We start from the raw sequence: 288,358 nt of genomic DNA, 5'->3' as shown, positions 1-288,358 counted from the left end.
GTGTCAGTTTAGTGATGATCAGAATAAGTAAAGAGAGAAATGTCTGAGTACCTTCAGTTCTGCTCAGCTGTTTGAATATTAAATAACATAGAAGTTTACCAGCACTGTTATTCTTAATTTTTCAAAGGGGACGTTTCAGTTTTGATCTACAAGAATTATGTTTGAAAAATTAGTTGAAGGTATGAGCGTTCTGCGGTTAGGAATTAAACTAATTTGTAAGGCGTATCTTAGCTAGGTTCACTACTGATGTTTAAAATGTCTTCTAAAATTTAGAGCTCGATCAAATTCTTTATACGTTGAAAATTAAGAAAAAGAGGAGAAAGCTTCGTACTGGCTTAACGTCGTAGAAATGTCAAGGAGTTTAGAAAGAACAGAATCATTAGAGAAGGGCAGGACAATGAAAGGAAATAGGTCTATTCAAACGGACCGTCCACATCGATTTATGGAAATGGCGTGAAAGTTAAATTTGGATGTAGATTTCAAACAAATCCTCTCCTCCCGACGGCGAATGGATGGCCTTAACCACTGTGACTGTATTAGAGACCGAACTGTTTTAATCTACTTGTACGTAGGAACAGCCATCTAGTTCTCCAGCGATTAGGAGGGGAAATCGTGCTTAAAGTAAATCTTGGGAACCACATCTAGATCAGAAACTGGATTCTCCCAATTATGCTGCCAGTCAGTCATCGTTATGCTAATTCAGTCAGAGAAGGGAAACAGGCCACAATCCGCACCGTATGACACACTTTCGTATTTGACTGTTGTACTTACAGCACTATTTATTTCGAAGAGTTAACTCTTATGCAGCCCCAAGTTAGCGGTATGTGACGTTCCCGTTACTCTACCACTTCCCTTGTATCGTGATGTCAAGTGAGCCGCACGCCCACATCTATAAAAAAAAAAGTTAACTGAACTTCTTCATTAAACTGTCCGAAATACACCAAGCTCGCGACCTCTTGTGGCTACTCAACGGAATCAAGCCCCCAAATCCTTAAAGTGTCGTGTGACGTACACACGGCTGTACTTACGAAATTCTACCTTGATATTCGAGGTCTCTCTAGACAGTGACTCTGCATTGTGGCTTGTGGCAGCACCGTTGCTGTATCTTGATCAATACGAGGAGAAATACGTCTGGTAGGTGCGACGTCTCACGGACATCTCTGGGTTCGGCAATGAGTCTTACGATGGTTGTTTTTGATGGAGCGCGTCTGCGCAGGAGTCATTAATGTGGAGTCTGCGGAAAGTGGTCGGTCGCAAACTTCCGCTCGGAGAATCTACTATATTTTACAGTTACATGACTGAAGATTATTGAACAGTAATTCCCAAGAAGGGAATGTCGTCCAAGGTTGAAGCATCAATGAAAGATGGAGTTTTATTCGAATCTCGTGGTTTGATTTTATTACTATGATTCAATAATACCACTACACGAAGCATAAAATAATATCATAGTTGTATCTCAATTCATTGTGCTTAATGAACTTAATCTCACCGATCACTAAATAATACTGCTGATGAAATAATCTATTATCGACAAGAGGAAGGGTAATTATTATCAGCGAAGTGGTGCAATGCAGAAGGAGCCTTACAGGCAGCTAACTGTTTACTATTGGGCTATAACATAACCTATAGCTACAGCAGCTCATGATTACAACTCCAATATTACAAAAAATGATAAAAATAACATTAGTCTTTTACCATCTATGATAGTAACTTCAGCACCGAGTAAATACAGTCAATTGGGAATGCTCTGTTATTCTTTATATGCCTTATCACGTATGTTCAGTGTGATGTAAAAAATTGGTAATCCTTCCACACTGCCAAATATGCACTCCGTCGAAGTAATACGTTCGAAAAGACTTCTAAAACATTTGCTACTTTTTTGCATCTGCTTGATTACTTCTGTCATCGGACTTCAGTTTTGATTGTGTTTGAAAACATACAAGTATTTACTCCTATCTCGCGTAATAGATATAACTGCATATGGTTTTGAGTCTGGTTTCTCTTTTCTTTAAAACAACATAATTAAATTGATTTTTCTCCTGTTGTGCAACAAACACACATGTATGACTCCATATTTATTGCTGTTCGTAGGATAAAGTCAGTCTATTATTCTTCTTCAGACAAAGCGTTCTAGTTCCAGGTACGATAATCATTACATTGTCTTGCGAATAATGATTTTGACTTGCACAACATTTTACTTTATCAATTATATGTTAGCAGTATGCCTCCTTTTCGGCAAATAACACGACTCATTATTATAAAGAATCGTTGCATAATTTACAGTTATGCTATTATTTATACTTATGACCTACAACAAATATTGTGCTTACATTCCAAACGAAAAGTTCTTTCTGTGTACAAAATTTTTCCTCAGAATCTCAGCACATCGCTGACTCAGAAATGCTGTTTCCTGTAGACGTGCCGTTAATTACGTTTGTCTCGCTGGCTCCCTTACAACGACAGCAGATCGAGTTTCCATCGACCGGTAAGATACTTTAGCGGCTCTCGATCACAATTACATTGTCATAAGAACAAAACATGATACTTCAGTTCGTTTCTTAGACATTGTCGTATTCCCATTTTAAACAAATCCATTCTGTAGTAATGTTCCAGTACATTTACCTGTAGCTTATTCCAAAATGCGCTCGAAATTACCATTGTTCTTATTTGTATAATAAATCTCATTAGAGAGAGAGCAACAGAAGAGTTGGTAAATGTTATTTTCCAAAGAATTATTAAGTGGTTCTCTGAAAATGGACTCTCCCTAAATTTTTAAAAAACCATACTACATTCAGTTTTGTACAACAAAGTCACACCAACAACTGGTACGACATATTAATGAAAACTTGAACCATAAGTAGCATATTACTGAGCTTCTCGAATTAAGTTAAGCTTCTTTAGTGCTTAGTATAATTCCTAATCTTGGAACAAACGTATCAACCTCCTGACATATTTTGCTAATTTCCACTCAATAATGTCGTACGGAATAATTTTCTAGGGTAACTCATCACATAGAAAGAAAGTATTGATTGCACAGAAGCGAGAAGTATGTAATGTTCACCCACGTACGTCGTTTAGGCACCTCTTCAAGGAGCTAGGCATTTCAACTGCTAATGAAATTTGTCATTAATAATCCATCACAATTTGAGAAAAGGAGTGATACATATACCCACAAGAGTAGAGAGATAAATTACTCATATTAGCCATTGTTAAAGCTGTCAGTGGCTCAGAGAGGAGTTCAATATGCATCAACAAAAATTTTTGACCAATTGCTCAATAACATAAAATGTCTGACAGATAGCGAAGCAAGTTTTACTCTAATTTAAAATCATTTCTGCTGGGCAACTTCTTCTATTGCATTGACGAATTTCTGTTTAAAAGCTGGTAGCTAGTAAAATAATAATAATAATAATAAAGTGTAGTTGCATTACTGGAACTAAAAATAATGTTTCATTAACGTTAATACTAATCATGTATACATATTCTGCAAACTGACTCGCTCCACGTCATTTTGATAAATGAGCTACGGAACATGTAACTAACTAACTAACTTTAAGAAAACATGTCAGATATGGAATGTTCCCAGACAATATGAAAGGTCATTCGATTGCTAAAGTTATCTCTTATTGGAGGTAATATGTCTTTGTCTATCTTTATTTTTTGACCTGCTAAACAATAAGGGGACCTGTGGTGAATCTTGGTGTTCTTCACATACACAAGTCAATACGATGTTGTTGTTGTTGCTGTGGTCTTCAGTCGTGAGACTGGTTTGATGCAGATCTCCATGCTACTCTATCCTGTGCAAGCTTCTTCATCTCCCAGAACCTACTGCAGCCTACATCCTTCTGAATCTGCTTAGTGTAGTCATCTCTTGGTCTCCCTCTACGATTTTTACCCTCCACGCTGCCCTCCAGTACTAAATTGGCGATCCCTTGATACCTCAGAACATGTCCTACCAACCGATCCCTTCTACTTGTCAAGTTGTTCCACAAACTCCTCTTCTCCCCAACTCTATTCAATACCTCCTCATTAGTTATGTGATCTACCCACATAATCTTCAGCATTCTTCTGTAGCACCACATTTCGAAAGCTTCTATTCTCTTCTTGTCCAAACTATTTAACGTCCATGTTTCACTTCTATACATGGCTACACTCCATACAAATACTTTCAGATACTACTTCCTGACACTTAAATCTACAGGGTGATTCAGAAATGCATGTAAATATTTTAAGGGTGTATTTGTGAGGTAAATATAAGACAAAAATGTTCTATAAATGTTTTTCCATAAACGTTTAATTCCAGAGTTATCGTTAAAATACGAAAGTCATGTCCGCATCAAAACGACGTCAGTGCAAGCAGCAGGATGCCATATTTTGGTACGTAATGCACATACGTATCTCCCAACAGTTGATTCGAAACTGCATGAATAGTGTTTGTTTGTGTTTGCAATTGCTGTTTACTCCTACTGTACAGAAGATGGCGCTGATGTTGTTGGTAACGGAAACGTACTTCCTGTCGTTCATTCATCGTCGGAAGGCTACAGGTTTCGTGCACATGATGTACTCAAACAGTGAGTATGCTGATATGCACCTTGTGTATGGTGCAGCAGATGGAAACGCACTTGCAGCAAGACGAAGGTACAGTGAGCTGTTTCCAAGACGACGGTTACCAAGTCATCAGACTTTTGTATCTGTGGACAGACGTATGCGGGAGTATGGCATTCGTCCTGGGCCACATTCAGTTCGACCACTTGAGCATGCAGTGAACGTCGAGGAACATGTTTTGGACCTGGTAGACCAAGATCCAGCCATCAGTACGAGACAAATTAGTGCAGCTGTACGACTTCCACAATCTAGTGTATGGCGGCTGCTTCGAAGACAACAGTTGCATCCATTTCACCTGCACAAAGAGCACGAATTGACACCTGCAGACTATCCTTGCCGTCAGCAATTCTGCCAGTGGTTACAAGAGCGTCATTTGAATGATCCAATGTTCATTCGGCGGATATTATTCACAGATGAGGCCATGTTTACTCGTGCGGGTGCAATCAATTCGCATAATATGCACCAGTGGGCTGTCGAGAATCCTGGCGCGAGAATTGTGCGTGGATATCAACATCAATTCTCCATAAACATTTGGTGTGGTATTGTGGGGAATGACTTACTCGGACCTCATGTTCTACCTCCAAGGCTGACTGGGCACGCTTACCGCGAATTTTTGGAGGAGGAATTGCCTGGATTGTTACAGGATGTCCCTCTTGCAACACGAGCCACCTTGTGGTTTATGCACGATGGTGCTCCTGCCCATTACAGCCGCAACGTAAGGGCGTACCTCAATGATGCGTATCCACATCGATGGATAGGTCGCGGAGGACCAATTGCTTGGCCAGCCAGATCACCTGACCTGTACCCTTTGGATTTTTATTTATGGGGCCTACTAAAGACATTGGTGTATTCTTCTGCAGTACCGAACAGAGAAGTGCTACAACAAAGAATTGAAGATGGTTGTGAAATTATTCGTGGAGAGTTGAACGGACTGTGTAATGTGCAGAGATCATTGCGGCGACGAGCACGGGTCTGTCTGCAAGTTCAGGGACAGCATTTTGAACATGCATTGCATTAAGATTTGTGCAAATACAGTACAGTACAGTCTGTAAATTCTTCACGTATTTTCCTTAGTTATTTTGCATTGATTTAGTTCAATCAACAGGAACTAAAGTAATACAGTATTCGCGAGGAATTGTTTCAGTTTGTTACGTCACGTTTATTTACCAGTTTCCGTTTTTAGTCCAAATGCACTGTAATTAAACTGTGAACTCTGGGAAGTAAATACTTTACGTTGTATTGAATGTATTATCATGTTTTGTTCATAACTCTGTAATAAGCCAAGTATAGCAAAAATTGTATAGAACATTTTTGTCTTATATTTACCTCACAAATACACCCTTAAAATATTTACATGCATTTTTGAATCACCCTGTATATTCGATGTTAACATATTCTCTTCTTCAGAAAGGCTTTCATTGCCAGTCTACAATTTATATCCTATCTACTTCGGCCATCATCAGTTATTTTGCTCCCCAAATAGCAAAATCCATCTACTACTTTAAGTGTTTCATTTCCTAATCTAATTTCCTCAGCATCACCCGACTTAATTCGACTACATTCCCTTATCCTCGTTTTGCTTTTGTTGATGTTCATCTTATATTCTCCTTTCAAGACACTATCCATTCCGTTCAACTGCTCTTCCAAGTTCTTTGCTGTCTCTGACAGAATTACAATGTCATCGGCGAACCTCAAAGTTTTTATTTCTTCCCCACGGATTTTAATACGTACTCCGAATTTTTCTTTTGTTTCCTTTACTGCTTACTCAATATACAGACTGAATAACATCGGGGAGAGGCTACGACGCTGTCTCACTCCCTTCACAACCACTGCTTCCCTTTCATGCCCCTCGACTCGTTCAACTGCAATCTGGTTTCTGTACAAATTGTAAATAGCCTTTCGCTCCCTACATTTTACCCCTGCCACCTTCAGAATTTGAAAGAGAGTATTCCAGTCAACATTGTCGAAAGCTTTCTCTAAGTCTACAAATGCTAGAAACGTAGGTTTGCCTTCCCTTGATCTATTTTCCAAGATAAGTCGTAAGGTCAGTATTGCCTCACGTGTTCCAACATTTCTACGGAATCCAAACTGATCTTCCCCGAGGTCGGCTTCTACCAGTTTTTCCATTCCTCTGTAAATAATTTGTGTTAGGATTTTGCACTCGTTGCTTATTAAACTGATAGTTCGGTAATTTTCACATCTGTCAACACCTGCTTTCTTTGGGATTGGAATTATTATATTCTTCTTGAAGTCTGAGGATATTTCACCAGTTTCATGAGACATCAATACGATAACTGACCGAAAAATGTAGGACCTATAGTGAATTTGAAGCTTAGCGTTTGTAGCCTGACCCTTTACTCCGTCACCGAGCAGCTACAAAACACCACAACGCGCCAGCAGCAGTTAGCCGCACCAGCCGGAAGTGACGATGTTCCGCTGTCTGGGCAGCGCCACCACGCGGCTACATCGCTCGACATCCCGGGACACGGGAGTGGCTCCGCCCCGAGGCACGTAGCATCAGATAAGGCGAGGAAAGCCTCACCGCCGCCTTCATGCGCGGCCGGCGTGGCGGCATCTCGTACGGCGCGTCTCGTAGCCCTCGTTAACCCACATTCCGGAAAAAGAGAGACGGGGCCGCTTCTGGAGCATCGGGCGGAGGGCTGCGCTGCCGGGCGGCCGCGCGGCTCAGCTCGTGCGCCGGCAGCCGGGGACAAAAAGAGACCGAGGAAAGCCGGCGTGTCCAGCTCCAGCCTTTCACTGGACGTACAGTCCACTCAGCACTCGGCGTTCCCGGTGACCCACTTCCAGCGTCTGTCGTGCTACTGGAGCGTGCGGAGGAACTATATGAGGACGCCTGCCGATCCGACCGTGCCTCCACTCGATTACCACTTTTTGTGGAGCAGCTTTTTCTCGAAATAAAACACGTGCCATGATATAAAACATTCTCCCACAGTTTCTATTTCTATTTCATTTTTGCAATTGGAAATGAAGTGTAATCGAATCAAGTCAGACCGTGCCGAAAAAAATTAGATTACACTGGTGTCCAAAATTAAAACAACAAAAAGATATTTTGCAAGGTTGCGTTTATTTTTGACAAAAACAGTATCGACTGGTGATAGACAGTAGAAACAATGTAAAGAACATACAACGTATACAACTGCAACGTGGATAATGGTAGACAAAAATAGTCTTCATTTTTTCCGATCACTGGTTAATGTTATCAGTATGGGGTGTGACCGCCTCTGGCATCAATACAGGCCTGATAACGACGGAGCTTGCTGTGAAAGACGCCATCTATCTCATGTTGAGTCAGTATCGCCCATTCTCCCTGCAGAGCTGCTCGCAGTTTTGGAAAATGTTTGGTAGATGCTGATGTGATGCTATCGGCCTCCCTAGACTCCACGGGATTGAAATCGGGAGACCGAGGTGGTCACTCCTTGCGTGCAATACTTTCCGTTTCCAAGAAAACATCAACCACTCGTGTTATATGAGGTCGAGCATTATCGTTCATCAGTACGAAGTCTGGGCCCACGGCACCTCGCAACAACGGCGTATCAGGTCCCAAGATCTCGTCATGATACCTGACAGCAGTTAAACCTTGCCGATTCACTCGTTCAGTTTCGAGCTGTCAACATAATCCCTGTCCACACCATTAGGGGTCCTCCTCAATATCTACATCTACATCTACATCCATACTCCGCAAGCCACCTGACGGTGTGTGGCGGAGGGTACTTTGAGTACTTCTATCGGTTCTCCCTTCTATTCCAGTTTCGTATTGTTCTTGGAAAGAAAGACTGTCGGTATGCCTCTGAGTGGGCTCTAATCACGCGATATATACGTAGGAGGGAGCAATATACTGCTTGACTCCTCAGTGAAAGTATGTTCTCGAAACTGAGACGAAAGCCCATACCGAGCTACTGAGCGTCTCTCTTGCAGAGTCTTCCACTGGAATTTATCTATCATCTCCGTAACACTTTCGCTATTACTAAATGAAGCTGTAACGAAGCGACCTGCTCTCCGTTGGATCTTCTCTATCTCTTCTATTACCTCTATCTTGCACGGATCCCACACTGGTGAGCAGTGTTCAAGCAGTGAGCGAATAAGTGTACTGTAACCTACTTCCTTTGTTTTCGGACTGCATATCCTTAGGACTCTTCCAATGAATCTCAGTCTGGCATCTGCTTTACCGACGATTAATTTTATGTGGTCATTCCATTTTAAATCACTCCTAATGCATACTCCCAGATAATTTATGGAATTAACTGCTTCCAATTGCTGACCTGCTTTATTGTAGCTAAATTGTAAAGGATCTTTCTTTCTGTGTATTCACAGCACATTACATTTGTCTACATTGAGATTCAATTGCCATTTCCTGTACCATGCGTCAATTCGTTGCAGATCCTCCTTCATTTCAGTACAATTTACCATTGTTACAACCTCTCGATATATTACAGCATCATCATCAAAAAGCCTCAGTGAACTTCCGATGTTATTCACAAGATCATTTATGTATATTGTGAATGGCAACGGTCCTACGACACTCCCCTGCGGCACACCTGAAATCACTCTTATTTCGGAAGACTTCTCTCCATTGAGAATGAAATGCTGCATTCTGTTATCTAGGAACTCTTCAATCCAATCACACAAATCGTCTGATAGTCCATATGCTCTTACTTTGTTCATTAAACGACTGTGGGGAACTGCATCGAACTCCTTGCAGAAGTCAGGAAACGGTCCCTTCCACAATTTTTGGGTCTAGAAATCGTGTTCCACATTCCCTCCAGATGCCAAACCGTCGAGAATCACTCTCCAGATCAAATCGGGACTCATATGTGAAAAGAACATTAGCGCACTGTTCGACTGTCCAGGTGGCATATTGATGACTCCACTCTAGGCGCTCCCTTCTCTGAAGACACATCAGAAGTACACCTACAGCGTGTCTCCGAGAATGAAGGTCACTCTGCCCAAGCCTTCTGTACTCCGCTTGCCTTGATGCAACACGTCCAGTGTATGCTGCAACGTCAGACGCCAGTTGCCGTGCAGTACTAAGGCGGTACTGTCGTGCCATTACAGCCAAACAACGGTCCTCTCCTTCTGATGTCACTGTAGTCGACCCTGCCCTGGTCTTCAGGATACAGTTTCGGTTGCCACATCCGAGAAACAACAGAACGATTCACATTAACCCATAAGATCCCATCAGTTTGTGACTGCCTCCTTCCATTCTTCCTATGGTCCTCCATCGCAGAGACTCTGGTAGGCATCTTCGTGCCATACTGCACCGTCTGTGACTTTGTACACAGCGATTGTGAATGCAGGACAACCCAGAAAACACTACCCGTTTGATGGTTCCCCTGATGTCGTCGTTGGTGTGGCTGTCTGTTGACCAGAATGCCGGACATTGATTGATAGTTTCTATGATTACATCATGAATGAAACGCAGCACTGGGAAATAGCGGTTTGTTGCTTTAATTTTGGACACTAGCGTAGAAAACCGGTAACGTCCCCACCCTCAGTTCTTTAAAGAATCAGACTTTTAGAAAGCGCTAACCTGTTTTCTTTGTATACAGAGTGGAATGGTTATAAGTGCAGATGTTTCTACTGGTTACTGAGGCCGATGTACTGAACAACGTTACATTAATATTTACTTCAGTTGCAAACTAATAATTATAGCTGTTAGGAGTAGTATGTTTTTAGGTTGGTTAGTGCCATCAAGTACATGCAGCAAGAGCAAGCCATTAAATGCTTATTTCCCACTGGGCAACAGGTCAGGTGTTAAAGTGCAGACACATGGACGCCAAACGAATTGTCTATACCGGCAAGTGTAGTACGCTTAGTGCTGCGCCTATAGTCATGCTGAAAACATTAGGTCGTAAAGTCTGTAATGTGTTTGTGGGGAGACTGACACTGAGGAAAAACAACCAATGCGTTGATGTGTGTACGTATTAAGGTACCACATTTAAAAATATGAGCACTCCAATTACACCCCGTGTAGGTTGTACATCTTAAGCGAGAAAAAGTTTAGAAAAGGTTTGAAGTTAAGTTTAAAGTTTGATGGAAGTCGCTGCAGTTGGGGTAAATTGCATTCCGTTTAGGTGAATTTAGTTTTTCACGCATCTCAATGTTTGGCTCTAAGCACTATGGAACATCTGAGGTCATCAGTCTCCTAGACTTAGAACAACTTAAACCTAACTAACCTAAGGACATCATCACACACATCCATGCCCGAGGCAGGATTCGAACCTGCGACCGTAGCAGCAGCGCGGCTCCGGACTGAAGCGCATAGAAGCGCTCGGTCACAACGGCCGGCTCTCAATTTTTATGAAGTCACACATTCTGAACTATGTATCGTACAGTGATATAATTTTGTAGGTAGATTTAGTGGTATGTGTGGATACTTTCTACATATCGTGTTGCGAATAGAGTTAGTAGTAAAGAAGTAGTAAGTAAAGTCGTCATACAACAGGCTGAAGTATTTTTGCATTGACTCCGAAAAAGTAGTAAGTGGTAAATTTTTATTCGGTTCGTTAGTTTGTGGCCGGTGGGGAGTGAACGAGAAAAAGTTTCGAAAACGTTTGAAATTATGTGTTAAGTCTGTCGGGGGAGTCCAATGATAATAGAACGCTATCCACAACGCGAATATGAAATGGAGGAGGTTGCAGTGTTTCTCAAACAAATTGCTGAAGCGTAGCCTTCATCTGATGGACAGTACATCGGAAGACGTTATCATGTTACAGAATGATTCCGTCCGACAGCATTCCTGGCATCGACTTTGTGGCGCGTCGCAGTTTCTGCAAAGTTTTTATAAACTAGTCAGTGTGTTTTTATAAACGTGTTATGAACAGGAGGAACTTTTATTTCAACTTGTCACGAGTCATTTTCAAATATTTAAAATATTTTCCCGTTATTCATTATTAAAACTGCGATAGATACAATGTCCCTCTAAATATGCAGAGATTTGATAAGTAAGAACAAAATATTCTTTGGAGAATATATGACCTCCTACAAAAAAAAAAAAAATGGAATTTAGCTGAAGAAGAGACCTCCGACACTTTAACTCCAATAGGCAAGTTCACTGACCTGGTTGAAGAGAGAAGCTTAAAATCTTGTGGATTCATTTGTAGAATTGTCAACAATAAACTCACCACAATAAGTTTTCTGTGGTGCTGAGCCACAAAAATGGTTCAAATGACTCTAAGCACTATGGAACTTAGCTACTGAGGTCATCAGTCCCCTAGAACTTAGAACTACTTAAACCTAACTAACCTAAGGACATCACACACATCCATGCCCGAGGTAGGATTCGAACCTACGACCGTAGCAGTCGCGCGGTTCCAAACTGTAGCGCCTAGAACCGCTCGGCCACCCTTGCCGGCGCTGAGCCACAGTCGTACAGTATTTTTTGTTGGATTACACTTCCATTTGACTGTGTATTACTGTAGTTTTCTTCATAGCGCTGTGCGTTGATTGTGGTTTCACGCTCGAATAACTCGACGAGCAGGGGAGTCACCCTGTTGCACGTTAACACCCTCTCCACATTGCCAATAGGACGAAGACTACGTTTCAGCGAATTGGTTTGGAAACACTGCAGCATCCTGGGTACAGCCCGGATCTTTTACCATCTACAGAAACCCGAGGAAATACATGGGTGGACATCGGTTTCAGTCGGACGAAAAAGTGCGAGGCTGCTTGCGGGCTGGATCTGTCAGCGGCCGACCGCGTTCTACGGAACAGAAATTGATCGTCTTGTCCCCCAGAGGGATAAATGTCTTAAGGCGTATAGTAATTACTTTTGAATGGAAGGCTTCCATGGTCCCGCTGTGGAGGATATACGGTTTTTATTCGACTGTCCCTCATAATGTGTGTATTATGGGCACCATGGGGTACTCTGCCTCAAGTCATATACACAGTTTCTGGCTTTAATAGTTAACTTATTGAGTTAAACATTTAACGTAGGATTGCCGGTATACCTCTTAAGTACGTTACGACAGCATTTTAGGTCGGTGAATAATTATGTGAAATACTGCTTCTTCTTTTTCTAGTTCCTTTTTTCGACATCTGGGCACGGTCGGCATGGTTAATTACGGGTTTGGCGTGGTTCATTTAACGGTGGCTTGATGCTCTTCTTTTCCGCCACCTCTCGGGATAGAATGTGCGTATCCCAACAGTCCGCCTGTAGTGTTGTTTGTGTGAGTGCGCGCGAAAGCTGTTTAAATGTCTGCGCTTTGTGTGATGGGGGCGGGACTTGGGTACCAGCCCGCTATTCACCAGTGGGATGTGGGAATCCGCCAGTGGAGCACATCCAGGCTGGCCGGCACTCCTGTAATCCGCAGGCCGGATTCGATATGGGGCTGACGGACCTACCCGTCCCGGAGGCGGCGCTGTAGCACGCACCCCTACCAGGGCGGGTCAATGATTATATGAAATACTGAAAATTACATTTTTGTTGCCCTTGTAAGGCATTAGATAGGCAACCTGCAACTGGGACTGGGCGACTTTTGGCTAACTTGTAATAAAGATTAGAAGTTGGAACTGGTAGACGAATTTTGCTACAAAATAACTGACAATAAGAGAAGTTATGAAGGATACAAAATATAGACTGAAAAAGACAAATACAGGGTTTTCAAAAGGATCCGTCAAGTGTACGCGGGAAGGTGAATAAGTAATGCAACACATTTTTTACCATCCAGTTTCGGTTGAAAAAATCCGGGATGCGTTGTGGGACATAGCTGAATATTCCCGCTTCAACGCCTATGGTTTCATTAAGTTACGGTAGGTCGAAACGCTATAACCAGCCTTCAAAATGGCGTCTGTAACGGAGGTGTGTACAAAGCAGAGAGCTGTTATGTGGGGGACCTGGGTTTGATTCCCAATGCCCCAGGCATTTTTCATTTGTGGAAGAACTGGAACGAGGTGCACTCATCCCTTGAGGCCAACTGAGGAGCTACTTGACCGAATAGTAGCAGCTCCCGTTCTATGGTCTTCTTATCTGTACTATTTAACCTCTACGTTTCACTGCCTCATAGGCTACACTCCTCATAGGCTACAGAAAAGCTTCATAACAAATTTCTTTTCGACATTAACATAGAATGTGAAGACTCACCAGTTTTCGGTAGACTGTATCTTCCTGATATACTCTAGTACAGGGAGAAACTTGCGATAAACTATCACTGACTTTCTTTTGGCGGGAAATCAGACCATGGCAGGTATTCGCAGGCGCTTGCAGAATGTATACGAAGACCTGGATGTGGACGAATGGCGAGGCGCATGTCACCACTGCAGTAATGCCGCACAAACTTCTTCGATCTGCCGCGTGCCGGCCGGCCGCACACAGCTGTGACACCTGCAACGGAGGAACGTGCGGACACTCTCATTCTAGGTGATCAACGTATCACAAACACCCCGCTTCGCAGCAAGGATGTCTCTGTTAGCAGTGCTGACATACTCGTCCACCGATTGGGATACTGAAAGATGTGTGCCGATTGGATTCCTCGTCACCTAACAGAAGACCATAAAGAGCAACGACCTTCTCTGAGAAGTTGCTTGTTCGTTACGAGGCCCATAGTGAGAATGTTTTGTCGAACATGGTCACAGTTGATAAAACACTCCGTACAGGAAACAAAACCACAGTCCATGGAGTGGCTCCACACCAACTCTGGTCCAAAGAAAATGTTCGAAGTCACAACTGAGTCTGTTGAGTCATGGCGATGGTCTTCTGGAACTCTGAAGGGTCTTTTCTGTTTGACGTCCTCCCTCATGGTGCAACGATCAACACTGAAGTCTACTGTGCTACCCTCAGGAAATTGCAGAAACGACTTCAGCACATTCGTTACTACAAAAATGCAAACGAACTTTTCCATCTCCATGACAACGTAAGGCGTCACACAAGTCTGCGCACCCGAGAGGAGCTCACAAAACTTCACTGGACTGTTCTCCCGCGTCCACCCTGTAGCCCGGATCTAGCACCTTCTGATTTCCATCTGTCCGACCCAATAAACAATGCACTCCTCGAGAAGAAGTACGTGGATGATGGGGAGGTTATTGAGGCAGCAAGTCGTTGGGTCTGGGGTCAACCAGTAGAGTGGTACCATATTGTCATGCAGGTCGTGCCAGGAAGGTGGCGTAAGGCAACTGCACTGAAGAGAGATTATGTTGAAAAATAGGGTTTTCTAGATCAAAGAGTGGAGAATACGTGGTGTTTTGGAATTCCGAATAAACCAACCTGTTTTCTGAGAAAAATGTGTTACATTACTTATTGAACAACCCTCATACAAGACACGAATCAAGGTAGAAACGTGGAATAAATTTTAGATCGGGCTTCTACACTAAACGTCTTCCTTGGCTACGGTTGTAAGATGGCGGTACACGAGGCTGCCGATAGAGGCCTTCCTGGTGCATCTCTCTTGTTCGTTACCCAATGTGCCTCAAGCCTCAAGCTGATTGGCGATAACACAGCAACAAAAGGTGATTCGCTTTAGCCGTTCCAACGTGTGCAGCTCAGCAACAACCGCGGTGCGATTCTTGAGTCGCGAATACGGTATCAGAGATGGCCGTAAGGGTCGACTGATATCGCAGTATGTTTTTGTGGTTGTGACTTGTGACAGCAACTTTCGGAGAGCTACGACGCCGAGTAGGATCAGTAGTGATGTATTACATCCATACACGCTCGCACACGTATGGGACGAGTTTGACCAACGTCTGGATGTTTGTCGTGCTTCCGCAGGCGGCGTGTTGAACATTTATGGAAGGTAAGTAAACACTTTGATCTTGAACGTAATCGAAACAAGTACCTCAAGCTTGCATGTGTGCTCATGTAAAAGAAAATAGAACCTTTGTAGTGCTATGCGTAAGTGATAGTTCATCCCAAGTTTCTCCCTGTACTAGAGTATATCAGGAAGATACAGTTTAGCGAAAACTGATGAGTCTTGACATCCGATGTTAATGTCGAAAAGAAATTTGTTATGAAGCTTTTCTGTAGCCTATGAGGAGTGTACCCAATGAGGCAGTGAGACGTAGAGGTTAAATAGTACAGATAAGAAGATCGTAGAACGGGAGCTGCTACTATTCGGTCAAGTAGCTCCTCAGTTGGCCTCAAGGGATGAGTGCACCTCGTTCCAGTTCTTCCACAAATGAAAAATGCCTGGGTCCATTGGGAATCGAACCCAGGTCCTCCACGTGACAGCTACACCTCTCAGCTACAGTGGCGGAAAATCAATAAGTACTCAATCGAACTGAATACTAAAGGAAGGGACAGGGTGATATGACGTATCTTGAACCGTGAAGGAATCGTCAGTTTGGTAATAGAAGCAAGGTTTGAATTAGTAAGAACATTGAAACAGATATACGGTGCATTAGTTCTGCTGAGATGAAAAGAGTCCAACAGAGGAGACTAGCAGGAGAGCTAGATCACGTCAGTCTGGGACTGATGAGGAACTCATACAACTCAACGTGAAATACGAAATTCCAACATCACAAGGCAGTTGCTGAAGATTGTGACAATACGAGGTATGTCTTCACTTAAATGTAACAAGTGGCTACATACCTGATCGTGATGTGTTTTACGTTACATTCGTGTAGTAAACGCATTCTTTGTATCTGACGAATGTAACGTTAAGCAGTGGATGCGGGAAGGGAATGTGAGAACAAGCAGCAAACAATCTGTTGTCGGTGAGGGCAACATGTGTGTGTAATGGCAGTTCAAAATGGCTCTGAGCACTATGGGACTTAACTTCTAAGGTCATCAGTCCCCTAGAACTTAGAACTACTTAAACCTAACTAACCTAAGCACATCACACAGATCCATGCCCGAGGCAGGATTCGAACCTGCGACCGTAGCGGTCACGCGGTTCCAGACTGTAGCGCCTAGAACCGCTAGGCCACCCCTGCCGGCGTTGAGCCACAGTCGTACAGTATTTTTTGTTGGAATACACCTCCAATTGACTGTGTATTACTGTAGTTTTCTTCTTTATAATGTAGAATTCTGTTTTTACGCTATTGTAGAGTCACTGTAATAGTTAAATCCTCAAAATTTTAAAGGCATGTACTAGTGTTGTTCACGCGCTATGGGCTGACTTTACCGGATATGACGTGTTAATGGCTAAAAACTTTTAGCATTGTACTCCGTAATGACGTAAAAGACAAAATCTAGACTGCACAGAAGGAAAATACAGCAATATACTGTCAAATCGCGGTGCATTCTCTCTCTCTCTCTCTCTCTTTCTTTCTTTTTTTTCTTTTTTAAGTAGGCTTGCCAAGACAGAATAAATAACAATAAATGTTCTAGACCTTGAAGCACTTAGTAAAGAATCACAGATTAATAGATAAACTTAAAAAGGAAACTGGAAAGAAATGAGGAACGGAAGAAAAAATATGGCTATTGATGAAGACATTTTGCGAGAATAAGGAGGCAAAAACCAGTAAACCAGCTATTAAATTTAAACGCATTCTTTCAATGGCAAAAAAAGACAAGGAGACTGTTGATATCATTGTAGTCATCGTCGGTCCAAAGACTAGAGTTATCCATCTCTCCACAGTAATGTAACCTGACTCTCTTCATCTCTGCATAGCTATTGCAACCTTACACAATAACCGTCTGCCAGATGTTGTTTAACTTGAGACATGAAGTGCACGAGAGGCATCATGTCTTAATAAGTGATACAATATTCATCACTTGATACCATATCTGCATGAAGTCCTTTTCTTTGATATTCCGATGATTGGCTATGCCCGAAACGCGTAAATAAAACAGGGTTAACAAGTATACTGTTGTTATTAGTTGACAAAAAGCGATGATGAGGACTCCCTAAGTACATTTGTTGCGCCAGTATGCAGTGGATTCATAATTATTTTCGGTCTTTCAGTAGTGATTGATCTACAGTGGAAAACCCTTGTAGAAGACTGAACGCTAAACGAAACTGAATCATGGTATTACCAGGAGCTTTGTTCCCTTTCCGTCTGCAGTATTAATAGGCAAAGGGCCGGCCGCGGTGGTCTCGCGGTTCTAGGCGCTCAGTCCGGAACCGTGCGACTGCTACGGTCGCAGGTTCGAATCCTGCCTCGGGCATGGATGTGTGTGATGTCCTTAGGTTAGTTAGGTTTAAGTAGTTCTAAGTTCTAGGGGACTAATGACCACAGCAGTTGAGTCCCATAGTGCTCAGAGCCAATAGGCAAAGGAGGACAGAGCAGCAAAAGCCTTGCATGTGAAAGAAAGTGTGTCGGAGCTTCCACTTCACGCATTAGCTCGCGAGTGGTAATGTCTCCCGCGTCCTTTGAAAACTTCAACTGTTGTGAAGCTACAAGAGGGGCAGAACATACTGAAAATAGCGGTCGACTCGTACTTGCTAGTGTGGCAGTGTTCATGAAATGAACAATAGCTGGTGTATGGATATGCATGTGTGTCTGGAGATATGTGTGTGTGGGCGTGTGTGTGTGTGTGGTGTGTGTGTGTGTGTGTGTGTGTGTGTGTTTTATTAACTCTAACTGAAGCAGAATATAGTAATGTATTGATTGCCCTCAAATGCTTAAGAAAACTTACGAAAAATCTCAGTGCTTGTAAAAGCGCCAAGCGCAAGTGCAACAATATAACGCTGGTAGGGTGGTTAAGAAACATTTAATCCAGCTGCCCCACTCTAGGTCTTCCTTTATTTTCCTGGGCTATAAGAGGCCAATGCTGACAGCCAATGCAGATTCTTCAAATGAGAAGGAAATATACTACAGTTTTCAATACATTAGGCAACGGCCTAGCCGCAGTGGATACACCGGTTGCCGTGAGACCACCTAAGTGGCCGGCAGCTGGATTGGTGACCATCCAGGCCGCCATGCGCTGTTGCCATTTTTCGGGGTGCACTCTCCCTCGTGATGCCAAGTGAGGAGCTATTCGACCGAATAGTAGCGACTCCGTCCAAAGAAAACCATCATAACGACCGGGAGAATGTTGCGCTGACCACACGCCCCTCCTATCAGCATCCTCAACTGAGGATGACACGGCGGTCGGATGGTCGCGATGGGCCACTTGTGGCCTGAAGATGGAGTGCTTTTTTTTCAATGCAGTACCACAGTCAGAATGTTCGAAAGCTTTTCAATCGATTCTATACAACGATTCAGAGGGAGAAAAATATTATTAACACAACACCCCCCCTAGTTAAACCTGAACCCATAGTAGCAAACTTAGTCCACTCACCACACTGTATGAGCTCTGTCGGGTGAAAGAGGGGTGGGGTGGGGTGGTGCGGGGGAGGGGGGGGGGGGACAGTTCCTTGCCAGTTACCAGTCGCAGTCAGATCCTTTGCTTTCATGAGCCAAGGATGAAAATAAACAAAAAAACCAAATTTGCTGTGGATGTGAGTAAAACGACCTAAATGGCCTAGATGGATTACAGAAAATGGTAATTATTCAGTACCTGTGAGAGTGTCCGCTGATGATGAAACACCGTCGGAAACATTCTGCAGATCATACATACTTCTGGAAGCCACAGTTACTGAAAAGTATATACTGAGATGTGACACTGCTTTAAGGTTTTCTTTTCTGGGAACAGAATAAAGCCATATGGAGCCAAGTATTGTCATTGGTCCAAAATTCACAAACAAGCAACGAATTTCAAGCAGCTGCATTATCGTGGTGCAAACCCTTGAATTGATGATTTGTTTTTCCACAAATCGAAGTGATCTTTTCTCGGACTACTTTACGCGAACAGCATTGTAGCTGTACCTGGGAACATATGACGTTTTTTTAGCTGGTACTTTAGTTTAGGGACTGATTTTAGGGTCAAATGAAGGAATGCGCACTAGAGACCGTTATAAGTAGTTTCTGCCCTTTTGTACAGTTCTTGTTGTTGCTAGAAATGAGGTTGTGTTTTGTACAGTATTTGTAAATAAGCTCAAATACAAGAAAACGACGCACCATCAGCGTATTATGCAAATTGGAAACAAGGTGATAATCATACAGGTATCGACGGAAATTGCAAAATTTTAAACTCTGGCTGCGCAATTTCACCACGCAGCTGTCAAGGATAATAAAAGGGGAACATGTCGATACCAGAGTATTGCGAACTTCGTTCCGTGTACTCAGCCGGATAGTAACTATGCACCACAGACAGGTGCGTGAACGGTATAAGCAGATGTCAACATTTAAGAGAGAACCTGCAGTTGATCACAAAGAAGCCAAAGTAATCGGCGAATCGCTCGACGTTTGAACAGGAGCGATGCCACTGTTCGATAATGTTGGCAGCAACATGTTCAAGAGGGGAAAGGTCGATCTAGAAATACGACAGAACGTGAGGACCGAGCAATCGTCAGAGAGGCACTCAGAACCCATGCCGCGTTGCGGCACTTCTGCGCATTTGCGTTGGCCCTACACGATTTTAGGCAGGTATACCTGTTTCTTTGGCTCTTTAGTGTAATTGCCTATACTACCAAGAGACATATAAACTTCGACAACTGATAACAGACTAAATGTCCAAAATGGCTAATACTGTGCACATGCTTTTTACATGTTTACCTAACCTAACCTAACCTGACCAATACAACACGCAAAAGCTCTAAATTCCTATTACTTTTTCAACACGTTTCATAATTCAGTCTTTGGATGACAGTTCATACATCTCTTTTTTTATACTTGGGAATTCTTATCAACATCAGTCGTTTTCGTTAATAGTGATATGTATATTACGGTAACATGGCAAATTTTCTTGAGATCTGCATCTTTAGTAGTTACTAGTTTTTGTTCTCCGCCCCCTCAGCTGAGTGTTCAGCGCATCTGACTGCCACGCAGCGAGCTAGGGTCCCAAACTATTAAGTACAGTCCTCGAAAGATCAAAATTTACAAAATTCCACTGAAAATTACAAGCAACAGTGTGGGCGGTCAGCCTCCTGTCATACATTTGTATCCTGTAAAAAGTTGTACACTAGTAACACAAAATTATAAATAAGTTGACTTTAGTCGTAAAATAAAAACTCATACGCAATAACTCGAAAACTTCACAGAAGAGTGAAAGGATTAGGAAAATAGACACAAGAAAAAATGTCCTAAGCCTGAAAACGAAACGGCCTCTCAACACCGAAAATATAATGAAAGAGAAAAAATTTAAAAGAAAATGCTGTAAACACATATAATGTAACATTTGTTAATACACTCCTGGAAATGGAAAAAAGAACACATTGACACCGGTGTGTCAGACCCACCATACTTGCTCCGGACACTGCGAGAGGGCTGTACAAACAATGATCACACGCACGGCACAGCGGACACACCAGGAACCGCGGTGTTGGCCGTCGGATGGCGCTAGCTGCGCAGCATTTGTGCACCGCCCCCGTCAGTGTCAGCCAGTTTGCCGTGGCATACGGAGCTCCATCGCACTCTTTAACACTGGTAGCATGCCGCGACAGCGTGGACGTGAACCGTATGTGCAGTTGACGGACTTTGAGCGAGGGCGTATAGTGGGCATGCGGGAGGCCGGGTGGACGTACCGCCGAATTGCTCAACACGTGGGGCGTGAGGTCTCCACAGTACATCGATGTTGTCGCCAGTGGTCGGCGGAAGGTGCACGTGCCCGTCGACCTGGGACCGGACCGCAGCGACGCACGGATGCACGCCAAGACCGCAGGATCCTACGCAGTGCCGTAGGGGACCGCACCGCCACTTCCCAGCAAATTAGGGACACTGTTGCTCCTGGGATATCGGAGAGGACCATTCGCAACCGTCTCCATGAAGCTGGGCTACGGTCCCGCACACCGTTAGGCCGTCTTCCGCTCACGCCCCAACATCGTGCAGCCCGCCTCCAGTGGTGTCGCGACAGGCGTGAATGGAGGGACGAATGGAGACGTGTCGTCTTCAGCGATGAGAGTCGCTTCTGCCTTGGTGCCAATGATGGTCGTATGCGTGTTTGGCGCCGTGCATGTGAGCGCCACAATCAGGACTGCATACGACCGAGGCACACAGGGCCAACACACGGCATCATGGTGTGGGGAGCGATCTCCTACACTGGCCGTACACCTCTGGTGATCGTCGAGGGGACACTGAATAGTGCGCGGTACATCCAAACCGTCATCGAACCCATCGTTCTACCATTCCTAGACCGGCAAGGGAACTTGCTGTTCCCACAGGACAATGCACGTCCGCATGTATCCCGTGCCACCCAACGTGCTCTAGAAGGTGTAACTCAACTACCCTGGCCAGCAAGATCTCCGTATCTGTCCCCCATTGAGCATGTTTGGGACTGGATGAAGCGTCGTCTCACGCGGTCTGCACGTCCAGCACGAACGCTGGTCCAACTGAGGCGCCAGGTGGAAATGGCATGGCAAGCCGTTCCACAGGACTACATCCAGCATCTCTACGATCGTCTCCATGGGAGAATAGCAGCCTGCATTGCTGCGAAAGGTGGATATACACTGTACTAGTGCCGACATTGTGCATGCTCTGTTGCCTGTGTCTATGTGACTGTGGTTCTGTCAGTGTGATCATGTGATGTATCTGACCCGAGGAATGTGTCAATAAAGTTTCCCCTTCCTGTGACAATGAATTCACGGTGTTCTTATTTCAATTTCCAGGAGTGTAATATGTACTGTTTGTACGTATATACAAAATTGAATAAAGTTTTATCACTGTTAAAAAAATTCGATTCCCGATCGGGTCGGAGCTTCTTCCTCTCGGGGACTGGGAGTTGTGTTGTCCTCATCATCATTTTATCATCATCGACACACAAGTCGACCAGTGTGGCGCCAGTTGAAAAGAATTGCAAGTCGGCGGCCGAACTTCCCCAGGTGGGGACTCGCGGCACTCAATGCTATTCGATCATTTCATTTTTTTCACTGGCTTTTGTTGGTTATTAACAATGGGTGCTTGCGGTTTTGGAGTCTACGTAGTAAGCCCTTTCCCGCTGCAGCGTGGTAAAACTTCTTTCTCATACCCTCGTCCCTTAGATATGCTCCACTTCACCTTAAACTTCGGGTAGCCATTGATGACTGAAATGAACAGCATGCGCTCCTCTTGGAGTGAACGAACGGTGTAAGTAACATAGCTGCTAAAAATCTGTCCTATTGACGTCCTGTAATAACGTCGTATCTCTAAGCTTAAGGCGTCTCTGAAATTTGATAAAATGAAACATAACATTTGTAACGAAAATACGTTAGTTTAATCACGAAGATGTGACTATAAGATAAAAATTATAAATGTACATCACAGTTTTTTGGACTCAGTCTTAAGGTTTGTGTAGATGTGGGTGGGGAGTCAAGTACGTCGTACGACTGTTCCTTTCCTGTTACGTCCAAGAATGGAGAAAGTGGGGATCTGAATCTTTCTTCATTACTGTTGTTACGTAATATATTTGATGGAACCACTAGAAATTTTCCACAGTGTATGTGAAATACTAGTCTTCTAAATTTGTATGACATTATTTCGCGTTTGTTCCGAAAGTCATCCTAATGCGTGCGTACTATCTCATCTGTATCAACCCAGGCTGCAAATTTTTCAGTCACGTCGTGTCTCTATGTTGGGATCAATGGGATGATCACAAGTAATACATGAGAATGGGGTGGTTTGGATGATTAGATTTCAGTGTATGTGGCAGATGGTTATTTGGAGTCGTGGTGACAGCACAGATGAACAGTACAAAAGCAAGATTTCGAATAGGTACGCAATTACTGGAAACTACAGTGTGTTAAAGGAGACCGCATATAAGACTTCTCTCGAATGACGCGTGAAATCTGCACAGTGTTTCTAAGGTAATCAGAAAGAAGATTTGACTCTTCGTCAATGTGGCTCATTGGCATGTGGAGGGGGCAGATGGTCTCACTCAAGAAGTCTGTGCCGTTGATGCTTAAAACAGCACGAAAAACTGAACACTTAACATTAGAATTGAGAACGACACTGTAGTGGAAAAAGTAAAATTTAATAAGGTTCTCAGTGCAAGAAAGCTTTATTGAATAAAAGTTCTAATCTTACCAGATTTTGATAAGGCAGTTAGCAACAGTACTTGAAAGTAGAGCAAATAAAAGGTAAACCACTCTGGAAACCAAGAAAAGAGTGAAGTGGAAACATTGGAAGCTTAGTGTTATTGAAGAATGTTAAAAATGACATCAACAAATGAAATCAAAAGAACCGAGGAAAGAATGTGAAAGAAAGGTCAGATACATGGAACATCTGCTACGGTATCCAGGAAGAGTTAACCTGACACTGGGAGCAGCAGTAGAAGGAATAAACAGTAGGGATGTCCCAAGCCTAGAATATGCTAAACACAGTGTTCAGGGTATAATGGTTATACAGGGCGTTCCAGAAATGCTACGACAAACTTCGAAGTGTTGTAGAGGATCTCTTGTGGGACAATCAAGGATAGGAACCCGTGTCTGGATATGTCATCCAACGACGCTACGGAGCGTCGAAGCTACAGCCGCCGGCGCCTTTGACTAGGCCACCCTTCGGCTGCCAACGTGACTTTGTACGCTGACCGACTGTAAGAGGAAAGTCTTGTAGTGTTGTTTGTTATTCAGTGATCGCGACTCAAAATGTTGATATGTGTGTGAAATCTAATGGGACTTAACTGCTAAGGTCTTCAGTCCCTAAGCTTACACACTACTTAACCTAAATTATCCTAAGGACAACACACACACACACACACACACACACACACACACACACACACACACACACACACACACACACACACACACACCCATGCCCGAAGGAAGACTCGAATCTCCGCCGGGACCAGCCGCACAGTCCATGACTGCGGCGCCTTAGACTCGTCGCGACTAACTGTCACGGTTGCCAGGGGAGACGATGGAGCTACTTGCTGCGTAGAGAGGCCTTGTCTCCGATGAAAGCGATGCTCTGTTGCCTCGGCGGATGACGGTTTTCGGACATGGGTATCCAGCCGTAGTATTTCTGACGGAACCCTCTAAAATCACCAATGCTTTTCGTCATGCAGGAGGAAAATGAACTGCAGATGGAAACGCGTGTCCAAAACAATCATCCTCGAAGGCAGCACAGCATCAAAGTTAGAGAAGAGAGAGCCTGTCTACACAGCAGCTAGCTCAATCTTCTCCCCTGGCGGCCGTGTCACTCAGTCAGTCAGTGTAAAAAGTCACGTTTGCTAGCGAAGGGGTAGCCAGGTAGCAAGCACGAGCGCCTGTAACTTCGATGTCTTGTCGTTGAACGACATTTCCGGGGACGGGTTCCTGTCTACCATCTGTTCCTCAAGATACCTTTTACAGTCCCTCGAAGTCGGTTGCAAAATTTCTGGGAAACCCTGGAGGGAGATGGAAATATTAACAAAAGTATGGTCTTGCGCAGTTGAGCATACATGTCTGTCTTCTCGGGCACTAGTCGCGCGACACCGTTGAGATCCTGACTTCCAAATTTCTATGACAGTCGTAAGATTCTAAAAATAACTGCAGAGCCGATAGACCACGAGCGGAATTCCGACACTTCATATAAACATTTCTCCTTACGAGGCATAACACGATGTCCTCATACACAACCAACATTTAAAGGTGATTTCTAAATGAGAAACTCACCTAATTATCTTTTCTTATACAGGCTGATGCAGCTAATCCTACCGCTGTTGATTTATGTAACCCGCGATGTCATTGCTGGCCTTCATAAACCACGCGCGACTATTTCATATTCTGTCGCTACATCTACATCTGCATCTACATGGATACTCTGCAATTCACATTTAAGTGCCTGCAGAGGGTTCATCGAACCACGTTGACAATTCTCTTATTCCAATCTCGTATAGCGCGAAGAAAGAATGTACACCTATATCGTTCCGTACGAGTTCTGATTTTCCCTTATTTTATCGTGGTGATCGTTCCTCCCTATGTAGGTCGGTGTCAACAAAATATTTTCGCATTCGGAGGAGAAGGTTGGTGATTGGAATTTCGGGAGAAGATTCCGTGCCGACCGCGGTGGTCTCGCGGTTCTAGGCGCGCAGTCCGGAAACGTGCGATTGCTACGGTCGCAGGTTCGAATCCTGCCTCGGGCATGGATGTGTGTGATGTCCTTAGGTTAGTTAGGTTTAAGTAGTTCTAACTTCTAGGGGACTGATGACCAAAGCAGTTGAGTCCCATAGTGCTCAGAGCCATTTGAACCATTTTTTGAAGATTCCGTTGCAACGAAAAACGCCTTTCTTTTAATGATGTCCAGCCCAAATCCTGTATCATTTCTGTGACCCTCTCTTCCATATTTCGCGGTTATACAAAACGTGCTGCCTTTCTCTGAACTTTTCGATGTACTCCGTCAGTGCTATCCGGTAAGGATCGCACATCGCTCAGCAGTATTCTAAAAGAGGACGGACAAGCGTAGTGTAGGCAGTCTCCTTAGTAGATCTGTTACATTTTCCAATTGTCCTGCCAATAAAACGCAGTCTTTGGTTAGCCTTCCCCACAACATTTTCTATGTGTTCCTTCCCATTTAAGTTGTTCGTAATTTTAATACCTAGGTATTTAGCTAAATTTACGGCTAATAGACTAGACTGATTTATCGTGTAACCGTAGTTTAACGAATTCCTTTCAACACTCATGTAGATGACCTCACACTTTTCGTTATTTAGGGTCAACTGCCACTTTTCGCACCATTCAGCTATCTATTCTAAATCGTTTTACAGTTTGTTTTGATCTTCTGATGACTTTTATTAGTCGATAAACGACAGCGTCATCTGCAAATAACCGAACACGGCTACTCAGATTGTCTCCCAAATCGTTTATACAGATAAGGAACAGCACAGGGCTATAACACTACTTTGGGGAACGCCAGAAATCACTTTTACTCGACAACTTTCCGTCAATTACTACGAACTGTGACCTCTGTGAAAGGATATCACAAATCCAGTCAGTGAGATAATATTCCATAATCACGCAATTTCACTACGAGCCGTTTATGTGGTACAGTGTCAAAAGCCTTTCGGAAATACAGAAATACGGAATCGATTTGAAATCCCTTGTCAATACGCGCAAACTATTAGGCCTACAGAAAAAAGGAACAGGGCCTATTTGTAGAAATTAATTGTAATTAAATTTTGTACCATGATTCGTTTTCGGTAGAGGCCGTAGTTTTCACGTTATTAAAGAAAAACATACAAAAGTGAGCTTCAAGTTCAGTCAGCACCCAACGGCCGGGTTTTCTAATGTGTTGATATCATGGCACTCCCTCCTACCACGTACAAATATTTGCGACAGTACAAATTATTTCCCACAATCTGCCTTCCCTGGTCTTCATTGGTTGGTCTTATTACGCCACTGGCTTAGTAGGGTACTTACAAATTGTAAAATAGACGTTAGTGTAACTTTTACCTAACAATTTTGTGAATTTTAACAGCAGAGAATAAAAAGTTACATCGTTGAATTCGTCACACCTTCTGACTACGAAACTACTGTGTTTGTAAGAGTTAAGTTGGATCGAATTGTCAGCGTAATTAGTTTTGGCGTAAAGTTTACCAAAGTCGTTTTCGCTGAATGCCCTTACGGGTACGTTTAAATTATTAATGTTAAGGAAGTAGCCAGACAAAAAAAATGGCTCTGAGCACTATAGGACTTAACTGCTATGGTCATCAGTCCCCAAGAACTTAGAACTACCTAAACCTAACTAACCTAAGGACATCACACACATCCATGCCCGCAGCAGGATTCGAACCTGCGACCGTAGCGGTCGCACGGTTCCAAACTGTAGCGCCTAGACCCACTCGGCCACTCCGGCGGGCGCGAGACAAAACTCATCATTTAGCAGCCCAATCAATACAGACTCAAAAAAGTAACAGTAGTTCCTGTAGTAGTAAATTTTATACAGTGGTAGGAGGAAGTCTCATAAAAAACATACTAGAAATCCTGTAAGGTATGAGTGTGGGGCGGAGATAGTTTTGAAGGTCAGTTTTGTACGTCTTTCTTAAATAACTCTGAGAGCGTGGCCTCCAGCGAAAACATATCCCTGTGTAAAATTTAATTACATTACATTTCCTACATAAAGGTCCTCTTCACTTTTCCTGTAGGACTAACAGCTCGCACGTAGCGAGAGAAAGAATATGAAAATATAGCACATGATTTATGGAAGCCAACTATAACATTGCGGGTTGCATAAAACGACGGCGTTAGGAGCAGCTAAATCGCCCTGTAAACAGAATGTGGATGACGTTGGTACTACCCGCTTTTTGCATATCGAATAATGTAGTACACTTCATGAAAATTTGACGTGTGTTGTACGTCGTCTTCATGGTGGCTCTTTGGTGCATGGGCTGCGGTCGCTGACACTGACGCAGAGATCCCTGATTAGGTTCGCAGTAATTACCTCAAATTTTTCTTTCGTTTGAAGATCTGGGAAGAGTTCCTTCCCGCTTTGTGGCGCCAAACGGTAAACTGCTTGTGTAACTAAACAGCGACCAAACCTTAACGTACTTCAAGCAGCCACTTTCATAATGGAAGCCACTGAAGTGGCGTCACACCTAAATGCTTGCGTTAGGCTGCCACCTACACGAAATTTTCTTCCTCTTACTTTCATTTTGGCCTTCTGTAAAGCGCGTTAATTTGAATCAGCTTCGCTTCTTCTGGTCCGTATCTTTGTCCAATATTCTATCATTCTCATATTTGCAACCTTCTTCGTTCACCTACCCATGATTGTTATGCCCTGGGTCTAAATCTGTTCTGTGAGTCTATGACAGCGTGAATTTTTAATTTGAAACTCACCCTGACGCAGGCATCTGTTTCCTGCATCATCATTTCTTCCAAATCCCTCTGTACCTCTTGGATACATTGTAGTTTAGTTCTCTTGTTCACAAAAGCTACGTTTTCGATGTGTCAGCCTACCGTAGCTCATTTTAAGGACGTGCCCGTAGAACATAGTCCTTCTTTTCCTGACGACATTTATTATATTACTGGAATCATTTCGTTGCAGTACTTCATTCGAGCAACTCCTTTAATATAGTTGAAACTTCACAAGGTACCAATTTACTGACACGTATCAACCACTTCATTATTCATTTGCTATCGACGACGAAATAATCAGAGACAGATGACAACCTCGGCTTGTGGAAGGGTAAGGAAGGAAATCCGCCATGTCCAGTTCAAAGGAACCATCACGGTATTAGACTTAAGCGATTCAGGAAAATCATGCAGCTTCTAAATTGAATGGCTAAAGAGGGATTTGATCTGCTCTGGTCTCGAATTCGTGTCTTGACCACTGAATGACGTCGGTCGCGCCAGAGTAAATATATGTGCCTAGATACGAACTATCTCTTTTGGAAGGCCTGTACAATCATGTAAAACTGTACCACTTAATCATTATTCGCGTCCAATATCATCACCGAGCGAGGTGGCGCAGTGGTTAGACACTGGACTCGCATTCGGGAGGACGACAGTTCAATCCCGCCTCCGGCCATCCTGATTTAGGTTTTCCGTGATTTCCCTAAATCGCTCCAGGCAAATGCCGGGATGGTTCCTTTGAAAGGGCACGGCCGACTTTCTTCCCCATCCTTCTCTAATACGATGAGACCGATGACCACACTGCCTGGTCTCCTTCCCCGAACAACCAACCAATTTCATCATTATCAAGAGCATTATACCGTTTTCCGTGTAGGGTAGATACAAATAAGATGATCATAAATCTCTAAGCTTTATTTACCTTTTGGACGTTTCCGAAGTACAGCTTTCGTAGTACAGAAACGTGGAGCTGGTTTCTTGTGGACACGAGTGCCTAGTCGGCAACCCAGCGTCCCACTTGCGGCAGATTCGTGTTTCTGAGTCACGCGGCAACATTATTACAACTCGGGAGCGCTGCTGGGAAACGGGCATTGCATTGTCGCGTCCTTGTTCTAGAAATATTTTCAAGCACCGCTGCTCAGACTTATTCATTTGTTAATTCTCTGTCGTTATGTGGAATTCCGCACTAGAAAGAAAATGCTCGATTATTATTATATTGTCACTAATATCTTTTGCTTTTTCTTACTAATATTGACTTTCTGTATTAGGCCTTTTATTAACTGTTAATGTCCCCTTGCTTTAACATCTCTTTCTCCTTTTAGCTTGAAATTTTTTATCTTTTTGGCGATCTTTCTGGTTCAATTCTCTGCAGATCTTCATTCCATCTTATTCTGTTTTCTTCGAATTTTGAATGTAAATTGTCACGACAAGTTCGTTCCTAATAGCCTCATTTCTGTTTCTACATGCAGTTTTATATCCTCCAGCTGCTCTGAGAAATTTTGTTACTGCACTGTAAATATACCTTCCTTCTTTAGTATTAAAACTGTTATTCTCTTCTGCTTGTATGTAAAAGTGTGGGAAGAGCAGGTAGCAAAATTAATTTTTATAATTTTAATGCTAGGCACCAAAAAAATCATCTGATTTATTGCCTTGTAGCAACACGTAAACAAATTTAGTTTCTCACTATAAGAGATCAGAAATATTTGTATTCAGTTTTAAATATCCTCCTGATTTCTGATCTCCATTATAATGGACGTGGTTTTTTCTGTCCTGCTGTCAAAGATTCTGCGTGTCCCTCGCAAAAACTGTGGTCCATTTGAATGGCCAGTATGGTGCAGCCATCTGGCGAGAGAAACGGTCACTATGAACACTTGGCGCTAACTAACAGCTTTGTTTACGACATATTACCTTGGCAGGTGAGCTCTTTTCGCCATTGTTTTTCGAAACTTATTTCATGGCAATGCGAACCTGTTGTAGCCAGTATCTATGAGCTTTGTTTATACAGCTTTCCTGTGCCATAAATATCGATAGTACTGCATGTTTCTTTAATTATGCTTTAAAACAGTAATGTCCTCTGTAATGGACACTGCGACATTGTGCCACATTTTCTAGCACTGGTGCCTCGACATCAGTGGTGATTATCTTCGCTAACTTATGGTACATTTCTTGTTGTGGATGTTGCTAACTGGTGTGATCTGAAACACCTTTATTACTTTTATGAACGAAGTTGGTACTATGTTAATATAGTTGATTAATGGAACAATAATCACGAATATCCAGACAGACCGTCTAACAGCAGAGAAGATTCTTGCATATCAATGACATGGGTCTTTTGACCAGAAAATAAGAAAAGACTAGTAGCTATTATAAAGTAGTATGACCAAATGTCAACCATAACAGCCGGCCGCGGTGGTCTAGCGGTTCTACGCTCTCAGTCCGGAGCCGCGCGACTGCTACGGTCGCAGGTTAGAATCCTGTCTCGGGCATGGATGTGTGTGATGTCCTTAGGTTAGTTAGGTTTAAGTAGTTCTAAGTTCTAGGGGACTTATGACCTCAGCAGTTGAGTCCCATAGTGCTCAGAGCCATTTTGTCAACCATAACTGCAGTGACCAAGACTGGGAAGCAGCCTATTGAGCAATGTAAAAGATGGTTGTAGGAAGATGAGAAATACATTCATGTTCCTTGTCCTGCAGTAGTCGGCGGCTACAATAAAAATGTGGATGGCTAACAGGATCATGAATTTTTCCAGGATGTACAACCGAACCAGAAAGTGGATCGCAAAAGCCATTTTCACTTCATGGATATGGAACCGACGAGCCAAAGAAGAGTGCCCTTCAGTATCTTGGTTTAAAACTAAGGACTGCAAACCATCTGATAAGTGGCCAAGAGGAACAGCATTCTGAAGAAGGTTGAGGCTAAAAGGCGAAGGCTATTGCTCTCACAATCACGCTCACCTACACTAGCCCATTTGCCAGAAATGACTGAGCTGAAAAATAGCATTGAGGTGGAAGAACATTGGCTACAACAAGAAAACCAAATTAATGCGCCAAGGCTATTCAGCTTCCCTCTGACTAACGTAACAGAACAACTGTTTCACTGATTATCGTCAGAAGCGAAATTTTCACAATTTATGTCTTTTTTTTGTTAATATCCGGCTAATAAGACTGCGTTTTCTTAAGTAAACTACCAACATACTACTTTTTAAAAAAAAAAATCACTTTCTGTCCAGTGCTTACTTTTGTCACCAAGATCCAGGGTCCATTGTAATGGATACTCCTGAAAATCATGATTTTTTTTAAAAATCTAAATTTTACGTGAATTCTATTTTTTTGTCTTCTGTTTAACAGGTATATAAAACTTGTTTCAAATAAATGCATAACACCAGAGGTTTAAAATACCGCTTCAGTTGTAAATTTCTTTTAGTATCACGACCCGTTTCGGGCTCTCATAAGCCCATCCTCAGGTGCCGTAACTGCAGTTCATAACAATTGCTGTCAAGTCTGAGGACGATATTACAAGTATCTCCAGGGTGCTTTAAGATGCCCGTATTTGCAATATAATAATTATCTTTTCTGTAAACTGCTTATTGTCACATTGTAGTATTCCGATTGCAAAGGCTCTACAAATACTCTGCTAAGACTCAAAGCTGTACTATGGCTTTTCACAGTAAAATACTGAGCATCAAAAGAAGCAGTCTTTTTTAAAGGTGGATGAATAATTAAATATCGGACGGTTCTCTTGATCAGCGATGCCGTAATGTTCTTAGGATAAACAGTACAGTGTGCAGAATGATATTTTCACTCTGCAGCGAAGTGTGTGCTGGCAGAATTGAAGTTGTGGAGAGGGGTCGTGAGTCGTGCTTGGGTAGCACAGTTGGTAGAGCACTTGCCCGCGAAAGGCAAAGGTCTCGAGTTCGATTCGGTAAAAGTTTTAATGTATTACTTGTAATTAATAGTTTAGCCCATCAATAGTAATCCTCTTTTCCCATTGTCTGCATAATTTGAACCCTACGGGTTTGTGATACCTTGAACACTGCTTAACATATAATGAGGCACAGTGGTGTAATTCGGGATTGATTTTCTCAGTATGACTGATTCATGACGTGTTTCCAGGTGTTAGCCGAGTTGTAGATTCAATTTTTATGCACAGAGATTATAGAAAATTCACGCATACTTTAAGTTCCGTGCTACACTGTCCGGTCCGTAGATCTCGAATGATGTCAGACAATGATCGTCTCACTGAAGAATTACGTCATTTACGATTAGTGTTCCGGGGGAATGGACACGCAGGTCGTAAAATCGAGCAGGCGTTGTAGCGAAAATCAACAAGGCCTGAGAAAGAACTTCGACTAAGAAGAAAAAAAAAGAATCGCTTATTTGCATTGTGTTGGCTAAATCTCCAGAAATACACGGATATTCCTAAGGAAACATGACATCCTGTGTATTTCATTCCCGTCAACAAGGTCCAAATATCTTCTTTGCAGTGTTAAATCCGATCTAGGTCTCTGAAAGTTGGATGCGTTCCTTATCCCGTGCGAGCGTAACATGTCTTATACGGGACAGGCTATTAGATCAGTCGAGTACATATGCAAGGAACACCAGCTCACAGCCGAATAAAACCACCAAGCAAATCAGCTTTCGCACTGCAGCGAATATAATAATGAAGTGAAATACGATAAGACGTACTATATTTATTTATCGGCATTTACCTATTTGTACATGTATCTTCCTTCCGTTACTTTCAGGCTGCAACATTTCTTTTTTACTTTGAAACGAAGTTATCAGATTATGTTTGCAATGCTTCAGTATAATGCTGACATCGTCAAAAGATTTTCGCGATTGGTTGTCATAGTTTCTGGCGTATCTTCAGGGTTGACAGGCGTCAATCGATAGTTAAGTTTTACCTCAGTTCAAGGATTATCTCTGCTGGTCACGTGTAAACTAGGCCACGACCATTTTATCCAGTATGTAAGTCTCTCTCCAACGTCCGACCTGTAGTCGGCAAGAATCAGAGTCACCAGGAGAAGCTCCGCAAACGTGCAGAGTAGCTCAAGACGAAATGTCAGGAACCGAAAAGTTTCTTGGATCACAACCATACAACACGGAAGACTCACCAGTGACTATAAGGGTAAATTACACAACGAGTACATGTCCAGATTTACACAGCCAAACGAAGAGAGGGTAATGGACAAATGGGTTATCAAATGGAACAGCGCGATATCTAGTTTTGAAAAAAATTAAAAAAAAACGTGTTTAATTGCTTTGAAGTATTAACGGCAATTAAAAGAAATACAGTGATTTGAGTGAAAATTGCACAAGGGAATTTGTATGAAATTTCATAGCCCAAGCGAAGAGTAATAAACGGACAAATAGGATATCAAATTCGCCGACACGAGTTCTACTTTCGAAAAAAATTAATAAAATAAAAATTAAAAAAAGTGAATACCTTAAAAGTAGTCAGAGTAATCAAGAAAAGACGTAGTTTGTGTTTTGAAATTTCACGAACAGCTGCTGCTATGCAGATGAAGTGTCAAAAAGTTCATCTCTTCATGATGTTGCAGTTTGAGTGAAAAAAAGTAGCAGTGATGTGATAATTTGATTTTTAAAATAGTTTACTTCGAATCGTAAAATTAGATCGTTTCGAGAATAGCAGACACTAGGAAGACAAATGAAGAGTCAAGGAAAAGTATCTTTTCAAAGCGTAACTATTTTGTGGATAAAAAGTAACATTGGTATCATATTTAACCGTCAAAATATTTCCTTCGAATGAAGTGCTAAATTCAGGATTTTCGAGAACAGATCATCTAGGAAAACAAATGAGTTATCAATAAGGTATGAACAAACCTTGAAAGCTGCGCGGGGTAGTCGTGCGGTCTAATCGCTTTGCCACGCTTCGCGCGAATCCCCCCCCCCCCCCCCCCCCTCCTCAGAGGTCCGAGTCCTCCCTTGGGCATGGATGTGTGTGTTGTCCTTACCGTGAGTTAGATCAAATTACGTTAAGTAGTGTGTAAGCCTAGGGACCAATGACCTCAGCAGTTTAGTCCCAGAGAATTTACCACAAATTTTCAAAAAACCTTGAAAATAAAAAAAAAATTGCCCATGTGTTTTGTTAAGCAATTTGTATAAAGGCAGGAAATGGAACAGAGCAGAAATACATTTTTTACGGGCATTTGAATGGTGCTCCAAATAATTAAAGAAAATGACTTGCGTCAAATGTTAGTCTAATCTGTTCATGTTGTTGTTGTCTTCAGTCCTGAGACTGGTTTGATGCAGCTCTCCATGCTACTCTATCCTGTGCAAGCTGCTTCATCTCCCAGTACCTACTGCAACCTACATCCTTTTGAATCTGCTTAGTGTACTCATCTCTCGGTCTCCCTCTACGATTTTTACCCTCCACGCTGCCCTCCAACGCTAAATTTGTGATCCCTTGATGCCTCAAAACATATCCTACCAACCGATCCCTTCTTCTAGTCAAGTTGTGCCACAAACTTCTCTTCTCCCCAATCCTATTCAATACCTCCTCATTAGTTACGTGATCTATCCACCTTATCTTCAGTATTCTTCTGTAGCACCACATTTCGAAAGCTTCTATTCTCTTCTTGTCCAAACTAGTAATCGTCCATGTTTCACTTCCATACATGGCTACACTCCAAACAAATACTTTCAGAAACGACTTCCTGATACATAAATCTATATTCGATGTTAACAAATTTCTCTTCTTCAGAAACGCTTTCCTTGCCATTGCCAGTCTACATTTTATATCCTCTCTACTTCGACCATCATCAGTTATTTTGCTCCCCAAATAGCAAAACTCCTTTACTACTAAGTGTCTCATTTCCTAATCTAATTCCCTCAGCATCACCCGATTTAATTTGACTACATTCCATTATCCTCGTTTTGCTTTTGTTGATGTTCATCTTATATCCTCCTTTCAAGACACTCTCCATTCCGTTCAACTGCTCTTCCAAGTCCTTTGCCGTCTCTGACAGAATTACAATGTCATCGGCGAACCTCAAAGTTTTTACTTCGTCTCCATGAATTTTAATACCTACTCCAAATTTTTCTTTTGGTTCCTTTACTGCTTGCTCAATATACAGATTGAATAACATCGGGGAGAGGCTACAACCCTGTCTCACTCCTTTCCCAACCACTGCTTCCCTTTCATGCCCCTCGACTTTTATGACTGCCATCTGGTTTCTGTACAAATTGTAAATAGCCTTTCGCTCCCTGTATTTTACCCCTGCCACATTTAGAATTTGAAAAAGAGTATTCCAGTCAACATTGTCAAAAGCTTTCTCTAAGTCTACAAATGCTAGAAACGTAGGTTTGCCTTTTCTTAATCTTTCTTCTAAGATAAGTCGTAAGGTCAGTATTGCCTCACGTGTTCCAACATTTCGACGGAATCCAAACTGATCCTCCCCGAGGTCCGCATCTACCAGTTTTTCCATCGTCTGTAAAGAATTCGCGTTAGTATTTTGCAGCTGTGACTTATTAAACTGATTGTTCGGTAATTTTCACATCTGTCAGCACCTGCTTTCTTCGGGATTGGAATTATTATATTCTTCTTGAAGTCTGAGGGTATTTCGCCTGTCTCATACATCTTGCTCACCAGCTGGTAGAGTTTTGTCATGACTGGCTCTCCCAAGGCCGTCAGTAGTTCTAATGGAATGTTGTCTACTCCGGGGGCCTTGTTTCGATTCAGGTCTTTCAGTGCTCTGTCAAACTCTTCACGCAGTATCGTATCTCCCATTTCGTCTTCATCTACATCCTCTTCCATTTCCATAATATTGTCCTCAAGTACATCACCCTTGTATAAACCTTCTATATACTCCTTCCACCTTTCTGCCTTCCCTTCTTTGCTTAGAACTGGGTTGCCATCTGAGCTCTTGATATTCATACACGTGGTTCTCTTCTCTCCAAAGGTCTCTTTAATTTTCCTGTAGGCAGTATCTATCTTACCCCTAGTGAGATAAGCTTCTACATCCTTACATTTGTCCTCTAGCCATCCCTGTTTAGCCATTTTGCACTTCCTGTCGATCTCATTTTTGAGACGTCTGTATTCCTTTTTGCCTGCTTCATTTACTGCATTTTTATATTTTCTCGTTTCATCAATTAAATTCAATATTTCTTCTGGTACCCAAGGATTTCTAGCAGCCCTCGTCTTTTTACCTACTTTATCCTCTGCTGCCTTCACTACTTCATCCCTCAGAGCTACCCATTCTTCTTCTACTGTATTTCTTTCCCCTATTCCTGTCAATTGTCCCCTTATGCTCTCCCTGAAACTCTGTACAATCTCTGGTTCTTTCAGTTTATCCAGGTCCCATCTCCTTAATTTCCCACATTTTTGCAGTTTCTTCAGTTTTAATCTACAGGTCATAACCAATAGATTGTGGTCAGAGTCCACATCTGCCCCTGGAAATGTCTTACAACTTAAAACCTGGTTCCTAAATCTCTGCCTTACCATTATATAATCTATTTGATACCTTTTAGTATCTCCATGGTTCTTCCACGTATACAACCTTCTTTCATGATTCTTAAACCAAGTGTTAGCTATGATTAATTTGTGCTCCGTGCAAAATTCTACTAGGCGGCTTCCTCTTTCATTTCTTAGCCCCAATCCATATTCACCTACTACGTTTCCTTCTCTCCCTTTTCCTACACTCGAATTCCAGTCACCCATGACTATTAAATTTTCGTCTCCCTTCACTATCTGAACAATTTCTTTTATTTCATCGTACTTTTCTTCAATTTCTTCATCATCTGCAGAGCTAGTTGGCATATAAACTTGTACTACTGTAGTAGGTGTGGGCTTCGTATCTATCTTGGCCACAATAATGCGTTCACTATGCTGTTTGTAGTAGCTTACCCGCATTCCTATTTTCCTATTCATTATTAAACCTACTCCTGCATTACCCCTATTTGATTTTGTGTTTATAACCCTGTAGTCACCTGACCAGAAGTCTTGTTCCTCCTGCCACCGAACTTCACTAATTCCCACTATATCTTACTTTAATCTATCCATTTCCGTTTTTAAATTTTCTAGCCTACCTGCCCGATTAAGGGATCTGACATTCCACGCTCCGATCCGTAGAACGCCAGTTTTCTTTCTCCTGATAACGACATCCTCCTGAGTAGTCCCAGCCCGGAGATCCGAATGGGGGACTATTTTACCTCCGGAATATTTTACCCAAGAGGATGCCATCATCATTTAATCATACAGTAAAGCTGCATATCCTCGGGAAAAATTACGGCTGTAGTTTCCCCTTGCTTTCAGCCGTTCGCACTACCAGCACAGCAAGGCCGTTTTGGTTAATGTTGCAAGGCCAGATCAGTCAATCATCCAGACTGTTGCCCCTGCAACTACTGAAAAGGCTGCTGCCCCTCTTCAGGAACCACACGTTTGTCTGGCCTCTCAACAGATACCCCTCCGTTGTGGTTGCACCTACGGTACGGCCATCTGTATCGCTGAGGCACGCAAGCCTCCCCACCAACGGCAAGGTCCATGGCTCATGGGGGGGGGGGGGGGGGGGGGAGATCTGTTCATATCTTACTTTTAAACAAATTATTTCACAAAACATTTGACCAATTGTGTTTAATTTTTTTTTACTTTTAATTACAAACTTTACATTTTATTTAGCGGTTCAAATGTCATCACTGATACAGCTTCATTGACATAATCTACTCGAAAAATATCATCATTAAACAAACTAATATCCCGCAACAAACGCGATCTGGTGACGCCGCTTCAAAGTGAAAGGAAATGCCACAACCTAAAAGGCAGGGAGAACGGCGCAAGTAGAGTTAGGTAAAGGAAGATAAAGAAATAGATATATAAAGAACAGAATCTTCGTGCAGACGCCAAGCTTTTGGAACGGCGCCATAAAGGAGTATCTCGAAATAATGATCGAAAATGTAACTAACCGAAACAGAAGATTCAATTTAAACAAGTCTTTGGATAGGGTATTCATTTTATTAACACTGATCTTCTCAAACCATTAGAGCTGAAAAAAGCTGAGAGAGAGCTAGAGAGAGAGAGAGAGAGAGAGAGAGAGAGAGAGAGAGAGAGAGAGAGAGAGAGTAATACTTTGTATACAGGTTGTGAGAAACAAATGAGCATCAAATGACGCAGAGGACACCGGGAGTCTAATCATTATGTTATCAAAACGATCCGGACACCCCCAAAAACATACTTTTTCATATTAGGTGCATTGTGCCGTCACCTACTGACAGGTACTCCATATCACCGACCTCAGTAGTCATTAGACATCGTGAGAGAACAGAATGAATCTCTCCGCGGAACTCACGGACTTAGAACGTGGTCAGGTGATTAGGTGTCACCTGTGTCATACGTCTGTACGTGAGATTTCCACACTCCTAAACGTCCCTAGGTCCAATGTTTCCTATGTGGTAGTGAAGAGGAAACGTGGAGGGACACGTACAGGACAAAAGCGTACAGGCAGACCTCGTCTGTTGACTGACAGACACCACCGACAGTTGAAAAGGGTCGTAATATGTAATAGGCAGAAATGTATCCTGACCATCACACAGGAATTCCAAACTGCATCAGGACCCACCGCAAGTACTATGACAGTTAGGCGGAAGGTGAAAAAACTTTGATTTCATGGTCGAGCGGCTGCTCATAAGCCACAAACTGGTAAACGCCAAACGACGCGTCACTTGGTGTAAGGAGCGTAAACACTGGACGATTGAACAGTGGAAAAACGTTGTGTGGAGTGACGAATCACGGTACACAGTGTGGCGATCCGATGTCCGGGTGTGGGTGTGGCCAATGGCCGGTGAACGTCATCCGCCAGCATGCGTAGTGCCACCAGTAGAATTCAGAGGCGGTGGTGTTTAGGTGTGGTCGTATTTCTCATGGAGGAGGTTTGCACCTCTTGTTGTCTTTCGTGATACTATCACAGCACAGGCCTACACTGATGTTTGAAACACTTTCTTGCTTCCCACTGTTGAAGAGCGATTCGGGGATGGCGATTGCATCTTTCAACACGATAGAGCACCTGTTCATAATGCAAGGCCTCTGGCGGAGTGGTTACACAACAATAACATCCCTGTAATGGAGTGACCTGCAGAGAGTCCTGACGTGAATCCTACAGAACACCTTTTGACTGTTTTGGAACGCCGACTTCGTGCCAGGCCTCACCGACCGACATCAGTACCTCTCCTCAGAGCAGCACTCGGTGAAGAATGGGCTGCCATTCCCCAAGAAACATTCCAGCACCTGACTGAACGTGCGCGTGCGAGAGTGGAAGCTGTCATCAAGGCTAAGGGTGGGCCAACACCATACTGAATTTCAGCATTACCGATGGAGGGTGCCACGAACTTCAGCCAGGTGTCCGGATACTTTTGATCACATAGTGTATATCAAAGGTTGAAAATACCGCTACAGTTGTAAGATTCTTTTATTTAGAACACGACCGGTTTCGGGCTGTTATACGCCCATCTTCAGGTGTCGTACTGAGTCAATGCCAAAGTTCAAAAATGGTTCAAATGGCACTGAGCACTATGGGACTTAACATCTATGGGCATCAGTCCCCTAGAACTTAGAACTACTTAAACCCTAGGACATCACACAACACCCAGCCATCACGAGGCAGAGAAAATCCCTGACCCCGCCGGGAATCGAACCCGGGAACCTGGGCGTGGGAAGCGAGAACGCTACCGCACGACCACGAGATGCGGGCAATGCCAAAGTGACACCAGACAGTACTGCGTTTTAAATAAGTGAGCATTACAACTGCAGCGGTATTTTCAACATCTGGTGTAATGCTCAGTTGCGGATGTTCTTCCGACAAGATCGTCTGTCGTCTATAAGTAGTAGCTAGACACCTTATCGTAAATATTTCATACTTTTCTATTTTCTTACATCCGTAGTCTGCAATATTTTAGGAACGACAACGTTTTCCGCTTGTAGTGTTATTTAATGAATTTAAACATTTTTGTAAGGTGACCATCAACAGCCGTCAATCAATGTATAAAATATATGTTTGACCATCGGCCGCTTTTATTTTAAACCCAGATATCGACTGGTTTCAGTCATGGATCATCTGCACGGATAAGGGTTAAAATGGTTTAAGTCACAACTTTACATTTGCCATTAAGTAACGACAAATGTAACGTTGCGATTTAAACCATTTTAGCCCTTATACGTGAAGATAGGCTGTGACAGAAACCGGTCGATATTTGGGTTTAAAATAAAACCGGCCGATGGTCAAACCTGCATTTTATACGTTACTTAATGTATTTATTTACCGCTTTCGCCATTTCGGCTTGTGACGCTATTCTCAAGTGACAGATCATTAAGAAACGCGTCAACCAATCCACCGTTCCTGTCAAGAGGACACTGTTTTCGTGTCACCATGTTTACATTTCCATGTGTTTAACACGACAGGAGTCTTCATCATTTATCTGACAAAAAACGTGAAGCACCCATAAAGGGAGGAGGTAGACAATGAAACTTCGCGGGGTGAAAAGGTGTATGATATTATTTCAGTGATTGCAATATGGATTCAAATTTACAAAGAACTTGGCAGTGTGAGTGCACTTGCCAGTACGACGTTGCACCCCTTCTGACATGAATGCACGTACTGGTTCGGTTGGGAAGAGTGCCATAAAGCCGTTTTATACCTTTCTGAGACTAGCTGACCCACAGCTGTTCTAACTGGCTCTTGACATTCTGGATTCTGCTAGTGTACTGACGTCCGAGCTGGTCTCACACGTGTTCTGTTGGGGACAAATCTGGAGATTTTGCTACTATGAGGGTACTTCACCGACGCGCAGACACATCATAGAAACGTGTACCATGTCTGCACGAGCATTGGCCTGTTGAAAAATGCCAACTCATTACTGTCATTTGAGAGGTAACACAACATAACGCCAGGACTAACATCGCTATGCCTCTCCAAACCATGGAAAAATGAGACCTCCCCCCGTACTTAACGACGACGGTCACTTGGGGTAGCGCAGAGCCGCAATTCACTGCTGAACACAATACAAGGCATTTCATCAGTGGGACGCGATTCCCGGACACGGGACCACACCAAATGCTGCGGTTTTTTACCAGATATTACTGGTTTTCCGTCTTGAGCTTGAAACGTCCCTTTAGAAAAATTATACATGACTGTGCTTAAACTGACACACAATATTTTTTTTAACGCAACGCAATATGACTTCCAATAATCCCTACATAAGAATGGCCCTGACTAACATTAACCTATACGTTTCACAAATCACTTACCTCACAAAAATCTTCGTTGCTCGAACTACTGCAGTACAGCGATCGCCACTACTGCCAGTTAAATAAAAGATTCAAACTAAGGAAGGCACGAACTACTGATAGGCATACTTAGCAAATGAAAGATTTTGATAGAGAACAAACAATGTATTTACATTAATAGTCATTTCAAAACTCCGCCATTTCTCTCCCCACATTCACCACTGCTGGCGACTCACCTCCAACTGCGCAACGCTACGCGCTGTTAACATCCAGCTGTCCAACACTACAATGGCGAGTATTACAACAATTCCAACCAGCCACTGACTGCACACAGCACAGCCAGTGATTTTCATACAGAGTGCTACGTGGCGTTACCAATATAAAAAAACCTAAACAGCCTACTTACAAGCTTACTGCGATTTGATTAAAGAGAATTAAAACACGTGTTTTGCTCTTATTTTTAAAATATCTTCCGTGGTTATTCAGCAAACTGGATACATACGTTTGTACATTTTTTTGCTGTTTTAGGTTAAAAAGAGTGAATAGTTTATAAAGTTGGTGTGCATGTTACTTACGGTGTATCTTTACACATTCTCCAAACCATGCTTATTCCCTCCTTGCCAGCAGCGACTGACGTCGAAAGACTGCGATTCACATATGCACCTGGCAGTTTTTGCCATTTTGCACTATTTCTTGCACTGCATTATTTACACTTGACTTTTGTAAATTGACTGAAGTTTATCTCTGTTAGTTTGTTTTCGTTCACGTTGTGAATGTTGCTAGTCTATTAAAGTACGTTTTTTAATTCGTGTGTATGCATGTGAGTTAGTGCAAATCAGTGAAAATGTATGTTAGGCAGAGACGTGAGAGGAGATGGCGGGGGGTTGAATTAAGTCTTTTTGTTTGGGGGGGGGGGGGGGGGGTGCGGGGATGAACCTGAGTGGTGATTATAGGACAAAATCTGGGAGAATGTGCTAGTGGTAAATGGAGCTTGTGGTTATATGTGTATATTCAACGTTATATTAAGTGATCAGTCAGTTGAAAGACTGTGTGTTTTTCCAAGTTGGTCTGGTCATTTTAGTTGTTTTTATTTTTTTCAATGTGCTAGCTTTCTTGTAAGGTGAGGAGTTGTTTTCTGTTGTTGTTTATCTTTATGATTTCTATGTCTGTGGCTCTGGAGGTAATTTTACGATGGTGCAAGTAATAATAATTTCTCCTATATTTCCATGCTCTTACATGTTCGTTGAGTTGCCGCCTTTGTTGTGGTGTTAACGGCAGCCTACACATACGACGGTAGTTCCGTAGTCCGGCTGCTCCTAGCCTCCGACGAGTGTTGCAGGGAGTCCGTTACTTGTTCCCGAATGGGCACACATGTGAAGGGCTCAAGATGGCCAATACGGCGATTCTCCCTTGCGGTGGACCGATGTAGTAGAAGGGCCCTGGCGACTAGTACGCCTGCCCGCACATGCCCGTGGAGCCCAACGTCAGCCACTGTCACCCCGCTTCCACCAGCCGCTTAGGAGACCAGCAATGACTTACCCTTCCAGTGCTGATAGCACTGTCTAACACGATTAGGCCACACCTCCGTGTTCTTCACGGTGATCATTTAACATCTGTCGCTGTTCACGCCCGATATATATCCTACCTTGTCTGCTAACGACACTAAGCACGAATAACATTTATGCGCTCTTATGGACTTTCTACGTATCACAAAGAATTGCAACTGTAATGATTTACATACCGAACGACGGTGTGTACGTTACACTGACATCCGAACATGTTTTCCTTGTGCTTCGCTCTTTTGGAGGCAGTGTATAAAAGATCGTAGCACTTTATGTAATTATTATTCCATAATCGATGTAACTACACTGACAAAAAATAAAATCGTAACACAAAAAGTAATTAATGTAGAGGAATAATATTTCTGGAATAGATTTGTCAAGGTAACATTTTCAAGTAATTAACATAGGAAAATCACAGGTTAACGTAAGCGCGAGATAAGCCATTGCAAATGTGAAATGCTAGTACATTAGCAACCGGTGTAACCGCCAGAATATTAACTGTAAGCATCTATGCGTGCATTGTGTTTTACAGGTGCCGAGTGTCAGTTTGTAGTGGACCGCACGGGGTAGCCGTGCGGTCTCAGGCGTCTTGTCACAGTTCGTGCGGCTCATCCCGTCGGAGGTTCGAGTCCTCCCTCGGGCATGAGTGTGTGTGGTGTCCTTAGCGTAAGTTAGTTTAAGTTAATTAATTAGTGTGTAAGCCTAGGGACCGATAACCTTAGCAGTTGGGACCCATAGTCCTTACCACAAATTTCCAATATCAGTTTGTAGTTTGATGTTGCATGCCTGTTGATTTGGTCGGTCGATACAGGGACTGTTAATGCCGTTTGTGGATGAGGCTGAAGTTGTCGTCCTATGATGTCTCGTATGTACTCCATTGGAGACAGATCTGGTGGTCGAACACGCCAAGGCAACATTCGACACTCTGTAGAGCACGTTAGGTTAAAACATCAGTATGTGGCAGAGTGTTATTCTGCTGGAAAATACCCCATGGAATCCAGTTCGTGAATTGAAGCATAACATATCGAATCACTAGACTTGAAACGTCCCCTTAGAAAAATTTATGAATGACTATGCTGGTAAACCTCTTATGTTGGCTCAAATGGCTCTGAGCACTATGGGACTTAACTTCTGAGGTCATCAGTCCCCTAGAACTTAGAACTACTTAAACCTAACTAACCTAAGGACATCACACACATCTATGCCCGGGGCAGGATTCGAACCTGCGACCGCAGCGGTCGCGCGGTTCCAGACTGTAGCGCCTAGAACTGCTCGGCCACCCCGGCCGACCCTCTTACGTTATTTGATTTTCAAACAGCTGAGCAAAACTGTACGTGCTCAGACATTTCTCTCTTTACTTATTCTGATCATCAATAAACTGACACACAATATTTTTAGCGCAACGCAGTCTGACTTTCAATAATCCCTACAAAAGAATGGACCTGACTAACAATAACCTATACCTTTGATGAATCACTTACCTCACAAAAATCTTCGTTACTCGAACTACTACAATACAGCGAGCGTCAATATTGCCAGCTAAATAAAATATTATAACTACGGAAGGCACTACTTACTGATAGGCATAGTCAGTAAATGAAAGATTTTGATAGAGAACAGACAATCTATTTACATTAATAATATTCAAAAGTCATTATATATATATATATATATATATATATATATATATATATATATATATATATATATATCGGTTCATGACATCCAGTCTTACAAATTTCCTTCATCTGGCGGACACACGTGCAGATCGTCCGCTCTCAAATTTCTGTCATCTCTCTCCCCACATCCACCACTGCTGGCGGCTCACCTCCAACTGCACAACGCTTCGCGCTATTCACACCCAACTGCCCAACACTACAATAGTGAATATTCCAAGAATGCCAACAAGCCACAGACTTCACACAGCACAGTCAGTGATTTTCATACAGAGCGCTACGTGACGTTAACAAAATAAAAACCTAAACAGCCTACTTACAGACTGCCGCACAAATTTGTAGTCAGGACGCTTGAGGTAACCACGACAGTGCTCCTGCTGTCATACAAAATCGCACCCCAGACCATAACTCCAGAAGTAGATCCACTGTGCCTAGCACGCAAGAAGATTGGTTGTAGGCCCTCAACTTGTCTCCTTCTAACCAACGTACGGTCACCAATGGCACCGAGGCGGAACCAGCTTTCATCAGAAAACACAACAGACCTCCACCCTGACCTTCAATGAGCTCTCGCTTGACACCACCGAATTCGCAAAAGGCGGTGGTTTGGGGTCGGTGGAATGCACGCAACAGGACGTCTGCCTCGGAGCAGTCCTTGAAGTAACAGTTCGTTGGATCACTGTGGTGCCACAGTTGCTCAAATTATTGCTGCAGATGCAGGACGATGCGCCAGATCCATGCGCCGAAGACGATGGTCTCCCCTCTCGGTAATGTCACGTGGCCGTCCGGATCCCGGTATTCTTCCGGCTGTACATTCTCGTAACTGACGGTGCCAGCTATCATGTACAGTGGCTAACTTCCTGCCAAGTCTCTCTGCAACATGGCAGAAAGAACACGCAGCTTCTCGTAGCACTATTACACAATCCAGTTCAAACTCAGAGAGATGTCCATAACGGCGGCTTTATCACCTTAAAGGCATTCTTGACAAACACCAACTGACCACGTCCAGTCTCATAGACAGCTAAAGCTCACGACCGTTACAGCGTGTATTTAAAGAAAACCTGATTTGCATCCTCAGAGTGATGGTATTAGCGCTGCTCTCATGCGACTGGCGCGAAATTTGAATGGATATCATTTTCAGATGTAGAAACACGCCTACCAACTTTCATTCATGTCGCACAGCTCTTTCCTGGTGCTGGATGTGTTTCTGTCAATATTTCAGTAGTACATTAAGCAATGATTTTATATTGGAACTCTTCCATTTGGTCCGAGTTTGCATAGAAAAACAGTAATACCAGAAATTGAGTCCGCCTTGATGCAAAACACCTTGTTATTCGTTTATTTCTTTTTTTTTCCCAAGCTAGTTTCCACCATTTCCACCATCATCAGTGTTTTTTTTATCTAATTTATTGTATGTTACAGCAAGTGTTAAACAATTATTGGCACTGTTTGCGACATATTTTCTGTGTTCTTTTTTTCTGTTGCCTTTTCTACTTACCGAACATCATGTCATGTTCGTTGGATGGCATGTGGCTGATTTTATACACAGTAAAACAAAACTTTCACACTTCGTTTCTGATCCAGAGTATTACGCCATCTTGCTGTCACAGCAAGTGCGAAAGGTTTTTTTCTGTGATAAAAGCAGTCACATACCATCCAACGAACATGACATGATGTTCAGTATGTAAAAAACGACAACAGAAAAAAGAACACAGAAAATATGTCGCAAACAGCGCCAATAATTGCTTAAAACATGCTGTAACATACAATAAATAAGATTTTAAAAAACCACTGATGATGGTGACATTTGTCGCCGAAACTAGTTTGGGATAATAACGAAATAAACGAATAACAAGGTGTTTTGCATCAAGGCGGACTCAGTTTCTGGTATTACTGTTTTAGCATATTAAGATTTACGTTCTTTTATATAAATGATAAAGACGTCTTACTATATACTTGGAATATGTAAAGGTGGTTGACAAGAGGACAGTGTCATCTTAAAAGGAACGATATGGCTTGATGCACTTCATAGTGAGCTGTCACTATAGAATGTCATCATAGGCTGAAATTGCGATTGTGGTGAATAGATAAATTTAAAAATAGCCCAGTTGGAAGATTTTCTCCCCGCAATCTGGTTGGAGTACGGCGATCATATTTTCTTCGGACAAAAGTGGGACTTTCATACATTTTATTCGCCAAAAAGTGGGACAATTTTTATTTCTCGTTAAATATTACTTTTAATGCTAATATTTCTTCTTCCTCTGCAAATATAGCCTTCAGTGATATTTGTGTGTGTGTGTGTGTGTGTGTGTGTGTATGTGTGTGTACAAAACCGAACAAAGAATGGAAAGACTGGAAAGAAGTACATTTCAAGTTTTCAGAAATTTACTTATTAAGAAATGTAACATTTATAACACAGAATGTAGAGAGACATACAGTAACAATCACTACAAAAAAGTTCTTAGTGAACACAAGGAATTTATGGTTTGTGGATTCCACACTGCAATAATATTTCTTCGAAGATGAAATTTCTTTCAGCAATTGAGGTTTGCCTAATAGGTATAAATAGAAGTCAGTGTAACTGTATTTACTGAAGTTCAAACAGATCAGTAAAAGACACTTAACGCTCCTCACAGTAAATCTATTCCTCTCATCTGTCCACTGTGACGATAGTAAGCTGAAAACTCTTCCAGCATTTGCTTTGTGGGCAAGGAGTGAAAAGAAGTACTGCGCTATATTAAGCGATTCTCTGAACAGTTCATTACACTGGCAAGATCTGAAAAACATACGTCATTTTTCATGTGCCATCAACTGATTCCATTGTTCACTGTCTATTTCCACTTGTTGTTTTACGAATGACTGTATATGAACTATTTCATCAAATAAGAAAGATGCTGTCATTTACTAGAATGCCCTTTTCATTTAGCAACATTAAAGTATTTTTAACAACTGACCATTCTGGTGGTTCTGTGAGCATCATCCATGAGAGTACAGAAAACTCAGCCATTCCCTGTAACCATGAGGATAAATAGTCTACTGAAACATCATAAAATGATACTGCTATGTCAAATTTCTTAACAGACTGGTCATCACATTCATTCATCAGTTTTTTTTTACACTTAGTGGTACAAAATGTTCATGTTTCCTTGAATTTAGACTTGTCAAAGCTTTATTTAAGACTGCTGTTACTTCACATATGGAATTATTCTGTTTCTCAATGCTCAGAATGGATTGTTGGAAAACACTCATTTGTGAATGTACAAAAAGTAAATAACATTAATTTATAGGATCACTGAAAAAACTCTTAAAGATTGCAGGGCACTTTGAGTTAGAGTGTGACAAAAAGTAAGATTTCAAAGGTTCATACATTTTTAAGATCCTTTCTATAGCTGGCAACAATGAAAGCCACCTTGTTTTGGTAAAGGAAAGTAAATTTTTGTAAGTGACACCAACAAATTCGCAGGATTCAGTGAGTTCTGCAAGACGAATAGAAAAAATATGAAAACGGTTGTACAACTTCATGACAATGCAGTCAATGTCAGCAGGTAAAACATCACAAGCACTTTGAAGTGTGTTATGAACAGTGTGTGCTGGACAATCTATGCCAACAATGTTAGAGTTTTTTAATTTTTCTTTCAGATGTGTGAAAACATTGTTACCCTCTTTCTTCATTAACCCCCCAAAATTACAGTTAGTATTGTCTGCACCAAATGCAACACACTTTGAGATGATACTGAATGACTGTATAACATGAGAAACGTAATAGGAAATTTTTTCGGACTTTTCGTTCTGCAATTCATCAAGATCAGGCAATTTCGTCTGCATTCCACCCTCACGTACAGAAAAATACTGAACTATCACAGGAAAAATTTTCTGATCCCCGTGGTTGCTAGCATCAGCAGATACTGAAAAGTATTTTGCACTGTTTACAGCAGCTATTACCTGTTTCTGGGATTGCGGAGCTATACCATTGTTGATAATTGCTTCGCACTTTGTTCCTCCACACGAAACATTTTCTGCATTCATAGAATCAGGAATTTTTTTTGTGTATTTGAACAAAGCAGTCATTAGAACGACAGCTTTGGTGGTGTTTAACAACATGGAATGACAGGGTTCCTTCTGCTGCAGCTACGTATTTCTGTTCCTGTGTATTTGAAGTTACAAAATACCTCGTCATTTTTTGCGAGGAACCTACCGATCGAAGATTCTTCCTGTGTTTCTCTGATTCCATATGATCCTTGAGATCTGCAGCACCACCACGAGACACGGATACAGTACCGTTACATACGTTAGATTTTGCTAAACAGTCATTGCCTGTAGCAGTGAAGCAAGGAAATTTCCTCTGAAGCTCTTCCGAAAACTTTGATTTTCGTTTCGGCGTCGCCACGACGTGCTAGCACTTCACGAAAATGATACTGATGTGCTGACAACAATGGCAAGGAAAAGCAAAAAAAAAAAAAAAAATAAGAGTACGCAACAATTGTAGTGCTGTACATTATCAGGGGGAACCAACGTACGGAATGTCAGTTTCAATTGATAGTTTATGAAATCGACACTCAGAAAATATTTTAACCACTTTGTAAATGTCTGAAAATAATCCTTGAAAATCGGGACAAATTGCTTGTTTTTTAAAAAAAAAGTCGGGACAAATTTTTGAGCCTCAAAAAACGGGACATTCCAGATTAATCGGGACGTATGGTCACACTAGGTTGGAGGCCAGCCAGAGAGTACGCGTAACAACACTGCTCGCAGCGCCTGAGGAAGACAACTGGATCCGCCGCCGAAATATTGCGCATAAAAATGAGATAGACAACTCCGCTAAACACCCAAAAGCACGCCATTAAGGCGTAATTGGTGTCTGCTAAGCGCTCCTCGGCGCATTCCTGTGTTGCAGGGAGCGGAGAAAGTGCGCCCGCAGCAGCCGCCGCCGCCGTGGTGGGGCCGCCGCCGCCGCCGCCGCGGACACGCCAGTTGCCGGCAGCAGCAGTCCTCCACAGCCCCTGGACGCGTTCGCCGAGCTGCGAGCTCCGACAGCGCCGACGCAGCTCCGCCGTCCACCGCCTGACCCGCTGTGCTGTGCCGTGCGTGTACGTGCGTGATAGTGCGGGATCCCTGTCGGCGCGCTGCGCAGCTGGCCTAGCGTGTCATGACGCCGCCCCTGTGAAGTGAACATTTGTGGTGACCCTACTCTCTTCCCCGCGGACTAGCAGTGTCGCAGCCAAAGAACAGTGGGCGCACTCAGAGTGCCGCCACCGCCGCCGAAGCCATGACGGTCACCATAGAGCACAAGGGGAAGCGCAAGGGGTCGTGGGACTCCAAGGTAAGCATCTGCAAATAATGTACCATTGGCCGACAACGACGGTGTGTCTACTGCATGTGTGAACACGAGGGTTCTCTCTTAGTAAGTGCGACGCGAGGAGGCGAAGAACTGTTTTGATACTATGAAGCAGATTTCAGATGAATCGAACGTTCTCCATTTTATACCTACACTCAATTTTTTTCAGATCTTACATACCGGTACTAGGTTTCGAGTGTCTCGGGGGAACAAATGTCCTCACCTTTTCCTAGACTACCTTAGACGAGCCAATTAAAACGATCAGGATGTTAAGGCAGAATTGAAAGTTATTCCCGAATGAGATTTTCACTCTGCAGCGGAGTGTGCGCTGATATGAAACTTCCTGGCAGATTCAAACTGTGTGCGGGACCATGTCTCCGCATTATCCTTTCTTTCAGGAGTGCTAGTTCTGCAAGGTTCGCAGGAGAGCTTCTGTAAAGTTTGGAAGGTAGGAGACGACGTACTGGCAGAAATAAAGCTGTGAGGACGGGGCGTGAGTCGTGCTTGGGTAGCTCAGTTGGTAGAGCACTTGCCCACGAAAGGCAAAGGTCCCGAGTTCGAGTCTCGGTCCGGCACACACTTTTAATCTGCCAGGAAGTTTGAAAGTTATTACTTGCGGAGCATACCGCTGCGTTGATTATTCGTATCAACTGTGCGTCAGTCGATACTTGAATCCAGATGCCTTTCTTTCGCAAAAAATGGAAGGTTAGGGTAAATGTCCTGTCGACGACGATGTCGTTAGAGCCGCTCTGTCTTTTTCGGGCACGCTGTAAAAATTGAGACCCCGTGACTGACTCACGTTCGGACTCAACCCTCTAACCTGCTACCCCTTTTTCGCCATTTCTTCCATACTCAGCGTCCTGTAAGAAGACTAAACGAAATCATCTCATCTATTGGGTTGGTCACAAGTTCGAAGCGTTGTTCCATAAGTTTAAAAAAAAGAACAGGTAGACATAACAGAGACTTTAGTCGTCAGAAACATATTCTCCCTCACAACTTAGAGCACTATTCCAACGCTCGGGTAGCTTTTCGATTCCGCGACTGTAGAAATCACGTGGTTTTCTGGCGAAGAACTCGCCGAGCCACGTCCGGAGCGCATTTTCATCCGGAAACGGAGTTCTTTGAAGGTTGTTCGACACAGAGTGGGAAAGATGAAAATCTGAGGGCACAAGATCAGGCGAATAAGGTGGGTGGTGAAATGACTTCTCATCTCCACTCCAGTATAGCGTTTTTTGTCTGTCTAGAAGAATGCAGGCGGCGTTATCGTGGAGTATCTTCACTTCACGCAGTGTTTCTGGTCGTTATTCTTGGGCTGTGCTCACAAAACGTCTCAGTTGTTGATAATAAAAGTTAGAAGTGATGGTTACACCTCGGGGAAGCGATCTGTTGTACACACACCGTCACTGTTCCACCACTTCCACAACATTACCCATTGTGGATGTGCGCAACTCTTTATACGTGGAGTTGCTGCTTTGTTTGGGCTCGACCATTTCTTTCTTTTCCTTATGTCAGCATAAAGACAAAATTTCTCCTCATCAGTAACGATACTGAAAAAGAATGTTGGATGTTGTTCACGAACCAATTGATGACGAACAAGCAGAGACCACCCGCGTTTTCTTTTTTTGCGATTTTTGGCTTACATCGTGAGGTACCCATACACCCGATTTTTGAATCTTCCCCATTGCGTGCAAATGTCGCACGATGACAGTTCATCATATTTGCCAGTTCTCGAGTATACTGGCGTGGATCACTGGGGATTAATGGGTCCAAACGATCTCCATCAAACCCCTAAGGTCTTCCTGAATGTGGAGAGTCACTAACACCTAAACGATCCTCCTTCAAAAGAGAAAACCATTTCCTTGCCGTGCTATGTCCAACACCGTTGGCCCCATACATGTCGCAAATGTTTCTGGCTGCTGTCGCCCCTCTATTGAACACAAACAGAAGAATACGTCGGAAATGTTCCAATTGCTCCACTTGGCACTACATCTTGTAGCGTCCACAGCTCCACTCATTATCTCCAGAAGACAAAGTGAAATTACGTAAACTCAAATAGCAACAGTGAACCACAAATAAAAAATGGAAATCGATAAATAAATCCATAGCAACCGGAATACCAGCACGATAAACAACAACGCTATAACTTATACGCCAACCTAATACATTCTCTCTTAGTTAAGGGCAGCACGAGAAGACGAAAAACTATTTTGACACAATGAAGCAATTTCTGTTTAACCAGTTTTTCTCTATTTTATACCCACATTCAGTTTTTCAAATCTGGTCTATCTGTACTTGCCTTATCGTATTTCGAGTGTCTTAGAGGGGCACACGGATTTTACAGACGACGCTGGATGAGGTAGTTAAAAAAAATAATAAAATAAAGAAAGAAGAAAAGAAAAGAAAAACAGATTGTTAAGGCAGGTTTGAAAGCTATTCTCTGCGAAACACGCGCTAAATTATTTGTACCAAAGTAAAACTTATATTTTTGTTTGGGGATCATCCATAACCGTTCTGCAACATATTCCTGGTAAACAAATCGGCCGCAGTTGTAAAATACTTTCGTTGACTGAAGTCTTACACGACAGAAGTCGCTATATTCTACCACGGTCTCGGAGTCTTAGCCACGTCATCAGGTGTATCTCAAATCTAATGGTAGTAAGGCGTCAGGTTCACTCCAAAGCAACCAGTAGGCAAACATTTACAGTTTGTTGACCGTCAAATAACATCCCAGAATGTGTCAAATTGAAGCCACAATTTGGGATGTTCTTTGACGGTCAACATAATAAACACGTTTGCCTACTAGTGTTTCGGCGTGAACCTGATGCCCTACTGCCGCTAAATTTCAAATACACTTGATAATGTGGCTAAGACTCTGAGACCGTGGTAGTGTATAGCGACTTCTGTCGTGTAAGACTTCGGTCAACAAAAGCATTTTACAGATGTGCCCGATTTGGTTACCATGAACTTAAAACTGTGTCTCAGAAGGACTTCGAATCCAGACACCGTTCTTTCGCAAAAAGAGAAGAAACTTTGGGTTTGGCATCCGTTAGGTTTTAGCATCCTGTCGACGGCCATGTCGATAGAGACGCACTGTCTCTTAACGACAGGTTGTAGAAATAGACATCCTGGTTGACTCGCGAACTGACTCAAACCTTTAACCTTCTCCTGGCTTCACAGCATTTCTTCCACATTCTGCGTGTTCTGCAACAATACTAAATGAAATCATCTATTTTGCAGTCAAGAGATTGTCAAATAGTCATATTTCTCTCTATACTCTTACCTTCGACTGGAATTTAAAAGGTGTACAGAGAAGTCGCAGACAAGTTGTGGCTTTGAACCGGTCTTTTCGGTGCACTTACGTGGCCTAGTTAAACGACCACTTGCATCGTAGGATTTGTGTCCATATTTGAATTCTTGTCTGGCACAAATGATCAACGACCTTCTGGCGCTCCGATCAGCAAAGGATTCACACGACCGACAAATAACACATGTTAAGTTGTTACCATAGAGCGCTATTGAATTATGATAAAATTTATAATTTTTGATCATGTTCCAATTAGGAGTTTATTCCTGTAGCGCGTAGATTTGGCGTACGAATGACTTTCATTGTCTCCTGAACTGCAGTGAACGACTCAGAGAAAATCTAGAAAAGAAATCCGTATCTCTTTTCACTCGGCAGCCTAGAGAGAACATCCAAGCAGAGAAAGTAAAGATACAAACTGCCACCGGGATACGAATAAGACTTCCGTTGCGCAGCTGCTCATTGTCTTAGTGCAGCGCCAATTTTCCTCTCACCGTGTTGTGCATGACAAGTCTGATTTCAGGTCAAATTAAAAATCTTGGTCGATGCTTACAACAGATTGTTGTACTGAAAGTTTCATGACAGGCTGAACTAGGATTTCATCGCCGTTACAAACGTCTGTATTCGCTCCATAGTACCTACCGTACGGTCACAAATACATCAAAGACGTTTTCACTCCAAGACTTTTCCTCCACACTTCCATCAAAACTTTTACTGTTGCAAGATCTGAAAATTGTGTTTTTCCGTAGCAGACAGACATACTATAAAATTAGTCACGTTGACTGAAGGGGTGGGATCATGTAATTGGGATACTCTTGAAGATCACATTAATATTTTCGTGCAAATCGGGAAGCATCTATTACCTGAAAGGTAACAACAAGACCTACCTTCCATACATTTATGAAGTGAGCGTTTGATGGATCTGATTTTGCCTGACCTTTTATGAGGTACGCCACCAGCATCGCTCTTTCTGCCACGTTGTCAAGCCGTTAGTTTCTTCTTTCTACTTTTAACCTCGGTATTGCGATCCATTTTCATCAGTCTTCGTATCACATAATGAATCACTGAAGTTACGGTTCATTCTTTTCCTCATAGCAGTGAGCCAAGTTTGTGTCTCTTTCTACATGGAGTGTTGTTCAGTGTACGAGCAAGGTTGCGTTTGGTGGTGACACATAGTGTTGCCCTTCGGAATAGTATCAAAGAAACAACGGAGAACAAACGGCCTAATGTGACGGACGTATAGTCAGCAACATTAAACGTGACCCTTCTCAGTGAGACACTGCAGAGACGTTTGAAAATGAATACAGGTCATCGACTTCACCTCTTCTGTTCGTGGACAACGTCTGCTAATGCAACTGCCACTAGATATCTCCAGGTCGACTGCGCGTTAGCGACATTGGATAACACATTGGTAGCCGAAAGATCATTGAGAAGAGATTGCGTATTTGTTATACCTCATTGTCAGATAAGACAATATACTTTTCTATGGCGTAAATGATTCTTATGTACTCTTAAATAATTTTCCGGGTATATGACCGCGTCGTCATTTTGTTGTATTGACTATAGATCCGGCACCGGTGGCAAAGGGCTTCCACCAGGGAGCAGTAACTACTCCACTCATGGTGGTTAAATTTAACCAAGGCCGAAACGTTGACTAATATAAGCAAAATGCGATGAGATCACACAATGTGACGAAGTTGTACCGAATCGGCAGCAGCCACGTAGGCCGAACCTCGTATGGATCCGAATCTAATGTAATATTCGCGAATTGATTAATATATCTGCATCTACACCTACACCTACACCTACACCTGACAAATGTAATGGGCTTCGAATATATAGAAAGATAGATCCCTTATCATTTAGCTACAGAATAGCTGGTCAGCAACTGGAAGCAGTTAATTCCATGAATTATCTGGGAGTACGCATTAGGAGTGGTTTAAAATGGAATGATAATATAAAGTTGATCGTCGGTAAAGCAGATGCCAGACTGAGATTCATTGGAAGAATCCTAAGGAAATGCAATCCGAAAACAAAGGAAGTACATTACAGTACGCTTGTTCGCCCACTGCTTGAATACTGCTCAGCAGTGTGGGATCCGTACCAGGTAGGGTTGATAGAAGAGATAGAGAAGATCCAACGGAGAGCAGCGCGCTTCGTTACAGGTTCATTGAGTAATCGCGAAAGCGTTACAGATATGATAGATAAACTCCAGTGGAAGACTCTGCAGGAGAGACGCTCAGTAGCTTGGTACGGGCTTTTGTTAAAGTTCCAAGAACATACCGTCACCGAAGAGTCAAGCAGTATATTGCTCCGTCCTACGTATATCTCGCGAAGGGACCATGAGGATAAAATCAGAGAGATTAGAGCCCACACAGAGGCACACCGACAATCCTTCCTTTCACGAACAATACGAGACTGGAATAGAAGGGAGAACCGATAGAGGTACTCAAGGTACCCTCCGCCACACACCAGCAGGTGGCTTGCGGAGTATGGATGTAGATGTAGATGTAGATACATCTGTACTCCGTAAGCCACATTTCGATATGTGGCGGAGGGTACTTCCTGTTCCGCTATCACTTCCTCACTATTCCTATTCCAATAGCGGATTGTTTGCAACAAGAGAGATCGCTGATAAGCCTCCACGTGAGCTCGAAGCTCTCTAATTTTACCTTCTTGGTCTTTTCTCGAGACATGCGTAGACGGGAGGAATCTGTCGGTTGACCCTTCCAGGAACGTATGCTTTCGGAACGGTAACGGTAAACCATACCGCGAGGCATAACACCTGTCTTTCTGTGTCTGCCACTGTAGTTGGTTGAGCGTGCCCGTGACGCTTTCGCTTTTATTAAATGAACTTGTAACGAATGTCGCTGCTCTTCTCTGGTTCTCCTCTGTTTTCTCTATCAGTCTTACCTGCTGTGGGTCACAGACCGACGAGTAACGTTCAATGATTGGTCGAACGAGGGTTTTGTGGGCAATGTCCTTTGTGGATGAAATACACTTCTTAAGGCTTCATCCAATGAACCTCTGTCTGGCGACTGGCTTATCAACGCTTTGTTTTATGTGGTCGTTCCATTGTAAATCGCTCAGTATGGATACTCCTTGATATTGCAGATGGATCTGAGGTAGCCTCTCTTAAGCCGTTGCTGTTACACATATACAGCACTTTTTAAGTATAATGCAACGAGGATCAAACTTGAGTAACTGTTTAAAATTCATCTACAAAGTGGAAACAAACGATCTGCAAATCGTACGTCTGGCTGCTACCATGTGGGTAACATCTGGTTCATTTATTTTAATGAAACCACGTGTTCCTTTCCTATTTAAAGGAACAGTTGAAACAACTAATGCAATATTGTAACCCTTCTGGTCAGTTTACGTAAAGATTGAATGAGAATCTAAAATTAATGTCCTCTTTAAACTCCGTAGTTGATTATACATAAATAATGCGTTCTTCAAACAATGAATCTAAGCTGACGGAAGTCATAACTGCTACAAACCTTTAGATACACTGCTGATGTGATCCTCAATAGCAGATATGTTCCAATCATTGCGCTTGATCTTTTCTTATAAGGCGTGAAAGCAACAACAGCTTAGGAATCTCTTACCACTTTTCCTTATACAACCCAGTAATTGAGTTTGATCACGTGTTTATTGAAGAAAGTCATTTTTCAATCAGGATGTATTTTAAAATTGTACTTCAGGCTCTACTAGATTGCCACATGGTCCATTTTCAAGTGCGTCCATTGCAGATATGAATACGTCATCTCGTTTCGAGGTGTTTTGTGGCTATATACCATGAGATCATGCACTTTCACGACCATGCTATTCACAGTTACGCATAGCACACATATTTTGTATGAGACACAAGACTGTATCCACATGTGATATATGATTGCATACTTGTAAATAGGCCATACCTGAAATTAGTACTGCTTAATAAAGCATAATTTTAAAACACGACCCAGTGGCATGAAGTCATTCTTCAAATTTATCGAGGCTGTGGCGCCCACCCAGAAGAAAATGAGTTTACTGATGAAAAGAAAGGAAACTTAGAAAGCACTGGGCAGGTGGGAAACACCGATGGAGTCCAGCAGCTAATCAAAACGTTTCTCGTGCCTAAACCGTTTCGACAAGGGAAAGGAGACTCAACATAAATAAGGCGTCACAGTACACAAATTTGACCGTAAGGGAAACGGACGCGTTTTTCGTGGCTGGGCGCGCCTTAAAAGCAAATAGGGCCGGCAGCGGAGGCGGTGTTGACCATTCCCTGACCCAGATACGGCTGACTCACCGGCTGTCTACAGGTGGCGGAAACTGCATCCGCTCCTGTCGGAAGGCCTGCGCTGGATTCCTTTGTTAATACTCTTTATTGGTATGTAGGACATCCGAAACTGAGAGGCATGGTTAATTAAAGTAAAGAGATCCGCTTCAGTTATACTAATTATTTATTAATTCCAAACACGACCGATTTCGGGATGCTAAAATCCCATCTTCAGATGTATAAATTTATTATATTAGGTAACGCATGCGGTGGGGCCAATCAGTGCAAATGCTCCAAATCAACGCATCTTGGTGGAAATTGTCCGCCGCCGGGTAACCTCACGTCTTGGGTTACCGTATACAATAATTTTATACAACTGAAGGTGGAATTTTAACATCTCGAAACCGTTCGTGGTTCGAATAAATAAAGCTGATCTCTTTAAATTAATTAACACATACTCGATGAACTGATGATTCCCGTTCCGATTAAGCAAAAGATATGCGCGCAGATTTACAGGAAACAAAGGCAACGATGTAGGGTCACTGGAAATAACTTCTTTTCCTGGACCTCTACTCCGTTGCTAATACATTATCAATCTCATAAAGCAAATATAATTTGAACAGAATTAATTAACATATAAGTAAGAAAAAATGGCTCTGAGCATTATGGGACTTGATTTCTAGGGTCATCAGTCCCCTAGAACTTAGAATTACTTAAACCTAACTAACGTAAGGACATCACAAACATCCATGCCCGAGGCAGGATTTGAACCTGCGACCATAGCGGTCACGCTGTTCCAGACTGTAGCGCCTAGAACCGCTCGGAAACCCCGGCCACCTGTAAGTAAGACAATAATAATTTGATAATTATCTTCCCTTAATCATCTGGTTTGAGAACTCTACATTTGGTCTTGTTGCCGAGCCAGTAACCAATACCTTCATGTTATTTATTAAATCATTACCGTACTGTTACCCAGGATGTGAGGTGTGGAAGCTAAAGCAAAACGTCCCTTTTCTTTTAATTTAGATTTGAATGCCTAAGTTATCAAGAGCAGAGTCGTAATGTAGTCATCTTTGAGTAAACTCATCCATACATTAGTTCCTTGGTTTTCATTTTATATTCTGTATCTGTGGTGAACTCAGAGTGACGAGAGGTTTAAAACGCACACCTATACACAAGTAGTGACTCGAGAGTGCTACTTGGAATATCGCACCTCTCCAGGTTACTTACGACACTATCTGTTTATTTTCGTGCTTTCAGTGTAGCGTTATTCTCCTTTTTCCTCTCTTTTTACTGGCGGTTAGAAAGAAATGTCTGAGAATATACGTATGGAGCACAGTGGTAGTGAAACATGAACTGTGGGAACCCCGGAAGAGAGGAGAATAGAAGCATGTGACATATGGTGCTATAGAAAGACGTTGAAGATTAGATGGACTGACAAGAAATGAGGAGGTTCTCCGCAGAATCGGAGGGAAGAGGAACATATGTAAAATATTGACATGAAGAAGGAATAGGGTGATAGGGCATATGTTAAGATATCAGAGAACAACTTCCATGGCACTAGAGGGTAAAAAGTATAAGGGAAGACAAATATTTGAGCACATTGAACAGATAATTGAGGGCTTTGGGTGTAAGTGCTGCTCCCTAGACATTTTAAAAGTTAATAAATAAAAAATAGGCGCTCAATTCATCATAATAGTTTTCTGATGACGAATCATTTTCAGCGGTCACAAACGAAAAAAATATCTGGTAACTGTCTAATCGAGCAGAAGCAAACTGAGAAGCATGCTCGAATTTTTAATAGTGTGCATTGTCTATATTATTCCTACAACATGCACCACATACTATTATTTTTCAAGAATTTCAGCAACAGTCAACCCACCTGACTATAAATTATGAAAGAGTACAAATGCAGATATTTTAAATTGCATGCTTCTACTTTAAAACAAGTGACGCTGTCCAAAGACGAACCATACATTTTCATATTTAGCCTGTCAGCCACTTGTTCATTTAGAAAATGTTCGTAGTTGAAACTGCAAAGTCTACAGACAGTGAAGTTTACAAACGTAACTGTAGGTTCGAGACGATTGTGTTGGAAACAGTTAGCTTGAAAGCCGAAGAAACGTTACATAAAATTTAGGTTTGTGGTTCACGCAGTTAAGCGCAGAATTATTTTTGCTAACCTAGAAGTACAGTACTCTGCTTCGGCAGTGGCCATGGTTTGAGATCTGTGAGAGACGTGCCTTGTGAGCTTGAAAAAAAAAATACTTCGAAAATAATAGAAGGTGATGAAATGAATTAAAATTTGTGCCGGTACTTGAACTTGGGTCCTCTGCAATTCTATCAGATTAAAAGAGTTACTGTTCCTACCATACATTTAAGTCTCCGCACCAGGTAGGGTTGATAGAAGAGATAGAGAAGATCCAACGGAGAGCAGCGCGCTTCGTTACAGGATCATTTAGTAATTGCGAAAGCGTTACGGAGATGATAGATAAACTCCAGTGGAAGACTCTGCAGGAGAGACGCTCAGTAGCTCGGTACGGGCTTTTGTTAAAGTTTCGAGAACATACCTTCACCGAAGAGTCAAGCAGTATATTGCTCCCTCCTACGTATATCTCGCGAAGAGACCATGAGGATAAAATCAGAGAGATTAGAGCCCACACAGAAGCATACCGACAATCCTTCTTTCCACGTACAATACGAGACTGGAATAGAAGGGAGAACCGATAGAGGTACTCAGGGTACCCTCCGCCACACACCGTCAGGTGGCTTGCGGAGTACGGATGTAGATGTAGATGTAGAATAAATCATTAGAACTGCATTCTCCGAAAACACCTTGGAGAAAGTCTTATAAACGAAAACAGAGAGGACGAATGAGGAAACATGAAACAAACAGGGGTGCCTAATTAACATATTCATTTCACACGCACGTCTGCTTGAATGAACTGAAAATTGAAGATGGGAGACACAGATTTTATCGTTTAATCGTTTATCGAACAACAATCGAGTGAGTAATAACGATTTCAACACAATAGGATATAAAAATTAAAACGGCTTGGCCCTGCTAATTTCGTACTAGTTGCGTCGTTTTATTTCCTCAGACTTACGAAAAGTTATCAGAGCTAATGGAAGATTTGCCTTTTCTTTCTAGGTTAGTGTACAAATCATACTTTAAGAAGTCTGCTTTTAAATATTTTACTGCCTTATTACAGCGAGAAACAATTTTTTTATGTTTTATGCTTGTTTCAATAGTTAATCAATTAATTTTTTGTCTATGTATTGATGTTAAAAAGTCCTTTGTCGGTAGCTGACATTTGCTCTGATATTATCTGCCGCCCGCACCGCTATACGAACTGTGCCGTTATGAAATGTCAACCTGTGGTTTCCCGCACAATGCCGCATAGGTCAGTAACGGTATCAACTGAAGCACAGTAAAAACGAATGTGTCTACCTTGCAGAAACTTCAGCTATGGAACTGGCCAGTGTGTTTCTGTGGATGAACTGTATTTACTTAATCGTTGAAGGAGCATTGTCGTAGCCACATCGGGTAATGAACCACATCTTCACTAAGCGTAATCAGTAAATGTTACAGTTTTAGTTATGAACATTATTCTACTAGTGTCAAAAGACAATAAATAAACAAAAAAAGAGTCGAAAATCTAAAAAAGACCGTATGCTTAGATAATGGTTATGACCATCAGCGAATTAACAGTTATCAGCTGAAGATGCAAGAAACTATCTGTCCACCGATAGAACGAACAAAAAACGAAATTTTCAGTATATTATGTATCGATTGGTTTTGTGTAAATTTAGCAGAAATCAGTATAGTCGTGGTAAGTACAACAAATGAAAGCATAGCGGGAGAAAGGCGTAGATAAAATAAAATGTTCCAAGTTATCATGAAAATCGTCAGGATTCATTCCCTGTAGTGTATTTATAAACCAGTTGCACGTTTCAGATCATAGCGAGATCATATGTACACGATGCATAGATCGTGGAAATCACTAAATAATAGATTGCATAACAACTACGACTCACGAAATCTCACCGGGAGAGTTGTATTTATGACAAAAGTCCGAGCCGGGATTTTTCTTCGAGTCTTCGTTCAGTACAGGAAACTTTGTGCCTTTCGTTTGAGTTGCTGAACTTTGATTTCTGACAAAAAGATGCACCTAGTAGTACTGGTCCTCTAGTTCAAACAAAGGGCCGTTGCATATAGATCAGTAACTTACATTGCAAGTGCCGTATTTACACAGGTTTCTGCGTTCGTCTAAGGAATAATAAGCTGACTGTCTCTTTTCGAAATGACGATGCTGTCCGCCACTGGCGAGATTAAACTGCGGGATGTACGAGCTAGGACAAAAGACAGGCGTAATTGTTAGACGTGATCAGACTGACAGTCTCCCGCATCCCTTCCGACGGTCGAACAAAAAGGAGTTCCGAGGAGAAGCGCCTGTGTCAGTGAATCTGTCGCTCCGTGGAGAGGCGTCAGACGCCGCTGGCGTCGTGTTTCCCCAGAGGCGCGGCGTTGCATACAGAGCGGTGTCCGGTTTCGGGATGCGGTTTCCGTTTACGAGCTCGCTCTGACCGCCCACCTGTGGTAAACACGGCACAAGCCAAAGCCACGAACTGTATAACGGTAAGGACATACCGGTAACACTCGGCTAGAGACTTGTCCCCCCCCCCCCCCCTTCTAATGGCAACAGTCTAACATGCAATTTAAAAAGTCGGACCTCCTACCCAAACAGTTGGAGAAAGGATATTAATGAGCTCCGAGCGAATGGAACGGATCCAGCTTTTTATTAAGTGGCCAGTCAATCTTTAAAGCAGCCTAAGAAAACTACCTACACAATTTTTTGGACTTTTTAGAGGAGAACAAAGAAAAGCTTTTCAGCTATGTCACAAAAATGTCGCAGTTGCACCGTTTCCCCGCTAAGGATTTGACGCCGCACTTTCCTTACAGGCTCAGAACAACCAGCTGTTACACGAGTAATGGACGCTCTTCTGTACAGCCCATCGGTGTCTCGTGCACCATACGCGTCATCACCACCCACGTAAAGTGAGTCAGATCAAACCAAAAATTGCGGAAACAGTGTTTTGACATCAAATCCCAAAATGTGGTGGTGCCCGTCGTACTGAAACCTTAATCGTTGCCTTGATTACAAGCAGGACATTGTCGAACATTTCTGGAGAAAGAGACGATAATTTCCTCCGCCGTGCGAAGTAGGCCGAAGACGTGGCTCAGTCAGACGGTCGTGTACAATACCAGCCCAGACGTTTGAGGTAAATCTATTATGGTGAAACACACAAGTTACTTTCGATTCCCAGACGTGCCTATTGTGGTTGTTGAGAGCACGCAGACGTCAGTTGTGTATCAAAGTAAACGGACGTCGTTTTCAGCAGTACCCTAAAACAATATTCATCACACGGTAGTTTGAACACGGTCGCGGAACACACTCAGTGTCCAAACCTTCATGGACCCCTCAGCGCCGTACATTTTTGTCACAAAAAAAGTGATTCTTAAATTTTGTATGCGCAGTTTTTTAAAAGCCTATATAACAAACATTAAGGACATTTTTCCAAGCGAATAACAGATTTTTATATTAACAGAATAAATGATACATTGATTTTATTTGTGACAAGCCACATATTTGTGTCGTTTAGCCAGACATTCTGAAGAAAAGTGTTTATACGCAAAATACTTATAATTAAAGTTCCGCTACTTGAGCCAGTGTAGATGGGAAACCATTATCCGGGTGGGTACCCAACTTTATAGGGATGTTTTCCAGACTACGCGCTGCAGTATTCGCATTGTTAGTAGTGTCATGAGTTGGCTTTAAGCGCCTTAGGATTGAGATATAAGCATCAATGCTCCTTGCAGTTGCAGATAGTCAACATGGGTCTGAGCAACGTGCGCCATTTACCATTGTTTTGATAAATGCTAATGCTGGTGGCAACGCATTAATGGAATACGGAGAAATCCTCTTTCCACGCCGAGGGATTGAAAAACTTCATTGGGATTTAGAACTAACTGGCTGTTTGGGAAATGCTGCTGGGAGATGCCGACGGGCAATTGCGCCACAAATCGTTGAAGTTAGTGTTGCTATCTCTGAAGATGCTGGATGCGATCTTCAAGCAGCTGAATATTCCATGTTCCACAGTTCGAAAAGGGCTGCAAAGAGTTGTGAAATGGTATTTCTACTGCGGCTCCCGACCTTCGTGGTTGCAGATGGTCGTCGCGTTGAGCAACGTTTGTGACCTTTACGTAAGCATGGTACGCATGTATCACATGTCACCCTCTCATGCAGAACTTAAAAAATGTGTCTGTTTCTGTGGCTTATTCGTTATTTCTCTTCCGCACACCCTTACAAATGTTTCCGCAAAGTTTCACTGTCCTTAGATCATTCGTTTCTCATGGCGGCCCTCTCAATTAGCTAAAATTTAATTATAGTCAACCCTGATGCTCCTGGTCAGGAAGTCTTTTATTAAATATTTGTAAGGATTGTAGCCATGTATAGAAGTGAAACATGGATGATAAACAGTTTGATCAACAATGGAACAGAAGCTTTTGAAATGTGGTGTTACAGAAGAAAGCTGAAGATTAGACCGGTAGATCACGTAACTAATGAGGAGGTAGTGAGTAGAATGGAGCAGAAAAGAATTTTGTGACACAACCTGACTAGAAGAAGGGATAGGTTGGTAGGACACATTCTGAGGCATCAATAGAGCACCAACTTAGAACTGGAGGGAAGCGTATAGTGTAAATACCGTGAAGGGAGACCAAGTATGCAGATTCAAAAGAATGTAAGTTGCACTAGTTACTCGGAGATGAAGAGGCTTGCACAGGATAGAGTAATATGGAGATCTGCATCAAATCAATCTTCGGACTGAAGTCCACAGCACCAACAACATTTTCCTGGGGAATCAGCGGAGAAATTTCGCTTAAGAGAAAAGCATCTTTGAATCCTTGAGATGTATGTGTTGATATCTAGTAAGGACGCTGATGACATTCTGTTGAGTTTCCTAAATCCAAAATCATCCCTCAAAACATTTGTAATAGCTCACAAAGCAAAGAATAAACATACTTATCCCTTCTGAGGCTATTACACCGTAAATAAGTAAAGCTGTCCTCAACAAGCCAGAGGGTGGTTTGAACACCGTAGTTATCGTTACCATCCTCCGACCTTTGAACTGACTTACCCAGCTAGTTATATAGTAACCTACAGTTCAACGTGGGCCTCGAATCGCCGAGAAACTTGATATTATTCAAATATAAAAATTTATTGCAACAGGTGAAAAATCTGAAAATACTCTTTTTTTATCAATTCCTGTACTTGTATTATTCCTTCATTCAGTGTGGATGATCATTTCAAGAAAACACTTTATTATTCCTTCATTCAATATGAATGATCATTTCAAGTCCACACTTTTCATTGTGGTTGTCTATTGAGCATTTCTTTTGAACAATGATGTTTTATGATTAGGTACAAATAACTGCTGCGCACTGACCGCACTTTTCTCCAATTAACATGTTATTTTTAACTCATATCTTTCTCTGTCAATAATACCGACAGTATAAAACATGAACCAGAGAAAGGTCGGCAACAGCGAATAGCCTTATAACTTTCTACAACTGCGTTACCCATATACGTCTGCCATTATCATGTGGGTCAGTGCTATGTCGTAAAAAAAATGGTTCAAATGGCTCTGAGCACTATGGGACTTAACATCTATGGTCATCAGTTCCCTAGAACTTAGAACTACGTAAACCTAATTAACCTAAGGATCAAGACTGTTTTTAATAGTAAATTTTTGCTAAATGAGTAGTTTCGCAGAATCAAACGTTATTAAAGGTCCGTTTCTTACACTTCGCTGTTGCAAACGGACGTTACACCACGGCACAAACACAAATTTGAATACAGCGAACAGTGAAAAATAATAATAATAATAACAATAACTTGGCACGAGGGAAGCTTTGCACATTTATGGCCTGTTCAGCAGTCCAATACCGTGACTGCTCTATATTGCACTTCTTGTCCTTGGACTGCTTACTGTTTCTATTTTGCTTCTTTTTTAATCATGCCTGATCTATGTTCAGTTGTTGAAGGGCTATCCATTGGGCCCTCTTACCACTAAATCTAATGGGGAGTTTTCCTTCTTAGAAAGAAAATATTGATTGCACAAAAGCGAGCAGTAAAAATAATATGTGGCGCTCACCCTCAAGGACCTAGGAGCTCAGTGTTACTGGTGTGGCAGTAAACTTGTATTTACGTCACTGTCAGCAATAGGTGCTACATCACGCTGCTCCGTAGTTCCGTCGCGGCGTGACATTTTCTTTTTCGCCTGCTGTAACAGCACAGCGAGCCTGTGGCGGCAGCGAGTCGCCAGCTGAAGAGGACGCCACGCCGGCGGGCCGAGTACTCTGCCTGCTTTCGTACTTGTGAAGGCCGCCCGTTCTCGCGGTACAGTTAGCCGCTCGCGGCGCACCCCGCTCCATCCCGCTGACCCACATGCAGGCCGCGATGCGTTCGCCTATCGGTACTTCTTTCCGCAGAGGCGTACACAAGTTTTGGAAGAAAAAACTAGAGAAGAAATGGGGAATCAAGACAAAAGCTGAACGTGTTGGCACTGGTTATCTACAGGGTGGGCAAAATGAAACGTCTGAAAAATATTTTAATCCATCTTGAGGTAGGCAGCCCAACGTACATTATGTAAGTTGGGTTGCCTATCTCAAGATGGACTGAAATGTTTTCTGCGCGTTTTATTTTGTCCACCCTGTAGATTGGCACCCAAATGGATGAAATTGCACGCCCTAAAATGCAGTGACGTTTAATTGAATTGAAGTGTGATATCTTTTACAGCGAACGAAATCTACACCTAGAGTACTCTGCAATTAAGTGTTTAATAGAGGGCTCGGACAACAAATTTCATGAATTTTATCCATAGTGGATGCTGTCGAACACCGTGACTGTTCCTTTATCGGGTGTAGAAAAATATCCGCTACACACAGATACAAGTGGGACAATCGTAAGTGGTAATGCAGCATTTGACGAAAATATATCTGTACTTACATGAAGATGAAGCACCATTATTACAGTTATGCTGTGGTGACAGTTTTGCCACTTAGTTACACACTTATTGTCATTTTCACGTACATATTTCAGTTCTACCAAGTATAGCTTCATATTTCACTACTATGAGGTGCACTCGTGAAATACACTATGTTTACGTACAAACATGTGGGCTGTGGTCAAAGAACTTAGATGTAGCAGATGTAAAGATGTTGCTCATACAGAAACTTGTAGGTTATGGTCAGAGAACTTAAACCATAGGAAACGCAAGGGTGTCGCATATATAGAAATTTAAAAAGCTATTATAGAAGGTTGTATACTTGGAAGAATCCTGGAGATACTAAAAGGTATCAGATAGACTATATAATGGTGAAACAGAGATTTAAGAACCAGGTTTTAAATTGTAGGACATTTCCAGGGGCAGACGTGGACTCTGATCACAATCTAGTGGTTATGAACTGTAGATTAAAACTGAAGAAATAGCAAATAGGTGGGAATTTAAGGAGATGGGACCTGGATAAACTAACTAAACCAGAGGTTGTACAGAGTTTCAGGGAGAGCATAAGGGAACAATTGACAGGAATGGGTGAAAGAAATACAGTAGAAGACGAATGGGTAGCTCTGAGGGATGAAGTAGTGAAGGCAGCAGAGGATCAAGTAGGTAAAAAGACGAGGGCTAGTAGAAATCCTTGGGTAACAGAAGAAATATTGAATTTAATTGATGAAAGGAGAAAATATAAAAATGCAGTAAATGAAGCAGGCAGAAAGGAATACAAACGTCTCAAAAACGAGATCGACAGGAAGTGCAATTTTAACTGCTAAGCAGGCATGGCTAAAGGACAAATGTAAGGCTGTAGAGGCTTACCTCACTAGGGGTAAGATAAATACAGCCTACAGGAAAATTAATGAGACCTTTGGAGAAAAGAGAGCCACTTGTATGAATATCAAGAGCTCAGATGGAAACCCAGTTCTAACCAAAGAGGGGAAAGCAGAAAGGTGGAAGGAGTATATAGAGGGTCTATATAAGGGCGATGTACTTGAGGACAATATTATGAAAATGGAAGAGGATGTAGATGAAGATGAAATGGGAGATATCATACTGCGTGAAGAGTTTGACAGAGCACTGAAAGACCTGAGTCGAAAGAAGACCCCGGGAGTAGACAACATTCCATTAGAACTACTGACGACCTTGGGAGAGCCAGTCCTGACAAAACTCTACCATCTGGTGAGCAAGAAATACGAGACAGGCGAAATACCTTCAGACTTCAAGAAGAATATAATAATTCCAATCCCAAAGAAAGCAGGTGTTGACAGATGTGAAAATTACCGAACTATCAGTTTAATAAGTCACAGCTGCAAAATACTAACACGAATTATTTACAGGCGAATGGAAAAACTGGCAGAAGCCGACCTCGGGGAAGATCAGTTTGGATTCCGTAGAAATGTTGGAACATGTGAGGCAATACTGACCTTACGACTTATCTTAGAAGACAGCTACGGTCGCAGGTTCGAATCCTGCCTCGGGCATGGATGTGTGTGATGTCCTTAGGTTAGTTAGGTTTAAGTAGTTCTAAGTTCTATGGGACTGATGACCACAGCTGTTAAGTCCCATAGTGCTCAGAGCCATTTGAACCATCTTACTTCTGAACAACACACGCACGGCAATATAGTAGCGACGGAAATTCGGGTCTGGCCGTTGTGAAACGATAGCCAAAGCGATTAAGACGACCACTTGCGTGAAACAGGAAATCTGCGTTCAAGTCACGATCCTGCACAAATTTTCATTGACGTCATTTCCTCATAGAGCTGATGGTTGTTCCTATTCGCAGCTTCGAATGCATTTCATGTATTTCATAACGGCCGTAGTCGCCGCAGTGCATACATGTAACATGTCCGAAGGAATATAGCATCATTCTTCTTATCAACACAGGCACTGCAATATCGCGTTTCTCTACTCTTCCACTCTCGAATAGCATGTGGAAAAAACTCCTAAATCTTCCTGTGGGAGCTTCGATTAAGATGGTTATTTTTCCCTGTGAAGGTGAGAGTTAATATATTTTAGCACTCGGAGGAGAAAGTAGGTGATCGAAATTCGAGAAAAGATTGCGCCGCGACGAAAAACGCCTCTGTTTTAATTATTGCTACGCCGGTTCGCTCATCATATCCGTGGCACTCTCTCCTCTGTTTCGCGATAATACAGGACCAGCTGCCCTTCCATGAGCTGTTTCCATGTCGTCCTTCAATCCTATCGGTTAAGGATCCCTACTATTCGGCAATGTTGCAGAACAGGACAGACAAGCAAAATGTAGCTATTCTAGATTAGTAGATTTGTTATATCTTCCACATGTCCTGCCAGTGAAATACAGTCTTTGATTTGTCTCCTCTCCCACTCCCTCCTTCCCACACCAAAATTTTCTGTATGATGGTTCTAGTTTAAGCTATTTGTAATTGTAATACTGAGATAGTTAGTTGTATATACATTCTTTAAATTTATCTTATTTGTGGTGTAACTAAAAATTTGAGAAAATATTGTTCATTACTCATGCGAAGGACCACACTCAATTTTAAAAAATGGTTCCAATGCCTCTGAGCACCATGGGGCTTAACATCTGAGGTCATCAGTCCCCTAGAACTTAGAACAACTTAAACCTGACTAACCTAAGGATATCACACACATTCATGCCCGAGGCAGGATTCGAACCTGCGACTGTAGCGGTCGCGCGGTTCCAAACTTGAGCACCTAGAACCGCTCGGCCACACAGGCAGGCTCAATTTTATTGTTTCCATCTATATTTACATCTACATCTACACGCCTACTCTGCAATTCATTGTTAAATGCCCGACAGAGAGTTCATCAAACGACTTTCGCTCTATTCCTCTGCCGTTCCACAGATGAAAAGTGTGAGGGAGAAATGTACATTTAAACCCTTCCGTGTGAGCTCTGATTTCTCTATTTTACTGTAGTGATGATTTCTCCCTATGTAGGTGGGTTCCAAAAAATTATTTTCGCGCTCGGAAGAGAATATTGGAGATTGAAATTTCGTAAAAGACCTCGCCGCAACGAAAAGTGCCTTTGTTTTAATGACTGCCACTCCAACTGCCCTCCTTTATTTCGCGATACCACAAAACGTGACGCCCTTCTTTGAAATTTTTCGATGTGCTCCGTCAATCCTGCGCGGCAAGGATTCCATACCCCACAGCAGTACTATAGTAGGGACGAGCTTAGTGTAGGCAGTCTCTTTAGTAGTCCTGTTGCACCTTCCAAGAGTTCTTTTTGGTTTTCGCTCCCCTCAACATTATTTATGTGGTCGTTCCAATTTAAGATATTAGTGACTGTAATTCCTTGGTATTGAGTTTAATTCAAAGCGTGTAGATTTCTGTGACTTTTTGTGTAACCAAAATTTACCGGATTCCTTTTAGTACTCATGTTTGTGACCTCACACTCTTCATTATTTAGAATCAATTGCGACTTTTCGCACAATACAGCTCTGTTAATTTCTATTGGTCCACTGTGGATAAGGGACAGCGCTGGTCAAATATTTGCCAAGGAAAATTATGCAGTTATCGATATATCTGATTGTCTATACGTGGAGTGCATAAGAGCCTGAAGATGGCATTATTGAGATGCCGAAACTGTTTGTCTAAATAAACTAACTTTTCAAAACATACGGCTGTTTTGCGATGTTCTTGGTAAATACAAATATCTTGTATAATTTGGGTCAGTTGCCACATTTGCACCTTGTGGGTATCTTGTCTCAATCATTTTACAGGTTTTGATCTTCAGGGCCTGCTAGACCGTAAACGACAGCAATATCAGCAAATACTCTACGATTTTCTACTCGTTCTGGAGAGGAGAGAGAGGCGTAATTTAGCTGAGGTTATTCGAAGTGCTGCGAAGTATTTTTGAATGGTTTTGATTTTCATACAACTACATTCATAATTGTAAATTTTCACCAGTGACCGTTTGATAGATTCCCTTACGGGAAGAACGATGTTACTGGGAGGTATTTGTACCTCAGCACTCGCTTGCAAAAATGGCGTAGTCTTTTTGTTATTGTTCTGTGTTCTCGATATGCAGCGGCGTACTTGTATAAATTTATCATGCTGTTTAACCTAGGTCAAATCTTAGTTGAGTTTTAGAAGGCAATGATTACCTCCTTCGTCAGGAGATGCCTGGCGGGAGCACACGTTCTGTCTTCTTGTTCTGCGAGGAGCCGCTGACCTCGAGGTGGGCGGTGTAATTTTACCCTCCCACACATCACTGTTAAAATTCTCTGTCTTTGCACAAATTTTAAAAGCTTCGAGAGGAGTAATATATACAAAAGAAAAATTTTTTATGTGTCTTCATTGTCTTGTTCTTGTTGTTGGCTTCCAGTCTTTTCTAGGGGTACATTCTTGAGGCTGTGATTTTTATAGCGGTGCAGGTTCTTGAAGACGAAATAATTAAGGAAGATTTGCCGGTTGCAATGAATATCTTTTTATTTTATCCCATTCTTCTGTACCACACCGACTTCACAATCTCCATTTTTATAAAAACCATCAATTACATTGTTGCTGACAAGATTAACAAAATATATGTACTTCCATCAGAGGCTTGCCCACCACTACTTACATTTTGCGGAACTCACAAATTCCAAAGAGTTTACAAAATAAGATTTTACAAACTGTCTCGATAAAAGGAGAATCTTTACCACATTATATCATTACCTTGTAAATTAATCCAGAAATAAATGTAATAATTAGCGTTATATTGTGAAGTTAATAATATTAATTTTAAATATTCCGCATACTTTCATAATTTCAAATATTTTTAAAAGAGGAGTAATTTTAATAATTAGTAATATCGATTGTAACAAATTTATTTCTCTTTACACATTTTAGCCCGAAACTTAACACATCTTTTACAAAATCATATAAACTTCATTCAGTTAGACAGCTGATACAATGTTCCTCTAAAAGAACCGATAGTATACATGGCATCAGTTATTTCTATAAAAAAAAGTACTGTTAGAGGAGGATGACCCATTTTAGTGGGGGCACTCCTATCTCGTTGAGGAGCGCCACTTTGCCGGTCAGTGACCTTGCCTTGTGCCTCAGGGAAGTGTGTCGGACCCCAGATAGTGCCACAACAATAAAACCGACTGTTACATAGGAAAAAAATTATTTTTGAGTGTAGGTTTAATCAAATAAAATAATAGTTGATATATCGTTTTTTCGGAGATAGATTCTTTCCAAAATACTGAAAAAGGAAGGCAACAGAATTTATAACGATCTTTTCGTTTGTAGTTCTAGGATCCTTTTCTCATAGGCTGTCGTAGTGTGATATTCTAAAGGGGTGGGGGTTTTAATATAATTATACTTCCTAAATTGGCCGAGCAGTTCTAGGCGCTCCAGTCTGGAACCGTGCGACCGCTACGGTCGCAGGTTCGAATCCTGCCTCAGGCATGGATGTGTGTGATGTCCTAAGGTTAGGCAGGTTTAAGTAGTTCTAAGTTCTAGGGAACTGATGACCTCAGAAGTTAAGTCCCATAGTGCTCAGCCGTTTAGCCGAAGTTCCTAAATTCGAGGATACTTAATTATTGTTCATGATTAAAACATCCGCTACAATTGCACAGTTACATTTATTGACTGAATTCTCTACACTATCAGGATTCAGGGACAGAGCCCTATCTACAAGTGTATATGTTAAGTTAAAATAAAACAATATCTCTGAACTGCAAGATCATAAATAAGCTAACAGTAGTAGAGAAAAAAGATGAGCCTTGTACGGCGGATGTGTCGCCTTGTAAGTTAGCTTTGACATAGGCACTTCGACCTACTATTTATAGGTACGGAGTGGATTTATGTGACCCCAATTATCTTTTTATTCTAGCACTGTCAGCTTTTTTATGGTCTCGAAGTTTAGATAGATGTTCTATTGTAACTTACAGATACACCTGAAGATAGAGCTGAGTTCCTGAAATCAGGTGGCGTAAACACTTCAGTCAATAAGTTAAACTGTACAGCTGTATCGGATGTTTCAATCATGAATATTACACAAGACAGTTGTGGATTTCCCACCAGCAAAAAGTCGTGTTATTTAATTAATGTTTTCAAACATTTGTACACTGTATTATTTTATTATTTCCTAGATGAGAGGCAGAGGCACAGACATTACCTAATGTTATTTGTTAGGTGTGGAATTATTTTTCGATTCTTTTAATTTCACCGAGAAAGCAGTACAGCGGTCAATATGCTCGTACGCTAGGGTATATGAATACTGGAATATTTCCGTCAGTGACGCCTTTTGCGTTTCCTTTGTCCTACGTTGTTGAACTGCGATTTAAATACCCGAGGACGATCCAGTTCAACACACAAAAGGAGAAAATTCCAACTACGCATTGCTGGAATCCTTTAGATACCTGTTTAGGTCAGAAAAGAAGGAATGAATATCTCGTGAGTAACGAAACATCCGTGCACGTCTCCCTGATTGACTCAAATTTTGAATGTCACGTATTCATTCTTTTTGTTCCAAACGCAACAGACATCCAGAGTTTCCCCCACTGGGAATATGGCAATAGCACGATCAGAAGTACAGGTATGACGGATCACCGTGGCTTCTCGTGTCGTAGAGACAAAATAAAATTTATTGGAATAAAATTAACTTAAATGAAATCGGCTGAGTCCCTTTCACCGATTTTAATACATTTTCACTCTGCAGTGCAGTGTAAGCCGTTACGCACCTTCCTGAGGAATTAAAACTGCTTGTCTCTCGCATGATATGGTCCCATCAACAGTCGGGAAATAAATCCTAGGCTATGGTTGAGCTACCTCAGCCGTATTTATGTCCTTCCTTCAAAGAGGGCGAAACCAGAGTGATATGTTGGACTTCTGAGGATTATAGTAATTAGAAAAAAGATACTAACATGGAAGATCCCAGTTATGCCTGGATGGCTCATCCTGTTGGAACAAAGTCTATTTAAAAAATTCAAACTCCCTATGCTGGTGCGGAACACGTTTTGCATTTGTCAAGCAGTTTCACAAAAAGAAGAAAATTATGGTCTAAGACTTTACGAAGCACAAGGATTTGTCAGGAAATCGGCTGTGCCCTATTTAGAGGAACCATTGCAGCATTCACCCTCGAGTTATTTACTGAAAAGATGACAAACATAAGGGTCAATGGCCAAGTCTAAATTTCATCCCTACTCCGTGAACTGTGCGGCATCCCGCTCAAGGCCAGAAAACGCTAGACAAGCCATCAGACTTCACGTCTCGGCACCTCTGAACTGGAGGCAGTGTCTTATATCTGATTCCAGTGGAATTTTAATGCTTATGGCGCTGAACAGGTTTCGCCTGCACCTGTTTAAGCCGTTAGTTCCTTTCTTGGTAGCAGACGGCGAGCGAACCTGTCTGAATTCTAGCAGTCCCAATTAATAAATTAAACTGTTTTCTTATATTTGCAAGGAAAGGCGGGTGAAGTAAAGAGACCATTAGCACACTACTTTAATTACGTTAACTCGTGGGTCGTCCACTCCTTCGCAACAGTTATGCTCAGTATATTTGATGAACACAACTCCGAATTCGAGCTGGCAACAACGTCGTTGGCGTTAGATTCCTTAAAAACATTCTTCCTGCTCCATTTGAGTAACCTTTAAGTGTGTGGTAATCACAATACAAAGGATGCACCCAATTTTTTTTCCTTCTGTTCGAAGAAGTGAACGGCGGACACAAACAACAAAGGATGGCAAACGAAACACCTTTCAGCCGTCCACTTTCCAAACGTCTTTTATTTGGTTACGAGTTTCGGCGATTTACTACGCCTTCTTCAGGTCCCTGAACGACGTGTAGGAAGATTCCACCTCGGTTCTGGTCAGAACAGGGGCCGTCAATAGTGGTAGATTTATGCTTCAAATGGTTCAAATGGCTCTGAGCACTATGGGACTTAACATCTATGGTCATAAGTCCCCTAGAACGTAGAACTACTTAAACCTAACTAACCTAAGGACGTCACACAACACCCAGTCATCACGAGGCAGAGAAACTCCCTGGCACCGCCGGGAATCGAACACGGGAACCCGGGCGTGGGAAGCGAGAACGCTACCGCACGACCACGAGCTGCGGACATTTATGCTTCCTGTAGAGATCACTTCCACCATCATCTGGTCGATGACCATATACAGTTTTACAAAAGCAGAATTAATATTTACTACATTTTTGCTGAGTATTGAACAATGACACTTAGAGCTTTTCATTGCATTCCCACTTTCAGTAAGTATTTCACTCTATTACAGTACAAAGTTTCTAATTTCCTTTGAAAACTAATTCCATACCATGCTTAACTTTCAAATAAAACACATTGATAGTGGAATTATGAACATTAATTACCTACACTACTGGCCATTAAAATTGCTACACCAAGAAGAAATGCAGATGATAAACGGGTATTCATTGGACAAATATATTATATTAGACCTGACATGTGATTACATTTTCACGCAATTTGGGTGCAAAGATTCTGAGAAATCAGTACCAAGAACAACCACCTCTGGCGGTAATAACGGCCTTGATACGCCTGGGGATTGAGTCAAACAGAGCTTGGATGGCGTATACAGGGACAGCTGCCCATGCAGCTTCAACATGATACCACAGTTCATCAAGAGTAGTGACTGGCGTATACTGACGAGCAAGTTGCTCGGCCACCATTGACCAGACGTTTTCAATTGCTAAGAGATCTGGAGAAAGTGCAGTCGAAGAGTTTCTGTATGCAGAAAGGCCCGTACAGGACCTGCAACATGCAGAAGTGAATTATCCTGCTGAAATGTAGGGTTGCGCAGGGATCGAATGAAGGGTAGAACCACGGGTCGTGATACACCTTAAATGTAACGTCCACTGTTCAAAGTGACGTCAATGAGAACAAGAGGTGACCGACACATGTAACCAATGGCACCCCATACCATCACACTGGGTGATACGCCAGTATGGCAATGACGAATACACGCTTCCAATGTGTGTTTACCGCGATGACGCCAAACACGGATGCGACCATCATGATGCTGTAAACAGAACCTGGATTCACCCAGGTTCGTCGTTGAGTACACCATCGCAGGCGCTCCTGTCTGTGATGCATCGTCAAGGGTAACCGCAGCCATGGTGTCTGAGCTGATAGTCCATGCTGCTGTAAACGTCGTCGAACTGTTCGTGCAGATGGTTGTTGTCTTGCAAACGTCCTCATCTGTTGACTCAGGGATCGAGACGCGACTGCACGATCCGTTACAGGCATGCGGATAAGATGCCTGTCATCTCGACTGCTAGTGATACGAGGTCGTTGGGACCCAGCACGGCGTTCCGTATTACCCTCCTGAACCCACCGATTCCACATTTTGCTAACAGTCATTCGATCTCGACGAACGCGAGCAGCAATGTCACTATACGGTAAACCGCAATCGCGATAGGCTGCAATCCGACCTTTATCAAAGTCGGAAACGTGATGGTACGCATTTCTCCTCCTTACACGAGGCATCACAACAACGTTTCACCAGGCAACGCCGGTCAACTGCTGTTTGTGTATGAGAAATCGGTTGGAGTCTTTCCTCATGTCAGCACGTTGTAGGTGTCGCCACTGGCGCCAACCTTGTGTGAATGCTGTGAAAAGCTAATCATTTGCATATCACAGCATCTTTTTCCTGTGGGTTAAATTTCGCGTCTGTAGCACGTCATCTTCGTGGTGTAGCAATTTTAATGGCCAGTAGAGTATTTAAAACTTATTTTCCTCAAATTCATTGTTTTGGCATTTAGAGCTGTTATTATTTCAATTGTTCAGTTTTAGAGCGATATTTACAGTGAGCTATGGCCTGGGACACTACCATACGATCATCGGCCATCGCTGCCATGTAGATTGGCTTCCGGTGAGGAATCTTCAGATCTCGTCGGAGTTACAGGGCACGGCATTCAGCGGCACCTGCGGCTTGAGGTCGGGGGCGGCTGTCGCCTGGGCGGAACAGAGGTGTAGGTGGCCGCGCGGAATGCGGCGTGCGGCCTCGCGACTCAAATGTCACGGGATCGCAGCTCCGCCCGCGCCGCGCCGCGAACAGCAGCGGCCAAGGGCGGCTCCCGGTTGCCGACTGGTCCCTGCAATTATCCTCTCCGTCACGTTCACAGCCAATTGCCTTACGGCTCTCTGACTGCACGGGGACGCAGGCTTTAGCGCTAATCCGAGCAGTTGTCAACCCGCCAGGGACGCCGAGTTCTCTTAGTGCGTGTTCCGCATTAGGCAGATGCCAATAACTCACCCTGTATGGCTGCTTATTAGATTTCCCGTCTTTATTGATGGAAGATACTTTTCTGAGCATCCAGCGGAGTTAATGACTTCATCTCCTCGGCTGAGCCAGGTGCAGCAACAAATGATTTTCGTCTTCTACATTCCAACCAGACTTGATTAAGAAATGCATAGTTTGGACAAGAAGAGAATAGAAGCTTTCGAAATGTGGTGCTACAGAAGAATACTGAAGATAAGGTGGATAGATCACGTATCTAATGAGGAGGTATTGAATAGGATTGGGGAGAAGAGAAGTTTGTGGCACAACTTGACTAGAAGAAGGGATCGGTTGGTAGGACATGTTTTGAGGCATCAAGGGATCACAAATTTAGCATTGGACGGCAGCGTGGAGGGTAAAAATCGTAGAGGCAGACCGAGAGATGAGTACACTAAGCAGATTCAGAAGGATGTAGGTTGCAGTAGGTACTGGGAGATGAAGCAGCTTGCGCAGGATAGAGTAGCATGGAGAGCTGCATCAAACCAGTCTCAGGACTGAAGACAACAACAACAACAAGTTATTGAAAGAAGTCAACGATCATGTGCTTAAACAACGAACAGTCCCGATTGCAAACGGCAGTCTGCTACGGGTGTAATTTACAATTCATATGGATAAATAGAGTGTGTATTTTTTTTAATATTTGTTGTAGCAGCGTCAGTTGCAAACAGTCACACTGCCTAACTAGTTTCGATCACATTTGACTATCGTCTTCGCATCTGATTAATGACAATTATGAATAGTCAAATTTCTTTTTTCAGAATTTATGATTAATCAGAGCTGAAGACGATCGTTAAATGTGAGCGAAACTACACTGGCGTGGAAAACGTAAGGACGAAAGTAACTTCCGCAATACCAAGAAACATAGCTCGATGAAACATGGACCATACAGACAAAGAACGGCTACAGCAGAGAACAGGAAGGAACTGAAAGAAATGCACCATGTGAGTAACAGAAATTACGCTTTCATTCAAAGATAGTAGTTACAATGACGTATCAGAGATTTATGATGTTCTCTGGGCGTTACAAAAGGCTTGAGAGGGTTCTTAATATAGCTGCGCGGGGTAGCCGTTCGGTCTAGGCGTCTTGTCACAGTCCGCGTGGCTCCTCCCCCCCACCTCCCCCCCTCGGGCATGGGTGTGTGTATCATCCTTACTTTAAGTTAGTTTAAGTTAGATTAAGTGGTGTGTACGCTTAGGAACCGATGACCTCAGCAATTTGGTCCCGTAAGACCTTACCACAAATTTCCAATTTTGGTTCTTAATAGTGTTTGTGTGATCACCACGGACAGCAATGAATGCTCTCCAACGTGTTCCCATGCTAGACAAAAGGGTGGTAACGAGTTCTTGTGATAGAGCTTTCCATTCCGAACTGAAGATCTGAGACACGATGAACTACAGTCAGTACCACAAGAAAGTGTACGACGTTATCTGTATGAGGTAAGACAATGTTATAAATATAAGTTCACATGAAAATACGTGTTATTACTGACTGTAGAATTACCTGATAGTTAATGCAATCCCCGCCCTTATCGCTTACAGCTTGAGACCTTAGCCCTCTCTCTGGTAAATCATCCGCTTTTCCAAACCTCTAAATATCGTTTGACCCATTTCGCAACGAATGTCTTTGACTTGTTAAGAATTTTAGCAGCAGCTCCATACGAAACTTTGGTCCCTTTGGATGATTTACAAGGCACACTGCCTCCTGACGCTTCTGATATTTTGCACTTATTTTAAACTGCAACCTACAAAACAAAAGATTCAACTCTCACACTATTTATCTAAGCATTGTGCAAAAGCGCTTTGATTACAGATTCAAGACCAGTACCAGAGATGTCGCTGCGGACGTTACATTTAAAATTATGGCGTATACTTTCTTGTGGAACTGACTGTAATACAACCACATAATTTAAAATTGCAGAATCAAATTGAAATAACGGACTGGAGTATAAATAGCAACCTAATGAAAACTAGACAATTGGAAAAAATAAGTAAACTGTTTTTTATGTCAAAAGTAATCGCCATAGCTGTTAATACATGTCAGGATCTTCAGGGAACCATGTTTTCCGTTGCCTACGGAACCACGACTGTAGCCAGGCGCAGATCTCTTTGTCAGAAGGAAACCAACGGCCACGAATGCTCTTCTTTCTGGGCTCCAAAAGTATTGAAATAGCAGGGGGAGAGATCGGGGCTTTATGGAGGCTGTGTAAGGGCTTCCCAGCGAAACTCTTGCAGTGTAGCCGAAACTACCTTGGAAACTACCTGCATAAATGTCCCGATCTGTCCCCATGCGGTTCCCAAATTTTTGGGGTCTTGAAGAAAGACGTACGTGGCCATTGATTTGCTTCAGGCTAAGAGGCGCACACCTGGGTACAATCATGGTTTCGTAGGGAACCCAAAATATATTTCCATAAGGTGTTGACCATCTTGTCTCATAGTCGGGTAAATGTATTAACAGCTATGGCTGTTACTTTTGAAATACTTTACTTACTTCTTTATATCTGTCTCGTCTTCATTTGACTGACACTTCTAGGTTTCCGATACCTGCCAGTACGTGCACCTCAGTGTCATGTTGGGGTTGTGAATCTAGGTTCCCCCGATTTTCCTTTTATAACATTACCGTCGGTGTCATGCCGGTGAGATGCCTCGAGAGCGGTTCTTTCCAAATGCGACGCCTGTTACGTTATTATTGTACTGGACAACGAGTGTTCATCGGAGACAAACATATCGTCAGAAGTGCCACAAGGAAGTGTGACAGGACTCTTATTGTTCTCTGTTCACAAAACGGATATGACAGAGAAAGTGAGCAGCAGTCTTCGACTCTTAGCTGGCGATGCTATAGTGTACAGGGATGTGTCGGCGGTGAGTGAGTGTGGGAAAATACAGGACCTTTAAAAAATTCTAGTTGGTGTGATGAATGCAAGTTTGCTCTACATATAGGAAAATGTGGCTTAACGCATTTATTTATGCACATGTAAATGTTGGCCTCTAGTAATCACGCCACAGGAGGGCGCGGAACAGGATGACTGAAAAACTATAAACATCCTTTGCTGTTCCAGAATAAGATTTTCACTCTGTAGCGGAGTGTGCGCTCATATGAAACTTCCTAGAAGATTAAAAGTGTGTGCCGGACCGAGACTCGAACTCAGGACCTTTGACTTTCGCTGGCAAGTGCTCTACCTGTTGAGCTACCCAAGCAGGACTCACGCCCCTTCCTCACAGCTTTACTTCTGCCAGTCCCTCGTCTCCTACCTTCCAACCTTTACAGAAACTCTCTTGCGAACTTTGCAGAACTAGCACTCCTGGAAGAAAGGATATTGCGGTGACAGGGCGTGAGTATTGCTCGGGTAGCTCAGTTGGTAGAGCACATGCCCGCGAAAGGCAAAGGTTCCGATTTCGAGTCTCGGTCCGGCACACAGTTTTAACCTGCTAGGGAGTTTCACCCTTTGCTGTTTCAGATCGTTCGAATTTGAACTATCGCTAGTGGTTCCACCCTGTATACCAGAGCAAAATTGCCGTCGCACTACACGTTCATTGTGGCTGAAGCCTCACGATGTCCTTAGAGTAGGTTTGAAATGCCCAGCAGGTGGCAGCAGAGTCGAACATTGTCAAGAACGTCGTCTTGTTGCTCATCGCCCTGCGAAACTATCGTTTTCAACCGCAAAATGTTTTAGGAATCAACGCTTCAAGGAAAAGAGTGGCAATGGTGCGTCGCAATAGGAGACAGTTACCGGATTACAAAAAAAAGTGATCCCGTAATTGTGTCCTCAGTCTAAATTGTCTGCCAGGATATTCTCGCCTTCTTTAAGTTTGTCGACGTGTCGGTACACTGCAGTGCTGGGCAGCGCACGAGACGGCTTGTGGACAGGCTCTCGCGACTGCTGAGCGGTGTGGCAGACTCCCAGGTCGCCCGGAAGAACGGAAGGGCGGCCGCCTTTGCACAAAAGCGCACGGGAGCGCTGACGTTTCCCAGGCGGCGCGCAGTGGTGTCTGCCTGAGGCGAGCGCTTCAGTAGGGCTTGCAGCGGCGGCGGCGGCGGCGGCGGCCTGCGCAGATGTGGGTCACGGGGGTCGCGATGCGCCGTCTGCCGCTGGGCGTGAGCCAGCTCGGCTCACTCAGGCCGCTGCAACGGGACCTGCAGGCCGGCAAACTCACACTGCTCACATACACCTCCCGCCGTTACCGGCCTCGTTGGCTGGCACGCCATGCTATTTCACACAGCTTACTTATAAACTGGTGCCAATACAGGTAGTGCTGATACCAAAACACCACAAGTTCAGATGACCATGTTGTGGTGTTACTGATTTCCTTTCGTTGTTTGTTAATAGATGTTCTTTGAAGCACTTCCCTCGCACTGTGGCCCACCACTTGTCAGTATTGGAGAGTAGTGGTTGTTTATTAATAGATATTCTCTGACCTCCTTTACTTCCCCCGAACACTGCCGCACCATTTGTCAGTATTACGGAGTAGAAAGGGAGCGAGCATGAGGCTTATGTTGCGGGCTGCGTACTACACAAATCAAGACGCCTCTGTGACGTCACTGCTACATCGTGCGGGGTCCTGAAACGTACTTCTGACGTCACCCCACACTTGACGAATGCTCGACTCCGTGCAGGGTCCACGAAAATTGAAAATGTACCCTCCAAAGGTCTTAAGTATGTCGTGTGCTAGGGAAAACTTTCATGCATTTCAACAAGCAATCAAGAATTATTAATCTCCTCCGAAATAGTCACTCGCTCCCCACCGGACACGACTGCTTGCAGTCTTAAGACCTGTAGTGTCACGTGCTGTGACGTACACGCCACGGCCTGTCTTTCTCGTGCCTTGTCTGTCGTATCCCTTCCTTCCTCCCTCCCTTCCTTCCTCCCTCCCTTCCTTCCTTCCCACTGTAGTTCCGTGAGAGTGAAGACTCTGAGAACTGAAACTTCCTGGCAGATTAAAACTGTGTGCCGGACCGAGACTCGGGACCTTTGACTTCCGCGGGCAAGTGCTCTCTACCAACTGAGCTACCCAAGCACGACTCAAGCCCCATCCTCACAGCTTTACTTCTTCCAGGTCCCGAGTTCGAGTCTCGGTCCATCACACATTTTTAATCTGCTAGGAGGTTTCATACCAGCGCACACTCCGCTGCAGAGTGAAAATCTCGTTCTGGAAACATCCCCCAGGCTGTGGCTAAGCCACGTCTCCGCAGTATCCTTTTATTCAGGAGTGCTAGTTCTGCAAGGTTCGCGGGAGAGCTTCTGTAAAGTTTGGAAGATAGGAGACGAGGTACTGGCAGAAGTAAAGCTGTGAGGACGGGGCGTGAGTCGTAGCTCAGTAGGTAGAGCACTTGCCCGCCAAAGGCAAAGGTCCCGAGTTCGAATCTCGGTCCAGCACACAGTTTTAATCTGCCTGGAAGTTTCATATCAGCGCACACTCCGTTGCAGAGTCAAAATCTCATTCTGAAGACTCTGAGAACTGTGGCGCTGGGGTTGCTTCACAATCGTCGAGTCGTTCTCTTCTCTGTTACTGAACCACGCAGGGGCGGGAGACTAGCCAGAACTTACAAGGGGACCTTTCCCAATTGTCAGTAAACGATCTTGATAAAATTTTGCGGGAATATAAAGCGGGCAAAACAAAGCCATATTTTTTGTGCCCAATTACACTTTTAATGATTGGATTCATGGGGTTGACTTGGTGGAAGAGACCAAACAGCGATGTCATCGGTCTCGTCCGATTAGGGAAGAATGGGAAGGAAGTCAGCCGTGCCCTTTGAAAGGAACCATCCCGGTATTTGCCTGAAGTGATTTAGAGAAATCACGGAAAACCTAAATCAGGATGACCTGGCGCGGGATTGAACCGTCGTCCTCCCGAATGCGAGTCCAGTATGTTAATAACTGCGCCACCTCGCTCGTTCACTTTTAAGAGGTAAAACACACCCTGAAAGGTAAGTTATCATTTTAGGTTTAGGCCGAACATCCTTGAAATGCTGATATATAAAAAAGGTTTTCATATAAAAGTTGATATTTAATTAATGTTCTTGAAAAATGTTGCAGTAATTTGAAGGTTTGCAAAATAGCGCACCACCATTAATTTATTTAGAAAAATGAAAACATTTGTTACAACTTAAATTAAAGAAGCTTTCAAGCTACATACCGTACATGCCAGTGTAAAGCTGGTTTCTGAAATACCATTTTTGGAAAATAAGATGTACACAATCTGTTGTCGGAGTATTTTCGAGGTACCGAGCTCAAATATCTAAATAATATTACTGATATAATCATTTATTTTACTTATATATATCTTTTAAGTTTTAAACTGTTATTATCGTTTTACAATCGTGGTTTTTCGATTTTTAGTTTGCCGTTTCACAGATGTGTATTTTGTTACTTAAAAATAGCAACTTACTCATTGTTGTGATGGAAGATAATTAAAATAATGATAATCTGTTAGGAAATGCTTAATACAAGACGATTTTTTTACACCATGCACATAAAATGAATGAAATTTGTTCACTTAATATACACTATAGATAAGATAACATAAAGAAAAATTCAGCACGATTTCGAATAGTCACGCCGTGACCCTCTAAATATCTTGATTTGTATCAGGCATATTTCAGTTCATTGGTAAGCCTTGACAAAGAGAATTGAGAACGAGAGACTACAGCTTGATTGTATTGTTTCTCAAGTGCACATTAATATCGTAATCATTCAACAGAACTAGACCTCAAAATCATGTCACAAAGTTCTTCCAACACCGACAGCCCTACACTTCCACCGCTGTACCTGTGCTATCGCGCCCTTTGGGATCATCATATGTTTTTGTCTTCGTGTACGACGCTCAAAATGTTTTTTTTTTTCTCCAGCCTTTTCACGGTTTTAACGGTGAGGATGGACCGAAAATTCAAGAGTCTCTTTTTGAAGCCAGGAATGTCCATGTGACAACATGGAAATCTGATAAACAAAGATCTGGCCAGATCAAAATATATACCGGAAAGATGTTTTCTTTCCCAGTGAGGGAGAAATATATGTATTATCATTAGATTTTTGGGTCTCTCACTGTGAGAGAACCGCATAGAATCGTACCTGATGACAGGAACTTGTTCATCGGGTGACCCCAATTGGCTAGACGGCACAGGTACAGCCGTGAGATGCACACGGCTTTCGATGTTGGAAGAACTTCGTTAGAAGATTTTCAGATCTAGCTTTGTTGAATGATTATGACGTCAATGTTCACTTGAGAAACAATACAATGAAGCTGCATTCACTAGTACTTAATCAATTCCAGGCTTACCAATGAAATAAAATATGCCTGATACAAATGAGGATATTTAGAGGATCAATGTGTGACAATTTTAAATCCTACTGAATTTCATTTTGTATTGTCTTGTCCGTCGCGTATATTACGTGACGAAATTTCCTTCATTTTATGTGCATGCCATAAAAAACGTTATGTCTTAACCATTTCCTTACAGGTTACCATTATTGCAATTATTTTTATCATAATAATTACTTATTATTTTAAATAAACAAAATACACTTATTTAAAACGGTAAACAAAAAACAAAGACAAACCATAAATGTAAAACGGAAATAACAATTTAAAACATAAAACAAATATAAGTAAAATAAATAATTAGAATAGTAATAGATGTTTGGATATTTTAATTAGTATGTTGAAAATAGTCCGACAACACACTGTGTACAATTTATTTTCCAAAAATGATAGCTCAGAGCTAGCTTTATTATACAGACATGTATGTGGCGTTGTAAAAGAATTTTCATTTTTCAAAATTAATTAATGCTGGTATATATGAGAAACATTTTTTATATACCAACGTTTCGAAGATATTCTCTCTAAACCTAAGATGCAAAAATTACCTTTTGGAGTGTGTTTTACACCTCTAAAGTGAAACTGGGCACAAAAAATATTTATTCTACTGCTTTGCCCCCTCTGCACACATGCCAAGCTTAATTAAGATCGTTAATTGACGCTTGGGAATATTCCTTTCTTAGTACGGAAGCTGAGAACACTCTGTTGCTGCTGTAAAGTAGCATTGACAAGGCGAAATCACTGAATGTCGGGATCTGATGGCCTTTAACGAATCTATGTTTTATGAGACTGCGGAGTGTGTGAGACGAAAATCAACTGATGCAGCTTATAGAACTTCAAATGTGTTCCATTAGAAAAAATATGATGTCTGGAACAAGTTCCATTGTGTTGTCCACATTTCAGACGAAAAATACACATATTTCGTCCAGTGCAAAGGAAGTAGTTGTATCCTTTTTTATTACACCTACACCATGAGAAACGTGCTACTTCAAACTAAAACTGAGCACAGAATAACGTCATTTTATGTTCCTGCGATCACAAAGGGCACTATCCCTATACTCCTTTGATCACGGCAACTTGCGTTTGTGGGCTAATAGCGAGTTGTATTATCAAACACTGTGTGAGTATAGTTCGGATATTGTGCGCTCCGATTTAAGAAAAGATAGTTTTTCACACATCACAGTGTCGATGGCATCACATCTCCTGAATTATGTGTAATACAGTGGTATACCTTTCGAGGCACATTGAGTGATATGTGTGAACACTGTCAGAAAAAAAATTGTTGGGAATAGAGTTAGTAGTAAAGAGGTAATGAACTCAAACGTAATACCTAATGCTGAAGTTTTACTGAGAGACCAGTGAAAACATCGTAAGCGATAAATTTATTCCTTTCATTATTTTGTGGAGAGTGTCAGCGGAAAAATGTTTCGAAAAGGTTTGACATTGTGTGTAAAGTTTATTGGAAATCGCTAAGTGCTCTCATTCTCAAACACTAGATGAAAATAATGTGTCTGTAATTCCCATACAATAAGTTGGGCTGCCTCAAGACAAACACGCAGTTTCCAACTTTAATATTTGTCTTATTGTGTAAAACCTGTACTTAAAAATAAACTTCTTAATGAGTACTTTATGACAGTATTACAAACTTTTAAATAGGTCATTAATTACATGAAACAGGAAAAATAAAATTTTTGCTGCCCTTGGACGCCGTTAGGCAACGTGCAATTGAGACTTGGTGACTGGATGACCATTTTACTAATATACATGAGCTATTCGGAAAGTAAGTTCTGATCGATTGTGAAATGGAAACCACTGCGAAAATCAAAATTGTTTTATTTGCAATAGTTAGCTACACCTTCCAGCTACTTCTCTACATAGTCACCGCGTCGAGCTAGACATTTGTCATTGCGTTTTACCAACTTTCTAATACCCTCGTCATAGAAATCAGCCGCCTGTGCTATCCGCCGATTCCCTACGCTGGTCTACAGCTCGTTGTCTGTGCCAAAATGTTGTCTTCATAACCAGCGGTTCATGTGAGCAGAGATGAAACGCAGGACGAGCCAATTACAGGCAGTGCTATAGGTGATCAAACACTTCCTATCGGAAACCCTGCAGGAGCATCTTCATTTCCACTGCAGAGTGCGGCCGAGAATTTTCATGAAAGAACGAAAGGCACGACAGTTACGTTATGTGGACTGCTTAACATCAGGCGAAATCTCTCACCAGGCAGTCATAATTGGCGGGATGCACTATTTCCTTACCATCATTACGTGATCATTGTGCGCTCACAACTGAAAAGAGAGGCATGCCGCGAACGACGGCCATACTAACCCGTGAAAAACTTCATCGGATTTTCACAGTGATTTCCATTTTGCGACCGATCTGAACTTACTTTCCGAATAACCTTCGTAGACATCATCATGACATTACAAAGAAGAAGCTGTCTTCCACTTGCACCCCTTCATGAACCCCCTCCCCCGACCTCTTCCTCCCAACCACCTTAAATCACATTACGTAAGTGCCGTGACGGTCTCAGGAAAGCAGAGGTCAGAAAACCTGCACATTCTCTACCGTTCAAATAGTGTTTGACAGCAAATGAACTACTACGCGAATAAATACATATGCACTCGAAAGTGCCTTGCATTATTTCGGCAGATGTTATCATCCGGTGAGGAGACGTTACCTGCAAAAATGCATCGTCAGCGGCACCGACAATTTTCTTGTATGAAGACTCGTAGCTAGGATTACGTCATTACCGACGGAGGCATCAGGCGTTTTACGGCATATTTTTCTGGCTAGAGCAAAAACTGAAGACGTAAATTGGCTTTATCTGCAACCTGTTTGTGCCAACAGAGGTATTATCCTTGAATCGTCGGATGTGCTCACGTAGCTAAAATTAACGGCTAAAGTGCGAGCTGTGTTTTGTTTTCTAGTCTTCGTTAATGCATTCTGAAAGGTGCATGGAGATGATCGAAGGTTTGAAACGTGGAGCGAAATATTTAAAGCAATACAGGAATTGAACACCAGTACATCTGTACATAAGTGTCATCAATGATAGACTACAGTCTAGAGTTATAGGCGGTTTATCACCTCCTGCATCAACAAATTTTAAAAATCAATTTTGGGCCAACTTTTATGAAAAGTGCTGGCATATAAGATAATGAATGGAGGGGAAAGAGGAACGTTGTAAATGAAATTTTGTGAAACTATATTTCAAATGCATGGCACCCTGTTTCACCGGAGTGAAATGTACAGTTTGCAGTGTATCGGATGTACAACACTCTTTCCTAAAATTTGACTTAAATTAAATTTGTTAGGTGACGGGAATCTAGCAACTGGTTAAAATGTTGATCTTAGTATTTCAGTTACGAATAGCTGGATCAGAGCTTATAAACAAGGTAAAATATCATGTAAATCTTAATTTATTGAACGGACCCAGTGTCTTTCGTACGTTAATCGCTCTTTCAGGAAATTTTTCTGCAAATCTGATGTTATGCTGCCCAAAACGTAATTTATAATTAGCCAAACTTGTTTATGTTTTCAACTTCTTATAAAATCAATAATGTCAAAGTATGTAAGAGGTAGGGACATACAACTTACAATTTTTATTTGTTAGGAATGGAATCAGAATTGTAGGTTACATATATCAGAGTTTTTATTATATGTTAGTGACAACGACGTAAGTGATATAAAGGAGATACTTGCATTAATTAGTTCACCAAAAACAATCCAAAAAGTTTTTCTCTTCTTTTTTTCCTTTCCTCGTTCGTCAAGTCATAGTACTCTACTGGCAGATTTTATGACTTCATTACTATATTAATTTGTACACGTTTATTTGCGCGGTAGTGGTTATATTTTATTTTGGTCTGATTATAATTTATTTTCAAGCCTACATCCAAACTTGTTTTATTAAGTTCCTCCATTCGATGCCAAAGTTTATCTGCACTAGAGACGAGCCGTATAATGCCACAACCTAAACAAATGTGTTTACACATTCCCTTAGCTCGTATTCCTTATTAATAATAACTATGTCGTTCATTTACTGCTAAGTGATAAACCGAAGCAGATATAACTCCCTAAAGCCATCATTGCACCCCCTGAGGATGGAGCTCCTCTTCCGAAAAGCTTTCGGCTAAAACACGAAAATAATATATTGCGAGTTTCTTTGCCAGAAGCTTGACATGAACGACTACATGTTGTAGTTTAAGCGGAGCCATCGCTGCGTAAGCGGCGCCGCGGCAGTAGAGTGCGTGGTGTAGAGTTGTTTGGGCGTGGCCACCAGGAGTGTGTAACGACTCGTTGTGCGGGCCTTGTTCACCAGCAGACAAGCGACTCAGCCAGGATAAACACGGGGCGTGTCTGTGAGACAAAAGCCGACGTAAAGCCATGGAACTAAAGTTTATCCCAGCAGCACGTGACGACGGGCCGAGGATACCGGAAACGCCGAGTACACTTTCTACGGACGCCCCCTGTTCAAAACAGCGCTGCATTACACTCTTAACATTTTTGGTATACCATGACAAATCTGTTCATTTCCGCTACATCCGCTTAGAAGTACTGTATCTGTTTCAGTTCCACATTTATTTGTTAACTGGGTTGGTGCATAGGTTCGTAACTCTTTTCCATACGTTTAGTAAACACGAAAGAGACACATAATAAAGTCCTTAGTCATCAATGATACATTCTCCGTCACCATTTACATCTAAATGTTGACGTAACTTATCGTTTCCGCGACTGTAAAAATCACGCGGTTTTGAGGCGAAGAACTCTTTGAGCCATGTTCGGAGCGCATTTTCATCTGGAAACGAAGTTCCTTGAAGGTTGTTCGATAAAGAGCGGAAGAGGTGAAAATTTGAGGGCGCAAGATCAAGTAAATAATGTGCGTGAGGAATGACTTCACAACCCATCTTCTGTAAAGCATATTTTGTCAGTCAGGCGTTATCGTGGAGTTGCATCAATTCACACGCAATGCCTGGTCGTTCTTCTAGGATTGCGTCTGCAAGAAGTCTCAGCTATCGGCAATAAATGTTAGCAGTGATGGTTACACCCGTGGGAGGCAATTCATGATACACTACACCATCGTTGTTCCACAAGATGCATAACATTATCTTTTGAGGATGCGCACTGCTGTATGTACCGGGAATTGTCTGCTGCTTTGTTTGGGCTCAACCATTAGTTTCTTCCCTTATGTTAACATGAAGACACCATTTCTCGTCACCAATAACAATATAGGTTCAAATGGCTCTGAGCACTATGGGACTTAACATCTGAGGTCATAAGTCCCCTAGAACGTAGAACTAATTAAACTTATCTAACCTAAGGACATCACACACATCCACGCCCGAGGCAGGATTCGAACCTGCGATCGTAGCGGTCGCACGGGTCCAGACTGAAGCGCCTAGAACCGCATGGCCAATGCAGCCGGCAACAATATAGGATAGGAATGGTTGTTCACGAACCAATTGATGACGAGCAAGCAGAGATGCATACGGTGTATGCCCCCCGCAGATTTTTATGATTTTGGCTTTGAGCATGCGGTACCCATACACCCGATTTTTGAAGCTTCCCCATTGCATGAGAAAGGTGGCCCAGAAACTCAAAAGACACTGAGTTGTGACGAATGTCAAACATGGGACCACTTTTTGGAAACATCACTTCATTAATCTCACGAGTTACATCGTCCTGCCAGGTATGCTTGCTTAGTGCTTATCAACGTTCACACTTTATATTCCGCTCTTTGTTCTTTCATTACCTCAGCATGCAGCTAGTAAAACACGGAAGAATGCACGGCTAAATGAAAGCTTGGAGAAATAGAAATTCAACCTATGTGCGACGCTGTACAACAATTCAAGAAATCACAGAGAAGTAATATTGATCTAGTAAGTGTGGCGATCTTTTTAAAAAGAAATCACCTTACTATGTATATTGCAAACCACAGTGATAATCTCGTGCACACATGTCTGTGCCTGTATTACAAACAGGACCCGGAAGACCACAGAGCAGTCTGCGCGTACAACGTGCTCTACAGTTAAACAGCTGTTCTGTGGCCTTAAATGCTTGCGACAGCTGGCGTTCGATGCAGCTGCGAGGGCGTGGGCGCTCCTGCCGTGAGCCGGAGGCCCGGGTTCGACGACGGGCTGGCGCAACAAGCCACTAGCTGCCGCTCCACTAAACGCAGTCCCCCTACCCTCCCCTCCCCTCCACCTTCCACCACCCCTCTTCCAGATCGTGCTCTGCACACGTCCAGCATATTGACCTCTTGTTCTGCAACAGACTGAAGTAATGGTGTAAGGCAACGATGATTAGGACAGCGCTATCCTCTTTGCACGTAAATTAGTGCAAAGATTCGGACGGGGCCTGCCCAGCCAAACTATTTTAGATCTTCTGTTGTTTTCCTAAATCGCTTGAGACGAATGAAAGGACTGTTAGGTGAGCAGTTCCTTCACTATCTTTGTTCAGTACCAGCTTGTGTCCCGTATGTAATGATTACCAAGTCGAGAGATTTTTAAAGTACGAAGTTCATTGACAGCTGTTTAGAACTGTTTTTGTTCCTTTCATTTTTAATCTGTAGGCCTACAATTATAAGTTAAAGTCGCCAATGCGTTTTTCTATCTGTGAAGGCTAATCTCAGAGACTGTTGTGGGGATTTAGATATACACTCCTGGAAATTGAAATAAGAACACCGTGAATTCGTTGTCCCAGGAAGGGGAAACTTTATTAACACATTCCTGGGGTCAGATACATCACATGATCACACTGACAGAACCACAGGCACATAGACACAGGCAACAGAGCATGCACAATGTCGGCACTAGTACAGTGTATATCCACCTTTCGCAGCAATGCAGGCTGCTATTCTCCCATGGAGACGATCGTACAGATGCTGGATGTAGTCCTGTGGAACGGCTTGCCATGCCATTTCCACCTGGCGCCTCAGTTGGACAGCGTTCGTGCTGGACGTGCAGACCGCGTGAGACGACGCTACATCCAGTCCCAAACATGCTCAATGGGGGACAGATCCGGAGATCTTGCTGGCCAGGGTAGTTGACTTACGCCTTATAGAGCACGTTGGGTGGCACGGGATACATGCGGACGTGCATTGTCCTGTTGGAACAGCAAGTTCCCTTGCCGGTCTAGGAATGGTAGAACGATGGGTTCGATGACGGTTTAGATGTACCGTGCACTATTCAGTGTCTCCTCGACGATCACCAGAGGTGTACGGCCAGTGTAGGAGATCGCTCCCCACACCATGATGCCGGGTGTTGGCCCTGTGTGCCTCGGTCGTATGCAGTCCTGATTGTGGCGCTCACCTGCACGGCGCCAAACACGCATACGACCATCATTGGCACCAAGGCAGAAGCGACTCTCATCGCTGAAGACGACACGTCTCCATTCGTCCCTCCATTCACGCCTGTCGCGACACCACTGGAGGCGGGCTGCACGATGTTGGGGCGTGAGCGGAAGACGGTCTAACGGTGTGCGGGACGGTAGCCCAGCTTCATGGAGACGGTTGCGAATGGTCCTCGCCGATACCCCAGGAGCAACAGTGTCCCTAATTTGCTGGGAAGTGGCGGTGCGGCCCCTACGGCACTGCGTAGGATCCTACGGTCTTGGCGTGCATCCGTGCATCGCTGCGGTCCGGTCCCAGGTCGACGGGCACGTGCACCTTCCGCCAACCACTGACGACAACACCGATGTACTGTGGAGACCTCACGCCCCACGTGTTGAGCAATTCGGCGGTACGTCTACCCGGCCTCCCGCATGCCCACTATACGCCCTCGCTCAAAGTCCGTCAACTGCACATACGGTTCACGTCCACGCTGTCGCGGCATGCTACCAGTGTTAAAGACTGCGATGGAGCTCCGTATGCCACGGCAAACTGGCTGACACTGACGGCGGCGGTGCACAAATGCTGCGCAGCTAGCGCCATTCGACGGCCAACACTGCGGTTCCTGGTGTGTCCGCTGTGCCGTGCGTGTGATCATTGCTTGTACAGCCCTCTCGCAGTGTCCGGAGCAAGTATGGTGGGTCTTACACACCGGTGTCAATGTGTTCTTTTTTCCATTTCCAGGAGTGTAGTTTTCTCTTAGACTGATTCACGAAGATGTAATCTATTACTGGTTCGCCAGACAGGTCGTTCGGTCGTACATACTCAGTGCGGGTCGCTAATATCGTCTAGGTTTCGAGCTGAGGCGTCGTAGTCGATTTAGAAAAGATCGGCACTTGGATCGCTCAGGTAAGATCTGTATTAAAATTCATAACGGTTGTCTAATTCGTCCTTAGTATTGAATAACTACCATGACATATTTCCGCCGATGCGGAGAAGCCATCTTGAAAGGATATTTTAGAAAACAGGAGGTATCTAAGGTCACTGGCCTCGACCCCTATCATCAACAGACTTTTTCTCCCGAATCGAGAAACTCATACCTGGCCCGTGACACGAGAGCACGTGAAACGTCCAGAGCATTCGCTTCATTATATATGGCGTGTACCTAGTGCTGGAAAATCACTATCTGATCGCGACTGAATGCACTGACACTGCAGAAGGAGGGTCAGGTTTTTAGGTCGTCTGGCACAGCATCCAGTAATAGTTAACTTTGCCGCTGGAAGGAGGATACAGGAGAATAGTCGGGGTAGAGAATAGATTACAGTGATTTTTGTGTGTAGCGGTTAAACAGAAATGAAACAAATTTGCACAATGTAGGAAAGATGTAGAGGATAGCAACAAATCAGGCGAAAGACAAAAAAAAAGAAGTCATGCATTTTTTATAACTCGTGTTTGACTGTGACATAATGCGCCCAGCTATTCCTTTGGCTGGACCAACACGGGACTTCCCTCCGACACAAAAGTTACACTTTATCTGGAATACTAGTGTCCTCCTAACTTCAGAATATGTATAATAAATCTGGCCCGGAAAATATTTCATGCACATTAAGATAGGCAACCCCACTTACACCGTAAGTCCAGTCACATGCCGCAAGTTGGGCCGCCTATTTTAAGATACGCTGAAGACTAAGATAAAAATAATTGCGCACCATGGAGTAATTACCCTAATGGGATGGAAATCCGTAGACGTGATGTACATGTACAGACTCGTGTTTGCTGGTCTTTGGGGCTCAGTTCGAAAGGGTCTCATCACAGAAGACCTGCTCCAGTGAATGACATTGCGGGCCGAAGACGTGTCTGGAGATGCGGCGGACAGCGGTAAGATACTAACCTGACTGTCGCCCGCTGTACGGCCCAACTATCAACCCTCGCATCCTTACAGCACAGCAGCACGTCGATGATATTCTTCGCCCCTTTTTGTTGCCCCTCATGCCAAGCCGTCCTGGGCTCACATTCCAGCAAGATAATGACCGTCCGCACAAAGTGACAGTCTCTACTGCGTGTCTTCGTACTTGCCGAACCCAACCTTGACCAGTGATTGAGAATGCTAGGAGCATTATGGGCTGGGCGCTCCAAACACCTCGGGATTTTGACGATCTGACGCGCCAACTGGACATAATTCGCCACGATATCCCTCACGAGAATATTCAACAGCTCTATCAGTCAGTCGAATGACTGCTTTCCGAAGGGCCAGAGGTGAACCAATCCGGTATTGACTTGCTCAGTTAGTGAATCTTTTTCGCTTGAATAAATCATCTAATTTTTCTGATGCTGTAATCAATTGCTTGTTTGTTCATGTGCGTCACATCTGCCGATTAGCGTGCCATTCGGATAACTACTTTATGGTGCCTTGTTTTTTTTCTCTCTCTCTCTTAGAATGTATTTTCGAACTAATTTTGCCGATCCTGTGGAAACTGGGAGCGCTGTCGTAATTGTAAACGGCTGATCAGAGAAAATTTAAAAAAAAATTAAAATTATAATCAAATTTTGTTGTTCATTTACACATGTGAATATGAAAACAGCTGAAATGAATTCATGCGTTACGCGTGTATTTAGTGTTCAAATGTTCAAATCTGTGTGAATTCCTAACTTAAACTTATACTAATAACAACACACACATACTCCCATGCCCGAGGAAGGACTCAAACCTCCACGCAATTAGTGACATGGCGCCTCTAACCGTGCGGCCACTCAGTGCGCCTATGTTTAGTGATATCCACAGACGTATGACATCTACATTGGATGACACATAACGTATGGCACAGTTAGGGCGTTACTGGGTGTTCATTGATCGTACAGTGGAACGATTCAAAACATTCCGGACTGCTGTGCAAAGAATGCTTTTGCAGCAATATGAAAATGGCATTTCTGGCCAGGTGAAGCTATCGAGCAATCAGGAGATACACTTTAGACACTCTCGATGACGAGTCGGCAGGGGCTGCCCCCAGCGGAGTGAACTACAATGCGTCCCAAGTCCTTGACCGCGAGAGACGGTGGCCGCCGCCTACGCACACGTCTGTGACGCAGCGCAGCACAGCTGGAACCGGATCGAGGGGAAACTCACAACTTCAGGAAGGCGAGAACTCCGTTTCCGGGAGCGAGCAGAGGCGTCTGCGCCAGCGACACGCAGCTGCTTCATACTTGCCATCGGACTACCTGAAATTGCATTGTAATATTTGTTTATTTGGGTAATGGGACAACAAGAAACGATATGCACAGCTACACAAGATGGTCAGAAACTGTCGGAAAAGCTCGTAAAGTGTTGCAGAGGAGGATGTGCTGAGAAATGTTGTGAAAAAAAACAAACGATATGTTGTGCCGTTTCCGAGTTAATTAGCATTCAAGTTAGTCAATCAGGCCGTTGCGCGCCCAAATTCAAGCACCCTTTCAGGCGTTTTCATAGCGTAGATGATAGCACACTAGACTGCCCCGACCTTGGCTCGGATTCGTTCATTAGCGCCGCCCAATGTCCAATTTCTGTATCGCTCTCTTGTTCGGTTGTAGGAAACTAAACGAAGCACATATTTGGTGTCACCGTCTCTGGCGAGATGCTTGAATTTGCGCGCGTAACGACCCGATTGGCTAACTTCAATGCCAATTAACTTGGTAACGGCCCCAACGTATAGAACTTTTTTCTTAACAATGTTGCTCAGCTCGACTTATCCTGTAACACCCTTACAAGCCTTTCAGACTGTTTCTGACCACCCTGTACAGTTCGTGAGATACAGAACTTTCCAGGCGTATATTCTGTATCAAGAAAATTTATGGTGAACTGTCGGATGTCGGTATCTTCTCGCTACAATATTTCGGCACAGAATGGTCTGGCCATCTTCAGGCTCATACCGGCGAAAGTACACTTTAGCTCGCCGTATCGATATCAGCATATCGTGCTCTGCGTACGCAGTGTCGATCTGCAATTTTATCGGATGAAGATACGCGGTCCGATGTCTCTAAGATGATCCTCCAACTCGGAGGACGCTCAGAGGAACGCACAGACTAACAAGCAGAAGCTCACGCGCTCAAGTAACTCTTGCAATATCACGCCACCTCAGTACCGACAGGGTCTTAACACTTTCACTGTCAAATTTTGGAGTGGGGAGGAGGGAGAAGGGGGAGGGAGGGAGACACCAGTGTATGATTATTTTAATCAATATAGTATCAGAAGTAACATTATCAAAAAGGTGTTTCCAAATGCAGAGAGGGGTGGGACAAACAGGGTAATTCGAAAGTAACTCTGGAGTACCACAAGATGGCTGCACAAACATTAAATTCATACGAAAACAGACACACAGCTAGAATAGAGCATCTGTCCAAGCTTTTAACTGACATTATAGACGGTCAGTATGGGCACCTTTTGTGATGCAACAGTTGTCAATACGTGCGTACAGTTCATTGACACAAATTGTCCAGGAAGGCGCGACAGCAGGCCGCCTGGCAAAGCTGTTCATTGAGTTGTCTATCTTCAAGTACGAAGTAAATCGGTGCGGCAGTACAGAGTACACGATTAACGATGAAACTTGAAGAAAGTACGACCTACATAGGTGCAATAAGAATTCTGCAAACCATTATGCTTCCCTTTCGCCCGTGGACATCGATACGTAGCAATAACATGCAGCAAATCACCAGTGTTTCTCAGGTAACCCATAGTAGCACGCATACGTACCAACGGTAGCGAAAGCGTTAAATAGAGGAACAGTGTATTTTCGCCATTATACACTTTAATACAAACAGGAGACTCTATGCCGAAATATCCCGACAACAAGTTACTAACATGCGGCATTCGCCCGAAATTTCACGGAACTGCTATAAAATATACACACGACATGACAATGCAGGAATTGTCCGCTGTGAAATAACAAATGACAGCAGTACACAGAAAGCAGCTCTCAGAACATTATCATGGCACGCTATGTACCGCTTCACTTATTACCCCCATATAAGGTTACGTTTAGTTTGGCATCTCACGTCGTGCCATTATGGATATTTGTGTTATACTGTCTGAACTATACACCGATCAGCCAGAACATTATGACCCCCTTCCCAATAGCCGGTATATCCACCCTTGGCACGAATAAGAACGGCGACGCGTCTTGGTAAGGGAGCATTGGTAGGTCACTGGAGGGAGCTGACACCAAATCTACACAACAAGTCATCGAAGATCTGTAGATTTGGGGGAGAGGGCCAGAACATCAATTGGAATTCGCCACTGTGTTCCTCGAACCACTCCATCACACTCCTGGCCTTGTGACATGGCGCATTTTCTTACTGAACAATGCCACTGTCGTCGGGAAACATGGTCGTCACGAAGGGATGTATGTGGTCTGCAACCAGTATACGATGCTTCTTGGCCGTCATGGTACCTTGCACGAGCTGCACTGAACCCATGTATGCCTCCCGCCGAAGGTTCGAGTCTTCCCTCGGGCATGGGTGTAAGTGTTGTTTTTAGCATAATTTAGTTTAAGTAGTGTGTAAGACTAGGGACCGATGACCTCAGCAGTTTGGTCCCACAGGACTTCACACATATTTGAACATTTTTTTGATTCTATAGCGCCACTGTCCATATATCGCTGGTTTCATAGCTTCTTCTTTTCTGTTAAAATTGTCCCCATGTTTATATATTTCGATGGCTTCTATATATGGCCGTAGATAATAGTTCGTCGTAGTACATACAACTTCAGTTTCCGAAAAATTCACTACGTGGTCACCCGACTGAAGAGCAAGTTTCGCCACGTCTGACTTGTCTGTTTTCCCTAGTCGGCAAAGACTTTTATGCTCCTTCAACCGTGTATTCACACTTCTCTTTGTACTTCCAATGTAGACCCTACCACATCTACACGGAATCTTGTATGCACTACTTGCAGACAGAGGGGGACATTTGCCCTGAACGGAACGAGGTGCTTGGCCTACTTTCTTAGTTGATCTGAAAATCGGTCGAACGCTTTGTTTCCTTGAAATCTTGCCTATCTCATCCGTTACTTTTTTGATGAAGGGTAGAAAAACCGTGTTCTTCCATCCCTGTGTCCTATCGTTGTACTTAGGTCTCCTGTTATTCCATCGCTAAACTCTATTTATTTCCTTACTAGAGTACCCATTCTTCTCAAAAGCCTGCCTTAGATGTTTTAACTCGGCGTCCAGGTATTCCGGCGCACAAATCCTTTTAGCTCTGTCCACTAGACCTTTAATTACACCTCTTTTCTGTTGTGGATGATGATTCGAATCCTTATGAAACTATCTGTCGGTATGTGTAACTTTCCGAAAGACTTTATGTTTCAAGCTGCCATGAGTCTGTCTCACAACGAAGGTCTCCAAGAAGGATATTGCTTTGTCTTTCCGCATTACGGCTGCCTTTATTTTCAGTTCTGATACATTTCTCGAATACTTTTGTGGGAATTTCTGCTGTCAACATTAGCAAGCGTTATATCATTGCACTTATCTTTTCAAACGCCTTCAAGCGCCTTTAAAATTATACCGTTTCATTAAAAAATATATTTGCTTCAGTATCTTGGCTGATAAAAGAATTTAGAGCGTTAAGAGTTTAATATGATTACGTGCTCTTCTTTGTACTATCATTTGCTAAAGAAACTCGTTGCGATATGTTAAACTGTTACGAGAAAAATGGGCGTTACGTCTATCGGGACTCACCACATATAGTAGAAAAACGGGCGACACTATAATGAATGGTTGCAAAAGAGACCGGCAAATGATCGATGTACACAACTGCTTATTGTTTATATTGCAGATGATACACCAAAATCGAGTGGATGCAACAATCTCAAAGAAAAACACATGAAAGTTACACTTGGAAAGTTATCCATATTGAAACATTAATACATTCGACCAAATTCGATTTTGGGAACTGCCTGGCCTGAAAGGCTGTCCAAATTCTCGCACATCACGCCAGCAGATATTCTATTTTATTAGTAAGTGCCTCTCTCAAATACTGCTTTAATATTTGTTCTCAGAATACCCTCAATGCCTGTTACACTTTAACGATACCTCTAAAAGTTTATGTTGGTCATAAACTTCCTTTCTCATTTTATAATCTTTTCCATACATTTATGCCGAAGCACTTGCTCGTAACTGAACATTTAAAGTTTATTGGTTGCTGTCCGAGTTATCTCACGGGTGCTGGAGAAAGCGAACACTGGCATACAGTAGTTTTGTTTATTTCATAATAGAGCAAACATGCAACCACATTCTGTTTTATAAAGTAAATTTAATGGCTACCAAATATTCTTCTCAGAAAACTGCAAGCCATTCGCATTAAAAAAAATATGGTACGTGGGAGCGGAGGGAAACCCTAAAATTTTTCAGTTGTTATTGGTTTCTCCATTTGTGAATACGCAGAAAACTACAGTAAACCTCGTGAACCACTTTCCTGCATTCGATGATTCAAAGCTTTGTTATTTAATTTTCTGAGTTTCCATGTAGCGCTCGTTGATTTCTGTCTTCAGCTTGTTTTGTTTCTGTTTTGTTAACAGTTTCTTTCTCCGACTGCATTTCATGTCTGCCAATTTTTTGTCTGTATGAGTTTCTGTCTAAAACATTCGAGAAATCTCTCTGGCCTCTTTCGCGACGTGTTTTACTTTGAGCATAGAGCATAGTTCTCAGACTTCTGGTAAAAATGTGAGTATGTACTGTTGCTGGCAATCTGTCGATGTGCCCAAAAACCGTTAACTTTTCCTTTCGCATGTCTCCCGTGTGGCAGCATAATTTTTGTTGTTTTCTTGAATTTTAGTCTATAGGAATCTTTTCTTCTGTTGGATCGAGAATCTTTTTCATAATTGTGTGTTTCACTTTATTTAAGTTTTGAGAGCCCCAGTGCCACACTGGGCTTCAGGTTTGATAACTGTGGTCCATTGCCTGACTTCTGTGTGTGCAGAAACACATTTTTTCGTTGTAGATAACGTGAGGTCCTCAGTAGGCCTTCTTGAGTTTATGTAGACGAATTCTCTGGATAACATTTTCTCTTTAAGCATGGGATTCTCAGACTGACGATACTTTGTTGGCTATATTTGAATGTCAAATTTGGAGCACATAAGCCTGTGTGTGTGTGTGTGTGTGTGTGTGTGTGTGTGTGTGTGTGTAAGCAAATTTCAACCCAAATAGGGGAAAAATACCGAGGTCTTAAAACATCCCTAGCACTCGTAGTGGAAGTGAGAGTGGTATGACGATCCATACTCGTATTAATGTCGGCTTTATCAGTTTGTTTTGTGACAGCCCTGCTGCACACTTACTAGCTTTTACTGAGATATTTTTAACTGTGTGGATTTATTGCCCCAGCACTTCGTCACGGCATAGGTCTCCTAGACGCCGATGCTGCTTATGGCGTGCATTGCTGGAGTGAAGTTTTAGGGTAAATCTGAAAGATGAGTTCTGGGATTTCTGTAGGCTATATATGTGGCTGTAGTTTTACCACACGACCGCTGCGTAGTCTAGTAGGGGTCGTATAAGACATGTGACAATCCTGATGACATTTAAGATGTGTTCAACCGGGTTCAAATCTGGCGAGTCGGGTGTCAGCATGGCAATTGGAACTAGCTACTGTGTTCCTCGAACCACTTTATCACACTCCTGGCCTTGTTAGATGACGCATTCAGGTGGTTTAAATGGTTCTAAGCACTATGGAACATCTGAGGCCATCAGCCCCCTAGACGTAGAACTACTTAAACCTAACTAACCTAAGGACATCACACACATCCATGCCCGAGGCAGGATTCGAACCTGCGACCGTAGCAGCAGCGGGGTTCTGGAATGAAGAGCCTAGAACCGCTCGGCCACAGCGGCCGGCCGTGACGCATTATCTCGTTGAAAAATGCAACTGCCTTCGGGAAACATGATCGTTATGAAGATGGTCTGCAACCAGTGTACGATACTCCCTGGCCGTCGTGTTGCCTTTCAAGAGCTCCGCTGCACCCACGGATGCCCACGTGAATGTTTCACAGAGCGTAATGGAGCTGCCGCCAGTTTGTCTCCGTCCTGCAGTACAGGTGTCAAGGAGCCATTCCTACGGAAGACGACCGATTCGTGCTCTCCTATCGGCATGATGAAAAAAATATCGGGATTCATCAGACCATGCAACGCTCTGCCACTGTACGAACGTCCAGTGCCGATCGTTACCTGCCCATTGCAGGCGTAGTTGCCGATGTCGTTGTGTTAACATTGGCACATGGATAGGTCGTCGGTTGCGAAGGCGCATCGTTAGGAGTGTTCGGTGCACTGTGTGTTCAGACACACTTTTACTTTGCCCAGCACTAAAGTCTGATAGTTCTGCCACAGTTCGCCGCCTATCCTGTCTTACCAATCTGCTCAGTCTACGATGTCCGACATCTATAATGACAGGTGGTCGCCCACCGCCACGATGTCTAGACGTGGTTTCACCTTGGTTTCGCCACGCGCTGAAGACACCACAGCATTCCTTGAACATCAGAAAAGTCGTGCAGTTTCCTAAATGTTCCTGCTAAGCCTCCAGGCCATCACAATCTGTGCAAGGTCAAACTCAGATAGATCGCACGCCTTCCCCATTCTGCCCATGACAGCACGCTCACTAATACTGCATACATCTTGCGTGTGCCTGAATAGCAGTCATTCCTCGCTATGTGACGCTGCCATCGCCTGCACGGGTTCATATCGAAAATAGGTCGGTAGTCATAGTGTTCTAGGTGATCAGTGTATTTCAGCCGAAAGGAATCAACTAAACTCAATACTACTTAGTGCAAATTTTTAGAAATGAACAGTACGCCATGGAACGTCCTTGAAGTAACTTGAGAAAGGCGTGTTTACCTTGTGGCCTCCGTTTCTTATTCAAAGTCTAGTTCACTCAAGAATTTATTTTCTCTAGTTCCTGATGGGGAAACTAGCCGCTCCAGTTGTAGTCAGTGGCACGTCGCAATCAAACCTACAAAAAATTCATGGAATAATTGTATGAAAAACTAGTCGAGCTTTCCGTCCTCGACAATTCTGCCTCACAACCTACAATATTCAATTCACCAAGGTCAAACATTGAAACAAATTGGACGTGGGATCCCCGCCTACTAATCATGCATTAGAAAGGAAACAATCACACACACCTACCAGGCCCTCATCTGTCCCTCTCGCACGCAACAGTTGGATGGATGACCTGTCCAAAATTTTTATACTCCCAAATACTTGAGCGCCAGCTCGCTTTCCGTATCCGTGTATTCTCCCTCACTTGTTTTTTGCACCAGTTTATGGACTTATCACATCTCTTAAAACTCCTGGGATATCTTCTTCAGTCCTATATCTCCTGCAGAGTCGAAACCCAACAACCCCACCCTTGAGAATCATAGCTTCCTGCGGCGCCTCTATCACCCTGTCCCATTTTTTTACATCTCCACACGCTACATGTCCTTACGAAGAGTAATTTCAACCGCCTGACGTTCCTACATCATCAAATCATTCCTGCGATCTACCCATCCTGTCATCGATAACCTCCCACTTCCTGTCCAATCCCATCTGCATCCAAATCCCTCATCTGGCATATGTACCAGGAGCCGACAGCACCAGCGTCCTACATGGCTCAATACCAACAGCCACTATTGCGTAACGGTTAAGATCGTTGTCTTTTCGCTTAAAAATATAAGGTTGTTGTATTCAGCAATTACTCTTGACGTTCAACGTAAATGCAGCAAAAAGAGAACCTTCTACTATCAAAAGCAGTTGCTGTTATTAAGGTGGCGTTCTTACACACAGCAACTACACAGCCTCGTCTCAGGGCCAAATAGGAATGGATAAATTACAGCAAAAACGATAGCAACACGGATTAGTAATAATTTACAACAGTTTGTTAATAGAAATGTCAAATCCGTTAATAACTATGCTGATCCAGCGTCAACGCGGAACAAAAGCACAAGAAAAAGAGGAAGAAAAATATCTTACGTACCTTGAGAGTGGAGGGTATACGTGGCAATGTAGTTCAACGTACACTTGAACTGACCTGCCGATGAACACTGGTTGTTTCAACACTGGTCTAGTCCTGAATCTGGTGAACGATGACTAACTTAACTAGTACAATGTCCATTTGTGCTTTTCTGGGCGACGATTGTAGAAGTCCTGGTGCTGTCTTGAGGCATGGTTTTGATATTGTCGAACTAACTGACTTTGTGAAGCCGTGAGTTTGTTTATATCCACATATAGAGGAACGATACACCTGGAAACTCTATGGGGGACGTAAGCCGTAACCGTAACATAGTCCGAATTGCGTGCACCCTCTAGGGTGTCAGTATGTTGCACCTCTATGGGGGCTGGCGTTGCCGTGTTGCGCCCTCTCCGTGTAAGGTTGTGTTTCGTATCTTCTGGCGGAGACAGCAATGGTTATGTATCTCAGTTGTTGATGAGCGGCAGAGCGGCTGCAGCCAGCCAAACGCCCTAAGAGTAGTGCAGATTAAAAAGTAAATAAAAATAAAAGATTTAATTGCACTTTCCTTGTAGACATATTGCGTCTCAAATTTTTCGGCGTTAGGGATAGAAGCTGAAGCAATGAATTAAAATTTGTGCCAAGGCGAGACTTGAACCTAAGTCTCGTGCTTACGTCAGTACTATCCTTATCGAAGATAAATTTGAGATTCAGTATGTCTCCAGGAAAATGTAAGTACATCATATCATTAGCTCACTTACGTCCGAGGCACAGGCAGGATTTCCCCATTACATATGAATCCAATACTGGACAGCCTCAGCAATACTGAAGATTTAAAAACACGAAAATCAAGCTGGTATGAGGTATGATTTGGTGTTTGTGATAGGAAAGGCACTGGGCTAGGGTGGCCCACGCCGGAATAACACAGTGCCAGCGTAATGTATTGGATAACACATCTGCCTTGTAAAAAGGAGACCTAGGTTCAAGTCCCAAGTTTGACATAAATTTTAATTAATTACTTCAGCTTTTGTCCTTATCAAAAATAAAAAAATAAACTAAATAAGTAAATGATCAAACTTTGTGTTAAATTATTATTCGATGAATTTGTAAACGGCTTTAGTTTACTACCTGTTTACTGAACTTAAACTTCTGAGAAGATAGAAATAAAATTACGCGGATTATAGACTGAAACAATTGCTTGCATTTCTTGTGTGATAGAAGATCGGGGTAAAGAAGTAACGAGGTAAGGGCAGGTAACCAGTTTTATACATAAAATTCAACCGGAAGAAAACTGTACTTTTAAAGTTGCTAGCACCGGCGTAACTAACCCCTAGCTCTCGCAAAACATCGGGGCGCTTAACGCTTGGCCTTAGTTACGCGCCGCCTTATAGCTCTTGTTGGAGAGAAAACGAGTGGTGGTCCTTGCGGCCTGCCTAGAGCGGCTGTTGGTATGGGGACGAGAACACGCACCGCGGAACGTGCGAGTAACGGTGGCGGTGAGCGGCCAGAGAAGCTACCTGTTCTGTTCACAAAGATCACGGTCACCTAGTCTGGCAGTGCGGCTGTGCGCCGAGTGCTGTCTGCTGGAGCAGCCAGCAACTGCCGTCTGTCCTCCATTGATCGCTTGGTCCGAAACAACTGTGAGTGTAAGGCTGCGGTCAAAGTAGCTCCGACATCAGTGGATTCAGCCGACGACAGACATCGGCCAAAAGCGGCCAGTCTTTTCAAATCAGTGCATCACTACGTGCGCGGTCACACTATAGCCGATCTTATCTCCCGAATGTACAGACTTAGGACGACAATCGGTGAAATTCAGCTCAGTTTGTTTGATTCGGTCAAATCGGCTGACGTTCTAGCACACGAAATGTGGAGCGTGAGAAACTGTTAAGTACAGTCCGAGAAACAGTGAGTTTGTGGCATCCTGAGGATGAAAATATCATAATCGGGATGTAGTTCGGAACCTATGGACTGAAATCTAAAATGAACTGCTACGTCGTAAAGGAAATTTGATTAATTGACTTGCTAACGTGACCTTTGACTTTGACACAGATAAGACAGGTACTGCATTTAAACTCTCTTTTGATTTTTTTCCTAGGTGCAAACATTCTACGATTTTTTACCTTTCTAATACAAACAATCTATAAAAAATTTGACTATAGATGAATATGTTTTCTTCGTTAATGCTGTAAGGAGAGAACTGGTTTGGTGCAGGATGAGTTGGCGGTCGGAGATTTCCGTTTCACTGGTTCTCAGAGAACGCCAGGCAAAGTCGGAGAAAACTGCTACAACTCGCGGTCAAGACTCTGTCTGTCGTGGCAGCTACAATACTCACAGTCGCCGTAGGATTTCCTGGAAACACTTTTTAGAATGACAAGGTTGAACAACAGTGGTAGTATGATATCTTCTGACTAACAAACTGATCGCTTAGGGACCGTCTTGAACATACAAGCTGACGGCGAAATATTGCGCGTCGTTCGGACGGTGATTGTAGCAGATTCGTCCAGTATTGTTCAAATGGTGATTTCCTGTCAGGAAGGTCGCAGTTCGTAGTAATAGACGGCAAATCATCGAGTAAAACTGAAGTGATATCAGGTGTTCCCCAGGGAAGCGTCCTGGGACCTCTACTGTTCCTGATCTATATAAATGACCTGGGTGACAATCTGAGCAGTTCTCTTAGACTGTTCGCAGATGATGCTGTAATTTACCGTCTAGTAAGGTCATCCGAAGACCAGTATCAGTTGCAAAGCGATTTAGAAAAGATTGCTGTATGGTGTGTCAGGTGGCAGTTGACGCTAAATAACGAAAAGTGTGAGATGATCCACATGAGTTCCAAAAAAAATCCGTTGGAATTCGATTACTCGATAAATAGTACAATTCTCAAGGCTGTCATTTCAACTAAGTACCTGGGTGTTAAAATTACGAACAACTTCAGTTGGAAGGACCACATAGATAATATTGTCGGGAAGGCGAGCCAAAGGTTGCGTTTCATTGGCAGGACACTTAGCAGATGCAACAAGTCCACTAAAGAGACAGCTTACACTACACTCGTTCGTCCTCTGTTAGAATATTGCTGCGCGGTGTGGGATCCTTACCAGGTGGGATTGACGGAGGACATCGAAAGGGTGCAAAAAAGGGCAGCTCGTTTTGTATTATCGCGTTATAGGGGAGAGAGTGTGGCAGATATGATACACGAGTTGGAATGGAAGTCATTACAGCATAAACGTTTTTCGTCGCGGCGAGACCTTCTTACGAAATTTCAGTCACCAACTTTCTCTTCCGAATGCGAAAATATTTTGTTGAGCCCAACCTACATAGGTAGGAATGATCATCAAAATAAAATAAGAGAAATCAGAGGTCGAACAGAAAGGTTTAGGTGTTCGTTTTTCCCGCTCGCTGTTCGGGAGTGGAATAGTAGAGAGATAGTATGATTGTGGTTCGATGAACCCTCTGCCAAGCACTTAAATGTGAATTGCAGAGTAGTCATGTAGATGTAGATGTAGATGTAGATGAATGGTTCAAATGGCTCTGAGGACTATGGGGGTTAACATCTGTGGTCATCAGCCCCCTACAACGTGGAACTACTTAAACCTACACACATACATGCCCGAGGCAGTATTCGAACCTGCGACCGTAACGGTCGCGCGGTTCCAGGCTGAAGTGCCTAGAGCCGCTCGGCCACACGGGCCGGTCCCAGTATTGTTAATTCGCGGAGAAATCACTACGAACTGTATTGCTACCCACGCTAATAGTTTTTATGAAGGTCTGGGGATCCAACATCGAATAAAAGTTCGTAAACGATATTTACCTTCGTTTTCACAAATTAAATTTTTTATTCTTGATAATTGCGATTACAAGTTATATATCCATTTCACTTCAAAATTTCGTGCTTAATCGTAAGGCTCTGTTCGGCCACTTTTCATTTTTCAAGCTTTTGTGCACAAAGTAGTGCTGGTGTGGAAATTTGGACATTTGTTAATAATTTTAATGCGGGTGCTCTTGCACATCAAACAGTGTGTTGCCAAAAGGGCACAGAGCAGTACGGGATGAATTGTACCTACGATTGTTATCAGGCTTGTCGTGGCCGCCTGAGTGACAGATGTTCTCAAGTTGGCAACATAAGCGACCTCAGCGAGCACATAATCAGATCCACACGCATATTTGAGGTGTTTAAGCAGGGGAATACTCACTGGTTACTCCGTTATCAGATATGCGACGCACTTTAAATCAAAGAAGAAACAGTGATACTAAAGTAATAAAATTACCAAAATGGTGATCTTAGAAATTGAGAAAAACTGTAAAAGAATCTCTACAATTCTTCTGTGAGTATTACGTCCGAGATGAACTGCCACCCATTAAAAAAAATAGTTAAGCGTATCTTCTCAGCGTTTTAGATGTGAGCTAGGATATAAACTTTTACAAGACGCTTTACCGTAGTAGCTTCTTAGTCCAATACAGATGGCAAGTGTCAATTAAAATCGTTGGCTGCCCTCTCTTTAGGAAATTGATTTTCACTAAAATGTGACGTTCTGGTGTTCATACACCCCAAGTAACCTACACGGGTGGTTCCTCTTGACATGAAATGAACCGATGTATTAATGGGCTGTGCCCCATCCATATACTGTACATATTAACAACACTTCAGCGCAACGCCATGACCGTGACACGGAATACAAGTTGTTACCTCCCAATTACAGCCAGTTATTCACCTGTACAGGAGGTCACTGCATGGCACTGCGTATCACATAAACTGTTTTTCTGGGTTTCTGGGGATTAGCCAACGGTCTAAGGCGCTGCAGTCACGGACTGTGAGGCTGGTCCCGGCGGAGGTTCGAGTTCTCCCTCGGGCATGGGTGTGTGTGTGTGTGTGTGTTTGTCCTTAGGATAATTTAGGTTAAGTATTGTGTAAGCTTAGGGACTGATGACCTTATCAGTTAAGTCCCATAAGATTTAACACACATTTGAACACTTTTTTGGGTGTCAGATTTCAGTAACAGGTTTAAGCAAGGGAACTAAATTGGCTGCTTTGTTCCTTGTCCCATAGCTTTTTCTAGATTCATTTACTGAATGCACGCACCACCTGTGGTGAATAGGTACATGCAGTTATGCAGGCACTGGGTCAGGTTAAAAATTAATTAGATACTAATTTGGTTATCTTTTACAATTTCCTTAGAGGATTTGCAGAGATCCACATTGAATAACACAACTCATTTCTTTGTTTAGGGGAGAAGGTGCTATTCTGCTGGGCACCAGGACGGGGACAGGGAACTAGCAGAGGAAGCACAGTGTCAGATCAGCAACTGTCTAGCACGGATTGAGCAGTAGCCCAGGTAGAGATGAGCGTCTGAAGATGTGCCTTAGCCGATAAACCGACTCGCACTGGTCCGAAGTGATTTAGGTCTAGAACTGGATACGTAATCATGGCGCGCGGAATTGATTTTGAATGCTGCTTCTCCCAGCTGCGATTCCAGCTCCACCGGATCTCTATGGAGGCGGTGGACCAGCGCAGGCAGTGCCGACGTGGGGACGTGAGGAGGCTGTGATCAGAGAGCAAAGTGAGCGGCCTCGCGGCTGTGCCCGGCTCTAGCGCCGCTCACCTTGGCAGCCAAGCCCGGTCTGCTTTGGCAGCGCACTGCACACGCCGCCGTGCTCGCGTTGGCAGCCTATGCTAGGCGACTGCTTAGCAAGGTGCTCCTGCACTGTCTCAACCACCTGCAGCGACGAAGCACCGGTCCCCCTCACGTGCGGCAGACCGACGCAAGATGGCTAACGTCGTAATAAAATTAGAATTACATATTAATACCTTCAGCTGCTGACGGCCGTTGATATACCGGGTGATGAAAAAGTCGGTATAAATTTGAAAACTGAATAAATGACGGAATAATGTAGATAGAGGGGTACAAATTGACACACATGCTTAGAATGACATGCGGTTTTATTAGAACCAAAAAAATACAAAAGTTCAAAAAATGTCCGACAGATGGCGCTTCATCTGATCAGAATAGCAATAATTGGCATAACGAAGTAAGAAAAAGCAAAGATGATGTTCTTTAGAGGAAATGTTCAATATGTCCACCATCATTCCTCAACAATAGCTGTAGCCGAGGAAAAACGTTGTGAACAGCACTGTAAAGCATGTCCGAACTTACGGTGAGGCATTGGCGTCGGATGTTGTCTTTCAGCATCGCTAGAGATGTCGGACGATCACGATACACTTGCGACTTCAGGTAACCCCAAAGCCAATAATGGCACCGACTGAGGTCTGGAGACCTGGGAGGCCAAGCATGACGAAAGTAGTGTAGTGTATGGAATACCGGTGCGACTTGCGACTGCACGAACGCTGACTTTCCCGTGCATAGACGAACCCGCTGCAGTCTCCATTTCTTCCTGAACTGCCTCAGCAGCATTACACCTTGTGCTCGGTCGGCCACTACGGGGTCTGTCGCCGGCCGCGGTGGCCGTGCGGTTCTGGCGCTGCAGTCCGGAACCGCGGGGCTGCTACGATCGCAGGTTCGAATCCTGCCTCGGGCATGGGTGTGTGTGATGTCCTTAGGTTAGTTAAGTTTAAGTAGTTCTAAGTTCTAGGGGACTTATGACCTAAGATGTTGAGTCCCATAGTGCTCAGAGTCATTTGAACCGGGGTCTGTCGTCTAAACAACTCGTGGCTTCGAACTTCGAAATCATTCTCGCCACAGCTGCATTTGTCAACGGACCTTTACCCGTTTTAATCCCCCACCTATGGCGATATGATCGTAACGCTGAACTAGCACTTTCCCCATTCTGATAATACAGCTTCACTAAAAGCGCCTTTTCAGGTAACGTCAACAAGCTGCGACTGCTGGCGCATCTGATTCTCTCATTACAGCTCCTGTCATGCGCAGTCACTGACGTTTTGCTGTCCTGCGCCATATGTCGGATATTTTGTGAACTTTTTTTTTATTCTAATAAAACCCCATGTCATTCCAAGCACGTGTGTCAATTTTTACCTCTCTATCTACATTATTCTGTGGTTTATTAAGTTTTCAAATTTATACTGACTTTTTGATCACCCGGTGAAAATGTGTGTCCCCGACCGGAACTCGAACCAGTAATCTCCTGCTTACATGGCAGACTCTCTATCGATCTGAGCCACCGAGGGCACAGAGGATAGTGCGACTGCAGGGACTATCTCGCGCGCGCCTCCCGCAAGACACACATTCTCTCCTTGTATGTCCACACACTACATTTGTAGTGTCCCTACCCATTACTCGTGGAAGACATTCTTACCAAGTCCCGTAAGAGTTCGGGTAATATGTGTGCATCCGCACAGAAGAGGAAGGTCATGGCCGGTATTGCCAGAACTACAGGGTGTTTCAAAAATGACTGGTATATTTGAAACGGCAATACAAACTAAACGAGCAGCGATAGAAATACACCGTTTGTTGCAACATGCTTGGGATAACAGTACATTTTCAGGCAGACAAACTTTCGAAATTACAGTAGTTACAATTGTCAACAACAGATGGCGCTGCGGTCTGGGAAACTCTATAGTACGATATTTTCCACATATCCACCATGCGTAGCAATAATATGGCGTAGTCTCTGAATGAAATTACCCGAAACCTTTGACAACGTGTCTGGCGGAATGGCTTCACATGCAGATGAGATGTACTGCTTAAGCTGTTCAATTGTTTCTGGATTCTGGCGGTACACCTGGTCTTTCAAGTGTCACCACAGAAAGAAGTCACAGGGGTTCATGTCTGGCGAATAGGGAGGCCAATCCACGCCGCCTCCTGTATGTTTCGGATAGCCCAAAGCAATCACACGATCATCGAAATATTCATTCAGGAAATTAAAGACGTCGGCCGTGCGATGTGGCCGGACTCCATCTTGCATAAACCACGAAGCGTTCGCAGTGTCGTCTAAGGAAGTTTGTACCGCCACAAATTCACGAAGAATGTCCAGATAGCGTGATGTAGTAATCGTTTCGGATCTGAAAAATGGGCAAATGATTCCTTTGGAAGAAATGGCGGCCCAGACCAGTACTTTTTGAGGATGCAGGGACGATGGGACTGCAACATGGGGCTTTTCGGTTCCCCATATGCGCCAGTTCTGTTTATTGACGAAGCCATCCAGGTAAAAATAAGCTTTGTCAGTAAACCAAATGCTGCCCACATGTATATCGCCGTCATCAATCCTGTGCACTATATCGTTAGCGAATGTCTCTCGTGCAGCAATGGTAGCGGCGCTGAGGGGTTGCAGCGTTTGAATTTTATATGGATAGAGTTGTAAACTCTGGCGCATGAGACGATACGTGGACGTTGGCGTCATTTGGACCAGAGCTGCAACACGGCGAACGGAAACCCGAGGCCGCTGTTGGATCACCTGCTGCACTAGCTGCGCGTTGCCCTCTGCGGTTGCCGTACGCGGTCGCCCTACCTTTCCAGCACGTTCATCCGTCACGTTCCCAGTCCGTTGAAATTTTTCAAACAGATCCTTTATTGTATCGCTTTTCGGTCCTTTGGTTACATTAAACCTCTGTTGAAAACTTCGTCTTGTTGCAACAACACTGTGTTCTAGGTGGTGGAATTCCAACACCAGAAAAATCCTCTGTTCTAAGGAATAAACCATGTTGTCCACAGCACACTTGCACGTTGTGAACAGCACACGCTTACAGCAGAAAGACGACGTACAGAATGGCGCACCCGCAGACTGCGTTGTCTTCTATATCTTTCACATCACTTGCAGCGCCATCTGTTGTTGAAAATTGTAACTACTGTAATTTCGAAAGTTTGTCCGCCTGAAAATGTACTGTTGTCCCAAGCATATTGCAACAAACGGTGTATTTCTATCGCTGATCGTTTAGTTTTTATTGCCGTTTCAAATATACCGGTCATTTTTGAAACACCCTGTATATACTTATATGGATATGGTGTCTGTTCTTTAGGACACGTCCGGAAGAACAGACACCATTGATGATCTGCAGCCATCTAGCCAACAGAACACGGCATGTCATTCTGAACGGAGAGAGAAACTTCAAGCGTGCCCCAGCGGAGTCTTATGGGTCCATTAGTTTTCACAATATATATAAATGACCTAATACATAAGGCTGGTATTACACTATCAAATTTCTTTGATCAAAGATTTGATCAAATATTAGTCAAATATATTTGACAAAGATCTTCGACATGGCGCCAAAAAGGGGTATTACACTGTCATCATATTTTTCGTCAAAGTTCAAGATGGCTGACAACAACAACTTGCTATTAACCACAGCAGTTGCATGTACAACAATTGCACTGTGTGCACATGCAGAAGAGTAGCGGGGAAAAAAAAAGGAAACGTAGCTGGGTAAAGCCGTGGGTTTTACGACGACACGATAAAAGCATTCAACAAAACTTGTTACGTGAGCTTATAGTGGAGGGCGTCAATTCGTACATCAATTACTTAAGAATGGTTGAGCATACATTTCTGTATGTGCTCAGTGAAGTGTATCCTCATATCACAAAGCACAATACTCACTTAAGAACTGCTATAACTGCAGAAGACAGGCTCACTGTAACACTCCGATTCTTTGCTACAGGAGAGAGTTAGGTTAGGTTAGGTCAGGTCAGGTCTCCAATCTTCTTAATCTATTTTTGTATGCAGGGTGCTTCACGTTGTAAAGCGCCTCATCATCTTCATACATCTCTATTAATTTTGTTGTTGTCGGTACACACGAACTGTATTTACCGGCAATGTTTATAAAAACACTACAGATGACAGAACACTGCAGCGATGCTAGCGCTCCACGTGGTATCATGTCACATTGCAGTGAAGAGAAGACAAACGACTTCTTTGATCAAATCTACAGCGAGGCACTGTATTTGATCAAATTTATTTGACGATGGACGAGATTTGACAAAGTTCCCTATTACACCATCAAATTTCTTTGAGAAAGATATTTGACAAAGAAATTTGATAGTGTAATGCCGGCCTAACGTCGGAAGTTGCATGAGGCGTCCCGCGGATTGTGAAGCTGTATACAGAGAAGTTGCGATGCTATAAAATTGTAGCGAAATGCAGTAAGATCTGCAGAGGATCGGCGCTTGGTCCAGGGAGTAGCAATTGACCCTCAACATAAACAAATGTAACGTACTGCGAATACATAGACAGAATGACCAGTTATTGTATGATTAAACGATTTCAGAACAATTACTGGAAGCAGTTACACTCAAAAAATATCTATGAGTATGGGTACGGAGCGATTTGAAATGGAGCGACCACATAAAATTAATCGCATGGAAGGTAGATGTCAGACTGACATTCATTCGAAGAATCCTCAGGAAATGTCCATCGGCAAATGTGGTAGCTTACAAAACACTCGTTCGACAAACACTTTAACATTGCTCGCTAGTATAGGGTCCGTATCGGATAGAATGAAACAGAGAAGATGCAAAGGAAAGCAGCGCGTTTGATTACATGTTCATTTAGTAAGCACGAAAGCGCCACAGAGATGAACAAAGAACTCAAGTGGCATACGCTGCAAGAGAGATGTTCGTTATTACGGCGTGGTTTATTCTTAAAGTCTAGCCCCAACTATCATTCCGCTTTCAGTGTCTGTTGATTACCGTCGTTCGGCCGTAATCACATCGGAAACCTTTCCGAATAAATCACCTGAATACAAATGACAGCTCCGGGAATGGAGTGCCGTTTTAATTCCTTGTGTGCGTGATACACCGCCATCTGTATGTGGACATATCGCTGTCGCATGACTTCTGCCACCACAATCTAGAACAGGTGTTCTTAAGGGTGGGTTTTGTCCAATGTACATGTTACGTACGAGAAAATGCTGTATTTCAGTTAACTTTGTAAGAGGCGTTCCAGAGCTTAATACTTCATCACTGGCTTCAAACGTTCACGTTAGGTATTATACGAAAGCTTGCGCTGGCAGTAAAGACGTGTAATAAATGTGTAGGTGCTGAAGATGTAATGAAACTTCCTGGCAGATTAAAACTGTGTGCCGGACCGAGACTCGAACTCGGGACCTTTGCCTTTCGCGGGCAAGTGCTCCGCCATCTGAGGCATCCAAGCACGACTCACGCCCCGTCCTCACAGCTATACTTCCGCCAGTACCTCGTCTCCTACCCTCCAAACTTCACAAACTTCCAGGTGCGCTAGTTCTGCAAGGTTCGCAGGAGAGCTTCTGTGAAGTTTGGAAGGTAGGAGACGAGGTACTGCGGAAGTATAGCTGTGAGGACGGGGCGTGAGTCGTGCTTGGGTAGATCAGATGGTAGCCGGCACGGTAGCTCAGCGTGTTCGGTCAGAGAGCCGGCTGGCCTCTGTAATAAAAAAAACTGAGTGGAAGGATCAACAAACGAACTTTAACGGATGTTATGTGACGATCGCAATGACCAATCCTAACGAACAGCGAAACAAAAACAAAAAAAAAAAAGAAGATGGTGGAGCACTTGCTCGGGAAAGGCAAAGGTCCCGAGTTCGAGCCTCCGTCCGGCACACAGTTTTAATCCTCCAGGAAGTTTCATATCAGTGCACACTCCGCTGCACACTGAAAATATCATTCTGAAGATGTAATAATTGAAGCTTGTGCTACGAAGATAACTGCGTCAAGTGTAAAAGAACGGAGTTTACTATCACAGTGTTCGAACATCATCAAAATGTTGTCGACAGAAGATGAAGTTGATCTGCGTAGAATTTGACGCTGGCCGCCTCATACAAGTAGGACAGAATTCACACAGCGTTGCCTAGTCAACGGTGCCGTTTTGTGTAACCAGGTAACGGAAGTGTATTAAGCTGGTCTTTTTGTGTGGGCACTTTAAAGAAAGTAACAAAAACATCGAAGTGTGCTAAATAAGATTCGAAGGACGTCGAAAATCGAACACATAGAGAGCGCTGTTATCCTTCAGAGATAACGATCGCGGGACCCAGCAGGTAGAAAAAGAAATCCGTATCAATAACTCGCGCACAACGGACACGACCAGACAACAAAGACAACGGTTTATGCATCAAGGTCAAGAAGGGGGAGGGGGCTCGCACGAAGTGCAGCTCTTAAATTTTGATACCGCAATGTTCGGAACGCTCTTAGACAAGTGGAGCGCAGCGTGACCTGTTGCCGGCCGCTGGTGTACACGTGACTGCCGTGCGGGCAGCGCCACATCGTAATTACTGCCAGTAGCTGGGAACGTGCGCCCGGCTCATTGCGAACAGACGACCGTTCCGATAATAACTGTGCGGCCGTTGTTAAATGCAGGCGAGTGAGAGCGGCCTCAGGACTGCGACAGTTTTGCGATTTTGCTGCGAAAAAAGTACAGCGGTGCAGGTTAATGGACACTCCTCCAAGGACACACTCAGCGTCCCTTAGAGCCGACTTCAGATAACTTTCAGCTGACTTAGAGATGGCTCCCACGTTGGAACGAAAAGGAAAATTCCGTGCTCGACGTGTCGACTACGATGTCATTAGAGGTGGATGCTGTATTTGCGTGCGGCAACTGTAAGAATACGCATCCTTTTCTAACTCGCTGCCGCGCGGGATTAGCCGAGCGGTTTGCCGGCACGGTAGCTCAGCGTTATGCAATAAAAAAAACTGAGTTAATCGACCAACAACGAACTTAAACGGATGTCTTAAGACGTCCACCCCGAGCAAATGCAACGAACGAAAGCGAACAAAATGAGATTTTCTTTAAAAAAAAAAAAAGCGGTTTAAGGCAATGCAGTCATGGACTGTGCGGCTGGTCCCGGCGGAGGTTCGAATCCTCCCTCGGGCATGGGTGTATGTGTTGTCCTTAGGATAATTTAGGTTAAGTAGTGTGTAAGCTTAGGGACTGATTACCTTTGCAGTTAAGTCCCATAAGATTTCACACACATTTGAACTTTTTTTTTTTAATTCGCTCTCTGTGATTTCATATTTACTTGGACGCTAATATCCGCGATGTCGAGCGCGCCTACTTCGTAAAACAATAAACACATGAATCTGTATGTAAATTACGATGCCGTAAAAGCTGTACAAATCTCAGATCACATTATCATACTATGGAGTATCTGTCTAGTTGTGTCAATTCCTAATCCAAATATTTCATCATCAGTTATTGGCCAACAAGTGCAGGAGAAGTGGGGGTGCAAGGTTTTTTATCAACATATAACATGTCACTGTGTAGGCTGAAACCAAAAACCCCATCCTCACCGCAGTGGACAGGCAGATAGCGAATGGCACTGTTGATGAACCGTCCGTTGGAGCGTGACTTTACCTCTGTGCCCCCTCTTTGCTAGTAGGATCTCATATGTGGATACCCCATCATTGGCTGTGTAAGTCAGCTCACACCTCAGAAGAACGGTATACCACTTCCTTAGGCCCATTCCACTTAAACATTTTGTGTTTAGGATGGCTGTATATTTCACCACTTATGATGACTGTGTAAGACATTCGCTTAATTTCGTGGCAACGCGATTCGAAACATATACTTAATGAATTTCCCGTCCGTTCACAAATGAGAATGTCTTATACATTTGGTGCTCTGCTGCTTGCAGAAATTGCAGATATGTTATATTAACAACTACGTATTTTATGTAAGCTGCTTTTTGATGGTAGTTTATTTTAACTAATTTCTCGCGTTTGGCCATCTTCGGCGGTATCTGTATTACAGACAAAAACATTTTTTTTTAATAATATGTTATTTACAGTACGTGCGGTAGCGTTTTATGATCATGTGGTTCTCTGTATTATCATAATGTCACTTGTCTTATATGTACTGCTTTTTAAGGTATGCCAAAGACGATAATTCGTTATAATCATATAAGAATATGATTATACGATTTGTATACACTTACATATGCAATCAGCTTGGGAAAATTTTACGGGAATGTCCATTTGTTAGTAACAATTGCTGTACTAAGATCACTATTTGTAATATAAAGGTAAACTATAATATTAAGGTCACTCTAGTCTGTATTATCTCTGTTAACAGAACAAAGAAATGTGTTGCATGATGCTATAGATGCTGTAGAAAACCACATAATCATAAAACACTACCATATGTTCTATAAATATACCAAATATAAGAAGAAATATTTGTCTTTTGTCATACAGATGCCGTTGATGATAGGCAAGCGCAGTGAAATAAACCACTCTCAAAGTGCAGCTTGCATAAGTTAAATACATAATCCATAATGTGACATATTTCTGTTAATTAATGGTTTGGTAGGGCTAACTCAAGCACTCGAAGCCAGTAAGAAGCATGCAATACAGATTTTAAAATGTAAAGTTTGGTTGGCTTGCATTTTACGTTGCATTAAAGTTTTGTGGCGAGTTAAAATTGTGAGTTGCGCCAGCACTCGTACCTTTTGCGTGCAGTAGGCTCCCAAATGTTCTATTAAGGCACATTCCAACTCGTCACAAGTGCTTCTCCACAAATTACTAGCTCCACAGCAGCTTTCCCCTTAAGCAGCTGCGCTAGAATCCCTGACAGAAAGAATGACGCATAGATGAAGCTATTTCACTAAAATCCTTAAAACACTTCATCTCAGTACGGTATAGCACCGTTAAGTTGCAGGTCCTATGACCTTGCTTACGCCCGAGTTCTGAATCAGCTAATCCAGCGACTTACTAACAGTGTGACGGTTCGAGGAGAATAAAGCGATTTGAAATTTGTAGCATGAGTAATGTACTTCCAAAAAGGGAAACTAGCTTCCACGTTCCAACAAAGAATACTAGAATCAAGCGCAGTTCGAATACGGAACCTCTGAGTTAGTGAGCTAACAATTAATCGACTGGACTGCATAGCAACAATGGTAATTTAATTATCTTTGCAAGTCATTTCATAGGTTGGCCTTCATGCTTGAGTTTCCTCTTGAGACTGGGCTTCATATTGGTACCTGACAGCTAAGATTAGGGGGTTTAATAATAATAAATGGTCTGTACCCCTACACGTTTTCCGGAGTTAAAATGGACTGCGGCTGGGGCTTACACCTGCTGCAATTTTTTATCTAGCGTTGTAGAAATAATCCCTTATTTTCACGAGGTTGACATGTTAATCTGAATTCGGCAATGTTAGTGGCACAGAGTAGGCGGTTATTCTTCCTGTTGCCATTTCTCTCATACGCCTCACCCCCTCTCCACATCCACCCCCTCATACACGAACATGCATACGCACAAACAGAACGGAATTTGTGTACACTATCTGTCAGCTTCTTTCCCCGCCAGGTTAGCCGAGAGCGCTACTGCGCTGCTTCCTGGACTTGGGTAGGCGCGCCGGCCCCGGACCGAATACGCCCAGCGGATTAACGACCAGGGCCTGTGTGCCAGCCAGCCTGGATGTGGTTTTTAGGCGGTTTTCCACATCCCACTAGGTGAATACTGGGCTGGTCCCCACGTCACACCTCAGTTACACGACATGCCGACATTTGCAACACGTTCGCAGTATTTCATGATTTACATTACACACAGACAGCTGGGGTATGAGGTGCTGGCAGGAAGGGCATCTGGCCACACCTTCGAAATAACCATACCAAATACGATGTAACGGTGCCGATCCTGTGCACATTGTGGGACAAAGGCTCAAGAGAAAGAAGAAGAATCTGTCAGCTTCTGTGTTATCCCATGCGAAAATGTGAGAACGTTTCCGAAATGTTTTCGAATCGTATGAGTGAGGGGGGACACTGGTACCAGTCCGGTGGTCATCTAGTCGGATGAGGAAAACCACCTGAAAAACACGTCCCAGAAGGCCAGCAGACCGGCCTTCGTCGTTAATCCACCGAGCGGGTTTGATTCGGGACTAGCGCGACCCCGAATCCCGCAAGCGGCGTGCTCACACGCGCAGCTATCCGAGCCAATAAATGTTAGTTAAAAATATGACAAAAAACGAAGTAAAACTGCCGTTGCAAACTTAATTTTCTAGACTTTATCCACCAGTACACATGTGTCCTACTTTACTAAAGACCATTTTATTAACTTTTCCAAAATTTAAAAAAAAAACAGAGGAACCTCTGCAACACAATTTATAACCAAATATTCAGCTGTGTCATCGATACTTGCAAATCGTTTTGCTCTACTTTGGCGACGCATGAACTTACTGAGTTGAAGATCCGTTGCTTTAATTGTACAACAGTTTCAATATTTGCTCCATGCAAGCATCACAATTTCTTGATTTTTGAGGTGTACTAGCTGCAACATTGAGTACTGCAGATCGATAGTGGTATTTTACCGATTTGCTTTTGTAAATAACACAGTCCTGAGACTTACTGGCCGATTAAATCCTTGTACCTGTCGGAGATCTTCTGTGAAGCTTGGGAGGGGGGAGAGAGGCCCTGGCGGAAGTAAAGCTGGCAGCGTGGGTCGTGAGTCGTGTTTGCATTGCTCAGTCGGTACGATCCATTGTACACGAAAGGCAAAGGTTCCGGGTCTGACTCCCGCCCCGGCACACAGTTTTTATCTGCCAGCAACTTTCATAACAAAGCATACTCTGCTGCAGAGTCAAAGATTCATTCTGGAAAGGCAATCATAGCTTTGTTTGTATGTTATCTGCCCTAAGGCGAATTAAATACGCTTATCAGATCTCTATGACGTGAAAATTTCAAAATTCATGAAGATCTCTGCACCACACAAGTCATCGGGCGTGTATGTCACAACTGCCGGTCGCAAAATGGCCATACTTCCTGGTCACATTCAACAATGTATACTGCAGAGATCTAAGTCAATTTTAATATTAACCTCTTCATTCTTGAGGTCAAATAAATTAGTAGCAAATTTTGATTTTCATAGTTTCCAGAAAACTGATAACCAAGCATGACACAAATGCAAAGAAAATGTTTTTTTAGATAAAAAAAAGTTTTGCATCACCTCGGTTCCGTGCGTTGCGGAACCTGTACAGAAAATTGGAATAGAGATTGATATAAACATCTTTGCCTTCCTTTTTATTACTCATGCAAACCACACATTGCATGTTGTACCACCATACAGCGAGACCTTCAAAGGTGGTGGTCCAGATCGCTGTACACACCGGTACCTCTAATACCCAGTAGAATGTCCTCTTGGATTGATGCACGCCTGTATTCGCCGTGGCGTACTATCCACAAGTTCATCGAGGCACTGTCCCACTCCACAGCGGCGATTCGGCGTAAATCCCTCAAAGTGGTTGGTGGGTCACGTCGTTCGTAAACAGCCCTTTTCAATCTATCCCAGGCATGTTCTATGGGGTTCATGTCTGGAGAACATGCTGGCCACTCTAGTCGAACAATGTCGTTATCCTGAAGGAAGTCATTGACAAGATGTGCACGATGGGGGCGCGAACTGTCGTCCATGAAGACGAATGCCTCGTCAATATGCTGCCAATATGGTTTCATTATCGGTCGGAGAATGGTATTCACGTATCGTATAGCCATTACGGCGCCTTCCATGACCACCAGCTGCTTACTTCGGCTCCCCATGATGCCACACCAAAACAGCAGGGAGCCCCCACCTCATGCACTCGCTGGACAGTGTGTGTAAGGCGTTGCCCCCAAACACGTCTCCGACGATTGTCTGGTTGAAGGCATATGCGGCACTCATCGGTCAAGAGAACATGATGCCAATCCCGAGTGGTCAATTCGGCAAATGTTTCTATTGTGGCAAAGTAGATTCTTATAATATATCCAGGTATACACCACTGTTGACGGCATACTTGATGAAAAAGAATGGACCAGTGATGCAATTGTACATTAGTCCGCACGAAAGATTGATCTTTGGGACTGTCTCTCTTACCTCCTCCGCAGTTCGTGGCCTAGTGGTTAGCGTTGCCGCCTCTGGATCACGGGATCCCGGGTTCGACTTCCCGGCGGGCGGGTTTTTCACCGCCCGGGGACAGGTGTTTGTATTGTCCTCATCGTCATCATCATTGGGGAAATTGGCGAGACTGGACTGTAAAAAGAGTGGGAATTTGTACTGGCTCTGGTAGCCAGACCGTTGAGCGCCCCACAAACCAAGAATAAAAATAATCATCATCATCATCCATGTCGCATGTAACATGAGGATGCTGTGAACTCCACGTTCGAACTTTATTACGATTCAGTTTTCTGGATACATTAAACGTTGGCTCTTCGGAGAAACGAATCTTTTCCAAAAGATCATTTAAATCTTGCGTAGCATATCCACTGCAAACTGTTCTCGCTGAGATTTGTCGCCGGCCGTTGTGGCCGTGCGGTTCTAGGCGCTTCAGTCTGGAACCGCGTGACCGCTACGGTCGCAGGTTCGAATCCTGCCTCGGGCATGGATGTGTGTGATGTCCTTAGGTTAGTTAGGTTTAAGTAGTTCTAAGTTCTAGGGGACTGATGACCACAGATTTTAAGTCCCATACTGCTCAGAGCCATTTAAACCATTTTTTTTTAGATTTGTCCATAGGCTTTAATCGAGATGCAGCTGCATCTTGGGGGGATATGGCCGTAACGTCTTATGCAATATATTATGCACTGTTGGTTGTCTCATTTCCAACTCTCTGACTGCCGCACGCATCGATTTTATCGGACTCCTTGAAAACGCGTGCCGTACCTTGTTCACGATGACGTTTGACTTAGATGGGCGGACCGCCCCCTTTTTTTTGCAGAACATTAGCTGTTTCCATAAATGACATACGCCAAGCCCGAATAGGTGGTCGGGACGGTGATAGCCTTCCATACCGTGTTCGGTAGTGTTTTTGCCATTGGGTATCGGACGTCGTCTGTATGAAGTAGACCATACATGAGCTTTCTCCTGTGGCGTCCGTATTTTATCTGATTTTCAACTCTGTATCAAAACTGCTTCATGTAGAAAGCAAAAAAAATTGTGTTATGACATCTTAAAAATCATTTGTTAATATCTAGTACAGTTTTATAGTTATTAAAATCTTAAGTTGTAAAGGTAATTTATGAACACCTTATATTTTACATGCAACTCACTGAAACGCACGTCATTTGATATGGACGCCCACAACATGGACACTGACGTTGGGCAATTAAAGGATATTTTATTTTCAGCTCATGGTGTTCAGCAAGATGCCTGTTACACACACTTTTTTACAAGTTGCAGAGCACCAAGATACTAAATTTTCCCATAATTTTTTATGACAATATGGAGATGTGTAGCTATCCTAGCGCCTCAAGATATGTAGTATTCGCGTATTCCTGTGAGTGTACGTGTGTGTGTGTGTGTGTGTGTGTGTGTGTGTGTGTGTGTGTGTGTGTGTTTGTGTGTGTGTGTGTGTCTTTGCAAGAGAGAGATGCAACGATGGATGCAAGGAATCACTGTTAAGACGGAGTCGGAGCGAATGCCTTTGGCATAGCAGAACCCAAATGGTAACGGTACAGGGTTTCCTTGAGAAACTTCAGCCGTCGGCTGTGCGATGGAACGCCGCTAACCACACAACTAAATAAAAAAAATCTGACAAAAAGACAAAAGAAAGGGTCGGGCGGGACGCAGGCTACCGTGTTGCGGAACGCCTGAAATGTCAGCCGGAACGTAACATAACGGAGCGGTCAGGCCCCTCTGGTACCTGCTTGCTTGCTTGGCTCAGAATTGTAGCCGGCGTCCTCAAGGACACTGCTCTAATGGTGCCGCCGTTTGCTGCTAGCAACTAATAATTATCCCTGTACAGGCTGTTTACGAGCAGGTTGTTGGCAAAGACTCCGATCTCCAGTGGTACAAGAGTGACTATGCTACTGGACTCGGTGAATACATTATTAGCTAAATGCGAAAATTTTTCTGCAGATAATCAAGATTTCACTCACGATATCAGTCCATAGCTAACAGTCTTGTTGTAAAATGCTCTTTGGTGTGACGTATAGCAGTACAAAAGCTTTACGAGCAAATATATTTTTTTAATATGTCGTTTGGCTCTATAGATCGTTTATTCTACTGTACAATCATGATTTAGGCCTTAGTCACTTTTAAGTACCACACTGTTGGGCATGATCAGACTCCTATAAATGAAGTCCTCATAGAAATATATTTAAGTTTGACAGAATAAAAACGAGAACATTTCACAAAATGTCTGGTATATCTGTCTTGTTTCTGCCAAACACTTTATACAACCAACCTTAACATATTTCGACGATGACTTCCAAACATTGCGGTACTTCAAAATGGTTAAAGACTGAAATCATAAATGTACAGTAGAATATAAACGATCTATACTGTCAAATGGCGGAACTTTCATTCAAAAAATATTACGTTACTGGAGTTCCAAACCATGGTAAAATTATCAGCTTGATAACATATATCTCTATGAACAATTACGAGGTCGAAGACACACTTACTCTTCAGCGTCCTATTCCTAAATTACTGGCTCTCAGCAACTTCCACCATCAATGTCTCTAATACGCAAGAAACTATTAAATCAAACAGATGCTGATGCAGTGATTAAAACCTTTGGCGTGGGTTCGCAGTAGGGAAGTTAAAGTCCTCGTCCATCTCATCCTAGCTTACGCTCTTTGTGGTTGCTTTAAGTCGCTCGCAGTAAATGCTGAGGTGGAATAGAAGAGATACCTGTCTTCTTACACGAGGTAACTGAACTTCGGTTAAAATAATTAATAGTTTTTTCTCGAGCGCCACGTGCTCGTTACGTTGCCTGTTTTGGAAGTAAATGCATAGCCCTACGTAGCGTGCCTGACTGCACGCCGGAAAACTGCCCCCCGCCACTACAAACTGTTAATCGAAGTGTAAGACAAGCATTTTCCGGACGTTCGACTCTGAAATAGCCGGTCCAAATCCTGATGGCGAAAAAGTCACAGACACTGCTCTAACTGTACTTCATGCCAAAGCAAGGCAAACTAAGGGAAGCCGCCCGGAATGGCCGAGCAGTTCTAGGCGCTATAATCTGGAACCGGGCGACCGCTCCGGTCGCAGGTTCGAATCCTGCCTCGGGCATGGATGTGTGTGATGTCCTTAGGTTAGTTAGGTTTAATTAGTTCTAAGTTCCAGGCGACTGATGACCTCAGAAGTTAAGTCGCATAGTGCTCAGAGGCATTTGACCCAAACTGAGGGAAAATCATTGTCTGACCCTTTTCGGGAGTCACACGAACTGTTTGCGAGCACTATGGGACGTAGACACTATGACATATGGAATTTTAGATCGGGCCGGAAGGCGTGCAACGATAGCCGAATTGATTAAGGCGACTGCTTGCGATTAGAGAGAAATCTGTGTTCGAGTCCCGGTCTGACACAAATTTTCGTGTATCTATAGTATACCAAACAGCTCATGTAATATCGTATTCGCAATTTTCGAATACATTTTAGAAAGAAAAAGGTTTCATCACCAATATTCTAACGATAAGGAAGAAGTGGTAGTGGCGTACTACGCCAAAGTCCAGTATGAAAATACTGTCTCTCATGGATGGACGGTGATCCGTCCGTCATTGGGAACGCTAAGCTTGAACGACCCATTGGTGCGTTTCTGGATGAGTAAGCTGTGTGTCCGTATCAAGTTCCGTCCTCGCTAATATTATCACATTGTCATCAGCACCATAAACAAAACTCTAAAACTCCTAGCACTCATTAATAACTAGACATATACACTTAGGACACAAAGCACGCCAAGAAAGTGAAGTTTTAGAAACTGGCGACTGATCCTATCCCTACGGCTCTTCCAACTAACAATTCCACGCAACTTCCGTTTTACTTTATCAGAGCCAACCTCCCGTTTATCACTCCGTTTCCAAGAGCACAAGAAAATTATGTTAGCTAAAGTAGTGTTGACTTAGATGTCGATGAAGTGTTCAATAGAATCCTCCATCCTATTACATATTCATACGAATCTTCAATCACTGATACAGGTTATGGTGACTTAATAAAATAGCAATTTACTATCATATACAGGATGTAATGAGTGCAGATATTTCTATTGGTGGCTAGGGATGAAGAATTGAACAATATTACATCAGGATTAACATAATTTCTAGACTAATAATCGTAGCTATAACAAGCTGCATGTTTTTAGGTTGCTTTGCACCTCCAAGTACAAGTGACAACAGTAAACCATTAATGCTTATTTTCATCTGTGCAGCAGGTCAAGTGTTGAAGAGTGGACAGGTGGACGCAAAACAGGAAGTCTATTGTCACAGATGTAATCCACTTAGTGGTGCAGTTACGACCGTGTTGGCAACATCAGGTCGTAAAGTCTGTGACGTGTTTGCGCGAAAACTGTTCGACAGAGAGCAAAATCAACCCACACACTGATTTGTGTACATATTTAGGTACCACATATAAAAATATCTGCACTTATACACGTTACACACTGCATATGGTACAAAACTGTCATCGTTCGTGCTACTACTATGTCCCTGGATACATTACGTGGTCCCACCTATCTCCATATCGAGTTATGCCCAGCATTGTCGAATTTGATCGTTTTGCTGGTCCATGTGTTACGGTGTAGGGAAGTATAATGTCACATGAACTTGATGGTTTTGCTGGTCCGTGTGTTATCGTGTGGGGAAGTATAATGTTGCATGAACTTGATCGTTTTGCTTGTCCATGCGTTATGGTGTGGGGAAGTATAATGTCACATGAACTTGATCTTTTTGCTGGTCCATGTGTTATGGTGTGGGGAAGTATAATGTCACATGAACTTGATGGTTTTGCTGGTCCGTGTGTTATCGTGTGGGGAAGTATAATGTCACATGAACTTGATCTTTCTGCTGGTCCATGTGTTATGGTGTGGGGAAGCATAATGTCACATGAACTTGATCGTTTTGCTGGTCCATGTGTTATGGTGTGAGAAAGTATAATGTTTCATGAACTTGATTGTTTTTCTGTCCATGTGTTATGGTGTGGGGAAGTATAATGTCACATGAACTGGATCGTTTTGCTGGTCCATCTATTACGGTGTGGGGAAGTATACTGTTGCATGAACTTGATCATTTTGCTGGTCGATGTGTTATGGTGTGGGGAAGTACAACGTTGCATGAACGTAATGGCCTGCAGTACTTCTTCCCTATATACGTCTTTTCAAGGGCGCATTCGGCGCTGACTTCATTTTTATGAATGACTATGCGCGACTGTATCCAATTGCGCAGATGGGGGGAGCTTTTGCAGTAAGGGGTTATTTGGCGAATGGAGTGGCTTGCCGGTCCCCCAACTTAAATCCCATCGAGCACGCGCAGGAGCCGTTGGAGAGACGTATTATAGCACTTATACAAGCACCAGCGTCCATCCAGCGGTTGTCAACCGCGCTGGTAGAGGAGTGGAACGTACCAACCTTGTAACCAGCATGGGAGCACGTTGCAGAGCATGCACTGGTGATCACATATCCTATTAAGAACCACGTTCCGCTTATTACAATATCCAGGGGCCCACCATGAATCGCGGTAACTTCAGTGTAAATATTGTCTTTGAATAAAAGCGTCATTTCAGTTCGTCTCATTGCGTATTTCTTTCAGTTACCCTCTGTGCTATGCTGTAGCAATTCTTCATATGTATGAGCCAAGTGTCGTCGATCTGTGTTACTTGCCAGTGACACATCATGCGAAAGTCACATCCGTTTTGCGTACCAGTGTCGTACGTAGTGACGGAAATTCCCGTTACTGGCACAGACAATAGCTTGACTGTCGTTTCCTGAGTGTCTCAAATTTGCATATTCATGCTCGTAAATGCCGTTAGCTTGAACTCTATTGGAGGCTGAGCACCACTTCTCACTACGATCAGTTTCACTTTTGTAGACGGCGACACCTGGAGACGCTTTTCCACTGCGGGACGGTGCGCATCGGTATCATGAATCCGGTAGGTGCCTCAATGTGCCGTGCTGCCAGCTTTCTCTTGCCGTGACGCCTACGGTGTCGGCTCCTAATTACAGTTTCGTCAGCCTCTTCTTTCGGCCTTCGCCTCTACTGCGAGTAATGGCCTTCAAACAGGTACTTCTTAAGCATCTCCTACGCGGAGCCCGATATGCGCTGTTGTTTTCTCATCGAATACTCCTTGGGACAGATTTTAGAAGGAGTGGAAAACTTTCCTCGACAAAAAAAATCTATCGTCGTCAAATATTTGCATCCATTATTATTTACCAACTGGGTGTTAGTGGATGAAATAAAACTTCACTTTATTTTGTTTCCATTGCAGTTTTGGTTATAAACTATTTTCAAATGTGTGCGTACGTGTAGCCCTTCAAAGTGGCTATACGTGGGTCAGAGGGTTCAAAATGGTTCAAATGGCTCTGAGCACTATGGCCTATGGGACTTAACTTCTGAGGTCATCAGTCCCCTAGAACTTAGAACTGCTTAAACCTAACTAATCTAAGGACATCACACACATCCATGCCCGATGCAGGATTCGAACCTGCGACCGTAGCGGTCGCGCGGTTCCAGACTGTAGCGCGTAGAACCGCTCGGCCACCCCGGCCGGCTGGGTCAGAGGGCAGGAACTGTTCACTCATGTGATAGTGTAATGGTATGCCGCTGGTCACATAAGGCTTCGCAATATAGATTGTCAATGCACTTTGGCACGCTGGATAACTGCTGTAATACATATACTTCCCGCCATGCCTTTAACTGTGAAGCTCGATAATGTGGTCAGCCTGCTACCATCACACCACACCACTATACCACACGTGTGAGCAGACGTATTCTTTCCCTCTGACCCTAGCAAGGCCATTTCGACGACTTATATTTAGAAATTTATGGTAAGTTCCTATGCGAGCAAAGTGCTGAGGTCATCGGGCTCTCGGTTTACACAGTACTTAATCTAATTAACTTACGCTAAGGACAACACACACACACCCATGCCCGAGAGAGGACTCGAGCCTCCGACGGAGGGGCCGCGGTAACCGTGGCAAGGCGCCCTAGGCTGCGCAGCTACCTTGCGCGGCGCGATTTTTATGATACTTAGTCTGACCCAAGTATGGAAACTAACAGAGGGTGCACTTACGCATGGATCTGAAAATGCCATCATAACCGAAACTGCACAATAATTTTAATAAAATAAAGGGAAGTTTTATTTAAATCAAATTGTCTTTCAGACAATTTGTAGTGCTGTGTAACTAAAATTATATTTACATAGGATTACACCATAAGTTTATAAAACGGCACATTTCAAGTACAGTTTTCTACGGAAGTGAAACGTGGACAACTGGAATACCAGAGCATGAGGAACTAAAATAGTTTTAAATTTAGTGCTATATTAGAATGTATATAATGAAGTGTTGTTAGCAAGCTAGGCGAGAATGTGAGTTCATAGAAAAAGGATTGAAGGACAGGACAGTGCATAGCTAGTAAATCATCCACGAGCACTGGCGGGAGGAAAATTGTGAGAAAAGACAGAGAGGGTGCCGCTTGGAGTGGGTACACAAAATTGAAAAGCTTGACGCTGGATTGAAAATGGTAGAGAATGCCGTCAAAGCTGTCTAAAATAATGGATGACAGGAAATATAACTATAAGTGACATCAAACTAGGTGGGGTAGTGGCTAAGCCACTGCAATTGTATCTGAGAACAGCAGCGAAGAAACCCGTATGATCAACCCAGTTTCACTCGTTCCCCTAAATTCACTTTGGAAGAGTGTCAGGGCAGTTGATCCGAGAATATACAATCGCATTCTCCTTCATCTTTAATTTTCTGCGTGCTCTAATGATTTCATCGTCGACGAGATGTTGGTCTTTCCTTCTTAGCAATGAGCAGTGCTTGTGATTTGTCTGAGTGCCCTGTCATTACTTACCTGTGTGCAAGAGTGACATCTTGTTTCAGATTTCGAATACGTCACCTCAGGTATCCACATCTTAGGATCTTACCTTCTTTACCTAGGTGATTCTCACTCTACTGTGATGAACTACCGAATCCAACGACATAAAGCCGTAATTCAAACAAACAATTAAAACGATGACAGCGGTTAGGGCAGCGAAGTATTCTCCGAATGCACCGAGGAGTATCTTAAAGTACACAAATGATGTTTGTCCTTACTTTTGTAAATAATCGACAATCTACATTACAGCAGACATTCCTATGAAGTCCGAGAACCACTGAGAGCATTATCTGCCACATTTTGTAATTCTGCTCTCCACAAATATTACAAGTTGCCGCGACCGATGACCAAGCAGTTTGGTCCCTTTCCCCCCTTTTAAACCAACCAACCTAAACCAACATACTATTTGCCACATAATAAATGCTTGACAAACATTTTCTGTAGTGCGATCCCTGCACATCCATGTCGCAGATTACCTGAGACAAGGCGTTATTTATGCAGTAATACCTCGAAACTTGTTTAATATAAAATTTATTTTGTCGCACTTTTCTAAGACATGGATTATGGAGTGGTGATTTGTATTAGAGCCAAGGGCCTTGCCGCAGTGGTAATTCCGCCGTCAGATCATGGAAGTTAAGCTCTATGGGGCTAGGCTAGAACTTTGATGGGTGAGCATCCGTGTTTGTCGAGTGCTGTGGGCAAGCGGAGTGTGCTCAGCCCTTGTGAGGATAATCTAGGGGCAACTAGACTCGAAAGTAGCTGCTCCGGTCACGAAAGCCGACAAAGGCTGACAGACTAGTGTGCTGGCCATATGGTTCTCTATCTCAGCATCCAGTGACGCCGAAAAGGCTGAGGATGACAGAGTGGTCGATCAGTACCGTTATGCCTACCGAAGACTGTTCGGACGGAGTCTGAGATTTATCATAGGATGAGTGGAACAGGAAACTGTATCTATGCTTTATAGATCTAGAAAAGGCATACGACCGGGTTCCTAGGAGAAAGTTATTGTCTGTTCTACGAGATTATGGAATAGGAGGCAAACTTTTTCAAGCAATTAAAGGTCTTTACATGGATAGTCAGGCAGCAGTTAGAGTTGACGGTAAATTGAGTTCATGGTTCAGAGAGGTTTAGGGGTAAGACAAGGCTGCAACCTGTCTCCACTGTTGTTCATATTATTTATGGATCATATGTTGAAAACAATAGACTGGCTGGGTGAGATCAAGATATGTGAACACAAAATAAGCAGCCTTGCATGTGCGGATGACTTAGTTGTGATGGCAGATTCGATTGAAAGTTTGCAAAGTAATATTTCAGAGCTAGATCAGAAATGTAAGGACTATGGTATGAAGATTAGCATCTCCAAAACGAAAGTAATGTCAGTGTGAAAGAAATATAAACGGATTGAGTGCCAAATAGGAGGAACAAAGTTAGAAGAGGTGGACAGTTTCAAGTACTTAGGACGCATATTCTCACAGGATGGCAACATAGTGAAAGAACTGGAAGCGAGGTGTAGCAAAGCTAATGCAATGAGCGCTCAGCTACGATCTACTCTCTTCTGCAAGAAGGAAGTCAGTACCAAGACTAAGTTATCTGTGCACCGTTCAATCTTTCGACCAACTTTGTTGTATGGGAGCGAAAGCTGGGTGGATTCAGGTTACCTTATCGACAAGGTTGGGGTTACGGATATGAAAGTAGCTAGGATGATTGCAGGTACTAGTAGATGGGAACAATGGTAGGAGGGTGTCCACAATGAGGAAATCAAAGAAAAATTGGGAATGAACTCTGTAGATGTAGCAGTCAGGATGAACAGGCTTAGATGGTGGGGTCATGTTACAAGCATGGGAGAAGCAAGGTTACCCAAGAGACTCATGGGTTCAGCAGTAGAGGGTAGGAGGAGTCGGGGCAGACCAAGGAGAAGGTTCCTGGATTCGGTTAAGAATGATTTTGAAGTAATAGGTTTAACATCAGAAGTGGCACCAATGTTAGCACTGAATAGGGGATCATGGAGGAATTTTATAAGGGGGCTATGCTCCAGACTGAACGCTGAAAGGCATAATCAGTCTTAAATGATGATGATGATGATGATGATGAGAGCGTGGAATTCAACGTCTCGTCGACGCGACGTCTTAGTCTTTCTTAGGAGCATTAAGACCTTGGCCGTGTTAAAGGAACTTTCCCGACATTTATCTGAAGTGATTTTGGAGAAACCGCAGGAAACCTGAATCATGAAGTTGGATGGGGATTTGAAATTCTGATTGCGAGTCCACTGTGTTTTTCGTTAGGGCATTTTGCTCGGTAATGTTATTGAGGTTCAACTCACCGACGGAAGATCTTTTTTTCTATCCTCACTAATTCCTCGCGCTCGTCCGAACAAAAATACCAGCCGACCGGCAAAAATATTCCTAAAAACTATTTTACTGCAAAACTGCTACGAATAGTCGTTTCTCTTCCTTTTGCAGCAAAAAGCCGCGATTTCTACGAGCAAGTTGCTTATCAAGTGTGTGATTTGGCCGTACTCTACCACAGAAGCCAAGTTACCTAAACCACTGTTTCTGGTAGGCAGACGCTTGACTGAGGGAGGGTCTCGAACCGTGAGGCCACCAAAGAGAAAGCTGCACTGCTGTCGAAGAAACTACGCAAGAACTGCAGAGTGCTACGTCCGCAGACGGACGAAGAACTTTATTGCTACAAAACTGAATACTCCCTGAGTGAAAGCGATCACGTAAGCGATTTCGTTAACAGATAGTGCGAAAGAACACGCAAAAGGCCTCTTACGGCAAGAAACACGGGTAAACTTTGAGCACAAGAAGCGCCGTTGTTTTCTCCAAAGGTCGGTTACTAGAACGGTCGGCAATTGCAACAGACTGCTCGCTTTCTCCTCGAAGGGTCTCGGCATGTCGTCAGATTGCTCATCAAATCGAAATTATTTGCATATTAATGCAGAAATCCTGAACAAGAACCATATTATTACGGCTTCACTGGAAGCGCCTAAGCTCCACGACGTTCCGCCTATAGAATAATTCTGATTGGACGACCGCTCTCTACACGACAAATGAGTGGAGTATTTTTTTTTTTTGTTTTGTTTCCGATGTCTAATCTTCTTTCCGTACTTTCTATAGTGAAAGAGAAAGAACATAATGAATAATAATGCTATCCAGTAAGTCACTTTGCATGCGATTGTTACCACTGGCTGCTTTGCTTTGTATGGAGCACGTTTTCCCCCCAACCCCAGGACAGGTAGAATATTCTAGGTATTCGTTCACTTGGTAGGCTTGAATCTTCTAGCTTACAAATATTGTGTGAGAGGAACAACAGAAGTGTTACAGACTATTCTTCTTCATTGTCCAACCTTTGTTCTACATCAGGCTTTAGTATTCTGGTCTTTTAGGGCTTCGGTAGATTAAATCTCCACTAAGTTTAAAGTCAAAAATTTCCAATCGTTATGATATCGTATGCTACTACTTTAGCCAATTTTTGAAAATTCATTATCTCTCTCATTTCTCTCCGATTATTGACATTTACATACGTTGAGGTGACATGAGTCATGAGATACCTCCCTAATATTGTGCCGGACCTCTTTTTACTCGGCCTTGTGCTGTTACTCAACGTGGTTCAAATGGTTCAAATGGCTCTGAGCACTATGGGACTTAACATCTGGGGTCATCAGTCCCCTAGAACTTAGAACTACTTAAACCTAACTAACCTAAGGACATCACACACATCCATGGCCGAGGCGGGATTCGAACCTGCGACCGTAGCGGTCGCGTAGTCTCAGACTGAAGCGCGTAGAACTCGACGTGGCATGGAGTCAACAAGCCATTATCTGTCCCCTGCATAGATATTGAACCATGTTACTTCTATAGCTGTCCATAATTGCGAAAGTATTGCCGATGCCGGATTTTGTGCAGCAACGGACTTTTCGATTATAACCCATAAACCTTCGATGGGACTCGTGTCGAGCAATCTGGGAAGCCAAATCATTCGCTCGAATTGTCCAAACTGTTCTTCAACACAGTAGCGAACCACTGGCGCCGGTGGCATGGCGCATGGTCAGCCATCAAAATTGGGAACATGTAGTCCATGAATGGCTACAATTGTCTCCAAGTGGTCGTACACAATCATTTCCAGTCAGTGATCCAGTACATATCATGTAAACACAGCCCACATTATGGTGCCACTACTAGCTTTCACAGTGCCTTGTTGACAACTTGGGTCCATGACTTCGTGGGTTCAAAAAATGGCTCTGAGCACTATGGGACTCAACTGCTGTGGTCATCAGTCCCCTAGAACTTAGAACTAATTAAACCTAACTAACCTAAGGACATCACACACATCCATGCCCGGGGCAGGATTCGAACCTGCGACCGTAGCAGTCGCACGGTTCCGGACTGCGCGCCTAGAACCGCGAGACCACCGCGGCCGGCACTTCGTGGGGTTTGCACCACACTCGAACCCTACCATCAGCTCTTACCAATTAAAATCGGGGCTCATCTGACCAGACCACTGTTTTACAATAGTCTAGGGTCTAACCGACACGGTAACGAGCGCAGGAGAGGTGCTGCAGGCGATGTCGTCGGTTAGCAAAGGCACTAGCATCGGTCGTCTGCTACTATTGCCCGTTAACGCGCTGTCCTAACGGATACGTTCGTCGCATGTCCCACATTGATTTCTGCTGTTATTCACGCAGTGTTGCTTGTCTGTTAGCACTGACACCTCTACGGAAAACGCGAATGCTCTTGGTCGTTTATTGGAGGCCGTCGATCGCTGCGTTGTCCGTGGTGAGAGGTAATGCCTGAAATTTGGTATTCTCGGTACATTCTTGATACTGTAGCTCTCGGAATATTGAATCCCCTAACTGTTTCCGAAATGAAATGTCCCATTGGTCTAGCCCCAACCACCATTTCGCGTTCAAAGTCTGTTAATTCCCGTCGTGCGGCCACAACACGAGACTCTAGGAAGACAAGTTAGGTGTCAAAGAGCTTTTTTTTTTTTAGGACATAGCTATTTTCCGCAGAAAAAGTTACACTGGCGTGATATTTAATTGCGAAAATGTTTTCCTCCGAATCAAATACTAAATTCAGGGAATTTAGAGAATAAGACGGTAGGGAACCATTGAGGAGTCAAAAAGGTAATATGAAATCATCAATGAACTGATTTGTCCTCAAGTAACGAAAAACATAGATTAGAGAAACATTTGACACTCCTTTGAATGACGCTCAAAACCAGGTACAGCAAATGAAGCGCATCAAATGTTTCTCTAATCTACTTTGTTTCTTACTTTCTGATAAATCAATTCAGAAACCATTCTCCAACTTTTTCAATTCTTTCTTAATTTTCAAGTTTTTTGCCATGTGATGTTCCCTTTTTGATGATCAACTCTGAAACGTGCAGAAGCCTGAAACTCTAGCACAGCGCAGTACGTTACACTAATTAACAGACATTCAGAAAAGTCTACTGGTGGTAGACTAACGTATTCCTTTAAGTGGCTCTGACATTAACGTGTTACTGTCGAACAAGAACTGAAAAATTACATGATGTGTACTAACTTGGTAAGTGTACATTCTGATAGCCTGGCGCAGACTGACTCTCACAATTAGGTACAGTTTGACTGCTGGCCGTCGACGCCGACTGACTCACAGAGACAGTTGCATTGCTGCTGGTAAGCTTTCCGGGGTATGAGGTCGTGGCCCACGACACTCTTCTGTTCCAAACGCTTCGTCCAGAACTGCACATCACAAGCCAGCTACTAACATAAAAGACAGGAAAATTAAACGCAACACGGACACAATAGGCAATGACGTAAGTTTACGTAACTAAAGTTAGTGTAACTAAAAATGGCACAAATAATGCGTACTACGTTAAGAGAGTGATTTTAATGTACACGGGGATCCTCTAAGTTCTCCAAAAAGATCGAGAAAGTGTAATTTCCTAATAAGAGTAATCAATAAACGAAAGAATTTCTTTTAGCGAAAGGTTGAAGTTTTGGAAAGAGAAGAAAGAATTTAGGGAGTGAGTACGTTTTCGGATTGGAACATTGTGGAACCCGAAACTTTTGAGTACTAGTAACTTTTGAAACATGAAGCTTTTGGAAAAAGAATAACGTTTGTTGAAAAGAGGAGAATGAAGATTTTCAAGAGAGTAATATTAATTTAGAAACAAACAAGTACTTGCTCATAGCAAATTTCACCTTCAACTGGTTTGCATGTATAGTTAATCATTAACATTTCTTTGAAGAAAATGTTTGCATAAGAACCAAATGAACTGTTGTCATCAGTAGTCTGAAAACCGGCGAATACTTATTGTTCAAGAAATATAGCTCGAATAAGAAATTATCTATTACGTGCAACTATCATATATTTACTGCTAATGAAAATACATCAGAAAAGGAAGAAAAATATTGGCGTTAGGATTGGTATAAGAACAAGAAATGCTCTGTTGTATGTTGTTTTAAGGTTAACAGAGCTAAAGCCTGCATAACGACACGTCCCTGAAGAAATAATACCGTGTAACTATCAATTACGGCCAGCAGATTTACAGGAGGCATACATGACTTATTAAATCTCAGTTTTTTTTAGTACATGTCATATTTGCTAGAATGAAAGCTGCTGTACTGTCGACTGTTTTTCTGTTACTTGTGATCGACGGACGAACTTGCAGTTCCATTTAAGCGAATAAATACTGCGGACTGCAACAGTGTGCATATTTCTCCAACACATGGAAGTACCACATTGCTCCCTGTATACCCTCACTGCTTCTCAGTGCTGTAGCTCAGTATCAAAACCCACGGTCATAACATTATCCAGACCTCTTCCACGAGCAGGTACGGGGCTCGACTTTCTGCATATGCACCCACATTAATATTTTAGAGGTTCTCTAAATTCCTTAAGGAGTATACTGGGATGGTTTCTTTCAAAGGCACGACCGGATTCGTTCCACATCCTGGTCTAATCCGTGTTCGTGTTCCGTCTCTAATGCGGCCCGTTCACCGATAAACTTGTTTCCTTTCCTTTCTGTTACTAGCCGTCAAAGAGAATGCAGTACCGACATCCTATAAACGCAGAAACGCCGACATTTTTTGTCTTCAGTCTGAAATCAGTGAGTTATGTATGAGGAATCTGTACAGACTTTCCTCAGCAGTTTGTGGTGCCGGATGTTGGAGTAGGCAGAACGCAGATTTGGAGAGCTCTTCGCAAAATACCTTCGGAACCATCTCTGTTCTAGGTTCAAGAAATACTGGATAATTCACTATAGAACATTACTTTAAACTGATTTATTAGTTTTCAATGGAAACGGTAATTTATCTGCCTTCAACTGAAGAATTCAGAGGTAACTGGCTAGGGTGAGTTTATTATACAAGGTGTACAACTTTGCTTCTGCCGTTTGCCGATAGGCGGCGACAACGGTAAGTAGCGGTCGAAAGAAACAGATCGCAGACGTCATTCAACATAATCTCATTCAAATATTAGTCGATTTGTGTCTGCATCATAAAGTTGTTCTTGATTGAAAATGTCAGTTTACGAGCCTAATCTCGTCATTTTCTGGAGCTGTTTGTTTCAATATGAAGAAAACAGCGGCTGAGTGTCATCGAATGCTTTCAAGTACGTGTGGTAAAGACGCTATTAGTGAAAGAACGTGTCGTGAGTGGTTTGAACGCTTCAAGAATGGTGATTTTAACGTCATAGACCGGCACTGTGGTGGAAGAGAGAAAGTTTTCAACGATGGAGAATTGGAGACATTGCGGAGTCAAGACTCGCGTCAAGAAGAATTGTCACGATTAGCGCGAATAACACAGCAAGTTATTTCAAAACGTCTCAAGGCTATGGGCATAATTCAGAAAGAAGGAACTTTGGTCCCGTGTGAGCTGAAACCAAGAGACGTTGAACGGCGCTTGTGTGATTGTGAACAGATGCTTCAGAGGCAAAAACGGAAGGGATTTCTGCATCGCATTGTGACCGGGAACGAAAAATGGGTTCATTACGATAACCCTAAACGCAAAAAATCATGGGGATATCCCGGCAATGCTTCCACGTCCACGGCCAAACAGAATATTCACGGCTCCAAGGTCATGTTCTGCATCTGGTTGGACCAGCTCGGCGTCGTGTACTATGAGGTGTTAAAACCAAGTGTAACAATCACAGGTGCGCGTTTGAGCAGGGCATTAAAAGACCAACGGCCGCAATACAGCGAGAGGCAAGATAAAGTGATTTTGCAGCACAACGCTCGACCTCACGTTGCAAAGGAAGTCAAAGCGTACTTGGAAACGTTGAAATGGGAAGCCCTATCGCACCCCCCGTATTCTCCAGACATTGCTCCCTCTGACTATCACCTGTTTAGATCAATAGAGCATGGCCTGGCTGACCAACACTTCCGATCTAATGAAGAAATCACAAATTGGATCGACTCGTGGATCGCTTCAAAAGACGTGGGATTCGTACACTGCCCGAAAGATGGGAGAAAGTAGTGGCCAGCGATGGAAAATACTTTGAATGATACATGTGTAACCAATTTGTTTCATTAAAGCCTCAAATGTTGGGGAAAAACGGCGGAAGCAAAGTTATACACCATGTACCTATTTTTGTTATTAATATCAGTCGACGATTCCAGATTTATTACATGTGACACGGCTTTTCTGGCGCGCGGGGTAGCCGTGCCGTCGGGGGCGCCTTGACACGGTTCGCGCGGCTCCCGCCATCGGAGGTTCGAGTCCTCCCTCGGGCATGGGTGCTTGTGTCGTCCATAGTGTAAGTTAATTTAAGCTAGATTAAATAGTGTGCTAGCTTAGGGTCCGATGACCTCAGCAGTTTGGTCCCATAAGACCTTACCACAAATTTCCAATTTACAGCTTTATTATCAGTGAACAACATCGCAGAAAATTTTAGAAACTTTTTCATGTGTCCACATCGGTTGAAGGTCTTGATTAAAACAATTCTTGGCGTGGAGGGACTATTAATATCGATGGCAAAGAAAACCGTTCTGAGTGTTCTGAAGCGTAACAGATAGTACATGAATAGAAACGCAACACTGGAACATAAAATAATACATTGCTTCTACTTCTCCGAATTAGTTTTCAAGATGCGAAAAATATGTGGAGTATTTGCCTACATAGTGATCTTCTTTGATATAAAACATAAGAGCAGCATTTTTTTTATTAAAGAAACTCGAGGAAAAGGAAGCTAACACTACGAATAATCAGAATTTCGGCGTATCCAGGGTTACATTTGGTAAGAAAGTTTCTGTCTACACCGAAACGAATTGGAAAAGCGAAATTCCTCGCACCTGCTCTCTGTTCTAGATGGCGACGAGACGAGTGTGGCAGAAGTTTTAAATAGTTGTATAGTGTCTGGATTCCAGCCTAATCTGGTAGCCTCGATGCTTCAGTGCGTTACTTGGTGGCAGACTTATTCTTCCTTAGTCCAGTGATCAGTCATTAACATTTATCAGTTGTACTGCTACAGATTTTTTCCGTTGAATTTCTTGTTTTTATTGAAAGTCTTACCACTGACAGTAGTACTGTGTGTGTGTGTGTGTGTGTGTGTGTGTGTGTGCAGACTTCAGAAATTTGACAATACTTTAATTCTCGTTTATTCTTTGTAGTTGTACCACTTTTAACTTCATTAGCCAATTCATCATCATTATCATTATGACGCATAAAACGGCACACCATTAAAGATGCCTGTACCTTTCACTAACGGGATGCCACACAGATTTCTTCCAGCACCGAAGGAGTGCCAACGTGTGGGAGATTGCGTCGCCTATACAGCTGCCTGCGTGTGTATCATGTAGCCTTAAAACGGGGCAGGTGAGCTGACGTTTACGGCGGGTCCGGACGCGCTGGCCAAGGCGCTGGCTTTCGAGGTCACTGGGATCCGCGTGGACGCGAAACCAGCCACCTCCGTTTGTCAGCTGCACTGACACGTCCCTGACAACATAAATCCTGTGTCCTTTGCGACTGATTGATCAAAACACCGAAGGAGATAGTCAGCGTGCAAACTTTCGGCAGACATGATTGTGGTTCGAATTTAGTACGGCTTTTACATTGCTGGTGGTTGCCCTAAGCAGTCACTCGATGTGAATGGCAGAATAATCCCAGATAGATGGCCCCTGGTCCGTTTGCGAATCCGGGAAAATAACCAGCTGTTGCTAAACACCTCACTGACAGAAAGATTCTAGAAACAATAATAATAATTACCTAAACTGTCGAGGTTATTGAAGCAGATACGAATCCGCACATCACTGATGAATTTAGAAATTCTTTTCGTGCTCTCTGTCGTAAGTATATTAGTTGGTGATTCAAAATAATTTGGTTTTGAACAACATGTACAATGGCAGTAAGGCGTTTTCAGTCACACGGTAAAGTCATTAAGAGCGTTGTCCACGTAAGCTGAGGTTTCGGGCTTGAGTTCCTGTACGGCACACTGTTTAATATGCCGGGAAGTTTCAGTTCATCGCAAACTTAGCTGCAGATTGAAAGATTCATTCTAGATAAATACATGACTGAACTATCAGACATGGTGAAGCGTTTTCCTTCTTACAGTAATATGGAAGGGAAGACTAGTGGAACAATTGAGGAGGTGAGTTGCAATGTCTGTCACGTGACTTTTCTAACATTTTCAGAAAAATTAGAAGAATGCGTAACTTTCGTAATGTCATACTTATAAAAGGTCAAATTTGATGACTTAATTGCCATCCGTAACGCCAATAGGTATGGAGAATTTTCGAAGATTTGAAGCCATTGTTGCCGAGAATGTTGTATTTTTTATTTGCGCATCGCCAGGTTCGAAACTCAAATTGAAGAGAACAGAAAGAAGATGTGTTGTAGCATTTTTTAGAACAAGTAGAACTTTCATAATTAATAACATGCTCCTTCATTTGTCCCCTGAGTTTAGGCATTAAAGTAAAGGTCCTATTTTCACATAAAACAAATGCTATGATTCTCTTGTACATATCTTTGTTCACACGTTTCGCCATCCACATCCGTTTTCACGTTTTGAATCATTTTACTGTTTTCAGTACCATGTTTATGGTACTGCAGACAAGTATCATTTACCCAAAACGCACCAAATGCTTCATAAACAGTTTATGAATGTCAATCAACGTTACCTCTGCAACTGGCATGCCAATTGGAAATCGACTTGGGTGCATAGAAGTCCATGTTTTCCGTTTCTTTAGGGTGCTTCTCTCCATACTCATGTTGTTATAGAGATATTTACCTCTGATCACAATTCTCCCCTTTCTGAAAATAATGCGTTCGCGTTGAGATATGTTGAAACGTAATACTGAGACACTTTTCACGTTCTTCTCAACTTTAGTCTTACAATCATAAAATTTCCAGTCCTATCCCGGCCGAACAACTTCACTGACGGGGTGGCCGAACGGTTCTAGGCGCTACAATCTGGAACCGCGCGACCGCTACGGTCGCAAGTTCGAATCCTGCCTCGGGCATGAATGTGTGTGATGTCCTTAGGTTAGTTAGGTTTAATTAGTTCTAAGTTCTAGGGGACTGATGACCTCAGAAGTTAAGTCCCATAGTGCTCAGAGCCATTTGAACCATTTGAACCAACTTCGCCGAACTTTTTCAATAAGTTGACATATTTTCCGGCTGTATCATTTCTTCACATCGCTTCATTTCACCCTCATTATATCCAAAAATACGATCGGGTGGAACGTATCAGAGTCCAGGTATCGAGAATATCATTTCAACCTTTTGCAGGTGGTTAGTGACCGTACCTTAAAACAAACCCAATTATTTGATTCAGCTTATAAAACAAAGAAAAAGATGATTAATAGGCTTGCAAAGTGTATTTTCTTTCCTCGCTACGCCTGGTCACTGTTGTGCAGCTGTTACGGCCCTCTTCTTCTTGGACGCCAACACACTCAGTACTCATAGCTACATTGACTGCTCTAACACCCTAGAAGCAAGGCAGCGAAATTGGCAGGCAGTAGAGCCAAGGGTTATGATTGGTGCATACACGTTGCAAGAAAAGGATAAAAGGAGAAAAGTGAAACAGTTCTGTTCACAGCACAGTACATGATTTGAAACTCACATCCATATTCAAAGCCTTATATTATAGCACATAGTTGACTTATACAAGATTACTTTTCATTATGTTGTGGAGTTTGATATTGGTGACCGGATGGCAGGCATTTCTCAATATGACCGAAATTGTCACGTGCCAGGTTTTGACACTCGCCACCTCAATTATGTGGACCCTCTCAGTTACTAGACGTTAGCCCCTTGTTTGAAAACGTACTTTGACCTATCATGTACAGGGTGTTTCAAAGTGTATGTGACAAACGTCTAGAGGTGATATATCTTGTATGGGGAACTGTTTTTGTTAGAGGAGGAATGTTCACCGAAGTTTCCCGATGATCTTAAGCATCTTAAGCGTCTTTAATAATCGATTACGCCTTGGAGGTGTTAGATCGTAGGTACTCTGTGTCATTCTTATGCAATGTGTGTTGCCAAAAAGCCAGACATACGCTCCGCGTGTGCCGAGCTTCTAGACTATCTTTCTTCTTTTTGAGGCTCACGTTCTTAACGTTTTGTTATTGAAATCACTCTGTCAGTTTAGAAGAGTAGGCAGCTTGTAGATGTAGCACACCTGGTTAACAGACCCTACTAGTTCAGCGAAATCTCGTCATCGCAGGGCCGATGAATTCAATAAAACGACTCCCGGCGTCATCGAGAAGCGTCAGGGAGCATGTTGCCTCTAACACGACGTGGTCAGTCAGACGTTTGTCGCAAAAACTTTGAAACAACGGGTATATCTCTGCTGATGGACTAATCCAGAGGATCTCAACCCCCCTCCCCCCACCATCAGTCCTGATTCCTTGTGCAAAACATCCTCTTTCTTGCTTGCCATGAAACAAATATTTATCAAAGTGTAACACGTCGAATGAACTACGGATAGCCAGTTTGAGCATCAAACAAGCTTTCCCAAACTCTGTTCTGAAAATAAGGCGCATTCATCTCATTAAAATTATGAATATGGCAGCACCATAAAATGAGTACAAATTAAAAACTTCAACGTTATTCCTTTCTGCATGTATTCTGCTTTTCTTTAATAATTAAGAAAATATTTGTAATATTGTTTTTAGTGCTTTTCTAAACAATACAGGGAGATTCAGAAATAAAGAAAATATTTCAGTTGCTCATTACAAACTGTGAAATATAGACACACATAGCGCAAGTCGCAGGACAGAGGAAGGTTCAAAGTCTTATGTTCCCACAGACATTATACAATACACACAACATGAGCACCATGCTTTGCTCGATAAACATCAAAACGGTGGCCCATTTCATTCCACAAACGAATCAACATGTTTATTGAATTGACAAATTTAACAATTCGATTTCTCAGTTCTTGAAGAGTAGCTGCCATAGGTGGGGCAAAGACTGTGTCTTTCATGCGCTCCCACAGACAAAAATGGCAAGGTGTGAAGGCTGGTGACCTGCGAAACCAAAAGCAATTAATCTTGTTGTCCACCTCTTCCAATCCAACGTTCTCGGATGGCGTTGTTGAGATAACGCCGCACCTCAAGGTGAAAGGGAGGCAGCGCCCCGTCATACATAAAAGTGAAGTTATTGTAATCTACATGGTGTTGTGGAGACAACCAATTTTGCAGCATGTACAGGTATGACATTACCGTCACGGTTTCCTCCTCAAAAAAGAAACTTTGTAAACCGAAACGGCACAAAATACAGTCGGTTTCCGTGAGTCTCTTTCATGTTCAACGACAAAGCCAAGATTTTGTGACCCCAAATCGTTACATTATGGCGGTCTACTTTATCCGATGTATGAAACGTCGAATCGCACGAAAAGATGAGTCATTTTGAAAAATTGTCCTGTGCAATTTCCCGGAAAATTGAAATGCAAAATTTGTACATTATTTTATGGTTACCGATACGCAATGGCTAAAGTATCTGCAACTTATAAGGTTTTATATGCAGGCCCGTTTCAAATAACGCCACACTATTGTTTGAGAAAACTGAAGTACCTGGCGTGCTCGTCTTGTGGACTTCCGAGGGCTTCGTGTGAACGCCTCTGGTATACGCTCGACATTTTGATCAGACACGCGTGGCCAACGAATGCTCTCCCCTTTGCATATGCAAACAACTTCCAAGCATTTTGTATACCAGTTGTAAATCTGCTTGTGCAAAGGCGTCTTATTGAATCGACTGTGGAATACGCGTTGCCCTTGAACAATGGATTGTCTTCGTGCAAATTCCAACAAACAAAATGATGTTCTTGGGATGTAGTCGACATGTAACTACAAACGACAGCGCAGCTGGGTCAAAACTTTGAACCTTTCTCCAGCCAGTGATATGTGCAATGTGTTTCTATCTCTTATAATTTGTCTGTAATAAACAATTGAAATCCACATCTACACCATACTCCGCAAGCAACCTAATGGTATGTGGCGGAGGGTACTTTCGGTACCGCTATGTGATCCCTCCAACCCTGTTCCACTCGCGAATAGTGCGTGGCAAGAATGATTGTCGATAAGCTACTGCATTGGCTCTAATTTCTCGAATTTTCTCCTCGTGGTCAATACGCGAGATGTAAATGGGGGAAAATAATATATTGTTTGACTACTCCTGAAAAATGATGTCCCGAAATTACAGTAGTAAATCTCTTCGTGATGCACAACGTCTACAATGGAGTTTGTTACCATCTCCGTAACGCTCTCTCGTCAGCTAAACGATCCCGTGACGAAACGCGCCGCTCTTCGTTGGATCTTCTCTATCTCCTCTCTCAGTCCTACCTGATAGAGATCCCAGATGGACGAACAATACTTAAGAATCGGGAGAATAAGCGCCTTATAAGCCACATCCTTCGTGGGTGAGTAACATTTCCTTAAGATTCTTCCGATGAATCTGAGTCTTGTGTGTGCTTTTCCCAATATCTGTTTTATATGGTCATTCCACTTAAGTTTGCTCTGGATACTTACGCCTAGATACATTACGGCAGACGCTGTCTCCAGCTGTTTGTCATCAATAGTGTAGCTGTACTGTAGCGGATTTCTTTCCCTATGTATTCGCAGTATGTTACATTGATTTACGTTCAGGGTCCACAACCAGAGTCTGCACCATACATCAGTTCTCTGCAGGTCGTTCTGCAAATTCTTACTATCTTCTGGCGTTGCTACTTTGGCATAAGCAACGGCATCATCTGCGAATAGCCTTAAAGAGCATCCGACGTTTCTGATAGATCATTTATATATATTGTGAACAGCAACTGTCCTATTACACTTCCCTGTCGTACTCCGGATATTACCTTTACACCTGTCGATTTAGTTCCGATAAGAGCGACGTGTTGAGTTCTATCTGCCAGAAAGTCTTCAATCCAATCGCACGTCTGCTCCGATACTTAGTAAGCTCGTATTTTTTCATTAAACGGCACTCCGGGACTCTGTGAATTGCCTTACTGAAATCAAGAAACAAGGCATCAGCCTGACCGCCATTGCTCACTGCGCTGTGGTTCTCATGGAGGAACAGAGCGAGCTGAGTTTCGCAAGATCTCTGTTCGGTCTTTATGAATCACTTGGTGGAAGAATTTACACAGTTAAGAATAAACGCTGTAAATAACATTCAAGATGATAATTTTTAAAAATATTTTAATTATTTTTAACATAAATTGTGTTGCGTTATGCAACGATAAAAAATTAGTGAAAACAGCCGCATGTTGGATGTGAGAAAACTCGCCGAATGTTAAGATTCAGTCAAACTTCTGCCTGAAGAAATAAGACTTACATTCCGGGCGTCCTGATTTCTACATCTCGCATCACCTGTTCGTCTTTCGCGTGACTTGCAAACGCGAACACATCCTGTTTCGTAGGCCAATGTAACGCCCCAGTTTCCTCTATCGCCACTCTTCATCACGACAAATCGCAATGTCTTTCGTGTATGCGATGGGGGAGAGGGAAGAGAGAAAGAGAGAAAGAGAGAGAGAGAGAGAGAGAGAGAGAGAGAGCTTTGCTCGGGAGCGTCTGTGACCGCCATAGCGGTGTACCTGACCGTCTGTGATCGATTAGCAACGCCGCGCGGGCGACGGGAACGCTGGTTTTTGAGTAGGTGTCCCAGCTTTCCTAGCCTCGGAGAATGCGATGCCCCCGTTCCTGGATTCCCGCTCTCCATCGCGTGCACACGCGGTGTTGCTGAACCTAACAGCTGTTACTGCCGGTTCACCACCTACTTCCCCACGGAGATACTCGTTTACAGGCGATGTTCTTAGATTCATGCAGATTCTTGTAAGGTACTGTCGTGTCTTGGCTCTGAGCACTATGGTACTTAATATCTGAGGTCATCAGTCCCCTAGAACTTAGAATTACTTAAACCTAAGTAACCTAAGGACATCACACACATCCATGCCCCAGGCAGGATTCGAACCTGCGACCGTAGCGGACGCGCGGTTCCAGACTGAAGCGCCTAGAACCGCTCGGCCACTCTGGTCGGCTGTCGGGTCTTCCAATCGATTGTATCCGCCCAAGGGCACCCTTACTAACAACATCCGCTCTCGATTTCCATCCAACATCAGGTGCTGGCCGGAGTGGCCGAGCGGTTCTAGGGGCTACAGTCTGGAGCCGCGCGGCCGCTGCGGTCGCAGGTTCGAATCCTGCCTCGGGCATGGATGTGTGTGATGCCCTTACGTTAGTTGGGTTTAAGTAGTTCTAAGTTCTAGGGGACTGATGACCACAGCAGTTAAGTCCCATAGTGCTCAGAGCCAACATCAGGTGTGTTCCAAATATCCATTCCAATTCCGTACCTTTATCTCTTATACATAAGAGACGTTCCAAAATCACCTCCTTCTGGGTACCTATTCCAATATACTTACGACACTTTCTTTCTTACAGTCCATCCATTTTGATGACTCCAACTTCTGGTATAACCAAAACTAGCTTTCCAGTTTTCCTGAAGAAACCCAGGCAGTAACTGCAGGAAAAACCACCCGAGTATTTTGTCCTAGTGACTTACCTGACAATCCACAACCGTCCAACCGCTTAACTAGAACACTAAAATATCTTAGACTGACAGACGATCACAAATAAACCTGAAATCCTAATATACAAATCGTAGCCCAGAATAGAATAAAATCGCAAACTACCCGAACATGGAGATCAAATGCCACCGCCATTATCCAGGCATATAAAAACTTCATTCCTCCCTTACTTCCCAACGTCATCGTAGCATGAACTTTCCGTTCCTCCCGTATTTTTCTCTCCTTCGGAATCCTGGAATGACATGCAATCCGCCTCGCTTTTCATATGTTATTACATTCTTTCATTTCCTGTCCTATACCATTTTATAAAGGTCCCGCACCTTCACACACTCCTAGAACACATATGCCTCTTCTATATCTCCCGTAAACTTTGAGTCCCAACACCCTACACTCTCTCCAATCCTTGAGAAGCCCCTGATATTGCGCTCTATCAACACCTCTCACATTTCCTTCATCCCCGAACGCTCCGTCTTCTTTTCCAATGTCATTTCAGTGGCCTGCACTTCCAGATCATTAACTCATCCTCAAAACCTCTCCTTCCTTCCAGCCTTAACCAGCCCCGCCAGTCGCAAATAAATGGTCCTACTCATGTTTTCCTTGCCCAATAGAATCCCACTTATCTTCTAAAACTACACACAACGCATCTGTGCCTTCCATCTTGGACATCACCCGTCATACTTTTCGATATAACATTCTCGCCAGTACCTCCTACATCCAAATCCCTACCCACAGATACAAGGAGACCGCATCGCATCTTCCTCTTAAGCAAGAGAATGAACATCGCTTCCCATAATCCTATCGTATACGTCACCTAATTAACTTTCTTATAAATTTTATATACTAAATCTGTAGATTATATAGTTCAGGGGCAGAATAGCGGCAACGATGTCGCTGCCAGTCCGCCCTCAGATGAGGAATGTAAATAACCGTCCAATAAGAAAGGTGTACCGTCGAGTGGCCTAAGCAGCCACAGAAAACATACTTCAGATTGTCCTTCCGGGTTCAAAGCACAGTTTTCGTGAAAAATACTTAAGCATTCCTGCTGCATAGTGCTAGCTGTCACCGACCTTCTCTTTACTCTTATTACTTTGTTAGCTTTTTGGGTTTCCTTTATTATGTTGTGAGCATGTATTCATCATCGGACTCACACGTAGTCCTTCTCAGGTGTGCTTCGATCCATCACCTCTTCTCTTTAGTTGCTAGTAACTGAAATCAGCATGCATATACGAAATAAATATTTCACTTCTGTAAGTCCATCACTGACTCTTCTGCTCTCTTTATTTAATATAAAGTTCCGTCTTGATCACTTTTTATTTTCATACAGCACACAAATTTACGTCTTTTAAGGTTATTGCCATAATTAAAATCCGCGACAAAACAATAAAGAGAAAATCGGAGAAGTAATTTTATTCAAAGGATACTACTTTACACAGATATGAAATACAAACGTATGACATTTAAAGGGGCGTGCAACCAAAGTATTTTGTAAAGTTTTTGTTTACAGGTACAAACCATAAACTACTGCTGTCAGTTTAGACAGATAGCCTACCTTAAATAAAACAAAATATGGCTGATTGTCGGCGCTGGTTCATTACTGTTCTCATGTCAAAGCGTTCCAAAATAATAGTAATTCTTATTGTACCATGGACTAACATGACAACAGATAGAATTTAACATGTACCTATTTATTACAAAAAAATGGAGAGGATCGTAATATTTAAAATTTTGCAGTGTATGACTAAGTGAAAACAACACTGCAACTTTTTTAAAATTAGATTTTATAAAACATGGTCTTAACTGGGATGCCGCGGGTCCTGGTGAAATTCCCGGTACTGGCAGCGATATTTCCATGGTGGAATGACTGGAGATGTGTCTAATCGGTCTTGTCATGGCAACTGAGGAACTACTGGAATGAGAATTAGCGGCTCCAAGGTCTTGAAAGCTGATAACGCCCGGGAGAGCAGTGCGGTGGCACTACAGCCTCAGTGGTTACCATACTGGGCTCGCATTCGGGAGGACGACGGTTTAAACCCGCTTCCGGCCATCCTGGTTTAGGTTTTCGGTGATTTTCCTAAATCCCTTAAGGCAAATGAAGTGATGGTTCCTGCGAAAGAATATGGGCGCTTTCCTTCTCCATCCTTCTCTAATTCGAGCTTGGGATACGTCTCCAATGACCTCACTGTCGACGGGGCGTTAAACACTAATCCCCTCTTCCTCCTCCATCCCTTATCCGAATGACGCCATTGATAGAGGGTGACATAGCGGACGGTCGGCAATGAATGGTTTGTCAGGGTCCGGAACGCGGAGCTGGTAAAACCCGTATTGATGCTTTTATTATTATAACACACAGTAAGAAGTTAACTATTAAAGTTAAATTGGAAGTCATAGACATTCTGCGGTCATTGTGTTTACTTGTGATGTCACCAATGGAGTCGTGCTATACTTATACATTTTATCGACTTCTGGTTTCGTTTAGTGTGTTTATAAACATACAGTATTAGGGCACGCCGTTATTACTGTAGGGTAGTGCACCTAGGAACACATGAGATTTCGTGGCTGATATTTCAGTCCAATGACAGATTTTAGAACCACATGAAGAAATGCGCACTAGAGACTTTCATAAGAAATTTCCGGAGTTTACTACCGTTTTCGTTGTTGTGAGACGAGAGGTTATGTTCTGTGGGGCGTTTGTAAGTAGTCTGAGTGCTGCACTTTTAAATGGTGAATATGATTTGGAAGATATTGTAAATTCTACAGTTACACAATTTTGTGGAAAGCACACTCTATATATAAAAGGCTTGTGTGTATACGTAATGACAGACTTCTCTCTATGATCATCAACTGCCACCCAGTCGTGGTTGCAGTCTCTTGCTGTTAATAAGGGAACTTGGTCGCGGTCCCTACTGTGGGTGAATATTACGAGCAAAAATCCGCGAAATATGGAGCAATAAATATTCTTAGGAAAAGCGATATAGTCTGTGACTTACGAACTTTGCCGTACATGTGAAAATGCGTTAACGGTTTCATTCGTGCTTGTCGGTTTCGTCATTCATACTTTAATAACGACGTATAATATCAAACAGATAAGTTTTTAATTTCTCAGTGAGATTTCATCAGTTATCTTTTACTGACGATCAACAGAGACACGAAGAGAAAAGTCCAGATAGATTCGAAGATGTATGTGATGTGTGGACTGATAAACCATACCTAGTCGCCGATGCATCTTTTATCTTGAAACATAAGAAGGTTTTTTATCTTGAAACATGCTATACTAGGAAATGAACTGAGTTTCTTTAATATCTTAACAATTTTTCCTATCTTGAAATGGAAATTTGTGTTAGTTTCCAATAGCTTCTATTTCAAAACGTTTTTAAGTGATTGATTTGACATCACTCTCTGATTATTGGTGTGTTGTGGAGTAATAATGTAACACATAGATTTTTAAATACAATATTGTCGAGATATTCTCGACTCCAACGCTTTAAAATTGCAATGAAATTTTTGTTCCCAGATACAAGACCATGGTGTACCTTCGAACATTGTTTTCAAATTTCGGAAAACCTAACTTTCCTCGAACGATTTTTGTAATTTCACGACAAGACTGCAGCACACAGAAAGTGAATGCAATTAAGCTTCTATAACAGGGCTGGCTAGAGGCGAAAGTCTGAAAATCGTTTCAAGGTACAACATTCTTTCCTACTACAATGACGGAATAAAAATGCAGCCCCAAGAAGGAATTGTTCGACATAAACGAAAGTTGGTAGGCGTGTTTCTACATCTGAAAGATGATGTCTGTTCCGATTTAGGGCAAGTCGCGCAAGACTGGCGCTGGCAGCACCACTATAATGATACAAATAATGATTGCTTTAAATACACGATGTAACGGTCGTGAGCGTTAGTTACCTTTGAGATTGGCCATGGTGAGTTGATGCAAGGCAAGAAAGCCTTTAAGATGACAAAGATGCCATTATCAACACCTCACTGAGTTTGAACGAGGTCGCAGAACAGAGCTACGAGATGCGCGATGGTGCTGCAACGATATTGCAGAAAGACTTGGCAGGAATGTAGCCATTGCGCATGACTGCTGGCGGCAGTGGTCACAAGAATGGTTCAAACGGCTCTGAGCACTATGGGACTTAACATCTGAGGTCATCAGTCCCCTATAACTTAGAACTACTTAAACCTAACTAACCTAAGTACATCACATACATCCATGCCCGAGGCAGGATTCGAACCTGCGACCCTAGTGGTCGCGCGGTTCAAGACTGAAGCGCCTAGAACCTCTCGGCCACCCCGGCCGGCTCACAAGAATGAACGGTAGCTAGACAACCGGGCTCCGGCCAACCATGTGGCACTCCGAGCATGACGCCCTGTAGCGCGCATTCCACTGACCCAAACCCACCACCATTTGCGACTTGAGTGGTGTCGAACAAGATCTCACTGGATGGCAGCGTGGAAGTCTGTTACGTTTTCTGATGAAAGCCGGTTCTGCCTCGGTGCCAGTGATGGCCGTGTGTTGGTTAGAAGGAGGCAAGAGGACCTGCACGCAACCAGTCCGCGTGCTAGGCACACTGGAGCTACATCTGAAGTTATGGTCACGGGTGCGATTTCGTATTGAAGCAGGAACACTCACGTGCTTATCTCACGCACTCTCTGACTGCAAGACTGTACGTCAGTCTGTGATTTGACCTGTTGTGCCATTCATGAACAGCATTGCAGGTGGTGTTTTTCAATAGGATAACGCTCGCCCACATACCGCTGTTACAACAAAACATGTGTCGACATGTTGCCTTGGTCTGCTCGATCACAAGCTCTGTCTCCAATCGATCACATATGGGACATCATCGGACGACAGCTCCAGAGTCACCCACAGCCAGCATTACCCGTCCTTGTACCTATCGACCAAGTGCAAGAAGCATGGAACTCCATCCCATAAACTGACATCCGACAGCTGTACAGCACTATGCATGCATATTTGCATGCTTACATGAAACATTCTGGCGGCTACTCTGATCAGCATTTCACATTTGCATTGCCTTTTCTCTAGAGATGGGCAAACCCGTTCACATTGGGAACTAGTTCACTGGTGATCTCTCTTTTTTGGGAACCGTTCATTTTTATTCGTTCATTTGTGCTTTTCACCGTTCATTTGTGCTTCGTATATGGTTCTTATGAAAAATTGAAAATTAGTACAGAGTTTTTATTCGCAATAGAATTCTCACACACTTGTAATTTTCGTGAGTCCGCATAACCTCTCATTTAGCCAACTGCAGCGTTATGTGGCTGATCGAAGTGCAGTAATATGAGGCGCAGGAAAATCCGGCCCCGAATACAGACTGCTCTCCAATTACGCACGAGTATAATAGATAAACATGTAATAATTAAGCAGTGAAGAAGTAACAAATAAGATAATGCAAACAACAACTTCGAAATAGTAGATGACGATTGGTGGGCGACAATGAACAGTCTAGTACTCCGGGCCGATTTTTCGTGCGCCATCCTGTACCACCGAACTAATAATGTAGAAGTCACCATATTCTCTTTACAAAATGTGACACCAGACCCTCGATTATGGAGTGCGGGCTTCATTCGTTTGCAAGTCGGTCTGCCTTCCATAACAATGAACATGCACTCTGACCTTGGGTAAAAAAAAAAAAAAGACGGAAAACGGCCACTCGTGTGTGTCGTGCCGACTTCCTTTGCATGTGAAATAACAAAAAAAATCTTGCCTTTTTACAAGTATTTCTTCTGCTGTTTATCGAAATAGTGAAGTAAGCTGATACGCAGTTTTGTTACCTGAAAGGATTTATGTATTACGTACCACGTAATTTTTATGTAATTTACGTAATTATAAAATACGTTTTAACTACCGGTCGTGGACGCAGAATAGAATACGAAAAGAACCAGAAACTCAGAGTGCAAAAAAGGTTTGAAACAGATCTAGAACGGACGTGCGCAGCGAACGAAACGAACAACTCGATACTGAACTAACTATGAGCAGTCGGCAGTGGATCTGCGACGAGTGGCCACGCGGAGGAGGACGAGTCCGGCCGAGCGAGACCCAGACCGAGACAGACGGGAACGGGACCGAGGCTGGAACGAGACCGACCGACAGAATGAGACCGACCGTTTCCCGTTCCTAGGAACTACAAGCAGAAAACCGCGACCGAAGTGAGCTATGAAAGACTGTTCCTTAGAATTCGTTCCTCGCTCGTTCCATTCATCTTGCTGAACCGTTCCTTTGGACCCGTTAGTTCGGGAACGACCCATCTCTACTTATCTGGCGCTTACATTAACCAATGATTTTGCAGTGTTAATCACTTAAATATGTTATCACTAAAATATGTTACCTAGATAAATGTATTCTCGAGGTTTCATTTACATTAATTATTTTTTACTGTAGTAATTATTTTCCCGTCAGTGTATGTGCAGACGATTTCGTCCTGGACTCTCCTGAAGAATCGTCAGTCTTTATTAACGGAACGTATAAGAATCAATGTTAACAATTACTCGTGGACATTATAGACACACTTCGCAGTTATTCTGAGGCACCCTGCTAGTTAACAGACAACGACGTGGAAACGCAACCTGCCACCTGTTGTTTGGCACATTGTCGCCTTAATTTCGAGAAAAAATTTCTAAGAATATACGTCTGAAGCACAGTATTGTATGGGGCAGAATCATGACCTGTAGGGAAACCGGAAAATAAGAGAATCGAAGGGTCTCGGATGCGGTGTCACGGAAGGACAGTGAAAGTTAAGTGAACTCATAAGAATTGAGGAAGTTGTCCGCATAATCGATGACGACAGGAATTTGTGGAAGATTATAGCGCAGGTGGCAAGACATCAGACTATAGCTGCCATGATGCTAGAGAGGGCAGTGGAGAGCAAAACTATAGTGGAAGGCAGAGTTTGGAATATCTTTAAGAAATAGTAGAGGATGTTAGGTAAAGGTGTTACGCAAGAGAGAAAATCATGACAAGTCGCATGAAGCCATTCGTAAGATTTACAACAAAAACTGGTAGACGATAGTTGCACACAGTAGGCCTATAGCTAGGGAGATTCCGAAAATAAACTGACCTGTCGATTACTTCATTTAAACGCATTACGACATACGAAACAACTGCTGGTCTAACGTGTTTAAAACGTTGTCGCACGATCTTCATTTATGCACGCATCTTGGCAGTGAGGCAGATGAGACTATAGCTACAAAAATTCCGATTTTCCAATAGTTCCCGGTCGGAGTGGCCGTGCGGTTATGGGCGTTACAGCCTGGAGCCGAGCGACCGCTACGGTCGCACGCTCGAATCCTGCCTCGGGCATGGATGTGTGTGATGTCCTTAGTTTAGTTAGGTTTAATTAGTTCTAAGTTCTAGGCGACTGATGACCTCAGAAGTTAAGTCGCATAGTTCTCAGAGCCATTTGAACCATCCAATAGTTCGAATCTGTACTCTCAAAATGGCCCGAACATTAAACGTGCCGGGAAGTCCCATATCAACGTTCACTCCGCTGCAGCAGAGCAAATTTATTCTGTAAACTTACATGTACTACCGCAAGAAGTATTTTACCACGATGAACTCATCGCCGTCGCGCTATACCTACGTCATCTCATTCTCCGGCGCACGACAAATTTGTGTGTGCATGTGGAGTCCGTGGAATACTTGATCCTCAGGAAGTGTTGTTAGCGATAAGATATGTGCGGACGTGGGTTGTAGATTCCTTGAGGGGCATGCGACGAGTGATTTTACGCCTATTGTAAATGTCGTGACGCTGCATACGACAAGAGACGCTATCGAGAAAGTGAGAGACGGAGATCTGACGACCTTGTACAACCTTTTCTTACTCTTCACCATTCTATTTAGCACCGTTCTATACACTGGTTCGTGCCCGAGATTTGGTTAGCCTGTATATTAATAGAGTGTCTCAACGTTTCTGAGATGGGAATTCCTTCTATTGTCCTACAGGGGACACTACGGCCCAGGCTCGTAAACGTTTTACAACCTCGTCTGTGCTAATAGCATCCGTCTTGCACTTGTCTAGATAGAAGCAGTTACGACACAGCGCTACGACAACTGATCTGTAGCGAGTCGTGCGTAATTCGCCTTGTCATACACCGTAATCTCCCCTAAGATACATGTAACGCACTGAACATAAATAAGCTAATAGGTTCGTTACTGGTCGATTGTGCTAGTGCAGATAAATCACTGGAAGCTGTAGCAGACGTAAAATAGAGAAACGTTGAGAGGGTGTTTTTAGAGCTTCAGGTGTTCTACATGTCATCAGTCCCTAAGCTTACACACTATTGAACCTAAATTATCGTAAGGACAAAAACACACAAACATGCCCGAGGGAGGACTCGATCGAAGCTCTGCCGGGAGCAGCCAGTGTTTAGTCAGTAACTAGCTTTCATGTTGACAGAATGTGTGCTCTACAGGTTCTCGTGTCATTTAATAAAAAGTGAAACAAAGTTTAATTGAGCATCGGAAATCGTTCCAAGAGTTTTTGACTAGTTTTCATACGTAGCATGTTCGTGCTACGAGTGTTTACTTATTGGACCAGAAGTGAGATAAAATTTCATTACGTCTCTGGAAGTGTTCATCAGCAGCTGCGTACTTCCATTAAGAATGTGTGTTTGTGTGCTCGTCATAGTGCTCGATACATAATAATTACTCTCTGATCTTTATTGCAGAGAGGGCTTTTATACTGGCTCTTAGACAGGATTCATTGTGAAAGCACATTTGTCTCATTTTGGTTTGATTGAAGAAATGAGACGGTATCTCAGATTTTGACACTTCGTTGTGGCATCACAGTAGCATTCTCAAAAAGCCACTGCGTAGTTCACTTTCTATTGATCACATGTTAGAAGCTGCAGCCGACAGAGAAGAAATCCAATGAGTGCATCGAGATAAGTTTACAAGAAACAAGGTTATCATGCCTCCTCCTGATCAGCTAGAAAGAATCAAATGAAATCTGCTAAACCTCTGCTTCAAAGACTGATCAACGTAGCGCTCCACATTCTAGGGGCAGACGAATGAAAACGGAATATTCATCACAATGGGATCATGGAATGCTTCCATTCGAAAGTAATCACCACACACGTTAAGTCATTTATCCCACTAGGGTAAGAGACGACCAATTCCCGTTTCATAGATCGCTGTCGACCACTGACGGATCCACAACCGCAGCCACTCTTACACTTCCATGTCCAACTGAAAACGATATCCACGCATGCTTTTCTTCAGCTTGCGAAAGAAGTGAAAATCAGATGGTAAAAGATCCGGGCTGTACCGAGGATGTTTCAGTGTTTCCCAATCAAATCGCTGAAGCGTAGCCGTCGTCCAATTGGCAGTGTGGGGGTGGGCGTTATTGTGCAACAGGATAATTGCGTCCGACAACATTGCTGGACGTTTTGACTTTATGGCTCTCTGTAGTTTCCGCAAAGTGTCTTCATAGCGCTGCACATTGCTTGTGGTCCCACGCCCGAAGAACTCGACAAGCAGAGGGACCCTGCAGTCGAAGAAGATCATCAAGACCTTACCGGAACGTGTGTGAACAGCTTTAGATTTCTTTGGCGGGGGAGATGTGCGATGTTTCCACCGTTGCCCTCGTGCTGTCGAAAGACTATAGGACAGAGTCATCCTGTTGAACGATAACGCCCACCCCCTCCCGCCCCCACTCGGCTAATTGGATCTTTCACCATGTGATCTTCACATCTTGGCGACCTGAAAAAAGAAATACATAAACGTCGCTTTCACTCGGACGAGGAACTGCAAGAGTGAGTTGGTTCCGACTCTGTCAGCGGCCGACTGCATTCTGCGAAACAGGAATTGATTGTCTCGTATACCGGTGGAATAAATGGCTTAACGCGCATAGTGACTGCTTTAGAATGGAACCATTCCTTCGTGCCATTGTGGCGGATTTTCGGTTTCCATTTGACTGCACCTCAAAAGTCATTCGCAAATTACAACCTGCATGTTTAACATGCCCGGCAGAGTAATGTGGCACAGCAAGAACAATCATCTCTTCTAAAAAAGAATGTGTTGTGTGGGACCGCTGCTAGTTGCCTCCTAACACCCTGTGAGATCTGTTGGTGGACTCTCGGCATCACGAGCTCTATACTGCCCCATGAAATTGTTTGAACAGTCATACCTTTCTGTCAGTCAGCTCCAGATGTCGAATTTAGGCACTTCCATTGGCCATGTCTTCCGACAAATCTCACCGTACTGTAAAACGCCGCCTGCTGACTTTACTTGCAGAAGTTTCTTTGCAAAAGGTGTTAGATAATACCGGCTATTATGGTAAAATCACTCGCTCCTGAACCAGCTGCAAAAGCGCTAATCACGACTCATTCAGAAAGATTGTCGAAGTCCAATAGATCATCTGTACTCAATCCCCAGACTTCAGATACCGGATACCAGGCCTGGCGTCCACAAAGCGAACAGGGCAGCACACAGACATTTTAGAGACAACATGTCCCAACCACCTTACCGAATGGAACAGGGAAGGGGGTCAGAGGGGAAGTCAGAAGTACTCTCACTTCACACGGTAAAGCCATCCTCTCGTGGGATGTGAAAACATTTGTGTACGAGTTGCTGGTGATGTCACATCGCGGAGTTCCACGTTCCACTACATTGCAAAGTGTGAAATTAAGAATCTGCCATGTCAAAGTTTTGGCACGTGAAGGGAATGTAGCCAATGAGATTTAGTATCGGTTGTACATCACAAGCAGAACTTAGGAGGCATATTGTATTATGTAACTCATATAGTGATGAAGTCCATATGTGGTGGTTTTTATATTATAGGGTAACTGGTATGGATATTATCAGTTTCAAAGCACCAGCGCATTGAGAATTTCTGGAAAACGCATTTTAAGTATGATTTGTTACAATAAAATGACGGGGAAACTACATATCGGTGGTTAAAGGCTTTTCGTATTTGATGATTTTCATATTAAAAAAATGGTTCAGATGGCTCTGAGCACTATGGGACTTAACATCTCAGGTCATCAGTCCCCTAAAACTTAGAAATACTGAAATCTAACTAACCTAATCACACACATCCATACCCGAGGCAGCATTCGAACCTGCGACCGTAGCGGTGGCGCGGTTCCAGACTGAAGCGCCCAGAACCGCTTGGCCACACCGGCCGGCTTTCATGTTACAGCTAGTGTGCTACGGAAGTATACCGTTTTCGCTCTACGCCAATCATGGTTTATCAAAATTGTATTATTTTTGGTGCAATTTTTCTTATTTAAATACCAAGTACTGAAACTTGTAGCTGCAGCCTTTAGACACTGTGTACTATAGAACTTAAGACACTGCTGTCATGTTGAAGTTGTACCGTAGATGATGGCATTGCGAACTATCAAGCGAAAGGTGCAGGCTCTCGTCTATTTCCTAATTTGTATCGTCTTTTGTTTTGTAAAATATTCTGAGACATTCTTATTAATTTAACAGAAGTATTATCTTCAATAGTCGTAATTATTTATCATAAATAACATGTATCTGCTGCGATTCTTGTTGCATACGCCAACTGAAATGTTTCCCCAGTGGTCAGAAAGCTTAACGAGACTACCAGTCTTCGTCAGTTAGGTAACACAAGTTACGCACTGGAAGTTCTTATGCTATTTTAAAACTTTCGTAGAACATGTACACCTTTTCCTTGGTTATATGGACTGCCTCATGTTTGTACCTTGACAGTAAATATCTCTTCGCAAAAATTTTCTCTTCCATTCAAATGTATTTACGAAATGAATGTCGATCTTGAAACCTATGTTACTTCAGAATGATGGTAGCCAGTACAACACCGAAAATATGGATACTATGCATGCGAAAACTGACATTAGGCATTATACTTTAACTATATTCAGTTTAAAATCGAAAATGTGAAGGAGATTGTATAAATCAGTGATCGTTGTGCAGCATACGTAGTAGTCCTCTACCAGGAATTCGTTGCACAAGCCATCGACGAGTGCAGAACCTTCTTCGCGATTTTCTGCGACCTTCTTCGACGATCGCCGACAGAGTTAACACGAGTACATTACGCGCGTCCATTTCTGTAAAGAAAATGTGTGATTAGCGCGACAGATGCATCCGACAATTGCCGCTGGAGAGCGCTGTGATCGCAAATCACAATGACGAGCACGTTATGTTCGTTAGATGTAGCAGGCCGTTTCGGAGTATGCAGCAACCACGACAGAAGCCACTTCTGGCGTGCTTCGCGATGACTGAAACGCGGCGCATGTGAGGACAGCTTAAGTTGGCTTGTGGAGTGTGGATGTATACGGTCCAGTCGCTGCCTTGTTCGACTCACAGAAGGCAGCACTAGCAACGGAGGGTATATGAAGCATATTGGAGGGATATGGAAAACAGTTCAGTCGTTGTCGTAATGCGGAAATGGGTAGATTTGTCTAACGTCCAAAAAAGTCATGATAATTGGCTTTCGGGACAAGGGCGGAAGCATTTCCGAAACGGTTAAGTTTTTAAACTGTTCGCGTGCTGCCGTGGTCAAAGTATACCGTGCATGACAAAACGTCGCTATCCAAAGCTGGTGCCGAGGCAAACTTGGTGCACCACCGGCCATAGATGACTGTGGTGAACGATGGCTGTGGGAACATGTACGGCGAATAAACCGCTGTGGCAGAGCGTTATAGGCGCTTCAGTCCGGAACCGTGCTGCTGCTACGGTCTCAGGTTCGAATCATGTCTAGAGCATGGATGTGTGTAATGTTCTTATGTTGTTGTTGTTATTGTGGTCTTCAGTCCTGAGACTGGTTTGATGCAGCTCTCCATGCTACTCTATCCTGTGCAAGCTTCTTCATCTCCCAGTACCTACTGCAATCTACATCCTTCTCAATCTGCTTAGGGTGTTCATCCCTTGGTCTCCCTCTACGATTTTTACCCTCCACGTTGCCCTCCAGTACCAAATTGGTGATCCCTTGATGCATCAGAACGTGTCCTACCAACCGATCCCTTCTTCTAGTCAAGTTGTGCCCCGAACTTTTCTTCTCCCCAATCCTATTCAATACCTCCTCATTAGTTATATGATATGCACATCTAATCCTCAGCATTCTTCTGTAGCACCACATTTCGAAAGCTTCTATTCTCTTCTAGTCCAAACTATTTACCGTCCATGTTTCACTTCCATACAAATATTTTCAGAAACGACTTCCTGACACTTAAATCTATACTCGATGTTAACAACTTTCTCTTCTTCAGAAACGCTTTCCTTGCCATTGCTATTCTACATTTTATATCCTCTCTACTTCGACCATCATCAGTTATTTTGCTCCCCAAATAGCAAAACTCCTTTACTACTTTAAGTGTCTCATTTTCGTCCTTAGTTAAGTTTAAGTAGTTCTAAGTCTAGGGGACCGATGACCTCAGATGTTAAGTCCCATAGTGCTTAGAACCATTTATGCCAATAAACGCGCACTGTTGACCTACTGACCGCCCACATAAACCAAGGGACTACCAACAGTGTCTCCTCAATGACCATTCAGCGAATGTTGGTGTGTGTGGGCCTCCGCAGAAAGTACCTGGTCGTGCGGAAAATGCTGACTGCTGTATATTGAGGACGAGGCTGGAATCTGTACGGCAATATTGCAACTGGACATCCACCGAATGGCAGCAGGTGGCCTTTACAGATGAATCAAGTTTTATGCTCCATCGGACACCTTGCAATAATCGCCGGAACGTTACGGTCTGGGGAACGTTTTCGTGGCATACCCTGGGTGAACTCGTCATTCTATAAGGCACAACGAATCAACACAAGTACGCATCTGTCATTTGGGACCATGACCACCCCTAATGCAGTTTCTTCTTCCTCGGCGCGATGGGATCTACCGGAAGGACAACGCAACTTGTGACACAGCTCGCAGTGTACGTGCATGGTTTGAAAAGCACCGGGATAAGTTTACCGTAATCCCCTGGCCACCTAACTCTCCAGATTTAAACCCAATTGAGAATCTAAGAGACCACCTCGATCGAGCTATTCGCGCCATGGACCCTCAACCGAGAAACCTAGTGCAGCCGGTTACGGCACCGGAGTCGTTTCAAAATGGTTCAAATGGCTCTGAGCACTGTGGGACTTAACATCTGAGATCTTCAGTCCCTTAGACTTAGAACTATTTAAACCTAACTAACCTAAGGACATCACACATATCCATGCCCGTGGCAGGACTGGAGCCTGCGACAGTAGCAGCACCGCGGTTCCAGGCTGTAGCGCCCAGAACCGCTCGGCCACCACGGCCGGCACTCCAATCCAAGTTCGAATGAACAGTGGAAATGAGAATGTTGCTCTGAAGAGCCAAAGAAACTGGTACACCTGCCTAATATCGCGTAGGGCCCCCGCAAGTATGCAGAAGTGCCGCAACACGACTTGGCATGGACTGGACTAATGTCTGAAGTAGCGCTGAAGGAATCTGACACCATGAATCCTATAGGACTGTCCATAAATTCTTAAGAATACGAGGAGGTGGGAATCTCTTCTGAACAGCACGTTGAAAGGCATCCCAGATGCGCTCCATAATGTTCATATCTGGAGAGTGTGGTGGCCAGCAGAAGTGTTTAAACTCGGCAGAATGTTCCTCGAACCACTCTGTAGCAATTCTGGACGTTTGGGGTGTCGTATTGTCCTGCTGGAACTGTCCAAGTCAATCGGAATGCAAAATGGACATGAATGGATGCAGATGATCAGACAGGATGCTTACGTACATGTCGTATCTAGACGCATCAGAGGTCCCATATAGCTGCACACGCCCCACACCGTTCTCCAGCTTGAACAGTCCCGTCCTGAATCCAGGGTCCACGGATTCATGAGGCTGTCTCCATACCCGTACACGTCCATCCGCTCGATGCAATTTGAAGTGCGACTCGTCCGACCAGACAACATGTTTCCAGTCATCAACGCCCCGCAGCGGTCCGCTTTGATTATTCAAACTTTCGTCACATTCATGTGCCTGGACAGTGTAGATGTATGTGCATAAAAACTGATGTTTTCAAAGAGGCGTGGTATGCTTCGTGCGGCGAAATTAACTGCCGGCCTCTGCTCTGAACTGTCTTCATTGTAGAGTGTATCATCTCTTCCGGAGAACCTGTGGAGACGGAGGGAAGGGCGTGTCGGAGAGGGACCGCGATGCTTGTGACGCAACAGGCGTTGCGCAAGTGTGCGGGCCAGGAGGGCAGAGCTGTTCCCCGCGACCCTCTCAGTACGCGGCTAGTGCGGTCACCCGGGGCGTTCTCCTCCCAAAAGGTTAGCCTGCCCTGGCACGCCGTGGTCTGGCCTGGGGTTACCGGGGCCTCACGATCTCACCAGCCGTGAGAGCGACCCCACGCCGCCACACAACTCTATCGGAATTTCCGCACCTCTGCGTCCGGATGTACGTCCTAATGGAAATTCTCAGCACTGATTCAGGCTGCTTGAGAGTACTGCATTACTGGGCGAAGAAAAGGACAACACCATGTGAAACGTCCCCGTAGAAAAATTGTGCAAGACTGTGCTTCAGCTGACACACAATATTTTTAGCGCAACGCAATCTGACTTTCAATAATCCCTACAAAAGAATGGCCCTAACTAACATTAACCTATACCTTTCACAAATCACTTACCTCACAAAAATCTTCGTTACTCAAGTTACTGCAATACAGCGAGAGCCACTACTGCCAACTAAATAAAAGATTCGAACTACTGAAGGCACTAACTACTGATAGGCATAGTTAGCAAATGAAAGATTTTGATAGAGAACAAACAATGTATATACCTTAGTATTGTTCAAAAGTCGTATTATATATATCAGTTCATGACATCCAGACTTACAAATTTCGAAACTCCACCATCTCTCTCCCCACATCCACCACTGCTGGCGGCTCACCTCCAACTGCGCAACGCTAGCGCTGTTAACATCCATCTGCCCAACACTACAATGGTGAGTATTGCAACAATGCCAACCAGCTACTGACTGCACACAGCACAGCCAGTGATTTTCATACAGAGCGCTACGTGGCGTTACCAATATAAAAAACCTAAACAGCCTACTTACACATGAAACCGCCATCAGACAAAACGAGCATACAACTGTTTCCATATAGATACAATGGTCTGCAGAACGTAAGTACGAAATTAACTTTCGCACCACCTGTCACTGCCGGCCGGTGGGACCGTGCGGTTCTAGGCGCTTCAGTCTGGAACCGCGTGACCGCTACGGTCGCAGGTTCGAATCCTGCCTCGGGCATGGATGTGTGTGATGTCCTTAGGTTAGTTAATTTTAAGTAGTTCTAAGTCTAGGAGACTGATGACCACAGATGTTAGGTCCCATAGTGCTCAGAGCCATTTGAACCATTTTTGAACCATCTGTCACTGCAAGTGAAATAACTCGGTGAGACTTGGACCATACACGGAAACAACTACTATTGTTTAGGTATAGTATAGTATAGGAAATACAATTACAAGCAACTTAAATTGGAAAGAACACATAGATAAGATTGTGGGGAAGGCAAAACAAAGACTGCGCTTTGTTGGCAGAACACTTAGAAGATGCGACAAACCCACTAAAGAGACAGCCTACATTACACTTGTCCGTGCTCTGCTCGAATATTGCTCCACGGTTTGGGATCCTTACCAGGTAGGATTGACGGAGGACATCAAAAAAGTGCAAAGAAGGGCAGCACGTTTCGTATTCTCGTGCAATAGGGGTGAGAGTGTCACTGATGCATGGTGTTTCAAAAATGACCGGTATATTTGAAACGGCAATACAAACTAAACGAGCAGCGATAGAAATACACCGTTTGTTGCAATATGCTTGGGACAACAGTACATTTTCAGGCAGACAAACTTTCGAAATTACAGTAGTTACAATTGTCAACAACAGATGGCGCTGCGGTCTGGGAAACTCTATAGTACGATATTTTCCACATATCCACCATGCGTAGCAATAATATGGCGTAGTCTCTGAATGAAATTATCCGAAACCTTTGACAACGCGTCTGGCGGAATGGCTTCACGTGCAGATGAGATGTACTGCTTCAGCTGTTCAATTGTTTCTGGATTCTGGCGGTACACCTAGGTCTTTCAAGTGTCCTCACAGAAAGAAGTCACAGGGGTTCATGTCTGGCGAATAGGGAGGCCAATCCACGCCGCCTCCTGTATGTTTCGGATAGCCCAAAGCAATCACACGATCATCGAAATATTCATTCCGGAAATTAAAGACGTCGGCCGTGCGTTGTGGCCGGGCACCATCTTGCATAAACCACGAGGTGTTTGCAGTGTCGTCTAAGGCAGTTTGTACCGCCACAAATTCACGAAGAATGTCCAGATAGCGTGAGGCAGTAATCGTTTCGGATCTGAAAAATGGGCCAATGATTCCTTTGGAAGAAATGGCGGCCCAGACTAGTACTTTTTGAGGTTGCAGGGACGATAGGACTGCAACATGGGGCTTTTCGGTTCCCCATATGCGCCAGTTCTGTTTATTGACGAAGCTGTCCAGGTAAAAATAAGCTTCGTCAGTAAACCAAATGCTGCCCACATGCATATCGCCGCAATCAATCCTGTGCACTATATCATTAGCGAATGTCTCTCGTGCAGCAATGGTAGCAGCGCTGAGGGGTTGCCGCGTTTGCATTTTGTATGGGTAGAGGTGTAAACTCTGGCGTATGAGACGATACATGGACGTTGGCGTCATTTGGACCGCAGCTGCAACACACCGAACGGAAACCCGAGGCCGCTGTTGGATCACCTGCTGCACTAGCTGCGCGTTGCCCTCTGTGGTTGACGTACGCGATCGCCCTACCTTTCCAGCACGTTCATCCGTCACGTTCCCAGTCCGTTGAAATTGTTCAAACAGATCCTTTATTATATCGCTTTTCGGTCCTTTGGTTACATTAAAACTCCGTTGAAAACTTCGTCTTGTTGCAACAACACTGTGTTCTGGGCGGTGGAATTCCAACACCAGAAAAATCCTCTGTTCTAAGGAATAAACCATGTTGTCCACAGCACACTTGCACGTTGTGAACAGCACACGCTTACAGCAGAAAGACGACGTACAGAATGGCGCACCCACAGACTGCGTTGTCTTCTATATCTTTCACATCACTTGCAGCGCCATCTGTTGTTGAAAATTGTAACTACTGTAATTTCGAAAGTTTGTCCGCCTGAAAATGTACTGTTGTCCCAAGCATATTGCAACAAACGGTGTATTTCTATCGCTGCTCGTTTAGTTTTTATTGCCGTTTCATATATACCGGTCATTTTTGAAACACCCTGTATGTTACGCGAGTTGGAGTGGCAGTCAGTGAAACAAAGGCGGTTTTCTTTGCGGTGAGATCTGTTTACGAAATTTCAATCACAAACTTTCTCTTCCGAATGTGAAAATATTTTGTTGACACCCACCTACGTAGGGAGAAATGATCATCATAATAAAATAAGAGAAATCAGAGCTCGGACGGAAAGATTTACGTGTTCCTTTTTCCCACGCGCCATTCGAGAGTGGAATGGTAGAGATGTAGTATTAGAATGGTTTCGGTGAACCCTCTGCCAGGCACTTAGGTGTGAATTGGAGAGTAACCATGTAGGTGTAGATGTATATGTACAGTCCAGTACAGAAAATAACACCAAGAAATAGGAACGAGGCGAGTGGTAGTGACACTTTTATCAAAACAATTGTTCAAATGGCTCTTAGCAATAAGAGACTTGACATCTGTCATCATCCCCCTAGACTTAGAACTACTTAAACCTAACTAACCTAAGGACATCACACACATCCCTGCCCAAGACAGGATTCGAACCTGCAACCGTAGGAGTAGCGAGGTTCCGAACTGAAGCGCCTAGAACCGCTTGTCACCGCGGCCAGCGCCACTTTTATCAAAGACAATAATTACACAGAAGTCACGATGATCCCTGGACATTAGGAAAGGTGGCACGTGGTTCTTAATAGAGTGCGTGATCTCCACGGACGGTGGTTGATGCTCTGCAAGGTGCTCGCAAGCCGACCTTAAGATAGGCAAGGAATTCTTGTGGTAGAGCGTTCCATTCGTCGTTCAGAGCGGTTCTTCAGTGAGGAAGAAATAGAAAAACTTGTATAATTAATGTCACTTTCTTTTCTTCATAGATAGAATATCGTTCCTTACAGTAACAAATGTTGCTGTGTCCTATTTTTAAGTCCAGAATGAACTTGCGTACAGTATGCAAACATGCTTTGTCTATTTTTTATTTCAGTTCCTGTCCCCTGAAAGTTGGTAAGCTCTTAGGAACTGAACACCCCACTACAAAGAATTACTAAAAGATGTAAATTTAACATTGAAAATAGTGAAAATAATGTAAAATGGTGACGTACGATTTAGTTTACATAGCAATAAGTTGCTGTGGAGAACGTCTGCAAGCGGTTTAAAACTTTCTGGAAGATTTTCTTTGTTTTTTACTCCAATACTTTAAAGAAAGAATATCAGGATTACCTACGAAATGATTTGAATCGTGAGGAAGATGATGGGGAAGAAGAAACAAAAGGTCAAAGTTTAGAGCAGCTGAATTTCGTTTTGTGAAGATTCAAGTGACAATATTATTCTGTTGGTCTAGTTTACGGCATCTATTGTCATTTAATCCACGCTGTTTTGCTCTGAGGCAGTACCATTTACTGAACTGTCCTACAGAAGCTTCCGTATCCACTTACGTTCTAATGCTATTGCATGTTTTCTGAATACACTTTTGTATACGCTGGGTTTAAAATTCAAAAACCGCGTACAATTTTTCGTATCCTTGCTTACCAAAATATGATACGCCCCGTGGAACGTCTTTAGAATACTTTTCGGACGTTTCGCAAATTGAGGAGAGTTGGCTTAGCAATTGGGATGACCGTCCATAAACTTTTATGTCTCTTGCATTCTGTCCATGTTGTTCTCTAGTATTATATTTTTATTAAACATTGAAGTTTTAAGTTCTTTCTGTTACTAGCAAAACAAATGGAGAAATATCGTAATGTATAATGTGAAAAAAAAGACCAAATTTAAAAGGTCGAGATGTCTTCATCCGAATCCGCCATTACTTAAATTTTATGGCTATTGACAATCCTGTCACGCATCTATATCATTCCCAGCGAAGTATTGATTCAAAGCTTAGCAATATATTAAAGAAGGTTCTCATAGCAGGAACTTGACAGAGAGAACGAGATATAATTCGGAGACAGATATATATTTACATCATTACTGAATTTAGCGTGCATTGTTTCCATTCATGCTGTTTTCCTTCAGTTGCGGTAGAAAGTTCGTCACGTTTCCGATTCGATCTGGCTGTCGAATTGGCGCCTGTACCTTTATACAGCTAGCTGTATAAAGGAAATAATGTTATCACAAATCTTGCTTAAGGCCATACTCGAAAGACAAGATTGTCCCATAAGCGAAAGGAGCAGTGCACATTGAAGGCTATTCCAGGACGAATATTGAGTAATGCGCAACAGACGCGTGAGCTCAGCTGTGGTAACTACGACATTTCTCCACCGTATCACTACATGTAGAGCTCTCATACCATGACAGCGAAAGGCAATTTGAGTAAGAGAACATGACGCACGTTACCACATTTGCATCGCTCGATGGTTTCGCAAGTTTGCACAATAGTCACATGAACATTCTGTACACATGCACGTGATATCAATCGTTTAACATCAAAACGGCGTTCCTATCTTGGGAGGGGGAGGGGAGGGGGCACTAAAACCTAATCTTCTTCTTTATCCGAATCTTCGTGAAACGTAACTCAAGCTTAACGGTGGCTGATTTTTTTTAATGCAGATTTGCACAATGGGGCAAGTTCATATTTCACCAAATTCAAGTAGCTTCCTGTAACATTCACATTACTGGAACAACGTCTTTGTGCGAACTGGTATTTACCTAATTTTATTTTTACTTTGGCGTATCGGAGCAGTTTGTAGGACGCTGCTTAACATTCTCAGACTTCACCGTGTAAACAGATTCTTGAAGTTGGTGGGCTTTTTTACAGTTATCTGTCAGTTCAGTTTTTCCGAATTTTTAGATCTCCCCAAGAGTAAAAACAGCATATGACCACTTTCTTTGTTCACCCCGAATTTTTTAATTGGCTTTCGGGACGTGCCCATGCAGCTTTCTGAGTAGTGGAATGTCGGTTATGACGATACGATCGTAAGGACAACACACCACCCACTCCCCGAGGGGAGATAATCTCCGACCCGGGATGGAACCGAACCCACGCGCCTTCGGTCAGAGATCCGCCGCGCCACACTAGATACCCACTCTTAACTTGTTATGAAACCTATACATCATTTCAAGATAAGTTTCTCTCGTGTCTTACAGTAAAAGGAATTCTTAAATTTTATTCGTGTTGTATGGTATTTGTTAACGTCCGCGACGGTACTGTAAATTTCTGAAATATTTTTTATGCTTCAGATACTTTCTACTAATATTTATTTGTACAAAGCGTAACTAAGGGCAGCAGTGAGATGATTTAAACAAACAGCTCCCTTAAGATGCACACTAAAATAAGGAATATTTCTGTAAAGGGTTAGATTTCAGTATATAACCTCATTGGCGCGCCCAGAAAATAAAACTGATCACACGTGATGTAACTGTAAAGCACTGCTTAAAACGGGGAGCAATTTAATCCAGGCTGTAGTCAGCCAGTGTTTGGTAATACATTAACTTATTTGTAAAGCAGTCAGACGTTTGGAGTTCTTTTATAGATGGAAATTCGATTTTTTAAAGACACGGAGGTAGGGGGATTACTGGTCTATTCAAAGCATTTAACGTATTATCATGCAAAGAGGTTGCCAAAGAGAGGGTACTTTCTCAGTTTCGGCAGAGATGGAACACAATCTAATGGAATACTTCAAAACAAGCTGAAAACTATTTAAAACATTCTCGATTTTCTTGCTGCAACAGATTGTGGAAAACCTCTAGCTTTCGACTACTCGTGACGAAGACGATGGAGGTAGTCGTCAAAAGCGTGATGCGGCAGTAAAGTCGTGAATTATTTACACAAGAATGCCGGGCGAGAATCTTCGTTCTCAGAAGCTGAGAACTGCTGGATGCATTGGGTGGTGCGACTCCCCTATTGTTATCATACGAAACGAATTATTGCACGTCGGCTCTATTATTCTTTTCTACTGTTCGAGTAAACGCATCATAGTTCGGGCGTCATGCCTGTTTTCATATTTATTGCTAGGACAGGGCAACATATACATCACAATGGACGGTTCTCGTATTCTTAACAAATGTCACGATAAAAAAAGTGTCAGCTACAATCACACAAACCATGTAACAACCTCATTGCAAAAACAGTGTGCTCTAATACAGTAAAACACACAAATGCAATCGGAATGGAGTTATAAAATTATTTCGCATGTAACATGAAACAGATATGCGGACGCTCCTACAAACGAAAATGAATAGGCTCAAAATGTTTGGCTGTACTCGGTTACCAAAATACCATCTTAGTCCACTGTCCAGCCACGGCACGACACCGATGGGTATCTCATACAACCAAATCTAGTTGAGTGTGATTGGTATAGCGGTATATGGAGTAATGTGGGAGTGGGTTTAATGTTCTACGAAAATGTTCATTAAACCTATATTCTTCAGATCAGTTAGATAAGAGCATTGTAAAGGACTGCTGCAGGTAGCAATAGCCGCCAGCAGCTGACGTCAAACAAGTGTTAGGGACGCCACGAAATACAAGCAAATACGACAGAAGCACCCAGGTCGAGACTTAACACTCGTGACCATAGTATTTGCTGTAGACGAATGGAGCGAAGTGACACTATAATTGAGCCTTAGCATTGAAAGAGAAGCGGAGTTCTACTTCCCGTCCCATCACCCCGATTTATCCAAATTCCCTAAAATACCAAAACCAACGACGGGATAATTCCTGGCCATGTTCGACGTCCTACCTTATTCTTCCCTAAACACTAATCTTCCCTCTGAAGAAAGGAACGGTGGAATCTGCCATACCTGCTACGTCGAGAATACTAAAAAGTCAGTATTAGTTGGAGAAGTAAGGGGATCTGGGCCAATACAGGAAATCGTACTGGTATTCGACATAAATGATCTTCCTCTGTTGTGGCCGAAGTGGTATTTAAACCATTCTCTCTCACACCGAATACTTGCGTAGTGTGGTAATTGCGATACTTCGTTCAGACGGTACCTACACGATTCACTTTTGGCAAGAAGTTGAAACTGTACGCTTAACGTGCATCGGAAACCCTCCCTTTCGTGATCAGCTCTTAACAAGACAGTGCGTCTTCAGCGGCAGCTCCAAGCTAGCTCTACAGGAGATGCAATCTGCTAACAAGCGTCGACTATCCTACATAATTCACAACTTTGTGAGAAGCGAAATGTTCTAGAACACGTCGCGCGTCGCCTCAATTGGATTTTTGCGTCCGAACTTCAACGGAATGTTTGCTCAGTGGACTCTTCGTTGATCATCCTGACAGATTAAAGGTCTCACAACAGAAACTTTAAGACAGTCGAGAATATCTGAAAAGAGTTGGCGTAGCTTGTACGACGAGGCGGAAGATAAGAACAGCAGCGAAAAGAATGTTACAAGCGGACCCAGTGAAACTAAGGACTTGTGCCAAGGCTCTGGCACGTCTGGCTTTGGGTGACGGTCTCACTCCAGCTGACCAAGCACTAATTAATCAATTCAAATTGTGCCATTCACCTGTGAGTTTTCAGTGTCAAATATATAGAGGGTGTCCATAATTAAAGCTCCAGTTTCAGAACGCTGTAGAAAGAGAATCACTTATCAGTATGGCGTCAAATTTTAAGAGCGTATTATTGGCGCAGGTAAACGTCAGTGACACATCACGCAAAATTTACTTTCGTCCTTAAGTTTTGAACATCAGTGTACTTTCTTTCTTCATACGATCAATAATTTTTTAACTCCACTTGCTGCCACCCATTCTCAGCTACTGTAACTCGACGAGACACGCGAATAATTACACAGAGAAAGAGCTGGCCTCGGGGGACCTAGAGCTCTGCTGTGTCGACAGCCTCATCGGCGGACTTGCGGGGAACATGCAGACAGTAGCTGCTGGGCGCACACGGCAACTTGGCGGCTAGCGATCGCGGCTGAGATAGTGCCGCCTGTTGAGCAACGCAGTCAGAACGGCGTGGGCTGTCGGGTAGACCCACTTCGCCTCCCCCCCCCCCTCCCCCTCCACCCCTCTCAGGGACGCACGCACCTGCAGCACGACCATAAACGCAGCACCACCTGTCCCCACGCCGTCATTCCACTGCATACCCGCACCGAAAGGTAAATAAAGGACTTTCAGTGAGGCATCGCGAGTGATTGATTACCTGCGCACTTCGGCGTCCGTGACCCCCTTCAATCCGTGTACGACTGTCCTATTGAAGATATGCTCAGCCTTGGCCATCCATAATCATCATCATCAGTGTTCTGCCAAAAGGCAGGTTTTCACATGGTAGTTCTCCAGGCTGTCCGGTCTTCTGCCATCCTCTTCAGATCTGCATAATTTCGTCTTCCCTTTATATCTATATCATCTTGTATCTCCTTCTTCTTCTCAGTCTTCTCCCGCAAACGAATCCTTCCAAAGCACCTGCTAGCAAGCACTCCCTTCTCAATGAATGTCCCAACCATTTCTTTTTCCTTTCTCTTACAACCTCCAGCAGACATCTTCTCTCACCGACCCTTTCCAACATCCTTTCATTACTCACTCTTTCCATCCATCTTATTCTCTCCATTCTCCTCCGCATCCACATCTCAAATGCTTCTAACCTTTTTTCATTCTCTCGTCTCAGCGTCCATGTTTCTGCCCCATATAGTGCCACACTCCAGACAAAACCTTTGCGAAGCCTTTTCTTTAGTCCTTTATCTAATTTGCCACATAAGAGTCTCCTCTTTCTGTCAAATACCTCCCTCCCTATGGTAATTCGAGTTTTCGCCTCCTGTTGACATCTCAAGTCTTCAGTTATTGTGCTTCCAAGATATTTAAATGCACTTGCTTGGCTAATGGTAGATTGTCCTATTTTAATATTGGACAGTCTGTGTCTTGTACTGATGACCATACTCTTTGTTTTTGCTGTGTTTATTTCCATTCCATATTCCACACAAGCTTCATTCAGATCTTTTAGCATGTTATTCACTGTCCGCTCAGTTTCTGCCACTAATACCATGTCATCAGCAAATCTTATACATTCTATTCTCTTTCCACCAACACATATTCCTGTGTTTATTTGCATCCCATATTCCACACAAGCTTCATTCAGATCTTTCAGCATGTTCTTCACTGTCCGCTCACTTTCTGCCACTAATACCACGTCATCAGCAAATCTTATACATTCTATTCTCGTTCCACCAATACATATTCCTCTTTTCCCACCTAAGCCTTTCGTAATAATCTCTTCAAGGTATACGTTAAACAACAGTGGGGAAAGGCAACAACCTTGTCTAACACCTCGTCCAATGCTGCTTCCTTCTGGCATTTCACTTCCTATCCTTACCCTTACTTTCTGGTGTAAATATATATTCTGTATCAGTCGTCTCTCTTTCCAATCTACTCCTTTCCTCTTCAAAATATCCATCAGCTTGTTCCACAGAACTCCATAATGGTACGCGTTTTCTTGGAAGAGACTTTTGGACCTAAGTGGATCGTTCAATCGCATTTCAGGTTGTTGTTTTATATTCATGGCCGACCTAGTTGACCAAATTGTTCGTTGAGACTGTCTACGGTCTACAGCGCTCTTTAAATCCATCTAAAACGATTGTCAACCAATGAGATGGTGCAGTGAGGCCCTGGAACCGATAATCATCGGTAGGGCATATCAACTCTATGCAGCGGTGCAAGCGAACATAACATTTCTAACTCAGGAATTCATACAGTTTCATCAGAAGAAATCAAACGAAATGCAGGAACAGTTAGTACTGGTTTTTTTCTATCTTAAGCTTACTGCAATTAAAATCAACAAAATAAACGTAAACACTGTGCTGAGTGCAACACACAAGAAACTACAGTACTATTCCTCTTGGGAGGATTTGCAAAACTGGGGGCAAGTGTAAAAATCATCAGTGTTGCGTAAGATGAACTGGGTTCAAAAAGAGTCGAAAAATTACCAAGATTTTTTCGACCTCAACCTCCACTAACAACGAAGGAAAAAACAGTGGGTTGCAGAATATGTAACCACCAGCGAAAGATTTTTTTATAAATAAAAGCGAAACGCGTCTAGTGAAAAATACTTTTGCAGTAAGCGTAGTACGAAAAAACCAGTGATAATTGATTACTCCTTCTGTGGAAGGCGACCATACAAACAAACATACGTATTTTAATCCACTTACTCTATAGCCAGGCCCCGGAGATGACGAATTGACTTTCTTTCTGCAACTGTATTGATCAATTTCAATACACTGTATTCAGATGAAGCCACATGTCTGAAATTTTGTCAGAATGGTCCTATCGCTTCACCGTCACGCCTGCCGTTTTGTGTGTACCGATGGTAATGTTTGCACTGTTGGCGTGTGGTTATTTCACAGCTTAACAGCAAAGTTTTCTTTCAGGTGATTCGTAGACGCTGCTTCGATGTTTTTCATTTCGAGGTGTGCATGACAGTACCAAACCCTCGCTATTTATATTTCCTTTTCTTCCTTTTGTAGAAAATTTAATGACGCCCCAAAAAGCCGAAACGCGTCATGAAACAATCATTTTCGAACCCAAGACTGTTTTTCTTCAAAATAATCTTCATATAGTTGATGTACCTGCCAGCCTAACGGAGTGGAATGAGTCTTGTTAGCAGAATCCCTTCGTCTACTTCGTGGTCACCAATTTTTATGTTGAATTCGTCGTCAATCTCATTTTTGCCACTCCTGATTAATTTTGTCTTTCTTCGATTTACCCTTATTCCATGTACTTCCAAAAACTTCCGAAATTTTGGCGGTGGGTTTCTGGCTCAAAGTGGAGACTCTCCCTCATCTCTCCGTAAACTAGCTCGTCACAGCAACTTTCTCTCGAGCAAGATCGTCTGGTATTTGGTGCCTGCCGGGTATCTGTATCGGCCGCGGCCATCGGACCACTGGAGAGGATAATAAAGTAATAAACGTGAGCCGCGGGGCCCTCTCGCAGCAGTTACTCACGGCCGAAACTCTGGCTCGGGTGTACTCTACAGCAGGGGTTCCCCAACTTCTACTCTGACGGAATATTCTGAGAACCATGGTACCAGCAGCTTATAATTAAAGTGCAGCTACTCACGGAGATTCAGCGTGAGCTGTAATTATGGTGTGACAGCGAAATTTTGCTAGATATGCTAATGCATTAATGCTGAACCGATTTGCGTTGGAAAAAAATATTAGTTCCAATTTTCGCCACCAGGCGCTAATCTGGCGCTATACAGCATCTCGTCAATGTCTCTGGTGCTCATATTGCACAAATTGTGAAAGTGACGGTTAGTAATAAACTTATCTGGCCTTTTTTGTCCACGTACTGTTCCTAATCCATTTCTACATGCCTCTCTTGCATTCACAGCCCCAAATTTGTACCTGGTGGCCAAAATTGGAACTATTGTTTTCAGCATGAATCGGTTCCACATTATCGCATTAGAATTATACCAAGTTTTGCTGCTGTACGATAATTACAGCCCACACTAGACCTCTGTGAGTAGCTACCCTTAATCATATCCACCCAGTACTTCGATGGAACATTGTTTTTATACTGGAGGTTAATGAAACTAAAAGATAGCTAAAAATGAAAGAAAAACTTGTTGTTTCAGTGATAACTTTAATTTTAAATCGTAGCTAATAAATTTTAAAAAGACACGAAAAAAGGTCCAAAAAACCGGCAATTTAGTAATAATTTTCCTCCGGGGACTTACTCACTTCCCGCAGAACACCAGTGTTCCGCGAACACAGTTTGGGACACCCTGTTCTACAGTCGCAATCGAAGTGCCGGCCGCTCGCTGACGTTCTCTCCTCTCCCTTTCTCGAGTCCTCAGCTAGTCTGTACCTAGAGAACTGGAGGAAAGGAAGAACACAGGGGTCAAACCTCCTGTCGACGACGAGATGAAACGTTCCTTTCTTCCACGCCTCCTCCGAGCTTCGGTAGCCTCGCGTGAAGTCAAACTCGCAGCCGCGGCAAGAATCCGCGTACTGTCGACGATGTGCTGCGAGTGAGTGAAACTACGCGACATACTGCCCCGTGGTTTTAGTCGGAAAACTTTATAGTTGGGCACAGATCAGGCCTCTGATCTCTTTTTTTTCTTTATTTTGGGGGTGGGGAGGGGGGTGAGGGAGTCATCAGTCTTCTGACTGGTTTGATGAGGCCCGCCACGAAATCCCCTCCTGTGCCAACGTCTTCATCTCAGAGTAGCACTTGCAAACTGCGTCCTCAATTATATGCTGTATGTATTCTAATCTCTGTCTTCCTCTACAGCTTTTGCCCTCTACAGTTCACTCTAGTACCATGGAAGACAGTCCATCATTTCTTAACAGATGTCCTATCACCCTGTATCTTCTCCTTACCAGTGTTTTCCACATATTCCTATCCTCTCCGATTCTGTGCAGAACCTCCTCATTCCCTAATTTATCAGCCCACCAACATTCGTCTGTAGCACCACGTCTCAAATGCTTCGATGCTCTTCTGTTCCGGTTTTCCCACAGTCCATGTTTCACTACCATCAAATGCTGTACTCCAGACGTACGTTCTCAGAAATTTCTTCCTCAAATTAAGGCCTATGTTTGATATTAGAACTCTTTTACTCTGTTACTCTGTAAAATCTAAATATCTACATTTACGTCTACATGACCACACTGCAATCCACACTTAACTTCTTGGCAGAGACTTCTTTGAAGCACCGTCGGATTATTTCTCTACCGGTCTTCTCTCATATAGGGATTAACGAACACTTAAACCGCGGGAGCACTGACTTATTTTATTATGACGATCATTTCTACCTAGCCAGGTAGACGTTAATAAAATATTTAGCAATCTGAGGAGAAAGATGGTGGTCGAAATTTCGTGAAAAGATCTTGTTACAAGGAAAAACGCCTTTTTTTTTAATGATTGCCGCCCCAACTCACGTATCATATTGACGACAACCGTACCCCTGTTTACCGATAATACAAAACGAGCTGCCGTTCTTTGAACTTTTCAGATGTCTTCCGTCAATCGTATCCTGTAAAGATCCCATACAGCCTAGTACGTCAGAAGAGGACGGACAAGCGTAGTGCAAGCAGTCTCCCTAGTAGACCTGTTACGTCTTCTAAGTGTTCTGCCAGTAAAACGCAATCTTTGGTTAGTCTTCAACACAACATCATTTATGTGACTGGTCCGGTTTAAGTTGTTCGTAATCTAAATGGTAGGTATTTCGTTCAGTTGACGGCTTTTGAATTTATGTGATTTATTGTGTAACTTAAATTTGACGGATTTCTTATAATACTCCCGTAGATGATCTCACACTTCTCAATATTTACAGTCATCTTTTCGCACCATACAGATATCGTGTCTAAGTCATTTTCCAATTGCTTTTGATCTTCTGATGACTTTAATAGGCGGTAAACGGCAGCATCACCTGCAAACTATCGAAGGGGGGCACTCAGATTGTCTCCTACGTCGTCTATACAGATTAAGAACTGCACAGGACCTCTAATACTTTATTGGGAACGTCAAATATCACTGGTGTTTTACTCGATGATTTTCCACCTATTAGTGCGTACTGTGAACTTTTTGACTGGGAATCACGAATTAAAATGAATCACGAATTAAATTTAAGCCATACTCCGCAGGCACGTAATTCGATTGGAGGTCTCTTGTGAGGAAGTGTGTCAAAAGCCTTCTGGAAGCATAGAAATATGGAATCAAATGCGAGATCCTCTGTTGATACCACTCAGTGCTCTGTAAGAATAAAGAGCTAGTTGTGTTTCACAAGAACGATAATTTCTCAATCTGTGCTGACTCTGTGTCAATAGACCGTCGCCTGCCATCATTTGTCCCCTGAGACCGAAGATTAAATTCCTCGCAACTTCAATGTCATAAATGATAAACACCGCCTGGATCACTAGTTTTTGTTTACCAACAATCGCTTTCAGTCTGTGCCGCAAAACACCTTCAGGTCGAGGTATTATTCTATAAGCATACTGACAGGACAATGTGCGTCGTACATTTTCGTTCTTGTTTACACATTTAAAAAAATTTAGAAAGGAAGTACAAAATTAGCGAACATACACTCCTGGAAATTGAAATAAGAACACCGTGAATTCATTGTCCCAGGAAGGGGAAACTTTATTGACACATTCCTGGGGTCAGATACATCACATGATCACACTGACAGAACCACAGGCACATAGACACAGGCAACAGAGCATGCACAATGTCGGCACTAGCACAGTGTATATCCACCTTTCGCAGCAATGCAGGCTGCTATTCTCCCATGGAGACGATCGTAGAGATGCTGGATGTAGTCCTGTGGAACGGCTTGCCATGCCATTTCCACCTGGCGCCTCAGTTGGACCAGCGTTCGTGCTGGACGTGCAGACCGCGTGAGACGACGCTTCATCCAGTCACAAACATGCTCAATGGGGGACAAATCCGGAGATCTTGCTGGCCAGGGTAGTTGACTTACACCTTCTAGAGCACGTTGGGTGGCACGGGATACATGCGGACGTGCATTGTCCTGTTGGAACAGCAAGTTCCCTTGCCGGTCTAGGAATGGTAGAACGATGGGTTCGATGACGGTTTGGATGTACCGTGCACTATTCAGTGTCCCCTCGACGATTACCAGAGGTGTACGGCCAGTGTAGGAGATCGCTCCCCACACCATGATGCCGGGTGTTGGCCCTGTGTGCCTCGGTCGTATGCAGTCCTGATTGTGGCGCTCACCTGCACGGCGCCAAACACGTATACCACCATCATTGGCACCAAGGCAGAAGCGACTCTCATCGCTGAAGACGACACGTCTCCATTCGTCCCTCCATTCACGCCTGTCGCGACACCACTGGAGGCGGGCTGCACGATGTTGGGGCGTGAGCGGAAGACGACCTAACGGTGTGCGGGACCGTAGCCCAGCTTCATGGAGACGGTTGCGAATGGTCATCGCCGACACCCCAGGAGCAACAGTGTCCCTAATTTGCTGGGAAGTGGCGGTGCGGTCCCCTACGGCACTGCGTAGGATCCTACGGTCTTGGCGTGCATGGGTGCGTCGCTGCGGTCCGGTCCCAGGTCGACTGGCACGTGCACCTTCCGCCGACCACTGGCGACAACATCGATGTACTGTGGAGACCTCACGCCCCAGGTGTTGAGCTATTCGGCGGTACGTCCACCCGGCCTCCCGCATGACCACTATACGCCCTCGCTCAAAGTCCGTCAATTGCACATACGGTTCACGTCCACGCTGTCGCGGCATGCTACCAGTGTTAAAGACTGCGATGGAGCTCCGTATGCCACGGCATACTGGCTGACACTGACGGCGGCGGTGCACAAATGCTGCGCAGCTAGCGCCATTCGGCGGCTAACACTGCGGTTCCTGGTGTGTCCGCTGTGTCGTGCGTGTGATCATTGCTTGTACAGCCCTCTCGCAGTGTCCGGAGCAAGTATGGTGGGTCTGACACACCGGTGTCAATGTGTTCCTTTTTCCATTTTCAGGAGTGTATATGAGATTTCAAGAAACTTGCTTTCATATTAATGAATAAAAATATACACTGAGGGCTCTTACTGTCAGTTAAAAAAAAGGGTGGGACAAAAAGATGTCATGTTACGACAGTATTTATAACATTTGTTTTTATCTACTATTGTGTAGCGCAGTGATTCCCAACAGGTGGTCCGCGGACCCCCAGGGGTCCACGACCTATGCCAGAGGGGTCTGCAAGATGCTATTAGAATATAAAATATATAAAATAAATTTAGTATTATAACAGATTTTTTGTTTTGGCCGCTTCCTGCATGATCAGAGCTTTAGCGAACGCTAACTTCTGCGTCTAGCGTCTTCCTAGAACCAACTGACACTAGCACATTCTAGCGCAAAACTAGAATTAGATAGATGCAAATAGTTCTACTTTATGCCGTTAGATTACGCCCGCTACCTGTTTGCCGCTGACAACTGACAGTCACTTTACACAGAAACTCGCATTTCAGACGACAATCGGCCATTGTTAATTTATTTCCAGTGCTTTCACCGACAGTATTGTTTACATATTCAATATTCTGTATTAAAACATTAGTGTTTGTAAAACGTTGTTTTTTTTTTAGGAAGCTACAGTTCGCGTAGTTAAAAATGGACCGTTAGTTAAAAAGTGGTTAGTTAAAACGACAAAGGCCTACAGATGAAGAGGAAGATAATGTATTTGTTATAGTAAACACCCAGATTTGAAGACAAAGATTTTGAGTAATAATCCAAAATTTAACAATAACAATGATGGCTAAATTGAAAAAGTTTTAAGCTCCATATTTTTTCAGTAATGAATATGTCAATGTTTTTTCTAAGTACCAAAAATAGAAAACGTATAAAAAGACTCTTAATTTTCTTTTTTAGGTACTTGATACTGTGATATGATAAGGTACCAATCACGCTCGACGAGGGGCCCTCGAGAAAATTTTGTTGGGAACCCCTGGTGTAGTGCATCATTCAAGCTGAAATATAATACATTAACGTGTCCTTTGAGTCTAGATTTTTATTAATTTTTTATGTGATTATATATGGACAAATAGTTTTACACTGTTTTAACGAAATCATCTGTGACCTATACATATGTGATGTGACTACGAAAATTTTTTTCTCCCCTCCACATCCTTGTGTTTCACACAACGTTGGCAAACTGCGCTTTGCGGCGCCAGGTATGTGTGAGTTCATAATATTTTATTGTTATCTCTACTGTTCATGGGAGAAGTATTCGTACTATCACACTTCTGTAAAATCACTATTCTTGTAGCTTCCTGATTTTAGTCACTCCTATAGTTTTCATGCTTGTTCGGGTCAACTGACCTAGCAGTTGATAAGAAGATGAGTCAAACCAGGAAAAGGGATAGGCAACTGTGAAACTCGCGAGGGATTCCTAGAGCGTGGGCCAGCACACGGTACTGCCTGACTCTTGGCACGGACAGCGCACCCCGGCAGCCAACTGCGTGCGGGCAGCGCACGGCGCCGCAACGCGATTCGTACGTGCTGCGCATCCGCTCTCGCTTCCTAACATCTGCGCCAAACTGGCTGTGAATTTGTATCTGAAGGGCTCACGTCTGAAACTTATCATCCCGTACATCGAATGGCAGTCTTTTCACCACAGAAATACACATCTGTCGTTTGTGTTTCTTAATTATCATTACAATATCGAGCCTTGGTAAGTAGCTCAGATTTTCAGCTAAGGGTGGTCACTGACATCATAACGGTATGCAGTAGTCAGATGAAGAAATGACTCGTCTTGAGACGAGAAGTTGGGCGTGATGATCTAGTGGTAAAGCACGAGCCTTGAAATCGGCAGGCTCCGGGATTGAATAGTGGTCGCACCACGGAAATTTTCAGTCCGATTTTAATCTAGCCTTCACTTCTCGACGATGTAAATTGTCTCCAGGAAAGGCAGATAGTTCGGATTTTGTTTTAGACCGTAGGCCCCCTTTCCCCATTCGACAACTAATGTAGGTTAGTGACACGCAACTCGCCGAATTGGCTTCCAATAGAAAGGCTTGTTCCCAGCCACTGAGCTCCATGAAATAATTATTTTTATCATTTACGAGAAAATATGCGTTAGCGTGGTGGGTAATCTGAATGAAGTGGTACACATTGAAAAATATCCTTTCTGTGTGTGTGTGTGTGTGTGTGTGTGTGTGTGTGCGTGTGCGTGTGCGTGTGCGTGTGTGTGTGTGTGTGTGTGTGTGTGTTGTAGTCTTCAGTGGCAAGACTGGTTTGATGAGCTCTCCATGATAGTCTATTCTGCGCCTTTCTACATAACTGCTACAATCTGCGTCTACTCCTGCTTATATCACTCAAACCTTGGCCTCCATCTACCATTTTTGCCCCCGCCCCCCACTTCCCCCCTGACAAAAAAATGGCTCTGAGCACTATGGGACTCAACTGCTGTGGTCATCAGTCCCCTAGAACTTAGAACTACTTAAACCTAACCAACCTAAGGACATCACACACATCCATGCCCGAGGCAGGATTCGAACCTGCGACCGTAGCAGTCGCGCGGTTCCGGACTGTAGCACCTAGAACCACAAGACCACCGCGGACGGCCCCCCTGACAACTCCTTGACATCTCAGGATGTCTCCTATCAACCAGTAATCCACTCTTTTAGTTAAAGTGTGCCATAATTTATTTTCTCCCCATTTCCATTCAGTATATCGTGTTTAGTTATCCGATCTGCTAATTTAATCTTCTGTTCTTTGCAACTAGTACGATTCGACAATACAGATTACATCTTGGTCTTGAATGATTTAGGTGTCGTTAGGACACATAATTTCTTTGGTAAATAAGAAATGTTCACCGTGTTACCTAATATCATGCAATTAAGTACTCCAGCAACTAGCATTACGCTTGGAAACAGTATTAAATACCATATATTTCACTCCCTTTACGTAGCTACAATATGTATCTTTTGCTGTTTCTACCACCGCCGAATAACTCGTTATGAGTGCGAAGAGATAGAGACTGACAGTTTCCTCTAACATGCGAAACGTATCTCGCCGAGTCTCAATAGCTAACCTAATTTGTAAAATCACCTACAACCCTGCTTCATGTTTTTCCAACTTCTTGTATTAGTCATTTTCCTTCCATTTTTCGCAAGCCCTTTTGGTTCAAGATATTTTTTTTTCTACTGTAATGATTTGTTAGAATAAAAGAAGGACCAGCTCACAAGAACGATACACTTGGAAGTAACATTTTTGTTGGTGTGTACTTGTTTGTAGATACTCACTTAATAACCAAATTCTCCACTACACCGGAGGCACATTTTCTGCCTGGTGGAATATTAATCAGAACCAGTTCATTCTGGCTCTAATGAAGTATTTTTATGAAATACTGGAAAGCTTTATTTAACTTTTTCATTTCGAGTTCCGATTTTTTCAAACGGAGCATCTGAAGTCACAAAGTACAGTAAATACAGATGTAGTTTGTTTATGTTCCGTTTCGTCCAGGGGGAGGGTTGGGGGGGGGGGGGGGAGGGGAGTGAGGGGATACAATGTTACAAGTTTTGTTCGTGAAGCAATTTGCCTCTTTTAAGCTCTGATTGTAGTAATTAACTGTTGTAGTCTACATTCCGTAGACTGGTTTCGTGCAGTTCTCAACGCAAGTCTGTCCTATGTCTGCAGAACTATTGCATCCTACCTTTGTTTGAACCTGCTTACTGTAACCTAGTTTCACTCCTTTCTACAGTTTTTACCTCCTACATTTCCCTCAACTACCAAAGTGTCGAGTCCTTGACGCCTCACGACGTCTCCTATCAACCGATGCTTCCTTTTACACAAGTTGTATTATAAATTTCTTCTCCTCAATTATATTCGGCGCGTCTTCTCGTCTTTAACGTTCTTTCTTAGCATCACATTTCGAAAGGTACTATGCTCTTCTTGTCTTAACTGTTAACAGATTCCTCTTATTCAGAAAAGCTTTTCTTGCTACTCCTAGCCTGAATTTTATATCATCTCTGCTTCGGGAAATCTCAGTTATTTTGCTGTCCAAATAGCAAAAGTCATCGACCACTTTTGGTGTCTCACTTCCTAAACTAATTCCTCCAGAATCACCTGCTTTAATTCCTCTACAGTACATTATCGTATTATTTCTTTTCTTGTAATTCGTCATATTACCTCTCCAAGACACTAGCCATTACACTCAATTGCCCTTCCACGTTTTTTGTCATCTCCGATGCAATTATGTCATCTGTACAGTTCATAGTTTTAATTTCTTCATTTTGATCGTCATTGTTCTCGGCGCTTGGTCTGGGCGGACGTCACATGACACTCCATATTTCTCATTGAATGCTTCACTTAGTTTTTCGTTTTTCTTTTTTTCATAGGACTGCCAGCCATCTGATCAATCACAATCACAATGAACTACCATGATGGCAACACTCGCACACAGAACCATTTGATCAAGCTCTCCTCAAAACTCCCTCATAATCTACACTTTCACAATTTCCGAGAAAAATACTGACTTGGTGGTGTGAGCAACGTAGCGCTCATAGTGCCGGAAAGCATGACGTCACATCAGAACATGCCCAGACTGCTGTGTCCCTTCTCTGAGTTGACCATAGTGCAGCTGATCATCAGTTCACCATTCGACACTGGATTCTGGTTGTTATAGAGAGAGGGCTACGAAATATGTTTTCGTCCAGTCTGTTTGCATACTCGCACTCATTCAAAAAGAAATGGCGTAATTTTAGTGTGATTTCCGACTGCCGTTCGAAGAGCAATGGCATAATTTTGTGTGATATTTACAGTACTGTAGCACTTTAACAGATGATAACTGGCCGTCATTGACAGCTTTCCTTCAAATCTTTCTAATCTTATAACTGCAGTCTGCTATCTGTACAGGTGTAGGTAATATTCCAGTCCCTGCTACATTCAGAATTTCGAAAATTGTATTCCAGTCAACCTTGTAAAAAGCTTTCTCCTAACCTACAAATGATATAAACGAAGGTTTACCCTTTCTTCAGTCGATCTTCCCAAGATAGGTCATGTGATCGGTACTGTTTAAAGATTACAGCCGGTGTTTAACAACGATCTTGTTGTCCTCATCTTTAAGCATTTCGTAATATCATTTGCCTTAAAGAAAGGAACATAAAAGAAGATAAAAATCGAAACTAGGATTAGCTGGCATCTACGTACTCAGTAAGCGTTCCTTAATGCCATTGTTCCTGGCAATCGGCTGACGGGATACCGCCACAGTTTGTGTAAGAAGCGGGCTCTCTGCGGAAGAAGACGCTGAATACAATCCAAGGAAGAGGTGTTATCTCACCTCATGACCGCCGCGAATGTTGCACCCGCTTCTTTCTCGCTTTCGAGCCGGTGAACCGACGAAAGCGGCGCTTTCCCTTTCTTCCAAACAGAGCGGCGTGCTAATAGCCCCGGTGTCACCGGACACCACTCGTCTCGCAGATAGCGATCAGATCGGAGGGCAGGGGAAAGTGTCGCCGTGCCACAGGACCGGCCGATACGGCGCCAGCCGCACTGTTTCTCAGCAGAGATCAGGGCGGAAGCAAACTCTGCCCGTTCAGTCCATAGCCGTCTGTTGGCCAGGCGTTGATAAAGCTTACCCAGGTGGCAAATCCCGATCCGCTGAATGTCACGGCAAGCGAGGCCGAGAAAGGCGTGTGCTGACGTTTCCAGGAAGGACGGCTGTGCTGTAAAATCCCGTCGATGAACGGACATTACGGATGGAGCACAGGCGGGGAACGGGGAAAGGTGCGGAAGGAAATCGGCCGTACCTTTTCAATGGAATTATCCCGGCATTTGCCATAAGCAGTTTACGGAAAACAAGGAAAATCTATAAATACACAGCCGGCCGCTGTGGCCGAGCGGTTCTAGGCGCTTCAGTCTGGAACCGCGCAACCGCTACGATCGCAGGTTCGAATCCTGCCTCGGGCATGGATGTGTGTGATGTCCTTAGGTTAGTTAGGTTTAAGTAGTTCTAAGTTCTAGGGGACTGATGACCTCAGAAGTCCCGTACTGCTCAGAACCATTTGAACCATTTTTTTTAATATAAATACAGATGACCGCCCTCCCAAATACGAGTTCAGTGTATTATGTTTATAGTTCCTAAATACACTTTATAGCTGTAGAAATAACATCATGTGACACCGTTATCTGCTGTTGAAAGCATTCTTTATAAGCAGTCCGGTTCCGGTCAGTGACCATTTTCCAACACCCATGATCATGATTACAGAGAATGCAGGTGGGAAAATATGCTTCAGAATTGTAGCAGAAATATGAGTAAAGTTTACAGCTTAAGTTAACAGCAGGGCTACATTGGAATACAATGTATCCAAAAAAAAAAAAAAAAAAAAAAAAAAACAGACAAGAACGAGGAGGATTCGCTCTCCAAGGGTTCCGTACAAACTTAATTACGTAAGTAGACAGTTCATCTACAGGGCCTGATAAGCGAATTACGAATATCTTTTGACTCCATTGACTTAGAAACTTAAATATTTTTTACATTGCCAAGAGTCCGCAGACGTTAGTTATTTGATATAAATTTCAGTTTGATGTCTCGACCCACTCCTGAGAAAAAAAGGTCTTAACAAACGGGCAGACACACAGACGGACGTTAAAGTAATACTGCAACGGTCCGTTATTATCGATTGGCGTAGGGAATGTTAATAAGTAATGCCTTCGGATTTTCTACGTGAAAACTCGTAAAGATTTTAAATAAAAGAAACGTTATTAACATTCTCCCAAAAAGAATTTGTTCATACCGTCACTATCGAATGTTTGACTTTGACGACGGAACCACATCAGCTCTATTTGCACCGCTTCATCACTGTCGAAGTGATGTTCTCGAAGGTGTTCTTCAAGTTTTGAAAACAGATGAAAATCGGACTGGGCGACATTGGGACTGTATGGAGTGAATCGAAGGCGACAGATTGTTGCTGATGTCGCAGCTCTCGTGTCGGGCTTTGTTATGCTGAAGGAGAGGTTACTCCATGCGTGGACGGACTTTTCGATTTTGAAACTTGATTGCAGCACACTATTACTCAGGCACCGGCATAGTTACGTTATACACCGCCATGTTACACGCTAGAATTTGGAGCCCTCTAGCAGTAGAGGGCTGCAAAAATGCAGACAAGAAGAATAAAGATGTAGAATGTTAATAAAGTTTGTTTTATTTAAGAAGCTTCTAGTGTTTTCGGAAAAGAAATTCGGAGGCACGCCCTCTTGGTTTCCAGTTGGCATTTGACAGGGTGCATTTTATTTTTGCTGTAACCGCAATTGTAAGCATTGCTTTAATATTTGCTACATTTTGACCCTTACTTTTGACGACATTTGAACTACATTTTTGTAAAATGCTCTTTGACCGAAAACAGTCGCATATTAAAAGATACTTTTAACACCAGTTTACAGTGTTACATGATGCCTTTTTGGAAGTTTATCGGTGCTGTACAGCGTAGCTAAAAGTACAGTCTGTAGCATTAGATCTGATGCAGCTAGTCTGCAACACTTCTCTTTTCCGTGGTAGTAGCAGGAGAAAAGGTGGACGACCCTTCACTCCAGGCAAATTTTGACCCCAGAAAAGATCCATGGTACTCATTCCGGCAGCCAGTGGAGGGGATCTGAGGCTATCCAAGTGAAGAACAATTCCCACCCCCATCTGGGCTTGAACCTGGAGCATAACAGAGCTGTGCTGTGCCCACTAGACAACCACTGCCACTTTTTAGGGCATAACCAGATGAAAATATTTTGGGCACTGTGTTATCATTTATGTCACGTGTTTCGGTTAATGTACGAGTTTGTGTACACTCTGCAAGCTCTGCCTTGCCATAGTATTCGGCGAATTGGCTTTGTCAAGTGAATTTGTAGTGCTTTCTGGGCTTGTTACATCTGTATCTGAAAGACGAGTGGGGATCAAATGAAAGTCTCCCTCCACCTCTCCACCTCACCCCACAGCCCTCTCCCCAACCTAGCCGCCTCACACCCACATGGAGTATTGTTATGATGGGGTAATGGGGTGGTTCCTGTGCCTATACTGACAGTCAAAGCGCAATAACTTTTCGATACTACAGACGTTGGCGAGATCTCGCTACAAACCACAAAGACGAATGGGAGGAGCTGTCGAAGACACTCTCTCTCAGTACAGTAGCGCCCTCACACAGAGGTCAATATAGAGCCAAGCATGGAAGTGCTCTGCCCCAGTTTGTAACTTCAGCTGAAGCAGGCAACATGACTGAGTAGGACTAAAGAGTTATTCAGATGGATATGTACCTTTGTAAATGCTGCGCATTACACTTCAGGAGAACAGTTTGTTAAATAGTGCACCAGGCGATGCTTCAATACTTATGTCACAAAAATCCACTTGAGTTTCTACTAATTTTCTTAATTTATCGCACGACCGCCGAAAGCTACATATTCAGAAACCACCAAATAATTAGGGGAACATAAATGTTTGGTGGTCAGGCCAGCCAGTCATGGGCGATCACACCCACGTCAAAGAAAGGCATGAGGCGTAGACAGGCATTGTGGTTGCTGGTGCTACGCTTCAATGCGTTTATTTGACTTGGTTGTATTCTTCCATGAGTGACTAGCCCAACCGCTACACATTCATTTTCCCACAATTATTTTTGGTACCTGAAGATGAAGCTTTAAGTTTCGAAACAGGTCGTGGAATAAATTAAGAAAATTGTTGGCAACCGAAGCGGATTTTTATTCTATAAATATGTTCCTCAGTTGCAGATGTTCACTTAATCAAATATTTTGGATACTATAACTGTCAAAAATAGCTGTAATTTCTCATGCATCCTGTGGCAAAGGATAGTATCAAGAAAATATTTTTTTCATTTATTTGATAAAGTGAACTAACATTTCATATATTGTAGTTCATTCGTGCTATCTCCCAGAACAGTCAAAAAACCCACAGTTCTGGACGATTCTAGTTCCTTCTGGTTACATCAACGAATGTATGGAGAGACTAGAACAACAGCGGGGGATTTGAATTTATAATATGTACAGACGTAAAATCCCGGTCTCTATCACGCACAGGAGAAGATGTTTAACATATTCCGCAAAATAGGCAAAAGTACAAATACAAAGACACTTTCCTATAGATAGAACAATACTTTTGGACTGCATGAATAAGGGCTAAGATGTTACACAGCTTTCTGCAGGAAGCTCAGCAGTTCATTTGAGTGATCCTTTCGCGTAAGATTAAACTTATTTCTAGCTGCAGGCAGTACAGCTACCAAAGAGGCTTTTTTCGTGTCGTCGCGATAGGTCAGAGAGAGGCACTGCTTATAGAACACGTACTCGCAGGAAGGGTATACGTTTAAGGTAAAGAGCGTCCGCCTCATCGGGCTTTCTTAACAAAATTATCGTCTTAGATTTACAAGACAACGTGCCTCTCGTGGTTAGCGGCATTTAATGTGTGTAATATGGTGGGTAGTTACGGAACTGAAGAGTACCTGAAGGATAATCTAACTGCACCAGTAAGACAACCAAGTCAGCGTCCTAACATTTGTCGACCACCGTCCCAATATCGAGAGGGACCATTCATGTAATTGTAAGATCGGTGGGGTGTGGGCTGTTTCAAAAAAGCATTAATTTCTTTGAAATTACTATGAGTAAAGAGGTCGAAACATTTGTGTGAAAAATAGTAGCAGACTGTAAAATTAGTAGTCGTTCTAGAAATATTGCAATTTTAATCTCGAAATAGAAAATAAATTCGCGCTTTCATTTTCGAATACAGTCCACTTCCTGTGACAATTGACCGCTGAGCTTCCAACGAGCGAAACTTCCCATTGGCATCGACTCGCTCCGTGAAAGTCTGTGTCCATGATAAACAAGATTGGGCGTTCCCTCGGCACCGAAGCAACCGTTACGTCGCTGTGGGAACACGACAGAAATTCCAACAAGGCGGAACGTGACAACGTTGGGTGAGGCCGAACTTCGACATTAGATGATCGCGCCATCGTCTCGGTGAATTTCGCTGTTGTGCTTCTTGAATGTCAGAGAAAGAAAAATAGGTTAGTAAGAATGCTTTGTCTTGATTTCACTTAAAGAATGATCAGCAGATCTGAAAGTTTCTTCCACGTACTCATTGTTGAAGCGAAGCATATCTCGGTATTTCATTGCACGATTTATTACCAGTGTATCAGACATTCTGCAACGCAGCTTCTAGGAAAACTTATTCACAAATGACTCTATGCTGTACTAATTTCCGGAATTTGATCGGTTGTATCCTTTCCGAAGTCAAAAAACTCAGAAATATTCTGAGATATGAATTTTCATTTTACAGGTGTTGGAACTTCCTTGATTGTGAAATGACACATCGTCGAAAACGATGTCGGTGTTGCCTAGGTTACTCGAGTTAACTATTAAAATCGCTTTCATTCACAAATTGTACCTTATTTTCTAAAACCTTATGACTTCCTTTTCATCACGTAATAGTTACTACAGACTTCTATAGAAGCCCGTTCATTTTATACTTCACTACTTTGGCTTTCGTCTTATCATCAGTGTATTTGTTTCCGTCTCTCTACAACACTCTAATTTTAACTAAAGATTTGCCGCCAAGACCTGCTGATAAAAAATTCGTCACTGAACAACAGTTTCGACTCACCAGCCGTCATCCGGTTCATAAAAAACTTACATCACACTAGACGTAAAAAAATTAGTGGCGTCAAATAATATGGTAATGTAATAACTGGTATGTGTAAAACCTTAGATCGTAACATTAATATGCACAGTCTGATGCATTTTTGTGATCGATGATGTTCAATGTATATATATTACTATTTGACAGCAGTGGCGAATTCATGGATTTTATATTATTTGACACCATGGGTTTTATATCGCCTAGTGTGATGCAATATTTTAAGAACCTGATGATGTCCCGTGGACTGCAAATGGTTGTTCAGTGAAAAAATTTTTGTCAGCAGCTCTTGGCGGTAAATCATGATGTTTCTCATATATTTATGATCTCCGGAGCTCCACCATCTTGAAATATAATTTTAAGGCCTACTGTTTCTTATTTTCCAGTTTTCACATGATCCGTATTTAGCTTACATACTCTAATGCGCTGTTTTAGAAACTTCTTCAGCTGCCTCATATGAGCATAAATGTTTAGCACAAATACATTCTTTTTATTGAATGAAACTTCCGTCGCCTGGTTTTCATATCTTCCTTCATTTTCCCATTTTATGTAGCATTCTTTCTAGGTTAAATAGGAACCTGTAATTTATCATGTAAGTAGGTCTAATGGTGATGCCGCACCTCTACTAATAGCTAGAACTCCACCAGCAAACATTCAAAGGTGGAAGTACGTACTAAAACAAGAAAAAAAGGGTTAGTAACTTGGGATCTAAAATGCATAGCTCAAGACATGTTTCGTATTTGCTACTGTGAGACACATCTCTTCTACTGAAGCGCTTTGCTTTCCATATTTTGAGAGGTTATAGTATGGTGCAAAACAATAAAGAAATATGTAGTTAAAATTCGATCTAAAGTGCATACATTAAGATGACCACTTGTTGGTCTTCGCAACTGCTACTGAACAAGTGATTATAGCTCTTTAGCTATTTTAGAGCCCATGTTTACCGGAAATTTTTTTCGTGTTTTGGTCCGTACCACTTCCTCCCAAAATAAGATAAGCAAAGAGCTTCAGTAGAAGACATGTGCTTCGCAGTATCGAAGACGGACAAGTTTCATAGTTAGCAAAGTATATATGATAGAAACAATGTTTACTAGGCCTTTTTTTCTAGTTTTAGCCCATACTATCTAACGTGTGGTAATTAATCGGTGGAGGTTTTTTTTTATTTTGAGCTCTTTGCCAGGTCTTAAATGCCCAAGTGATATTCACCGGCCGCCGTGTCATCGTCTGGTTTAACCTGTACAAATATTCTCGGCTAGTCTCTGTATAGTGATTCGTGTCAATCTTGACGAATTCCAGACGCTTACTAACAAGGAGACCACCCGGCAATTGAATGTTGGCAATCTTTTATATTTATGATACGTGTTCAGAACTCAAATATCAGTTAACGAAAGCAGTTTGGTGCAGTTCTGAAAATTCTCGAGAAAATCGAAATTGAAGTTTTCCAAGTAAAATTAATTAATTAAACTGAAGGCGATTTTCAAAAACAGGACACATGGTTCACTCGGTGGCATCAGAGAGTGTCAGTCGCATGATCAGTGGCTCGAAGGTTCGAATCTTGCTTTTTTCCGTTGAGTTCTATTATCTACATCAGATGTATATTGCGTAACACAAGTCCGATCATTTTTACGAAAAATTGATGTCTTCTTATCGGTAATGAGATATTACAAGCACAGTTCCAGTTTTCGTTACCAACATCAATTCTTAATTATCGACATTTTATAAAAGGTTGTTAATGAATTTATCATTTTTTAGATTTAAGCAACCGCAATTAACGATCTTTTATAACATATCAATAATTAAGAATTTATATTTGCAGTGACAATTGGAATTGTGTATGCAGTGTGTAATTAGAAATAAGAACACTAGGTACATTTGATAAAAATTATGATGAGACATGTGTTAATTAGCATATGATTGATGAATTTTATATTTCAGTTATGAATGTACTCGAACTGGACCAAAAACATTAAACGAAAAAATAAGGACCTTAGCGAGATTTGAACCAGTGCTCTGCTGATTAGTCCATGAGCATCCCCCGACGCTACCGAGGGAGCCACGTTACTCGTCTGAAATGACGTATTCAGTTCTGTGAATTATTCCCTCGGAGAACTTCAAAGTATATTTTCTCGAGAATTTTTGAGAGTTGCATGGAACTGCCTTTGGTGACTGATCTGAGTTATGACTTAGCATAAATACCAAAAATTACAAAAATCCGATTGCCGAGTGTTCTCCTTGTAATCAATGGAAAAGTCTCTGTTACAAAGAGCACCGTTTAAAATCCAGGAAGACTGTGTCACACCAACATATATGTGTTACCGACTAGTTGGATCAAAGCGGCCCACCTCTGATTTTTGATATCATGCCTGCATTATACATATTTGCAACAGGATTTAAGTTTTTTCCTTGAAGAGAACGATTTCATGCTGCTTTTTCACAGTAACTTGACGATGTTAGTGGTGATGCCAGAAGTGGAGAAAATCGGCAGTAGCTGAAAGGTGTTCAATTACCGCCGAGCCAAATTATCGTGAACAAAAAGTATGTATTACAAGAAAATGAACAGCGATATTTATGTTAATGATACGACCGATTTGTTCAACTTTTACTTGGTGAAATTATCTGTCCTGTTTTTTGTTAATTAAAATGTATACAGTAATAAGTAGAGGGGGTCGAAAATATATCCTATCCTTGTCTCAAAATTAAAATAATTATAATAATAATAAATTAAAAAGCGCGCGCTCACAGACACACACACACACACACACACACACACACACACAGAGAGAGAGAGAGAGAGAGAGAGAGAGAGAGAGAGAGAGAGAGAGAGAGTTTTATCAAACGATGACTTCTTTCTGGTGCATTCTGGTGTGTAGTCTCCAAGCAGTCGTATTTTAGGTTTATTTTCTTTCTAACTTAAAATGTTTCTTCCAACAGTCTTATTTCATCAGCTGATTATGTTGCTGACTAATGCGTACTCCTCATCTTGGTTTTCCTTTCGTACATTTTCTCGAGAGAGCAGATAATAATGTCCACTGACGAACTTAGTGAAGTACTGGCTTCAAATTCGAAAATGGGCGGAAGAGCTGAGTGGTAAATCATGTAACACTCCAATATAACCAGGACGAGAGAGGGTTCCCATTCCAGGAAAAGTGGCCAGTTAAAGCGAGTTTAGGGATGTTTCTTTCGAAAAGATTGCGGACTATATCCTCCACCACCATTTTCCGGTCCCTCTCTGATGGTCACACTTTCGTCTGCAAGTCAAGTCCGACTCCCCCTTCCTTCCCCCCATTACCGCTATGAACTGACGCCTGAAGCATAGGGTGCAGCACTATACGTCGATACTGCGAGGTCCTCCGGTACTGGGGAAGCTACTTCCAAGTTGTGGCGAGTGCAATAGTTTCACTTACACGCGTTTCGTAACGTTTGTCCTTGTCTGACGAACATGACGATGACACACCTGTGAAACAAGACTAAAATCGGGTTCCAGAGGGCAACTACCGACCTAAGAAATCTTTTATTCAACTGAAATGCAACAACAACAATGGTTCACAATTGTGGATCCACAACTTAATTATGATCAGTCCATTCTTCAAATTATTAGCACTGAACAAGGAATTAATAATAATGCAGTATTATGATAAAAAGGCTGATTAAAGGAGTAAAAAATGGTTCAAATGGCTCTAAGCACTATGGGACTTAACATCTGAGGCCACCCGTCCCCTAGACTTAGAACTACGTAAACCTAAATAACCTAAAGACGTCAAACACATCCACGCCCGAGGCAGAATTCGAACCTGCGACCATAGCAGCCGCGTGGTTCCGGACTGAAGATCCTAGAACCGCTCGGCCACAGAGGCCCCTAACCTAACCTAACCTATTTTAAATTTAACGTGATGTAGAAATTAAACAATAGGAAGGAAACAACTGCCACAGGGTTTAAAGTAGATGTAGAAAATATGTTCACGATGATGACATATTCCGAGTCGAAACGCTCTGAAAATATTACTTCATACATTTGTTTCTTTCTTATACTAATAACCTAAGATTTTCAAGTTTTCTACTGTGTGCTTAACTGCCGAGAAAGTATTATTGCCATTCCTCGCTCTTACCACTAGCAATGAAATGAAATGCAATGGTAATATGGAATTCTTCGCCGGGAGACCCCATCTGGGGTTGATCGACAGTCTAGCACAAGTCTTTTTATTTGTCGCAACTTCGGTGACATGCTCGTTCAAAATGGTTCAAATGGCTCTGAGCACTGTGGGACTTAACATCTGAGGTCATCAGTCCCCTAGAACTTAGAAGTACTTAAACCTAACTAACATCCATGCCCGAGGCTGGATTCGAACCTGCGACCGTAGCGGTCGCACGGTTCCAGATTGAAGCGCCTAGGACCGCTAAGTCACACTGGCCGGCTGACATGCTCGTTCTTGATCCTGAAATGATGGTGACAAGATAACATCCAGTCCCCGAGCGGGTAAAATCTCCAATTTAGTCCGGAGTCGAACAGTGAACCGCCACATGACTGTGAGTCGCGCTGAGCACTCAGTTGCGGAGGCGGACTTATTGTCTGCTCGGCAGTGTCAATGTCTCCTCGTCATGGATTTCGGACAATGCCCAAAGGCTTACGCACCGCACGCAGTGTCATAACGGTGTGCGGCGAGGCAAACGTAAGCACGTCACGTCAGCTCACGTGACAGGCGAGCGCTGGCAGAGACCTCTGGCGTGTCGCAGGAAATGTTCGCCTGTCGCAGGACAGCCGGTCACGGCGGCATGCTCTACCGCTGTCTGGCACTACTGGACATGCCTGCGCGTGTGTTTAACGGTAGCGCGTCTCCTTGCAGAAAACGGCGGTCCAGCGGTGCTTTCTACTCCGGTCGTCGAGTGGCAAGCTACTTTGATACTAGTGCGCGTCAAGCAAACGTCAGAGATGCACTAAATTTCCTACACAAATGCTTTGCATAAGGGGCAGTCAAATGAAAACGGATGCATGGAAAAAAAGTAAATAAACTGTTAATTGTTTCAAAAGCAATCGCCTTAGATGTCAATATACTTATCCCACGGTGAGACAAAGCGGTCGTTGCCTTATGCAGAAATGTTTGCTGTTGCTTACGGAACCATGGCTGTACCCAGGCGGGCCCACATGCTGCCGAGGTTTTTTTCGAGTACGCTGCAGAAATTTCTCGGGGAACCCATTACACATCCTCTATATAATTTCGATCTTTCCACAAGCGATTTCCATATTTTTGGAGCTTTGAAGAGACATTTGAGGCCGTCGATTTGCTTCGGACGAAGAAATGCACGCCTCGGTACAATCGTGGCTCTGCAGACAACCGGAAACATTTTTCTGTGAAGGCACTGACTATCTTGTGTCAGAGTAGGACAATGTATTAACAATTAAGATTACTTTTCAAATGTATCATTTACCTTTTTCCATCTGACTCGCTTTTATTTGACTGTCTCCTATAATTACGACACGGCAGGGGCGATTTTAGAAGTCGGTGAAAGGGGGGGGGGCTAATGGGGGGCGGGGAGGTGGGGAAAATGGAATATCGCTTAACAAAAGGACAGTTGGAGTCCTCCGCCTACAAACTGGTAAAATTTGGTTTTGTTGAAAGTAGTTTTTGATAACTGTTTTCGAGTTCAGGGTTAATAACGTATATTAATAAATAATAAGACGCCCATTTTAAGTTAAATGATATTTATTGGTTTGGGTAGTGAGGTACTTGCCGCTCTTATTCTTTTGTTAAAATGTGTTTGAAATACATTGCAACCTACATTGCTACATAATTACAAAAAAAAAAGAGATTGAATCTGTTGGAGTAATATATTCGCTGATTTCTGAAGTCATTTTACCAATTGTAGTTTCAGGTAAGATGAGCATTTTATGCGAGTCCCTTAGTAGAACTGCAGACCTCGGAAGCTGCCAGCCGGCCGCTGTGACCGAGTGGTTCTAGGCGCTTCAGTTCGGAACCACGCGGCTGCTACGGTCGCAGGTTCGAATCCTGCCGCGGGTATGGATGTGTGTGATGTCCTTAGGTTAGTTAGGTTTAGGTAGTTCTAAGTCTAGGGGACTGATGACCTCAGATGTTTAGTCCCATAGTGCTTGGAGCCATTTGAACATTTGAAGCTGCCTCAGGAATTTCAGCTTTATGTTTTAGTGACAGAGTACTTAACATACCGCTTTTAACTGTAGTTTATGCAGCGGATAGTTAGATGAGAGAACAGTCTTTGACAATCTCGTTAAATCAAGTCAAAATTGCTTGTTTCGCGTCCCTCTTATTGTCCTACAATTTCAGTACAATCTGTGCTTATTTAACTACAGCAGAACATTCCCAGCGACCGATCTTCTCACAAGCGGTATACCGCCAGTCAGTCGAAAAAGGTTACAGTCCACACGCCGTTGATTTTGTTCAAAAGTTAAGGAGTACGGAACAAACACTGCACACACTTTTCCCTCCTTCAAAACATTCCAGAGAATGTCATGTATTCTTGGCTCAGAGATGTTGCTCCGCTTGATGACACATTACGACTGCTTGTCCACTACTTAACACTGCCTCTTTGCAACTGAATAGTCTAATGTAGATCTGTTGTTCACAGTCGTTAGTCCACGATGATGTCGTTTATACGCCAAGAATAAAATGAGTCTCTGATTTTTTGGCGGGTGGTGTAAAACTGCCTTCAGGCGCAATACTGCAGATAAGTATGTAGCAGATTGCCTTCAAGTAGTTTACTTTGTTTTGTTTTTATCCACGAACACGGGACTGAAAGGAATGGGGAAGGTCGTAAAGAGTTGCTAGCAGTAAGCCTGTCATTCTTGACGATCGCCGGGACGCTTCCGCGCTTGACGTCCGCGTAAGGAGGCTTGGCAAGGACAATGTGGCTTGCACTCACTCAACGGAAGGCCGTGTCGTTCGTTAATAGGCGGGAAGGCGAGTGAGATCGTAAACGCACGCTTCAAAACGGCGGCCACTCCCGTGTCCGCCTGCCTGAGCGAGAAGAGACAGGCCCATTCCAGTGCACAGATGGCGCTGTGGGCTGTTTGACTCACGCCATGGACCTCCGGTAGCATTGGCGAACCGTATGACGGAAGCGCTCCCTCGCCATGCGGGTGTTCTTCACAGCCATCACCACCATCTTCTCATCATCATCATCATCATCAACAACAACAACAACATTATCATCATCAGCATCATCTACATTCATGTATTGGGTTCGACAACATAGCAGGCTCATCCAAGAATTGCGCCCGGCGGGCGCGCCCGCGCCCTCTGGCGTAAAGCAGTGTAGTTCAGCGCCCCGTCCGCGACCGTGTGTCGCTAGTGTCGCCATAGGGGAGGGAGAGAGAGAGAGAGAGAGAGAGCTGCAGGGCGAGTGAGACCGCACAGCACAGCACTGCTCTGCGTTGGAATGTCCCGCGGTCAGATCTAACGTAAACAAAATAAGACTTTTATCCATTGTGGATGTGGAACACTGCGACTGTGGTGTGAAAAGGTTTTCAGAAATTACTGCAACCAGTCGCCTTTTATGTAGATGTATTTTATTTAACCATGACCGGTTTCGAGCTGCCTAGCAACTCATCATCAGATGGTATATACATTTAGTGCTTTTTTGTACCCATTGTGTGGGTGGTTGAGTATCTGTGGCTAGACAGAAACGAGAACAAATAATCGCTACATGTGGTACAGTAACACGAAATATTTACAGCATAATTTATGTTTAACGTATAAGAGCAAATAATCACTACATGTGGTACAGTTACACGAAATATTTACAGTTTAATTTACGTTTTGAGGTGTTACTTACAGATAAATCTTTCTGCAGGTATATATATCTCTTTTAGGACGTATTTTTGAAACCATTGTGTCTTGTTTTTCACAATTTCACAAGTTAAAACTTTCACTAGATGTATATTACTTTTATGAGGCACTGTTGGAAACATATATCTTGTTTTTCGTAAACATCGCTGAACACACTTAGCCACAGATACGAATACAGGATTTACACATTATAAACAAGCCAAAGATTGCAATATAACTACAGTATCAAAGATTTCAAGTTGACCAGAGGCATTATTAGTCATCACACACACTGACAAGAGATTTGTCTTTATTACATGGAAAATAAATGTAAATTAGCTTAAACTAGTAAAATGTTTATTTATAAATTAACTGTGCAATTTTAACAGGTATACAAAACTAGATTTTTTACATTATATTTCAGTTACATTTAAGATTATTGGTATTGAGAGTATTATGACAGCTAATTTCTTGCTCCTTCCATTGGCTGATCTTGGCATATGATGTCTGGGATGAGAGGTTGATGGTTAACTTGAAATAATAAGTAATGCTGGTACTTGAAAGGGTGTGGAAAAGGAGTTGGCGGTGGGGGGGGGGGGGGTGTATAGGAAAAAGGAGAGGGGGGGTTGAGAGGGTGATGTGGAGAGAGAAGAGAGCTGAAAGGGGGGGGGGGGGCTGAAGTGGTACAAGCTTTTATGTGTGTGTGTGGGGGGGGGGGGCATTTTGTTTCTGAATGACTGTTTAGTTTTTTAAGTTCAAAGAATCCTTAAAATTCTGAAAGAAGGAGTTATTCGCCAATTCTGTCTGCTCATTTAAAATGGTATGTGGGGAATTATGTTTGTGGGTAAAAATCTCTAATTGTTCGAGAAGATCCATCTTGAATCCCTTGTCTACAGTGTGTAGGATTTGAAGGTTAGTTTTAATGTCTGTTATGGAATGTTTATTATCTGCTAGATGGGTAGGAAAAGTGGATCTATTTAAGTTGTTTAGGCGAAGTGCATCAGTGTGCTCTTTGTATCGGATCTCAAAATTTCTACCTGTTTGCCCTATGTAGTAGCAGGAGCAGCTGTCACATCTTAATTTATATATACCAGATTTTTGGTAGGGTGTGCTGGCTCTTTTGGTGTTGTGGACTATTTTGTTCTGTATTTTGTTGTTAGTGTGAAAACTTATTTTGACATTATGTGGTTTGAATAGCTTAGCAAGTTTGTATGAGATATTGCCGAGAAACGGCATACAAACGAATTTGGTTTCTTCTGCTACTGAGGTCTGGCTTGCTGGTTTTGCTTTGTTAGATATAATGTTTTTATCTAATTTTTCAATTATGCTTGGGTCATAAGCATTGTTTGATGCTATTGTTTTTAATATATTGATTTCATTAATTTTTGCAGTAGGATCAGCTTGAATCTTGTTGATACGGTTAAGTGCTGATTTGAAAAAAGCTAGTTTATGCTGATTTGGGTGGCATGATGTATTGTTTATTATGACATCTGAAGTGGTGGGTTTCCTATATATCTGAAATTTATGTTTGTTGTTGTGATGTGTTATGTTTAGGTCAAGAAAATAGATACCTTTTTGGGTTTGGTGTTCTACTGTGAACTGTATTTTGGGGTGAACATTATTAAGTTTACCAGCTAAGGCCTCAATTTCAGTGGCTGTCCCATCATATAACAACAGGGTGTCATCAACATATCGTTTATAATAAATGATTTTGTCTGTTTCTATTGGGTTTGCTTTAAAGAATTTAATTTCGAGATCATTAATGTAGATGTCAGCAAGAAGGCCAGCTAGACTACTGCCCATTGCTAGACCATCATGTTGAATATATATTTTGTTGTTGAAGGTGAAGTAATTGTGGGACAGCACTAATTCAAGTAAATCCATCAGCTCACAGATTTCCATGTCACTTAGCTTTTTATGTTGTAATAAGTTATTTTTTATTATTCGAAGTGTGTCTATTATAGGTATGTTTGTGTACAGGTTGACAATATCAAGGGATGCAAAGTTAGCTGCATTGGGAATGGAAATTTCTCTGATACTGTCAGTCAAATCATAGGTGTTTTTTATGGAATAATTGGTTGGGAATGTATAATATTTCTTGAGTATTTCATGCAGTTTTTTAGTCACTTTGTACCCTGGGCTATTTATGGAATTCACAATCGGGCGTATCGGGTGTCCATCTTTATGAATTTTAGGTTGTGATCTAAGCTTTGGTGCTGTAGGGTTCATTATAACACATTGTTTGGCTTCAATGGATGTCAGCAGAAAGTTACAATTTTTTAACATGTCTTTTATTTTAGCTTGGTATTTGGGAGTGGGGTCAGATTTCAACTCAGTTATGTTGTTATTCTTGAAAAATTCTAGGGTTTTCTTAATGTAATCAGACTCGTACATTATCACGGCTGTGCTGCCTTTGTCAGATTTAACAACAAGGGCACTACTGTTTGTTAGCTTTTTGTTAATTTGTTTCAGTGTTGCAGATTCATCATGTTTATTACTATGGAGCCTTTGTGCATCTATGGTTTTCTTTATTATTTTGTTTGCATCATGGGCTAGAGCATTTTGATCATTCTGATCTAGTTTTGATGCTATACATGCTATTTTGGTGTTAGTTATTAGGTCTTTAACACTGTTGTAATCAAGTTTTGTGGCAATATTATGTTTAAGTCCCTTATTTAACAAATTTAATTCTGTGCTATTGAAATTAATGCTTGTTGTGTTAACTACTCTCTCAAAGAATTTATATTGCACGGGAGGGCATTCATTTGGTGGAATGGGGGATTTTTTGGCAATCAGGAGTGAGAGCTTTTCTTTTTGTTTATGTGCAATTTTCAACATCTCTTTATCCACATTTAGTTGGGTTAGATCTAAGAAATTCGTGATTTGGCTTAGAGTGAGATAGTTGCTTAACTCTAAGTGCAGCATGTAGATGTCCCTGTTTAACAAGTCTTTTCGTTTGTAATGTGATCTAATTTCATTTTTGATCCATACAATTTCACATTTTCTCTTGGCTGCTTGTGCAGATTCACTCTGGTCTTTAACTACAACTCTTATGTAATTAGGAGTTACATTCTCTAAGATACATTGCTTATTAAATTTGATGGCAAGAATAGTTTTCATTAGTTTCACTTTGCACTTCCTGTATTTGTTCATTGTTCCTTTTACCTGGCTAGGTAGCAAAATAAGACTTTTATCCATTGTGGATGTGGAACACTGCGACTGTGGTGTGAGAAGGTTTTCAGAAATTACTGCAACCAGTCGCCTTTTATGTAGATGTATTTTATTTAACCATGACCGGTTTCGAGCTGCCTAGCAACTCATCATCAGATGGTATATACATTTAGTGCTTTTTTGTACCCATTGTGTGGGTGGTTGAGTATCTGTGGCTAGACAGAAACGAGAACAAATAATCGCTACATGTGGTACAGTAACACGAAATATTTACAGCATAATTTATGTTTAACGTATAAGAGCAAATAATCACTACATGTGGTACAGTTACACGAAATATTTACAGTTTAATTTACGTTTTGAGGTGTTACTTACAGATAAATCTTTCTGCAGGTATATATATCTCTTTTAGGACGTATTTTTGAAACCATTGTGTCTTGTTTTTCACAATTTCACAAGTTAAAACTTTCACTAGATGTATATTACTTTTATGAGGCACTGTTGGAAACATATATCTTGTTTTTCGTAAACATCGCTGAACACACTTAGCCACAGATACGAATACAGGATTTACACATTATAAACAAGCCAAAGATTGCAATATAACTACAGTATCAAAGATTTCAAGTTGACCAGAGGCATTATTAGTCATCACACACACTGACAAGAGATTTGTCTTTATTACATGGAAAATAAATGTAAATTAGCTTAAACTAGTAAAATGTTTATTTATAAATTAACTGTGCAATTTTAACAGGTATACAAAACTAGATTTTTTACATTATATTTCAGTTACATTTAAGATTATTGGTATTGAGAGTATTATGACAGCTAATTTCTTGCTCCTTCCATTGGCTGATCTTGGCATATGATGTCTGGGATGAGAGGTTGATGGTTAACTTGAAATAATAAGTAATGCTGGTACTTGAAAGGGTGTGGAAAAGGAGTTGGCGGTGGGGGGGGGGGGTGTATAGGAAAAAGGAGAGGGGGGGGTTGAGAGGGTGATGTGGAGAGAGAAGAGAGCTGAAGGGGGGGGGGGCTGAAGTGGTACAAGCTTTTATGTGTGTGTGTGGGGGGGGGGGCATTTTGTTTCTGAATGACTGTTTAGTTTTTTAAGTTCAAAGAATCCTTAAAATTCTGAAAGAAGGAGTTATTCGCCAATTCTGTCTGCTCATTTAAAATGGTATGTGGGGAATTATGTTTGTGGGTAAAAATCTCTAATTGTTCGAGAAGATCCATCTTGAATCCCTTGTCTACAGTGTGTAGGATTTGAAGGTTAGTTTTAATGTCTGTTATGGAATGTTTATTATCTGCTAGATGGGTAGCAAAAGTGGATCTATTTAAGTTGTTTAGGCGAAGTGCATCAGTGTGCTCTTTGTATCGGATCTCAAAATTTCTACCTGTTTGCCCTATGTAGTAGCAGGAGCAGCTGTCACATCTTAATTTATATATACCAGATTTTTGGTAGGGTGTGCTGGCTCTTTTGGTGTTGTGGACTATTTTGTTCTGTATTTTGTTGTTAGTGTGAAAACTTATTTTGACATTATGTGGTTTGAATAGCTTAGCAAGTTTGTATGAGATATTGCCGAGAAACGGCATACAAACGAATTTGGTTTCTTCTGCTACTGAGGTCTGGCTTGCTGGTTTTGCTTTGTTAGATATAATGTTTTTATCTAATTTTTCAATTATGCTTGGGTCATAAGCATTGTTTGATGCTATTGTTTTTAATATATTGATTTCATTAATTTTTGCAGTAGGATCAGCTTGAATCTTGTTGATACGGTTAAGTGCTGATTTGAAAAAAGCTAGTTTATGCTGATTTGGGTGGCATGATGTATTGTTTATTATGACATCTGAAGTGGTGGGTTTCCTATATATCTGAAATTTATGTTTGTTGTTGTGATGTGTTATGTTTAGGTCAAGAAAATAGATACCTTTTTGGGTTTGGTGTTCTACTGTGAACTGTATTTTGGGGTGAACATTATTAAGTTTACCAGCTAAGGCCTCAATTTCAGTGGCTGTCCCATCATATAACAACAGGGTGTCATCAACATATCGTTTATAATAAATGATTTTGTCTGTTTCTATTGGGTTTGCTTTAAAGAATTTAATTTCGAGATCATTAATGTAGATGTCAGCAAGAAGGCCAGCTAGACTACTGCCCATTGCTAGACCATCATGTTGAATATATATTTTGTTGTTGAAGGTGAAGTAATTGTGGGACAGCACTAATTCAAGTAAATCCATCAGCTCACAGATTTCCATGTCACTTAGCTTTTTATGTTGTAATAAGTTATTTTTTATTATTCGAAGTGTGTCTATTATAGGTATGTTTGTGTACAGGTTGACAATATCAAGGGATGCAAAGTTAGCTGCATTGGGAATGGAAATTTCTCTGATACTGTCAATCAAAACATAGGTGTTTTTTATGGAATAATTGGTTGGGAATGTATAATATTTCTTGAGTATTTCATGCAGTTTTTTAGTCACTTTGTACCCTGGGCTATTTATGGAATTCACAATCGGGCGTATCGGGTGTCCATCTTTATGAATTTTAGGTTGTGATCTAAGCTTTGGTGCTGTAGGGTTCATTATAACACATTGTTTGGCTTCAATGGATGTCAGCAGAAAGTTACAATTTTTTAACATGTCTTTTATTTTAGCACACTGATGCCCCCCCCCCCCCCACACACACACATAAAAGCTTGTACCACTTCTGCCCCCCCCCCTTCAGCTCTCTTCTCTCTCCACATCACCCTCTCAACCCCCCCTCTCCTTTTTCCTATACACCCCCCCCCCCCACCGCCAACTCCTTTTCCACACCCTTTCAAGTACCAGCATTACTTATTATTTCAAGTTAACCATCAACCTCTCATCCCAGACATCATATGCCAAGATCAGCCAATGGAAGGAGCAAGAAATTAGCTGTCATAATACTCTCAATACCAATAATCTTAAATGTAACTGAAATATAATGTAAAAAATCTAGTTTTGTATACCTGTTAAAATTGCACAGTTAATTTATAAATAAACATTTTACTAGTTTAAGCTAATTTACATTTATTTTCCATGTAATAAAGACAAATCTCTTGTCAGTGTGTGTGATGACTAATAATGCCTCTGGTCAACTTGAAATCTTTGATACTGTAGTTATATTGCAATCTTTGGCTTGTTTATAATGTGTAAATCCTGTATTCGTATCTGTGGCTAAGTGTGTTCAGCGATGTTTACGAAAAACAAGATATATGTTTCCAACAGTGCCTCATAAAAGTAATATACATCTAGTGAAAGTTTTAACTTGTGAAATTGTGAAAAACAAGACACAATGGTTTCAAAAATACGTCCTAAAAGAGATATATATACCTGCAGAAAGATTTATCTGTAAGTAACACCTCAAAACGTAAATTAAACTGTAAATATTTCGTGTAACTGTACCACATGTAGTGATTATTTGCTCTTATACGTTAAACATAAATTATGCTGTAAATATTTCGTGTTACTGTACCACATGTAGCGATTATTTGTTCTCGTTTCTGTCTAGCCACAGATACTCAACCACCCACACAATGGGTACAAAAAAGCACTAAATGTATATACCATCTGATGATGAGTTGCTAGGCAGCTCGAAACCGGTCATGGTTAAATAAAATACATCTACATAAAAGGCGACTGGTTGCAGTAATTTCTGAAAACCTTTGTAAACAAAATATTCTATTTTAGAATTAATTTTATGTAAGGGATGTAGAGTCTCACTCTTACTGTTAGTAGTTACAAGTAAGTATTTTCTGTTATACTTCATGCTACAATTTTTTGCATCCCTTTTCAGAGTTTCGAAATCGGATACTTAGTTCGCTGTTTTGTACGTAATAATTTTAGTGGACAAAGTTTGAAAACTTATTAAAATAGAATTAAGGTTATAAATCTCTTTAATTCTTGCAGTCAACATTGTTAAAGAAGAGCCTCGTGATGACTGGGTGTTGTGTGATGTCCTTAGGTTAGTTAGGTTTAAGTAGTTCTAAGTAATAGGGAACTGATGACCATAGATGTTAAGTCCCATACTGCTCAGAGCCATTTGAACCATTTTGTTAAAGAAGACAATTAACATTTTACACGTTTTTCTTATTCGAGGAAACGATTTTGTCTAGCTTGGTACAATATTCCGTGAGACTGCTAACCTCAAAGAATTGGTTAAATTTTTATCGCCAAGGAATGAACGGTTCTTAGTTTTAGCAAACTTTAAAAAGAGGGAAAAAGCGCTCAGAAATATACGTGGAACCAAACATTGAGAGAACTTTGGCCGCGTGCTTGTGCAAAAGAGGATATTTCTCTTGTCGAAGACAGCTGTAAAAGTCATCCAAAGTTTTACACATAAGAAAGCGGTCCTTCAGGCGAATATGGCACTGTAGGTCAATCAGCTCTAGTTGAAGCACTTGTGAGACGTCCTCTGCCCGAAGGGAAAACGGACGAACAAATATATCTATCGGCTGGCGTTCGGGCGGTCCGCGCGGCAGCTAAGCGGCACGGCTCGGCCACTGCAGCAACACACGAATTCGGGCGGGGCGCTGACCGCGGGAGATCACGGGCGCAGTTTGGACGAGCTTCATAGCTGCTCCGGCTTTAGCTTCTTAGCTCCATGGTTTCTTCGGCCGACTTGCATTCTTACCGTTTTGGTGCATAAGTTCGTTGCGTTTTTCCATAATATTAATAAACACAATAGCTATACAAAAAAGAGGGTTTAGTCACCAATAATACGTTCTCCTTCACCGTTTACAGCAGTCTGATAACGCTGGGGTAACTTTTCGATTCCTCCTCGACTGTAGAAATCACGTGGTTTTGAGGCGAAGAACTCGTCGAACCATGATCGGTCCGCACTTTCAACGCAAAGGTTGTTCGGTAGAGAGGGGAAAAGATGAAAATCTGATGGCACAAGATCAGGCGAATAAGGTGAGTACGGAATGACTTCCCAACCGATGTGTAGTGTTTTTTGTCAGTCTAGCAGAATACGGGCGGGCGTCATCGTGGATTAGCATCACTTCACGTAGTCTTCCTGGTCGTTGTTCTTGGACTGCGTCTGCAAGACGTTGTTGACAGTAAATGTCAGCAGTGATGGTTACGCCTCGGGTGAGCAATTCATAGTACACCACCCGTTGCTAATCCAGCAAATGCATAACATTATCTCCTGTGGATGCTCTCAGGTCTTTGTACGGGGAGTCGCTGCTTTGTTTGGGCTTACGATAACACAAAGATACTATTTATCGTCACCAGTAACGATACGGAATAGGGATGGTGGGTGCTTCTCACGAGCCAGATGATGCACATATGGCCATCCGCTGATTTCTGGGGTTTTGCTTTACAACAGGCAGTAACACCCCCCCACCCCCCGTTTTTGTACCTTCTCCATTGCTTGCAAATGTCGTACGATGGTGCAATGATCACATTTGCCAATTCTCGGGTACGCCGACGTGGATCATTGTCGATTAATGCGTTGAAACGATCTTCATCAAACCCCGAAGGTCTCCCTGAAGTAGTCAAAACGGTCCTGCTTGAAACGAAAACTCCAGTTCTTGCAGTGCTATGTCCAACGGCTTTATCCTCATTCACGGCGCAAATACTTCTGGTTGTATCCGCTGCCGTCCCTCTCTATTGAACTCAAACACGAGAGTATGTCGGAAGAGTTCTGATTTCTCTATTTGGCACTCATTTTCTAGCGTCCACAGCTCGACTCCGAATGACGAAACTGAACTCAAATAGCAACAATGAACTGTAGATAAAAAAATCACAATCGACAAATAAACCCATAGCAACCGTGATACCAACATGGAAAATAAAAACGCTACGAACTTATGCACCAACCTAATATATTGCAAAACGTCTTTAGGATATCTGCCATGTTGCGTTCTGTTTAAATGTTCTTTCCTTTTCTGCTTACATGTGTCGACTTTCTCTGCTGCGGAAAATATTTTAAGCTAATTCCTAACACCTTCATTAAGTTATCTATCTTCTAGTTTACGTCCTTCAACTGATCTCGGGAATTTCATTTTTGACTTCACTATTCCATTTATGTCTTCCTTGTTCGCTGTCCAGGCCTCGGGCCCATAAAGTGGCACTGCAACAGCTAGTTTTTTTACAGAATTCGTGTTGCATTTCGCTAATTGTCTTTTCGTTTAACGTTCTTTTTATTGTTCTGGAGACATCTTGAAATTTTGCTCTGTTACTTTTTATATCTTTATCATAATCGAAAAAAATATCACAGCTTAGTTGAAACTTCCTGGCAGATTAAAACTGTGTGCCCGACCGAGACTCGAACTCGGGACCTTCTGGCATTCACCTGGAGTAAGATAGAGAAATTCGAAGTGCCGGACGGGGCGGGAGTGATAAACTTACAAATACCTAGACATAGTCAATAAAAACTACGTGTGTCTCATTATTAAATTCTCTCATTTTATTTACCGATGTATTAAAAATGAATAGATTTCCTATTTGTCCTTCATCTTCAGCCATTTAACGTCTACTGCAACCTAAACACCCCTTCTAATATCTTCATGAATCGCGGTTTTCAGTTAAACGCAGTCAAGGGTCCGCTGCATGTTCTCTATTGCCGTCTACAAACCCATAACGGCACCACTTTGGCCTACTCTTACCTTCTAGAATCCAGCAGACAACTTTCTTATTGTTAGTCCATCTAGCACTCATTCGCCTGGCTACATGGCTTATTCACCTCCATTTCATTTTCACCACGGTCGGGATTTCGTCTCCCACTCTGCTTGGACGCAGATCTATTTATTCGTTTTCCCGTCTCGCGATAGCTCCCAACACGTGTCACTCCGCTGCTCGACTAGAAACCCTCAGTTTTTGAATGGATTTTGCATTAAAAGCCCGTTTTAGATACGCTATTAAAATTCAAAAAATTGTTAGGTAAACTTTACACAAACATCAATTTTACAATTTGTAAGTGGTTGACTAAGCCTGTGACGTAATGAGACCTGTCAATGAAGATACCCCAAGGTCCAGTGTAGGAAGTAATTCGTGCGTACACAAATTTTTGTACAGTGGTAGGCGAGAGTGTCATAATAACGTTCAAGACATCCTGATCGACGGGGACTGAGTGGCGGGGTGAGCGTGCGTTTGATGGTAACTTGTGTGCTTTTTCTTGAATAACTCGAAAACTACGCCTTCTAGAGAAAACGTATCACAATACTAAATTTAATTACCTTTAACTTCCTACAAAAAGATCATATTCATTTTTCCTACAGAACTAATAGTTCGCGTGTAGTGATCAAGAGAAAATGAAAATATGCTGCGTGGTTTTTGAAGGCAAGACGTAGAATCGGTAGGGGCAGGTGAGTCACCCTTATATTTACTTATTAGCTAAACTCCACGTTGACCGTCCAAAAGCTATGTATACGCAGTGCGTCTGTTTGCTAGTGAAATCTGCTTCGTCATGAGGCTCAGCGCTTCTCGCAGACCCAAGAAGAATCTCCGTAGCTTTCACTAAGTTCTCCGTGTGCGACGAGAGCAAAAGTCCGTTCGTCTGCCGTATGTTGCTCCGCCCTTGCGTCACTACGCCATGTGTACGATCCTTTGCAAACGTGAAGTGTGTAATCTAACGTCGTCGCGATGGTGAAACTCGCTCGGCTCGTAACCACTAGCAACACAAAGCAAATCATGAGTCGCCCCGCCTGGCACTTCTAATTCCTCTAAATTACTCCAGGTGAATTCCACGGTGGTTCCTCTTACAATATTACATCCAATAGCTTGCATCATCTTTTTCAGTACTCAACGAATACTTTTGCTCTGTCTTTAACGAGTTTAAAGGGTTTCCTAACGAAAAAGAACTACGAGCTGAAAAAACTGATTTTCGATTGCGATTCTGTGGGTCACATTTGTGGTCGTGTATTTATCGCTGGGGCTGAGGAATGTACCGGGTGATCAAAAAGTCAGTATAAATTTAAAAACTCCAACGGATTTGACACACATGCTTGGAATGACATGGGGTTTTATTAGAACAAAAAAAAAAAAAAAAAAAAAAAGTTCAAAAAATGTCCGACAGAAGGCGCTTCATCTGATCAGAATAGCAACAATTAGCATGACAAAGTAAGACAAATCAAAGATGATGTTCTTTACAGGAAATGCTCAATATGTCTACCATCATTCCTCAACAATAGCTGTAGCCGAGGAATAATGTTGTGAACAGCACTGTAAAGCATGTCGGAATTATGGTGAGGCATTGGCGTCGGATGTTGTCTTTCAGCATCGCTAGAGATGTCGGTCGACCACGATACACTTGCGACTTCAGGTAACCTCAAAGCCAATAATCGCACGGACTGAGGTCTGGGGACCTGGGAGGCCAAGCATGACGAAAGTGACGGCTGAGCACATGATCATCACCAAACGACGCGCGCAAGAGATCCTTCACGCGTCTAACAATACTTTTTTTGTTCTAATAAAACTCCATATCATTCCAAGCACGTGTGATAATTTTTACCTCTTTATCTACATTATTCCGCGGTTTATTAAGTTTTCAAATTCATACTGACTATTTGATCAATCGGTATATTCGAGGAGAAAGCACTTCAATTCTGTGTGTTTTTGACGAAATCATTACTGGTGAAGTGGACTTCCTTAGCACATGACTTCTTTCTACATCTGGCTGGACCTGTAAGGCTGCGTTCACAGTAGCACCAATATCGGTGGATTCCGACGATGACCGACATCGGCCGAAGACAGCCGATATTTTCAAATCAGTACGTCACTACCTGTGCGGTCACAATGTAGAGAATCTGATCGCCCAAACGAACAGATTTCGGACGACAGCCGGTAAAATTCAAATCAGTTAGTTTTCTTCGGCCATATCGACCGACATTACGCGAAACATGGACTGTGAGAAACTTATCAGTTTATTCGAAGAAGGTCTTTGTGGCATCTGCCGGCCGGAGTGGCCGAGCGGTTCTAGGCGCATCAATCTGGAACCGCGCGACCGCTACGGTCACAGGTTCGAACCCTGCCTCGGGCATGGATGTGTGTGATGTCCTTAGGTTAGTTAGGTTTAAGTAGTTCTAAGTTATAGCGGACTGGTGACCTCAGATGTTAAGTCCCTTAGTGCTCAGAGCCATTTGAACTTTGTGTCATCCTGAAGACAAAAATATCATAATCGGGATATAGTTCCGAATCTATGGATTGAAATTGCTGGTTTATTGGAAACCACAAGTAGGCAAAATCATTATCGGAAAATATAAGTGTAAATTATAACCTCAAAAAAAATAACTTGTGCAGGGATGGTGTATCTTATATTTAGAGTTACTGTAATGGATCTTCTTTTGGTTGTGGTAGTTGAACAATTGCTGTCTACAAATTATTATTACAGCTTACTGGCGTTTTGAGGCCAGTAGGGTGTGATTCTGTTTCTGTTACGTGTTGTGGTTTGCAAACGTGGTGTATTTCTTTCCACTTTTCAGTGCTTCTCGTGTTCAGAGTATCTTATACTAAACTATATGTTCGTCTTTCTCATTTATACTAAATGACAGTGATTGAAGGTTAATTGACATATGTCTGCACAACTTCAAATAAATTCAGAAAAGCAGAATGTTTGTAATCTTGCTTTTCAAGGTCACCTTGAATCATCTCGAATGTGTAAAGCCAAGAACGTATAAGTGAAACATTTTCGGATAACGAAAGCTAAGTTCGAGTTTTGTAGAGGTGCAATTCCAGCTCTATTCAAAAATCCTATACTCACATTAAAGATGCAGTTATGGCTCAAATAGAACTGGAAGACATTCCTTGATATTTGTCAAATGGCGATTGCATCTTTCCAATATTTATGCCTATTTACTTTCTGAAAAGTACAATTGCAAAGTTTATATATATATATGTCGGATGCTATTTACGATGCCCTAACGACTTATTTAAAAGCTGATTTTGTCATCTTTGCATCCCAAATACTACGAAATATGAAACTGTGACTTCCTTTCTCAAATCCACTGGGCAAGTGTTTAAAGAGCATTGAAGTTTCCACTATCAAAATTTGATTTTCTGAATAAATTCCTAGTATTGCATTACTTTTCACTGATTATAGAATAAAGAGAGTTGCCGTGAAACCGCGAAGCTACGTTTCATTGATTAATTATTACTTCCTTATTCACATACAAATTTTATCCATACATTATTTAATAGAAACATCATTTACTTAAGCACTGTGTGCTCATAACCTCATTGGTAACACCATAATACACATCCTACACAGTAACATAAAAAACTGTACTCGTTAGAACGTGTTTTGGAGAGGTCCTTAATATGATGTATCATTGAAACTACATATTTTCGCAATGCACAAGTGTAACATATGCGAAAAACATTAATTACAGCATGTTAGCTTCATACGTGCGGCCGCTTCTGACCAATGGGTGGCGTGAAAAAGCTAAACAGTTTTTAATTTTTGTGGCATGGCGTTTTTCCCCTTCACCTCATAAATTCGTAAAATGTGTCTGGTAATATCAGTAATTGAGGGCAGAGTATACAGTACACGCCACATTCTATTCGAGACAGATAAAGCTCATTTTCATGCATTCGGCATGTTTTTAATTTAAAAAAAGGCCTGTTTTAGCACTCGTCTGCAAGTCTCCAAGAGGCCTCGCGGTATCCATTAAAATCGAACTTACTTCATATGTTTAACATATACTAACTTAACCTAACCTCCTCAAACGCTCCAAAAACTGGCGAAGGAGATCGCACGCACCGTGAGCAACCTATCGGCCAATACCAGTGGCGCCCTCTGGGGCACCGACAACGGTTGTTAGACACTGTCGCCAGAGGTCGCCCGATAACATCGGCCGACAGCGTGGTCATAGTGCGTCCGATTTCCTTCCTCAGTTTTTGACAGGATCAAGAAGGTTAGGCTAGATTAGGTTAGAATCTATTCTATGTATGAGGTAGGCTAGGTTTTAACCTCTTGAGGTGGGGTGGGTATCATGACGCCCCTGTGCTTGGATACGATTGTTGCATAGCAGCGCCGGCCGGAGTGGCAGAGCGGTTCTAGGCGCTACAGTCCGGAACAGCGCAACCGCTACGGTCGCAGGTTCGAATCTTGCCTCGGGCATGGTTGTGTGTAATGTCCTTAGGTTAGTTAGGTTTAAGTAGTTCTAAGTTCTAGGGGACTGATGACCTTCGATGTTAAGCCCCATAGTGCTCAGAGTCATTTCATTTCATTTTCATAGCAGCTTCTGCTATTAAAGAGACGCCGAATGCATGTAAATGAGCTTTCCTGCCTCGTAAAGAACGTGGTGAGTGCTATGCACTCTATCTCAGTTACTGGAATAACCAGAGAAGTTTTACGAATTTATGAGATGACGGGAGAAACGTTTTGTTCAAAAAATGCGTGTGAAATCTTATGGGACTTAACTGCAAATGTCATCAGTCTCTATGCTTACACACTACTTAACCTAAATTATTCTAAGGACAAACACACACACCCATGTTAGCTTCATACGTGCGGCCACTTCTGACCAATGGACGTTATATACTTGAGATAATTTGTGTTGATCTTGAAAGGCAAGTTATTAACAATCTGCTTTGCTGTATTGATTTAAAGTTGTGCAGACACACGTCAATTAACCTTCAATTTCTGTCATTTGGTGTCAGTGAAAGACAAGCATAAAGTTAACACAAGATGCTCTGAAAACCACTTCATATTAACAGAATTATTATCCAACTGGCTTAAAAAGCAAATAAGCAGTAACAATAATTTGTAGACAACTAATGACAGCCTACCACAAAAAAGATCCAGTACATCAGCTATAAGCATATAAGATACACCAGCCTTTTCACTTGAACAAATTATTTTTTGAGGTTATAATCTATGGCTAAAATTTCTAAAAAAGATTTTGCCTATTCGATGTTTCGAATTAACCTGCGATTTCAGTCAATGGATTCCGAATTATATCCCGATTATGATCCTCAGGATGCCACAAACTCACTCGGACTAATCTTATCCGTTTCTCCCGCACCATATTTCGTGTGCGAGTACGTCGGTCGATTTTACCGAAGAAAATAAACTGATCTGAATCTCACCGATTGTCGTCCGAAGTCTGTATGTTCGGCCTGTAAGGTCGGCTATAGTGCGACCGCGCACATAGTGGAATATTGATTTGAAAAGTTCGCCCGTCACTGGCCAATGTCGGTCGTTGGCGGATTCCACCGATATCGGAGCCACCGTGACCGCAGCCGAATGGCTCGATGTCGACCTAACTTAACACCCTTTCTCCTTGCTGCTTCCTTTCCGTGTTGGATAAAACATCGTAACGCAGTTGACATTCTGTACCGAGGTTGTACCGAGTATCTTGTTTGTGAGAATGCTCTCGTTCGGCATTTTTTTATTTTTTTATTTATTTATTTATTTATTTTGTAAATTACATGGAGTCAAATACAGAGTAAAGCGGTAAGATAAGAATCAGCTTAAAGTAAACGTTGTGACATTATTTGGCCATTGTATTGTATTTTAAGCGGGAGCCTAGAAACGACGAAGAGCCTCCGTCCCCGCCGCAGCCGCAGCGGTTCACAACCCCACGACGACTAATGCAGTCCACTTCACCCCTCCGCCGCTCCACACCGAACCCAGGGTTATTGTGCGGTTCGGCCCCCGGTGGACACCCCCAGGGAACGTCTCACACCAGGCGAATCTGGCCCCTATGTTTGAGTGGTAGAGTAAAGGTGCTGTACGCGTACGTGGAGAACTCGTTTGCGCAACAATCGCCGACGTAGTGTAGCTGAGGCGGAATAAGGGGAATCAGCCCGCATTCGCCGAGGCAGCTGGAAAACCGCCTAAAAACCATCCACAGACTAGCCGGCACACCGGATCTCGACACAAGTCCGCTGGGCGGATTCGTGCCGGGGACCAGGCGCTCCTTCCCAGTCCGGAAAGCCGTACGTTAGATCGCACGGCTAACCGGGCGGGCTTATTTGACCATACTGTTCAAATGAGCTAACTCGACGAATATCATGACGGTAGAGAGCAGAAATACGAGGACGTTATTTTCCTGGCTGTAGCAAAGTGAAGACATCAATTAGCCTTATTATTAATCAAGTTCCTTTCTCATTGTTGCCACGTTTAAAAGGCGTCCGATGTTATCTGTTGAAGAAAGGTAAGCACCGCCGTTCTGGCCACAGACGGAGTAATCTGGCCCCACCGAACGCCGTATCATCCTCTGGCAATGGCGTCATCGACGTGCGGAATGGACGGGCATGGTTTCAGCACATCGCTCTCCCCACTACTGTCGGGCTGGCAGACCTGCTGCATCTATTTATCATTCAAGAAGCTCCTCAATAATACTGGCTTCATAATGTTGAACGGGCACCGTTTCAGCTGTCCCACCCAGGAAAAATCTCTGTCAGTACCGGGAAATGCCTGGATTCCCCGCATGGCAGTCAGTTGGCTAGCTATTCAGCTACAGAGGCCGACTATGTTCTCTTTTTGGGTTTGTTTAACTGAAACCATACATGTTATAAAAATGGACGTGTGTGTGTGTGTGTGTTCAACGTGTCCTCTTAAAACACTGGATCGATTCCAACCAAACTTGGTACACATATTCCTTACTGTCAGGCAACAATCGCTGCGGGGGAAAGAACCACCTACCTATCATAGTTCAAGAGACATGATGTCATAAATAATAAGATGCGTGAAAAAATTCCATATCGCGCATGACGTTTAAATATAGTATTTCTTTGCCACAAACTCTATTCGCGACACATTTTGTAGGCAGTATCCAAACACGCCGTTGAACGTGCCTACAAAATTATATCATTGCGTGGCACATATATATATATCAGGAAATGTAATGTAATATACACTGAGGTACGTGGAAAATTCCCTCATCCTGCATGAGTTTTAGATTTATTACTGCTTCGCTACTAACTCTTTTCACAACATATTTCTCAGACAGTACCCACATATGCTGCTGAATGTACCTACACAAATATATCATTGCAAGCCACATAGGTCTAGCGATATGATGTCGTAAACACTGCGATACGTGAAAAACTGCCGCATCATACATGAAGTTTCAAGAAGCTTATTCTTTACTACTAAGACACCCATACAGTCGACCCAAGGAAGTTCCTGATACGTAGCAGCGCTTTCGACAGCTTTCAACTGTGAAGCGCAACAGGCTTTAGGCGAAAATAATAGCCGTTTGTTGAGCCATCAAGAGGCGTTACCGCAGAGACGTTCACAAAACAACGTTGCAGAGGCACAAAGTAGCTGCACACAGCGTGCAGAAATTGTCTACGGCGCTGCACTTACACATCTGTATACTCTGCATTTTTCTTCGTACGGCTATTTCGTAATTTCAGAGGTGTTTTTATGAATACATGGAATTGAAATTTTTTCGGTATTACTCTAAAAACATAGCTCATTTTTTTATTTTCGTTTCTAATAGAAAATTAGCAACATGAATACCCGGGAAACGCCAGGTTTGTCAGGTAGTTATACTATTAATCTACCCTAATTATAAAAAACTATATCCAACAGTGTTCACTAGTAACTAACTGAATGAAGATTATGAATTCACAATGTACAGACGAAAACAATAGAACTCGCAACGCAAAGATCTAAGAGCTGTAAGTTGCTTTATGATTTTTCCTGGAAGTCCATCATGTTGCCAAGTCACACTGAACAGAGTGGATTAATGAGTGCACTTTGGAGTGGCAACTGCACTTATACTGCTTCTTAACTGAAAAACGCCGGCGCTACGTCATCGAAGGGAGGTTATTACGGGGAGCAGGTTTGCTGGAAAAGAACATACACGGCTGTTCACGAAAGTAGGTTGAGTAGTGGCATGATTAAGGTATGGCAGCTGTTTTTTGTAGTACATCTGACTAAGGTTTCATTTCCACAGCATCTTATGAAGTTGTCTGAATGGTGTCAATGAGCAACAGAAACTTTGAGTAATGTCTGTTTATTACTATTCACCACCGAATAGAAACGTATTGCTGCATACGAGAATGGCTGTCGCTAGTGTTGCGACAATACTAATTACCATCGAAGATGCACAGCAAGGCAAGCTGTGGATTCGCCACCGCCAAAAGGGGCAAGGAAACAGTCTTCATCGGGCAAAGTGATACTGAATGGTTTAGGCACTACCCTGGCGTGGTGCTAACAGATCGTGTTCACGATGGCCACGCCTTCACCAGAGTTACTACAGAATCTCCTGACGAGTTTAAAAGAAGTGTCCAGGATGAAGTGTCGTGGGAAGTTGTCCAAAAGCGTATATTTTCTCCACGACTTTCGTTGATATTCTTTCACAACGGATGTTAATCACACTCCCGAAACTTCCTTTTCCTTTAGCCATTGGTTCTTCAGTGCTGAACAATAGCGGAGATACATTGCTTATTTTTAATGCAAGACTTCTCTCCTGGGGTTTGTTTCTTATTATTGCACCTTAGTGTAGATAATGAAGGGATAGCGTCTTTAACAAACATACAGTTTCTTCAAAAGACACGATGGTGTTCAAACCAAACTCTGGGTTAAAATTTGCCTTACTTTGCTCTCTTTTGTAAGTGGAATGGTGATTTACCGAACAACGGAACTCACCACGATCACCCAGCAATCATCTTCAGGTTAATGTTGGCCCTGAGCAACATGGGACTTAACATCTGAAGTCATCAGTCCCCTACACTTAGAACTACTTAAATCTAACTAACCTAAAGACATCACACACGTCCATGCCCGAGGCAGAATTCGAACCTGCGACCGTAGCGGTCGTGCTGTTCCAGACTGAAGCGCCTAGAACCGCTCGGCCACACCGCAGTGGAGGAGCATCTCAAAATCAAGTGTTTAAGGCATTCTCCAGAACTTTTTGAAGAAAAGAAACGTGCGTGCAAAGTTTATGCTGCACATTTTGACTCTCAAACGAGAACAACACTTGGACCACTGACGCATCTTAATTGCAATGCAAAACACGTAAAAAATTGGTGTTATGAATACGAACATACCACAGAATGACAAAGCACAGAAATTGCCATGAAGGGCCATCCCTTTGACGACGAAACCGACATACAAGCCAGTCTGAAGCTCGAGGTGTACAACATCCCAAAGAAAAACTTTTCTAAAAGTTTCACAAGTTCGTATGAACGTTATGTGCGTTGCAGTCATGTGTGTGTGTGGGGGGGGGGGGGGGTGGAGATTAATAAAGCACTTGTACCATTAAAACCACAATCCTAACGTTGCTCTATTTTGTATTAATCGAGTCTCGTAACTTTTTAGATTGATTGGGTATGTAAATTATTTGCATTGATCCTCGTAGGTTTAAAACATCATAAAAACGTTTATAAAAAAGTCATAGTTCCACCCCTGAGGGCTGCTAGGAATACTTCTTCATTACAACAGATATTTATTAGCAGCTCTTAGCGGTGGAACTACGAATTTGTCAAATACTTACGGCCTGTGAGGCACCATCTTCACAAAGTACCGGGTTATTCGTATGTACCTCTGGGGTCTGGGGTTTTGGAAGAATGCACAATAATTATACGACATACAGAGAAATGACAGGTAGCGAATATTTATTTAACCTGATCTGATTAGAGCCATCAGACCTTCTCTTATATCGGACCAGGGTTTCACACATACAGTACATTTTTGACATCATAGTTTCCTAAAATTTAACAGTTTTATATGACAAACAATATTAAAATGATTTGAGTGCCTGAAGTGATTATGTGAGTAAATAATACTGACTATGAACTTATAAATAGTGACACACTTGTACTTCTGCAGCTGCTGCCACTAGTAGTGACAATAATTCCAGTAATAACAATAATGATAGTGGTAGACACAAAAATAATTTATAGGCGTAAAAGAAAGAATGTTTTCTGATATAACGAGTGCTGGAGAAAAGAAAATTGAGGAGACTGCACCAGCTAAGAATACTGGGAAATGACGATCTGACTGGAAAGAAGGATTTAAAAGGGTAACGAGTGCATACAAGAACAATGGTAATCCTTGTAGACATGTCAGTAAGTGTCTTCTGAAGATAAATATGTTAATCAGTTCGGCAGTATAATGCTTCCTGCTAGTTAGAACTTCGAGAAAGTGGCTGAGGAATGTTCTGTGACAGAAAGGATTTTGCTCTGACGGTAGCGGGTGTTTCTACGGTGTTATTCACATAAGAGAGTTAAGGTCGAGGAGATATATGAAAGACAGTGTTTCTTAATAAGACAGTAAGAAGACGGAGGGTCTGGAATCTCTGCGCTTGTCGCACACAGGCAGGATAGCTATGCATACGATGGTGAAATATAATCAAGATGTCGAACAGCACAGATGTAACGAACACAGGCGTTCATAAGCAGTTCCAGATGACGCTTTGAGCTTTCCAGAGAAAGCTACCTTTTTCAGCTCAAGCTTTTTATATTTTTGTAGGGCATGAAGAAATGCTGATGCCTTCATGCACACTGCAGTTATGTGCTCAGTACAATTAAGATTTTCATCTATTGTTAGCCCTAGACTCTTTTCTGAAGGAGAGAAGTTGATATTTGTCCCATTTAGGATTAAAGATGGTAGGTATTCCCGATATTTCTGGCTAATGAGCCTAGAATGACCCACCAGTACTGCCTAGGTTTTTAGCTTTAACCCTATTCCTGCGACCATTTTGATAGTGCACACAGATCGGGTTTCAGATTATCAATAGTTGCCTTCAGTTTCATAGATACAAATGGGGGCCATCAGCGTACATGAGCTACTTGCAGTGGTACAAACCTGATAACACATCATTGACGTACAGTGAAGAGAGTATAAGACCTAATACCTAACCCTGGGGGCCGCCTCGTACACACTGCCACTACTGTGACTTTCTGTGCTGAACATGACACATTGCTGGCGAAACATTAGTTATGAGCAAAACCAATGTGAGAGAAAAACTGAAAGAAAGAGGACAAAACTGATGACATATCATAAAATAGAACGCGTAGTTTCCTAAGGGGGAAGGTGATTCAGAACGTGTAGACACATCATTGGCTCCGTATTGTCTCGTCAAATTAGTTCACGTATGCAGACAGGCAAGCCAATAAACAAATTTCCAAAGCGGGATGATGTGACCCGGACAACTGGTGTCAGCGACTTCAGTGACGTACTGATGTCTGTCTCGTCATAAACGGCGCCCAGGTTGAGCACATGCAGCTTGGATAGGTGCTCTGTCCATTCATATCTGTCTGTTTTCTGTACGCCTTGCAGTTTTCTCGCAGCCGTCTTCTACAACCACAGAGGTACATATAAAAAGCCCTGTATGTCTCACAGGCGTATACCTGCATCTGCAATTTACGTAAGGAGAGCAAAGGCGATGTGAAAGTACCGACAGAGAAAATTAGTGAGAAGTATCCGAACGTCCCACATACGTAGTGTGAGCGAGAGCTGACGCACTTCGCCGCACTCTCAGTGCAGAAAGTGGACCGGCTGCGGGTGCCTTCTTGCGCGTCTTTTTTCGCGTCGCCAGCTTCACTGGCCGTACCTTTCACGCCGCAGGCCGCAGAAGTCCGCTTCTGGTCCACTGAGACTTCTGGCCCGGTTTTGCGAGCTGTCGATTATTATTTTCCAACGCGGGGGCGCCTGGAGAGAGCTCGCTGCCGGCCAGATGCAGATGCAGACGAAGATCCGCTTTCCCTGGCGACGCCTGCCGCCCACGCATCCCGCCCACGCCTGTCCCCTCCCAGGCGCCGACATACTGAGGAACTTCTGCGCAGCGTAAACTGCGCATCACTTTGTTTCTTCTCTCGGCTAAGTCTAAATAGGTGATCCGTTGATGACTCAAAATGTGTCCTGTCAGCCTATCCCTTCTTCTAGCCAAGTTGTGCCACGAATTTCTTTTCTCCCCAGTTCCGTTCACTTTCTCCTCATAAGTTACGTGGTCTACCACCTTATCTTCAGCATTCTTCTGTAGCACCATATTTGATGCTAACAAATTTCTCATCTTCGGAAACTCTTTCCTTGCCATTGACTGTCTACTTTTTATATTCACTCTACTTCGGCTATCATCAGTTATTCTGTTGCCCAAACAGTGAAACTCATCTACTACTCTGTGTCTCGTTTACTAACCTAATTCCCTCAGTGTCACCTGATTTTAATTCGACGACATTCCATTATCTTTGTTTTGCTTTCGTTGATGTTCGTCTTATATCTTCCTTTCGATATACTGTCCACTCCGTTAAACTGCTCTTCCATGTCCTTTGCTGACTCTGACAGGAACACCATCATCGCCAGGCCTCAAAAATTTTATTTGTTCTCCTTGGACTTTAAATTTTTCTTTTGTTTCCTTTACTAATAGCTCAATGTACAGATTGAACAACATCGAGAATAGGCTACAAGTATGTCTAACTCCCTATTTAGTCACTGCCTCCCTTTCATGCTCTCGACTCTTATAACTGTCATCTGATTTCTGTACAAGCTGTAACTAGCCTTTCGCTCCCTGTACTTTATCCTTGCTACCTCCAGAATTTTAAAGAGAGTATTCCAGTCAACAGTATTCTTTAAGTAAACAAACGCTATAGACGTAGGGTTTTCCTTTACCTATCTTCTAAGAGAAGTCGTACGGTCAGTATTGCTTATTCACGATAACTGAGGCGTAAACTGAATAGAAGCATCAACAGCTGGAAACCTGGAGTGTGGAAGTAACAATATCCTTTTCACCTTTAATCTTGGATTACTGAACCTACGAAAAATGTGCGATTGCATTTAGTATCTCTTCCAGGTATCCGCCAGTCTGGACATATGAGCGACATGTGCTCCTTGAGCATCTTCATGACAAACGTTGTTGTTAACAGAGGGTGAATTAGTTATTGCCAAACTCCAGCAGTTTCCAGAATCGGAAACCTCTTCCCCCTTCGTGTCCTCTTCCCTCCTACATATCCTTTTAATACTGTTTTATAAAGCCCTTCTTACTGTTTAATATGTGTCCTATCTAACTTTTTCCTCCTTTTCTTACACTTATCAACTGTCTCTCTTCTCCCACTCTTGTCAATACCTCTTCATTTTCACCCTATCCATCCATCTTTTTTTTTTTCATTCTTCGCTTCGCTCACGTCTCAAAACCGCTCCAGCCTTGCAGCTGAACATTCCAAGCAAAACATTTTATCAGTCTTTTCCTCAAACATATTCCCATATTGCAGTAAAAAACTCTCGTATGCTTACAAAGTGCCTCTTTCGTAATTGCTAACCTGATTTCATTTCTTTGCTGCATTGAAAGTCACTTTCTGTTCTGCTTTCTAGGTATTTAGAGCTTTGCACGTATTCTAATGTTTCTTCGTACAAAATTATTTACATCCATTTATTTTCTCTCAGCCTCATTACTTTCGGAATATGTAAACAATAAGAATGATAAAAAAGACTATGCACTTCAGTGCTAGTGATCGTGTGGACTATTCTTCTAGTAAAACACCTCCCTACGACAACCACTCAAAATACTCAACATAATACTTGTAAGAAAGCTTTTCAGCTGTTTTGACCCCTAACAATGTAAAATTTTTCATTTCATTTATTATGTTGTGGACTTGTGTTAATTAACTATGTCATTCACGAGAGCTATGTGCCATTTTTGCTAAAATGAAGCGGTAATCGGACTTTGTAAACCGAGCACTGATGTTACCTACCATCGTATTTGCCAGCTCTAAGTTCAGAACTTCATGTTACTCCACAGGCAAAAGTCCATAGGAGCGAAGGTCGGCTAAGACCCGGCCATGGGACTGGACATCTGCTTCTCTTATGACAAAGAATGTATCGATCGCTATGTGCTCACGGACATTAATATCCAAATGGGATGACACCACATCCTCAGACAGCAAGATGTACCATCTATAAGAACTGTGGAAGAAAGAACGCCAGGTAACCACTGCTAGCCAAATGGGCTGGCAGCAAATAAAGTCTTCTTAGATGATAATGTACTATTCCATCCACCAAATTGATAATCACCTGGTGTGAGCGTGACGACGTTCCTTCTGTGGTGTAATGCCACGATTGCTGAAGATGATCATTTTTCATTAGCAGCTCATGGCAGATCTGAAATACGATTCAGTTTCGTCTGTGACGTACCATTGTGCTGTCAGAGGTCCTTCAGTTGATATTAGCTGTGACCTGAAGTCACACCGGATGGCTCCCTGCAATATGACGCCAGTAACACCGCTGTGCCTCTCCAAAGTATCGGAGAAATGGGACCTCTGCCCAGGTCGCTGTCAAACTCACCAAATCGCTGAACAGTGAAACGCCGTTCATCGGTAGTCCATGCTTCCTGGATAGGGCACCACTCCAAAAGGAGCCGTTTATGTTGTGCCGTTAACGGGCAGCCTCCTAATGAGACGATAACTACCCATTTCAGTTGCTGCTGGTCTCTGACCTGTGGTGCGGGATGACGCTGAATGTTGCACGGAGTCCATTACTTGCTATCAGATGGCGGCGCAGATGCAAATGGGTTACAGTGTGATTGGTGAACAACACGGGAATCCTCTCTCGTGGTCAAAAGCGGTCAACCGTAACCTTGACGAGGAGTATGCTTCTCCTGACATTCTCATGCAGTCCAACACCAGGTGCTCATTACATGCGAATGCCCCACAGATCTGGATATTGCATGATTCGACCAGCTGGTGAAATGGAGACCCACTATGAGTCCCATTTCAAATCCTGTCAGGTGATGGTAATGCTGGCTATGGCCGTAGGTTCGAATCCTGCCTCGGGCATGGATGTGTGTGATGTCCCTAGGTTTAAGTAGTTCTAAGTTCTAGGGGACTGACAACCTCAGATGTTAAGTCCCATAGTGCTCAGAGCCATTTGAAACATTTGAACCGTACGAGAATGTGTCATCTCTGAGTCTTTCACAGTAATCACTTAACATCAGACGCTGTTCGCGCCCCTTATACACGCTTCAAGACTTTATAACATGAACATCACTAATGCACTCTGGTGGCCTTTCTATCACTCACTGAGAATTGCAACTCTATAATCATTTACATATCCGCCGATAGTGTGTACATGAATGAAGCTACACTGATATCCGTCAGTGTCTTGTGGGTGATTCACTTTCTTTGTCAGGCAGTGTGTAACAAGGAAAACAATGGATCTAGAACTGAGCTTTGTGGAATCCCCGGCTTCCTTTACACTACCACAGTATCTCAGACCCAGGACTGCTGAAATTTTTTCCTCAGCGTTCCAGTATACTATATAATTCATTATGACTTTCTGTATCCTCCATAAATTGATTTTATGGGGAGGTTTTATTTATATTTAAGTAAATTTACATCAAAAATAGGTACTGGAGTTGCTTTGCTGTGCTTGCAGGTGTCGCGGTCGGAGACGCCGAGCTCGATCCTGTCGGTGGACAGCGACATTCGGTTCACGCGCAAGCTGGGCTCGCAGTACCGCTGCGGCTGCTGCGTTGTCGCCGCCTTCCTGGTGCTGCTGCTCGCCGCCGCCGTCGCCGTCTACTTCGGCTGTGAGTACTCCAGTCATCCACTACGTGCGAGGGGCATAGAGGCATTCAATAACTAGTGCAACACTTTCCTTTTCTCTCGACCAGTTCCGGGTAACCAAAAAAAAAAAAAATGAAGATTTCATTCTGACACATCCTGAAATACTCTACTGGCCACTAAAATTGCTACACCACGAAGATGACGTGCACAGACGCGAAATTTAACCGACAGGAAGAAGATGCTGTGATATGCAAATGATTTAGCTTTTCAGAGCATTCATACGAGGTTGGCGCCGGTGGTGATACCTACAACGTGCTGACACGAGGAAAGTTTCCAACCGATTTCTCATACACAAACAGCAGTTGACCGGCGTTGCCTGGTGAAACGTTGCTGTGATGCCTCGTGTAAGGAGGAGATATGCGTACCGTCACGTTTCCGAGTTTGATAAAGGTCAGATTGTAGCCTATCGCGATTGCGGTTTATCGTATCGCGACATTGCTTCTAGCGTTAGTCGAGATCCAATGACTGTTAGCAGAATATGGAATCGGTGGGTTCAGGAGGGTAATACGGAACGCCGTGCTGGATCCCAACGGCCTCGTATCACTAGCAGTCGAGATAACAGGCATCTTATCCGCATGGCTGTAACGGATGGTGCAGCCACGTCTCGATCCCCGAGTCAACAGATGGGGACGTTTGCAATACAACAACCATCTCCACGAACAGTTCGACGACGTTTGCAGCAGCGTGGACTATCAGGTCGGAGACCATACTGCGGTTACCCCTGACGCTACATCACAGACAGGAGCGCCTGCGATGGTGTACTCGACGACGAACCTGGGTGCACGAATGGCAAAACGTCATTTTTTCGGATGAATCCAGGTTCTGTTTACAACATCGTGATGGTCGCATCCCATTCGATCCCTGCGAAACCCTACATTTCGGCAGGATAATGCACGACCGCATGTTGCAGGTCCTGTACTGGCCTTTCTGGATACAGAAAATGTTCGAGTGCTGCCCTGGCCAGCACATTCTCCAGATCTCTCACCAATTGAAAACGTCTGGTCAATGGTGGCCGAGTAACTGGCTCGTAACAATACGCCAGTCACTACTCTTGATGAACTGTGGTATCGTGTTGAAGCTGCATGGGCAGTCGTGTTGAAGCTGCATGGGCAGCTGTACCTGTACACGTCATCCTAGCTCTGTTTGACTCAATGCCCAGGCGTATCAAGGCCGTTATTACGGCCAGAGGTGTTGTTCTGGGTACTGATTTCTCAGGATCTATGTACCCAAATTGCGTGAAAATGTACTCACATGTCAGTCCTAGTACAATATATTTGTCAAATGAATGCCTGTTTGTCATCTGCTTTTCTTCTTGGTGTAGAATTTTAATGGCCAGTAGTGTACACCAGCTTCAGCATCTGTAGTTTCACGAAGTTCCGATAGGTGGCACTGCTGTACGTAGTCTTGAAAATGGCGCTTGTAGCAGTGTGCGTGGCACAAAACCAGATTATCGCACATATTCATAACCTCTTGCCGAACGTCTTCGGGGACCTGGCAGCGGATGAAGGCACAGGGGTTCGTTGGGCGAGGCTGTCATCATGGCAACAAGGTCGCACAAGGCTGTGTGATCTCCCGCGTGCCCGCTGGCCGCACGTAGCTGTGACTCCTGCAGTGATGGAACTTGTGGACACTCCCGTTCGAGGTGATCACAGTCAACAACCTCGCTGCTCAACTGGACGTCTCTGTTGGTAGAGCTAACACACTCGTCCACCAGCTGGGGTACTCAGAGGTCTGTGCCCACGGGTTCCTCACCACCTAACAGAAGACCACAAAGAGCAGCAAAGGACGATCTGTGTGCAATTGCTTCCACGTTGCGAGGCTAATGCTGGCTTCATCACTTTGTGCCGGAAACGAAACAGCAATCCGTGAAGTGGCGTCACGCTACCTCCCTCCCGAAGAAACGGTTCAAAGCCGCACCCTCAGCTAGTAAATTCATGGCGACGGTCTTCTGGGACTGTGAAGGGATTATTCTGTTTGATGTCCTCTCTCACGGTGCAACGAACAACTCTGAAGTGCATCGTGCTACCCTCAGAAAATCGAACGAAGTTCTTCTCCATGACAACGCAAGGCCTCACCAAGTCTGCGCTTCCGAGAGCAGCTCACAAAACTTCATCAGATTGTTCCTCCTCGTCCACCCTACAGCCCGTGTCTCGCAACTTTTCACTGCCATCTGTTCAGCGCAACAAAAGATGTAGTCCGCGCGAAGCAATAAGCGGATGATGGGGAGTTTATTGATCTAGCAAGACGTTGGCTTCGACGTCGACCAATAGAGTGGTACCATGTGGGTAATTACTTCCTCCCAGTAAGATGGCGTAAGGACGTCGCTCTGAACGGAGATACTGTTAAAAATGGGGTTTACAGCAAAAAAAAAAAAAGGAAATAATATAGTGTATCGGAATCCTGAATAAAACCAACCTGTTTTCAGGAAAAAAAAATGTGTTACACTACTTATTGAATGCTCCTGGTGCATATCCAGCCACATGGCTTTGTCCATTCATATTGACACTATGTGGCCTCATGGACCCCAGCTCCATTTTCCTGTGTGGTTTATTTTAAAAGTAGAACGCCCATTTACTTTGTAGTGTACGCTCCAGGTGTCTTTCGTAGTATTTTTCGAAATCAGGTAACGACCCCACAACGCATTTCGTAAGATGCAACATGGAGTAGTAGTTAATAAGTTTCAGAACCACCAACAGCTCACTGTTTTTCAAGCGAAAACTGTAACATATGCCAGCACATTTGCCTTATACGAACTAAATGAAGTTCATTATACATTGATCTTTGTTTAGGAAACGTGTATACGTAATCAGTCTAAGCTAGTTACAAATGGTTCAGAAGAAAAGCCTGTTGCGCTTGCGAAGATCCTACCATATCAGTAACTAATTTTCCGAGACAGATAACGTTTTTCAGGATTCCATATTTCACAATTTGTAAAAAGATCGGGGTGCAACTTGTTCAAAACTTCGACTGAACTTTCAGTTATAATTTTAAAAGACGTGGTACGCCTTCAGCTTAGTGACTGATATTAAAAAAATATATAAGACAATGGACGGACGAATAAATGGGATCTGTACGAATTACCCGACGATACATCAGGCAGTCTTAGGCGTTTGGCAAGCGTCCGACTAGTGATAAAATACGAAATCCAGAAAAGTGAACTGAGTTTTGTGTCTTCTGCTGTAAAAAACATGCATGCATGTGTTAATGACGTGGAAATGTGCACACTTTCAGAGCCAGTAGCTCCTTCTGTTAGAAGGACTGAAGGGATAAAATATACGGGGTGATTCACGAAGATATGCAAATATTTTAATATGCTATTCTACCAGCAAAACTAAAGAAAAAAGTTTATATAAACATAGGTCCGCAAATGTTTAGTTACGGAGTTCTGGAAAACTCACGATACTCGTCTGGGACATGTTTTATTAGATTCACCAGACCAATAACAACAAAATAAATGGAAATCGTGCTTTACTTTAACCTCGTACAGTTTTACAATGGCTTCACGTTAGCGAAGTTGCTAAATTTCAGGCAAAATCTTTTATTAGCCGTAACTCCGTAACTAAATATTTGCGCACATATGTTCATATAAACTTTTTTCTTTAGTTTTAGTTGTAGAATAACATATTAAAATATTTGCATATCTCTGTGAATCACGCTGTATAATAATGATAATACCGTGCAGGCCTACGGCAGTGTAGTGGCTCTTACATAGTTACCATCGTTTTGTGCTGTCAGTTAGTTCATTTATTGTTGCATAATGAATAGTGAAGCAGTTCCTGATCCATTGCAGTAACTGCCTACAACTCGGAAAGGGCTTTTTCATCAGTTATCGGCGTACATGTCTCAGTTTGGCTATCAGAGATCAATGTGACAAAGTATGTGTGTGAGGGAGATGATTTTCTTCCATTCGTTCCACAGGCTGTAGCCACCTTATGTCATGCATTAATGTCACTATTTTAAGAACATCGATGTTATTGGTAACTTACATAATCTATATTACAGTCTAATGAAATATTAATGTCAGTAATGCTGTTTCAATATATATATATATATATATATATATATATATATATATATTGTGTGTGGTGTCTGTCCTTTCGGACATGTCCGAAAGAACAGGCGCCATTTTAATCCTACAGTCACTATGAGTGAAGACAAAACCGAAGTAAAGATATTAGTTTCGATTTATATGACAGTGAGCAAGTAGAGAATTTATGCCGTACCGGGATTCGAACTTGGGTCTCCTGCTTACTAGACAGCTGTACCGACGACTACGAAATCTGGACATAATGGTTAACCCACCTCACGGACTGCCCTAGCATGCCTCCCGTCAGACCCAAACTCTCAATTTATACAACACACTATTAATGTATTGATCCTGCTCATTAGCCTCCGCCGATTCCCATAAGGCTGCGGCCGCAATGACTTCAATATCGGCGGATTCAGCCGACGACCGAATCGGCCATAGACGGCCTATCTTTTCAAATCAGTACGCCACTACGTATGCGGTCACGCTATAGCCGACCTTATCTCCCGAACATACAGGCTTCGGCTTCGGACGACAGTCGGTGAAATTCCAATCACTTTGTTTTCTTCGGCCAAATCGACCGACGTTCTCCCACACGAAATATGGAGAGTGAGAAACTGATTAGTCCAAGAAAGTGGGCGTTTGTGGCATCCTGAGGATGAAAATATCATAATCGGGATATAGTTCGGAATCTATGGACTGGAATCTCGGGTTTATTCTAAATCTCAAATAGACAAAATCTTTATTGGAAATTTCAGACATAGATTATAACCTCAAAAAATAATTTGTTCAAGCAAGAAGGGTGGCGTATCTTAACGTGCTTATAGATAGTGTACTAGATCATTTTTGTGGTACGTTGTGATTAGTTGTCTACAAATTATTGCTACTGTTTACTGACATTTTATGCCTGTAGGGCAGTGATTCTGTTAGTATGAAGTGGTTTGCAAATGTGGTGTATTCCCAATTTTGAGTGCTGTAGATTATCAGAGTATCTGATACTACACTTTATGCTTGTCTTTCACTCGTGGGCTGAATGACAGTCATTGAAGGTTAGTTGATGTACGTCTGCACAACTTTAAACAAATGCAGCGAAACACAATGTTTATAAAAAAAGTTCAAATGTGTGTGAAATCTTATGGGACTTAACTGCTAAGGTCATCAGTCCCTAAGCTTACACACTACTTAACCTAAATTATCCTAAGCACAAACACACACACCCATACCCGAGGGAGGAATCGAACCTCCGCCGGGACCAGCCGCACAGTCCATGACTGCAGTGCCTGAGACCGTTCGGCTAACCCCGCTCGGCACAGTGTTTATAACTTGCTTTTCAGCACCACGAATTATCACGAGTATGTATAAAATAACGTTTCTTCCGTCATCTATATTCGTAAAACTTGCCTGGTTATTCCGATAACTGTAGTCAGAGAGTATAGTACTCGCCACAATCTTAACGAGAGAAGAAAGCTCATTCACATGCATTCGGCATCTCTTTAATAGCAGAAGCTGCTTGTGGCACTCGTATCCAAGCACAGAGGCGCTGTGGTTAAAATGGAGCCTACTTCGTACATAGAATAGATTCTAACATAACATAACCACCCTTGCACCTGCAAAAAACTGATGAAGGAGATCGGATGCACTATGTCTACGCTATCGACCGCTCTTACCGGGCGTCCTCTGACGACGGTGTATGACGACTGTTATCGGTGCCACAGTGAATGCACGTTTACAATTGAGCTGGATGTGCATCTGCACTGAAGGGATCATTGACCATCCACATCTACATCCATACTCCGCAAGCCACCTGATGGTGTGTGGCGGAGGGTACTTTGAGTACCTCTATCGGTTCTCCCTTCTTATCCAGTCTCGTATTGTTCGTGGAAAGAAGGATTGTCGGTATGCTTCTGTGTGGGCTCTAATCTCTCTGATTTTATCCTCACGGTCTCTTCGCGATATATACGTAGGAGGGAGCAATATACTGCTTGACTCCTCCTTGAAGGTATGTTCTAGAAACTTCAACAAAAACCCGTACCGAGCTACTGAGCGTCTCTCCTGCAAAGTCTTCCACAGGAGTTTATCTATCATCTCAGTATAGCTTTCACGATTACTACATGATCCTGTAACGAAGCGCGCTGCTCTCCGTTGGATCTTCTCTATTTCTTCTATCAATCCTATCTGGTACGGACCCCACAGTGGTGAGCAATATTCAAGCAGTGGGCGAACAAGTGTACTGTAACCTACTTCCTTTGTTTTCGGATTGTATTTCCTTAGGATTCTTCCAATGAATCTCAGTCTGGCATCTGCTTTACCGATGACCAACTTTATATGATCATTCCATTTTAAATCACTCCTAATGCGTACTCCCAGGCAATTTATGGAATTAACTGCTTCCAGTTGCTGACCTGCTATATTGTGGCTAAATGGTAACGGATCTTTCTTTCTATGTATTCGCAGCACATTACACTTGTCTACATTGAGATTCAATTGCCATTCCCTGCACCATGCGTCAATTCTTCACAGATCCTCCTGCAGTTCAGTACAATTTTCCATTGTTACAACCTCTCGAGATACCACAGCATCGTCCGCAGAAAGCCTCAGTGAACTGCCGATGTTATCCACATCATCATCTTAACGACACGCTATCGGCTGATCTTATCGGACGACCTCTGGCGACGGTATCTGTCGACTGTTATCAGTGCCACTGTGAATGAAGCCTTAGAATTGAACTATATATGCATCTGCACTGAAGGGATCATAGACCGTCATCATCTTAATTTTATATATATGGTGTCTGTCCTTTCGGGTGATGGCCAATGATCCCTTCAGTGCAGATGAACACCAAGCTCGAACTTATACGCAAATCAATGAGATGCCGCGAGTAATGAAGCTAGGGCCACTACATCAGTTGTGTGGTATAGCGAGAATTCGCATCCGACGGGAGGCATGCTAGTGTAAACCGTGCAGGTGTGGTGACCGCCGGCACGGTAACTCAGCGCGTTCGGTCAGGGAGTTAGCTGCCCTCTGTAATAAAAAAAACTGAGTTAATGGATCAACGACGAACTAAAACTGGTCTCTTGGAACGTCCGCCCCGAGCAGATAAAACGAACAAAAAAAAGCGCCGGCACGGTAACTCAACGTGTTCGGTCTGTAATAAAAAAACTGAGTTAATGGATCAACGACGAACTGAAACGGGTGTCATGCGACGTCCGCCCCGGGCAGATACAACGGACGAAAACGAACAAAATGAGAGTAAATAAACAAATTTAAAAAAATAAGCGAGAGACCTTGGTTCGAATCTCGGTGCGGCACAAATTTTAAGCTTGACGCATTGATATATTAACAGCTTGTGCGTTTAATTCTTTTGTGTCTCAAAAAGAATTTAGTTTTGCGATCGAAGCACAATCGAACCTTATGTTCTTACCTCTCACAAAATTTTACTTTAACCCTCAAGGGGCAATTAACCCCAGGTTGGGAACCCATGGGTCTAGAGTGAACAATTAGTATGTGAGAAGCTGCTGGTAAAACGCCACACATTCACTCCCAGGATTCCCCAAGCCAAGCGCCGAGCCACAGTGTTCGTACGATGTTTACAGCAGTGCAGCAGCCTGTGGAGGAGAGCGGACAGCACTGGAGAGCTGACGCTGTGTGTTTGTGTGTTGCAGACACGCTGCTGGCGTCGGAGGGCCCCGCGGAGCAGGTGTTCGTCTGCTCAATGCGGGTGGCGCGCGGCGACGCCTTCCAGACGCCGCTGGCCGACCCGGCGAGCGAGGCTTTCCGGGTGCGCGCGCGCTCCTACCGAGAGTCGCTCAACATGGCGCTGCGCCGCAGCCCGCTCCACTCCGCCTTCCTGGGCACCGAGGTGCTCGCCTTCGACGGGTCAGTACGCTGTCTCCACTCTCCTCTGCACTCTTGCACCGCCGACAGGTTGGATTTTCAAGGGAAGTGTGGGATTTAACATTCGCCTTTCTACCGCTCTTTCGAACTTGAACTGAGGCACGAGTCTTTGCCCCCCCTCTCCCCCCCCCCCCCCCCCGCAAAAAAGCTCCCTTATCTTCTTCCCATCCTTTAACCCTCACTATACCACAGGGGGAGGAAGGGTGTACTTTTTTGACCACCCTGAGAAACTATTGCAATCTAGTCAGTCACTTTACATTTTAAAATTTTGAAAATGCCAAAGAAACTAGTATAGGCATGTGTATTCAAACACAGAGATATGTACACATGCAGACTACCGGCTCTGCGGTCGGCTTGTAGAAGACAACAAGTGGCTGGTGGAGTTGTAAGATCGGTTACTGCCACTATAAAGGCAGGTTATCAAGATTAAGTGAGTTTGAACGGGGTGTTATAGACAGCGCACGAGCGATAAGGCAAAGCATCTGCGAAGAAGCGACGTACTGGGGATTTTCCCCTACGACCATTTCACGAGTGTACCGTAAATATCAGGAATCAGGTGAAACATCAAATCTCCGACTTCGCTGCGGCCGGTAAAAGATCCTGCAAGAAGGGGACCAACGACGACTGAAGAAAAAAAATATGGTTTAAATGGCTCTCAGCACTATGGGACTCAACATCTGTGGTCATCAGTCCCCTTGAACTTAGAACTGCTTAAACCTAACTAACCTAAGGACATCACACACATCCAAGCCCGAGGCATCTAAACGCTCGACGTTACGATCCCTCTGGTGGGATCTTCATCAGGATCTTCTGGAGTCCACTACTGTTCTAGCAGTAGTGGACACCAGAAGATCTTGAGAAGGATCCCAGCAGAGGGGTCAAAACGTAGATCATTTAGAAGAAATTTGAGGTGGCCTAATAACCAAGAACATTTTAACTTCATCATCGATATGCGCTTTCGGAGCCGAAGCACGACACAAATCCTAACGCCTCACCTAGGCCCGTCAACACCGACATTGGACTGTTGATGACTGGAAACATGTTGTCTGCTCGGAGCCGACCGCGGTGGCCGATCGGTTCTAGGCGCTACAGTCTGAAACCGCGCGACCGCTACGGTCGCAGGTTCGAATCCTGCCTCGGACATGGATGTGTGTGATGTACTTAGGTTAGTTAGGTTTAAGTAGGTCTAAGTTCTAGGGGACTGATGATCTTAGCAGTTAAGTCCCATAGTGATCAGAGCCATTTTTTGTCTGCTCGGACGAGTCTCACTTCAGGTTGCGTCGAGCGGATGGCCGTGTACGGGTGTGGAGACAGCCTCATGAATCCATGGACCTTGCATTCAGCAGGGAACAGTTCAAGCTGTTGAATGGTGTGGGGCGTGTGCAGCTAGAGTGCAATGGGACCTCTGATGCATCTAGATACGACTCTGATAGATAACATGCATGTAAGCATCCTGTCTGATCACCTGCATCCATTCATGTCCACTTTGTATTCCGTTGGACTTTGGCAGTTCCAGCAGGACAATACGACACCCCAAACGTCCAGAATTGCTACAGAGTAGTTCGAGGAACACACTGCTGAGTTTAAACACTTCCGCTGGCCACCAAACTCCCCAGATATGAACATTATGGAGCACATCTGGGATGCCTTGCAACGTGCTGTTCAGAGGAGATCTCCACCCCCTAGTATTCTTATGAATTTATGGACAGCCTTGCAGGATTCATGGCGTCAATTCCCTTCAGCACGACTTTAGACATTAGTCTAGTCCATGCCACATCGTGTTGTGGAACTTCTGCGTGCTCGCGGGGGCTTTACACGATACAAGGCAGGTGTACCAGTTTCTTTGGTTCTTCAGTGTAACATTCTCATTTCCACTGTTCTTTCGAACTTCGACTGAAGCTCCCTCATCTCCCCATGCTTCTGTCCCCTTTGACCCTCGCAATACCAAAGGGATGGGTGGGTGGAGGGGGGGGGGGGGGGTAGGGCTAGTACTTTGTGCCCACTTAAGGAAGCTATTGTAATCTATATATATGGCTCCGTAGATTACAATAGCTTCCTTAAGTGGGCGCACACACACACACACACATATATATATATATATATATATATATATATATAGCTCCGTAGATTACAATAGCTTCCTTAAGTGGGCACAAAGTACTACCCCTACAGCCTCCTCCACCCACCCATCCCTTTGGTATTGCGAGGGTCAAAGGCGACAGAAGCTTGGGGAGATGAGGGAGCTTCAGTCGAAGTTCGAAAGAACAGTGGAAATGAAGAACCAAAGAAACTGGTACTCCTGCCTAATATCGTGTAAAGCCCCCGCGAGCACGCAGAAGTTCCACAACACGATGTGGCATGGACTAGACTAATGTCTAAAGTCGTGCTGAAGGGAATTGACGCCATGAATCCTGCAAAGCTGTCCATAAATTCATAAGAATACTAGGGGGTGGAGATCTCATATATATATATATATATATATATATATATATATATATATATGTGTGTGTGTGTGTGTGTGTGTGTGTGTGTGTGTGAGGCCCGAGAGAACTGACAACACATAGATATATACATAATTAAGGAGAGAACGGCCAATGACCTCTTCAGGGTCGAAGCACATCAGGCTCGAACTCTTGCGGGAATCGGCGCAAAGACATGAGTAATGAGGGTGTTGGGCAAGGGGCACTACATTAGTGGGGAGTGGAAAATTTGGGTCTGACAGGAGGCACGCTAGTGTAGTCTGTGCAGATCCAATGACCACTTTGTCTGGATGACACAGTTGTGAATGTATCTGCATAATAAGCGGAAGAATTCGAAGGTTTCGAATCCCTGTCTGGGTACATGTTTTCAACTTTCCACATTGATATAAACTTATGCTCGTTTGCAGCCAGTGTCTATAGTTCCTTTTTGCCATAAGCATTTATACTTTCTAATTAATTTTTCTACTTGTTTCCATAAATGTTTTAAAAATTTTCAGTTACACTTAATCCAAAACTTTAAGTCTTAGTAGTAGATGACACTTTCTCCAATGATTGTCATGTTCTGTATTTTCAGTTTCAGCACCTTACTTACATGTCAGTTTCTCTTAAAGAGATTTTCATGTTCTGAACCATACTAACACATCAGTACATCTTTCAAAAGATTGTTCTTAATATAGTCAAGACCAATTAACGAATTTAGATTTATTAAATTTTTTGTAGGCTTAAACCTAAGAATTTGACTGCGTCATCTCTTCTAGATCTTGTTTGTTATGAACAATCTTAATCTGCTCACATTTTGAATGTTTATTTTTGAATTGCACTATGCGAGTCTTAGACACGTTTAGACTGAACCCATGTAGCTGAAACCAAGTTTCTAAGTCCACGGCTCATGGGATCACAGTAGTGTTCTCGCTTTCTGAGCACGGGGTCCCAGGTTCGATTCTCAGTGGCGTAAGAGATTTCCACCTACCTCAAGATGACTGGGTGTTGTGTCATCTTCATCATCGTCATTCATCCCCATTACAGTCTGAGGAAGGCAATGACAAACCACCTCCATTAGGACGTAGCCTAGTATGGTAGTGCGGGTCTCCTGCATTGTTCCCCTGCACTCTGTCGAGAAGCACGGGACTTCATTTCCATTTCCAACTTTCTAAGATACAGTGTGTACTGATCACAGATTTGGGAATTTTTGCTGAATCCTCATTTTTAACTAAAACAGAAGTACCATCTGGGAACAAAACTGATGTGGGGTTAATATTTAATGGTTAGTCATTGATATAGGAGAGAAATATTATTGGGTCTAATATAGAGCCTTGTGCAACTCTCCGAGATATTTTTTTCAGTCAGAAAAATAATCTACACCATTTAAAGAGATGCTAACTCCATGCTTTCCGTTTGATAAGTAGAATCTACTCCACTGTAGGGCACTGACGCTGATACCACACTTTTCAAGCTTGTAAATAAGCATTGCGTGGTTTACAGAAGCAAATGCCTTTGTGGGGTCGTAGAAAATTCCTGTCACCTTATTGCTCTTGTCTAATGATGCACTTATTTTCTCAAAGAACTGTTCACAGCACCTATGGTGCTTTTCCCTTGTCAAAAACCAAATTGATTAATTAGCGTAATAGAATATTTTGCAATGAAATTTTAGGTTTGAACAACAGCAAGTTTTTCAGATATGTTAGATATGACTGCTAGAATTGAGATAGGATGTTGGTCTCTCTTGATCCCTTCTTGAAGAGTGGTTTGACCTCAGCATATTTCAGTACCTCTGGGACACAGCCATCTTCAAAACATTGATTTATTATTTGAGCTAGGGGCTCTGGAATTTTGTTGTGTACTGCTTAAATAACTTTGGTACTCATTGCATCTTAGCTTGCAGATTTTTGTTTTTTAATTCTAGGATTGCATTTTCTACATCCTTCACAGAAACTTTTAAAAATTTAGTATGTTTTTCCGAGTTTTCATTTAGGGCAAAGGGACTCGCATTAGAATTTGCAACATTTACAAAGAAGTCATTAAGGTACTCTAGTATGTGAGGTGGATTTACAATGGTATTTACTTCAGTGTCAATTTTTGAAATTTCTTGGTTACAGGCTTTAACATGTAACTCAGATTTAATGACTGATCACACAGCCTTTGTTTTATTTTTATGATTTAAAATTAGCCTGTTATTTGTCAATTTTTTTGCTGCCTATGCAACTGTTTTTAATATGGTTTTATAGAGTCTAGTATATTCAATGAAATCAATAATATCTTTATTACATTTTAATTCTCTGTGCATTTGCCTTTTCCTTACACTGGAAATTTTTATGGCCTGGGTAATCCAGTTTCATTTGTCATTTTATTGCTGCAGAGTCCAGGCAGAGATAATTAAAGATACCAAGAAAACTACTTAGGGATTTCTCAAATTTTCATCACTTGAGTTAGAATGATCAAAAGGCCATTTTTTCTCTTTTAGCTTATTACTATATATATATATATATATATATATATATATATATATATATATATATATATATATTGTCAATAGAGGTTGCTGATTGGCCATTGTCCATGGTAGATTCAAGGTAGTTCAATTTGAAACCATATTTCTTTACAAAGTCAGTGAATCTTGAAATGTAACTACTATCACACTTGGTATCATTATTAAAATCAGCAGATATTACATCTTTTCTCTACAAAGATCTTCTACCATAATTTGAAGCTCAGATAAGAATAGTTCTGTTGTTGATCTCCCTAAGATTCTGTTTGCTGAGATTAGTGAGTCTATTATTTCTACACAACAGCTCTCAAACAGATATTTTTCATTTCAATAATTAAAACAATTTCTTGTTTCATAATTTATACCACTATGTAAAGGTATACATGATCCTCCATGTGACTTGTTTCTTCTGAAAAGCTATTTGCTAAACTGAAGTTCACTGTTTTGTTTAATTTTAATTGAGTCCTCAGTAAACTAGTGCTCATTTAGACAAACAACTCTAGTATTTGCACATTCTGACAGAATGATTTCCAGTTCGTCTATTTTGGAGCTTTATTGTTTGAAGCATTAGTCTTTAAACCATTTATAGTCCAGTGCCTAACATATCTTCATTGACTATTACTTTAGGCTTCAGCACAGGTTTTGCCAGATAATGATTTGATTTTGACTTCCTTAATTCTACACAAGTTTTTTTTACACCCATCAGTACTTTGTTATCCTCATTTTTTATGACCTGGCAGGTGTTTATGAACATCTTCCTGAATATTTTTGAGCCCAACCTTTTCACATGTAGACCATCTTGGCAAGACACTTTGCACTGTTCTTTAATGGTACTGTTTATTCTCTGCACACAGCTGTCACTCGCCGATCTCCTGTACACAATGCCACTGATTATTATTCTGGAGCCGGGCGAAGTGGCCGAGCGGTTCTAGGCGCTACAGTCTGGATCGCAGGTTCGAATCCTGCCTCGGGCATGGATGCGTGTGATGTCCTTAGGTTAGTTAGGTTTCAGTAGTTCTAAGTTCTAGGGGACTGATGACCTCAGAAGTTAAGTCCCATAGTGCTCAGAGCCACTATTCTGGAATTCGTGTAGAGGTTTCTGGCAGTTGGAATAAGGTTCCTTGTGTGGTTTAAAATTTCTTCTTCGCTGTTGTTTCGAAGGGAATTTGTTCCCACATGGATAAAAAGACGTTACGGATTGCTGGTACACGTATCTGCTACGCTCTCTCTGGAGTTTAAGACATTGTTTAGATGTTTATGCAATATACGTGTCATGATTCCTGGTTGAACGTCGATTTCGGAGTTTGGAACGCCATGTTTTTCAACAATGAGTCACTTACAACAAAGAATTCACTTTCTATCTTATTGTAACGCACATTTTTGTCCTTTTTCTGCGTAACAATGGTCCACTTATATTTGTTTAGTTCTTCCGTATTTTCAGTTTCTTTTTCTTTCGCAATGGCGGCTCTATTTTTTCGCCAAATGACAGCTGTATCACTCACCGTATTTTCCGATGTATCTCCATTTAATATTAGAGTTTTTACGCATACACTACGTTTTTCACGTTCCAATGCAATATTTTCCTGCTTTGGCAACATCAGTTCTGCTGTCACCCTAAAGAACACAAATAACTTCGTCTTCAGAACTTAATGCGGATGTTAATGGCGCATTTTCGTCATGTCCCCAATTTAAAGCCAATGAGGGCTCCCTACTTATGCCGAGATGAAGAGGCTTGCACAGAGCAAGCTAGTGTGGAGAGTTACATCAACTCAGTCTTTCGAAAGAAGCAGTAAGAATATTGTGTAAAGTAAGTAACTTCACAACTCACGCAGCCTACTGACGCCTCTTGCACTTCTTACTTTTATTTCCCAGTACATTTATTCCGCAAGTCGCATTTGTTTGGTTAACGGATATATTTACTTGTTAAGTATTCCTCAAAGTTCTCTTTTTCATGTGATCAGTGGAAAATGATAAATGAATAAATGAGTCCATGGTATTATTTTTAACTAGTCATTGTTTCTTGTGTCATGAAGGTGTACCTTTGGAATTGACACTAGTTCTCTGCTATCTTTTATTACCACATTGTTGTTTTATACACTAATGGGAAATGAAGAATTAACACCTGCAATGACATTATGCCTTTTGAGCCTCATTCTAGAGAGTTCAACATTTTAGAAATGCAACGATTGCTAGAAAAGAGCACAGCTTGTGTAACTGAATTTTAATGACAATATGAGGACTAGGATAGGTGGCTACTCACTGTAAAGATGACACATTGAGTGCAGACAGGCACACTGAAAAAGACAGTTACATGTGCAGCTATTGGCCAAAGTCTTCCTCAGCAAAGAAAACATTCACACAAGCGAGCACACCTCACGAACACTCAGTCACCACCTTTAGCAGCTCCGATCAGTCAGGGCTGCTACTGGTGGCAGTCGAGTTTGCATGCAGTGTGGTTACTTGTGTGAATGTGTTTGTTTTCTTTGCTGAGGAAGGCTTTGGCCAATAGACACAAGTGTAATGTCTTTTCGTTGTGCCTGTCTGCAATCAATGGGTCATCTTTACAGTGAGTAGTAGTCTATAGAGAGTTGTTATTCCAACTTGGAGTTTCCATTGTTTAATTGAATTTTAGTGATTTTGTGTTGTGATCAAGTTAAAGGCTAGAGAGTCATTCCAAAGAAATGCCCAGCATGTTGGACAATCAATTGCAGATATATTTCAAAGTTGATCATGGTTTTACAAGAAAGATATTCATGTTTTGTCATGGTATTAGATGGCAGCAGGAAACAAGTTTGTACCTCAACTGTTGTACTTGGTTGTCAGCCACTGCTGACTGCATGGTGACTACAGTACATACTAGTGCCAAAATTATATCCAGCTTATACTACTGTCAGGAAAATTCTTAGCAATGTGATGAAAGTCACCTTCAATTGAACAGTTAAAAATGTAGGCAAGACTGTTTTCTGAACCCCCAGGTATTATGACATGATCATCTTTAGCAAGATTTTTCACTAGAGAGCACAAATCACATATAGGCCTATCATTGCTGAACCTTACACATGAATAAGCTGGCAATCTGATATTATACATATAACACCAAAAAATTATAATGTAGATACCAATTCATTTGTCAGCCATGAAAGCCTGACTCATTAAATAACTTATAAAGCTAAGTACATTTTAAAATGATTGCCCATATTGACATCATCAATCATTTGATCATTACATTGAAAGTTTCTTCCTTGTGTGTGTTTTCCTCCACTTACTACTTGTGATTAACTTTGGCCATGGTTTCAGTGTCAGCACATTAGATGTTTCATTTGATTGTTAAGGTTTTACAGAATATCCATTTGGAGAGTATAAATATATTATTATATGAAACTCTTTCATTTCTATATAGGATGGAGTCAAAGGATTTGGTGGTTCATTTTAACCTTCATTTTGATCCATACTGGATGAATATCGATGTACCATTGGTGGTGGAAGCCCTTAAGCAAGGTGTTGTCAATCCTGAATCACTATACTTCTCCAACTACACAATTGACCCAAGCAGCCTGGAAGTTAAAGGTAATATATTATTTGTTTCTTTCTCTCTATATTTTTGTATGTTTTGACAAGGAAGGTATGTGTTACATTTTAAAGAAACAAGACAAACTTCATACATTATTAGCAGTTTATAATATTTGTTATTTGAAGTATGCGTTACTAGGTGCAATCATTCCACAGGTTTTATATTGGTATGATAACCACCAGCAGTCCACCTGGATGAACGGCCATTGCCAAACTGTGGCCAAGAACAAAGTAGACTAGTCTGTGGCACTATATGCAGCTGATCATAACACACTTGATTTGAAGGATTCTTCCCTCCACCCCAGATGTTCTGAACTGTGCAGATGGGAGTTAACCTTACAACACTTTGTCCTCTCCCATAACTAACCTGGCCTCAACCCTCTCTCCCCACCAATACGCTACTATCCCTTCCCTTCCTTGTCGCCTCCAGATTGCTGTTTGCATCCCACAGGATAACTGCATTTCGGCCCGAGATGCTGGAGCTGGCGGTCATGTGTGCATAAGGTGTGCTTGCTTGTGTGTATGATTTGTGTGTGTCTCTATTTGACTGATGGAGGCTGCAGATGAAAGCTGTATATAAGTGTCTTTTAATTGTGCCTGTCTGCAACTTAATGTGTCATCTTTACTGTAAGTAGCAATCCGTCTTTTCCTACATTGTTGATATTTTTTCTGTTTGTTCGGAAATATTTAGAAATGAAATTTCATCACATTTGGATAACGCTAACCCATGCCAACATGAAAATAAAGTTGGGTACTAAGTATGATCTTGGAACACATAATAAAACATAAAATTAATAAGATATAAAATAAATTTTATTTAACCATAATTTTTATTTACTTATATTTGTTTAGCTATAATTTTTGTTTTGAATCTACTAAAGACAGTTTTTTTCAGTGTTTCATATTTTCAGTCAGGGTATAACTTTCAGTGATATTCGACACACTGCCAAACCCAATTCTTTTGTTTTTCATTTGTAGTTAGCAGCCCATAAAAGTTTTGTTAACTTAACAGCTTTTACAGCTGTGTCATTAACCAGTACTCACCAACTAACTGTCAAATTTACTTATAAAAAGAAAATATGGGCACATGTCTAGTTGCAGATGAGACACTAGCATCTCCACTTTTAATTGTAATGGAAGTGTCTATTGTTTTATTTGGGAAGAAGATACAATCAAACAACAAAAAGGGAATCAAAGTGAAAGCTTAATATGAAATTGGAAGTACATTGAACGTTTTATAATTTGGCAAAAATTTCCAGGTAGGAAGAAACATATCTTTTCCATGTGCAGATTCTCCCTGTCTGAGATTGTTACCATTTTGAATTTGATAAGCACATTGTCATCACCTTCATCTTCATCATCATCATCATCGAAGTGCAATAAGAGTGGTAATTCCTTTCATAAGTACCTAATCTGCCTGCTAAATTTATTCAGGTCTGTTTTAGGCAGTTCTGCACCTTTCATTTCATACCATTTTAATGATTGTAAGCAGTCCTGTATCTATGCATCGGCCACATGGGCCCCTACCCAGGGCAACAAATTCTTCGGGGTAGAAAAACTTTGAGCAAAAACTTCACGTACATTAGAAAAAGGGGAGCAGCAATGGTTGCCAGAATTCTTATTAGTGAAAGGGAAATCGTAGGTAGACACATGCAGATGTGTGCATCATGCTGTTGGCAACTGCCTTGTGATGTTGTGTGGTTAGGCACAGATCCATCAGATTTAGAAACAGAAACTCTGATGTAGTGTGGTATCAGACTGGAGCTTTTATTGTTGTTTCTATGTATTTCCCAATTAATATGGTGAAGTTCTGAGATAAAGTAAACGTCAATATGAGTGGTAGAAAATGTTTCAGTGTCACAGGCTACAGAAAACTAGTTGAACAAAAGAGGAAGAGGTAAACAGAAGTTTTAGATCGAATGTCAAAGTTAGCTCATTTCTCATTAACATAAATTCTGTAGCTGCAAATTCTTCATCTCCTGAGAACTTGAAACCGATAAATGATTTACAGTGGAGTGGTATTATCATGGCAAGATTCACATAAGTGAATCTGAAACTGATAACCAACATATGAAGGACTTGAACTATAGCTAGGCCTCAGGAAGTTTCATCATATTTTACAGTTGATGATCCCTTCTTTTGGGAAATCAGGGAAAAACATTAGATTAAATAGTACATAATGGAATTGAACAGAATAGAAACCTTGATTTTGTAAAGTCAGAGTGTGCAATGAAGGCCGGTTTCCAAGGGTTTGTTTGACAGGAAATTGTTGAATGAGACATTATGCAACACAACTATTTGATTTCCTTTCCGTCAGGTGTCACTTTTCTGTCACCGTGTAAATGTTTTGGGGATTCATCCCAATGCAGTACAAGTTGCTATATTGATTGGAAACACCCTAATCAAAGAGTAACTGAATATGAAAAAATTCCAGTGCACATCGCGATTGTGTTGTAAGTTTCAAAGAAAGTGGAAATACTTTATGTAGAGTTGATAAAAAATTTATTCTCAGTCACAAGAGACGTTAAGTATTGGATGACTGTACTACAAATGGTAGTGACTATAGTGGAAAAACCTTCTTCAAGGGTTTGCCATTTCATGCAGATGAAGAACAGTTTGGATCCTTAAGAGATGGTAATTTTATTATGTGTTTAGATCTGACAGCTGAATATGATACATTCTTAGCAGGTCAGATACCTAAATAAGGAAACCCGGGTAAAGGGAACACCTATTATTTAGCAATTAGCACTTATGAAGAAATTATAAATAATGTGGGGAAGATTGTCACAAAAGAGATCATAAAGGAGTTAGTTGATGCAAAATATTTCTCTGTTATTCTGGATGCTACCACTAATGTTTCACACTGATCAGTCAAGTTTCATTTCATAATGTGTGAATAAAGATGGTGTACCACAAGAATGGTTTGTAGAGTTTATGAGAAATGCTGGGCATACTGGAAAAGAATTGACCAATACAGTATTTAAGCTTCTCAAATCCCATGAATTAGATATTATCAACTGCCATGACCAAAGTTATGGTACTCCTGCAAATATGGTGGGAATCTACTCTGGCCTGCAAGCCCAAATCAAGTCCTTCAATCCACTGGCATTTTTCATCCACTGTTCCACTCATTCCACATGCTGTAACATAGCTATAACATTTGCTGACCTGCTACAAAAATGTACAATTTTTTGGGCATCAATGGAACTCTGGAAAATTCTACAGTCAATTTTTGAAGGTGGAAACTTTAAAGTCTCTCTGCATTATAAGATGGTCATCTCAAGAAGCAGCCTGAAAAAGCATAAATGCTAATTGAGACAAAGTCAGTAAAGTTTTCAGGTGCATTACTGAAGAGAAAAGCAAGAAAGCTATGATTAAATTAGAACCAACAGGGATATTGCAAAATCTTAGCTCTAAAGATATTGCATTCATGGCTACAATGGCATGAGTATTTTGGAACATTTCAGTGTAGTGAGTACAACACTACAGTCAGAAGAGGTTGAAATAACTGCAGTAGTGAAACTTTATACTTCACTTCTAACTTTCATAGGTGAGATTGATAGTGTCTTTTGAATTGTACAAAAGGTTGGGCGAGAGTGAAACTGGAGACTATACAACTTGTACAAATCAATGAAAGTGAAGAAAAACCTGTGACGAAACAAAAAAAGTTCCTTGATGAGAGATTCTCAATCAGAAATTGAAATTGTCATTTCCAAATCTGGTGGTGACATACTGGAGACCTATTACAGTATTTTACTCTATTGTACAGGCTATCCAGAGAGCTTAATAAGCACCTTGGTGTCTACAAAGAGTGTTATAAAAAGTTCTCATTCTTACCCAGTTTGATGGGAATAGACCCTGATAAAGTCTGACACTTCAAAACAATTGCAGCATGTTTACTCAGTCAGAGGAGTCTTCTGGAACAGAACATGTCTTATGTCCAAAGCTTCCTTTTGAGTGCTAAATATGAGAAGTCCTCCTTTGCCTGTCTTAAATAAAATCCTAAGAGAGAAATATCTGCTTGATATCCCTCCAAACATCAGAATTGTGCTTCAGATTTATTTGAGCATACCACAAACTGCTCTGCTGAATAATCATACTCAGTTTTTGGAATGGTTAAGAACTACTTTGTGCTTCTCAAACTTAGGAGCATTTGAATCACCTTGGTGTACTAGCAATAGAAAATGATCTGACTGTGAAGCTAGACTTTGAGGATGCAATAAATGTGTTTGCAGATAACATGACAAGAAGAAAGCCATTGAACTACTGACATTCTTTGTTGATGCACTTTTTTTCCTACTGAGTTATACTTTGTATTTATGTCTGTGTGGTTAATAACACTATTATGTTTGGTGTCTCCATTCCAAATTTTGGACATGCTGCAACCAATCTTTATACTCTGAACTCAAAGTTAGCTGCCATAATTCCATACTTTTTTTAAAGAATTCCTAAGTTTCTTGTTGGTGGAGGGGGAGGCCAAAAAAGAACATAAATCACAGCAGAGTTGATATGATATATGACATGACTGTTTTCACAAGTGGCACTGCCTCTGGTAGGATCGGACATTCCTGTAACAGAACCTGCATTGTATGTGCTGAGCATGTGTGTATAGGGCAAGTTTCACACCTTGGTCTTACACACAGATATGTCACAAGAATGGACCATGACATTTCATAGATTGGGTGGACAGCAGATTACCATTTTGGAAGAGGTGGGAAGAATTGTTGGTAGGATGTTCCACATGTCCTGGACTGATGATAGGTAGCTTGGACCCCAGGTTAAGTTCTTCCATTAAAGGGCATGTGTGAATATGGCAAGAGGTCTCTTTGCAGACTAGTTTGGAGAGCTGTGTCTGTCTGTGAACGCCTTAGTAAGAACTTTATATTAAAAACAAAGATTCCAAGACTTACCAAGCGGGAAAGCGCCGGCAGAATCTTTGTTTTTAATATATTTTTCCCATGTGGAAGTTTCTTTCTATTTTATTTAGTAAGAACTTTAGAATACAAGGCAAAACATTGCTCATACTGTAGATTCAACATTCACAGGTGACCACTCTGTATAGAAGATACTTTTTAGTGTGGAAGCAATGGCAGCTGTCAAATTAAGGTACTGTTGGTGTTTAGTAGGCTTGACATGGACAGAGGTTTATATGGAGCCATCAGAGAGGTCCATGTCCAGGAAGGTTGCTGGGCTGAGTAGGATTAGAGGAAGCTAATAGGAGAGAAAGTATTGAGGCTGTGGAGCCATGCAGATAGTGTGTGTTGGCCAGATCATGAAGATATCATCCAGGTTCAGATTATTATAATATCATTAGTCAACCAGAACCAGTTAAGGAATTTAGCATATTGGTGGTGCAGGAAAATTTTTCTCTGGTGGCCCCTAAATAGGTTGCCATATACATCTGTGACATTTTTTCTCCCCCATGGAAGAAGTAATTATGGGTAAGGCTACAGTTGGTAAGGTGTAGGAATGTGGTGGTGGGAGTCAGTAAGATAGTGGGAGAGTGTTCAATGATACCAAGTCCATGGGTATCAGGGTTTTTGATGTATAAGGAAGTGGCATCAAATTTCACAAAGAGGGATCCAATTGGTAATAGGGTGCAGATGGTTGAGAGATTATGAAGAAACTGGTTTGTGGCCTTGATATGAGGAACTTGGGTGTGGGTGATGGGTGGGAGGTGTTGGTCAACAAGTCAATTAAAATGATTTTCCGAATACTTCTTGCCACACTGAATAGATAGTTTCACTTTTTGTTTGTTATACAACAAAACAGCAAGAACTTGAGGTTGATTGTGCAAACCCTTTCCTTGGGAGCACAGTAACCAGGATACATTTATGGACTTTGTTAAGCAAGCACAAGGTGAATGTGCAGGGAATAGTTAGAATGAGAAAAGAGATGGGTTCTAGGAAGATGTTCTGGGATGAGCCCAGTAGTAACTACTGGAAATAATGCTCGACTTCTGGATCACTGAGGTAGTGCTTATAAGAAGAAGATGTAGACAATTGGTGGATACTTTCTGTCAGGTAATCAATGTGGTACACAACAACAGTGGTGGAGCCTTTGCCTTCAGGGAATGTGATCAAATTTGGGTCAATCTGAAAGTTATGTATGGATTATCTCACCTCCGCCAAGAGGGTTTTGTTCTTGGAAGGAGGCCTGGGTAAACAAGGTGAGGCCAGATTAATACTAAGGAATTCATATGAGCAGATAACTAGTGGGTGGGTGGGCACTAGTGGGGGAGATCAGATCTTTGGCCAGATCACCATGACAGAATTTGTGTTCGGGGCTGAAGTTGACATATTTGGAAAGGACTGAAACATTTGTGAAATTGAGAGTTTTGCTCAACAGATTGACAACAATGTTCAATTTTTTTTGTGGTTTTAAGTTCTGATTGTTGTGATGTGTTGTGAGGGAGTACTGGTAGGATGTGGCAGATGTAATAAGTTAATAAGGCAGGGCCTGGGTGCTAAGAGGGATTGGTTTGGTTTAATGTGCACTATAATTATTTATATTATATATATTGAGACATTGCAACTGTAATTTTTTTTTTTTTTTTTTTTTACAGAAAGTACTGCAGCACTGACATCTACCACAACACCCACAACTGCGAGTCTGCCAGTATTACCACCATCCACAACCCCTGCACCTCCAAGAAGATGTGCAGCACTTGAACTTGAGTACTGCTCAAAGATGCCGTACAACAGAACATCTTATCCAAACATCTTTGGGCATAAGTCGATACAAGAGGTGCGTGACAACATCATCGTTTTCAGGTAAAATATTGTCAAGTTGTTATACTTCTTAATTTATTTTTGTTAATGGCACAAAGAGGAAGCTGCATTTGCAAAGCATATAAGAAACGCGGCAGGGGAGGGAAACAGGAATATTGCAGACTAAATCATTCCTGTGGGAATTAATAGGCGCAACATTCACTTAGATTGTCAGACATTGGAATTCATTATGCTTACCATATATATAATTTATAGTGACTAGACTAACTGAAATGAACTCATATCACTTATCTAAATAATACCCCCTTACACTGAAGAGAAGCAAAAACTTATCTTGGTTGCCATATAAAAAAAAAAAAAAAGATGTTAAATCCTGAGCTTTCAAAGTCGTTCATGCATCAAAATAAAAACAGGAAATAGAAAACATAAATGGATCATGCACAATGATAGGAAAAATAGTCCAGAAAATGATGGGCTGGCTGGACTGCTTCATAATGATTACTGGAAAATCTTATATAAAGATGTGAAACAAATACTAACAAAGAGATAAAGGGACTAGCCAGTACTTACCTCAGCTCAGTACAGCCGATAGATACACAAAAAACAACCAAAAATTTCTCTCTTTGTTAGGACTGCTTCATAAATCAGACGACTTCAGCATATCTAGTAGAAATTTCCAAGAACAAATAGTGTGCAATCATTTTTGAGCCCTCCAGACACTTGAGGAACTGTATAAATAAATACACCATGTGATCAAAAGTATCTGAACACCCCCAAAACATATGTTTTTCATATTAGGTGCATAATGCTGCCACCAACTGCCAGGTAATCCCTTATCAGTGACCTCAGTAGTCATTAGACATCATGAGAGAGCAGAATGGGGCACACCGTGGAACTACGGACTTCAAACATGGTCAGGTGATTGGGTGCCACTTGAGTCACATGTCTGTACACGAGGTTTCCACACTCCAAAAAATCCCTAGGTACACTGTTTCTGATGTGATAGTGAAGTGGAAACATGAAGGGACAAGCACAAAAACGTACAGGTCAACCTCATCTGTCGACTGACAGAGACCACTGACAGTTGAAGAGGTCACAATGTGTAATAGGCAGACATATATCCACACCATCACACAGGAGTTCCAAACTGCATCAGGATACACATCAAGTACTATGACAGTTAGGAAGGAGGTGAGAAAACTTGAATTTCATGGTCGAGGGGCTGTTCACAAGCCACACATCATGCTGGTAAATGCCGAATGACACTTCGCTTGATGTAAGGACCGTAAACATTGGATGATTGAACAGTGGAAAAATGTTGTGTGGAGTTATGAATCATAGTGCACAATGTGGCAATCCGATGCCAGGGTGTGGGTATGGCAAATGCCTGGTGAACGTCATCTGCCAGTATGTGTAGTGCCAACAGTAAAATTCAGAGGTGGTGGTGTTTTTCATGGAGGAGTCTTTCATGCCTTGTTGTTTTGCATGGCACTATCACAGCACAGGCCTATATTGATGTTTTAAGCATCTTCTTCCTGCTCACTGTTGAAGAGCAATTTGGACATGACAATTGCATTTCTCAACAGGATTGAACAACTGTTCATAATGCACGGCCTGTGGCAGAGTGGTTACATGACAATAACATCCCTGTAACGGACTGGCCTGCACAGAGTCCTGACCTGAATCCTATAGAACACCTTTGGGGTGTTTTGGAACGCTGACTTCATGCCAGGCCTCACCAACTGACATCAATACCTCTCCTCAGTGCAGCATTCAGTGAAGAATGGGCTGCCATTCCCCAAGAAACCTTCCAGCACCTGATTGAACATATGCCTGTGAGAGTGGAAGGTGTCATCAAGGCTAAGGGTGGGCCAACACCATACTGAATTACTGAATTCCAGCATTACTGATGGAGGGCACCACGAACTTGTAAGCCATTTTCAGCCAGGTGACCGGGTACTTTTGGTCACATATTGTATTCATTAGGCTACCTGCCATTAGAAACATGGATGCACTCAATAGCTGTGATATGACTTTCAAATAATAGAGCTCAGCGATCAGTCATCCTTTTCTTGCAGGTTTTATTCAGGAAATCCAGTTTTTGGCTAGTGCCTAGCCATTATCAATGCACCATTTCATAGTATCAATGTCTGTTCTAGTACAACACGCCATTATTATACTCCCCTGTTGGTTGGGTGTCTGCCACAGTTATTTCAAGACTACTGTATAATCATTATACAGTAGTGTTGAAAGAACTGTGACAGACACCTGAACAACAGATTACTGATATATTAGAACATGCACTGATACTATGAAATGGTGCATCGATAATGGTTAGATACTAGCAGAAATCTAGAATTTGATGAATAAATCCTGCAAGAAAAGGACGGCTGATTGCTGTGCTGTATCATTTGATAGTCAAACATTTTTATGATTACATACTGAACACCTTCCTTCCCTTGGCTAAAGCAGAGTTATATACAGTGTACATTAATTTGATGTATATTTATGTATATGAAAAAGATTATTAGCTGCAAACTGTGTTTATAAGAATATAAATGTACTTCATGGTTGTAGTATGTATATCCATTTGTCTAAAAAGATTTGTACTAGGTGACTAGGGTGGAAATAAAATTTGTCTGTATTACATATTCCTGAGAAATGAATACTTTTTTGCCCTCAATTATTATTTGTTTCAGAATGTGTCTAGAGTCTTTAATGACTGAAACTAAAAAGTAAATTAGTGTTCTGGTACTTTCATTTCCAAAATCCACTGCTGTCTCATAAAGTGTAAATCATTATACTTGGATACTTGAAAAAATCAATAACATTTGACTTTCATTTAATGTTAATATGCTTCCATTTTATTCATGTATTTTTCCTATTTTGTGGTCTGAAGCTGAAGTATCTCAATTAGGTTTGAATATTTTGGAAAGTATTTTCAGTAAAAAAAAAAAAATAGCTTGAATGGGCTCCCAGTCTTCACAGAGTCAAATATTAATTATTGGATTTGGCAATGTTAGTGACAGAAGGCGGGCAGATGCCCTTCCCATCACCACCCCTTTCACCCACCTACCAGGATGGAATTTGTGTACTGCTACTGTACATCTAGCGTTATCCCATGGGAAAGTATGCAAATGTTTTATAAATGTTTGTGAATCATGTAACTGAGACAGGATGGAGGTATGAGACCAGTATTCACCTAGTAAGATGTGGGAAGCTGCCTAAAAACCAAATTCAGACTGGCTGGCACACTGTCCTTCATTGTTAACCCACTGGGCAGATTCAAACCAGGGTTGGTGCACCTCACTGAATCCCAGAAGTGGTTTGCTAAATACATGCCTATCCAGAAGGGTCCTCCAAAAGAAATTACAAAACATATGTTTCATTCTAAAACTAATGCCATGGAGAATACAGTTTTGTTCCCTATTGCAAACATGTTGTATCATGGGTGATTATATGTGCTCATTTGATAGAGCAGCCTCATAATACTTGGGTATAGGAATACAAAATGGAATGATCATATAGGCTCAGTGGTAGGTTAGACATGTAGCAAACTTTGGTTTACTGACGGGATACTGGGAAAATGGAGTCAGTCTACAAAAGAAGGCTGCTTATAAATCACGCGTGTCTCATCTTACAGATTGCTCAAGTACGCATGCCCCACACCAAATAAGACTAACAGATAATATTGAATTCACACAGTAAAGATCAGCTTCAACAATCATAGGTTTCTTTGGCCCTTGCTGGAGTGTCATAGAGATGCTGAAAATATTAAACTGGCAGACAGATGTAAACTACCCTGCAAAATCCTACTTACAAAATCTTTGAAGAACCAGCATTAAGTGAAGAGTCTAGAGCTCATTGGTATCATACCCATCACACAGAGATTGGAAGGACAGTATGAACCTAATTACAGCATGCACAGAGTTATTTGAGCCACATGCCTGACGCCATGTAGCCTCATGCCTAATACCATGTACATGGCCTGGCAGTGAACCATCCATCACTAACTAAATAGCAGCCAATGTGTTAAGCAATCATTCTCTCTGAACTCCATACTCTATTGGAATGCGAAAAAAACCCTAACACATGGCACCTTGCTAAGTACGAAGTGTTACCCAAAATATCCGAAAGTTTCATTATAAAAATCAGAAAACTATACTTACTTCCCAATTACCTCCAGCACCTTCAAACCAATCACCTTGTGCACGTATGCAACTATCCTAGCAGTGTTTCCATTTTTGGAAGCACTCCTGTAAGTCCACAGAGTGATGGGTGTCCAGGACCAGTTGCGATTCCACTCGGATGTCTTCAGACGAGTCAGAACATCTCTCTTTTGATGTGATTTTCATCTTTGGGAGCAGGTCTAGGTCTGGTGAGTAGCATGAGTGAAGGACTGTCACCAAGTACTTTTTGGCCAGGAATTCCTTCAAAGTGAGCAAGGTGCGTTGTCATGGTGCACCAACCAGTCTTCCTTTTTCCACAACTCTGGGCATTTGCACTAAACATTTTCCCTCAGTCACCTCAAAATATCAAAGTGGAACTGCTTGTTGTCAGCCTGACCAGGTGGAACAAACTCATTACGTGCTATTCCTCAAAAGTTAAAAAAAAAAAAAAATTATCAGCTTTGACTTCCATGCTGCTGCGAACTTGTCGAGGCATTTTCGGCCATTTTCCATTGTGATGATTCCTGCTTCATTTCAGGGTTATAGTCATAGACACAAGATTCACCACCTTTTATGACTCTGGATAAGAATTTAGGACACACTCAAACTTTTTGTTGCAGCTCAGTGCATGTATGAATTCAGTTTTCATTGGTCAAAACTGAGAAGGTGAGGGACAGACTTCACTGCAATTTGTCTGGATAGGCACATAGCTGAGACTAAAAACACTGCTGAGCTCAGAAATAGCAGAAAATAGAATATATAGCACTGTCCAACAATATTTACCTAGTCAAACAGAAGTGCCAGCATAAAATGTGTATATATTTATAAACTGTTAGCTCTAAACAAGGATTCGTCCAAAAACCAGGTAATATTCTCAGTCTTGTTCACCTGGCATACTGTATGCTGTATGATTCATGTTCTCAGCTATATGTACCTCTACTGCTTCCATAATTTTTATGCATTTATATGCTGCAACTTGGTAGATAGACAGTGTTCTCTATTCATATTTGATTTTAATTGGCATTAATGTTACTCTGCTCTTTTTATTATCGTAAGAGTTTCTCTCTCTCTCTCTCTCTCTCTCTCTCTCTCTCTCACACACACACACACACACACACACACACACACACACACACTTACTTGTAAACAGAAAATGTTATTGTTCATAAACAGACAAACATGCTTAAAGTGCAGTTGCTACTTTGAAATAGATTATGTTATTGTTGACAATCCTGGATTTGCCAATGTTATTGTTGACACATTTGTAAGTTGCAAAATGGGGAATCCTCATTGTCTGTTTACCCTCTCCCTTAAAACCCACACCCTTTCATTTTTCCCCTTCCTTCCTTCCTGACGAAGCAACTGCCAGTTGCGAAAGCTTGTAATTCTGTGTGTGTGTTTGTGTGTTTTGTTCATGTGCCTGTCTGCCGGCGCTTTCCCGCTTGGTAAGTCTTGGAATCTTTATTTTTAATATATTTTTCCCATGTGGAAGTTTCTTTCTGTTTTATTTACAACCCTATAGTTTTTAAGATACCATACATATCTTAATAGATACTTTCATAAAAGAGTATGTTTAGGTGATACTGCTGCATCACCTAAACACACTCTTTTACAAAAATACACCACTCATATCAATATAATTTTCCCTTAACACTGTTAAGTCGGTGTGCCCAACACACTGACCATTACTTTTTAAATTTAAAGAATCAGCAATACATTTCCCTTAGAATAATTTATAGAAATTTGAGTTCATACAGAATACGTGCAGAAAGAACATAAACTGGAACAGACTATAACAATGAGTAAAACTTGTATATTAATGTACAGTCTGGGTGCACTTTGCCCATTAATAAGAAATGCAGGCAGAAATCAATATTCATGAATTGCTCACATTCCTTTATTTCCTTTTTGAAAAAATAATTCCTCTTACTTGTTTGACGTTATGCATATTTATTAATCCAGTATTGTGAAACATCTACAATAATCATTTCACACCTGTTTAAGAAAGTGAATAACAACATGTTGATGAGAAGACATTTTAACTTACAAGTTCTGTTTAATTGAGGCATAAGATACAGAATTGTCCTGACTGGTGTCAGAATGAAAGTGAGAAAAGCGCAAGTTTATCATTCTTATTAGATCGGGATACTCAAAGCAGTTGTCTGGAATAGGGTTCCCATGCAGAGACATGTGCAACAACCCCTTCTGTTCTGGATTTGTTGTGTTTTCTTGATATCTGATAGCTTTCAAAAAGGCAGATACACCGACAGAAGTAATCAGATTATATGCCAGGTTCAGGTGATTAAGATGTAAATTTCCTGTACACCAGAGTGCAAGATATCTGGGTTTCACCTCTTGAATGAATGGATGACAATCTTCAAAATTCATTGGACTTTCAGACTGAGAGTACTGAGAGGAGGAGGCTTCTTCTGAAGAAGCTGTTACTTCTTTTAGCTTCAAATGAGAGCTGCTAATTGCAGCAGAACTGCTCTTTGATACTTGGGATTGAAGTCTTTTTTGTATGAAAAAGCTACTTTGTTGCTTTTCCCTCTTTTTGCGTTCTAGTAAAGCCTTTGAGTTTTCTTGAGATGACTCACGTCCTTGTAAAAGCTTTGATTTGGATTCTTCTATGACTTTTTTCTCCATTAAATATCGAAAATTCCTTTGTCGCCTAAGAACAACCTCTTCATGTGTCAGTGGAAATTCTTTCAGAATGTCTGCTATGTATATTGCTCCATTGTCATCAATTTTATTTCCTGCAAGAGATAAAGATATCAAAGTTCTGTTAGTTCGCAAAGCATTTGCAAGAAATTGGATTCCTTTTGATGTAATGTGATTTGCAGTGAGATTCAAAACTTCAAGTGTGTCTATTCTTGGGGGATCTCGATAGCCAAGTTCATTTGCAAGAAGCTGTATACCACTGTCATTGATACTACACTGTCTTAATGATAAAATCTGTAAGCTATTGTCAGCCTGTAACAACACATGATAAGCTTGTTGAGGTATAGGATTTAAATCCAAAACAAGCTCCTTAATAGTTTTGGTTTCTTCCAAAATCTGTGCAATGAGTTTGATCATGTCAGCAGTTAGCTTGCAATTCACAATCATTAAAATAGATAAATCAGTATGTATTTGCAAGCAGCGGCCTATAGCTTTTAGTAAATTTAAGTGCATCCCAAAATTTTCAAGCAGGATTTGTTTTACTGTATCCTGTTTGGCTGTACTCTCACAAATAAGTTTCATAACAGGATTTATGTCTTTACAACTTTGGGGTAATTTTTCATCCATCTCCACATCAGTTTGTTCTGGCATTTCTTGTTTAGTGCTTCTTATGTTATTTCCTATTATGATATCTGGTATTATAGGTGATTTTTCTTCAATGCAGAAATTTGTAAATTCGTCTGTAAAGCTCAGTAGAAATGCTGATGCTGCAGGCACTTTTTCTTCATTTTTAGCAGAAGCTTGGTTAATTTCAGATGGTGCAGTCTTTCTGTCTTTTTTAGGTGGCATCTGAGGAGATCAAAGCTTATGAAGCTCTACTGTCCAACACCACTCAGCATAGAAACTCTTACTTCACTTATTGTATTCTTTAAAGCCACGGAATAAACATAAGCATATAACATTTTCTCTTGTAAATTCATTTGTTTCAGAGAACTTATAGATGCCGAATGTCATCGCTTAGCTTATGACTTCGTGTGCCAAGTTTTGCAGCCAGCGTGTGTAGTTAGAAATCTTGCATATGAAGAGGACAAGATGATTTTGCCATGCCGGAATTTCTGCCAGGATTTCTGGGCTGGCTGTGGTGGGAGGCTATCCAGTTTTTTGCAAGATGCATTAGACTGTAAAATGTTCCCTGAATTCACTGGCCTTGGGTCCTGCAATCTTAAACCAGGTATACTAAAGGAAGTATTAATTACCTACATTTAAAAGCAATCCTTTGTTTCCATATTTTTGTGTGTGTCTCCTTGTATTTGGTGACTCAGCCAATGGCACTCTGCAGCTCATTTATTTCTTAATGAATTACTGTTCTTCCCAGAATTAATAAAAGACTGCATATATGTTAAGAAACAACATGCTTGATAAAAGAGCAGGATCTAGTGTTCACAAAAGAAAGAAAAACAGGCTACAGTGATCTGTAAAGCTGATGCTCTGATTAGCATCTGGTCTGCATATTTTAGCTCACACTTTATACTTTGATGAAAAGTTGCTACCATAAATGTTTCACTCATTTTAGAACAACATGCAGCAAAGAGCTTAGGCACTTAACTATCAATAGGGAGAAAATGGGAAGGAGCATTAGTTGGATTTTCATTAGTGTATCATCTGACTGTCAAAGTTTGGTACATCTCACTTTATCTTTGTGTAATATCCATTTAATTCATATCACATAATTCTATAAATATTTTTGTATTCCCCTTTACATTATTATTTTCATCTACTTCATTTTAATCAATTATATTAATTATTATACTGATTTCACAATGCATTAAGATGACAATAAAGTACATGTTCTAAAATTGCTCGTGAAATAGGAAAATTTAATAAGAAAAATCTTACAATGAAGACAGACATATGCATTAGAAGAGGTACATGTGTGAGTTTTAGTGCTGTGTTATTAGGAAGCATATTATCACAAGCATTATCTCCATAACATGTTACACAATCTCACCTATTATGGCCAATAATCATTGTCATATGTTTTATTAATGTTTAAAGTTATCTTTTGCAAATGGCTGTCTTCCTTCATGAGGCCTGTTCATGCCACTATAGCTTACATTGCCATTTTTATTGCTCGTGGGAACACCTTAAGTTCTTCTTAGGTTGGATCTTTTATACACAGTATAGTCTCATACATCCACTAGAATTTTAATTTTACCCTTGGTTTTTCTTATCCAGATTTTACTATCATAATAGATTTTTGGCTGTGATACACTATGAAATCCCATATGAATGAAAATTGGCTACAGTACCTTACTGGTACAAGAAACACACATCAATGGAGACATTAAATCAAACTATGTGTAGGAATTTCTATGCATCCAGGTGGGTAAGAAACTGAGGTGGCACAAGCACATGAATAAATTGATGGAAAACTCATTTCTGTGTGCTTTGCATTCTCTGAGGTGGGACTATTTGTGTAATTTGCATGTTTTGGGGCAAAACACTTGAATGTGTAAAATAAGGTTAACACTAATGTTCATTTTAAACATATTTCAAGTTTTCCAATAGATAGAAAGCTAACACTGTTCTCTGAAACCTGACATTTTCACAGTGCTTGGTATGAATTAATAGACAAAAACAATCTGCAACCAGCAATGGAGTGTGAGACATTGACTTTTGTTTACTCGGTTGGCTGGCACTGTCAGAGAAATCATTAAACAAACATCAGCCAAAGATCCAAAAACAAATTCCAACAAGAAGTGAACTTGAAAGCCTCAACAGTTTTATAGTAACTTTTGCTGTCTCATTAAAAAAGACAATAGCACCCTTGATACACTATTACATCTACATCTGTATACACACTCCACAAGCCACTCTGTGGTGCATGGTGAAGGTTACCTTGTACCATTACTATTCATTTCCTTTCCTGATCCATTCACAAATGGAAGGAGGAAAAAATAACTGTCTGTATCTTCAACATGAGCCTTAATTTCTTTTTGTCTTTGGGATCCTTACACAAAAACCATTTTGCTGCCAGTTGCATGAAAAGAATGTCTTCTTTGCTGCAGGGATTCATGTGTTAGTTCATAGAGCATCTCTGCAATAGTTGTTTGTTGATCAAAGCTAGTGGTTGCAAACCAAGCAGCATGCTTCTGAATTACTTCAATGTCATCCTTTAGTACAATCTGGTGAGGATCCCAAACATTCAAGCAGTACTCGAGAATGGTTTGCACTAGTGTTCTATACATAGTCTCCTTCATAGATGAGCTACACTTTTCCAAAATTCTCCCAATAAACTGAAGTTGACCATCCGCTTTCCCTACTACCATCCATGCATGTTCATTCCATTTCATATCACTTTGCTACATCACAGCTGGATATTTAAACAATATGAATGTGTCAAGGAAAACACCATTAATACTGTATTCAAACATTACAGAATTTTTTTCCAACTCATCTTCATTAATTTACATTTTCTTATGTTTAGGACAAGTTCCCATTCATTAAACCAAATATAAATTGTGCCTGAGCCATCTTGTATTCTTCTATTCAAAAATCTTGTCATAAGCAAATAGTTGCAGATTGCTGTTCATTGTAGTCATAAGATTATTTATGTTTAAAGAACACTTACGTGCCCGTGTCACACTTTCCTATTGATGATACCTTTGTCCCTGATGAACACTCACTGTCAAGGATAATGTTCTGAGTAGTTAAGAAACCTCTGAGTCCATAACATATCCGAGAACCTTTTCCATATGCTCTGACCTTTGTTAAGTCTGCAGGGTAGCAAGATTGTTGAATATATTGCAGATACACTGATATCATTAAAGAAAATGTGGAATGGCACGTTCTTAGTTGTAGATGAGCTAAACAAATAATGAGCTTTGGGGTACCAAATGTCTTGGGATATACATTCTAAATACAGAATTTGACACTTTGTTCAATTACAGCATTTGAGTTATAAATTACAGTGATATTATAGACACTGATACTGAAGAGATGAAGCAGAAGTCAGATGTTAATGAACGAAGTGTACCATGAACTTGAAAAGATATGTACCCAAGTAGCAGAACTCACTGCACCTGAATCCATACATTTCAAAGTCAGATCATATATTTCCAATGCCACACAATGTCCTGTGTTGCAATATTTCATCTCTGACTATCCTTCCTTTTCTTGCTTTTTTTCTCATGGTGGCACTTTGATATCAACCTGGCTACTCCTTATGTTCAGCCTTCCTTTCTTTGACTATTCTTTCTGGAAGTTTTTTCTGTAGTGTGGACTGACTGGAGAAGAACACTTTTAATAGTGCCTAAAGATCATCTGCATGCAATACACCTTTTATTTGTGCTTTAAAACCAATGTCATTCAGTGGTGTCATTATTTACCCTTTTGGCCAACCCCCTGAAAAAACAGGCATCCCATTGTTGATGCTTGTGCTGCTAGCTCCTCATGCATGCCAAGGATTGGATGCCTGTTTTGCTGGGGCATCAGGACTCCCAGCAATGGCCATCATGCTACATTGTTCATGCTGTGCTGGGTGGCACCCATGGAGAGAGCCCTTGATCAGGGTAGATGGCATCAAGGCAGACTTTTCACATGGGAAATGTATTAAATTACACCAGTACAATGGCCGTACTGATGGCCATCCCTTCAGGCAGGAATCAAAACTTGTGGAAAGTTACAACCATACCGCTTTCCCTACCATATCTACCCCATGCAAAGGAGAACAAGTCAGATGTCTAGGGATGAAATAATTTATCCATTACTTATTGTTAGTAGGTACTCAAATTGATGAGGATACTTTTATTGTAATAAAGCCATTCTGTTTTGTGGAGTGCATTAAAGATACATCCCACTGCATTGAAAACCTAAAATGTGTTAACTGTAGATGATCAGTCAACAAAGGTAGTCCTTGGAGACATTTGCCTTTGTATCAGTTGCACAGAGTACCATCCTCCACATTCACCTTTTTGCCCAGTCGACAAGAAACAGAATAAAATACAGGAAAACACACTTGTTGTACACTGAGAGGCCCAACACCAACCAGTGGCTGAAGGAAACAAGAGCTGTGGGTCCCAGGTGTGCTTGCTCTTCATCGGTCACTGTGCTTGTCGTGGACAGGCCCTCACAAAAATCCTAACCACCAAAGGCTGCAGAAGAGGAGGAGAATCAGGACAAGGCTACTCTGGTGACCCAAGAGGTGCCAAGATCTCCCCATGGCATTGTATTCTTAACCAATGCTCACTGGTGTGGTCCCACTGCCATTGGTGATGGGCAGTGATCCTGGGGTGTGACCACTCCTCCTGACACCTTCTCACCTAATGTGGGCATCCATAACAAAGTCATTTGGTGGAACTGTAATGGATATTATCATCACCGGCCAGAACTAAAACATCTTATTCCCCCTCTTCTGCAATTTGCATTTCTCTACAAGAAACTCACTTCACTGACAACCATTACCAAGCAGTCTGTGCTCATTGTGCATTCTGTCAGAACTGTGCCTACCCCAAGAGGGCATCTGGAGCGGTCAGTACTTTGGTTCACATAGATGTGGTGAATGAATGGATCGTCCTTTACACCATGTTGGAAGCAAGTGTGATCACCATTTGCAATGTTTATACATCTCCAGGCAGGCTACTTACTTCACTAAAGTTGATCATTTTAATTCAACAGCTTTGCTGCCTTTCCTTCTACTTGGGGATTTCAAATTGTGCACTACCACCTGTGGGGGAATTCCACTTTGTGTGGTTGGAGCCTTCTACTTGACCAGCTTCTTACCAGTCATGAGCTGTGTCCCCTCAATGATGGGATTCATATCCACTCCAGATTTTGATCTAATGATTCTTCCCCCAGTCTCATAACTTCACTGCATTGGTCACTACATGACGACCTACTACATGGTTGCTTCAAAGTGGCAACTGGCAGTTGTATGTGTTGTACCATACCAAATTACACTCACCAGCACAACAGTGGGTTCATGAGTTTCCTTCAGTAGGAGATTGAGCAGAACTATAACAGATAAAATAATAGTTCACTTTTTTACAATGTAGGTATGAAGATATACTTAACTTCATACAACCCATTTCCACAGGAATGTTGTGAGTATTTACAGCTGTCTCCAGATATTAATGTGTCACTTGATACAGACAAATAAGATTTTTCAACAGACATGATGTTCACATCAAGTTCTGCCTAAGAAATGTAATATATGGGTCACCTATCTAAGGTGATACCCTCCCCTTGATCAGTAGCTGTGAACTAGGGCTGAGTGATCCTCTGCTCAGCCATAAGTAGACCATTGATTGTAGCAGCGTATCAAAGTTCAGCCTGATCATCCATGCTTCCAGAACTTCTATTCCTCCTCTTATAGCTTCCCACCACTGTCAGCTTGTGCCAAGGAAGACCAAAGACATTGCAATAGCTGTCCAGGATCACTCAAGAGCACTGCAGTATTTCAAGTGACACCTTTCACAGACAAACCATACCACTTTTTATCACTTTTGTTCCAAGGCTCAATATCTAATTAAACACAATAAGAAAGAATGCTGGGAATGCTATGTCTTCTCCCTGGGTATGTATGCCTCTTTGTCCCAGGCTTAGGCCAAGCTCCGCAGTCTTCTGGACTGATAAAGATCAACAACTATTCCGCATCTTGTTCAGGTGATCTTTGTACCTATGCATCAGACCTAGCTTGAGCACCTTTTGACCCACTTTCTGACAGCATCGACATCCTCTTCTTATCCAGATGCCTTTACACAGACAGCAAGTTGAAGAAGTCCTATGGTTCACCCTCTGTCGAATTGAATCAAATAATGCATCTTTCACTGACTGCTTCAGGCTCCTGCCTCAACTCACGATACAGCCCCAGGTTGTGATTCAATTCATAATCAGATGATTCAACATCTGAATGTTACTCAAAGGCTACATCTATCAAGGTCTTCAACCACATTTGGTTTGAAGGTGTCTTCCCTTCACAGATAATATCATTGTCCCAGACCATAGCCCAAAAAAACCCAATTTCTCTCAACAGCTAGTGACTGATGCCTGCAAAGGATACTGGGTTCTCAAGTCTTGTCATTTTTCCCCCCATATCACTGTTGTTTACTGGAGGGATGCTCCACAATCAGTAACCTGTTCTGATTGGAAATAGCAAACTGGTAGGCTTTTTCTAAATGATACAACATCTTGCTCCAGTCTTTTTTTATCTACATAAGGCATACAACACTGCTTGATGCCATTCCATTTTACTTACCCTCCATGACAGGGGCTTTTGAGGATCCCTACCAATTTTTATTTATTAGTTTTTACACATTAGTTGATTCATGTTTGAGTTGGTACTTAACTCAGCTCCCAACAGGTCCAAGAGAACAGTACCCCATAAGGTTCTGTCCTGAGTGTCAAATTCTTCCCCACTGCCACTAATGAGAAAGTGACATCTGTTGAGGCTTTGGGTCATCCCTGCATTGTATGTTGACAACTTTCACATTTGGAATAGCTTCTATTCGGTACCTTGGCTGAAAGTCTGCTCCAAGGTGCAATCTGATGGGCTTTTGTGTGGACACTTTCCCTAGATTTCCTTCTCTCCTGCAAAAATGTGGGTCATGTTTCTGTCCTCAAACTCTACTTTGGTAGCCAGTGTTTTGAAGTTGTTGTAAAGTCCCATTTTTGTGCCTTCTTTTTGATAAAAGGCTTGCTTGGTCCTCTCTCTGATTCATTGCAGCTAATTGAGGTTAAGTTTGGTGTCAAGTTAACAAATTTGTTTCAACATGTGCTGACTTCCACTTACTTTTTATTCAATGGTCAGTACTACAAACAGTTGCAATGGGAAGCCCTTTGTCACCTATTGTGGCCAATTTGTTTATGGAGGACTTTGAGGAATGTGTATTGGAGTCAGCAACCTTGAAATCTGTGTGTTTTTTCAGATATGTAGATGATACTTTTGTTGTTTGGCCTCATGGTAATGAGAATTTAAACCGGTTTTTGGAACACCTTAATTCAATCCACCCGAATATTCAGTTCACATTGGAGGTGGGAAAGAATGGATGCCTTCCTTTCCTTGATGTGTTGGTCAGAAGGAAGACTGATGGTATGTTGGGACATTCTGTTTATAGGAAGCCTACTCACACTGACTTGTATCCGCGAGCTCAGTGTGAAGGAGTACTTCATACCTTGGTTCACAGGGCCCACATTATCTCAGACCCTGAAAGTTTGGCAGCTGAGCTATCACATCTCGAAGTCACCTTACGTCAGAATGGTTATAGTGGGAGGCAGATCAAATGTGCATTGCTTTATCAGCCTTCTGTGCAACGGGTGAGTGACGATAGCAACGAAGTGGCACCTAAGTCTACAGCCTTTTTGCCTTACCCAGGAAGCATTTCCAACAGGATTGGCCATATTTTGCAGAAATATGCTGTGAAATGTGTTTTTCGACCACCTTCTAAGATTAAGGCCCTGTTGGTGTTTGTAAAAGATGATCTTGGTTTGCGTAAGACTGGTGTCTGTTGTATTCCTTGCAGTTGTGGCATGTCATATCTTGTCAGACAATCAGGACTGTGGAAGACCGGTGTATTGAACGTAAGCGTCACACACGCTTACAACAGCCGAGCAAATCCGCTATTGCAGAACATTGCCTTGACACCAGCCATCTTATGGAATAAACAACACAGAGAGTCTGGCTTGCACGTCCAGCTATTGCAATAGTGTTATTAAGGAAGCTGTTGAAATCAAACTATCAAACAACATGTAAAGAGAGGTGGTGGATTTTGTTTAAATGCTGCTTGGAATCCGGCTCTGTCTCTCGTCAAAAAACAGAGGGACAAAATTGGTGCTACCTCACCTGTTGATTAATAGTCACTATCGATATTTCTGATGTTGGTTATCTCTATGTTGACACTTTTTCTGTGTGTGGTATCATCCTTGTTTCTCCTCTGTGAACCGAGGAATTAAATTCCCTTGCACTTTGCTTTCTCCTTGCATTTGTGCCTTGAGAATGGCAGGGTGTGCTCCTGTCGAAATATCGGCGGTGGTCGACGACGTCATCTGGCAGCAAACTGGTAAGTTATTTGAATGTCATGGGTATTGTCGGTGTCACTAACTGCCCTTCCATGCTCACTGGGCAGTCTAGAGGACAGCCACACCTGTTAATACCAGCAGCATTTCACTGCACACCCTGGTGTAAATCAACCCATTCCTGCACCAGTTCTCTCACCCACCCTGATGCACAGTGACCCTGCATAGGCTGGGTCACTACAGTTGGTGTCAGTAACTGGTCGTTACACTTTCTACCACGACATGTTGTGTCGAGTAGTGTGTGTCCAACATCCACAGTTTGGTGGGAGAAGTGATTTTTGGATAACTTTCAGCATCTAGACACTGTAGTTTGGTGTTGAATAGTAAATATTGTGTATGCTGGTAATTACTTATGGGCAGTGGTACTTAGCATATCTTCAGTTCAGAAGTACAAGCTCAGCACATTGTTGCATGGTGTCATGTGAGAAGTTTCACCTTGCTTATGTTTGATTCTGTGTCTGTTCTCAGCTGTTAGATTTAATTTGTGTAAGTATTAGACAGATTATGTTTGAGATTATCTTTGTGAAGACACATGAACCTGTGGACTTACCATGATTTAAGCTTAATGATAGACCCGATAATATAGCACCAGTACGGTTTCACTTTTACAGTCTTGCAGGGCATGAGTTGTCTTACACTAAGGCCATACCACCCACATGTTTATGTGTAGGTCGAATAGCTCACAACTGTTTGGAGTATAAATGGTTGATGATAAACCAAAAAAATTGATGTGTATTTGGTTTCATTAGTTGGTTATTTGTGTTTATTGGTATTAATTACAGTAGAAACATGTGCTACTACTATTGTGGAGTCTTATGATGCTCTAACAGAGCAAGTGCAGGTGTTAACAGGCAAAAACTCTCGCCAAAAACAGGACCATGAGGAACTCCTTAGTAGATTTGGGGCTTTAGAAGCCATTCAGTTTCAATCACAGTCTGTGTGTGGGAAAAATAAGGCAGAGTTCGGGATATCTTATGTAAGTCTGCAGGCTCTCATGGCCATTGTCACTGAAGTTAAAATCTTTTGGGTAATTAGGCCGTGTCATATTTCCTCTAAAATAATTGATGTTTCGACCTCTCTGCGGGGATCTGTTCTAACAGTAGTGGACACCAGAAGATCCTGGGGAAGATCCCAGCAGAGGGATCAAACATTGATTATTTTAGAGGAAATATGATGTGGCCTAATAACCCAGAAGATTTTAACTTCAGTATATCTTCTTCTTTAAAGCCAGATAACAACAAAACAATTTCTCAGTATTCATTACTGATATTACAGCTGCTACTGCAATGAATGGTTGGTCAGACGAAGTAACCCTTTGTTTGACTAATTTGTGTTTAACAGGGGAAGCCAGAATGTCTGTGTTATATCATGTGACCATCAGTAAAGCCCAGTCATCCCATCATTTGGTTGCTGGCCCATGCCAGCATTACGAAACAGCACATGGTTTTTTCACAAGAAGCTCAATACTTTCTTTCAAATGTAATGAGTCAGTGGGAGTCTTTTCAGACAGGATTCACAAAGTCAATGTGCAGATGCTTTTGCCTACCCAGAATGTTGAGGCCAGTAAGTTGTTATTACTTGATGCATAAAACAGAGTGTCAGAAATTTTCTTGCATGGAATATCTGCAGAAATTTGAGATTTCTAATGATTTAATAGCAGCTCTTAGAATTGCAGTGCAGTTGAAAGAGATACATTTTGCCACAAGGCAACGGGCAGATCTCTGTGTATTTTCTTTGGAGGTCAAATGTTACATGTGTGGATGTAAGGGCTTTTAATGGAAACAGTGCCGGCAACCAGAGCATTACTCATGTGGGTAAGTGTGGTCCACCGAGCATTGGATTGTCAGAACACAAAAAAATGGGAAACATTGTCGGCAGAAGCAGCCATTAAGCTGAAATGGGAATGCTTCAACTGTCAGAAAGAAGTCCCTATAGACTGTAACAGTGCAAAAGTTAGTACACAGATGGAATGCTGCTTAGTGGGGTTAGTGAGCAGCGTGGAACAAAGGTTTCTTGTTAACAAGGGGGCGGATATGTGGATGTAGTAAGCAGGAGGAGATGTGGGCAGTCATGATATAACTTATGTGGAGTTGCTGATAACAGTGTTGATTCATCAAGTATGGTGGTACTTGATTTTACTATTGAGAAAACTAAGTTTACTGATCGTATGGAAGTTTTGCCATACATGAGCAGAGGATATTCAGTGGTTTTCGAGCTAGATTTCCTTGACGTACATTATGCTGGGATTGATCTTCAGCAATGCACACTTGAGCTCAGTAAAACTTTGTTTCAGTTGGGAGGGGGACAGTTGCAAACAAAGCAACGTCGCAATGTCCACCTGTCATGAAGGCAATGTCAGGTAAACTGCAGATGAGTTCATTAAAGATTAATCAACAGGCTAAAACACCGACAGGTACAGGAAAAGTATTGTGGGTTTCAGTGGGTACCAATTTGCCTTGTGGGACTTTGTATGTGGTTGAGCCACTCTCAAGCAGTGAAGAGTTGGATGGTTCACATTGTTTTGTGTGCAGAAGCAGTGTGTGCACAAGTATTATTAATGGAGAATATATGGTTCCAATTAGCATAGATAACTTTGGCAGAGGTGAAGTTAGCCTGTCAAAGGGTATAATAATAGTCACTCTGGAAGTACTGGGGGGGGGGGGGGGAAGAAGACTTCATTAGATTGAGTTTAGGTATAATAAATAAGCAAACGACGACACAGCAGTGTTACACAAGAAAGTGGGTCACTTGAACGGCAGTGATCACACAGCTGTGGAGGAAGTATGGTTGAAGTTTAATGACTTTTTTTTGCACAGTTGGGTGTTAACCAGCAACTCTGATAAATTACTACCATTTGCCTACATGGGATGGTACATCAATTTAAAGGAAACTGTACCCCTTAGCGATCCATTTTTACAGCCATTAGTGGAGGTGTTCATTGAACAGCAACCACAAGATGGGATCACAGAACTTAGTGACAGTCCCTGGAGCATGAATATGGTTATCGTGCCTAAGAAATTGTTAAATGGAATAAAGAAATTAGGTTTTGCCATGATCATATGTAAGTGAATGCCGAACTGTCACAGATGCTTATCCAGTCCCTAGCTTTACAGAAATGTTGTACTGTATTGATTGACTGTTCCATCTGTTCTTGGTAGAATACTTTATACATTATGAATGAAACACACATAACACTGGTGTAATATTCTACAGTATTTATTACTTGTTACACAAACCAGTTTTCAGCTGTTACACCATCTTCAGTTACAAAGATAAGTACATGGTGCAGTGAAAGTTGTTAGATCAAAATTTTAAACTAATGCATCTACAGAGTATCTCCATTTCCAGAGAGCAAGAATATTTATGTTGGAACTAGAAATAAAACAAGAGGGATTATTTCAGTGTAAATGTGATGCAAGATTATTTAACTATGATAAAATATGTGACATATTAACTAATGAACTGCAGACAAATTACAACAGTTGTACATAGAATAAAAAAATTGAGCAATTAATTTTGGTAACATATTCCAAAGGTGTGGCTGAACAAAATAATCTTGTCTCTAATAGGTCCTAAATTACGAACAGATAAGGTATAAATAGTGAAACTAATCAGGTGAGTGAAGCAACTGTGATGATACAAAGTTTTTTTTTATCACAATGAGAGCAATTATAGTAACTGAAATACAGGAAAATGGGGCATGTACACAAGAGGGGTAATTTACAATATGGCATGGATGAGATTATGAGTAGTTTCTGCTGCTGGAAGTGGCAAGTAAGGGAACCTTGTCTGGTCATTCAGTACTGAGCCTGCATTGACGGGCATGTGTTCACTAATTTCCAAAATTTCTAGATAGTTCATCTTCCTTCCTTTATGGATGTGATGTAATACTTCATTTTTCACCTTGTAACTATGACCGTCTTTAAGCAGGTGTTCTGCAAAAATAGAATCCCCTTTTCTATGTTTTTAACTTGTATTATATCCTTTCATGCGGGTACATATTGCACTGCTAGATGGGCCTATATAGAATTTTCCACAGTTATAAGTAATTTTGTATGTTCCACTCTTTTCCAAAGCTGGAGTGCTGTTTTTACCATTGAGCAAAATGTGTCCAACCATGTTGTGCACGTAAAATGATGTTTTTGCATTCCTGGATTTAAGCTTTCCAGCTGCCTTTCATTCAGTTATACATTGCGTAATGTCCAATCCCCATGATGAAAACAACTTCGAAATGGAATTAAATACAACCAAAGAAATAGTATCAAACAATAGCTATCATCCTACCGTATGGACTTCATAATGCATGAAAAGTAGAAACAACAGGTATACTCTCTTCTTTACCTTAACCTTGACCCACCACATTCAGAATGCAATAAATGGTGCACAATTAATTTCTTAGGAAAAGCCTCACTGGATGTAACCTGAAAGCTTAAATCCAGGAAAGCAAAAACATCATTTTAAGTGCACAAAACAGGTGGACACTTTTTGGCCTTAAGTCAGTGAAAAACTAAACAGAAGTAGAACACTACATAATCAAGTGGAGACCAGAAATTTTCAAGTGAAGAGCTCTAGGGAGTGATTCTGGACCCTTTTAGGCAAATTCTGGAAGAAGACAGACCTGCCTGTGGTAACAACTGGTATTTGATTGTGAAGTTGATTGATTCTTTGGTGAACAGGTTTAACCTCAGAAGGAAGTTGTATTCCAAGAGGTTTGAATGTGCTCCAGAGTAGGACTCTTAACTTCTGCCACTCAATTTACAGAACTGAGAATAGACAAGTGTATGAGTCACTATTCTTTGTGTCATATGTGTTAATTTTTGAATAATCATGTTGAATCTTTCATGCACTGTGGTCACAAAATGGATTTCATTTTCGTGAGTCTTTGATGACTATTTATTTGGGGATTTTGCTACCATTCTTGTACTGGTCTCAAAGTAATTTTACTGCATTTGATAAGTATATTTTCTGTCTGCATTTTAACTGAATATTGTAGGACCACTTCCCATTTATTTGAAATATCCTTTCTTGAATAAACATTATTCAATAAAATTCTCTGTTGTCTTCATCAATTACAGATGTTAGGATAGATGCCTTGTTATTAAATTATTCATATAACTTTTACTTTGTATTTATGTGTATTTTATTAACTCACAATTCTAGCCAATTCATACACTATTTGACTGCAGGATCACAGCCACAGGTTATTATTTGCAGCAAGTTAGCTGCGGGGCATGAAAGCAGACATGTGCGGCTTGACCCTATGACTACATTGAGCTGTTCTTTTTTAAACATAGCAATGCACGGAACAAATACCTAAAGCCATCAGTCTTTTAATATGCTCACAACCATCACTGACACTGATTCAGTGGGAAGTAGATGACAATCTGCAGTCTAATGACAACTTTACAGTCTAGCAACAACTAGCTGATTGTGCAGTTCACAAATGGAAGTCACCAAAGTCAATGGTTGGCAGGTTGAACTGACACTAAATCTCGATATACTGCATTCAAAAATTATAAAATGATTCATAATGTGTGGGTCACATTATGATTGTAACTCACCAAGCCAATGAGGCATCCATTTCAGTCTCAGTCCAGTCCATTTCAAAAAGAATAGGAACCTGCTTGTATCAACAAACATGCAAATAGTTCATCTGCAATGGAACAGCTTAACACTCATTATGAATTCAGGTAAAAGCTGTTGAAAATGGTTTTTCACAATACTCAGCATCTTTGAAGCAAAACCATCTGTTGATGCCCTAAGGATTTACCTGAATTTACCTGAGCAAGGCATATGACTCTGTGTCTCACTGGATTCTAATAGAAATCTGTGGTGGTGTGACATTCAAGATACGGAGCTCACTCTTACAGAATCTTATCTTGACAACAGGAAGTAGAAGGTACACTTTAATGGCATGAGCTCTACATGCCTAAACATTTCAAGAGGTGCGCCTCAAGGTTTCATGTAGGCGCCCTTACTGTTTATAATCTATATTGATGACCTACATAGCAGCATGTTATGTAAATCTGTTCTGTATGCTGAGGGTACCACTTTCATTGTAACTAGAAATGACATAGAGGACCTAAAGGAACAAAGCAAAGTCAACCTAATAATTTCTAGTAGCCAGTTTAAAGACAATGAATTAACAGAAAACCAGAGTCACACTGAAAATGTATTTTATAACAATGAAAACAATCAATATTTAAAAAAATAATTTAATTGGATAGATAAAAAAATCTCCTCACCTAGCAGCTGCAGAAAACACACACACACACACAAAAGAAAGTTATAATTAGGCAAGCTTTCAGAGCCAGTGGCTCCTCCTTCAGGCACAAGGTTTGAAGAGGAAGGAAGATGGGTGAAGGAAAAGGACTGGAGACGTCTAGAAAAAGGGGTAGATTTCGGGAAACTCATCCAGAACTGCAGGTCAGGGGAGACTTACCGGATGGGATGAGAAGGAAAGACTGATTGTTGCGGACTGCTTTGGACATGATTTGAAAACCTGAGAGCTTGAAGCTGGAAGACAGGGTACCATGCAAGACAGAGATTAGCTTAAGTATTGTGCATGAGATAATGAGAGTGAAAAGCTAAGTGCATTGTACATAACAGAGATGGGAGGGGGCAGCAAAAAATAGACAGATAAGACAATGAAAGATGTATAAAACTAAAAGAGAGTACTGTGTATTTTTTCATTTATGCAGCACCAACAACAACTGTAATTCTTTCAAACTTTGGGTGTACACTTGCATTCCAAATCGACTTGCACCTCCACACAGATTCTATATACACTAAATTATCAAAAGTCATATATCTGTTAGATAAACTTAAAGCATGTGTGAGTGAAAAAATTATGCTTAGTTCTTATCACACAGTTTTCCAGAGCAACATAACTTATGCATTCTGCTTTGAGGCAGCTCCACTGGTACAAAAAGAGTTTTTATGTGGCAGAAAAAGACTACCAGATGTGTAGACAGTGTTTTCAAAACAACATATCTTGTAGACTACTTTTCAAGAAACTCTGCGTCATGACAGTCCCTCATTATTTATATTTAGTCACCTAGTCTACAAGAAAGAAAACCAAGAGAGCAACAAATTAAGGCAATCTTTTCATTGTCACAATACACATCACAAAGAAAAGATTGACCAACCTTTTACAAGACTAAGCAAGACTCACAAATGCTGTACATACTTTGGAGTAAAACTGTTCAATGCATTTCCACCAGAAGAATATATTACCTCATTAAAAACCTTCATAATTGTTCTACAAAAGTGGCTTAAGAAGAAGGCTTTCTATCCCATAAAGAAAATTTTACTATGCAAAAGAAGATCTAAAATTTTTACTTATAGTCATTGTGTGCAACTCTGTGATTTAACTATTATTTTTATTATTGAGTATATTGATATATATCATTCAATTTGTACAAATTTTTAACATCAACAACATGCAAAACTCTCGAAGATGAAAACAAATAAATAAAGAAAAGAATAATAACAGACATTTTGATTTGTAATGTAATTCAAAAACGGTTTGTGTTATTTAACTGCAAAATGTTGTACTCATCATATCGTTTAAAAAACCTGTACCCATCATATCAATCTCTCAAATGGTTTGTCCCACTATCTTATTGTGCTATGAACAAAAAATTATGATAAAGGACCAATAAAGTGCATACCATTATCTGGATCTGTTGTTTGCACTTGGAGCTGTCATTGAGTTTTTTCAGTTCACACCATGTTTAAGAGGGTGAAGGAGTTTTTTTAACAATGAAAATCTTTAAAACAGCCCTACCTTCATGCACATGAAGGGAGATGAAAGGAAAAAACAATAATAAATAAGCTACTAAAACAAGATAATACAGCTAGTATAGTACTGACAAATCACTTATATTCATATAATTATGACAATAATAAGCTGCTTCTTTTTTCCATTCTGAAGGTTGTGTCCAGGATCTACATTCTCTGGGATTATCATCCAGAATATGTGATGGTGTTGTTGACTGTACAGATATGTCAGATGAAACAGACTGTAGCTATTGCTCAAAAGGTCTAATACACTGTGGCATTGGAAAAGCTTGTATTTCCGCTGATAAAGTTTGTGACGGTAAAAAAGATTGCCCAAATGGGAGTGATGAACGTCATTGTTGTAAGTATTTAGAAATAAATTCTATGCATAAATGTTCAGAAATTACTTTATTGTGTTGTGCAGTTCATGTAGTCCAAACTGCACTGTGTGGCTTAGACTAGTAATTTACCTTAGTCGTGTTTTTCATTTCAGTAACAGTTGCACCTAGCTTGTCTGTAGTTGAAACAACTCTTGCCTCCACAACACACTTGTCACACTATTTCTCAGAAGGTTATCTCCTACTCAAAGAAAAAGGGCAAACTGGAAAGCTGTGCACAGAAAATTTAAATACTACAGTCCCAGAGCCAAACAGACAAGCCACCCTAAATAATATTGCATCTTCAATGTGTCACCGACTGTCATATCAGTAAGTATTGACTTTCTCTGTGGAAAACTGTAGCCTATGTAGTGTACTAATAGAATTCTGCAAGAATCCAATCTAAAATTCTGCACAAACAGTTGATACTTTCCTGAAATGTCACATATGTAACATCAAAGGTTGTTGTTCACTGATAACCCATTCCATCAGGGCATCCTGTTGGCATGGAAATTCAGCATACATTTTGCTATGAGTCTGAAAAATTGTGATCAACACTTTACCAAGATTTGTTCTGTAGTACTTGATGTTTTCCATGTTTCATTCAGTGTTTGTAGTTGCAACATTTCCCAAAGCAGAAAACTTTGCAGGGGCTTTAGATACAGACATACTGCTTCCGTGATTAAAATAAAATTTCCTTGTTACTTGTTCATAACTTTCTGCAACAGAACCACCGACATCACAAAAAAAGAATGCAGTTTCTATGAACTTCCTTGAAGCTACAGAGAAAATGAGGACTGAGCAAGTGAAGAATGGCAGTAAAAATGTCAGAGGAAAGCATACTCAGATGTAGCCCCTAGTCAAATGACACACAAATGCATTACAAATAAGAAATCCCAAAAGAAGAAGCAACAGACATTTTTATGCATCAGAAAATCAACAAAGTCAAGCCTCCCTGATAAATAAAAGTTATTGTCATACAAGCTGAAAAACTTGGGCTAAGAAATTGCAGACACTATCCTAATTCCCTTCAGAAAACTTACATGTTTCTACTTTGTATTTTTAAACCTCACTGATAAATGGAATGTAACAGTTCTTTTATTATTTCTGTAATTAATGTAATGGTATAAATCTTATGACACAATAATAATACCACAGAATAAATTAACTGCAAAGGCAAAGGTCACAAGTTCAAGTTCTAGTTCTGCACAGAGTTTTGATGTGCCAGGAAGTTTCAAATTAACTGTGTTATAAAATGAACACTTGTATCTTACTTCCTAAAAATGTAAAGTGTAGGTTAAAATAGTTTTTGTGGAACATGATGAGTACTCTGTACTGTAGCAATATCCATTGTCTAACACAACTTTCAATTTATGTAGAACAGTGAACACTGTGAGAATAGAGGAAGATAAAGAACACAGTGAAAGATATGTTTACATGCAGGACCCTGCATCTGCAGACATAACTTTTGTACCAGCGCCATGCCCAAAAAGAGAAGTTCTGTATATTGGATGTGGTGACCTTGGTAAGTAACAGATAAATGCTAAGATATAAGTTATCAAAAAAAAAAAAAAAAAAAAAAAAAAAAAAAAAAAAAAAAAAAAAAAAAAAAAAAAAAAAAAAAAAATCAGACATGTAGCTACATAGTTTAGAAAAACTAGTTGTTGCATATAAAGTGTTCTGGATAATTTACTGCAGTTTAAGAGTATCTAAGGACATGCTGATGGACAAGTCACTCTACTCACAGGGACTCTTAAAACTATTGTTTTGATTACTACATAACTCATGTCAGCAATAATATAATATTACAATACTTCATTTGATTAGTGTATTTTAGTCTATAATGATTAATTAAAATGTACATCTTCAGTTATTTTCCCAAATCTTAGAGCCTTCTCTCTTAGAGATTGTTGCAACAATCATTCTCAAAATTTAGTGCAAAATTGTTATATTTTTCTGATTCACAAAGTGCATTCCTGCCGAGTATCTAAACGCACACATACGAGTCAGTTTACTCAAGAAAATATACTTTTAAAAACAGCTATGATATATTCCTGTTTCAAAGACATTTCTGTTGTATTTACTTTACTGTAACACCCACCCAGGACAGATTTGCCCCCATAGTGTTATCATCATTGCATGAGCTGCATCAGATCAAGGTAATTGTTAACAATTTAATCTTAGTGTTATGATAACGACTTGTAAAAGATTACTAGTACCATGAAACTTCTTTTTCCTTCTAGACTGTGGGACCCAACCAGCAAGAGGAACTTATGGCATTGATGGTCTCAGTAAGACAGCAGCTCACGGTGACTGGCCTTGGCATGCTGCACTTCTTAAGGATGGAGTCCATGTCTGTGATGGGACACTTGTGTCTCCACTGTGGGTGCTGACAACTACATCCTGTTTCCAGGGGTATGTCACCCAGATAATGTATTGCACAGTTGAGAAATAAATTTTACTGGTAGTAATATTAAACCTCTAGAGAAGATTACATGGGGTATACACACTGCCAGAAAGAAACATTGTACACCCTTTTGGAGGTTTCTAATTCACTCAAGATTTATTGTTGCAACTGCAAATGAAATGATTACATTTAGAGATCAACAGCACAGGCAATCTGAGGTACCAGGCATCGACTCGTGCTGAAACATCTGTATTAGTACATGATGTAGCTCCATGGGCGGCAATGCAGCTGCTGACTCTGGCATTCAGTAAATCATACAGATGGTGAATATTGTCCTGTGATACATTATGCCACGCCTGCTTGACCTGTTCACGTAGTTCTGTATAAGTTGTTGGTTGACAAGTCACTTTTCACCCCATCATACCCCACATGGGCTCAATTGGAGACCTTACTACCAAGGGAAACTGCTGTACATCTTGTAGAGAACACTGTTTCATGCTCTCTCTCTCTCTCTCTCTCTCTCTCTCTCTCTCTCTCTCTCTCTCTCTCTCTCTCTCTCTCTCTCTCTCTCTGTGTGTGTGTGTGTGTGTGTGTGTGTGTGTTTGAGAGAGAGAGAGAGAGCATTATTCTACTGGAACAACACATCATCTTCTTGCCTCAAGAAGGAATGGTGGGTCGAATAACATCCTGCATGTACTGAGCACTGGTCAGTGTTCCTTCCAAAAACACGAAAGGTGAACAAAAGTTGTAGCTTATCACACTACAGACCAATAAGGCCTGGGATGGGATCACCATGTCTTGGACGAATGCACTCTAAAAGACAGCTTTCACCAAGTCTAAGTCGTACCTGCCAATGGCCATCACACGTGTGCATCAGAATCTACTGTCATTGGTGAAGACCACAACAAGCCATTCCATCTCTTCCAAGTGATCTTCTGACAGCACTGGTCAAAGTGTGCACATTAATGCCGGGTTGTGAGTGAAAGACAGGCTAGGTATGTGCATGTCCATAGTTCCACTGTTAAACATTTCACAACACTTCTTGTTGACAAGACTGGGCTCATAAGCTCTCTTATCTGTACTGTAGTAACTGTAAGAACTTCCACTGATGCCCTTATTATATGATGGTCCCGACGGGTGTCTGACATGTGTGGATATTCAGAACCTTGTCTCCATGTGTGAGGACGTTCACGTGATCTCTGATACCAGCATAATTGCACAACTGAAGCAGCACATCCAACTTGTGTGGCGTTTCTCTGAAAGTCACCACTCAGAATGTCACTCTGTTCAGTGCAGGAAGTATGATGCATCTCCTTGGCATGATTGCCTGCTGGCTTCACAAATTTGCATCACACTGAGCCTTCTGGCTGTGAGCATCCCCTATTAAAGGGTAGACACAAATGACACTCTGGTAGCTATGCCACTACACTATCTATTGGCAGACAATGTTGAAACCATTATCAGTAGATCCACTACCCCCTGTTAGTACACACCATTATTGGATCAAAATTGATGTCATCTTTCCACGTGTACCATTTTTTTCCCCCCAACAGTGTATTGGTGAAGCTAACTATGCCTGAATTGTTGTTATCGAGATAGTAGCTGAAATGAATTTTCTCTGTTCTTACATATTACTTTTATTTATTGCATTTTTCATCTCATGCTGAGAAAATTGTTTCACAGGCAGGCAAAGGCACAGTGGACTGTACGGCTAGGAAGCATTCGTCTGTCTGCATCTACACCTTGGCAACAGGAGCAACCAATAGTGGGCATGATGAAGTCTCCAGTGGAAGGGAGCTCAGTAGCTATGGTGAAACTTGCAGAAGCAATAAATATGTCAGACTTTGTTAAGCCAATATGTCTGCCTAATGAAGGCAGTACTTTGCTACCCTATGCTAATACAACGTACTGCAACACTCTTGGATGGGCAAAGAACCGTAAGTGATATTTTTGCTTTGTTTTCTGTCAAAGACAGCAACATATGATAGCTAATAAAGATGTAATCATCATTATTAAAAAGTATTCTTTGAAACACTAGTCAAGCAAATATTTTAAATGAAGTGAAATTATATCAGTAAATAATAGAAAGCAGTAAACATGTAAACTTGTGAAACAGAGAGCAGTTGGCAGCTGTGAAAATATGATTCATAAAATAAGCACAAATGGTTGATTGTAACTGTTTGTGCAATACGTGAAACAGTAACCAATCAGGAAAATCAATAGTACACAACAATATCTTAAAATCCTATTTCAAGAGAGTGGAGAGTAGTGAAAGAAGTTAAGCAGTGTGTTCACACACATAGAGTGAGTGTTGTCTGAAGACTTTTTTGCTACTTAATATGAATAGGAATAGATAAAATGGATGTAAGTATTGCACAGACAGAAAAAATATTAAAATCAGTAGGAAACATTCTAAAGAAGAATGGAATCACAAATTTTTTAACCACAAATAATCCTATCTTTGAATTCCATCTGCCAACTTCAGCCCTACTGAAAATAATAGTGGTGTCAAGATGTGCTAGTAGTATTACATCAGGTCTGATACCGTCATACCTTTCAAAAGTATGATGATGCCATTTTAGCAGTGAAATCTACCACATGCACCAGAGTGATGGAGTATGGTTTACACTGTAGAATTTCATTCTAGGTGTTTTGGTAGCACTGAAGATGCAACCTTATTAAAGAAATAAAAGGGCACCTTTTTGTTATATCAAACCACTGCAGTTTTTTTTCTGACAAAACTTTATATGAGCAAATGGTTAAGCCTTCAGAGGATTTAGTTTTGCCTTTACTGTTAGTTGCTGGTTGCACACTTCCATTAATGATGTGCTTACACCTTACATTTATTTTCTCATGTAGTTTTTGTAAGGGCACTGATAACTACAATGTTAAACAGGCAACAACAATAGTTCAATACATATGAAAATTCCATGTACAACTCTTGCATTTGGTTTTACTCTGTGTGTCATTTCACAAACCTTGGTAAATCAATCCAACATTGACAACTCCTAGGAACTCATCCAAAAGGTACTTTCCAATGAGACATATAGATAGGAATACTGTAACAGAGGATTCTAATATCAAACTAGATTGATAGAGGCAAAAATAAATAAATACAGCTGTGGAAACAGACAGATAAAAGCAACATATAACCCAAAGAGAAGGGAATGTGAAAGTGCAGTACATAAGACATGTTGAAATACACAAATGCAGTGATAACAAATTATCTTTTAAACTAAACCAAATACTGAAATCAGCTGTAATCGTAATTTGTCCTGTATCTTAGTCATGATTATTGCTGTTTTTGTTCTTCATAAATAGGGCTTATCTAAAGACTATAGTGCCAGCTTTTAGTTCCATCATATTGTCATCAATGTAGAATTCATTTACAATAAACTAAATTGCCTTAAAATGCTCAGTGTACAGTCAGTTGCAGGGTGTGAGGCTGAATTTTGAGCACTTCAAAACTAAAAGATTTTTTCAGTAGATGCTAACAAGAAAATGCAATAAGCATTGGGAATTCACTGATGTCGGAGATATAGGAATAGGCCACTTAGTACTTCCAAACATGAGAAGCATAGCTGTAAAAGTGTATATGTGTGGGGTGGAGTGAGGGAGATAATGAAAATCAGAAGGGTACAGAGTTCTGGACTTAAATTTTGATAAAAAAGTATGACATTACACTAGTTTGATACTATGACCTACCCACCTGCTCATGTAGTGTAGCTTGGAACACGCCAGTTTGCGACTCAGGGAGTTGAGGCAGTCCTGTATCGAATGCACATGGGCTAGTACACTGGTCAAAATGTGTGTGGTTTTTCAGTGGTTTCTCATGATCATTTAGGCAAATGTAGGGCTGCTCCACAAATTCTACCTCAGAGAATACATACTGATACAATTAAAATGCAATAACACATGAAACAAAGTTTACACTGCTTACAAGAGCTACAGAGTTAAACAATGAAATAAAATTGGCTATTTCCTGTGAAGCAGATCCCAAACTAGATGGGGTAAATACTAGAAAAAAAAAGGAAAGATGAAAGTTTAATACAATGATTGTAACTATAAACTATCTAAAAATCTATATTCGCTTAATAATACCTAGGTAGGGGTCAAGACATGACCTCTATGGTGGGTGGGTGGAAGGAGGGGGGGGGGGGGAGAATCAGCCGCTGGTAAGTCAGGATGGACTGCCTTTTCCTCACCTGGACATGGGTTGTTGAGGTGGTGGTGACTGGAGATGTGTAGGGAATCATGACTAAAACATCCCTGGTTAATAAAGCCTTTTATTATTGACTGGTACAGGGATAGAATCATAGAGGGAGAGAAGGCTGTTGTCCTCTGTGACATGACAGAGGTGGCTCCTCGCTCCTTGGCCGCATCCTGACCACAGCTTTCAATACATTGGGATAATTGGGATAGATGGTGCTTAAACTGCAGCACCTGGCATGACTGAAGACAATTATGTGTGCTTGCCCTGAGCAGTGGTCAGCAATAATGTAAGCCTGCCCAGGCAGGAAAACAGTGACAGTGCAGCTGAGTAACTAGATTGCCCAGACTCGAACTTGCGGCAAATCAGAAATATGGTTGCTAGCAGCAAGAAATCTCCCAATGAGCAACACAGAAGTAGCTCATGCAGAATAGTGTTTTCTCTCATGGCAGCAGCACTTTAGCCAAGAAATTATAACAGGCTGGAGCACCCATCTGTAACATTATGCAATGATAACTTCATTTATTCTGTTTCCTTGTCCACACAGCTCTTACAAATGCCCTACTACAGCTGTAAGGTGCCCCAACTTCAACTTTCAGAGTGCCTGGCATAGTCTCCAGCATCAGCATACTGAATAAACGTTCTTGTATTCTGAATATGCCCTCTTGCTCCATAGTGCCTGGCCTTTGAGCTGACAGGTGCTTCCCCCCTTAACATCATTCTGCTATATCAACACTGGTTAGTTCGTTATGTCAGACTAGGTTCTGCCACAACATTCCTCCCTCCCTTGAAGATATCCAGTCTCTTGACTGGAACCTGTTTACATTTATGGATGCCATAGATCTTAACACTGTTCCATGGGAAGACAGAAAAAGAACAGTATTCTCCACTTTTCTTTACAATTGTGTAAACTACATGGTCCATTGCCCACCTACTCACTTAAGTCTTATTTTCAATCAACATGTAACAAACGAGAAAAATAAAATTATGAAACTTTCTACACTTAAGAATGATTTAACAGCAAAATATTCCATTCAACTGATTCCTCATGTTCAGTATTTATCCTTATTTTTCAGATGGTTTCTGCGCTCACTATTTCAGTACATATTCATGAGTTTTGTCTTTGTGACAAAAGTTTTGCTTTCTATTTTCTCAGAAAACACGATCATAAAACTGTTGCTGTTGTTGTTGTTGTTGTGGTCTTCAATCCTGAGACTGGTCTGAAGCAGCTCCCCATGCTACTCTGTCCTGTGCAAGCTTCTTCATCTCCCAGTAACTACTGCAACCTACATCCTTCTGAATCTGCTTAGTGTATTCATCTCTTGGTCTCCCTCTACGATTTTTACCCTCCACGCTGCCCTCCAATACTAAATTGGTGATCCCTTGATGCCTCAGAACATGCGCTACCAATCGATCCCTTCTTCTAGTCAAGTTGTGCCACAAATTTCTCTTCTCCCCAATTCTATTCAATACCTCCTCATTAGTTATCAGCATTCTTCTGTAACACCACATTTCAAAAGCTTCTATTCTCTTCTTGTCTAAACTATTTATTGTCCATGTTTCACTTCCATACACTCCATACGAATACTTTCAGAAATTACTTCCTGACACTTAAATTTATACTCGATGTTAATAAATTTCTCTTCTTCAGAAACGCTTTCCTTGCCATTGCCAGTCTACATTTTATATCCTCTCTGCTTCGACCATCATCAGTTATTTTGCTCCCCAAATAGCAAAACTCCTTTACTACTAAGTGTCTCATTTCCTAATCTAATTCCCTCAGCATCACCCGACTTAATTCGACTACATTCCATTGTCATCGTTTTGCTTTTGTTGATGTTCATCTTATATCCTCCTTTCAAGACACTATCCATTCCGTTCAACTGCTCTTCCAAGTCCTTTGCTGTCTCTGACAGAATTACAATGTCATCGGTGAACATCAAAGTTTTTATTTCATCTCCATTGATTTTAATACCTACTCCAATTTTTTTCCCCCCCTTCACTGCTTGCTCAATATAGAGATTGAACAACATCGGGGAGAGGCCAAAATCCTGTCTCACTCCCTTCCCAACCACTGCTTCCCTTCCGTATCCCTCGACTCTTATAACTGCCATCTGGTTTCTGTACAAATTGTAAACAGCCTTTCGCTCCCTGTATTTTATCCCTGCCACTTTCAGAATTTGAAAGAGAGTATTCCACTCAACATTATCAAAAGCTTTCTCTAAGTCTACAAATGCTAGAAACGTAGGTTTGTCTTTCCTTAATCTAGCTTCTAAGGTAAGTCGTAGGGTTAGTATTGCCTCACGTGTTCCAATATTTCTATGGAATCCAAACTGATCTTTCCCGAGTTCAGCTTCTACCAGTTTTTTCATTCATCTGTAAAGAATTCATGTTAGTATTTTTCAGCTGTGGCTTATTAAACTGATAGTTCAGTAATTTTCACATCTGTCAGCATCTGCTTTCTTTGGGATTGGAATTATTATATTCTTTGTGAAGTCTGAGGGTATTTTGCCTGTCTCATACATCTTGCTCACCAGATGGTAGAGTTTTGTCAGGGCTGGCTCTCACAAGGCTATCAGTAGTTCTAATGGAATGTTGTCTACTCCCGGGGCCTTGTTTCGACTTAGGTCTTTCAGTGCTTTGTCAAACTCTTCACGCAGTATCATATCTCCCATTTCATCTTCATCTACATTCTCTTCCATTTCTATAATATTGTTCTCAAGTACATCACCCTTGTATAGACCCTCTATATACTCCTTCCACCTTTCTGCTTTCCCTTCTTTGCTTAGAACTTGGTTTCCATCTGAGCTCTTGATATTCATACAAGTGGTTCTCTTTTCTCAAAAGGTCTCTCTAATTTTCCTGTAGGCAGTATCTATCTTACCCCTATTGATATAAGCCTCTACATCCTTACATTTGTCCTCTAGCCATCCCTGCTTAGCCATTTTGCACTTTTTGTCGATCTCATTTTTGAGACGTTTTTATTCCCTTTTGCCTGCTTCATTTACTGCATTTTTATATTTTCTCCTTTCATCAATTAAGTTCAATATTTCTTCTGTTACCCAAGGATTTCTAGCAGCCCTCATTTTTTTACCTACTTTATCCTCTGCTGCCTTCAGTACTTCATCTCTCAAAGCTACCCATTCTTCTTCTACTGTATTTATTTCCCCTATTCCTGTCAATTGTTCCCTTATGCTCTTCTTGAAACTCTGTACAACCTTTGGTTCTTTTAGTTTATCCAGGTTCCATCTCCTTAAATTCCCACCTTTTTGCAGTTTCTTCAGTTTTAATCTACAGTTCATAACCAGTAGATTGTGGTCAGAGTCGACATCGGCCCCTGGAAATGTCTTACAATTTAAAACCTGGTTCCTAAATCTCTGTCTTACCATTATATAATCTATCTGAAACCTGTCAGTATCTCCAGACTTCTTCCATGTATACAACCTTCTTTTATTCTATTAAAACTATTCTCATACAAAATTCTTATATGATACGACGACTTCTCTTCCTACCTTCTGAGGAGATGGCACGATCACAGGTGTTGATGAATCTTTCTCCTTCAGAAATAAATGCATCTGTATCACATCAGTATCTACAACATTTTGAACATAAATAAGATCGTCTATAACTTCTTGTGCATCATCCACTAAGCCCACAAAGATCTTACCATCTGCAGTTACACTCTGTGTAGGGGAAAAGAAAAGAAAACCATTGGCACATGTACTTCTCTCCACATCTCGTCCAGTCTCCTCAGCCCATTATCGCCCAGCGGGATAGATACTACTGCACCTACATTAAGATCACCCGTGTTTCTTACACCCTCATTTACTTCAGTACACCCCATAGTAATACTCTGTCTGGCACTACAGCTAATTCAGACTTACATTTCCACAAGATGTTAGAGCTGATAAAGCCACACTATTCTCTTTAATTTCTGCAGCCACTTTACATGTCTAAAACACAAACTATTAATTTCTTTCTCCTCTCTCTCCACTGGAGTGTCCTTTCCACAAATGGCAGCCACTGAAGTTGAAAAGCTACTGACATTAGAATGTAGCAGTCAGGAAGTGGCCCTTACTGTGGTGTGAGAACTAGTTACTGGCCATTCAGGATGGAGTACTATTTCCATTACTGGATGTGGCCTGTGGAGGTGGTGGCAACTTGAATTGTAAGGCAGACTTCCATGAAACACTCTCGTTACGAACTTTTCTATTTATGACAGTTACAGAGATGAAATCATAGCTGGAGAGGATGTTGTCCTCTGTTAAAGTACTGGCCACAGATGACTGAGCAGATCCTTGCTACTCAGCCACTTCATAGCCACAGTGTATGATACACTGGGTAGATGGTGTTTCACTGCAGTTTTTCAGTACAGGTATTTCATTCATTCCAAGCAAGTATCGATTCGTGATGTCACTGTCTAGACCTGAGTTGACTGTAATCTGAATCTGTTTTAGCAAACTAATATGTGTGTCCATGCCCTGGGCAATGGTCAGCAATAACAAAGGTTTGCAGAGGCCAGAGAACAACAACAGTGTAGCTGGACAGCTAGGTGTCCAGATTTGAACCCACAGCACACTAGGAAGGAGGTCGTTAGCAGCAAGAAGTCACCCGGACGTAACACACCAATGCAAAGTTGCCAAGTTGACTGCATACAGAGTAGCTCAGGCAAAAGCCTGCAGCTACTAGTGGTAAAGTCCATGAATGGCAGCTGGCTGTTTCATCTTGTGCTGTCAGTGGTCTCAGTCTCGAGTTATTGGCTGGCACAGACTGCTTCACTGGGCATATTGTACTCAACTGTATACCACTGTGCACAATGAACATCTAAGAGTTCTAAATTAGGTTGTATACATTTGAGTCAGGCTGGCTAGTGTTTTCCCCCACAGCAGCACTTCGGCCCATCAATTGTAACAGGCTGGAGTGCCCAGCTGCAGCTGTTAGGCTGTGATGACATCATTCACCCCTGCTTTCCCATCTCATAAGCTCTTCCACCCACACTGCCACTGCTATAAAGTGTCTCAACTTCAATTTTTGAAGGCGGTGTCTGGCATATCACACAGCATCAGCATACTCAGTAATTGTCTTTGTGTCCCGAGTAGGCTCTTTTGCTCCATAGCACCTGGCCATTGGGCTGATGGGCACTTCTCCGTCTATGAAGTCATTCTGCTGATTTGACACTGGGCAGTTCATTACACCAGAAAGGTTGGGGCCTAACACTTGGATCAACTCCAACAAAAACAATGAACTGACTGATGAGTCTCAGTTGTTACAGACAAAAGGTTTCTTCTTCAAGCACTAAAGCAGGAAGAAAATGACACACAAAGATAATAGAGGTTTACCGATGCCTCTTCTTCAGTGTCCTTCTTGTTTCTTGTTTATCCCAGCTTCTTGAGATCTCTTGTGAAGAAACACAGTACAACACGTTCATTAGTGGTGTGAGACAATCAATTGAAGTTACACAACAGTTAGTAATTTAATTTTTGAAACCGGCAGTTTATTGGCATTTCTCGAAATTTTGAATAAACTTTCGGTTCATTTTTGACAAAATCAGCACTTGTCTCAAAATTAATTTCCAACTTTGTGCATTAAGTCCAAGCGTGTTTGCAACTATTGTACACGGTTCATTGGACAGCTTGATCATGCACTAGCGTGTAACATATTTCAAATCGAGCACGCAGGTTTCAGTTTTCCCTAAAAAATTACTCTTTTGTAATAACGTGATGTGTCTACCTCACATAAAGTCTAAATGAAACTGGATTTGTCTCCATTCTGCCCAGGATTGTCTTTTGGGTATATATCACATCTGCGTGAATTACCACACTGGTTATTTGAATCATTATATCTGCATTTACGATTTGGTTTTCCTATATTAATCTGATTCACCTGATTATTATTATTTCCATAGGTTTATTTAGTATAATAGGTGTTACGTTTATATTGATTATTATTGGCTTTACTATAGTGATAAGATGTCGCTTGTCCTCCTTTGTGTAGTATAGGTTTAGTATTTCCATCTTGGTTGTCATTATTGTCATTATTATTATTATTATTATGTTTTGAGGTAGACTTTTGATTATTACTCCATACTTGGCCATCTTCTAGTATCATATTGATCAAATCGACTACAGACAAACTGTTCCATGACATATTCAGTGACATTATAAGTTTCTCACATATATGAATAGGTAATCTTCCTTTCAAAATATGTATCACTTCACTGTGGGAAATAGGACCACTCCAGCACCTCATTTTATTAATGTATTTATCGAAATACTGTCTTAATGAACTTCGCTTACTATTATAAAACTCCGGTTGATACACCTCCCTTTGTAGCCTCTCTTGTTTGCTACTTGACCAGTATTTTGCTAAGAAAAATTGTTCAATTCTGTGCACGTATTACATTTCTCACTCGCTTCTGCACCCCACAGTGCTGCTTCACCTGTGATCTTGGACACAATAAATTGAAGTCTATCATGTTCAGACCAACTGCGAGGTAAAATACGCTTAAAATTGTTAATGACAATTTTTGGATGGATGTTATCTTTTTCAATCAAAAAGGTAGGAAACTGTCTGCTTTTGAATATGCTTGTTTCAACCTTTAAAGATGACAAGCACCCTCTTTGGACAAAAGTGTCATTTTCATTTCCATAACAGTCACTAAATTTATCAGGTATATTCCCACAACAGTTACATTTTACTTGACTACAGGGTTTATTATTCCTAAGTCTGTCTTTAGAATAGCTGTCTTTAGTCAATAGATTTTGTGAAGATTTTTGTTCTAATTCTGACAATTTACAATTTGTTTCACTTTGCCACTTAGGTAATTCTTCAATTACTTTATCTTTAATAGCCTGAAACTCACTAGTAAATAACTTGATAAGTTCATCATTTCCCATCTGTTTTTCCTTAAATACCTCAGCTTGTTTCAACTCGAGAGTGGTATTGACTTTCTCTTTGATTTCCTTATTTTTTAACTTCTATCCACTGAGAAAGATCATTATTTAATTGTTTAGTTTGGTCCTTTAAATATTTATCTATGCCCTTGCAAGTGTCTATTTTGAATTCTGACATCATCTTAGGCAGATCCTCAATTTGCACATTGGTCTTCAAGTAACTACTTTCAAAGTTATAGATTTTATCTGACAAATCACTATGCCCCTTTGAAATAGTTTCATATTTATTCTCCATCTCATTAATTTTACCCATAAATTCAGTGCTTAGGTTAGTCATATCCATGGAAACTTTTATTTCTAATTCATTAAATTAAGTATGTAATCGTTCGTCTCACTCTTCTTTTAAGTTATCGAATTTCTGAATTAATTGTCTATTATCATCTTTAAGTGACATGATTTGATTTTCAAGTGACTCAAACTTGTCAAATTTTTCATTTAGTGAACCCATATTTTCCATTTGAGCATTGAATTTTTTCAGTTTGGAATCCATACTTCTCATCTAAATGTTGCATATTCTCAGTTAACTGACATTATACTCGCCATGAATTTAATAATAATATCATCTTTAAGCTCTGTAACATTAGATGTAAGATTCACACTTCCCTGTGAAACTTTGGTATTTATAGACTCCTGTATACTACTATTTCTACGTGTACTCAGGTCTGCTTCTACTATCACCTCCACATTAATAATATTACTATCACTTAAATTATGTGATTGCTGTCCTACATTTATTACGTTTGGGACTCTTTCACTAATATTTTCCTCAATCAAATTATGCGATTGCTGGTCCATAATTGGTTCCTTAGTTACCTTCTCATGAGGATTATATCCACTTTCACTCCCCTCACCCATAACTTCCAAACACTGGGTTGCATTATCTTGTGCTCTCCTTGTTCAGGTGTACATTTTTCCTAGTATCTTTATACACAGTTAAAATATCAATACCAACACAACACACAATTATTTGTTTGTTAACAACATATATTAACAACTGTGCTCTATTCAAAGATGATTGTTTATAATAAAATCAAAATATACTTTCACCAACCGGAGAACTATTCTTTTCTGCTATGTCTATCCTACTCATACCTGCGAGTATCTCACATTACTGTGAGTACTTATCTTTTCCAATGGGTCGATGTTCGTGCCTTGGGCCTGAAGTTTTTAGTATATCCTTTACAGGCCCCACGTTGTGGCACCAAGCATTTACCAATGCCTCTTCTTTAGTCTGCTTCTTGTTTCTTGTTTATCCCAGCTTCTTGAGATATACTGTGAATAGACACAATACAACACATTCAGTAGTGGTGTGGGACAATCAATGATGTTACATAACAGTTAGTAATTTAACTTTTGAAACCGCCAGTTTATTGGCATTCTCGATATTTTGAATAAACTTTCGATTAATTTTTTGTCAAAATCAGCTCTTGTCTCAAAATTAATTTCCAACTTTGTGCATTAAGTCCAAGTGCATTTGCAACTATTGTACGCGATTCACTTGACAGCTCAATCACGCACTAGTGTATAACATGTTTCAAATCGAGCACGCAGGTTTCAGTTTTCCCTAAAAAATTACTCTTTTGTAATAACGTGATGTGTGTACCTCACATAAAGTCTAAATGAAACTGGATTTGTCTCCATTTGGGTCAAAATCACAAAAAATAAAATTAACTGCGCAGGTCAGCGAACTGTACATGCGCACCTTTTGCGCTCTAAGTGATAACTTGTCTCAGAGTAAAAGCCGCACATAAATCCACATTTTTTCACGCACACAAAATTCAAAACACCTTTATATTAAACAGACAAAATTATAGCCTGCAATTACTATTAAATATTTCCCATTCTGAATAAACTTCAAGAACTTGTATTTCAAAATCAATAAAATTTTATTGCCTGAAATAAACTATTAGTTTCTTAAAACAGATTCATTTTACAGTCAGCTCGTGTCTAGTTAATGACGTCATGAATCGATAATTGCTTGGAATGAATGAAATACCTGTACTGAAAAATACTGCCCATTGAGTATTTTACTGACTTTTATAAAAAAAATTGATACCCTTTTCATCACTAAAGGGGCAGCAAATGGAAGTAAAATCTACTCACAATTCATACAAGAGAGAAAGATGAGAAATAATGCCACAATGGATAGTGCAATTTACAGTTACAGGATGTTGGTTGAAAGTAACTGGTTGTGGAAATTAATAACATTTATCGACAGCAGCTGAGATGGCTTTCACATGTAGCTTTAGCACATTGATAGAAAGCTGTTTATGCATGACGGAGGGCAGGCACCACTTAACAATCGGTTGGATTTGAAATATTTTCATGATACAGTATACCTACAAAAATAATTCTTCCCTTCACATGCAGACATTTAACTTTTAAATCTACAACAGGACAGCTGCGAAGAATTTTTTTTCCATGGGAAAGTTGACATTTACTACTTTTTCCATTTCCTTTTTCATAACACAGCTGAATTACTGGCAATTAGTTTCAGAGTTTCTGTTGTAGTATTTGAAGAAGTTCAACAACAAATGAAGATATTTCATTTTTTGCAGTGTTTGTACACAGTGTGTTGTTATCCTTCAAAGTACTATATGAGTTCTCTTCTAGTTTGCATCAATATGAAGAATGCATGACAAAAATATTGTATTTTATCACTACTAATAGAGGCACAAATCCAGTAATATACACACAATGGATAAAGAAGAAGTTATCAGAATCTAAAGTAATTGGTACAGCATCTTTTTCCAGTGTTCTGAATAACAAAACATTCTAAAAACTTTTCACTTGCAGGAGAACAACTGCAACGAATTGAAATCAAGATTACCCCAATGGACCGTTGTATGAACATCAGCTTTCCAACTGTTAACAGTGTCTGTACAGAGTCTTTTGCAAAAGACTGTAATGTGAGTATTTAATACCTGTCAGTATTTTTTTTTCAACTGTATATTATGTATATTGTAATTACTGAGATGTATCTTAAATTCTTGCCATAGAACATCTGGCATGTTCATTATCAGCAAATAAAAAACAGATAGCATTTAAAAAATGATAAGTTTTATTATTAAACAAATTATCAACTGAGAAAATCATCAATCATATCACATTCTTCTATAAGAACAAAAAATAAGGGGCAGAAAAAGCAAATCTGCAATCTCTGTTCTTTCTTTGATGATAAACTGCCTCAGGAAGTTGGCAGCGCAATCTGGAGAAAACGTGTTACACCCCATATATGAGAAAAAAATGTTCTTGATGTTTCAGGTGTATGCGTTAATGTCTTCTCTTGATTTTGGATACATATTATGATTATCATTTTTTCTTCTTTTATTCGTTCACTTTTATTGTTTTTCAAGTGATACTTTTTCTCACTTGAATTTTAGTGTTCCTATTCTTCTTATATTTTGGGTCACATTTCTAACTTGCTGTTTCTATTTATGGTAAACTTTTTCCAGTTGCACTTTGTGTATATTTTTCATTGTTGTCTTTGGAAAAACTGCAGTATCTTCCTACAGTCTGTTTCACTGTAAACATACATTTTTCATTATTTCAGGAAGAAGAAGTAGCCGGAAGCCCTATGGTATGTTTGTCTTCAGACAGCAAACATTGGATTCTTATGGGCCTAAGCAATTGGAGAATAGCATGTGCTGCATCTGGAATGGAGCGACCACGGTTATATGATAAAATTACTTCAAACATTGACTGGATATTTAAAACAATGCAGACTGTCACGTGAGTTGTGTAGGTGCATCGACAGCAAGACTGTCTTCATTTCCAGAAGACTGCTATTTTTTTTAAAAATAAATTTACATGAGATCTCCAAAAACATGAACGATACTGTGTGAATAATAACTGAACAATCAGATAAGTTTTCTTAGATAAAATTTCCAGCTTACAGCTAAAAAAAGTGTTAATCTATTCTGTGCTCATTAAAAGCAAGATTAGCCCCAATGAAGGAATATAGGAGCAAAAAATGTCAAGAATTTAAGTACTACACATTTGGTACTGGGGCATACCCAAATTTAAACCTTAATGGAAATGCAGTTTGTACTGGTGTACAATACTGATCGAAAGCCAAAACTATATAACTAGGCATAAAACTGCTGTTACCACATTTATAAGCTATAGGCAACACCCTAAAAGAATAAAACTTTTGGAACGAAGTTACTCATTCTTTAACTGTTAAGATGAATTTTCATTATTTGTAAATGAAACAAGTAGTTATCAGCTGCAGATGTAAAAAGTATATCTTCTGAACTCTGTTGTGACCATGACAGAATTATGCTACAACCATGTATTTCACCATGTTCATTCCTCCAGAGTAAAGATCTGAAAAATGAACTATTTATAACCTCACAAAGTTAGTAAATACTTTTGTCAAATTTGAAAAAAGCCAACATTAAAATTTGTCAGTTGGCTTTAAGAACAAAAGATAGTAGTAATCAGTACATGTAATGAAAATTGAATGCAATTATTTTCATTTCAGTATTCTGGATGTTACTGTTGTTCTTGTTTACAGTTACATATTGACATATATAACGTTGTTTCAGTGTAAACAGCATACAATATCTAATTTTAACTGAGAGAAGAGGGAATTAAAGACAGTATATGTTTTTATATAGACAAAGTACTTTTGATTATGTAAGCATTGAAAAATGTTGAAATAAGTACCATTGTCTGTCATGTAAATACAATTCATTGTTTATATCATGATATCATCATACATTTTGTTTCATTTCATCAATTATCATAAGTGACATCAAACTCTATGTAATTGTATATTACAAATAAAAAGAATTGTTGCTTGTTAAAAAAATTGCATGTAAATTATTCCTTGTGACTTAAAAAGACCATTCCTTTTCATCATAATGTCTAGTCTTGTGAAAACACCTATGAGTTTCCAATTAAATGGATACTATGTATAATTTAATTTTTCAGGGGGGTAGGGGACAAGCTAAATTTCATTGTTCTAAAAAGAAATGTGCACTAGTTGAAATAGCACAGGGGAAATGTTCCATTCTTCTGTAAGAAAAACTCCAGTATGGTCAGGTAGTTAGTTTAAAAAGAAATAAAAAAATGAAAGGCTTGTCACATAAGAACATCGATAATATTTTTGTTATAACCTTTAATCGCCAATAATTGTGTGGATATTTAAACACTCTCACTTAGAAACAATAGATGGTTACATGATAACAACTCAGTATCTCTTATTCGACTGCCGTGCCGTGACATGCGGCCGGCGCCGTTTGTAGCTAGGTGGCGTTCCCACGCTCAGCCGAGTTGCGGAACGCCTCTATCGCCGTTTGCGCGTACTGTCGTGGCGGCACTGTTAAATGTCATGGCACTGTCACAACACTTTTACCCTCTTGGGAAGGGGGGGAGGGGGGGGGGGGAACCTCGCTTCCTTGGAGACATGGACAGTGCGGAGACATCCATGGCCTCTTGTGAGGCCCTGAGAAGATCCCGCAGAGAGACACGAGACTATGGTCGAAAATGTCCAGGACGGAAGCTTGTGTGTGTAACGTGCCTCCTGGATGAGATCTACATCTACATCTACATGACTACTCTGCAATTCACATTTAAGTGCTTGGCAGAGGGTTCATCGAACCACAATCATACTATCTCTCTACTATTCCACTCCCGAACAGCGAGCGGGAAAAACGAACACCTAAACCTTTCTGTTCGAGCTCTGATTTCTCGTATTTTATTTTGATGGTCATTCCTACCTATGTAGGTTGGGCCCAACAAAATATTTTCGCATTCGGAAGAGAAAGTTGGTGACTGAAATTTCGTAAAAAGGTCTCGCCGCGACGAAAAACGTCTATGCTGTAATGACTTCCATCCCAACTCGTGTATCATATCTGCCACACTCTCTCCCCTATAACGTGATAATACAAAACGAGCTGCCCTTTTTTGCACCCTTTCGATGTCCTCCGTCAATCCCACCTGGTAAGGATCCCACACCGCGCAGCAATATTCTAACAGAGGACGAACGAGTGTAGTGTAAGCTGTCTCTTTAGTGGACTTGTTGCATCTTCTAAGTGTCCTGCCAATGAAACGCAACCTTTGACTCGCCTTCCCCACAATATTATCTATGTGGTCCTTCCAACTGAAGTTGTTCGTAATTTTAACACCCAGGTACTTAGTTGAATTAACAGCCTTGAGAATTGTACTATTTATCGAGTAATCGAATTCCAACGGATTTCTTTTGGAACTCATGTGGATCATCTCACACTTTTCGTTATTTAGCGTCAACTGCCACCTGACACACCATACAGCAATCTTTTCTAAATCGCTTTGCAACTGATACTGGTCTTCGGATGACCTTACTAGACGGTAAATTACAGCATCATTTGCGAACAATCTAAGAGAACTGCTCAGATTGTCACCCAGGTCATTTATATAGATCAGGAACAGCAGAGGTCCCAGGACGCTTCCCTGGGGAACACCTGATATCACTTCAGTTTTACTCGATGATTTGCCGTCTATTACTATGAACTGCGACCTTCCTGACAGGAAATCACGAATCCAGTCGCACAACTGAGACGATACCCCATAGCTCCGCAGCTTGATTAGAAGTCGCTTGTGAGGAATGGTGTCAAAAGCTTTCCGGAAATCTAGAAAT

General features: G+C 41.9%; 1 protein-coding gene across 1 annotated transcript; it reads left to right on the top strand.

Annotated features, from left to right (window-relative positions):
* The first annotated feature begins 49,712 nt into the window (after positions 1 to 49,712).
* LOC126338987 (atrial natriuretic peptide-converting enzyme) lies at positions 49,713 to 286,102 on the top strand. Its single transcript, XM_050001594.1, has 13 exons — positions 49,713 to 50,068; positions 220,725 to 220,878; positions 228,605 to 228,818; positions 237,202 to 237,368; positions 243,937 to 244,144; positions 251,922 to 252,163; positions 267,941 to 268,147; positions 268,280 to 268,493; positions 269,543 to 269,688; positions 270,407 to 270,578; positions 272,254 to 272,507; positions 284,530 to 284,642; positions 285,287 to 286,102. The coding sequence occupies exons 1-13, from the start codon at positions 50,015 to 50,017 to the stop codon at positions 285,467 to 285,469; spliced, it is 2,328 nt and encodes a 775-aa protein (XP_049857551.1). The 5' UTR covers positions 49,713 to 50,014; the 3' UTR covers positions 285,470 to 286,102.
* Positions 286,103 to 288,358: the final 2,256 nt, after the last annotated feature.

The sequence above is a fragment of the Schistocerca gregaria genome, chromosome 1, assembly GCF_023897955.1.
Source record: "Schistocerca gregaria isolate iqSchGreg1 chromosome 1, iqSchGreg1.2, whole genome shotgun sequence".
In the NCBI taxonomy this organism is placed as follows: domain Eukaryota; kingdom Metazoa; phylum Arthropoda; class Insecta; order Orthoptera; family Acrididae; genus Schistocerca; species Schistocerca gregaria.
The sequence above is the reverse complement of the archived record's forward strand: the minus strand, read 5'-3'. Positions and strand labels throughout refer to the sequence as shown.

Coding starts and splice junctions, on each gene's coding strand:
- LOC126338987 (XM_050001594.1), top strand. CDS start 50,015: ATGACGGTCACCATAGAGCACAAGGGGAAGCGCAAGGGGTCGTGGGAC. Junction 252,164..267,940: donor GTCCTGCAATCTTAAACCAG/GTATACTAAAGG, acceptor TCCATTCTGAAG/GTTGTGTCCAGGATCTACAT. Junction 269,689..270,406: donor TATTGGATGTGGTGACCTTG/GTAAGTAACAGA, acceptor TTTTCCTTCTAG/ACTGTGGGACCCAACCAGCA.